Source organism: Sciurus vulgaris, assembly GCF_902686455.1.
Source record: "Sciurus vulgaris genome assembly, chromosome: X".
Classification (NCBI taxonomy): domain Eukaryota; kingdom Metazoa; phylum Chordata; class Mammalia; order Rodentia; family Sciuridae; genus Sciurus; species Sciurus vulgaris.
Window position 1 is genome coordinate 95,783,855 of NC_136471.1, and position 206,488 is coordinate 95,990,342.

Sequence of the window (206,488 nt, forward strand, 5' to 3'; positions counted from 1 at the left end):
ATATGACCCTTGACTTTCTGAGTTTGACTTATTTCACTTAACATGATGGTCTCTAGTTCCATCCATCTTCCTGCAAATGCCATAATTTCATTTTTCTTCATGGTTGAATAAAACTATTGTGTATACATACCATGTTTTCATTGTCCATTCATCTACCGATGGACACCTAGGCTGGTTCTATAGTTTGGCTATTGTGCTGCTTGAAGGGAAAAACATTAAACAGGACAAAAAAGATACTGCATATTAACAAAAGGTAACATTTATCAAAAGACATGATGGTAATGCATGTTTATGCACCTAATAGCATAGATTTAAAGTCTACAAAGCTGTTAAAAATAGTGATGAATCTGCAATTAGAGAAATTAACACTCCTCAGAGTAAATGAATAAAATGCAATGACTCACTGAAATAACACAACTATTAAATTGATATATGTGTGATATGTGGATATAGGTGAACATGCACATATTTAAATCCAATAATGCATGCACAGGAGGAACATTTACAAATATACATGACTAAATAGAAGATCACAAAGAAAGTCCCCAGTGATCATAGAAGAATTTTATTCAGGAATAATGCAATAAAATTAGATACAGAAAAATTCTGCACTCTTAAATTATTATTATATTAAAGAAAAAACTGAAATTATGAACATATTAGAAATGAACAATGAGTGCACATTAAATATCAAAACATGCAAGATGTGGCAAAAATTAAAAGGAAAATGCATTTACTGTATAAATCACAAGTGAAATTTAGAAAGAAATAAAATATTTATTACTGTAAAAGCAGTAAAATAAGTCCTAATAATGTAAAAAGTAGTAATAAGTATAAAACATTAACAAATTGGGCCAGGCACAGTGGCACACACCTATATAACTCCAGAGAATCAGGAAGCTGAATCAGGAGGACAGCAAGTTTGAGGCCAACCTCAGTAACTTAGTAACATTCTGTTCAACTTATTAGGACCTTGTTTCAAAATGAAAAATAAAAAGAGCTGGAGATGTGATTCAGTGATAAAGTTTCAGCACCAAAAAATAAATAAATGAATGAATAGTAGATAAATGATAAAAGGACTCAGTGGTAAAGCATCCCTAGAATTCCTTGAATCAATTCCCAGTATCACATATACAAAAAAAATTGAAAGAAATATGTTTTCATGAACAAAATAAGTAGAATATATTAAATTATATACAGATGAAAGGCATCTAATTAAACAAAAAAACCAGCATTAGGAATTTCTGGAATGGAAACATTATTAAAAATACAGGAGGGATTTTAAAGAAATAAGAATACATCTAGAGTTTCCAACTAAAAATAAATTTAGTACAAGCACTTCTTAGCCTTCTCTCTCCTAAGACATAAAAACACTGCACTTAATATTTTTTTTAAAAAGTATATACCCACCAGAATGAAGAGAATGGGAAGGACATTTCTATTCATGATAAAACCTTAGCAAACTAAAAATAGGTAAGAACTTTTGTAATCTGACAAAAGACTTCTACATAAACCCTACAGCAAAGATCACAGTTAATGCTCCTTTTAGATCAAGAGCAAGGAAAGGAAATCTATTACCCTATCCCCATTGCTACTTAGGATTGACTGAGAGGTCCTAGCCAGGGCAATAATCAAAGACAAAAATATAAAGTATTCAGCGGAGTAGACAAAGGGGAATGAAGGGAAGGGAGTGGGGATAGGAAAAGGAAAGAGTGGAATGAATCTGACCTAACTTTCCTATGTTCATATATGAATATACACAGTGAATCTCACCATCATGTACATCCCCAAGAAATTAATTTTTAAAAACTGAAAAATATAAAGTGTAAAGGACAGAAGAAATAAAAGGGTCATAATTATGCAGATGATGTTTTTATGAATGTAAAAAGATCTAAAGTCTCTTCAGATGATATTTGAATTTATGAGTAAATTTAGCAATTTACTGGATAAAATGTCAAAACATAAAACTATATGTACAACTGTATTTCTACCTATCAGGGACTCTAGAAAATGAAACTTTAGAATAATACTACTTACTATAGCAACAAGAAATGTAATAAAGCAAAAACTATGTAGGGGTAAGTTTAAAATATGTGTAACACCTCTGTAGAGAAAATTACAAATGCTACTCAACAATGTAAAGGCCTAAATTAAGACAGTGAAGTATTGACACAGGACAGACAAGTAGATAATTGGAACAAATTGAACAATTAGAAACAGACCCTCACAGAGATTATCAGTTGATCAAACACAAAGACCAGAATGAAATTCAGTGGGGAAAGATAGTCTTTTGGAATAAATAATGCTTGAGCAACTGACTCCATCTGGAAAAAAAAATAATCTTGGTATATTCTTCATATCATAAAAATTAAAGATGTTACATTAACAAGCCAAAGATGGTCCTGTATTTTTAACAGCAGGCTGGAACAATTAGCTCAAAGTCTGCTGATGCCATATTTAACTCTTACACTTGCAACTGTTTAAATATAGCCCAAATATTAGTTTTAGCCATTTAGAGCTTGCCTGTTTTGCATACTGTGCCCAATATCTGCCATCCACAGAAGAAACACAAACCTGGGGTTATATAACATCCCCAGATGCTGCCACAGATTTGTCATCTTGCTGCTGAGCAATGCCACCTAGACATGTAACCCCTTCTCTAACCCATCTCTCCTCTGTAAGTTCCATTACCTCCTTTACTTTCTAGGTGGTGGCCCCATGCCACTGTCTCATGAGGTCACAGGCTTGCCCTTTCATGCAGCCTGTCCTAGCATTGACAAAATGACATCTTGAACCCTAACTTCATGTGTTTGAGTCTTTCCTTTGAGCAATCTGAAATTCTCAAACACTCGGCACAGTGTGACAAGGAAGGGAATTTGGTAATGATCAAGGAAATAGAATGGGGTTTTCCCAGTCAGTAGGACAATAAGTTGGCAAATCGATCCTGGAAGGCTTCATGTGGTGGGACTCAGAACATGCAATCCCACTGTAACAGCCAGACAAGGCATTACACTCTATTTTTTTTTGTGGGCTCCGTACCCCCCATGCCTTACAAACCTGACCGAGTGTTAATACCAGTACTTGGGCGAATCCAACTTGCTTGGACTAACTTCTGGGGGTCAGAGGTGCCCAAGGAAGTGAATCAACTACTGGGGTCCCCACCAGGCAGGTGATGGACACTGTGAGAACTCTGGGTCTGAATATAAAAAGGAGAGCCATGCATGCCTCTGGACCAAGGGTGGGCTACACTGACCCCAGAACAGACTATAGAGGGAGGAACTTCAGTAGGTCACTGACTTGGGGGACTCTGAGAGGACAGGATATCCTCATCTCATGGGCCACTGTGGCAGGTAAGCAAGCTGAAAAGGCAGAGGTGTAGAGCTGAGACCAGACACCTCCATACAGTTGGGGGGAGCTGCGTTTACAATTAGCTAGTATACGACAGCAAAAGTGACATTCATGCATACTGTTGTGGATAATCACTGTTGTAGCTCTTTCCCAGAGGGATGCTGAGAGTCCAAACCTTGGGCTGACCCTGTAATAATGGTCTACTTCATGCTTTGAATAAAGCTTTTGCTGCTGTAAAACAGACATTTTTTTCTCTCTTACCTACTCTTCCCCTCCCTGATCAATTCCTCCTAATCATCCCCTCCCTCATCTCAAGGGAAACAGGATTCCTTTGAGTCACCTCTTTAAAGTCCCCTGTTCCCCCTGATGGGCAGAACCATAGCTTCTGGGACAGGAGTCCCCTGTGTTTCTCCTTTGCAGGCAAAACAAAAACATCTTGTTCTTTTTTCTCAAAACCATGTTCTTATTATTGGATTGGTTTTGGGGACAAGGACCAAGGTTTTGGTAACAAATGGGACCTATAGCAGCTCCCACTCTGGCTTTCTTGGGCAGGCCTGGGGCTCCAAGCAACCCCACTTCCATACTGAGGATGCAAGGTGGCTGGGGAGCTTAGTGAGAGCCCACTGCTGGACAGTTAGGAGATGGGTGAGTTTGCCTCAAGTTGACCCAGAAATGCTGTTCCTGTGAGTAAAGGGAGGGACTGAGGGACTGAATCAGCAACTGCCAAAGTTCTTTTTGTTTCAGGGAACTCCTGCCTTCTTTCTCTGAACTATACAGTTGCTATATCAGTCAGTATACTTTAAGAAAAAGAAAACTGAATACAGTAAATTTGTGAAACCCTTGGCCATCTGTTAAGTACATAGAGACTCGATTTCACACATCTGGTTCCTTGTCATGGAACATCTGTGACAATAATGGTGTAGGAGTCATAGGTAAGTGGGACTTGAGAACCTATGGATTTTACTCCCTTCTGGTCTGTTCTAGATTCTCATCTTTTCTGATGGCCTTGGGTTTGGGAATTCCCTCTGGTTATCTGTCCTTCTATGTGTTTTTATTATTGTATCTGTTACTGGCCCTTCAAGACCTGGGCAATACTGCATTGATACTATAGGTAGTCTCTTAGGAAAGATCTTGGTTGACTGGGCCACCTATAAGTATAAGCCTAGCAAAACAATGATGTTTGACTATGACAATCTGGCCTTTGAATGGCTTTCTGAATTATTATAAAATCTTCAGTTGGAGTTGGTGTCAGAGGTAAAGTAAATGGAAGAAATTCTGTATGTGCAGGCATTTTTCCATTGCATGATAAGGAGTTTGAACAGCTGGAAACTAATTTGAGCATGCAAACTAGTCACTGCCTCTGATATACAAGGATAGAAGGACACCAGCAGAAAGGGCTAAAAAAAATAAAAAGATTTAAATCTTTTTAACCCAGTGCTGGCAGTTCCAGCACTCTTGTTCAGCCTGACCCCAGGCAGCTGCAGATCAACTCCTTGTGGGTCTAGGACACCAAGAAAATGGCCAGGACTGTAGAAAAATGGGCAAAGATAACCTGGTCTCTGCCCTGCCTTCCAGCCCCCTTTGCCCATGGTGGGTGGAGGCTGCTGGCCATAAAGGACTTGGCAGTAGGTTCCAGCACGGTTTATGACCTGGGGACAGGAATATTTCCTTTTTTTTTTTTAGTTATTGATGAACCTTTATTTTATTTATATGTGGTGCTGGGAATCGAACCCAGTGCCGCACACATGCTAGGCAAGCGCTCTACCACTGAGCCACAACCCCAGCCCTAGTTTCACTTTTTAAGATCTGACAGGACACTCCATCTGACTAGGGAATACCCATCAGTGGGGCAAAGCAATTCTTGCTATGACAGTATCCCATCAAATTAAATGCATGGTGAGACTGGTAGGATAAACAACTGCTCCAGGAAAGAAAAAGACACAGAAACTAAGATCAACCCTGTTTTGTTGGCAGCCTCTGCAAGGGCATCTTCAAGGAAGCCTAAAGAAAGGAATGGAAAGGGCCTCTTCCATTGCATATCAATGTGCCTACTACAAGAAAAAGGCTCAAAAGGAGGCTCTGGGTGCAATTAATTGATGGTGGGGAACTTAAAGTTGATGGCATTGTAATAATGATAAGAAAGACAGGTCAGGCTCAAAAATATCCTGTGCTCCAACCCCTTGAATGCAACCTAGGAGTAAAGAAAGATTGAGGTACAGTTTTTCTATATGTAGATTGTCTGATCCTTCTCCTGGGATGAAATTTGTGTGTAAATTAAATGCATAGATAATATTCATAAGAATTGTTTCAGAATATGAATTTTAAAAAGGGTCTGAAACCAGAAAAGAGATATAAGAAAGTTATAGGTGTGAAAACATATTTTAGTTTGGAAAATTAGAAGGTAAAAGAGATGTTTCTGGATGAGAAAGTATTTTGTATGGTAAAGTAATATTCATGTGCTAAAGTCCAAGATGAAAGAGAGGACAAAACTAAGAATGGAAACAAGTTGTAAAATGTCTAAGTATGTTGCAGAAGTTTTGTGGAAGATAAATCTCAAAAAGTTTGTGTGTGGGACTGAGTTTGTAGCTCAGTGGTAGAGCACTTGCCTGGCACGTGTAAGGCACTGGGTTTGATCCTCAGCACCACATAAAAATAAATAAATTAAATAAAGGTATTGTTTCCATCTACAACTAAAAAAATGTTTAAAGTTTGTGTGTGATTAAATTAGCTATAATTAGCACAGTTATTCAAATTTTAATGTACTGATACAAAGCAAAGTCTGAAACATGATGTGCTCTATGAAAATAATTTTCTTGTATCTGTTAGGTTTTATTACTTGGGGAAATTAAGTCTCAAAGGAATTAGGGTTTGTACCTGTTTTAAAGTCTTTAAAATGATTATTTCGTAACTGGATAAACAACTGTTATTTCAGGTTATAACAATATAGTTGAGACCTTAAATAGAACTATGTTTGTCTGAGCCTTGTCTAAGTGTTATGTAAAAATTTGTAAAATGAAAGTTTATGTATGTTTACCAGCAAAGTAACCAATAATTGCTCTCTTTTATACATTATATGTGACATAGAAGGACCATGCTGCCATTTGAAGACTTTGTCTTATATCTGTTTGATTTTAAGTCAATTTCTGATCATTAACAGTTTCCTAAATGTATTAGAGATTTAAGTCTATCCTTTGATTTTTCCTATTGCTACTAAACCATGCAGCCCTGTGATTATTATTACTATACACTATAGATTCTAAATTTACTTTAAAAGTTAAACATGATTAATGTAAGAATGTCTGTGCAATTGTGACCCTAACCATTACTGGCTTCTTTGTATACTAGATACACTCATGTCCTTTTCCTTTTTTTTTTTTTTTTTTTTTTGCACTGCTGGGGATTGAACCTGGGGCCTTAATGCTTACAAGGCAAGCGCTTTACCAACTGAGATACCTCCCTGGCCCTACAAAACCTTTAAAATGTAAAGCTTAGGAAAGCACTTTACCAAGTTGGTGTTCTCCAAACTAAAATTGTAGCAATAATCTGCTTCAGGTTCATATAGAAATAACAAATTTTGTTGGTATTTATATCATTTAATGTTTTATAACTAGATAAAGGTAACCTGTTGTCAATAAGTTATAAATACATTTTGTGTTACTCTTTACACTGGAATGGGAATTTAAATGTATTTTTGGAAGGTAATAAGAACCTGATTTATTTAAAGGACAATGTGGAACTTGAAAACATTTTGTCACTTTTTCCACAAAAGGAATTTAAGAGCACTCTGAGCCTTTCTGGTTGCTTCATGTTTCAAATGCAATGTTGTAATATGTTAACTGATACTCAGGGAAAAAATAAATGACAATTCTGTAGAATGATACTATTAAAAGCAAACAGGCAAAAATTAAGATTTGTCAAGCAGCCAGCCTCATCTGAGTTCAAGTTCTGTCCCTTGTCCTTCTCCATGTTAGGATGGCTCCAGAGCTGGCTAAAATTAAACTTATTCAAAGTTGTGTTCAAAAGAGAGATACTTTTGTTGTAAAGATTACGATGGGGGCTGAAATGGCAGAGTGCTTGCCTAGCACATGTGAGGCACTGGGTTCGATCCTCAGCACCACGTAAAAATGAGTGAAGGTGGGGCTGGGGAGATAGCTCAGTTGGTAGAGTGCTTGCCTTGCAAGCACAAGGCCCTGGGTTCAATCCCCAGTACCAAAAAAAAAAAAAAAAAACAAAGAACGGCATTATGTCCATACACAACTACACAACTACAACAAATTTAAAAAAAACTTAAAGATTACTATGATCTCAAAATAAATGGGATATAATACAAAACTTAAGTGAAGGTTTGGGTAAACTCTAAAAGATATTTAGGTTTGTAAAAGAGTTTTAAAAGAAAGTAAAACTTGTAAAGAATTTTACATGATCTCTCCTCCCAAACTCAGAGAAAAGAGGAGCCTTTGGATCACCTTTTTGAAAAATCTCTGTTTCCCTGATGGGGAGAATCACAACCTCTGGGACAGGAATCCCCTGTGTTTCTCCTTAGCTAGAAAAGAAATAGAATTTCCTTTTACTTTTTCTCAAAGCTGTGTCCTCATTATTGGATGCATCTGGGAAAAGGACTGACCTTTCGTTCACAACACAACTAAAGAGTGAGAAGAGACAAAGGCAGGGAGTTCAGCTCGCTGTCTGTTCTGGGACTCTGTAGTAAGTGGAAGTCCTATTGAATCTAGCCAGGAGGCCCATATTAGCCCCAATTCAATGATGCTCCTCATCAGGAGGCCACCCACTGATGAGGTGGAAAACTAGTGCCTGGAAACCAAAAGGCAGGGATAAAATTACATCCTTGGCTAACTTAGCTTTGAATATCAGCATCCCTAATAAAATACTCTGACAATCAGCATGGAAAGTGGGCATGACACTCTACCCCAGGAGACGTTGCTGAAGTCTGCCCTCATCTACCTCATAGGTGAAGATCCCTGTGGCTTACAGAGCTCCCACCATCCGTGAGGCCTCCTAACCCTCCTGGTGGACTGTTCACAGGAAATGACAGCTGACGGCAAGGATCGCCTCCATCAGCAGGAATATCCAGGTGGCCTTATCAGGTGACAGATGGCGGGGGGCATGATGACTTGGAGAGTCAAAGGGGACCAAGTGAATCCAGAGTCAGCACATTTGATTCCCAGGGTCTGTCGTGGTTACTGTCCATGGTGGCTAACTCTGAAACATTTTCAGAGGCAAGAGCTGCACTGAAATTCACAGAAACTCAGGAAAGATAAATGCACAGGCAAGAGTTGCCTGGAACTCTTTAATCCATGCCCCTCGTGGCCTAAATCAAAATCACTAGCAAGAGCTGGTCCACCTGACTGCTCGTCCAAACAAATTGGCCAGAGCCAGCCCCTGCTTCAGCATGAGCCCCTAGAGGAGAACAGGTGAATCACTCAGCACCAGTCTCCAGGGCAACAGCCAACAGCATGGAGATAGATGGCTTAAAGGAATACATGATTTCCTATAAGGACTCGGTGCAAGCAGTTGCAGAGGCAGACAAGTCTCAAGACCTGCAGCTGGAGACCATGTTCATCTTGGGGTTGATGCTTTGGAAGGACCTGGCTGGAGGTGGTTGACGTGTTGATGGCTCACTTCCAGCCTGAAGGCCAGCAGCCCGGGGACCCAGGCAGAGCTCTTGTTTTAGTTTGAGTCCTAAGACCATGAAAATGCAATATGCTGGCTCAAGCAGTCCGGCAGGAGGAGTCCCTCTGCTCAAGGCAGGGTCAGCCTTTTGTCCCACTCACCTGCAACTGACTGAATGGCCCCCACACTGGGAGGGCCAGCTGCTATCATTCTTTTAAAAAACATTTTTAGTTGTAGATGGACACAATGCCTTTATTTTATTTGTTTGTTTTTATGTGCTGCTGAGGATGGACCCAGGGCCTCACATGTGCTAAGCAAGCACTCTACCAGGAAGCTACAACCCCAGCCCAAGCCAGCCGCTTTCTTCCAATTCAAATGCTACTCTCACTCACAACCCTCAAAGGCACATCCAGAATAAGGTTTGATCAAATGTGTGGGCACCTCATGTCCCAGTCATGTCTTGCATAAAATTAACCATCCCAGGTTATATTGAACCCTAAGAAACAGGAGAATCCCAAACTGGATGCTCTCTGGTAAGTCACTGCAACAACACAATACTTTCTAGCATTGGGTCACAGCCTTGGGAGGCTCCCTCTTTAGGGGCAGCTTCACCTTCAGCACCTGCCCCTGACCACTGCCAGTGACAGGGACCAGCCCCCACCAGAGGGATCCTGTGGCCACAGAGGCAGGCACTCTCCCTTTCCCCATATTCAGTGTGGCTGGTTCCATTGGTCACAGGTGTTGAGATCTGATTCCAGCAAGAATTCATGCATTAAAGGGACCTCTCTGGGGCTGACCAGATTAGGAGGACGTCCATAGGGTAGTTACCCACTTAACAATTAAACTTGACTCCATTTTGCAAAAAGATGTTTTTGTCCTAGTTGTTGTCCCCAATTGTCCTTTTCTCATCAATGGTACAGACCCACTCAGTCAGCAGGTCACCTCATGGAACAAGCCTGAGGCTTCTGCGCTATTGGGGACACTTCCTGTGGGGGCCAATCATCCCTTCCCAGCATGGGGGTAAACGCAGGCAGCAGCAGCTAAGGCACAGCCTGTTATCACAGCTGATGTATTTAAAGAAGGGGGACAATTTCCTACCATGTCACCTGGCAATTCTGCATTCTGGTCTGTGACTAAAGTCCCTGATGAGAGGGGGCAAAGTGCAGACCATGGCAGGTGAAACACACATTCCCTTTAGTGCCAGAGGAGTCATTCCACATGTGAAATGCAAGACGACCCGAGTAGATGGAGAACAGATCCAGATGACCTGTTCTCTTCAGTGACAATTTCACAGGAGGGTCATTGCAATCTCCTTCCCCTTGGAGGGTCAACAGCCCACTCTTTTCAGTCACCTGTGGGGTAGGGACCTCTACAGCCTGGTGAATGCACATGGCCTCTAGGCTGGCTGCTGGCCCACCACCAAGTCAATGGAACGTGACTGTCACCCTGAGGAGAGATAGACAGCCCCACCAGCTCTGTTCCATCCAGGAGCTTCATGTGGAACTCAGGGGGGCAACGTGTTCAGATCCTGCAGAAGACAGGCTCCCCGGGCTCCAACTCCCACATGGCTAAGGAGGCCATCACGTGGCCTTGACGTTGTGTTGGGGCCAAAACTTTCCGCTCCCTGCTCCCCAGCCTCCATGCCCGTTAACCCCATCTGCTGAGTCACCCAAAAGTCTTGCACTCTTCAGTGGGGACCTAAACCACAGGAACTACATACACCAAAGGAGTCTGTCACTCCTTCCTCCTGCTAGCTCCTGAGGGCAGGAATTTCAATCAGAACTTTCCACCACCATGTAATTCGCTTCCTGGACCCTCTTACAGAATGGGCAGAGCCTATCCATGGACTTGAGCAGCTCCCAAACTCCACTCACATGCACTCGTCCCTGGAAGGCGCCCCCTGGTGGTACGCTGGACACTAATAAAACGGAAGCCACTACTGAGAGGAGCCAGTTGCCCTGCATGCCAAGACTCCTATTATACTTGGCTAAGGAAGATCGCCCCCTCCACGCCCCAGTATCAGCTCATCCACAGAGACCCCCTTAGTAAAACAGAAATGTTAACACAGGTCCAGCTACATCTGGGTCTAAGGAGTATCAGAAATCCATGAGGAAAAGCCACATACTCTGCCAGTGGAGGTAATTCCCCAAGAACTGTCTCTGCCCTGGTGCAGTGGGCCAAAGGGAGGGTGGTCAGCACCCTCAAAACAAGAGAAGCAATGGTCGTTCATTACACACACAGTAAACTCCATGCACAAGAGGGTCAGAGAATGGACAACACAGCCTGACACTGAATCAGACAGTCCAGTTTCTATATGGGGGACATGACAAACTGACCAGTGGGTCAAACCATATGCACGCCTCCTAGAAATAGAAAATGCCACCGACAGACATTTTCTCACTGTCTTTCACTGACTCCTGCTCAGTGACTAATCAGTAACTGCTCAGCTGGGGCTTTGGTGAAAACATGTCTGGGAAATACACAGCAGACATACATGGGATGAAGACACATGGGGGAAAAATCACCAAACTAGACTCTGCTCTGTCCAACCTGGTGAAGCATACATCTGCTGATGTGCAGCGAGACATGATGGTGGCACTGTGCAAGGCCAAAAATGAACTATCCAAACCCCCAAGGTAGGGACAGCTTTGAAGGAGGAATCCCTAGACCACAGGGACCAGCCCTTTACCCCTCCCATCACTTGAGAAGTCAGGGTACTTGGGCATCGTTGGGCTTTAAAAATAGATTTCTATTAGAGGAGTTGACCCAGCAGAGAGACCCTTACACAAAGCCATTAGAGACTGTACCAAGTGCGGGCATCTTGACCTTGGGAATACCACATGGGAGGAAAACTTTAGAGAAAAGGGTCTGCCTCAGACTGGCAAGTGTATCTCAGTGGCTTCTACCTGCAGCAGAAGGAGCCATTAAGCATCCTTAACACAGGTCTGTAGGCTTATCCCTTCTAGCATCAGCAAGGGGTTCTCACAGATCATCTTATGGCCTTTCCATGGCCCCAAGGTCTCCTCACATCCAGGCTCCCGATGAACCTCAAAGCAAATGCTCCAATGAGCATCACAAAAATCCCTTGACTCTGGTTTCCCAGCTAGGCTGTTGTTTTAGTCACATTTGTCACCACTGTGACCAAAAAGACCTGACAAGAGCAAATAGAGGAGGAAAAGTTTATTTGGGGCCCCAAGGTTTCAGAAACCTCAGTCAAAAGCCAGCTAGCTCCATTCCTTGGGGCCTGAGATGAGGCAGGACATCATGGCAGAAGTTTATGCCACAGGAAAGCAGCTGGGATCATGGCACTAGGAAGGACAAAGAGAGAGGCAGAGAGAGAGGAATTCCCTTCTCCAAGGACAAAATATATAACCCTCAATTTCAAGCCCCCAACAACCCACCTCTTCCAGCCACACCCTACCTGCCTGCAGTTAACACCCAGTCTGTCCCCATGGAGGGATTAATGCATTGATTAGGTTAAGGCGCTCATAACCCAATCGTTTCCCCTCTAAGCTCTCTTGCATTGTCTTGCACATGAGCTTTTGGGGGACACCTCATATCAAAACCATAACAGCTGTCATCCTACAGCACCAAGTATCACAGGAAGACAGGCACAGTAACAGGCTTTCCAAAACAAGGGCTATTGAGAAACCCGCAGGATGGCCACTCATGTGGTCTAAAGTTCTGTCCATAGTCTTGCTTATAGTAATTCTAATCCCTATGGAATGAACACACCATACTGAGATTCGCGACAAATGAGGACACCAACAGACAGGCTGTGACACACCCACACCAGACACACACCACTGCCACTTTTCACAGATGTGGGAGCCCTGACAATGGCATGCAAGGCAAACAAACTTCCACCTGTGACTTTCACCTTTCCCTGATCCCTCCCAGATAATCCAGAGCCTCGTCCCTTCACCTCAGTCCTGAAGCAGACCTGACGTGGACCACCCACCCTGCAACCATCCCCAGCCTGGGCACAACGCCATTCAGCACAGGCCAAGAAACCACCCAACCCTGTCTGCAGAGAGGTGTCCTCACTGCCACCCACATGCTGTGCACCACCAAAGGCTTTGGGCCACAAGGGTGGACCTGCTCCTGACACCCAGGACTTGGAGCTATCACCCCTGGACCAAGTGACACCATCTGGGAGATACCCAAGGAACAATCATCCCCTCCTGAGCTCAGATGACCTCCACCCTTAAGCCTCCTCTGTGGCTGTGCTCATGGTCACCTGAGGGACTCCTTTCCTCATCAGTGATGACTACGCATCCATTGGTGGGTCACCCTACCCTAATGCTGACTAGGTGTTTCTGGGACCAGCGTGCCACATGCACACCATGGGAAGACAGTCGACATGGGCCAGAGCAGGACAGCAGGAAGCATACCACTGACCCTGGCTTGGTCCTTCCTACTCACACGACCAGACACCAACACCGAGGCCTGCTCTCCTCCTCCTGCCTCTGCTACCACAGCCAGCACCATCCAGGCTCAGCCCCAGCCCATCTCTAGGATGCAGCCTGTGACTCACAGGGCCTTCAAGGTCCTGTGGGTCAACTCTGACCACACAGCAGATCAAACTGATTACTGTAAATCAATGAGTGCCATCAAACAGAGCAATGGGCCACACCCATGGGGTCCCTTTTAAGGCATACCCAGGTGCCCAGGGGTAGTATATGCCCAGCATTACAATCAGGATGCTTTTGATTGGTACCGTGAAAATAAAACCCCTGCAATCCAGTCAATCCCAACAAATCCTGTGGGATTACAGAGATGTCATTAAAGCCCTTATGAGTCCCTGTGGAGATGGTAGACGTGAACCCTGCCAACGATGTTCATTATGACGACTGGCCTCATTTTCTGATTATTATGATGCTCTCTCCTCCCCCAGTAAAACCCCACTTTTTGAGGCAGAAAGAAACCACAGTAAGCAAGTGGCCAGAGGCTGCTTTCCACCGACCTCCTGGCCTCTTCAATATATCCAAGGAAAGCAATGGCACGTCATATCAAGCGCACCAAGGCATATCTGAAACATCCGGGTTCCAACCAGCTTGGGACTTCTTCCCTAACCCACCTTCACCACAGCAAGGGTGGCTTTTACATCATGCTCCCTGGAAGTGAGCTTTGCATCCTCAATGATGGCTGCCCACAGGAAGCAAAGCTCTTTGGTGTTACTGCATAGAAAATTCTTAAATGAATTCTTTGATCTCATGGAGAAACTTGACCACTCTCTGCTTGAAGTATTTTCCACCCACATAGACAACTAGTTCCTTCTACTGCATACTCCCAGTGGGCCATCCTTGAGGCTACCAAATCTGTACAGAAGGTTGCCCTAGAACAGCTTCCCTTGATCTTAAGCAATGGAGCATATGGTCCCCACTGAAGCAGAACAATGTCCTGATAATCAAGGACAGAAATGACTCAGATTTATGATACAACTGATGTCTATTTTTTAAATAACTTTGAACCCCCTGTGAGGATTCCATCTGAGTGTCCCATAGATTTGAATGTAATAAATTCTGTGGCTAAATGAATAACTTAAAAAGAAAACATAGTTGAGAGCACCTGTGTAGCTTATCTCATGCTCACAAAAGCACACAGATGTTACGTACTATTGGTAATTAGCAGAAAACTGAAAAGCCAGGAACATAGAGTTGTCTACCAAACCGAATCTGCATATAGTGTTAGACACAGCTGCTGGCAGATGGCAAACTGAATTGCACGCTGGGCTGGCTTCTGCCAACCTGATTTTAGAATACACAGTATTATATCTGTTCCTTTGTCAAGGTCGCATACAAACCTCATTTATCAGGATGCACTTAGGCTGTAACTACTGATATCCAAAAAGTGTATACATTGGTCAGTTGTGGGCTGAGTCCATAATCCACTGAGTTGAACCAAGCACTGGAATGCAACATGGGACACACATAACCTCTTATCTTCTGTTTGCACCATCTGGGGCTGTACTAAGTCACACCAACTTGTCTTCCTAGTATGTCAGAGTACAGGATAGAGGGAGCATGTTGGGCCTGTAAGAGTCCCTCCCAGCACAAGCTTCATCTTGTACAGTCTTAGACTGTATCATTTCCTATCCTGGGGTTTGTCTAAAAATTCCAGTGGGTTTGTATAAAAATTCTGGTAGGGTTTTACTCAGCAACAGGTCCCAAGAACTGGTCCTCACAAACCATTCTAGCTATAACTCTCCATCATCACAAGTGAGATTTTACAGTGGTCCCTCCTGTACTAACTACTCTAGGGTCATTAATTTGGGGATCTATAGGAACTGCATACTTATAGGATACCATATAACAATGAAAAGAACAGATAACTACATTCATGCCAATTAAATTACCCAAGAATTTGAACTATTGGCTGAATCTCACTGTACTTTTGGGATCATGGGATCCAAGAACCACTTAGCCCTCAATTATTTCCTGGCTGCTTATGCAGAGTACTGCATAACTGTCAACATGTCTTGCCACATGTGAGTAGACAACACTGACCAAGTTTTGTAGATAACCAGGGATATGTACTATAGAAACATGTACTGTAGTGACTGAACAGACTGAAGGGATCAAAATCTCCTTTTCTGATCCATTCTTTTGCCTTTCTCCACTAAACTGGCAGACTGGCTATAAAGGGGTTTGGGATTTAGTTTGCATCTTTATAGATTTTTTAATACAGAGGATTGGATTCAGGGCTTTGCACATATTAAGCACATATTACTCTACTGCTGAACTGGATTATGGCTTTTTTTTGTTACTGGGAATTAAACTCAGGGGTGCTTAACCACTGAGCCACATCCCTAACCCTTTTTTTTTTTTTTTCGTTTTGAGACAGGGGCTCACTAAGTTGCTTAGGGCCTCGCTAAATTGTGAGGTTGGCTTTGAGCTTGTGATCATCTTGCCTCAGTGTCGTGAGCTGCTGGGATTACAGGAGTGTGGGAAGCCTTCCTTATTTAGCAGAATCAGACTAGGTTGAGCCATGGGACGCAGAGGCCTGGCTTCTAGCGACTGTCAGGAAGCATGTGGCACTGCATGGAAGTGGTTCCCTATCTCCTTCTGGAATTTTCCCCCTAAGAGAATGGCTTCCCTAACTCCACCCTATCCTGTCCCTCTCAGAAAAAGCTCCTCCCGGTCCTTGCCTCCTTTACTTGTATATTATAAAAAAAGGAGAATTGGGCCACTCCATATTGTTGTTGTAAGAGACCATAAGGCCAGACCTGTCACTCCCCCTCTCATGAAAAGAGTATTGGCTCTTGTGTTTATTGAGTAGTTAAGTTTTTGGGTAATAGAAAAACCACCAACATCCTCCTCCGGCAGTTAACCCTTTTCTCCTCCACGCAGGACGTGGCAGAGGACCCCCAAACAGGAGTTCATCACCATGCCCAAGTGGGTCATAAGAATGTTTTATTGCTGACTGCAAACTTGGGCATTAGGAAATAATATGCAACTTAGGTCATAAAATGACATGGGGCCAGGAGACAGATTGTTATATGTGTGTATATGTGTGTGTGTGTTGTGTGTGTGTGTATGCCAAAGATGGCCATATACAGTGGCACTATGTTGTTTAGTTCTTCTTAGTATGCTCAGACTGTTAGCTCAAAAGTCACCACTGTCAAAGTCAAACTTCCCATGAGAACACCTGAAGTTGTTTCAATTACAGTTCAATTAGGTTTTTAGTCAATTAGAGCCTGCCTACTTTGTATATATTCCATGAAAAGTGTACACAATATTTGATAGCTAGAAATAAGAAAAAACCTAGCTCTATAAGGCAACCCCCAAACCAATATTGCCCATTATAACTCTGACAGACTCCTCATGGTGCTACTGAGCAACATTGCCAAGACATGAAGTCCCTTATCAGATCCTCTGCTGCTAGGAGTTCACTTGTCCTCCCCCACTTACTTACAATGGGTGAATTGTATGGTATAAAAATTTAACATTCAAGAAATCTCCAACATTTTTTTTCTGATTTTCAAAACTGCACTGTGATTATGTCAAGTCAATGTCCTTATTCAAAAAAGATTCAAACTGACGTTTTTAAGGGCTAAGATTCACAATGTCTGCAAGTTACTAATAGTTAAAAAATCAGTAATAACCTGGAGATTGAAATAAAATAATGAAGCAAAAAGTAAATAAAAAATGAAAAATAGAATAACAAAGTAAAAAGTAAATAAAATGTAAAAAATAAAAGTAAATAAAAAATAATAAAGTAAAAAGTCCAAAATTGGAGAATGTAAATAAAAGTTCTGTGGGATTTTTGAATTTTTTTTTCCCATGGGATTTTTCTACAATATTCTTACAATTTTTCTGCAGGCTTGAAATAATTTCAAATTAAAAAGAATACTTGTAAATCTTTTATTTTATGTAGAATCTTTTTGTAATTCACAATTTCTCCATCTATCAAATCAGGACTTCAGAAAATCAGACTGTGCTCAGTTTGTATTAATGACTGGGCTTGGAAGAGATGGAACAGGTAAAGATAGAATTTAGAATGCCACTTTCATAAACCATTTTACAAAAGTTCCTGCACATTCCCATATAGGGACTTGAATTTGGGTAGCTTGCACAAAACCAGGAATCCCATCCTCTATACCACAGTTGGCAAACCATGGCCTCTGAGTCAAATTCAGCCTGCTTCCCATTTTCATAAGGCTTGCAAGCTAAGAAACCTTTTCCATCTTTAAATGGCTGAAAAAAATGTCAAGACTATTTTGTGACATGTGAAAATTATGTGAGATTCAAATCTCAGTGTCCATCAATAAAGTTTTATTGGAACACAGCTACATTCAATGTTTCCAAATTGTCTATAGTCATCCCACTACAACAGCAGAGGTGAGTAGCTGTGACAGAGACCATATGGGCCCTCAAAACCTAAAATATTTACTAGCTGACCTTCACAGGAAAAAAATTGCCAACCCCTTCACCAGACCACATTGAACACACAGAGTTGCTTCAGATCAGTGGTTCTTAGCTGGAGAGTCTCAGTTGCCAAGACTGGGAGGGTCACTAGAGATCCTGGTGAATATCTTATAATGCACAGCCCCCCATGACAATGGTCTAGCCCAGATGTCAATAGAGTCAAGGTTGAGAAACCCTGGTGACAGATATTGGGGCACTTCTCTGAATAAACACTTCAACCTAGCCTTGACTGCACGCATGTCCAACCTACAGCCTACTCTGAATGCTATTCCAGTTTGCCCCCATGGAAGGCATACTCCCTTAGGCACTGCACATAGTCCTCACAGTCCCTGGCAGCCTTCCTTACTTCCCATCATTCCTACCATGCTCTGCAGCCCTCAGGATCTACTTCCACACAGCATCCCTCTTCTCATCACACCATGAATCAGGCCAGTTCTTCTCAGGGCCACCTACCCTTCCCCTGGCTGTTTCGCTTGTCTATCTGTTATGGAATGAATGTTTGTGTGCTCCCCACATTTAGGTGTTGGTGCCCTAATTCCCAATATGATGGTTTTAGAGTGTGGGGCCTGTGATTTGATCATAAGGATGGGGTCCTTGGGAATAGAACTAGGGCCCTTAGAAGAAGAAATAGGACAACATTTGCCTCCTCTCTCATGTGAGGACACAGCAAGGTGATTGTCTGCAAGTCACTAGGAACCAAAATGGTTGACATGTTGTTCCTGGACTTTTAGGCTCTAGAACTGTGAAAAAAAATGTTTGCTGTTTAAGCCACCCAGTTTGTAGTAATGTGTTACAGTAGCCCGAACAAAAACTCCACCATTTGCTAGGCCCAGGACAGGAGGGTCCCAGTGGTGAGACCATTCCCATGGCTGCCCCACACACCATCTTGACTAATCCACTCCAATATGTCCTGGGGGATATTCTGGGGAAGAGCTGAGTTGGGAGTAGGGTTTGGGGGCATCTCTTTACTTCCTTTCATTATCCTCCATACAGACGACCAAGGATGAAAGCTTGAATGGGTAAGGTTGGGTCACTGTGAGAAAGCGTGCTGCACGACAGCCTGTTTTGTTTTGGCTTTGGGGCTTGAATGATCCACCATGAATCCTGCCTCATATACCTGCAATATGTGGAAATGTGGACTCTTTACACCTTGGCCTGTGACTCACTTTTCTAATTTGTCAGAAGGGATGAGCATTCATATCCCCTATGTGTGGTGCCTGCAAGGATTATAAATACCCAGGATTATTATAATACAGTCATAAGCAGATTCAGGTCTAGGTTGTGAGCATCCTGTGGGGCTGGGGGTTCCTAGGGAGAGAATGGGGCACTCTGATTGGAGGTTTAGGGGGGTGTGGTCATGTGGTATCATAAATAATAACAAAAGCTAACACACATTATTACCTCATGTACGTATATGACTGCATGACCGACGTGATCCTACAATTTGTATAATCAGAAAAATGAGAGATTACACTTTATGTATGATCTATCAAAATGTATAAATGCATTCTACTGTCATGTACAACTAATGAGAACAAAAATATTAAAAATTTTTTTAAAAAAGGCTAACACACATAGAACTTTGACACAGTGTCAAGCACTGGGCTAGGGGTTTGCTGCCTATAAACTCAGCTACTCATATCCAGAGCCCTGTGAGGTGAATACTGGCATCATACCAATTTTATAGGTCAAACTTTTTAGTCACCCAAAAGGTCTCCCAGCCTTCAGAACTTAACCTCAAATACCTAAGCATACAGGGATGCCATCCTCACCTATAGGGACCAGGAGGCTGTGGTGGTCCAGCACCAGGCTCACTCCAGGGTGGAGTCCTCAGTCATATCCTCAGATGACACAACCTATAACTGCACATCCCTGTTCCCACTGAAGTGACCATCCTGGGTGATGTGGAAAACAGAAGTGGAGACTTCTTAATCCTTTTTCATTCATAATTCTCTGTGGTAAGTTATATAGAATTCCCATGCTAAAACATGTGTGTCACACCTTGAGCAAGAAACAGAAATCATGGGAGAGGGAGTGACTCTTCCTGATATGAAGCATCAAGAAAGACAGAGCCATCACTTCTGTGGGATTCCTGCTACTGATAAATAATCTGAATCCAATCAATGAAAACACATCAGATGCACCCACAACGAGGAATGTTCTAAAGTTCTGTAATCTTTGTCATGAAAAATCAAGTGCATTTGCTTGATCAAGTTGTCATTAACAAAATTCTATAAACTGGGTAGTTTATTCATTGTTTTGCTGGCTTTTGTTGTTGTTTGGTTGGGTTTTCTTGAGACAAGAGTCTTGCTATGTTGCCCAGCTGGCCTTGAACTCCTGGGCTAAGCAATCCTCCTGCTTTGGCCTCCCAAGTCACTGGGACTACAGGTGCACCATCACATCCAGCTCTTGGGTGACTTTTTTCTGCGGGGCTGTGGCTTCTCAACAACAGAAATTTATTTCCTTATAGTTCTGGAGGCTGGAAGTTCAAGATCAATGTGTCAGCAGACTTGGTTTCATTCTGAAGCCCCTTTCTTGGCTTGCAGATGTCCATCTCCTCCCTCTGTCTTCACGTGGTCTTCCCTCTGTGCACATGTATATCTATGACCCATCCTTTTCCTATTGTAAGGACATCAGTCACAGTGGATTTATAGTCATCCAATTGACTTCATTTATCCTCAATTATCTTTACAGACTCTACCACCAAATACAATCACATTCTAAGGGGGCTTAGAACTTCAATGTGTGAATGGGGGAGCATGATTAAGCCCATACCATTCCAGAAAGATTTAAGGAATCTGCTCTGCTCCATGTCAAAGGAAACCAAAGAAACATGTTGACTACATTTAATGTGATCCTAGATTATATCCTGGACCACAACTGGGGAAAACAAATGAGACTTATGGGTGAGATAACACTGTTGTGTCAATGTTACATTTTAATAATAATTGTACTGTATTGGTGGTTGTCATGTACTGTTTGTGTTTCCCCAAACTCACAGATTGAATAGCCCAATCCCACAAGCATTTGTAACTTGGAGATGTGGCCTCAAAGGAATTAATTAAGGTTAAATGAGGGCTGGGGTTGTGACTCAGTGGTAGAACACTTGCCTAGCACGTGTGAGGCACTGGGTTCGATCCTCAGCAACACATAAAAATAAGTAAACTTATTGTGTTCATCTGCAACTAAAAATATATTTTAAAAGGTTAAATGAGCTCATAATGGAGTCCTGACCTGATAGGTTTAGTGTCCTTATAAGAAGAGACATAGAGAGTTTGCTTTTTCTCTCTCTATCCCTACTTGAGTAAAGGCCACTGAGGACACAGAGAGCAGGCAGTCATGTGAAGGCCGGGAAAGAGAGCCCTCACCAGAAACCAACTGGATGGCACCTTTCCCTTAGATTTCTAGCCTCCAAAACTATGAGAAATAAGTATCTGTTGTTTAAGCCCCATCAGTCTATAGTATTTTGTTATGGCAACCAGAGCTAAGATGGCGGTTATGGGGGAAAATGTAATTGTCCTTAGGAAATGCACATTGAAGTGTTAAAGAACAAGGAGAGTATGTGTCTGCAACTAATTCTCAAGTGGTGCATAAAAGAATTACAGGTTAAACATTCCTAATCTGAAAATATATCATCTGAAATACTCCAAAGTCCCAAACTTTTTGATTAACAATATAACACAAAAAAAATATATCATGGGCTGGGGGTACAGCTCAGTGATAGAGCACATGTTTAGCATGCAAAAGGCCCTGAGTTTGATCCCCAGCACATGAACCCACACAAAATTAGGATTTTGGAGTATCTCCAATTTTTGGATTAGGATACTCAACCAGTAAAGTCTATGAAAATATTCCAAAATCTGAAACATCAAAAATTCCAAACATTTTGACTAAGGATGTTCAACCTGTAAAAAAATTATGTGCGCACACACACACACACACACACACACACACACACACACACACAAACACGTAGAGAGAGGGAGGAAAGGAGACTCTCAAAACAATGTGGTAAAATATTACTTTGTGAATTTGGTTGAAGGCATATATGATCTCTGTACTTTTCATGGAAATTATCTCTAAGTTTGAAATTCTAAGAAAAAGGTTTAAACAATTAACTGGTTCTGTTTGTTCTTTCAGGAAATGGGATCATTAGGAAGTAGAGCAGTATTTTAAACCAAGAATATTTATACGACCTTTCCAATCTGAGGTTAAACTTGCTTTATCCAAGGCCATCTCTTTACATGGGGATGATACTGGTCCCTGTCTTTACAGTACTATGAGGCCACCTACCTGACTTTACTTATTGTGGCCCTGTCTATGTGACAAGTGGTTCATCATCGTTGTAAAGATGAGGCTATCACTGAGTGGGTCACCTAGGTCATTTTCACCAGCTCTCCTGGAATTCTCGGAGGGCCATGGCACTGAAATTCATCCAAGGCACTTGAAATGCCTTCCCTGTTCCCCAAAGGCATGAAGGACAGAGCCATCTCTCTTTTATGGGTGACAGAAAACACAAGCCCTGAGTCTTTCTCAGCGCCAAATGGCAATGATTCAGGACACTTTCTCTCCCCTCCATCTCACCCAAACAGAAGGTGCAAAGCTCTTCCCCATCCTCTACCTGTTGGACTTTGTCTTCCTTCTTCTGTGGGGTGATAAAGTTCAATGTTTTCAACACACTCACCACTTGGTGGAACTGACTCAGGACATGGGGCACAGTCAGGACTCCTCTGGGCAAGCTTGGGTGGTGCCCACAGCAGAAAGCTTGCTCCTGGCCTGTGTGTCAGTGTCGAGCCGCTCTCAGCTTGAACTCTATTCTGCTTCCTTTCCTCAGAGGGCCCTGTGAGACCATTCCCTAAGGGTTCATCGAGCCCTGAGGCCCTCCCCTATGACCCTGTCTTAGTAAGATCTTTCATTGCTGTGATGTAAAGGGCTGACCAGAACAATTGTAGGAGGAAAATTTATTTAGAGACTCACAGTTTCAGTAGTCTTAGAGACAGACAGCTCCATTCCTTGGGGCTCTAGGTGAGGCAGAACATCATGGTGGAAGAATGTGGCAAAAGGAAGCAGCTCACATGATGATCAGAAAGCAGAGAGAGACTCCACTCACCAGATACAAAATATATACCACAAAAGTATGCCACGAGGGACCCACCTCCTCACCTTCAGTTACCATTCAATTAATCCCATCATGGGATTAATTCGCTGATTGGGTTAAGGCTCTCACAATCCAATCATTTCTCCTCCGAATGTTCTTGCATTGTTCCACACATGAGCTTTTGGGAGACACCTAATATCTAAAACATAACAGACCCCAATCCGCTTGCAAGAGTGACTCCCAGCCAGCCCTGGAGTGGCCCTGCCTCAGGCCTTCCTGTTTGTTCCCCACCATTTCTGACTGTCCACGGTGACATATGCTTCCCCAAATTGTGGCTCAGATTCCCATGCCCTGAGCCCTGCCTCCCCTTCTCAGTTACAGCAGCGTAATGATGGCAGGCACACACACTTCTTTTGGGAATCCATTATGTGTTTGTTCTTAGCATCATTCATCAGTCTTTCAAGGTCTGGTTCCTGATCCAGAGGACAGCCTCAGCCCATAGGGAACTGAGGGTTTGCACTGCTAGAGGACTTTGTGTGACATGGTGCAGCAAGGGGTGCCCAGGAATCAGTTCCAGCCATTCCATGGCCAGTAGGACAACTGCTCCTCCCCAAGTCATCAGGAACGTGGATGGGTGGGTCATGGCCTGGTTGCACTGCAGATAACAAGAATAATGATGCCTCATGACTCCTCCCCACACTGAGGGCCTGACACTTGCCAAGGACTCTTACAGGAAGGAGAAGGAATCTCTATCTCATTTGGAACAAAGTGCATTGGGATCTTTTAGTTAAAGTAGTTCTACCTCTTCCCTAACTTCCTCCTCATCCCAGTGCTAGCAGATTTTTGTCCTCTTGGTGCCTTGTTGCACTGAATCCACCTGTTTATGGGGGGCAGGTCTCCAACATCAGGCTTGTAAACACATCCAAAGCAGATTCCAGTTTATACTTATCTCTATCCCAAGATCCTGAAATACAGCAGAATTCAGAGATTTGGGTTTCAGAAAAGGAAAAGGAAGAAAATTGCCTATCTAAGCCTTAAAACTTTTCAGTTGCTTCTTATTTCTGTAGCCACTTTCCATCTCTCCATGTACATTTTCTCTGATTCCTAACAAGTAGGAGAGCTATGTGTATGTTCCACCTTTAGTGAGTCTTCAGTATTGTTCTGAAGTACAATCCCTAGCCCTGTGAATGGGCCGTGGGTGGGGTTTCCTGCCTTATGTCTCACGAGTCATCTTAGACAGACCTCCATTTTCCAAACATCCCATATTTCCTTACCTCCTTGACCTTTTTTTAAATTTTAATTAAAAATCATAAATTTACATAGGGCAATGTTGTTTGATTCATTCTGTTATTTTTTTCCCTTCCTCCCCCTCCCCTCCCACCCCTCTTTTCCCTCTATACATTCCTTTCTTCCTCCGTTCTTACCACCCTCCTTATCCCTAACCCTAAACCTAACCCTAACCCTAACGCTAACCCCTCCTACCCCCCCCCCCCTTATATGCCCTCCTTGACCTTATTCACATCTAGGACCTCATCTGAGAATTTCCTCTTGCCTCTGAGGTCAGTCTCCTGAATCCCTGCCACTCTTTAAGAGGCAGCTCAGAACAATGTGGCTTGAGCTCCCATGATGCTAGGCACACCTGTCTCTTGTCACTCACTGACTATATTCTACTTGTATTACTGGGATTTCTTGTCCCCTCACCCATGTCAGATCTGAGGGCTGAGACCATGCCATATCCACATCTCTCAGAGCGCTGACCAATGGCTTGCCTATGATTCTCAAGTGACTTGGAATAAGAACAGCCAATATCTACTGATTGATCACTAGGTACAGACACAGCATCAGGAAGTGCCATATTTCCTATCATTTAATGCTCAGTGGTGCTCTTTGAGCCTGGCAGCAAGCCAACAAAGTCTACTCACAGAGCTACAGAGCTGGAGTGAAGGAGCCTGGGCTGACCCTGGGACATCTGACTCCTGGACTTGAAGCACTATCCTACACTGAATGGAACATATGCTTCCCTAGCTGTGACTCTGCTCAGCACAGAAAGGATTTAACAATGAGTAATGGCTGTTCTTAGCTCCTCTTTCCTCTGTGTTAACCACACTGACACATCAGGCAGATGCAGTGCTTACCAAGAATGACAGGCTCTTTTCAGTACAGGTTTCAGGCTTTAGTGACTCTTCCATGAATGTCCATTTTCCAGATTAGAACCAGACTGGTCTGTGTGAAGGGGAACAAGGCAGGTATCTTAGTCTGTTCAGGCTTTTATAACAAAATTCCACAGACTAGGTCATTTATAAGTACTAGAAATTTATTTCATATAGCACTGGAGGCTGGGAAGTCTAAACTCAAGGTGCCAGCAGATTCAGTGCATGGTAAGGACTTGTTCTCTACTTCAAAGATGGCATCTTCTTGTTGCAACCTCTACAAAAGACAAAATCTGTGTCCTTACATGGTGGAAGGAACAGAAAGAGCAAAAGGAAGGAAAAAACTTTCTGCCTCAAGCCTTTTATTTACTTACTTACTTACTTACTGGTACTGAGGATTGAACCCAGGGGCACCTTACCACTCAGCTACATTCCTAGCCCTTTTTATTTTTTGAGACAGGGTCTAACTAAGGTGCTGAGGGTGGCCTCAAACTTGTGTTCTTTCTCTCAGCCTCCAGAGTCAGTGGGATTACAGGCATAAGCCACTATGCCTCGCCCTCAGGCATATTCATCATGTCCCAAGCCCCCCTACATACCATCACCTTACAGGTTAAGTTTCACCAACATAAGAGTTTTGGAAGGACACACATTCAAACCACGGCAGCAGGGATGCTGTTGCTGTGGCCTCCTTCATATCAGGATGCCGGGGCCTATGGGACTCCAAACCAGTGAGTGGGTAGGTAGAACTTACTGGTCTGAATAGCAGTCTATGCCCAGTGGGAGAAAAAAACAGACACTGAGGAAATGAGTTGCTGGTTATACACTTTAAATATTTCTTATGTGTAGTTTTAAAATCTGAATGAGGTATGGAGGCATATGCCTGTAATCCAGCTCCTTGGGAGGCTGAGGCAATAGGATTGCAAGTTTGAGGCCAACCTCAGCAGCTTAGCAAGATCCTGTCTCAAATTTTTAAAAAAAACGGCTGGGGATATAGCTCAGTGGTACAGCACCCCTGGGTTCAATCCCCAATACCACCAAAAAAAAAAAAAAAAAAAGTCAAATCAAATCTGGCTTTTTGGGTTGCAGATGTGGCTCAGTGGTAGAAAGAACTTGCCTTGCATGTGCAAAGCTCTAGGTTCCACTACAGTACAGTTTTTTAAAAAACTGATTCTTTTTCCTCTTTCCTATTTATTTATTTTTGTATGAATAAAACAGAAACTGTTATGGCTTTGCCCAGATACTCTTTTTAAAATATTGTTTTAGTTGTAGATAGACAGAATTACTTAATTAATTAATTTATTTATTTATTCATTCATTCATTTATGGTACTGGGGATTGAACCCAGGCACACTTAACCACTGAGCCACATCCCCAGCCCTTTTCATATTTTATTTTGAAACAGGGTCTCACTGAGTTGCCAAGGGGCTCACTAAGTTGCTGAGACTGGTTTTGAACTCACAATCCTCCTGCTTCAGTCTCCCAAGTCACTGGGATTATAGGCATGTACCCCTGCACCTGGCTTATTTATTTATTTTTATGCAGTGCTGAGGATCAAACCCAGTGCATCACACATGGCAGGCAAGTGCTCTGCCACTGAGCCACACCCCCAGCCCCTGCCCATACACTTTTTTTTTTTTTTGGTACCAGGGGCACTGAACCACTGAGTCACATCCCCAGTCCTCTTTTATATTTGATTTAGAGAATTGCTTAGCACCTTGCTTTTGCGGAGGCTGGCTTTGAACTCACAACCCTCCTGCCTCAGCCTCCCGAGCCACTGGGATTCCAGGCATTGGCCATCATGCCCAGCTTGCCCATGCCCTACCCCCTACTTATGGCTAGTGTCATCCGTTAAAGGCTCCCCACCGTCATTCCTTCAAAGGACTGCCCTTGAACAACAGGAGTCTCCAGGCCCCAAATGCATTTCCTCCACACCACTATCCCCAGGTTAGGTGAGAATCCATGGTGATTTACTAACAGTGGGCCCAGCCCCCTGGCCTTAATTGCAACAGTTTTTGCAGCATCCTTCATGTTCCAGAGCATCCAGTGGATTAGGCTGAGGTCACCCCTTTACCAAAACCACAAACTCTCTGGGATTTTTTTCCCTACCCAACCACACTTCTCTACATCTCTGCATAGTTCCCCCAACAGCTCTCTCACCCCAGTAAGGATTCCCAATACCAGGTTTTACTGCCAGAGAGCCAGCCTAAAACAGTAAGTAAGCACAACTCTGCTAAACCTTTGATCCCTTCAGGGGTTTGTGTGTACAGGTACGTGTATACATGTGTGTGAAAAAATAGGGCACACATTTATAAGTTTCCAGAAAGTCCAACTTTATCTCTCTTCTTTTCTGTCACCTGTTCCAGCCATGCTGCCCTTGAATCACCAAGCCAGCTCCCATCTCAGGGTCCCCATGCTTGCTCTTTCCTCTGCCTGCAATGCTGCTCCCCCAGGTATCTTCAAGTCTTATCCCCTGGCCTTCCTCAAGTGTCTACTCAAATGTCTGTTTCTTTCTTTTTTTAATGTTTTTTTTTAGTTGTAGTTGGACACAATACCTTTATTTTATTTTTACATGGTGCTGAGTATCGAGCCCAGGGCCTCAGGCATGCTAGGCAAGCGTTCTACCACTGAGCCACAACCCCAGCCCTCAAATGTCTGTTTCTGATGAGAACTTTCCCCACCATTTTCAACGCCTCCCACCCTCTCTTCCCCTCCCTGCTATATATCTCTCTAGAGCAATCACCACCTTCTTGTGTACTATATATTTGTCTAAACTGTTTATCTCTTTCCACATCCTCTAGTTCCCAGTAGAACAAGAAGTCCAAGAAAACTGGGGGTTTTGTCTGCTTTGTCTGCTTCTGTATGCCCAGCCTCTAGAATATTGCCTGGTATACCAAAAAGTACTTAGGAACTACTGTTGGGAGAATCATTAACTTTGAATTTGCCCCCATATCTATACCATGGAAACCACTGGGGGCCATCATATCTCACAAACAAATATAACTTGAAGGGTGGACATCCCAATAAAACTATTTGGTTGGCAAAGCAGAGTGGGCTATGTAAGGGGATACAGAGTCCTTGTACAATAAGCATATTTATAGTGTGTGCCTGAGTGTGTGTAATGTGTGCACAGAGAACGACATGGGTGCTACACACCCAGGTCTCCAGTGGCTAGAGCCTGGAGCAGAAGGGAAGAGAGAAACAGTAGGATTGCCACTATTCACTGCCCTTGTCTCTGAATACCTCTGTGTCAGGTGGCCTGTTCTCTGTGTCTTCATCTCTCATGTACAGATGACTTTGAATCAAGCTCTCCAGCTCAAAGGACTGAAGGAACTTGAAATGCTGCATAACTGAAGACTGGATTCACCATCTTCCCTGCCTATTCCTGCCCACAGCACCATTACATGGGCCCCCAAGCTCAACCTCCAACCACACCTTCCCTTTCCCTGTCCCCATATCAGATCACTGGCTGTCCCGTTAACTCTGCCCTGAATTCCTGACCTTGGCTCCTTCCTGGAAGCTACAACCTTGGCTTCTATCACCCCCAGTGCCCTTACCACAATGCCTCCCCAGGCTTCTGATCCTCCCACTTCCCACAAACAGTGCCAGGCCTCTGAGGGGAAGCTTGCTCCCTTCCATCAATGGCCCAGAAATATTTCACGGCTCCTGCAAAGGTCTGCTGCACAAAACTCTACCCAAAGTCAGCCTGATAATCAAGAGCCCTACTCACCTCCATTCCTCTACAATCCCCTAGAGCATCTCACACACAGCAAGTGTTCTGAGGACTCTCATGACATTAGACCAAATCAACACTCACCTGTGAAAAAATCAAGAGTCCATATCTGCTGAGCAGTCACTGTTCCCGGCAATGAACTAAGAGCTGAATGAGCTGAATTTGCTTTTTTTTTTTTTTTTTAATCTTTTTTAGATATTGATAGACCTTTATTTTTTTATTCATTTATTTTTTAATATGTGGTGCTGAGGATCGAACCCAGTGCCTCACTTGTGCTAGGCAAGCGTTTTGCCACTGAGCCACAACCCCAGCCCTGAATTTGCTTTTGATATCTGCTTCAGCATTTTTGTGTTTGCAGATGGAAAAGGCAAACACAGAGAGAAAAGTGCTCTAGCAAAAGCTCTCAGAACGCAAGGCCAGCAACTGACATTTCTATGAAGCTACAAGATCACAACAAACTTCATTCAAAACAAAGTCTGCTACACAGTAACAGTTTTCAGAGTGCACTATTATTTGTTTTAGAACAATGAACTAGCTGTCCACAGTCCTCTACAATCTCTAATTCCATGACACAATTGCATAGGCCAGACAGGCCCAGTGTGAGACACATTTTACAATACTCAGTGCTACAACAGCTTAATTCTGTTACCCAGAATATCCCACTGACCAGAAAATCCCACTCCTTATAAAGATGGGTACCAGGCTATACACTGTATACTATCACCACAACATTAGGGCCCAGCACAAAATATGGTAACAGAGAGGAATGCATCAAGGAAAATACACCCATCAGGTTTAACACTCCAGATTTATATCCCTGGAACACTTCATCCAGGGATGAAGCAAATCAAGAAATTGCAAAAAACTGCAAGGCAGCCTTGAAATGGCTCAGTCCCTGCCTGGTTGCTGTGATTTGCATAAGTGACCCCCGAAAGCACGTGTGTTAAATGCTTGGTCCCCAGGTGGTGCTACTGAATGATGGTAGGGCCTTTAAAGGTAGGATCTTGGGGAAGTGTCTGGGTCACTGGAGGTGTGCCCTTCAGGGGACTGTGGGACCCTGATCCCTTCCTCTGTCTCACTTTTCTCCATGGCTAATGAGGTAAGCAGTTTTGCTTTGCCATGCACTCCCACTATAATGCCTCATCCAGAACAGGGCCAGCTAATCATGGACTGAAGCCTGTAAAACTGCATGCTAAAATAAACCTTTTCTTTTTATAAGGTGCTTGTGTCTGGTATTTGTTATAGTAATGGAAAGCTGATTAACACCCTGGTTGAGGTACTGTGCCACTATTTTTGAATGCCTGCCAGAGTACAGAGTCAATCCTATGTGGAGAGAGAAATTAATTTCCAAAACCTCCAAATTTTCTCATATATAATCTCCAGTATTTAATTAAAAACACTATGCATAAACAGGCACTTCACAAAAGAAGAAATATGAATGGTCAACAAATATGAAAATGTTCAACATCCCTAGCAATTAGAGAAATTCAAATTAAAACTACACTAAGATTCCATCTCACTCCAGTCAGAATGGGAATTATCAGGAATACAAGTAACAATCAATGTCAGTGAGGATGTGGGGAAAAAGTTCACTCGTACATTGCTGGTGGGACTGCAAATTGGTGCAACCACTCTGTAAAGCAATATGGGGATTCCTTAGAAAACTTGAATGGAACCACCATTTGACCCAGCTATCCCACTCCTCAGTTTATACCCAAAGGAATTAAAATCAGCATACTATAGTGATACAGCTACATCAATGTCTATAGCAGTTCAACTCACATTAGCCAAGCCATGGAACCAACCTAGATGCCCTTCAACAGATGAATGGATAAAGAAAATGTGAGATATATACACACACACACACACACACACACACACACACACAATAGACTATTACTCAGCCATAAAGAAAAATGAAATTATGGCATTTTCAGGTAAATAGATGAAAATGGAGACTATCATGCTAAGTTAAATAAGCCAATTCCAAAAAACCAAAGGCCAGTGTTCTCTCTCATATGCAGATGCTAACACACAATAAGGGATGGGAGGGAAGAATAGAAGCTCATTGGACTAGAGAAGGGGAATAAATGAAGGGAAGGGAGGGGGATGGAATGGGAAAGACAAGTAGAATAAATGGGACATAACTTTCCTATGTTCATATATGAATACACGACCAGTGTAGCTCCACATGATGTTCAACCACAAGAGTGTAAAGTTATACTCCATGTATGTATGATATGTCAAAAACACTCTGTCATGTACATCTAAAAATAAAAAATAAAAAATGTGAAAAAATACTATGCAAGAATGTGAGCCAAGAGAAAAAGTCACAATAGATACTGGCCCTCAATTGACCATAATTTTGGACTTATAAGACATTCACTTTTAAAAAATAGGAAATTACTAGGTTCGAGTTAAGCTAGACAAGATGTAGAGTATCATTAATTAGACAAGTGGAATCTGTTCTTTTAAAATATCTGCACAGAAATTCTGAAGTTTAAAAATATAGTAACTGATAGCAAGCAACACATGGTTTTAGTAGGTGAACAGAAATAGATAAAGTGTAGGTTAGGGAAGAGGAAGATACTAGATAATATCATGGGTGAATTACAGAGAGAAAGAAGAATGGAAAACCAAGAAAAGAAATAGACACAAAACGTTGGTACAGGCCACGATTTTTTAGATAGAACCCCAAAATCACAGGAAATGAAAGCAAAAACTGACAAATAAGATTACATCAAACTGAAAAGCTTCTGAACAGCAAAGGAGACAGCAAAGTGAAGAGACAACCTACAGAATGGGAGAAAATATAAAGTATGCATCTGACAAGGGGTTAATATCAAGAATACATAAGAAACTCAAAAAACTAAAAACAAGCAGTCCAATAAAAAATGGCAAATAATCTGAACAGATACCTCTCAAGAGAAATGCAAGTGGTCAAGAAACATTTTTAAAAGCTCAATATCATTAGCTATCAGAGAAAGGCAAATCAAAACCATTATAAGATACCATCTTGACTCAGTGAGAACGACCATTATAGAAAACACAGAACAAATGGGGGTGAAGATGTGGAGAAAAAAGAACTCTCATGCTGTTGGTGGGAATGTAAATTAATACAACTATTATGGAGGTTCCTCTAAAAACCAAAAATAGATCCAGAGCCGGGGGCATACCTCAATGGTAGAATACTTGTCTTGCATGTGAGGCCCTGGGTTTGATCCTCAGCACTGTGAAAGAAAAAGATCTACCACATGATCCAGGTATACCTAAATCACTCCTGGATTTATTCATTTCCAAAGGAAATGAAGTTAGCATTAGGCATGGCATTTTGTTAAACATTGGCCTCATCTCCAAAGAGATACCTGCATGCTCAATGTTTAAGAAAATTCCAGGAGCTGGGGAGATAGCTCAGTTGGTAGAGTGCTTGCCTTGCAAGCACAAGGCCCTGGGTTCGATCCCCAGCACTGCAAAAAAAAAAAAAAAAAATTCCACAGACATACACAACAGAAATCTATTGCTCACAGTGCTGGAGGCTAGGAAGTCCAAGACAAAGGTGCTGTCATTTTCTTTGCCTAGTGAGGGCCTGCTTTCTGGTCATAGTGCCTTCCAACTTTGTCCTCACATAGATGTGGCAAGGGGGTCTCTCAGGGGCTTTTTAAATAAGGGCACTAATCCCTCTCATGAGTGCCCTGCCCTCCTGAATTAATCACCTCTCAAAGGCTCTTCCTCCTAACACCATCACCTTGAGGTTAGGATGAATTGTGAAGGGACATAAACATTCAGTCCACTGCAAATAGTCTAGCATCTATTCAAAAATTAGCAGCGTGCTGCCGATATAGCCCATCACATAGAGTGCCTGCCTCACATGCTGGAGGCCCGGGTTCAAGACCCAAGCACTGTTAGATTCCGGAAATAACAAACAAAAAAAATTAGCAGCAAACCTACCAAATGATCTAGCCATTTTACTTCTAGGTATATACCAAACATAAATGTGTACTTATGTGCACTAAATATCACATACTAGAATGTTCATAGTGGCTATATTGACAATAGCCAAAAATTGGGGGTGGGGGTTGCTCAACAATAGAATGGATAAAGGCTTTGTGGTACATCAACAGAATGGAATACTAGAAAGCAATATAAAAGAATGACCTATAAGTATATGCAACGATGTGGGTGAATCTCACAAGTAATACTGACTTCAAGATGGACCTAAGGGAACACATCCTATGTCATTGCATTTAGCTTAATTTCAAAGAGAAAAAATCCATCTAGTTTGATAGTAGCCTTGATAGTGGTAACATTTTGGGGAGTATTACTGGGGAATTGTATGATGCTGATGAGAAGAAGGCAGCCCCTGGTATCAGGGAACTGGTCTAACAACTATAATTCACAGAAAAACATCAAACAAGAGTACTCTATGACCATGGTAGATTAAGATAAAATCTAGTACTATTGGAACACAAATGATAACATGAACATTGTCTAAGCCACAAAATGATGAAAACATCCCCCTTCCCTGGCTGATGCATGTGACTGTTGCTTCTTTACCAGTTCGTCTCACTTGCACTGCATTCCTCTCACCAAATAGGATTTAGTGAGACACTGTCTCAGTCCATCTGTGCTTCTATAACAAAATACCATAGACTTCACAGCTTAGAAACAACAAAAACATATTTTTCAGTTTGGAGGCTGTGAAGCCCAAGATCAAGGGGCTAGAAGATATGCAGTTTGGTGAGGGCCTTCTCCCTGTGTTGACACCCGCTTGGGCTTCTTTTACAAAGGCCCCAATCCCATTCATGACAGCACAGCCCTCATGACTAATTACCTCCCACAATCCTCTTATCCTTAATATTATCAAGTTGGGGGGGGCTAGAATTTCAACACATCAATTTTGGGGAGAGACATAAACATTCAGAGCATAGCAGATAATCACAGAATTATCCCTGTTTCCTGACAGCATCCAATTCACAGAGGCTCAGATCCTACCAGTCTTTTCTAACATCCTGTCACTTGGGCTACCCCTCCATGTACTGTCTCCCGTGCTGCAATGATCACCTTGTTAAACCATAGGGGTGATCCTGGTGATCTCTGGCTGGAGAATGGGAGCAAGCTCAAATGCAAGTGAAACAAAGTCATGATAACAGAGGACAGAAGAGTAGCTACCTGGTGGGGAGCACAAGGGAGCTGGAGAGGTTCTATATCCTGAGATGAGTGGAGCTTTGAGCACATATGTGACTCTCATATAGCTGAGCTGTCTATTCGGATTCTGCACCTTACTGCATTTAAGTTACATTTTAATAGAAGAAGAAAATGGAAAACAGTATGTTGGCATGTTTATTTTGCTCTTCATCTATAGGATTTCAGTTATTACATTTTTTCACTGATGTTATTTTTATGTCTTAGAAAAAAGAATAAGTTAAATGCTTGGGGTTAATCTACATTTAATTGGCAGACTCACTCTGTGGTCTCATACGTTTTTTTTTTTTCTTTAAAACCCAGGCCCTTGTGGTTGCGAGGCAAGCACTCTACCAACTGAGCTATATCCCCAGCCCTATGGTCTCATACTTTAAACATCCTTTTTCTTTCCTTTCCCATTTCTGAGTCTCTGTTTTAATATCATTTGAATTTTAGGCAGATTTGAGAGATCTATAGATTCAGCCTTTTGAATAAAGTTATTACAATTTTATTTTTTAACATACATAATAATGAATATTATACAGATTTATGGGATACCATGTGAGGTTTGGTACATATGCATTGTGTAATGTTTATATCAGGTGAAACATAATAATCTCCTTAAACACTAATGATTTCTTTTTTTTTTTCTTTTTTTTTTTTTTGTAGCACTGGAGATCGAACCCAGGGCCCTGTGCTTGTAAGGCAAGCACTTTACCAACTGAGCTATCTCCCCAGCCCTCATTAATGATTTCTGTAGGGTGAAAACTTTCAAAATCCTCTCTAGCTTTTAAAAATTGTTATCTACAATCACCCCACTCTGCAGCAGCATGTCTATAAAACTTCCATGTACTTCCTTTCACCTTTTTTCTCATATAGGAAATAATTCTAGGTCATTCCTCTCTCTCTTCCCCAACTTGATCAAGTTTCTCCTCCCTCTTCACCCCCTTCTCATATACAACTTCTAGGTGTCCCCTGTTTGCTCCTTGCACCTTCTGTCTTCTTCCATTCTTCTCCCTCACCACAGTCCTCCCATCTCCTCCTCACCCAGGACCATATCGTCCTCACTCCCCACATCCTTAACCACCTACTCCTCTCTTGGGACTTCCATGTGCCCTCCCCTCCTCTTCCATTTACAGGAGCATGGCAGGCCAGGCCCTGCTCTGACTTCCCCCTCACTCTTCCCACTTCCCCCCACACAGCATGCCCTTTGTGAGCCCTCACTTGCTGACTACAGTCCCTCCTTCAGAAGCAGCCCAGCTTTTCCTGGTCACCAGGATGTCCATTCTGGCTCCCACTCCTGCAGGAGGTACTGCTGCATTCAAGGGTCCTTCCTCCATCAGCTCATTCTGTTTTCAACTCACCACTTCTCTCCACTGCATTCCCCTCATTCTTTCTCTCTCCCTGCCCTCCCCCTTCACTAAGCAGACACATCTCCACCCTCACTTAGAGCACCCCACACACTTTCTTTCTCATGGTCATAGAGCTATCTGGTCATCTCAGGGTTTGTCAGAGATATTTTAGGATCTACCTAAAGAATGGTCAGAAGAGATCATAAGGGGTCAAAATCAGAATTGTTCTTTCTTGAAGTTTTTTTTAAATAGAAAATAAGCATGTGAGATAACTGGTTAAAATATTGGCAGTCCAGCACTGCCCTAGGAAATTAGAGGGCCAATCTGGGGTTCCCAGGGGATTGAGTAAACATGAGGGAAGGATCTCCCGGATGGCTGGGAAAGGTCATTGAACAAATTCAATAGACATCAGGGCAAAGCTAGAGAGGATTCCCAGGGGACTCAGGAGGATAGTTGATGCAGTCCCATTAGCAAAACTGTTTTGGAAGTTTGTGCTAAAAAGATCAAATTAGGAAATGACATAATTAGTAACCACCAAAAGGGAATAGAGCACAGGTCTACGGATCTAAGGGTTCTTGGGCATAAAGGGTGGGCCAAAGGACAAGATTTAGAGAGGAGTCTTGAGGCTGGACAAGAATGTCCTGGGATGGGTCTAGGTTTTCAAAGGCAGGATGAGATGGAATAGTTATCAACATTGTTTTAAGGATTTTAGCTAAAGTAGTTAGATAATAATTGCTATAAATATTGCTGGTTCCAAGTTCTGGATTTGGGGAACTCAGTATGGATCTGAGGTGCCACAGGATGCTTTAGATATGGGAATACAAATCTGGGATCAAAGAGCTGGTTTAGCCTGGCATGGTTGTACACACCTGAAATACCAGTGACTCAGGAAGCTGAGGCAGGAGGATGACAAGTTCAAAGCCAGACTCAGCAACTTAGTGAATTCCTGAGCAACTTAGCGAGATCTTGTCTCAAAATGAGAAAAGGCGCTGGAGATGTGACTCAATGGTTAAGTGCTCCTGGGTTCAATCCCCAGAACCAAATAAATAAATAAATGGCAGGTGCTCTGGTTTAGGCACCTAGAGGACATTAAGTATTTGGGGCTAGGTCCAGTGGCTCACACCTGTAATGCGGGCTACTCAGGAATCTGAGGCAGGAGAAGCACAAGTTCAAGGTCTCAAAATAAAAAAAATAAAATGGCTGGGGATGTAGAACAGTGGTAGTGTCCCTTGGTTCAATCCCCAGCACTAAACACGCACACACACGCACACACACACACACACACACACACACAAAGTGTTTGGGAGGACTTAACTAAAGGAATACGAAAAACAAGACAACTTTTGGGGAAAATCCAGTGCTGTTCTGTGCATTCCGGATGACTGCATGAGAAATCACTATTCGTATTGTACAGAGGATTTAGGTATAGGAAAGAAAATAAAATAAATAATAGAAATTTGAGCTGAGTGCTCAGTGTCCCTGTTGCAGGAATTGGGCAAGAAGCAGCAAATGGCACTCGAAGTGGGAGAAATTAAAACTTTATTTTAAGCCAGCAGCCCTAGAGGAGATCAGACTCCAAATTTTGAGTGCCCATCACCAGTTTGACACAACATTTACAGGTTATCTTGTGCCATAAATTTTCTAGTCTAAACATATATGGTTGTGCATGGGGCTTTCTCTAGGAAGCATGTTTACAGAAGCAGAGTGTGATAAGGGGAAGGACTGGCTCCTCTTAGAAGGCCTTTGATAAATCTCTAGCCTTGGTACCAGGGCCTCCACAGGGATGTTTACACTTCAGAGGAGTATTTAGATTCCTAGGGAAAATCGTCTACAATCTAAAAGGTAGGAGTGGATGGTGTCAATCAGGTTCCCTGAAGATGGGCTGATTAGAAAGGGGAGGGGAACTCTCCCTTTCCCAGGTACTAATTCTCATGACAGTCTTCCTAGTTTATTTTGCATACAGGCTTGGGTTAGTTATCCATGACATCTTCCCCCTTCTGATGCCCCCATAAATCCTCTTAAGGGCATCACCTCTGTCCATGTCCTCTAAGCTAAGCTGCTGATAACTCTGAAGGACCATTTGGAATTTTACAGCTGCTAAGTGGGAGCAGATGAATTGGGTCAGCACGTTAAGAATGCAGAGATCAAACAGGAGTGCCAGAGGAGCAATGAGGAGAGGTCTGGCCAGTGGTAGGAGCCAGGAAGCCCAGCTCCTGATATTGCTCCAAATGCTCCAAGAGGTAGGTAATTCTTGTTTCTTTTTTGTAACCTGCTCTTTTAATTGTTGAGCCATGTGTCTGACTATCCCTGACTGGTTTACATAAAAACAGCATGCTTCATTTAAGAAGAGACACAGTCCCCCCTTCTCAGCTGTTATTAAATCCAGTCCTCTTCAGTTTTGTAAAACTATTGATGCTAAGGAGTCTAATTGGTCTTGCATGGCCACTATTGATTTGGCCACTTGCTCTATATCATCTGCCATGTCCCTAGTCAACTAATAAAAACACTGACTGACAATCCGATCCCTGCCAATCCAGTTCCTATTTCAGCTGTGATTCCTAGACCAACCAGCAGTGGAATGAACTGCATTGCTCTTTTGGTTCAGGTACGTGCTTCTAGACATACAATGGGGGTCTGGTTGTTAGAGACTATGTCTATTGGTGGGTGAGGAAAGCCAGGGCACAGGTCCCTTTCCATCTAGTTGGTAAGCATAAATTGGCATCTATTCTGCATACAAAGACAAGGCCTAGGTAAGGAGGGACACCACATTGTGTTGGGCCATTTCAGATCATCAGCCCATTTGTCTTCAATAGTTTGGATGCACTGGTCTTTAGTCAGTTTTCCCACTGGGATCATTTCAAATGAGTTTTTCCCTTCTTTACTGGTAATGCACATGGGAGCCTTATGAGACAATACCACCCCCTGCAGAATAGGTCTTGTTAAAGAAGGGTCCAGGAAAGAGCCTTTGCTAGTCAAATTTGTTAGGGGTATTAGTGTGGCCAGGTACTGGGGCAACTCCAAGGGTAAGCAGAGCCAGCAGTCTCTTGCTAAATGGGGGTTTAAATCACTGAAGTGGTAACAAGTTGTGTTTAGGATCTGATATAGCTGAGGGCCTAAATCACTTGATCTGTCTTACTTGTCTTACTTGATTTGAGTCTAGGCAGGGGCTAATAGCCTAGATCAGTTTTCCAACAGGTGGGGCCTGAAATCTTGGGGCAATCTTGGTCTGGGAATCCCCAATATTCATGAACTGTTATATTTCCTGTCCAGTATATCCTTCCACCTTTGTGACAGAGAGAAACCTTTTCTGCCAGGTAACATTTACTTGGCATTTTTGAATAAATAGAGGTGCAAGGACACAGTGGTAATTCTGTCATCCCTTTTGTGTCTGGGGAAGCAGAACCTGGGGAAATAGGGACAGGTGGGGGAACAGGGACAGGTGGGGGAACATATTCCTCAGGAGGAAGTGCAGCATAACAGATAGGGCATGTTGGACCTGTTGCATAGGTTTGTCCCTCATGGAGGCAGAAACCATGGGGGCCTGCCTTGATACACGCATCAAGCCTAGTGTTCCAGGAGGGAGAAACATATTTCTGACAGGAACATAGTGGAAAGAGACTGTGACCCATTACCTCAGGACTTAGTAAGACACAAGTCATTACAAAAAACAGCAGATTCCCCCTAACAGGCCTACCACACTTAAGTAACATACGGTTAGAGCAACCCTCTGCACCTGATTCCAGTCGTTTGGGGCTGCTGCAGTCAGACTTACAGATAACAGCAAGGCAATCGGTATCATTAGTCCTAGTACAGTGGGATGACATCATGACCATTGCATTCCCTCGTCCCTCGTTGATTTCCTCAAGCTTCCGCCGTGTGTTGACCAGTCAGCCTCCAGGTTTGTGACTGGAGCAGGGCTGTAGTTTCCTCAAGTCTTGTTAGCAGACAGGTTACATGTGAGACGGCTGTGCAGAACTGTCGCAGGGTGCCTTCTGGAGTGTCAGCCTGAGTGGGTCTCTGGGGTTAGCTTCAGACGTCCAGACAGTGAATTTCTCAGTGGCAGCTGCCCTTTTAACTCGAGCGCGATGTATCCATGGGCCTATTCCTGCAACTTTAACAGCAGTGGGAGAGGTTAATATAACAATATGCCCCCCCAGGTGAGTTGAAGTGGCTCCTTCTTCCAGTTTTTATCCATACGGTCTCTCCAGGCTGGTGTGGGTGCACCTGGTTTCCGAGTGAGATCCTGAACATCTGTAGATATCTGGTGAAGAGTCTTTCCTAGGGCCTTGAGCTCTTGGGACAGGCTAAGCTCACCTAAGTGGCAGGGATCCCTCCCTCAGTTTATTTATTACAGATGGGGGTTGCCCAAATAGGATTTCAAACGGAGAATACCCTGTGTTTCCAGGTGTACAGCAGACCTGGAAGAGAGCTATAGGGAGGAAATCTACCCAAGAAACTCCTGTTTCCTGACAATTTAGGGAGGGTGGTAATTAGGGTGTGGTTCACACGTTCAACTTTCCCTGAACTCTGTGGTCAGTAATTGGCATGTAGCTTCCATTTGATTCCCAATATTCAGGTGAGACTCCTGATGACATCCACAATGAAGGCAGGGCTACCGTCCAACCTGATGGACAAGGGCAGGCCATATCTGGGAATGATTTCTCTTAACAGGGCTTTAGTAACTTCTCGGGCCCATTCTGTCCAGGTGGGTATGGCTTCCACCTATCCTGAGTAAGTGCACAGCATTACCAACAGATATTGCTATCCCTTGCCTGTTTTAACTTCCATAAAGTCCACCTCTAATCTTCAAAAGGTGAAGCCCCAACAGCCTGAGCCCCTTGGGGCCAGGCTGGCTTCTGGTTAGCACTGTTTTGGGCACAAGTTACATATCTCTGGTTGACTTGGTTACACAGAGTAGGGAGTTTGGCTGGGTAGTAGTATCTGCTAAGCAAAGGGTCAAATTTAGTTTTTCCTAGGTTACCCATTTCATGGCATTAAAGTACCACCTGAGGGGGGAAGGCATGGGGGAGAAAAAATATAACAGAATGAATCAAAAACTATTGCCCTAGGTAAATGTATGATTACACAAATGGTATGCCTCTACTTCATGTACAGAGAAACAAGATGTACCCCATTTGTTTACAATAAAAATGAATTAAAAAAAAAGCACCACTTGATATCCCAAACCTTGTGGGATCAAAACGTGGGGATTTGGCAGTACCTCCATCCTTTGGATGTTTCTTGTCCTCCCTCTGTGACAGCCCATTCACGTTCTTCTCTGGTGTATCTAGGGCAGTTCAGCAGACCTGGGGCCAGTTGTATTTAAGCTGTCTGGGGTGCCTTAAGGATGATGTCCTGATGCAGAGCTGCTTCCTTGGCCACCTGATTGGCTACGTTCTTCTCTGGTGTATCTAGGGCAGTTCAGCAGACCTGGGGCCAGTTGTATTTAAGCTGTCTGGGGTGCCTTAAGGATGATGTCCTGATGCAGAGCTGCTTCCTTGGCCACCTGATTGGCTACTCTATTTCCTCAGCGGCGGGGGGGGGGGGGTGTCACCAAATCCATTCCTTTCTGGTGCCCATGGCAGTGCATCACAGCCACCTGAGCCCGTTTCCAGGCTGCTTCTAGGAGTCTGAGTATTTCTTCTTTGTTATTTCTTTAGCCCCTGCTGATAGAAGTCATCTTTCCTTGTAGATGGCCCCATGTACACACAGAGTGGCAAAAGTGTATTTTTGTATCGGTGTAAATGTTGACTCATTGGCCAGCAACACACTCTAAGGCCCATAACTCAGCCTTTTGGGCTGACCACCCCTGAGGCAGCGCTCCTGCTTCCACCACATGTTTCTCTGTAGTTACTGCAAATCTAGCCTGCCTTTGTCCATTCTGTATGAAGCTGCTCCCATCTGTGAATAGGGTGAGGTCTGGATTTTGCAGGGGCCAGTCAGTCAGATCAGGTTGACTGGAGTAGACTTCATCCATTGGGTCCTCACAGTTGTGATTAGGAGGTCCCAGATTGGCTGGCAGGAAGAATGCAGGGTTTAGTGTGCACAGTGTCTTTACGTGGGGGTTTTCACATAACAGTTCTTGGTAGTGGGCCATCAGTAACCCTTGTGATCCATCAGGACAGCAGTGGCATGTGGGACTTTTACCTTGATATTTTGTCTGAGGGTCAGCTTTTGGCTTCTCGGACCAAGGTCACAGTGGCTGCCAGAGCTCTTAGGCACGGAGGCCATCCAGTCACTACTGGGTCCAGTTGTTTCAAGGAATAAGTCCCTGGCCACTACAAGGGGCCAAACTCTTGGGTTCTCACAGTTCTGTTTTACTCTGCCACAAAAAGAATGAATGCCCTTGTTATCTGGGCAGTCCAAGAGTGGGCGCCAAGGTTAATTGCATTTTAATCTCCTGGAAAGTGGGTTCCTGTTCAGTTCCCCAACATAAGAGGTCATTTTCTGACCCATTGGTGGCCCCTTACAATGGCTTAGCTAGCACTGAATACCCAGGAGTCCAGATTTGATAAAAGTCAGCTGCTCCCAAGAACTCCCATATTTTCTTTCTGATGTAGGGTCTGGGGATGGAGCAGATGGCTTGTTTTCATTCAGGTCCTAAAGACCAACAGCCAGGTGTAATGTGAAACGTGAGATATTTCACTTGTTGCTGGAAGATTGGGGCCTCTTTCCAGGAGACTCTGTAACCAGCTTCTGAAAGGAGGGTCAGCAGAGCTTTAGTTCCAGTCCAGCAGGCCTTCTAATCTGCACTGTCGAATAGGAGGTCATTGATGTATTGTAGGAGAATGCAATTCAGATGGTCCCCAGGGAAGGCAGTTAGATCCCTTCCTAGTGCCTCCCTGAATAAGGTAGGAGAGTTCTTAAATCCCTGGGGAAGTCCTCTGAGTCAGCTAAACTTTCTTTCCAGTCTCTGGAAAAAAATGCAAAAAGGGGATGGCTGACTGGGGCTAGTAGGAGACAAAAGAAGAAATCCCTTAGCTTCAGACACATAAACCACTTAGCCTGGGGTGGAATCAAGCTGAGGAGTGTGTAAGGGCTAGGGACCACCGGGTGAAGAGTAACCACCACCTCACTGACTGCTCAGGAGTCTTGTACCAGTAGAAAAACTTTGCTATTAGGCTTTCTTACTGGCAGTAAAGAAGTATTCCAGGGGGACTGGCAATCGATGATGATCTCAAGGTCTCTGGAGGTGCTTTCTTATTCCAAAGTGTGCTTCCCTTGTAAGGGGATACTGTTTCAGTCTGATGGGCTCTGCTCCTGGTTTCAGTTCAACAACTAACGGGGGGGGGGGGGGAATTCTTGTCCAATCCAGGTGGGTTGTTTTCTGCCCAGACTGAGGGGAATTCTTGAAGCAAAGAGGAAGGATTTTCAGCGGTAGTCAGGTTTTGAGCATAGAGTCTCCAATCATCTGTAACATGATTGACATAAGCATGGCGGGTCCCTTCCATAAGATCATACAGGTGGGACCATGGGGGAGAAGGTGATTTGTACTCCCAATTTTGAGAGGAGATCCCTTCCAAGGAGTGGAACTAACAGGGTATGTACAGGAACTCATGTGACACCAAAGTCCCCTGAGCTTACAGGTGTGGGATTTGCTGAAAGGTCTGGCTGCCTGTGAGCCCAGTGTTCCTATTACAATAAGCTCTTCACCAGTGAATCGGGTGTTGGGTTGCATAACTACAGAATGCTTGGTGCCCATGTCGACCACAAATGTCATTGGGTGGCCCGCAACTGTCATTTTGATCAAGGACTCGGTGGGGCCAAGAGTCAAAGAGCCCAGTCTTTCCTATTCTAAGTTCATCCCAGTCAGGTCAATAAGACTGCTGGTGCTGGACTCCACTTCATATCAGCCCTCCTGATTCAGTGGTGGTTTCTTTCTAATGGATTTAGCCTTTTTATAATTTGGGCATTCATTTTTCCAATGGCCTAGTTCCTTGCCACAGGCACACTGGTCCTTCCACGGTGAAAGGTGACTCTCAGGTGTCTGGTTCTTGTGAAGTGGTCCAGGCTGTCTGACCAGGTCTGGACATCCCAGTGCTGCTGCCAGGAGGGACACCTTCTGTTTCATGTGTTTACCTCTCTCTGTGAAGTTCCATCCCAGTTGATATAAACCTTGTTAGTTACCTCAAGCTGTTGAGAAGGGTTCATGCCTGTGAATCCCTCCACCTTCTGGAGTTTCCTTCTGAAATCTGAACTGAATTGGGCCACAAAAGCTGCATTGACCATGCACTGATTCTTGGAGACTTTTGGATCAAACTGTAAAAATCTGAAAGGCCTCACAAAGTCTTTTGTAAAACTCTGAAGGGGGCTCTTCTGGCTTCTGGAGTACTGCAGTTATTTTAGACATGTTGGTGGGCTTCCTCGCACCTGACTGGACTCCTCAGAGGGCAGTTTGGTACCACTCCAGCTGGTTGTGTACCTCTTCAGAGTTATGGTTCAAGGTTGGGTCCTCTGCTGGGGTTGCTCTTCATGCCCAGACTTCAGCATCTACCTCTTGTTCGGGACCTTTTCTTGGAGCCAAAATGATTCTTCTCTCCTCAATGTTAAAGAGGGTGAGGAGGAGCTGATGGCAGTCTCCCCAGGTTGGTCGATGGTTTTGGAAGATTGGCCCCAGGAGACCTATAAGCACTGTGGTTTTTCTGAGTATGAAGGGATATGGTGCTTCCAATTCAGTAGTACTGGAAGGCTGATAGTAAAAAATGGAGCATCCTTCTTGAGTGGTGCTGTCTGTATTGACCTGTGAGGGCCCATGAATCTCAGGCAGGGGCAGCCGTAGGGCTTGTGGCTGCTGAGCAGACCTGAGTTGTCTGCCCAAAAGTTATGGCCTAGGGTCTTCTGGCAGAGTGGAGGCCACAGTGAGACAGATGGCATCAGGGTATCAGGCAGTGAGGCTGGCTGGTTGAGCTGATGGTGGAACAGTGGGCATGTGGGGTGGCAGGGGCAGTGGTTCCTCTTCAGGATCCCCTTGATGGACATTTTCGGTGGGCTTTGGAGTTGCTGGGTTTCTGGCTAACAAAACCCTACTCTGACCCTTGGGGCTAACACTGAACCACACCCATGGGGGCAAAGTCTTAGCAATCTGGAGCCAGGAGTCTATGTAAGGAAATTGATTGTGTAAGGTGACCTGGGGCTCCAATGACAACACAGTTAACTACCTTGATGGTGGTGATATAGAGGGTGCCTTCTGGAGGCCAATTAACACCAAAAGAGGGCCATTCGAGCTCACACAGAGTGTAAAGTCAGGCCTTTATCAGCTTTATCCCATAATCCCCAGAGTAACTCTTTTAAATTTTTTTTAATCACTGTCCAGGACTATAGGTTTAGACTGTATTCCTCCCATGTCCCACCTGTATTGATGTCACAAGACAGACAAGGTGGGGGTCAGGTAAGGTGCCTGCCTCGCTGTGTCCCCAAGGAGAATCAGACCTTCTTGGTTGAAGGTGTACCCTATAAATTCCAGGCCTGGTCAGAGGTTCCACTACAGGTCAGTGATTCCACTTGAACCATCATGCTTTTATGAAGACACCATAGAACTATGGGTTGAGGGATCACTCAGATCCTGTAGAACAAAGTCATGGAGCCACAAACTGTTATATCCACCTGGCCATGTCCCTGAAGGGAATCCGTGCATCTTAGCTGAAGGCTAAACCCTGGACTCAATCACAAGTCCCACTACAGGACTTGAATCACCATTATGCCTTCATGAAGTCACCACAGAACTGCAGGTTACGAATCACAGAGACTCTGTAACACGAAGCCATGGAGCCACAAACAGTCTCACGTTCACTCACACCCACAGACACTTAAGAGTGTCAAGCGTTTCCTCCCCCACCCTTCTTTTGGGGCTCCCTTGCAGGTGGCCAAGGGAGGTGATCAGTCTCCCCTTCTGTCCTTATGGATAAGTCTGGCTATGGTTCTGGGTCCCTGAACCTTACCTTCTCTAGAAGACTGTGTAGGAGTTTTGTCCCACTCTCCAGGGAGTCTGGGTGCTGGCACCGTTCTGAAGCCACAGGCCCTCTAAGAACAAAGGAGATTACACAATTTTGGGGTGGCACCTGCCAGTTCAGTCTGTGAGGCACCGTGGACTCTGGCATAGACAGCCTGTCTCACTGGTGGCCCAAAACCAGCATGGTTGTTGCTTCTTGGCCAACACACCAGAAATGTTGCAGGAATCAGTCAAAAAGCAGCAAATGGCACTCAAAGAGTGGGAGAACTTAAACTTTGTTTTATGCCAGCAGCCCTAGAGGATATCAGACTCCAAATTCTGAGTGTCATCACCAGTTTGTCACAACATTTACAGGTTATCTAGGGTCACAAATTTTCTAGTCTAAACATATATGGTTGTTCATGGGGTTTTCTTCAGGAAGCATGTTTACAGAAGCAGAGTGTGATAAGGGGAAGGACTGGCTCCTCTTAGAAGGCCTTTGATAAATCTCTAGCCTTGGTACCAGGGCCTCCACAGGGATGTTTACAATTCAGAGGAGTATTTAGATTCCTAGGGAAAATCGTCTACAATCTAAAAGGTAGGAGTGGATGGTGTCAATTAGGTTCCCTGAAGATGGGCTGATTAGAAAGGGGAGGGGAACTCTCCCTTTCCCAGGTACTAATTCTCATGACAGTCTTCCTAGTTTATTTTGCATACAGGCTTGGGTTAGTTACCTATTACAGTCCCACTTTCCGAGTCCAGGGGAGGTCAGAAAAATGCAATAACCCATATAATTAACTGTTGGTGGTGTAGGCACTACTCTGTAGTGGGTCTGAGTAGAGCCTGGGAGGAGCCTAGATATTCTGGTCTTACCACTACAGAGTAGTACCACCAGATCTGACTGACCTTGTAAATGGTCTTGTTTTCATGCAGTTCCACTGCCAGGCTGCCCCCTCCACAGCTACAGTAGAAACTGGCAAAGCATAAAGATGGCTTTGTGGCTGCGGTAGCACTCACACCATCTCAGGTGTATCTGAAGGGCAAATGACTCACAAGAAATAGGCTGGGAACACAGGAGTAGCAGAAGTGAACAGAGAAGCCTAGCACCTGAAGTTTTTCATGCATCACCTTCCTGGGACTGACAAAATGGGGATGATGATAGTACTCACCTGATACCTTGTTAGCAGGAGTAAAGCACTCAGCACAGTGTTAGTGCCTAAGAGAATAGATGTTATTATTTTTGTCACAAGGTTATTTTACCCCCAATCAGGGTGGTCCTATCTCACCCTATAGAACCCATAACTCAGCCAAGCATGCTGGCACATGCCTGTAATCCCAGTGGCTTGGGAGGCTGAGGCAGGAGGATCATGAGTTCAAAGCCAGTCTCAGTACAGCACTAACCAAGTCAGTGAGACCCTGTCTCTAAATAAAATACAAAATAGGGCTGGGGTTGTGGCTCAGGTCAAGAGGCCCTGAGTTCAATCCCCGGTATTCCCCCCACAAAAATATGCCCCCATAACTTATTTTTAGTGGGCTTACAGTACTCAGAATGCTCTGTACCCGTGCTCAGTTACCTACCATCTTCACCACCATGTCAAAAAAAAAAAAAAAGAAAGAAAAAATAGGGGCACCGAAAGGCAAAGGACAAAGAGCCAATAAACCACAAATGTTAGAGATCAGGTCTTTGGCACCATAGTTTGAGTTCTTCAAAGCTGGGCAATGCTGATGCCAGGTCTAGCATACACTTACCTAGTAGCGAAACTGAAGCCTGCAAGGAAGCACAAATTCTGAGCTCTGGACACCTGTGGCTCACCACCTAAAATGTCCTGCATTCCCCGCCCACCACGTCGAATGGCCCCAATCACTACGTAGAAGGCCCTGCGTGCCCCGCCCACCACGTAGAATACCCCCAATCACTACGTAGAAGGCCCTGCATGCCCCGCCCACCACATGGAATGCCTCCAATCACTACGTAAAAGGCCCTGCATGCCCCGCCCACCACATAGAATGCCCCCAATCACTACGTAGAATGCCCTGCATGCCCCACCCACCACGTAGAATGCCCACCACGCAGAATGTCCCCACTGCCTATGTAGAATGCCCCACATGCTCCACCCTCCATGTATCCCCATACAGTGCCCTGAAGTACCTCATTTTAATTCGTGTGAGCAGAAACAATGTTCGAGTTAGACCCTAGCTGGTGGCCCAACATCAGCCTGCCTAATCCTGATGATGGACTCCACCCGGACATTTCTGTTGTCCTAAGACCCCCTGAGCACTGCCCTTAACCCCCAATCCTGTAGTGATTGGGCGGGTTTCAAGAGAGCCAGACTGATCTATGAGAAGGCCTAAAGGTTATGGGGAAGGATGGAGAGGCAGAACTCACCGGTGGTCTCATGGGGGGATTGAAACATTGAGTATGTGTAAAGCAGGCGCGTGGATGCAGCTCTGTGTAATAAAGGCAGTGTAGCAATTGAAAATCCCCAATAATGGATGAGCAAAGTGGGTCTGGAGACATCATTGGAAAGCAGTAGTCACTGAAAGATGGGAGGATGGTCTCTTTATGGCATTTTACAGCTGCCGCATGACTTTGGTACAATGACGTTTCCTGTTAACATTGAAATTGTCTTCTATGTGTTTGTCATTCTAAACCAATCAACAGCAATGCTAATTTTATTATTTCTCACTCTGAGCTGATTTTCACTCTTTCTACCCTTGAGATGGTTTTTCGCTCATTCCTTTTGTCCAAGCACAGGTGAGATCAGTCATGGAGCATTATTCTGTGGAATTCAGATTTTTGCCATCATTCAGGCTCTACCAACCTAAAAACAGTTTGGAGAAAATGATTTGTAGTTGAACAAATATCTGTTCCTCATATTCCTTCAAGAGCAGTTTAGTGTTAGTGCATCTGAAAAGACCGTGGCTATGCAGTAGCATTTAGGAGTTTGGAGGCCCCACTTTGGACACCATGCCACAGAAATTAGGAGAATAATAGTGATCAAAATGTGTAGTGTGCTTCTAATTCAAGGGCCAAGTGAAAACTAACAGAACAGATCCTATTCCAAATCTAAAGAGCCTGCAAAACCAGATACTAGGGCAATGGTCAACATACCAAATATCTTGATGTGCTTGTTTGTTTCTCTGGCATTTTTAGTAATATTGAAGTAACCAGAGAGTCTATTGGAGTATTGGAGTGTAAGTATAACATTATTCCACCCTCTGACACCAATATTATATCTAATGTAACTGTGCGTGCAGCCACTGCATGTCTAATTTCATGAACCTCTTAGGTAGTGAATTCTATAGCCTTAGTGACATTGTCTCATTCTTCTGCTATTCTTAGAACAATAGCATGTGGGAATTCCCATACTTTCCTGGCTTCTTTTAAAGTATTGAATGAGGAGGTTCTGTAAGCAGAAGGAGTAGCCTGAAATTCCTCTTAAGTGGTTAAAATATTTGAACTCAAATAAAGGTCCAGTTTCTCTCCCTGAGTCAAATGATCTGAAGTCCTCTTTCTCCAACAAGGAAACTTAATGGGTGATATTAGGGAATATTCTGAAGGCAGGCATTATTAGTTCACGAAGATAATAGATTCTGTTGGATTTACAGACAAGAGTCAAAAGGCATTTGTGTCACAAATCAAATGTCAGTAGTCAGGGGACACCAAATGATCTGTCTTTGGCCAAAAATAACCCACATGAGGTTGTCAAATAGTATTATAATGTTTTACATTTAGCAATAGTGGTCTGGTCTGACATTTTTAATAATAGGAACTATCAGGTAGATCTAAACCCAAAACTTGGAATTGAGCCCATATAATTATGTATTTTTTGGTTGTATAAAAGTTAGATAGCCTCTAAAAATACACCATCTCTTCCTCAGTTCTTTTTCAACTCTATTTTAGTGAAACTTCAGTTACAAAATTTAATATGCACAAATACTCCCAATATTGTTTTATTGGAGAGAAGAATCTCCTCTTTTAGGTAAGATATGATAAGGAGCTTGGATTTTTGTTCTTCTGACTTATGTTGGTGTTTGACATCTATTAAGTCTCTCAGTTGTCCGATTGCTAATTACCTTGAAAACCACCTGATCTATTACAGGGAATTGTTCTAAATGGAAGTTAGGCATCACAGAAATGAAACCCTGCAGAAGTGTGACAATGTGTGATCAGGTGTCTTATTCTATAGGAGTTGGAAGTCATGAGTCCATTGGGTTAGGCAGAGACTTTTACCTTCATCCCAAGTAAAAACCACTAAGAAGATTCATGCTCTATATGATGTATCAGAGGGGTCCTATTAAATTGTAGAGAAATAACAATGGAAAAATATCTCAGAATTTACAGCACGTGTATTTGCACTGATGAGAGAATAGTCACAATAGACATTCACCATTGTTTATTGTGGAGGGTATATTTCTACACATGAAAGCCCCTTCTGTTCTGGTGAGCAGCTGGGTGATGTGTGTGTGTATGAGATTCCAGCTGTGTTTAAGAACAGGAACCTGGGAGAGGTGGATGACAAAGAAAAAAAATACCTTTGGTGGTATGATCAGAAGACTTCTCACAAGGAGTAATCCCATGCTAGATTAGGGTTAGCATGCATGTAGTAGACACATGCATGCACATTGGAGTGGCCATGGAGACAGGAGTATGTGTGTGTGTGTGTGTGTAATGACTGTGTATCCAAAATCTGGGTTTCACCTGTACCTCCTATGGCAGTGGCAAGAGTTGAAGGCATAGGTACTCCTGATGCAGCACTGGTGACAGTATCTGACATGTGGTTATGCTTGCTGCAGTGGTGGTGGTGGCATGTGTGGTCTGGGTGCTGTGGATCAACTACAGTGTCAAGGATAGGAGCATGGGCATGTGCAAGATGACCACAGCTCTGGGATCCAAGCTGCAACCTTGATGTGCAAGGACAGGCACGCCTCTATGGTGCTATGTGAGACACAGGCACTCATGAGATGGCTATGGGGCCAGGTTACAAAGCATACACATGCATGGAACAACCTAGCAATTTGTTGTATATATTAAAATCGATTCAACAATTTTAAGATTTAAGAAGAGTGTTAAAATATATCTAGCTGTGAAATAATTCAGAGTTGGCTTTCACTTTCAGACCTAGCATGACATAGGCATGGGCATTTGTCTAGTTTGCACACAGTTATAGGAAGAAATTGTATATTCACCTTTGGAAAAGTTACCTGGAAACCTTGGAGGATACTCTTAACCCAAGTGTGTGTGCAGGACAAACCCAAACCATAGAACAAGCTAAGGATTCTTTTTAGAAATGAAGTCCAGGGCTGGGGAGATAGCTCAGTTGGTAGAGTGCTTGCCTCTCAAGCATAAGGCCCTGGGTTCGATCCCCAGCACCACAAGAAAAAAAAAAAAAAATGAAGTCCACCCTGGAAGATTACACAATTAATTGTAGTGATAGTGTCTTGGATGAAGTCTTCTTTATCCATCTTAGGTGATATAAGATGAGAGTAACTATGGCTAAGACACCCAGGAGAATGATCAGAGCCTCATGGAAGAGAGATCACTTCCAGGCTAATTCCATCACATTTCTTGTTACACGTCGTGAATCCAGATTATTCTTCTTTATTTCTTCTTATTTTTCAGTGCTGGGATCTGAACCATGCATGCTAGGCAAGTGCTCCACCAACTGAGCCATGCCTCAGTCCTCTATGGCTTATTGAATCAAGTTTGGTCGTTTATTTCTTTCTAGAAAATTTTCTGTTCCTCTAAATTATCTAATTTTTGGTATTTCCATATGACCCTTTAATTTCCATAAGGTGAGTAGTGATTTTTTTCATTCCTGATTTTGGCAATTTGAGTCTTTTCTCTTTTTTCCTTGGTCACATTAGCTAGAGTTTTTTTTTTTTTTTTTAATTCTTTTTATCTTTTCAAAAAACAACTTTTGGTTTCCCTCTTTTTTTTTTTGTTATATTGTTTCTCATTCTCTGTTTCATTAATTCTGACTCTAATCTTTATTTTCTTCTTTTTGGTTTACCTGGTTTTTTTTCCTCTTGTTTTTTCTAGTTTCTTATGATAGAAGGCTAGGTTATTGTCTATAGTTCTTTCTTATTTTTATTTATTTAATTTTTAGGGGGAGGGGTTGGGTAGAGGCTGGTAGACTTGGGGGAGCTAGGAGGTAGGGAGTAGGGATCTAGGGGCTGAGCAGGACCAGATTCAGGGGACAGGGTGGTCAGAGGTCTGGGGAGAGGGGGCAGGGAGCAGGAGGGAAAGTGGGTAGGTCTTTATTATTTTTAAATATAAGCATTTACATCTTATATATTTTCCTCTAAATGATATAGTTGTGTCCCATAAATTTTCTTGTTTTCATTTGTCTAGAGTATTTTCTAGTTTCATTTTAAATTTCTTCTTTGACCAATATAATATCAGCAATGAATATATTTAACATATATTAATTGCATATATGTGTGGGGGTCTGTGTGCTGAAAAGTAAAAAATAAAAAAGAAAGAAATGAGCCAGGCATGGTGGTACATACCTGTAATCCCAGTGGCTCTGGAGCCTGAGGCAGGAGGATTGCAAATTCAAAACCAGTCTTAGCAATTTAGCGAGGCCCTGAGCAACTTAGTGAGACCCTATCTCAAAATAAAAAATAAAAAAGGTTTGGTATGTGGTTCAGTAGTTAAGCACCCCTGGGTTCAACCCCAGTACCCACAAAAATCAATGAAAGAAATAACATTTGATGTAATGGAAAGATAAACATGCTCATGGATTGTAAGATTTAATATAGTTGTCAATTCTCCCCAATTTGATCTATAAATGCAACATAATCCCAAATTCCAAGCAAGGCCTTTTTTGGTATTATGATGGTTAATTTTAGGTGTCAATTGGTTTAAGGAATATCGAGGGGATTGATAAAGTTTTATTTTGGGTATGACTATGAGGGTATGTCCAGAGGATACAAGGTAGGTAGGTTCCATCCAGTAGAGGCTGGAGGCCCAAATGCCCACATAGAACAAAAACAGAGGAAAAAAAATTCTGTGCCTCTTTCTCTCTCATAGAACTGAGATATGTACCTCTTCTCCTCTCTCTCTCTCTCTCTCTCTCTCTCTCTCTCTCTCTCTCTCTCTCTCTCATAGAACTGGGATAACTGGGATATGTACCTCTTCTGCCCTTGGACATCAAAATTCCAGGCTATCTACCCTTTGAACTCTAGGACTTATATAGCATCTCCACCCTGTTCTCAGGTCTTTGAACTTGGATTGAGCCAGGCTACAACCCTCTCAGGGTCTTCAAATTGCAGATGGCCTGTCATGGACTTCTCAGCCTCCATAATTTCATGAGCCAATTTCCCTAATAAATTCCCTCTCATATATACCTATATATCTATATCCTGTTTGTTCTGTCTCTCTGGATAACCCTGACTAATAAAGGTTCCAACAAGTTGATTCTAAAAAGGAGCAAGAACAGCCAAAATAATTTTGAAAAAATAGGGGACAACCCAATTTCAAGGTTCCCTGTAGAGCTATAGTATTCAGGACAGTATGCTTTATGGTTTCAATATGAAGTCCCCCTAAAGCTCATGTATGAGACAATGCAAGAAAGTTTAGATGTGAAATGACTGGGTTACAGGAGCCTTAACCTAATCAGTACATTAATCCCCTGTTAGGGATTAACTGGGTAAGGGTAAGCAGGTAGGGTGTGGCTAGAGGAGGTGGGTCATTGGGGGTATGCCTTTGGGGTTGATATTTTGTCCATGGTGAGGGGAGGCTCTCTCTCTGCTTTCTGATTGTCATGCTGTGAGTTACATTCCTCCATTATGCCCTTCTGCCCTGAAGTTCTGCCTCACCTTGAGCATAGAGCAATGGAGTCAGCCATCTATGTGTTGAGACCTCTGAACCCATGGAAAAAAAAAAATTTTTCCACCTCTAAAATTGTTCATCAGTTCTTTTGGTCACAGTAGCAAAAAGGCTGACTAAAAAGTGTGGTATTGCTGGGTGCAGTGGTGCACACCTGTAATCCCAGTGGCTTGGGAGGCAGGTGGAGACAGGAGGATCAGGAGTTCAAAGCCAACCTCAGCAATGCTGAGGTGCTAAGCAACTCGGTGAGACCCTGTCTCCAAATAAAATACAAAAAAAGGCTGGGATGTGGCTCAGTGGTCAAGTGCCTCTGAATTCAATGCCTGGAACCCCCACAAAAAAGTGTGGTATTGACAAAAAGCTAGAAACAGGTCAGTGGAACATAATAGAGAAGCCCAAAACCACCATAAAAATGTAGTCAACTGGTATTTTTTTTTTTTTACTTTCAGAGAAATAAATACAAATAAACAAAGGCAGGGAGAAGACTAGAAGGAAACCCATTGTGCTGGTTTAAGTCAGAGATATCAGTATGTATTTATATATGCTTTCAAATTAAATACAAAAAAATAAATATATACACATGGGTTAGAGTGCATACATACAGTGACAGCCTAAAAGAACATACCTAATGTCATTAGCTTGTTTTCTAAATGCCAGATTACAGCAAAGGGAAAAACACCCCTTGGCAAAAGAAATAGCTGATTCTGGGTCTGGGGCAGGGAACATAGAATCTATGCCTGGACTATCTTATAGTTCCAGAAAGGAAGGAAGTGCCTTCCTCCCAATAAAAGGATGGGGTCATGTAGCAGTGATACTAGTCAACCTGAAAGATCTAATAGCCAAACCTATAACAACTTGTGTCACATAATAATGTAGTATTGGATTATTATACAAAGAATAAAATAGATGTCCATTCATTCATAATAATACAAATAAAATTTTGAATGAATGAATGAATGAATACCAGAGAAAAGACAAACCTTCCTTACAGAATCCCAATTAACAAATGTGAAAGCAATGAGGGAAATTTTTTAAAAAATCACTATTTGAATCTCTACATTGCTTTCCAGAGTGGCTGCACCGATTTGCAACTCCACCAGCAATGTAAAAGTGTGCCTTTCTCCCCACATCCACACCGACATCTATTACTGCTTGTGTTCTTGATAATACCTATTCTAATTGGAATAAGATGAAATCTTAGAGTTGTTTTAATTTGCATTTCTCTAATTACTAGAGATGTTGAACACTTTTTCATGTATTTATTAATTGCCTGTATATCATCTTCTGTAAAGTCCCTTGGGTATAAATGAGGAGTGGGATAACTGGGTCAAAAGGTGGACCCAAAACTATACTACAGAACAATAGTAACAAAAACAGCAGGGTATTGGGACCAAAATAGACAGGTACAGAATAGAAGACACAGAGACAGACCCACATAAATACAGTTACCTCATATTAGACAAAGGTGCCAAAAACATACAATGGAGAAAAAATAGCCTGTTCAACAAATGGTGATGGGAAAACTGGAAATCCATATGCAGTAAAATGAAATTAAACCTCTATCTCTCACCCCGCACAAAACTTAACTCAAAATGCATCAAGGACTTAGGAATTAGACCAGGGACCCTGCACCAAATAGAAGACAAAGTAGGCCTGAATCTTCATCATGTTGGCTTAGGATCAGACTTCCTTAACAAGACTCCCAAAGCACAAGAGATAAGAGCAAGAATCAATAAATGGGATGGGTTTAAACTAAAAAGCTTTTTCTCAGCAAAGGATACAATCAATAATGTGAAAAGAGAGCCTACAGAGTGGAAGAAAATCTTTTCCACACGCACTTCAGATAGAGCACTTATCTCCAAAATTTATAAAGAACTTACAAAACTTTATACCAAAAATACAAAGAACCCCATCAATAAATGGGCCCAGGAACTGGACAGACACTTTACAGAAGATGATATACAGGCGATGATTGATGTGATTTTTGGTATAAGAACCCCTACAACCCTGTGGTCGGGGCTGTTCTCCCAACAGTCATTTTTTGGGGCATTGTGTGAGACAGTCAGTTGGCCAGCTTAATAAAGACTCTCAAATTTGTACTTCTCAGTGGTGACCGGTCTGTTCTTAAGTTGCACCCCATAACAATGGCAGGTGCGTGGAAAAGGAAGATCTTTAATATTTTTCCTTAGCCATTTAGGTTCCCTGTGATAGTTTTAACATACAACTACAAACTCTTTAATATCCCTCCATTCAGAAGGTGGAATTTTATTTCATTCCCTTTTAATGTGAGCAGGACTTTTACTGGTTTCCATTAAAAAGTATGGAAAGAAGGGTTGGGGGTATAGCTCTGTGGTAGGGTGCTTGCCTATCACATGCCAAGCCCTGGGTTTGATCCACAATACCACAAAAAATACATGGAAAGAGGAAAAATAATTGCTATGGTTTGGATTTAAGGTGACACACAAAAGCTCCTGTGTTAATGCAGGAATGTTAGGAGGTGAAATGACTGGATTGTCTGAGCTGGAATCTAGTCAGCCCATCCTAGTTTAAATGGACTGACTTTGTGGTAACTGTAGGTAGGTAAAGCATGACTGAAGGAGTTGGGTCACTGAGGGTGTGCCCTGGAAGGGTGCGTCTTCCCTGTGGTCCCCTGCCCCACTCTCTGTTTCCTGACCACACCATGAACTGAGCACCTTTCCTATAAGGCCCTTCTGCCATAATGCTTCTTCCCCTTGGGCCCAGAGCAATGGAGTTGGCCATCTATGGGCAGAGACCTCTGAAATTCTGAGCCCCCAAAAAAACTTCTCCTCTAAGTTGTTCTTGTCAGGTATTTTGGTCACAGAAATGCAAAGCTGACTAAAACAGTAACTTTGCAGAAAAACTCAGGAAACACCAGCATAAAGATTAACATCACTAGTAATAAATCATGTTGATTTCATCTATCATTTGAAATAATGTAATGAGACGGGCACATGACCTCTATCATATTCATTTTCCAAATTCATAGCCTCAATCTTTTCATAATAGAACATCAGACAAACTCAAAGTGAGGGACATTCTACGGTATACATGACTATTGTCAAGGTCATGAAAAATGAGCCACTATAGATTAGAAGAGACTGGGAAATATGACAGCTAGGTGCAATATGATATCCTGGATTGGATACTGGAACAGAAAAAGGTCAGAGTACAATAAAGGATCAACCTTATTCAATGAAGATTTGGCTCTTTGTCTCTGGCTTCTAGAAGATAACCTCTAAGTCCTTGGAATGTCCTGTCAAAGTATGTCTTTGATTACCTGGTAAACTTGAGTCATAACTATCAACTACACCTCTGTAAGGGCTGGAAACTAAAGTCAACCATTCAGGCACTCAGCCATGTCTGTGACCAACTCTTTAAATACTCTGGACATCAAGAATCAGGTAAGTTACCTGGTTGGCAATATTCCATGTATGACAATGTATCATTGCTAGTAGAAACAAGTACTATTTTCATGATTCTGCTGGGAAAGTACAACTGGAAGTTTCATGCCTTGTCTCTCCTAGACTGCCCTATGTGTCTTGCTGCTTCCAGGATGTCTATGCAAGAAGTGAGTATAATAATGGCTTTTCAGAATACTGTGAGTTCTAGTAACAGTGGTCCTAGGGGCCTCTAAAACTTGCAGTTAGTAGTAAAATAATGGGAAAGATTTCCACTCAGTCTGTAGTTCTAATCATTTTTAATTTTGATAAAATTGACCAGGACTATGCATGATGTTAAACTACTGTTATCTTTATAACTTTTGCAAGGTTTAAAATCACATATATGTGTATATACACACATATGTAGACACATCTGTATACAGATGACACACAGTACACACACACACACACACACACATAGTATATGTGTGTATGAATATATATACTTGCTCAAACTGGTCAAAAGGAAAATGGAGTGGCTATAATATATAACATTTTTACTAGGACAAATCATTTCATAATGACAAATGTATCTACTCAACAAGAGAACATAATAATCCTAAATGCCTGTTTATCCAATAACAGAATGTCAATACAGAGAAAATGTAAACTTGTAAAACTGAAGGGATGAATAGACAAAAGCACAATTTTAGTTGAAGAATTCAGCACCTCTCCTTCAATAATTGATGGAATGAATATATATCAATTGATATGTCTGCCAAAGACCAGAACTATACTATCAAAAATCTTAATTTGCATTTATACGTCATGTCACACAACAATAGCAGAATACACATTATTTACAAGTACGTATGAAACTTCATGGGTGCAGTCCATATTCAGGCTGAAAAGGAAGTCTCAATTAATTTATAAGTATTCAAGTCACACAAAATATTTTTTCCACAGTGAAATTAAGTTAGAAATCATTAGAAAATATATGGAGAAGATTCTCAAATGTTTGGATATTGAATAAAACTGATATGAATAATATATGAATCACAGAAGAAATCCCAAGGCAAGTTAAGAAGTATTTTGAAAAGGTAAAAACAACAAATCAAAAGATATGTGATACCATTAAAGATAGAGGATAATTTCTGTCACTAAAGACTTGCAACACAAAAGAAGAAAAGTCTCAAATTAATATCATCAGCTTCAACCACAGAAACTGTAAAAAGAGCAAATTTAACTCAAAATAAGCAGGAAAAGAAATAAGGAAAAAAAGCATAAATCAATAAAACTCCAAACAGAAAAACAATGGGAAAAAATCAGTGATAGAAAAAGCTGATTATATGAGAAAATCAACAAAATTGATAAAAATGTATATGTATTTACCAGAAGAAAATGATAGAAGATGCAAATTACCAATATCAAGAATGAGAGGGCTGGGGATGTAGCTCAGTGGTAGAGTGGTTGCCTAACATGTATGAGGCACTGGATTCAATTCTCAGCACCACATAAAAATAAATAAATAAAATAAAGGTTCTGCATCCATCTACAACTAAAAAATTTTAAAAAAGAATGAGAGCAAGGCTGGGTATGGTAGCACATGGCTATAATCCCAACTCCAGATGCTGAGGCAGGAGGACCACAAGTTCAAAGCTAGCTTCAGAAACTTAGGGAGGCCCTAAGTATCTTAGTGAGGGCCTCTTTTCAAATAAAAAATGTAAAAATTGGGCTGCAGATGTGGCTAAGTGGTTAAGCACACCTGGGTTCAAACATCAGTATCAAAAAAAGGTATGAGAGCAGGGACACTGCTACAGATTTTACAGATAAAAAGAGAATGTGAGGCATAACTTTATGCTCTCCCAAATTAGAAAACTTACATGAAATAGACAAATTCTTGGAAAGATATAAGCTATCAAAGCTAAATGAAGAAGAAAGGATAACCTGAATAGCTTTATATGACTATTAAAAATAATTGCCCTGTCAGCACAAGCCTTCCCCCAAAACATTCTAAGACCCAATGGCTTCACTGGAAATTGTATTGAACATTAAGTAAAGATATAACACCATTTCCATAAAAATCCTTGCAGAACCGGGACCACTTCCCAACTCATTCTACGAGCCTTGCATTACCATGATAACAAAAGCAGACAAAGAAATAGAAATCTACAGAATATCCCCATGTTATTCAGCTTTTTGACACTGTAAACAAATACTCAATAAGAACAACCTAGACAAGGAAAAGTTTACTTAGGGCTTATGGTTCCAGATATTCAGTCCATCATGGTCAGTCTGATCCATTTCTCTGGACATAAGTGAGGCAAAATATCATGGCACAGGGTATGGTGGATGAAAGCTGCTGAGCTCATACAAGCCATGAAGTAAAGAGAGAAAGAGGAAGAAGCCAGGAAGAAAAGATATAATCCCCAAGGGCATGCCCCAGTGACTTACTTCCTTTAGCTGTGCCCCACCTGCCTACAGGTACCACCCAGAAACTGAAGAGAAAAACCAAAAAAAAAAAAAAAAAAATCATTTGATTATTTTGAAAGATGGAGAAAAAGCATTTAATAAAATTCAACACCTATTTCTGATTTTTTAAAAAAAATAGGTATAGAGGTAAGTCATGAACCTGATAAAGAGCATGTATGAAAATCTTACATCAATATCATACTCTTCTGAGATAAGAAAAAAGCAAAGATATCCACTCTGACCAGTTCTATTCAACACTATACTGTAGGTTTTAGTCAGTGAAATAATACAAGAAAAGAAATAAAGGCAACTATAGTGGAAAGAAGTTAAGTGAAACCATCATTTTTCACAGATGACATGTTAGTCTATGTAGAAAAGTTTATAGAATCTACATAAAAAATCTACTCCAAATAATAAATGAGTTTTGCAAAGTTATGTGATAGAAAATCAACATACAGATGTCAATTGTATTTCTATATGGTAGCAAATAATTACTAGAAATTGGAATTTAAAAATAACTAATACCATTTAAAACAGCATAGACATATGAAATGTATATGGAAATATTTGACAAAATGTGTTAAGAATTATATTCTAGGAAACTACAAACACTACTGAGAGAAAGATCTAAATAAATGGAAAAATAACATGTTAATGGATATAAAAACTCAGTATTAAGATGTCAATTCTTTTCATATAGATATATGGATTTGGCTGAACCTAAATCAAAATCCCAGGTTTTTCATGGTAAAAATAAACAGATTCTAAAATTTATATAGTCAAAACAATTGTGGAAAATAACACTGAACCATGTACACTGTAACTTCATGTCTTTTTTTTTTTTTTTTTTTTTGGCAGTACTGGGGATTGAACTCAGGGCCTAGTGCTTGCAAGGCAAGCACTCTACCAGCTGAGCTATCCCCCCAGCCCTAACTTCTTGTCTTCATAGAAAGCTACAGCAATCACTAATGTTATGGCAATACAGAAGCTACAGAGAAATCAATTGGAGTGGTGGCATTACAAAAGGCAAAAAAAAAAAAAAAAAAAAAAGCACAGAAATACTTTCAGAAAATTGCCGTTTTATAGAAGTGCCAAGACAATTCAATGTATTATCTTTTCAAAAAATGGTACTGTTAAGAACTGGGGAACTCAGTGATAGAGCACTTGATTAACATGTATAAGGCCCCAGATTCCATTGCCAGCACAGCAAAACAAAGAGAAATGGTGCTGGAACAACTGGACAGCCATATGGGAAAGAATTAACCTAACTCTTTCAGAAAGGATTTATATAATATAAAAATTAAATAAAAGTGTATCATAGAACCAAACATAAGAGCCAATATCATAACACTTGCAGAAGAAAGTATAGGGTAAATTTTAATGAAACTGGGTCTTGCAAAAATTTCTTAACCATGAAACAAAAAGTACGAGCCATAAAAGAAAATAGAAGATATACTAGTGGCCAAGAATATGGAAAATAGCTCAATATCACTAATCATCAGGGAAATGTAAATTCAAAGTGAAATGAAATATCGTTTCACTCCAGTAAGAATCACTATAATGAAAAAGATGAGAACTGACAAATGCTGATGAGGGGGTGGAGAAAGGGAAAACCTTATACACTATTAGGGGAAATATAAATTAGTACAGTCATCACAGAAAACCATATGGTGGTTTCTCAAATAGAACTATCATATGATCCAGCAATTTCACTACTGAATATATATCCAAATGAAATAAGAGTAGTATATCAAAAGGATACCTGCACTCCCATACTTATTACAGCACTATTCACAATAGCCAAGATATGGAATCAACCAAGGTGTCCACTGAAAGATGAATGGATTTTTAAAAATTTTTTATATATACACAATGGAATAGTATTCAGTGATTAATAAAGGGACAAAAGTCATATCATTTGTGGTAGCATGGGTAGATCTGGAGAGTATAATGCTAAATGAAATGAGTCAGACACAGAAAGTCAAATACCATATTATTTCACTCATTTTTAATCTAAAAAAGCTGAGCTCATACAAGTAGATGGCAGAATAGTAGTTAACAGAGGTTGGGGAATGTGAAGGAGAAGGGGTGACTAGGAGAGACTGGTCAATGGGTACAAAATCATAGATGGGAGGAATAATTTCTGGTGTTCTATTATATAGAAGGGTGCTTCTAATAAACACCCTTGTACTAGATGGCTTAAAATAGCTAGAAGAGAGAATTTTGAATGTTCTCATCATAAAGAAATGATAAATGTTTGAGATGATGGATAATATAAGTATCCTGAGTTGATCAATACACAATGTATAAATGTACTAAAACATCACACTGCAACCCATAAAGATATACAACTATCATCTGTCAATAAAAATGAATTAGACTAAGATTAAAATATTTTGCCATTACTTAAGTGAAAAGGCAAATGTGGGAGAAAATGTTTGCAAAATATATATCCAACAAAAGACTTACAACTAGGATATATAAAGAATGCTTACAGGGGCTGGTGTTGTAGCTCAGTGATAGAGCGCTTGCCTAGCACATGTGAGGCACTGAGTTTCATCCTCAGCACCACATGAAAATAAATAAAATAAAGGTATTATGCCCATCTAGAACTAAAAAAATATTTTTAAAGAAGAATGCTTACAACCAAATAAGACAACTCTTTATTTACTTATTTATTTATTTTGGTATCAGGGATTGAACCCAGGAGTGCTTTATCACTATAAGTTGCTTGGGGCCTTGCTAAATTGCTGAGACTGGCTTTGAACTTGCTATCCTCCTGCCTCAGCTTCCTGACCTGCTGGGATTATATGCATGTGCTACCATGCTGGATAAGAAAATTCATTTTAAAAATGGACAGATAGAGTAATGGCCCCTCCCAGGCCCGGCCCACCCAGGCCCAGCCCCCTGATGTGGATCTACAGTGCAGCACTGCAGCTCCCCATCTACCAACACATGGGGACGCCTCTGCTGCCATCATGGACTATCCCCGAACTGGGTGCTGCCATTTTTAGTTGGGGCAGCTCTCATCCTGGGACACCTGCTGAAAATTAGAAGTTCATTATCAAGTACCTTTCATGCATCAGGCTACTGAAGACTAGGTGGTTTGAATAGTATATTACAGTTTTATTGTAGAATTTTTATTTTATCTTTTTAATTTTCTCATTTTCTTCTTATTTATCTGTCTCCTCGGAGTCTCTTTCTTTTCTCAGGCTAACAACCAACTTCTTTTGATTCTGCTTTCACTATTCCTATGATCTAGTACCTCTATATTCTCACTTCTTATCCCATTATCATTACATCCTACAACCCTCCCCATCCTTTGTCCACCATTAGAAATTGTAGATCTTATTGCAAACCTACTGTTTGTGCTATACATAATAATTGAACTCATCATCTGTTTATTACAACAATAGTCTTAACATCTTAATAGGGGCTATTTAGTTTAAGGCTGCATATTGTTTGTATTGTGTGCTGCTAATATTGATCTTCCCCTTAAGGTGAGGTATTGGAAACCTGCAGGGATGCTATAAACCTATAGGGGGGAAACGGTAATGCCTTGGATCTACACTGCTAGAGGGGAAGATACACAAACAGCATGAAAAAACAAGGGAAGAAAGCACCCCAACAAAGATGTTATATTAATAGAATTCATTGACAGTACAGTAGAAGAAATGTCAGAAAAGGAGTTCAGAATGTACGTAATTAAAATGATCCATGAAGTAAAGGATGATATAAGAAGAAAATGCAGGCAATGAATGATCACTTCAATAAACAGTTAAAGGAGCAAATGCAGGAAGCAAAAGATCATTTCAATAAAGAGATAGAGATTCTGAAAAAAACAAGCAGAAATCCTTGAAATGAAGGAAACAATAAACCAAATTAAGAACTCAATAGAAAGTACCACCAACAGACTAGATCACTTGGAAGAAAGAAACTCAGTCAATGAAGACAAAATATTTAATCTTGAAAATAAAGGTGATCACACAGAAATGCTGGTAAAAAAATCATGAACAGATCTTCCAGGAATTATGGGATAACATGAAAAGACCAAATTTAAAAATTATTGGAATTGAGGAAGGCACAGAGATACAAACCAAAGGAATGAACAATCTATTCAATGAAATAATATCAGAAAATTTCCCAAACCTGAAGAATGAAATGGAAAATCAAATACAAGAGGCTTACAGGACAGCAAATACAAAATTGCAGTGGATCCACACCAAGGCACATTATAATGAAATGCCCAACATACAAAATAAAGATAGAATTTTAAGGGCTGAGAGAGAAAAGTATCAGATTACATATAGGGGGAAACCAATACAGATATCAGCAGATTTCTCAGCCCAGACCATAATAGCTAGGAGGGCCCGGGACAACATATTTTAAGCTCTGAAAGAACATGGATGCCAACCAAGAATCTTCTACCCAGCAAAACTAACCTTCAGATTTGATGATGAAATAAAATTCTTCCATGATAAAAAAAGTTAAAAGAATTTGCAAATAGAAAGACTGCATTACAGAACATTCTCAGCAAAATATTCCATGAGGAGGAAATGAAAAACAACAATGAAAGTCAGCAAAGCAAGGAACTACACTAAAGGAAAAGCCAATCAAAGGAGAAACCAAGTCAAGTTAAAAAAAATAAGCCAAAATGACCAGGAATACAAATCATATCTCAATAATAACACTGGATATTAATGGCCTAAACTCATTAATCAAAAGATGTATACTAGCAGATAGGGTTTAAAAAAAGACCCAACAATATGCTACCTTGAAGAGACGCATCTCATAGGAAAAGACATCCACAGACTGAAGGTGAAAGGATGGGGAAAAACATACCACACACATGGACTCAGTAAAAAAGCAGGGGTTTCCATCCTCATATCAGATAAAGTGGACTTCAAGCCAAATTAGTCAGAAGGGATAAGGAAGGACATTTAATACTGCTTAAGGGAAACATAAATCAACAAGACAAAACAATCGTAAATATTTATGCCCCAAACAATGGAGCATCTATGTACGTCAAACAAATCCTTCTCAATTTCAGGAACCAAATAGACCACAACACAGTAATACTGGGTGATTTTAACACAACTCTCTTACCACTGGGCAGATCTTCTAAACAAAAATCAATAACTTAGGCTTAACAGACATATATAAAATATTCCATCCATCAATGAGCAAATACACTTTCTTCTCAGCAGCACATGGATCCTTCTCTAAAATAGACCATGTTATGCCACAAAGCACCTCTTAGCAAATATTAAAAAATTGAGATACTACCTTGCATTCTATCAGATCATAATGGAATGAAATTAAAAATGAATGATAAAATAAAAATAGAAACTTCTCCAACACCTGTAGACTAATATGCTATTGAATGATGCACGGATAGCAGAAGACATCAGGGTGGAGATAAAAAAATTCTTGGAGGTAAACAAGAACAGTGATACAACATATCAAAATCTCGGGGAGACTTTTTGTCCGACATCTTGATGAGGCTGTAGTAACTGCTGCTGCTCTCCAGCCTTCGTGATGCCACCCAAGGATGACAAGAAGAAGAAAGATGCCAGAAAGTCAGCCAAGGATGACAAGAAGAAAGATGCCAGAAAGTCAGCCAAGAAAGACAAAGACCCAGGGAACAAATCTGGGGGCAGAGCCAAAAAGAAGAAGTGGTCCAAAGTAAAAGTTCAAGACAAGCTCAACAATCTAGTCTTGTTTGACAAAGCTACTTATGATAAACTCTATAAGGAAGTTACCAACTATAAGCTTATAACTCCAGCTATTGTCTCTGAGAGACTAAAGATTCAAGGTTCCCTGACCAGGGCAGCCCTTCAGGAGCTCCACAGTAAAGGACTTATCAAACTGGTTTCAAAGCACAGAGTTCAAGTAATTTACACCAGAAATATCAAAGGTGGACATACCCCAGCTGCTGGTGAAGATGCATGAAAAGGTCCAATCAACTGTACATTTGGAAAAATAAAACTTAATAAATAAAAAAAAATCTCGGGGACACTATGAAAGCAGAACTAAGAGGAAGATTCATTGCATGGTGCATTCAATAAAAGAACAGTCAATAAATAAATGACCTAATATTACATCTCAAAGCCCTAGAAAAAGAACAGATCAACATCAAAAGTAGCAGAATAGAGGAAGTAATTAAAATCCGAGCTGAAATAAATGAAATTGAAACAAAAGAAATTAAAGAATTTGGCAAAACGAAATGTTGGTTCTTTGAAAAAATAAACAAAAGTGATAAACCCTTAGCCACACTAATGAAAAGGAGAGAGAAAACTCCAATTACTAAAATTTGTGATGAAAAAGGAAATATCATGACAGATACTATTGAAACACAAAACATAATTAGAAGCTATTTTGTAAAACTATACTCCAACAAAATAGGAAAATGTTGAAGACATCAACAAATCTAGAAACATTTGATTCACTCAAACTGAATCAGGAGGACATATACAATTTAATTTTTAAGATCAATTTCAAGCAATGAAATAGAAGAAGCCATGAAAAGCCTACCAACCACACCCAGGACCAGATGGACTCTCAGCCAAGTTCTACAAGACCTTCAAAGAAGAACTAATTTCAATACACCTCAAAGTATTCCATGAAATAGAAAAGAAGGGAACCCTTCCAAACTCATTCCATGAAGCTAGTATCACCCTGATACCAAAAGCAGAAAAAGACACATCAAGAAAAGAAAACTTTAGACTAATATCCCTGATGAACATAGATGCAAGAATTCTTTTTTTTTTTTTTTTTTTTTTTTGCGGTGCTGGGGATCGAACCTAGGGCCTTGTGCTTGCAAGGCAAGCACTCTACCGACTGAGCTATCTCCCCAGCCCTGCAAAAATTCTTAACAAAATTCTGGTAAACTGCATACAAAAACATTAAAAATATAGTGCACCATGATCAAGTTGGGTTCATCCCAGGGAGGCAAGATTGATTCAACACCTGGAAATCAATAAATGTAATTCACCATATCAATAGACTTAAAGTTAAGAATCACATGATTATTTCAATAGATGCAGAAAAAGCATTTGATAAAATACAGCACCCCTTCATGCTCAAAACACTTGAAAAAATAGGGATATTAGGAACTTACCTCAACAATGTAAAGATTATCTATGCTAACTCCAGGGCCATCATCATTTTAAATGGAGAAAACTGAAAGCATTCCCTCTAAAATCTGGAACAGGACAGGGATGCTCTTTCACTACTTCTATTCAATATCATCCTTGAAACTCTAGCCAGAACAATTAGACAGACCAAAGAAATTAAAGGGATATGAATAGGAAAAGAAGAACTCAAACTATCACTATTTGCCAATGACACGATTCTATATTCATAGGATCTAAAAAATTCCACCACAAAACTTCTAGAACTAACAAATGAATTCAGCAAAGTAGCAGGATATAAAATCAACACTTATAAATCTAATGCATTTCTATTCATAATTGATGAATCCTCTGAAAGAGAAAGGAGAACTACCCCATTCACAATAGCCTCAAAAAAAAAAAAAAAAACTTGGGAAGCAATCTAAAAGAGGTAAAAGATCTCTACAATGAAATCTACAGAACACTAAAGAAAGAAATTAAAGAAAGCCTTAGAAAACAGAAAGATCTCCCATTTCTTGGATAGTGAGAATTAGTTTTGTCCAAATGGCAATACTACCAAAAGCGCTATACAGATTCATGTGATTCTAATTAAAATCCCAATGACGTACCTTATAGAAAGCAATCATGAAATTCATTTGGAAGAATAAGAGACCCAGAATAGCTAAAGCAATCCTTAGCAGGAAGAATGAAGCAGGAGGTATCACAATTCCAGACCTTAAACTATACTACAGATCAACAGTAACAAAAACGGCATGATATTTGCACCAAAATAGGCAGGTAGACCAATGGTACAGAATAGGGGACACAGAGACAGACCCACATAAATACAGTCATCTCATACTAGACAAAGGTGTCAAAAACATACAATGGAGAAAAGATAGCCTCTTCAACAAATGATGCTGGGAAAACTGGAAATCCATATGCAGTAAAATGAAATTAAACCTCTATCTCTCACCCTGCACAAAACTCAACTCAAAATGCATCAAGGACTTAGAAATTAGACCAGAGGCCCTGCACCAAATAGAAGAAAAAGTAGGCCCAAATCTTCATCATGTCGGCTTAGGACCAGACTTCCTTAACAAGACTCTCAAAGTGCAAGAAATAAGAGCAAGAATCAATAAATGGAATGGATTCAAACTAAAAAGCTTTTTCTCAGCAAAAGAAGCAATCAATAACATGGAGAGAGCCTGCAAAGTGGGAGAAAATCTTTACCACATGTACTTCAGATATAGCACTAATCTACAGGATTTATAAAGAACTCAAAAAACTTTACACTAAAAACATAAATAACCCATTCAAAAAATGGGGTAAGGAACTGAGCAGACACCTCACAGAAGATATACAAGCAATCAACAGATACATGAAAAAATGTTCAACATTTCTAGGAATTAGAGAAATGCAAATCAAAACCCTAAGATTCCATCTCACCCCAATTAGAATGGCTATTATCAAGAATACAAGCAACAATAGGTGTTGGTGAGGATGTGGGGGAAAAGGTTCACTCATACTTTGCTGGTGGGATTGCAAATTGGTGCAGCCACTCTGGAAAGCAGTATGAATATTGCTCAGAAAATCTGGAATGAACTTACCATTTGACCCAGCTATCTCACTTAAAATCAGCATACTAGAGTGATGCAGCCACATCAATATTCAGAGCAGCTCAATTCACAATAGTTAGATTGTGGAACCAGCCTAGATGCCCTTAAATAGATGAATGGATAAAGAAATTGTGGTGTATATACACAATGGAATATTACTCAGTCATAAAGAATAAAATTATGGCATTTGCAGGTAAATGGATGGAGTTGGAGAATATCATGCTAAGTGAAATATGTCAATCCCCAAAAACCAAAGGCTGAATGTTTTCTCTGATAAGTGGATGCTAGTACATAACAGGCAGGGGAGAGGTAAGGGAAGAATGGAAGAATGTTGGATTGTATATAGGGAAATGAGGGGAGGGATGGGGGTAGGGGGAAGGAAAGATAATGGAATGAGACAAACATCATTACCCTATATACACGTATAATTACATGAATGGTGTGACTTTACATCATGCACAACCAGAGAAATGAAAAGTTGTACCCCATTGGTGTTCAATGAATCAAAAAATAAATAAAATTAAAAATTAAAAAATGGGCAGATAACTGGGCATGATTCTACATGTCTGTAGTCCCAGCTACTTAGGAGGTTGAAGCAGGAGGATCACTTGAGCCAGTGAGTTCAAGACCAGCCTGAGTAACAGAGTCTGACCCCATCTAAAAAATGGGCAAAATATTTTAGAAGATACATTAACCAAGATGATATACATATAGCAAATAAACATATGAGAAGATGCTCAACAGCATTAGTTATTAGAGAAACATAAATTAAAACCAAAGCTGGGTAACACTACAGTCCCACTACAATGGCTAAAATAATCATACTCAATGAGGGCAAAGATACGCAACAACTGAAACACATTTCTTTGACTGGCCAAAATATAAAATGGCCCAGCCACTTTGGAAAACAGTTTGCAATTTCTCAAATCATGAAGTATATACCCGTCACATGACCAAGTCTTCCATGCATAGGCATTTATGCAAAATAAATGAAAACAATATCCAAACAGACTTGTATAAAAATGTTCATATTAGTTTTATTTTTAATAGTCAAAAACAACAAAACAAATTTCTACTAATACATAAACAAATTTTGGTACATCCATACATGTAACATCATTAGCAATAAAAATGAATATGGATACATGTAACAACAGAAATGAATCTCAAAGTAATTATCTGACTGAAAGAAGTCAAACAAGAGTGCCTATAATATAATTTTATTTATATAAAATTACGGAAAATGCAAACTAGCCTATAATGACAGAAAATAGATCAATGGTTGCCTGCGGATGGGGAAAAGGATATAGAAAAAGAACAAGATGACAAAAAGGCACAAGGAAATTTGTTGTAGGGGGTGGATATGTTCATTTTTATTGTATTGATGAAAGGTGCACACACATCAAAACATCAAATTGTATACTTTAAACAACTTCCATTCATCATATGCTAGTTAAGACACAATAAAGATGTAAAATATATTTTGAGGACAAGAGAAGAAATATGAAAATGAATTATATATGAGATATTATCAAATTAGATTGATATGATATTCCAGTTTGTGGGAGAACACTGTTCTTTTTAGGACATGGATGTCCTATTTTTTAATGGTATAATGTTATAATGTCTACAACTTACCATCAATATTTCAGGAAAAATTTACATATAATTGTTAAAAATAGATGATGGTTGTATGGATTTTTATTGTAGTTATTTTAATATTTCTATATGACTGAAAATGTACATAATTAAAATGTGAAAGAAAATGATTTTATATTTTTTATTGCCTATCCTCATGTTCAAATAGAGACATGATTTTTACTACTGTGGAATGTTGCCAAATATACTGTAGGAATGTCTCCAGAGAGGGAGACATTCTCTGTCTTCACTATCTTGGAATGTAAATAAATCTGAACAAATTGGTTGTTAAAGTATAAACATTAAGAACTTCATGGAGAAATGTCTCCTAATATGAGGCTAGAGTCAATCATACTATTCTAGGAAGAATAATATGAAATGAATGTGGAGTGGTACAAAATAAATGTAGAAGATGACAAAGATATCTTACATATGCATAATTGATATCCCTTTAAGAAGAGAAACAATGGATCAGGAAAAAAGTTATGCAAAATAAAACTTTTACCAAATGAATAACTGGAATGGCTTACTATAACCCAGGTAAAATTAATACACAAACTTCAGAACTTGAAGGTGTGGTGGTGCATGCCTATAATCCCACTGACTAGAGAGGCTGAGGCAGGAGGATAGCAAGTTCAAGGTCAGCCTCAGAAATTTAGCAAGACTCTGTCTCAAAATGAAAACTAAAAAGTATTGGGAATGTATCTCAACAGTAATGTGCCTCTGGGTTAAATCCTCAGTACAAGGGATAAAAAAAAAAAACAGGACCAAGACATGTGCTTCCATAGAACCGAACTTCAAAAATAAAAAGGAATCATATGGCAGAAAGGCACATTACATAATGTACAAGGGAAAAAAGAGCCAGTTTGTCTAAGACTTCTCACTGGCATCACTCAATTTTAGAACATCTGTCATGTTCTTAGGAAAAGAAAGTATATCAATCAGGAAAGCATAATCAGTATGACAATTATGGAATAAGGGTTTATTTTCCTTTTTTGGTGGTGCAGGGAATTGAACCCAGGGCCTCACCCATGTTAGGCAAGTACTTTGCCACTGAGCTATATTCCCATCACGGAATAAGGAATTTTAAAATATTAATTAGACAATGCACAATTCATAGGAGTATCTGGGAATGTAAAGATAAGAAGGGGGGCAGGAAGAGTTCAGAAATCACTGTAATGGGTGGATTAATCAGAGCTTTCAGGAATATCTCAGAAGCCAAAACATGCAGCTAGTGAAGTAGGATTGTGAAGAGGAGCTGAAGAAATCTACAAGAAGCTGTTCCCTCTGTGGGTCTGCACCCAAGAATCTGGTAGTGGGCCTGGGGCCACTGTCAGCAGTGCTGAGATGGAAAGAAGGACTGGATATAGAGTGGAAAAGAGTGAGGAAAAAATAAAACATGCTGGGTACCTCTGTATCTGTCCTTTACTGTATATAATTTCAAAGACTTTTAGAGCAGAAGTTTCTCCTTCTTTTTGACCTCACAATTCTCACATGAATTCTACTTCTCGTTTCTCAGTTTAAGCCAGACAACACAGAACAATCCAGCCTAATGACCTAATATTTTTTTCTACGAGAAGTTGCCTTATGGTGAATTCAGTCCTTCAGGTTTACTCAACTGCTTTCTTTAAATTTGTTTCCAAAATAGCACTCAACCAAGTCAACAATGGCTTACTAGTCACAAAAACCATCAGTTTTCCACTCTCATATGACCTGACCTCTATTCTGGACACATCTTCCACTAATACACATCTTGGAAACACTCTTCTGTGAGCCCCTTTTTCATCTGGCATGTTTTTGACCTCTCTGGGAGCTCCTTCTCATTATCCACTCTAAATGGATCCATCTTGGCCTATTCCTCAAATGTTGGTCACACAAGCCTTAGTCCTAGGCTTGCTTTTGCTTTTTAACCACATTTTTCTGTAGATAGTTGGATGAGATTTAGATGTACGGACGTTCTCAAATCCCACTGCTTTCCCAAGCACAGAAAGTTGTATGGAGACCTAAGCAAGTACAGTAATTGAGGTGTACCTAATAGTCATTAAGAACTTCTCTCCATACAAAGTTGTAAGTGCCCTACACAAATAAAATGCATTAACTTCTTGTTATGGGTTGAATTGTGTCCTCCTAAAAAGATACGTGGAAATCATAACCCCCAGTACCTCAGAACATGACCTTATTTGGAAATAGTCTTTACATAGGCTATCAGCTTAAAAAGAAGTTATTAGGGTAGGAACTAACTTACCTGGTTCTCTTACAAAAAGGAAAATTTAGATACAGAGACAGATGCATAGAAGGAACATGATGTAAAGACCTCAAGGAGAAATCAACTACGTCAATGGACTGATGCATCCACAAGCCCAGTAACACATAAAGCTATCAGAAGTTAGTAAAGAGGCATGGAATAGTTCCTTCCCTACCATTTTCATAGGGTATAGGGCCCTGATGACACGTTGATTTTGAACTTCTAGCCTCCAGAACTGTGAGATAATAAATTTCTGTTGCTTTAAGCCACCTAATTTGTAGTACTTTGCTAAAGCAGCCCCAGGAGAGTATGCTTCTCCAAGAAATCTGAGAGAGGTAACTAGTATGAACATCTTTATAGCTGAAAAAATCAGAAAAGACAGGTTAACTAACCCGCCCAAGGTTACACAGCTAATAACTGGTAAAGCTAGGACTGATAACTCTGGCATGAGCCTAAACAAGCTACCTCTTCGCAAGCATGTGTGTGTGTGTGTGTGTGTGTGTGTGTGGTGGATCAGAACCTGGGTCTTGAACATGCTAGCTAAGTGCTCTATGACTGTGCTACATCCCCATCTCAACTCCTTAATATTCTTAATAACACTTCTTCTAATGACAAAACAATTTGAAGAAATTTTAATATGCAAATAACTGCATAAATTCTTACATATTCACCCCACAAACTATCATACAACCATTCAAAAGAGACATTGTTGAGGAATAAAGCAAGATTCAAAGATGGTTGTATTCATCAAAGAAGATAGCAATCTTTATATAGTTTCTAGGTGATTATAAGCATATTCACATATGTACATCTATACAGGTTTATTAGCAAGACTAAAACATGGAAGTGTTTCTAGTAGTTGATTAGCATTGGTTATCTGTTGGGGAAGAAGAGTGGAGGATAAAATTCATTAAATAGTGAATTTGTCAGCTAGTTTCTTTTTCTGGGTAACAAACCACAAACTTAGAGACTTACAATAAACATTTTAATCCATTATTATGTTAGTTGTCTGGGATGGGTGGAACGGATGGAAGAGCTTTCCTTGTCTGGGCCAGTATATTACTAACCTATTACTGTGTAACAAATTACCCTAACATTTGTCAGCTTAAAACAACATTTATTATCTCAGTTTCTCTGGGTCACAAATTCAAGTAGGGCTTAGAAGGATGCCTGTGACCAAAGATTTTTCATGAGGTCAGTCAAGCTATCTGGCTTGAAGGTTCCATCTGAAGGCAACACTGGGGGAGGATATCCTCTCAAAATCACTAACATGGGTCTTTTTAAAGGGTTTCCTAATGAGATGGCAACTGTCTTCCCCTAGGATGAGCCATCTGAAAGATTAAGGGAACACCAAACCAGAAGCTGTGGTCTTTTTGTAACCTAATCCTGGAAGTGATATCCATTACCTCTGCCTCATTCTAGAAGCAAGTCACTAAATCCAGCCCAAATTCAAGGAGAGGGGTTTATACAACAGTATGAACACCAGGAGGGGGCAACACTCAGCATCATCTCAGAGACTGCTGACCATAGTTACCTTGATCTGGGATGGCTGGCTGGGACGTCTTCGTTCACATATTTGGCAGTTGAAAATCGGTCAGTTGAGGTGCCACAGTTAGGATGAATCATATCTGCTCCACCACTGCTCCGAGTGGTCTGTCATTTTCCAATTTCACAATTCCTGCTTTTTCACACATGGGCTTAGGACTCCAAAGAGCAGCAAGAGTGGGCCAACCTCAATGTGCAAACACTTCTTATGGCTTCCTGTGTCATATTTGCTAATATTCCATTAGCTAAAGAAATGGTCAAGCCCAGTTTCAAGGGCTGGAGAAATAAACTCTATTTCTTGGTAGTTGAAATGGTAAAGTCACATTGAAAAGGGGCATATGTGCTGATGGTAGGGACCAAAGAAGACTGTCTACATATCTGGCCTAGGATGTAGAAATCTGGAAAGTGCATTGCTTACATTGTTAAAACAAACAAAAAAAACCTAAATAATCTACAGAATTATAACTTTTCTTAACCCTATCAGAGATCTAAGAACATAGAGCAAGCAGCCAGCTCAACATATAAGAAATGACAAGTGCTTCAAAGGATGCAGGAAGTTATCCTGGGCCACCTGTGGCAGAGCAGGGAAGAATATGAGGCCACCATATGAGAATAATAATTTAGCAAGAAAATTTAATAAATTGTTAAAGGCTGAATGTGGGATAGTGTAAGAATATAGAACTCCTGAGAGCTATAGACCCAAGGGCTGTTGGCTCCCACTTGAAGGCTCTTCTCCATAGACCTCCACTTGGTGCTCATAAGAAACACTAGTCAGGGCTCAGACTGTAGCTCAGGGGTAGAGCACTTGCCTAGCATGTGTGAGGCACTGGTTTCGATCCTTAGCACTGCACGTTAATAAATTTAAAAATAAAGGTCCATCAACAACTAAAAAAAATTTTAAAAAAACACTAGTGGTATGGTGGGAAACTAGAGAAAGCCTCCTTCCCTGGTGTAGGCCAGTAAGGGGGTGGCTGCTGATACAGAAATGATACAAAATACCAAGGGACCCTACTCTATTAAACAAAAAGCCTTAAGCCACTCAGTGCAGTGCAGCAAACCCCCTTCACCCTCAGGATACAGGTGAAGATCCACTGTGACTAGAGAAAGGGAAAAGGAAAAAAACAACCTACCCATGATGGAAGGGCAGGAAACTATCGTGGGCCAGACAATAAAATACCTCCTACCAGTGGAAGAGGGGCAGGATCACTGGGGAAAAAAAGTGTTAAGACCCAGGGACACCGGACAACTTTTGTGTCCCATACCAGGTTAGCAAGAACCAAGTAAGAACAGCAGTGTAGCTGGGCACAGTGATGCATGCCTTTAATTCCAGTGACTTGGGAGGCTGAGCCAGGAGAATTATTAATTTCAAGGTTAGCCTGGGCAACAAAGAGAGACCCTGTCCCCCCACCCAAAAAAAAATAAATAAATAAAAGGGCTGGGGATATAGCTCAGGGGTAAAGTGCCCCTGGATTCAATCCCCAGTACCAAACTAACAAACAAAACACCAGAAGTCTACTACTAAGAGAGAGACAAAAATGTAGAGAGTCCATCACTGAGATGGAGAAATATCGGAAAGGCCTAAAGACAAATACAGTCCAGCAACGTTGAGAAAAATTCTCTAGAAAACCAGTGTCTACTTCAAACACAAGGTAATATTAGAGGAATTTGAAGTCTATGTTACGCTGAAGTTCACAACAGCAACAACAAAACGAAAACCCAACCCAACCACTGACTGGATCAACTCAATGCCCCCATGCTAATGGCCTATCAGAAGAGCAGTCATGCATATTTCCATGAATAAATACTATTCATTGCAGTTTATACTGCCCTTTGCCCAATATCCAACATTTAGCTAAAACTTACTAGATGCAGAACAGCAAGAGAAAGGAACCTACTGTCAAAAGGTAAAGCTGTCAAAAGACCTGAACTCACTTGGCTGAGTTATTGGAGCTATCAGGCAGGGAAATTAAAATAAACTGGGTTAAAATATGTTAAACGGTGTTATAGACTGGATGTCTGTGGTCCCACAAAACCTGTATACTGAAATCCTTATCCCCAATGTGATGGTATCAGGAGGTGGGGCCTTTGAGAGGTAGGTAGGTCATGAGGTGGAGGCATTACAAATGGGATTCATGCCCTTATAAAAGGTACCCCAGAGAGCTTTCCAGTGAGGATACAGAAGGCCCAAAAGCCAAGTAAAGGTACAATGAGAGCTTGGTAGTCTATAATCCAGAAAAGGGTCCTCACCAGAACCTGATCATACTGGCACCCCAATCTCAGACTTCTAGCCTTCAGAATGGTAAAAAAAAAATTTCTATTATTTATAAGCCATCCAGTCTATAGTACTTTGTTACAGTAGTTCAAACTAAGACAAAGGAAATAGTGGAAAATGGGAACATGAATGAACAGATAGGGAATTTCAGCAGAAATAGAAACACTATACAAATCAAATGAAAATAGTAAATATAAAAAATAAAACATAACCGAAAAGAAGAATGCTTTAAATAGATTCATCAGTAGGCCTGACAGAGCCAGGATGCAGGGGAATCAGTGTACTTGAAGATAGATCAATATAAATTATCCCAAACGAAATGCAAAGAGAAATAAAAGCTGACAAGGACACCCATATAGAGATGGGAGACATGTAGCATTTTTCTAACACAGTGTATGTTCTGATCACAAATTATTCAATTACCACCCCATGCAAGACATGGTCACTCTCATTCCAGGGCCTCTAAATATTCCATCCAAAATCATGGTATCAGGTTCAAATCCAGGATTCCATGTCTTCTGTACCAGTTTCAGATGTGGCCAAGGCTCCTTGAGTATAGTTTCTCAGTTTCTTGATCCTGTGAGCTAAATGACAAGTTATTTGGCACGCCCTTCTCAAACACACACTTAAGATATATATGGGGAGAGGAAGAATAACTGCAATAGGGAGAATATTCCCATTCAACAAGAAGAGCAACAAGATCATTCACTGTTCCACAATAATTCTGAAATACCACAGAGAAAATGTCAGCTCCCCTTGCTCCAGGGACAGACAGTGTTTCCTGATTATGGCCCAGTTTCCCCTGGAAATGGCTTTCCAGTCCATTTTAATATATTGTTCTTGGGCCTTCCCTCTGAGACATCCTTCACTTCCCATAAGAAATGGTTCATATTTGTAGCTGAATAACATTGTTGTCTTGCATTCTGTTCACAGAAGTTAGGGAGAAGAATCCAGAGTCATTTTGAATTGTTTCAGTTCCTTTAAAGCCAATATGGAGGTAGTTTCACAGATAAAACTCAATTAAAAACTATGAGTTTCCTATGAATCTGTTCAGGTCTACTCCATGCCCTAAATGCCACATCAACAATTCTTTTTAGGCAAGTCTTTCTCCTTAGAGCATTGTCAGGCTACTGTGGAATCATATCTCAAAGATTTTTAGATACCCATTAGTTTCACTGACAGGGTTTCCCAACAACCAAGAGAATACAGTATTTCACATATTGTAACAAAGGGTTTTACAGACATACCCATGACTTGATATTCACCCTAAGGTCATTTTGTACCTTAAAAATATTTTGGTGGCCGAAGAGACTAGTTATGTGAAAAAAATTATTTCCCAACACAGCAAATTCTGGCATTTCTCTGTTTCTTCTGATTGTTTGCCAGGGGAACAAGTATTTATTTTATTCATTTTTCTCATTCTGTACCTTCTCATATGCAGTTAAAAGAAGCAAACTGACACTTCCTATATTCCATAGCAAATCTCTTTAGTCAGATTCACAAGTTTGTTTGGTACATTCTGTATCTTCCCACAGAGCATGGTGATCATTTTGCCACTTTTTCCTTTCTAATAAGTTGTCATATTTTCTAGACTTTGCTAACAGATTTCCTCACTATTCTCCAGTCTCTACTGGCTACCCAGGTCCAAAGTCAATGCCATATTATGTTTGGGTATAGTTCAATTCACACACATATACTTTTAAGTAGTATTTAGCATTTGATATGCAACAAACTACCCCAAAACATAATTACCTAAAACAAATCACTTATTTAACTCATAATTCTTCAGGTTCGCTGGGATAACTGACATGGCTATTTTGGGCTGGGCTGGTTTGGCTGGGGACATAGGCCTATGAAGGACTCATTCCCAAGCCCATATGCAAATTGTTCCATGGGGCATCAGCTAAACTGGCTCACCTCTGCTCTATGTGATTTCTTGTCCCACAGTAGGGCATCTGTGCTTCTTAACACTGAGATCTCAGGATTCCAAAGAGCAGCGAGAAAGGGTAAGCCCCAAAGCAGGCGTTCACACTTCTCCAGCCTCTTCTTGAAATCTCTCTGCTAATGTTCCGTGGCCAAAGCAAATCATATGGCCAAGTTGAAAGTCAAGGAACAAAGACAGATAAGAACTATTTTGTGTTAGCTCTTTGTCACTATGACCAAAATACTTGACAAGACCAATTTAGAGGATGAAAAGTTTATTTCAGGCTCATAGTTTCCAAGGTTCTGCTCATGGTCAGCCAGTTCCATCACTCTGGGCCTGAGGTGAGGTATAGCATCATGACTAATGAGTGCCCTGGAGGAAAGCTATTAGCTCATGGCAACCAGGAAGCAGAGAGTGAGGTGAAAGGGCTGCACAGAAGATGAACCTTCTAGGGTATACTCCCAGTGACCCACGTCCTTGAGCCATGCATACAGTCTGCACACAGCTAACACCCAGTAGTCCATTCAAACTAAGATGAGCTGATCAGGTTATAGCTCTCATAATATAATCATTTCACCTTTGAACATTCTTGCATTAACACAGGAGCCTTTAGAGGACACTTCGTATCCAAGCCATAACATATTTAATAAGAGAAACAAGGTTTTTCTTGTTGCAAAAGGGACCGTATATAAATGGATGGGAGGAATCTGTGGTTATTTTGCATTGTGCTATGTACTATGTACTATGTACTAAGAGTACTATGTCACAGAAAACAGTAGGAATAATATTCATGTAAATTGTATATGCAGATGTATGTATATAAAGAGCCAAAATGACTTTTATGAATTCTTTTGGTAGATATATTCAATAATGAACACTTGATAAACATTCTAAATTTTAAAAAAGAATTTCATTTCAATTATTCATCCTTCTATGCAATATTTTACCACAAACACCCTATAGAACTGAGAGGTCTGCTGCACAACAAATACATTATTTTCTTATGAAACTGTTTACTATAATATAGTAAACATGACTGTCACTTAAATAATTTTACATCCTATACCCTATAAACAATTTGGTAATAATTTGCTTCATGATACTTTCCACAGGAAGGTTTTTTTTCCTAACGTACCAAACTGACAGCATTTCCCCAATGTTAATTCTACTGTATTTTGTGAGACTGTGTAAATGTGAAAATCCACCTTCTTTCAATGTATTCTTACAGGGTCTCTTCTAAAATTTTTTTTCATCTCAGGTGAGATAGACTGATGAATGCTTCTTTATACAGTGTTTTCATACAAGGTCCATCTCAGACGAATTTTATAATACACAGTTAGACCTGACTTCTATGGTAAGGCTCTCTCATTTTTAAAAAACAGGGTTATTTCATGTATGAATATTGCGATGCATACTAAGAACTGATTTCTGGGTGAAGCCCTTTCCACAGTCACTGCATTTATAGGGTTTATCTCCAGTATGAATTGTTTGGTGTTTATTGAAATTTGACCTGTCAGTGAAGGCCTTCCCGCACTCTGCACATATATATGGTTTCTCTCCTGTGTGAATTCGCTGATGTACTTTGAGATGTGGTTTCTTGGAGAAGGATTTCTCACAGTCAGGACATTTATAAGGCTTCTCTGTAGTATGAATTCTCTGATGTGTAATCAACTCTGACTTCTGGATGAAGGCCCTTCCACAATCGGCACAAACATAGGGTTTTTCTCCCGTATGGATGGTCTGGTGTTTATTGAAATTTGACCTGTCAGTGAAGGCCTTCCCGCATTCAGCACATATATAAGACTTCTCTCCAGTGTGAGACTTCTGGTGAGTATTGAGATTTGACCTATTGGTGAAGGCCTTCCCACATTGAGTACATATATAGGGTTTCTCCCCTGTATGAATTCGCTTATGCATCTGAAGTTGGGACTTGGAGGGAAAAGATTTCCCACAATCACTGCATTCATAAGGTTTCTCTCCAGTATGAATTCTTTGATGTGCAGTCAAGTGAGCCTTCTGGATGAAGGCCTGCCCACATTCAGTACATATATAGGATCTCTCTCCTGTGTGAATTCTCTGATGCATCCTGAGTGTTGACTTCTGGGTGAAGGCTTTCCCACACTCACTACATTTATGATGTCTCTCTCCAGTATGGATTTTCTGATGTATATTGAGGGCTGAGTTCAGGGAGAAACCTTTCCCACATTCACTGCATTCATAGAGTTTTTCTCCAGTATGAGTTGTCTGATGCCTGAGTAGAGAAGACAGCTGGAAAAATGACTTTCCACATTCACTGCATTTATAGGGTTTCTCTCTAGTATGACTTTTCTCATGCATCATTAATTCTGAATTCTGGAGGAAGGCCTTCCCACATTGAGAACATATGTATAATTTTTCATCTCTATGAACTCGCAGATATATACTGAGTAGTGGCTTCTGTGTAAAAGCATTCACACATTTGCTAAGTTCATGAGGTTTTTCCACAGTGTGAATTCTTGAAGGTGCAAAGAGATAAGACTTTTGGGTGAAGATCTTTCCAAATTCAGCACATGTGTTTGCTTTCTCCCCAACAGGAAATTTCAGATTTTGACTAAGTGTGTTTTTGAGGCTGAGGACTTTTTCACACTGATCACTTTCACAGATCTTCACTCCCATATGTGCATTTTCATGGTTAGTAAAAGAAGTGCTCTGGCTGAAAACTTGACCATGGCCAACAATTTTATCAAAGTTCTTTGATGTATTGCTTTTGTCATGAATATGTAAGTCCACATTATGCCTGAAACGTTTCTCAAATGAGTCATGTTTATGGGGTCTCTTCTGTGAACGAATGAGATTTGGGCTTGGATGTATACATCTTCCAGTGTCTGTATATTCATGATCCAGCTCTTTGTTCAATATTTTCTTATTGAAAAACTCGGTGTGATTTGGAGGGCTGTTCTGTTTTTCCTGGTATATTTTTATCTGATCAGCATCTTGCCACAGTTCTTCTAAAATGGAATATAATGAATCATCTCTTGTATCTTCATCCTCTATTTCACCATGAAATGTAGTTTTTCCTGAAGTTCTTTTTTGTGAGTTCTTAATTCCAAATTTACCATCTAAAGACAAAGAAAAATTAAAAGTGGCATAAAGAATAGATAGCAGAAGATTAAAGGGTATACATAATCTTATCCAAATTAAATCCATGGAAATATGATGATGACGACATGAAATACACATATAGCAATTAGTATAAGTCAACCTCTTATATGACACAATATTCCAAGTGCTATTCTAAGAAATACATACATATGAACACATTTAATCCTTTAAAACACTCTATAAGGTATGTACCATTATTATTCACCTTTTGTGGATAAGGAAAGTGAAGCCCATAATGGTTATATAATTTACAGTAAAACACAGCTCTTAAGTTGGGAATTAAAGTTCAACATAAACATTCTAGCCCTATTTTGGTAGGAAGCTTGGATATCAAATAGTGTGGACAGAAGACTTATAAGACAAGAATTACAAGGGAAAATATCTGTGGAGAGACTATGCAGAGAGAAGGTGAATCAGAGTCTAAGTCTTCATCAGTTTTCAATTATAAATCCTCACAAGTCTCATTGCTATATCTCGCTATTATCAGCAACAAAACAAACTAATATGATAAAAAAGAACTCACTGATGTCCACAGGAAAAATACCATGATCATAGCCATCCTAATCTATGCAAACAATAAATGGATACCTAAAATCCAATTCTCTATGCAGGTGAAACTGTTTGCTTATGTTGCATACATATGTATTGTGTGTGTACTAAATTATATATATATATATATATCACAGAGGTTAAACTATCTGTGATAAAGACTGAAAGATATCTGGTAGAATGTTTCCCCATCTTTTGCATTAACAGAATAGTAGTTAGGAAAATGGCTGCTCAGCAGCTTGGGAGGCTGAGGCAAAAGGATTCTGAGTTCAAAGCCAGCCTCAGCAACTTAGCGAGGTGCTAAACAACTCAGTGAGACCCTGTCTCTAAATAAAATACAAAATAGGCCTGAGGGTGTGGCTCAGTGGTTGAGGGCCCCTGAGTTCAATCACCAGTACGCCCTCCCCCCCAAAAAGAAAAGAAAATGGCTGCCCAGTCACATAACATTTCTGAGCTTCCCTTGAAAATTGACATAGCCATGTGACAATGCTCTCATGAAAGGAATGTGGGACAGATGATGGGTGCCACTTTCAAACTAGAGCACTGAGACAGTAGGTATGTTTTTGCCATATCTGCTTCTACCTTCTTGCTTGCTAAAACCTGGACTCCTCAGTAACACAGAGTCAAACATGCAGATGCCAGAAAAAATAAAAAGAAGAAGAAAAGGTAGATTAATGTACTACAAGGAGCCTGGATTCCTGAATAAACGTGAGCAATAAGATTTTCTATAAGTGTGGAATAAAATTAATTGATTTTCTATTCTTATCTGCCCCACCTCCCCCAGTTCATTGTGAGTCAGCAGCTGCATATCAGAGAGAACATTCAGCCTTGGTTTTTTGGGATTGGCTTATTTCACTTAGCTCTCATGAATTTTGATGTGTCATATTTTCATTCTGCTCAAAACAGTTTCTGATTCCATTGTGGTTTCTTCTTTTATGTACATGCTGTGTTGGGATAAGTGTTTCTTACTTTCTAAACATTAATAGATTTTTCTACTTGTCTTTCTGTTCAGAGTTTATATTCAACAGTAGTTAAAAAACATACAGCATATAGTTTCAGTCCTTTGAAATTTGTTATAATTAGCTTTATGTCTCCAAATAGTCTATTTTGGTGAGTATGTCATGTACCCTTGAAAATAAACATGTATTCTCTAACTGTTGGATATAGTAACCAACATAATATGACAGGAATTTTCATGTTCAAATCTTCAACCTCTTTACAGATTACTTTTTATTTCAAGATAGGGTCTTGCTAAGTTCCTGAGGTTGGCCTTTAACTAGTGATCCTCCTGCCTCAGCTTCCCATGTTGCTAGGATTACAGGTGTTCATCATGGTGGCTCACCAGATTCTTTTGTCTACTTGTTCCAACAGTAACAGAAATAGAAATGCTAAAGTCTCTAAAAGTGATTGTGCGCTTTTCTATTTCTCTTTTAGTACCATCAATGTTTGCTCTATATATTTTCAGGATATGTCATAAAATGCATACAAAATTAGGTTTTTAATATATTACAGTAAAAATTTATCAACTTTAGAAAAAGACGAAGTATCACTAAAGATACAAATGATATTAAAATTAGAATAAAAGTATATTATGAGAAAAGTTAATGCCCAAAATTGACAACATAGTTGAAATGCATAAATTATTTGGAAGAACAACTTGTTAAAAGAAGAAGAAATAGAAAATCGGAGTATCCCTATAAAAATGAATTAGAAATTAATGATAGCCCCACAAAGAAATTTTCAAATAGCCCAGATGAGTTCATTGGTGAATTTTATCACATACTTAAGGGGAAAATATAAAATTTAAGGCATTCTTACACAAAATCACAACAAGAGGAGTAAACACTGAAAAATTCTACCAAGTGTAGCAATTTTAAACAAAATCTTTCAGAAAATAGAGCAGACATGAAATGTACCAACTCATCTTATGAGGCCACCATTAACATTATATCAAAATCAAAGATATTATAGGGTAACTTTCCCCCAAGTCTAAACACCAACGTCTCTCATAAACATGGAGATTAAGTTCTTTACCAAATACTACTAACTTCAATCAAGGCATACATAAAAATAATAATATGCCACAATCAAGTAATTTTTATTCCAGGAATACAAGGTTAGTTTAACATCTGAAAAATCAATGAAATTCACCACATTACTAGAGTAAAATGTTCATCTCAATATATGTAGAAGTAGCATTTGGAAATTCAACATCCATTCATGTTAAAGATTTTCTTTGAACTAGAAGTAGACAGAAATTGTCACAAATTAATAAAGGACACCTAAGAGAAGCCACAGATATACTTAATAGTAAAAGACTAAAAGTTATTGCCTTTAGACTATGAATAAGATAAAATAAAAATGAAGGGGCATATAGATTAATAAGGTAATGACAGGAAGATAAGATAATAGACACAGAAAATTTTGGTTATTTGCCTAAGACCCATTAGAACTAATAAGAAAATTTAGCTAAGTATAAGAATAAATCACAAGATTCTACTATGGAGAAGTAAGTTACTTAAGAAAAATACTTCTGTGGACAGTAAATATATTTTCTATTCTCAATTTTTTTTTTTTTTTTTTTTTTTTTTTTGCGGTGCTGGGGATGGAACCCCGGGTGTTGTGTATGTGAGGCGAGCACTGTACCAACTGAGCTAAATCCCCAGCCCCTAAATATATTTTCTATAAAAGTAAAACCAACATACAAACAAAAATCAAAAGCAAGCAGACTTTGGAGGGGAGTCCAAAGTTAGAGGAAGTTATCAGCACAGAGTTCCCTCTTTTCTCTGGTTTCTGTTCAAAGTAGCTGCACTTTTAGCAGCAATGTGAACCAGTTCAATTTCCCATAAAATCTTGTCATCCTTTCGCCAGAGGAACCAGGGGAGTAAGGCTGGGGTGCCCAGGACCACTATAGATTGAGAGGGCAACCTCAAAAGAAAGAACAAAAGGAAAATAAATACCAAATTATCTGTATAAATTTTGCATGTGTCTGGCTGACCCTCTGCATGGTGGAGCAAAGTGAAAGCTGCTGAATTGAAAGCTGAGTTGCTACCCACATTAAGTGAGACAGCATTTCCAGTTTGAGTCTAGCCCAGTTAACTGCCTGTGATGACAAGAACACTAACACTGGACTGGGGTCGTAGCACTGGACTGGGGTCGTAGCTCAGTGGTAGAGTGCTTGCCTAGCATGCGTGAGGCACTGGGCTTGATCCTCAGCACCACATAGAACTAACTAAATAAATATTTCTTCTGTGAAAAAAAAGAACACTAATATTTTTCAGAATGATATAAAAGAATATCATTTTATTATAAGATAGCATTGATAATATTCAGGATACAATCCCCAACTACTATATCCACATACGATAGGCTTTCAGAAAAATACTTTTTATAACTCAGGTGTCTTCAATAGTTCATTTTAAAATATATTTTCTAGAGTTAAGTTATTATCAGTTAGATGGGTTGGTCCAATAAAAACAATGAACTTGAGTTGTATATGGTATGATCTATAGATCAAAGTATTACTTTTTCCATTAATACTGATATCCATTTGTTCCAGCACAGTTTACTGAAAAGATTTTCATTTCTCCCTTTGAATTGCATTGGCAGCTTTGCCAAGAAACAGTTGTCCTTTTATGTTTGGTTCTACTTTTAGACTTTTCTGTTCTCTTTACATATCTGTCTATCCTTATACCAATACCATATGGCCTGGATTATTGTTGCTTTACAGTAAATCTTAACATTAGATATTATCTAACCTCCATACTCTTTCTTCATTCTCAAGACTGTTTTGGTTATTCTAGGTCTTTTGCATATCCACATAAATTTTAAAATCTCCTTGCCATTTTTACCCCAAAATGACACATAGTTGCTTGAACAAATAGAAGATAAATCAGTAAGTGTTGGGTTAAATACTAATCCATGCCCAGGAAAGCTCGCGGTAAGAGAAGGGCTCTAAAGAATGTGATAACAAAGGAAATGGAGAGGGGGAGCCGGCCACTTCCCTTTTCTCCTATCTTTAGGAGAGGATCTCAACAGAGTGGCCCTGCTTGTAAAGCAAAGGAATGTACTCATAAAACATCTGAAGACGTTCCCCCGTGCAGTGGGCACACAACCTGTGCTATGTATTCCCTGGCTTGTAGGCACGTGCAGCCCTCGCTGTTCCCTGCCCACCGCCACTGAGGAGTAAGCAGTAAAATGTCCAAAACCTCTACTGAGTCCTCTAGGTTCTTCCTTTGGAACTGGTAAACAGTATACTAGGGTATTTCCAGCCCTGGGGTGGAACAATTGGCATAGTTGGCAGGATCCCAAAGGTGGGTATGTTGAGTTGACTGTGGAATTGGGAAAAGGCTTGCAGTCTGCAGGGGATATCCTGGATTGGTCACCAGCCTTGCTGTGGTTGGAGGCAGCTTCCTACTGAGGGTTGGAGACCACTGTGTGAGTGGTGAAATGCAAAGAAGAGTGCTGAAAATGTTGGAAGTAGCATCCAAATTAGTTGTGGGAAAGTGAAAGGAAACAAACAATGTCACTGTACCGGTGGCAAGGCTCCTATTGTGTGTATTAAAGTTAGCACCAGAACAGGAGCTAGCCACTCAGGCTCAGCTCTATAGAGCACAGGAAGAGTTAAAACTAGAAAAAGTAGCTACTTTAGCACAGGTTGATAGCAAGAATGTGCTACAGTGGCACTCATAACTTGCAGATGAGTGTTTGCATGTCATGGCGTGCTATTATACTAAACTGGATAGGTTCAGAGCCCATATTAGGGCACTGGTGACTAGTAAAACTGGCACTCCTATATGTGGAATCGACTCAGGAACTTGAGGTGGAAAATGAAGATATAATGGAAGTTAGACCAGTAATGGTCTAAAAGTTAGAGACCCAACAGAAACAGCCTGAAGGGGTGGATCCAGATCTGCTCCCTGCCCCAGGGAGATATTTACATATCACCATGAGACTTTATACTCCATGAAGCAGTGGAACTGGGGTCCAAGTTCAGGCAGAAAATGAAAAAAGTGTACCTGCATAGTTGCTCCACTTGTAGGACACTGGAGCACACAGGACAATGGTGAATGGTATAGGATTGCAAGAGATGGCTTTGGTAACTGTCCACCATGCTTTATGTTAGTGGTTTACTACTCCAACTGATGCTGATGAAGGTGTGGGGTCATTACTAGCTTGGCTGTTTCTTGTCGTTCCTAATACATGGCCAAATTCAGGAGACATTCCTATGCCCACAGGTACCTGGCCCTTTATGGAAGAATATAGGGCTATTTGAGGGAATTGGGAATGAAACATGCTATTTCTGTGCAGCCTTTCCCAGGACTAGACAGTATGACCTTTACTGCTGGGATGAGGGATGCAGTGTTAAACACAGCTCCTTCATTCATTTATGGTGCCCTGGTATCAATATTATCCCTGTTAGTAGGGCAGCCCCTTCAGCCAGCAGCACAACTGCTTGTGGCAGAAAACAGGAGTCTGTGAAACACAGCCCAAACTGGAAAGACTTTTCTGAGTCTCCCATAGACAGATGTGAGTAGACCTAACAGCAGCAGGTGTAGATGAAGGGAAAATAGATAAATGATCTAATGCCACCCTGGTACAGTGAAACAACTGCTGAATGACAAGAGGTTTCAGCTATTATCTCTCAATAAGGAAGCAAAAAGGGAGGTGTTCAGAAAGGTAGAATGGAGTCCTCCAAAAAGACAGAGAAAAGCCTCTCCTATTAGGAGATGTAACCAAAGGGAGAGCCCATGGCTCCCCCTAAAGAGTCTTTGAGTCCTGAGTATGGGAGAACTAGGAAAAAAGGTCAAGGTTCAGGTGTTCAAGCCATGTCTCTAGACCAGAGGTCATATATAGAATTGCAATATATCGATCCTCAAAAAATATTCAGAGTAACAGCATCGGTGGACACAGGAGCTGCATATATGTTAATATATGAGAATCATGAGACATTCTTAGGCAGGTTAACTACTCTTGATGGATACAGGGGAAAATAGTGTAAATCAGAAACGTTAACATTGACTCTGTGGCTTGGATACCTGCCATCCACCCTCTACTGGGTATTTATAGCTACTATTCCTGAATATATAGTACATGTTGATATCTTGTGGGGTAAATGCCTACAAACTACTGTAAGGGAATTCCATTTGCATTGCCAGGAGATTAAGCCTGTGTCAGCTGTAAAGCCAATATATATATATATATATATGTGTGTGTGTGTGTGTGTGTGTGTGTGTGTGTGTATGTATATGCATATATATGTGTATATGTATATACACATACATATACATACACACATATATATTAATTTTTAAAATTATAGATGGATACAATACCTTTATTTTATTTACTTATTTTTATGTGGTGCTGAGGATGGAACCCAGTGCCTCACATATGCTAAGCAAGTGCTCTACCACTGAGCCACAACTCCGGCCCCTGTAAAGCCAATATTAAAGTGTATGCTAATGCAGTTCACAATGGCCAAGTTATGAAACCAGCCCAGATACCCATCAACAGACAAATGGATAAAGAAAATGTGATTGATATACATATATAATATATATATATATACACATATGTATATACACACATACACACAATTGAGCTTACCTCAACATAAAGAAGAATGAAATTAAGACATTTTCTGATAAATGGATGGAACTAGAGATCATACTAAGTTAAATAAGCCAGATCCAGGCAGTCATGGTTCTAATGTTTTCTCTCACATGTAGAAACTAGGTCAAAATGAGGGGGGGAGGGGGAGGCCCATGAAAATGGAAGATCAGTACAGTAGAGGAAGAGGACTGAGGGTAAGGAAGGAGGGATGGGAAAAACGGAGGAATGAAACTGACCAAACTATCCTATGTACATATATGAATAAATCACAGTGAAATTCACCTTTATGTATATTTATAATGACTAATTTTAAAAAACTATTAATAAGAGAGGGCATATTAAATGCCTCCTTGTTGTTTTGCCTGCACACCCTATATTGTTGCCACCAAATAATATCAGCTCCCTGGTGACCATCAAGAGATAAGAGAAACCACTGGGTGTGGTGGCACATGCGAGTAATCCCAGTAGCTCGGGAGGCTGAGGCAGGAGGATCATGAGTTTAAAGCATTTGCTGAGGCAAAAGCCAGGTGGTAAGCCACTCAGTGAGATTCTGTCCCTAAATAAAATACAAATTAGGGCTGGGGATGTGGCTCAGTGATCCAGTGCCCCTGAGTTCAATCCCTGGTACCCCACCAAAAAAAAGAGAAACCATGTATAAATTATCTAAAGTAAATATAATTTGCCCAAAAAGCAGCCCTTTGAACTCCCCTGTGTGGACCATAAAAAAGCAGGATGGACCTTGATGCATGACAGTGAGTTAGGGAATTAAATAAGGTGGTGCCTCCAATTTACACAACCGTTTTCAAAATAGCCACCATTCTAAAAGAATTTAGCACCTAGTTGGGAACATATCATTGTGTATTAGATCTTGCTAATGCATTCTTTATCATGAATAAAGTCCCTGACATCAAGACCCCTTTTCCTTTAGTAGGTAAGCTGATAATGGACAATGGATGTTTAGGGTATTACTTCAAGGATATCTCCATAGCCCCCACTGTATGTCATAGTACAGTGGGGTAAGACTTAGAAACCTGGTCCTGACCTCCACTGACAAAAATGCTTCATTGTGTTAATGGCATTCTTCTTTCTGCTGAATCTTTTTCAACACCCACTGAAATGGCACCCATGCTTTTGACTCATTTGCAAGGAAGAGGATGGGCCATAAACCCTGACAAAGTGCATGGCCCTGACTTATTGGTGAAATTCTTGGGGGTGGGTAAGACAATGGTTAGACCTCAGACTATAATAGATAAGGTTCAGGCATTTCCACTTCCCAACACAGTAAAGCAAATATAGGAATGTGTGGGGCTACTGGGTTATAGGAAGGCTTTTATCCCTCACCTGGCTCGGTTATTTTGACTCCTGTAGTACTTGTATAGGAGATAGTGTGGGACAGGACTGATGCCTATACCAAGGCCTTTAAAAGGGTCAAATGAACAGTAAAACAGGCACAGACCATTGTGACACTAGACACATTGGAACCTGTTGAGTTTGCTGTCCGTGTCATTCTGGATGACTTTGGACAGTGCTTATGACAGTGGATTAACAGAGACAAGACTTCCATTGAATTTTGATCACAATCATGGAAGGGGACAGAAGAACGTTATAGCTATCGGAAAGACAACTCTGTGCCACACATGCTGCCCTTCTTGTTCAGGAGCCCATCACTAGAGAAGTGCCAGTCAAGGCTGCACAACCAGCAAAGGAGAGATGGAGGAAGCCCCAGCAGAAGAAATCACCACTTGGCTCGGTGGTAGAGTAAAGCAGGCACTCCAAAGACCACGTGGGCCGCTGTGACACACTGGGACTTCCCACGAGGAGGTCTGATGTTGTTGCCTCATGCCAGGACTGTCTCACCCACTCTCAGTGCTACCCACAAGGATGGATGCCACCAAAGGGCATATCAAGCAAGGTGACTGCCGTCCTCATCAGTGATGGCAGATAGAAAACATTTTCTCTCTCCCATTATCAGGAGGGACCCAGTACGCATGCATTGACCTGTGTAACGTGTGTTACAGACTTGATTCAAGCCTTCCCAGCAAAGGAGCCAATCAGAAGGCAACTCCTAAGGGACTGATCTGACCGTGTATGGCACTCCATTGGTAATTGAGAGTGGCCAAGGAACTCATTTCACAGACCATGACATACGACAGTGGGCTCCACACCAGGACATGGATTTTCCACCTGTCTTACAGTCCAACAGGAGGAGATTAACTGACAGAATGCGTGGCCTGCTTGTCTGCAGGACTGAGGCTAGCTCCGTGCAGGCGTGAGCTGCTCACCAGCCCAAGGCACAGAGGACCTTAACTGAAGAAACCCAGACCCTAGAGGTCTACAGCTGCTTCTGTTATCGTGTCCATGGCTGCCAGCCTTAGGGTTACAGATAAAGGACACTTCCACTGAGCATTTCTTAAGCTGGCCTTGGGCACAAACAGCTGCCAGCTCCTCTAGACTTCACACTGGAGACAAAGAGCATTAGTTGGCCATGGACTAGTAAGCCCCTGGTGACCCCAGTGACCCCACTGACCCCTTGATGGGAGGAAGAATGTCTAAATTTATGAGCAAAGCCTATCATGTTGGGAATCTGGACCTTACAAGTACAGGTGATGTTATCCTCAGGGTTCATCACCCAAGGAACACTTTGGATTCTGCTTGTTATGAACACCTTGTTGATGATGGTTATGTGTTCCAGAGGTGTCTTATTCTTTCTGTGTCCCTGAAGTGCAAACAGACAGATTGGCCTGGTATACTTGCCCAGGCAGGCCTACTTTGCAGGCTACTTTACAAACACAAGATTGCACAGTGGCCTGTGTCCTGCCTCATGGAGCTGACTGGCCATTCCTGGTGCCTATTAAACATCTGTCAGTCATATTCTCCATAGGTTGGCAACAGGTAACCTATTCCTGGACTGTGTAATGGAGTTGCACATCATATCAACCAGATGACTGCTGGATCAGTTCAGAACTCCCTGTAACTGCAACACAGAGACTTCCCTGGGTAGTCCAACCATAAACGAGATAAAATGGACTTGGATAAAACAACTGAATTAAAACACGGTATCTTCCATGCTTTAACCCAAGTGTCTAAATGAATTAATGATATCTTAGTTACCTTAGCATGCTTGTTTATAGGTTCTTGCTCTTTGTAATGCTGTTGTAAGATATGGATGCAATGTGCCTTCAGAGCCCTGTCCTGAGGGTATCACAGAATATATGTGAGGGTTTGACACTGTGAGGGACATGAATGGCCTTCCAAGGCACTGAAGGGGTGGAATGTTGGGTTGAACATTAATCAGTACCTAGGAAAACTTGCAGTAAAAGAAGGTGCCTAAAGAATGTGATAACAAAGGAAATGGAGAGGGGGAGCTGGCCACTTCCCTTTTCTCCTATCTTTAGGAGAGGATCTCAACAGAGTGGCCCTGCTTGTAAAGCAAAGGAATGTACTCATAAAACATCTGAAGAAGTCCACCCACGCAGTGGGGACGCAACCTGTGCTATGTACTCCCTGGCTTGTAGGCACGTGCAGCCCCCGCTGTTTCCTGCCCACCGCCACTGAGGAGTAAGCAGTAAAATGTCCAAAACCTCTGTTGAGCCCCCCAGGCTCTTCCTCTGGGATCAATAAACAGTATATCTGGACATTTTTAGCCCTGGGGTTCAACAGTAAGGCGACAGTAGATTTCAACAAAATACAACCAACTGGAATTATTTTCAGGGATGCAGGAAACAGTCCCTTAAAAATACCATATGCTGAAATCCTACACTGTTCTTAGACCACAACAGGATTAAATTCAACACTATAGACATAACTGACAAACTCCTTGAAAGATACAACTCACCACATCTGGCAAAAGATAAAACAAAAATCAGATAATCCCTATGTCTATTAAAGAAAATGGATTTGTTATTAAAATTTTCACATCAAGGAACTTAATATCCAGATGGATTTCCTGATAAATTCTATGAAGCTATAAAAAAGAAATAATATTATACAAATTATTTCTGAAAATAGAGAAGGTAACAGTTCTAGGTACAACCCTAACTACAAAACATGACAAAGACATTACCAAAAAAGAAAACTACAAGCCAGTATCACTCATGAAAACATGCAAATATTTTAAACAGAATATCAGTAAATAGAATCCAACAATACATAATAATAGTACATGAAAATCCCACAGCATTTATTTCAGAAATGCTAGGCTAGTTCAACATTTAAAAATTAAGAAATAAGCCTCAGCAACTTTGTGAGTCCCTAAGCAACCTAGTGAGACCGTGTCTCAAAATACATAAGTAGCCAGGCATGGTGGTGCACTCCTGTAATCCCAGTGGCTTATGAGGCTGAGGCAGGAGGATCTCGAGTTCAAATCCAGCTTCAGCAATTTAGTAAGACCCTAAGCAACTCAGCAGATCCTGTCTCTAAGTAAAATAGTAAAATATAAAAAAGGGCTGGTGGATGTGGCTCAATGGTTAAGCACCCCTGGGTTCAATGCCTGTACTGAAAAAAAATTATAATTCCATTTACAATAGTATCAAAAACATCAAATACTTAGGGATAAACTTAAAAAGAAGTGCATAAGATCTCTACATTCAAAATTATAATACTACTGAAAGAAATTAAACGTCTAAGCAATTGTTGAAATATGCCATGTTCATAGGTTAGAAGTCTCGATATTACTAAGTGTCAACTATTAGAATTGATCCACAGAGTGGAGTCAACTCCAGACAAAATCCCAGTTGGCTTTTTGTAAAAAGTGCAATCTGATTATAAAATTCATATTGAAATGCAAATGACTAAGACAAGCCAAAGCAATAAAAAAGAAAAGTTGTAGAACTTGTACCAACTGATCTGAAGACTAAATATAAAAACTATAGCAATAAAAATTTATGGGTTTGTCTAAAGGACAGTGTGTTAGCTATATTTCTTAATTTCCTATATTTTTGATGCTCTGGCATCTGGAGCTTAGGCTGATCCAGAAGAAACTGCCCCTAGAGCTAACTCCTAGAGAAAGGAAGACTCACCTCCTGAACACATCCTCTCATATGCAAACCAACCAATCCATAGCCCATATCCACAACTACCTCCTTCACTGAGCTCTCATAGGGTGACACATTATATTCCTTATCAAATCACTTCAGAGTCAGGTACCAGTCAACTAGGAACAGTCCCTATATCCTGGACCCCACTAAAATTATCCAGACTAGTCAATTATAACCCTGCCTAGCATGCTTACCCTGCCCTGATCCATTTCTTCCCACAACAAAAAAAAAAAAAGAAAGAAAAAGAAAACACACACACACACACACACACACACACACACACACAATAAAGGTTCTGGTCCCTGCTTTCCCTTTACTTTTTCTACCTCCAGACTGAACCTGTTGCTCCCTATGTAGCCCTGAATGGTGTAGTATGTCTTGTCTTCTTGGGAACTAAAACACTTTTTGTAGTATGTGGTTCAGGGGATTGAACATGGGCCTCCTGAATACTAGCAAGTGCTCTACCACTAAGCTACATCCCCAGTCATTTTTATTTTTATTTTGAGACAGTGTCTTATCAAATTGCCCAGGCCGGTCTGGAACTTGCAATCTTCTTGCTTCAGTCCCTGACTAGCTGGGAATATGGGCATGCACAATGGCACCTGGCTCAATTAACAATTTTTTGATTTTGTGATGGTGTGAAAGTGATACGCATTGAGTAAAAACTATACTATGATGTTCAATAGGTTAGGTGTATTAAACGCATTTTTCACTTATGCCATTTTTAATTTATGATGGGTTTGTTGGGGTATAATCCCACTGGAAGTTGAGGAGCATCTGCATAAAGTCAGTTGATTTTGATAAACATGCCAAAGAAATTCAATGGGGGAAAAAATGACTCTTCAACAAATGTTTCTGGAACAACCAGAAAGCATTTATTTTTAAAATGAACTTCAGCTGGGTGCAGTGGTGCATGCCTGTAATCCTAGCAACTCCGGAGGAAGGAGGATTGTGACTTCAAGACCAACCTCAGCAAATTAGCAAGACCCTAAGCAACTTAGCCAGATCTTGTCTCAAAATTAAAAAGTAAAAAGGGCTGGGAATGTGGCCAGTGGTTAAGCCACTTGGTTCAATCTCCAATACCAAAAAACTAAAACTAAAAATAAAAGATTAAAATGAACCTCAATCCTTACATCATTCACACACACACACACACACACACACACACACACACACACACACAGGATCATAGACTTAAACTGAAACAGCTTATAAAGCTATAGAAGAAAATTTGAGAAAATCTTTGTGACTTTGTAACCTTGTGGTGGGTGGGCAAAAATTTGTTAAACAGATAACAAAATGTATTAACAACAAAACAGACGATAAACCAGACTTCATCAAAATTAAAATATTTGCACTTTGTTAGACACCAGTAAAAATGAAATTGCAAGGCATAGATTGGAACAAATTATTAGCAGTACATATATCTGGCAAAGGTGTTAAATTGAGCAAATATATTAAGACTCAATAAGAAGACAAACAACCCAATAAAAATGGGGAAGTTAAGAATAGACACTTTACAAAAACGGCACAAATTTCAATACACACATGAAAAGATGCTTAGAATCACTATTTTTTAGTTGTAGATGGGCAGCCTTTATTTTGTTTATTTTTATGTGGTGCTGAAGATCAAACTCAGTGCCTCACACGTGCTAGGAAAGCACTCTGCCACTGAGCTACAGCCCCAGCCCAGAAATCATTACTCTTATCAGAGGAATGCAACTTAAAAACATAATGAGATAGCATGCACATACACTAATATTAGCAAAAATTAGAGACAGATGATATTGATTGTTGACAAGGCTGTACATTAACAGCAATTTTCATGTATTGCTATTGGGAATATAAAATGGTATAACCAATTTGCAAGACAGCTTGGCAATTTCTTATAAAACTAAGCATGGGCATATTATATGACCCAACAATTCCAATATTAATTATTCACTAAAAGGAAATGTAAACACATTCTCATTCACACAAAAATACATCAGAATGTTCATTGCAGATTCATCTCTAATTACTAAATATTAACCACTTATCCATCAACAGGTGTACAGATTAATGAACTGAAAAAGAGGTTGAGCATCCCTTATGCAAAAAGATTAGGGCCAGAAGTTTTCCAGATTTGGGGGCTTTTCAGATTTTGGAATATTTGCACAGATGTTACCAATTGGACATCCTTAATTCAAAAATCTGAAATCCTGGGGCTGTGGTTGTAGTTCAGTGGTAGAGCACTTGCCTAGCATGTGTGAAGCACTGGGTTCAATCTTCAGCACCACATAAAATAAATACATAATACATAGTTGTGTCCATAACAACTAAAAAATTTTTTCAAAAATCTGAAATCTGAATTGCTTCAAAATCTGAAACTTCTCAAGTGTCCCATTAATGCTCACAAAGTTTCAGATTTTGGACCATTTTGTATTTTTTTATTTCTGAATCAGGTATGTTCAACTTATATATTCATACCATGCAGTACTACTCAGAATTTAAAAGGAACTGAATTACAAGGTTACCATACTGAGTTAATGAAGCCAGACCCAAAAGAGTACATACTTCATGATACACTTGTATGAAACATTAATAAGGACAAATCTATTGTGGTAAAAACATGTCAGTTGGACGTGATAGCACATGCCTGTAAATCTCAGCAGCTTAGAAGGCTGAGGCAGGAGGATTGCAGTTTCAAAGCCAGCCTCAGCAACTTAGCAAGGCTGTAAACAACCTAGTAAGACCCTGTCTCAAAATAAAAATAACAAGGGCTGGGATGTTGCTCAGTGGTTAAGTGTCCTTGGATTCAATCCCTGGTACCAGAAAAACAAATATGCAGTGTTTGCCTGGAGCTGAAGTGATGGTAAGTATTTACTCCAAGGGGCATTAGGAAGCATTTTGTGTGATGAAAATGTTATATTGTCATGCCCGTGTATACCTTTATCAAAACTCATCAAGCTGTACACTTAAAATGGATACATTTTATTTTATTTAAATTATGCCTTAATAAAATTTATTTTAAAAGAAAAAAATGCGAAGTGAAAGTAATATCATGTGCTGAGGATACAGCTCAGTTGTCAGAGTGCTTGCCTCTCAAGGACAAGGCTCAATCCCCAGTACCGCAAAAAAAAAAAAAAAAGAAAGAAAGTAATATGAGAGATGCATGGGGCTATGGAAAGGTGAGAGGAGTAAGGAATTTGACGCTGATACAAAGAGAATAGAAAGTAAAGTTGGTTGTAAATGATGTAAAATCTTGAATGAGAAGATGAATAGGAATGGAAGAAGATAGTTAAAAGGTACTAGGAAGAACAGGAGTGAGGCAACAACTGATTTTCAAATAACATAATTCCTTAATACCTGAATGAATATGCTAAGAATCTAACATTCTGGGCATCTGATTTAAGTAATGTAGCATTAAAATGTGATAGGAGGAGCCCAGGAGCTCTAGAGGCTGAAAAAGGACTGCAGGTTCAAAGTCAGTCTCAGCAACTTAGCAAGGCCCTAAGCAATTTAGCAAGATCTGATCTGTAAATAAAACACAAAAAGGGCTGAGGATGTGGCTCAGTGGTTAAGTGTCCCTGAGTTTAATCCCCAGTACCCCCAAAAAATGTGATAGGAGAGAATATTCAAGAAAGCAAGATCCCTAGTGAGGAAGCCTGGCATATATCCAGAGCACAGAAATTGGGGGAATCCTCCTGGAGGAAAGTGAAACTAGAATTGGGGACAGGCAGTTAGTGTAGAAATAGGGGATCAGGTCAGAAGGAGGAAATGGGGGCCATGAAAGCCATCTGCCTCTGGAAGTTGGAGACTGCCCTGGGAGAATGGAATGTCAAGGACTTGCAGAGTCCATTGATAACCAAATTTGTCTGCCCTTGTCAGGGACTACAGGCAAGGAGATGCTAATTAATGCCCTCTGGGCCCTTACCTGCCTGAATCACCTTGGCCCTCCCCCTGCCCATCTTCTCACTTTATGCAAAACCAGGCCTAATCACATAGGCAGGAAGGAAAGAGATAAGGGGGAAAGAACGGGAGAATAAAACCCATAAAAAGGACAAGATTTGCCCATCCCATGGATTCCACCTTTGGGTCCCCTTCTTCCACCCGGGAGAAGTCTGCTTTTACTTTTCTTTAATAAAGCTTACTTTCTACTCTACGCTTGCCTTGGCATGCTTCTCTGGCATTATTCTTCAACACCTGAGAAAGCAGGACTCGTCACTGGTAAACGGTATCAAAAGTCAAGCAAAACAGATAGTTTATAACAGGAAGGAAATGATAAGAAGAACAATTTGGTACCTGAGAGGCCAAAACTTTTTATCATTGAGCAATGCCTAAGGTTTAAAATCTTTAGAAGGGTAGCACTTTAAAAGTATAGGCCTCTCTTAGGAGAGAAAATGACTTCCATGTAGGTCTTCTGCCTGGTTTACACTCACTCACATGAACAACTCTGATGTGGGTTTTCCCCGTCCAACATCCATGGCTCCTCTCCTTGCTCCAACTTGAAGATGACCTCTGGTTTGGGAACTTCAAACCCTGTTAACAGAAAATGATAAAGAATTGGGTCCAGATAATTCCCTTCCATTTTTTCTTTGGGAAAACAACCATGTTTCTTTAGGAACAGAATAATGATCGCAGAGGTAAAAAAGGGGCTGAAGACTCTCAGACAAATTAAGGATGACAACATAACACACTTCAGATGTCCCAGATGTCTCAGCAGCTGAGAATGAAAACACCCTCATTGAAGCTCCATATTAGTTTCCTAGGGCTGCAATAACAAAGAACCAAAAACTGGGTACGTAAAACAACAGAAATTTAAATTGTTCTGTAATTTAGTCATTTACAGGATGAGACTGTAGGTTTCATTTTCATCAATCTCAGCTTTGCAGCTACAGGAGCTGAGGATTTCTTTCAGGTCAGATGTAGAAATTTTCAGGTCATTTATTTGTCACATGGGCTGAGACACTGAATGTCTGAGCTCATCCTCTCCTTTCCCCACTTTGTCCAGTATTATTAGAAGTAACTGTAAAGATAGAAAGAGCCTGCGACCTGTGTAAATACGAGGCTCTTCCCTAATTGCCCTCAACCCCTCATAAAAGCTGCAGAGAATCTTTACCTCTTATCTGTAAAGGCCAGGTGGCTGACCTTGCTGGCACAAAAGCAAACTTAAAAGATAATGATAACCCTCCTCAGGGTGACCCAGAACTTAAAATAACATTGTATACAATTTTATGTTAACCAATTAAAAAGAACACTGTAAAACTGTTTGCCTTTCATTATAAAACCCTACTGAACCAGGGCTCGGGGCCTCTTAGATGAGTCACCGGTTACCAAGTGCACGGAGGACCAGGCTCGAGCTTGCTAATAAATGACTCTTGTTGCTTGCATTGATCGTGGTCTCTGGTGGTCTTTGTGGGGTCTCGAGCTGCTGGGCACAACATATGGGGGCTCATCCAGGATACCCCAAGCCCACCCAGACACCTGATCATAGAGTCATAAGTGACATCATTGGCCAGTGAGTAAGGCATTGCCGTATTTCTGTCTGGATTGCCTGCAGGTTCTGGTTCTGGGCTGGCAAAGTCCTGGAGGACACGTTATAGGACCCCAGCAGGGTCTCGGGAGACGTCCCCTCGACCCATCTGGGCAGCCTTTGTGCTGCATCTGGGCAGCCTTGGTGTTGGATCTGGGCGACTCTGTTGCATATGGGCTTTTGTTTTTGTCGACAAAATACCAACTAGCCAACTTTGATGTAGCGTGCTATATGTCTGTCTGTGAATTGTACCATACGGTCTTTACTCTTGTCTCATATTAAATTCTTTATTGTGTTAGTCCGATCTTAGGCTTAGGGACACTCATTGCAGGGTACTTTACAGTCCTTTTCCTTGTTCCTAAGAGATTTGTTTACTCCAATCCCACTAGGCGGAGAGCTCAGCAGCTCCATTCCCCAAAAGTAGTGGGAAATAATGTTTCATGATTTTCTGCATTCAAATCTAACCTGATTTCTCAACCAGGAAAAAAAAGGGTTAAAAAGTCCTGGGCAATCCCTCCCTCTCCCCTGCCTGGCCTTGCTGAAGCCTGCATTGGAATGTAAACTGTAGCTGTTTCAGTGGGAGAGGGGGGAGTAACCTGAGACAGAGAAAAAAGAGGTGTTCGTTTTAAACTCCTGGGCTGCTACACAGAACTAACTCATTCTCTAGGATGCTTGTTTTGTTTTGTTTTTCTTTAATGCTGTATTTCTGAGCTCATAACTTTTATCCTATATACCTAGGTTAATGATTTTTTTTGATCAGTTCTATTTTTATCCAACTCTAGAGTTATTTTTAAACATCTGTGATTGTTCTCCAGTAAGTAAAGTACATCTTTTATGTGCCACCACGCAGGAAGAATATCAAAAGGCTATTGCAGAACTCCTAAACTTCTTAGCTAATAGAAATTAAAAGATCTCAAAAAAAAAATAAAGCTTAATTATGTCATCAACAGGTTCAATACTACAGAAAATAGCCACTATAGGACAATATTCTGCCCCAGGAATATCAAGAAGGGGCCTTATTTCAAGCTCTTGTCCTCAGCTTACCTATGAAGCAAGATTTAACCTGTTTGTCACAAAGGGGAAAATAAATCTTGGATAAGCAGCCATAGGCAGCTCAATAACCAATGGCATATCTCAGTGAGGAACTTAGTGGCAGCTCAATAACCAATGGCATATCTCAGTGAGGAACTTAGTAAGCTTCATTCTCAAAAGTAATGGAAAATAAGGTCTCATAATTTTCTTTGACATCCAACCTGTCCTGATGAGATGGCTAAAATGCCCTAGGCACAAGGTTTCTGTTAAAACCTGTTAGATCCTTCCAGATCTCAGTCAAGGCTTACATTGAAATGTAAATAAAGGAAGCCTAAAAGCTCAGTAGGAGACCAGTCTCAAACCCAAGGGAAAAAAAAGGTAAAAAGAGTCTTACCTGAACTCCAGCAAAAGTAAATTTTATGGTGCTTTACTAAAGTAATTAACGGCCGTATCATTTTTCCAGGACTCTTGTTTTTTTTAATTCTATATTTTTTTTAGCTCATGATTTTTTTGATCAGTTCTATTTTTTATTCAACTAGAATTTTTAAACATCTGTTAGATTGCAATGGAGATTCACCTATAAAGTTACAAGGCCATTGATTTTGTGTTATTTGTATGTCATGCTGTCTGATGTCATGTTTTGTCTGTATCAAAACTGAGTGCTCCTAAAATTAAAATTTAAAAACGGATCCAAATACTTTTATTCACATGATTTAAAAGGGTTCGATTTAAATTGGGTAAACTAATAAAAGTAAAATGTCTTTAGAAATAATTCGCAAGTCTCTAGGTGGTCAAACTAATGAAATGTTGATGTTAAACAATGTCTAATATCAATTGTTTCTAGGACTTTTCTTCAACAGGAAAGAGAGCAAATACTGTTCAGGACACTTGTCTGATATCTTGGTTTTGGCAGAATAAGTAAATTAAATTTAACATGTATGGGACTACTCAAATGTGTTTGTAGAGACATCTGATTAATTTGCAAAGTTAAAATGCTAATTGTTAAATAACATTAAGTACTCTTAAGTCCTTAAATTCCATGGAGTAACATACTTAAACATTACTGGTGTTTTCATAGGTTGGTAAATTAAAAAGTGTTTAAAATTGCTTTGTGTCATTACTAAAAACAAGGTTATTAAGAGTTATGTCCTAACAGGTAAAACCCCAACCCGGAGGGTGAGCGTTCCATCTGCTCCCTTACCACTTCCCCCTGCTCCCCCTCCAGTTCTGCAAAACTCCAAGGAGCTCTTAGATTTGGATTCAGAGTTACCATCTCCCCTCTTACTGGTTTCAGTTAGAGTACTATAAACAACAAAGTATTTTATCTTGTTAAAATGGAGTAATTTATCTAAATTCAGAAATTTCATGAGAGTTGTTTCAGAATGTGAACAAAAAGGTGTCGACAGAAAGGAAAGAGAAAATAAAAGATTCTGGGTATGGAAATATATTTAGTAAAAGGAAAAAGAAAATGTTTCTGGGTAAAAAAGTGTTTATGTGATGAAATACATGAAGGTCTATGTAAGTGCTAAGAAAGTCTGTGTGTAAGTAAAGAGCAAATGTCAACAAGTTTGCATGAAACTAAGTTGGTTACAAGTATGTGAGACAATCAGTTAAAGCTGTTTAAGGTTTTTCTTAAAGTTAAATACTACTGTACTGACATAAACTGAAGTTTAATCTACATGGTAAAATGACATGGTAAAATGACAAGGATTTAAAACACTAATTTACTCTTAACTTTGTGTCTATTAAGTTTTATTCTTTAGAACAATTAGTCTTAAAAATTGGGGTTTATACAATTATGGTTAAACAACTGTTAAGAGTATTGTACTATGTTACAGAGTCTAAATTTTTCTTTAAAAACTAAATTTGGTAAGATAAAAATGTCAGGGTAATTGTACAATGGTCACTCTTGGCATATTAAATGTGTTCATATTTTCCAGGTATACAAATTTTTAAAGCAGGGAATTTATCAAGCACTGCTATTCTCCAGAATAAACTTGTCTGTAATGGTAATCTTAAACTTAAGGAGTACATTTTATTGGGGATTTATTTTTATCATTTAATATTCTATTATGGGACCTATTATCAATAAGATATATGTAAAATTGGTTACTTGTTTCACTGAGATAAAAATTTAAATGTAAATATATATCTAAGAGTTAGTGACAGCCTGATTTGTTTAAAGTTCATATAGTAGAAGGTGAAAGCATTTCGCTACACAAAAAAAAAAAACTTAAAACTCTCTCAGCCTTTCTTTGATTGATTCCTGTTTTGGATATAATATTAGACTGTGCTAACTAATGTTCATATAGACTCAGGAATCAATATATGTAAACTTCTTAAAATGACATTTAATAAAGAGTGTAATGCACAGTAGCAAAAATGAGACAACAATGACTGAGACTGGGGTCTCTGGCCACATGACTGTAGCATGCCTGGTGCCTGGAAGTGTTCCTGTGTAGGAGCACAAGAGGCCTAACTGCTGTGGCAGTACCCTCCCTGGGAAGGTTCTGTACAGGAGTCCTATCAGCTCTTACATTGATCTCAGGCACACAGCTCTTGGGCAAAAAAAAAAAATTGTTTTGCAAGATAATCAGTGTTTCATCAGCTCCCTTCTCTAGTTCCTGCCCACCTTACAATAACTTTGGACAGTGGACTTCTTTGAGAGCTACACAGAGCTCCTAACATTGCACTTTGCAGTTGTGGAAAAAGTTACGTGGATGTTCTAGTCTCTGTAACTCTCCTGAAAACAAAGAATAATGCTTACATGGTCTTTAACCTAATAATAAGACATGTATAAAGATTACTAACATAACTATTTAGATCTACAACTCCATCAGAGAACAGAGCTCCATCTGATCTCAGCTTAATCTTCAAAATCTGTGTTTATAAACCTTTAGTTTCTAATACTCCTTTGCCCCTCACTGAACCTGAAAATTTGGTCATGCTGGTCATGGCAAAAGAGGCAAAAATTAGCTTCAGGATTAGAACATTTTACTTAAGGTTTGCGAAGAGCCATGCCTTACCTGAGATAAGGCTCTGCCTCACCCTGCTGCATGTTAGAGTGACTCCAAAATAAGTCAGACTACAGATTATTTAAAGTTATAGTCAAAAGATTGGTTTTTGTTGTAAAATTACTATGATCTCAAATAGGGGATATAATGTGGTTCTCAGTCAAAATTCAAGATAACCATTATACAAACTGAATATATTTTTACTCTTGCTAATTTCATTTTGTAAAACTGTTGCCTGTTAATGTTTTGCAGAAGTACCTGCTTCAAGAACACACAACCTAGATCCAAGATGGCAGTCTAGAGGGAGCCTGCGTTCCTTGTTGCTCCACAATGCCGGATTCAAGCAGAGGATATCTGTTTCTCAGTGAGGCAGTTTTTGCTGCTTATCAATCCCCTGCTCTTTACCCCATTTGTCTGCTGTGATCACCTGAAATCTGCCAGCATATCGACACCTTTTTTGAGAATAGATTGCTCACTGTCAGGCGTCTATCATCCGCCATTTGCCTCCATCGCCTGCCTTACCCCATCCATCACCCAACGCTCGAGGTTCACCTCCCAATTGTCCGATAGCTGCCAGCAGATTGACCGCAGACTGCCAGTGGAGAACCAGCTGCCTGCGGCTGCCTGGAAGTTCACTGTTACAGTACCTGCAGGTTTGATTACACGTGGCTGCCGCCATTTTGAGACAACAGCCAGGCCCTGTAGGACCCCTGGCTGGACTGACTGAGCCCCGTCTCCAGGATCCCTCAGCCCAACTGATCACTCCCTGCCTCTGGGGCCCTCACATCAACTGACTGCTCCCTGCCGCCAGGACCTCCAGACCAACTGACTGTGCCCTATCACCAGGAACCCAGACCAACTGATTGCACCCAGCCTCCTGGATCCCACAACCACACCAAACACACCCGACCTCCAGGACCACTGCCGGGCCAACTGCATCCTGTCTCCAGGACCTCCAGCTGACCACGTCCACCCCTGAGCTGCAGCTCCCCATTTGCCAACACATTTGGAAGCCAGAGCAGCCATCTTGGATAATCCTGGAAGCCGTAGCTCCGATCTTCGGGTGGGGCAAATCCCATCCTGGGACGCTTGCTGGAGGCTTGAAGCTCATTGTCAGGTACCCCTCATACATCAGGCTACTGAACACTGGGAGGTTTCATTAGTATATGACTATTATACAGTAGATTTTCTTTTTTCTCCTTTTTTAAAAAAATATTTAAGTTTTTATTTCTTTACATTTCTTGCTTTCTTTTCCTTCTGTTTACCTGTTCCCTCAGAGTCGCTTTCTCCCTTATTTACATGATGTTATTGTCCCCATAGGGGCTATTTGGTCTAGGATTGCATAGTGTCTGATTTGGGTACTGCTAATATTGATCTCCCCTTAAAGAAAGGGTTTTGGACACCTATAGGGCCACTATAAGCCTATAGGGGGAAATCTGCAATACTCCAGATCTGCAGCGCTAGAGGGAAAGATACATGAACAACATGAAAAAACAAGGGAAGAAAATGATCCAAACAAATCTAGATTCTATAGGAATAGAATCCAATGACAGTATGTTACAAGAAATGTCAGAAAAGGACTTCAGATTATACATGATTAAGATGATTTGCGAAGCAAAGGATGAGATAAGAGAGCAAATGCAGGCAATGAATGATAATACCAATAAGCTGCAAAAGCACCTGCAGGAAGCAAAAGATCATTTTGACAAAGAGATAGAGATTCTTAAAAAAAAAAAAAAAAACAAAAAAAACAAACAAACAAAAAAAAAAAAAACGGAAATCCCTGAAATGAAGGAGACAATAAACCAAATAAAAAACTCAATGGAAAGCATCACCAACAGACTAGACTACTTGGAAGACAGAACCTCAGACAATGAAGACAAAATATTTAATCTTGAAAATAAAATCGCCCAAACAGAGAAGATGGTAAGAAATCATGAACATAATCTCCAAGAACTATGGGACATCATGAAAAGACCAAACTTAAGAATTATTGGGATTAAGGAAGGCACAGAGAAACAAAACAAAGGAATGAACAACCTATTCAATGATATTCAAATAATATCAGAAAATTTCCCAAACCTGAAGAATGAAATGGAAAATCAAATACAAGAGGCTTACAGAACACCAAATGCACAGAGTCGCAACAGATCCACACCAAGGCACATTATAATGAAAATGCCTAACATTCAAAATAAAGATAGAATTTTGAAGGCCACGAGAGAAAAGCATCAGATTACATATAGGGGGAGACCAATACGGATAGCAGCCGACTTCTCAACCCAGACTCTAAAAGCTAGAAGGGCCTGGACCAACATATTTCAAGCTCTGAAAGAACATGGTTGCCAACCAAGAATCCTATACCCAGCAAAACTTACCTTCAGATTTGAAGATGAAATAAAATCCTTCCATGATAAACAAAAGTTAAAAGAATTTACAAATAGAAAGCCTGCACTACAGAATGTTCTCAACAAAATATTCCATGAGGAGGAAATGAAAAACAACAATGTAGGTCAGCAAAGGGAGGAACTACCTTAGAGAAAAACCACTCAAAGGAGAAACCAAACCAACTTAAAAACCAAAAAATAAGCCAAATGACAGGGAATACAAATCATTTCTCAATAATAACCCTTAATGTTAATGGCCTAAACTCATCAATCAAAAGACATAGATTGGCAGAATGGATTAAAAAGAAAGACCCAACAATATGCTGCCTGCAAGAGACTCATCTCATAGAAAAAGACATCCACAGACTAAAGGTAGAAAGGATGGTAAAAAACCTACCACGCACATGGACTCAGTAAAACAGCGTGGGTTTCCATCCTTATATCAGATAAAGTGGACTTCAAGCCAAAGTTAGTCAGAAGGGATAAAGAAGGACATTTCATACTGTTTAAGGGAACCATAAATCAGGAAGACATAATGATAGTAAATATTTATGCCCCAAACAATGGTGCATCCCTGTACATCAAACAAATCCTTCTCAATTTCAAGAATCACATAGACCACAACACAATAATTCTGGGCGACTTCAACGCACCACTGTCACCACTAGATAGATCTTCCAAACAAAATCCAACCAAAGAAACCATAGAACTCAATAACACAATCAATAACCTACACTTAATAGACATATATAGAATATTCCATCCATCAACGAGTGGATACACTTTCTTCTCAGCAGCACATGGAACCTTCTCGAAAATAGACCATATGTTATGCCACAAAGCAGCCTTCAGGAAATGCAAAAACATAGAGATACTGCCTTTTGTTCTATCAGATCATAATGGACCAAGAGTAGAAATCAATGACAAAATAAAAAAGGGAAATTACTCCAACACTTGGAGACTGAATAATATGCTATTGAATGGAACATGGATAACAAAAAACATCTGGGAGGAGATTAAAAAATTCTTAGAGGTCAATGAGAATGATGATACAACATATCAAAATCTCTGGGACACTATGAAAGCGGTACTAAGAGGAAAATTCATTGCATGGAGCGCATTCCAGAAAAGAATGAAAAAGTCAACAATTAAATGACCTAACATTACAGCTCAAAGCCCTAGAAAAAGAAGAACAGAATAACAGCAAAAGTAGTAGAAGACAGGAAATAATTAAAATCAGAGCTGAAATCAATGAAATTGAAACAAAAGAAACTATTCAAAAAATTGACATAACAAAAAGTTGGTTCTTTGAGAAAGTAAACAAAATAGATAAACCCTTAGTCACATTAACAAAGAGAAGGAGAGAGAAGACTCAAATTACTAAAATACATGATGCAAAAGGAAATATCACAACAGACACCACTGAGATACAGAACATAATGAGAAGCTACTTTGAAAATCTGTATTCCAACAAAATAGAAAGTACCGAAGACATTGACAAATTTCTAGAGACATATGCTCCTCCCAAACTGAACCAGGAGGACATATACGATTTAAACAGATCAATATCAAGCAATGAAATAGAAGAAGCCATTAAAAATCTAACATCCAAGAAAAGCCCAGGACCAGACGGATTCTCAGTCAAGTTCTACAAGACCTTCAAAGAAGAACTCATGGCACTTGCCTTTAATGACTCATCTATCATTAGGCTGCTCAGCTACTAAATTGGCCCCATCTGTCCCCTCTGCCTTGATTAACCCAAGTAACTGGATCATCAGCTAATGTCACCACTCCAGAGCTTCTAGATCCTTGGGAGACTTGACCAAACAGATCATAATATTGGTTCCGGGGGGAGTTTCAAGATGGCGGCCTAGAGGGTGGCTGCATTTCATGTTGCTCCAGGACTCAGGATTCAAGAGGAGATATTGAGACGCTTGGGACCAACTCAAAGCAGCCGGGTGACTCTCACCCCTTGGGAAGGCGTCCTGGATGGGACGGTGGTCCCAGAACGCAGGAAACTTTGTGAAGTAGAGCTGCCGGCGAGACGCCCCTCCCCCCGCTGGAGCAGTGAACTCGGACAACTGGGAGGCCACTCGGCACAGCGCTGGGACTCGGAGCAACCACTGGGGCTCCGGCGGCTGCCCAGGGGAAGAGTGGCGAGGAGAGCTGTGTGGACTGAGGACACCGGAGCCTGCCCTGAGGAGGAGGAGGAGAAGCGTGGCCACTTGGATTTGGAGTGACTGCACCAGAGCTACAGGCGGTTGCCAGAGGAGAAGCTGCGCGGCGAGCTGTTTGGACTCAGGACGACGCTTCTGAACACCGGGGCCTGCCCTGAGGACGAGGAGGAGGAAGAGGAGCGCGGCCGCTTGGATTCGGGGTGACTACACCAGAACTACAGGCGGTTGCCAGAGGAGGGGCTGCGAGGCGAGCTGTTTGGACTCAGACCACTTCTGAACCCCGGGGCCTGCCCTCAGGAGTAGGAGGAGGAGGAGGAGCGAGCGGGTCATTTGGACTCGCAGTGACTGCATTAGCGCTCCAGGCGGCTGCTCAGAGGAGAAGGCGAGTGGTGAGTTGTTTGGACTTAAAGTGACAGCACCTGAACACAGGGGGGCTGCCTGGAGGAGAAGCGTGGTGGGTCGCTTGGTCTTGAGTGGCAGCACCAGAGCTCTGGGCGGTTGCCCAGAGGACCCGTGCAGCAGGTCACGTGGATTCAGAGCCACTCAGAGCGACCGCTCCTGAACACCCGGGGGGTTATCTGGAGAAGGAGGAGGAACGGGGAGGGTCACTTCGACTCGGAGTGATTGATTGCCCAGGGCTACGGGTGGTTGGTGGGAGGAGGAGGCACACAGTGAGTTTCTTGAACTCCTAGTGACCGCACCGGAATACTGGGCGGCTGTCTGGAGGAAGAGGCGTGTGGCGGGTCTCTGGGATTCAGAGCGATTGTACAGGGCCCCAGGTGGCTGCTCAGAGGAGGGGCCGCATAGCCAGGCGATTAGGTGCAGAGCAGGGTCCCAGGATCTAGGAGGCTTCTTGGTGGAAGAGCCGCACAGAGACAGGCTTAGGGCGGAGCAAAGGTTCCAGGCCTGCAGGCAGATTCTCTGAGGAAGGGCAGTCTAAGGAGAGTCATCTGCAAAGGGTGAGGCTCCCAGGCCCAGGAGGTAGGGCCGGGCCCCTGGGAACTTTGCAGAGGAAGGCAGCCCAGCCCAGGCGGTAGCTGTAAATTGAGGGGAACCTCTAGGAGGGAACTGACCAGTGAGACCTCCCCACCGGGTGAGTCTTCCCTGCCGGGTGAGGTTTCCCCACAAGGACGGTAAAACCAGAGACTCAGGCCCAAACAGGCCTTGCCTCAGCCCGCAGCCTAGGTCCCCTTTGGATGACCATTGGTCAACAAGTGGAGGCACCTCTGCCCACTAGCAGGGATTATACCCCACCTGAAGGCCACCACTCCTAGAGAGGCAGCTTCCTTGTGGAGCATCGCATTATCAACTTCCTCCAAGACTTCAGCCTACTGAAGGCTAAGGGGGGATATATATAGAAATCTTCAGGGACATTGTAAGTCAATAGAGGAAATCTGCAATATCTCAGCGGTCCTCTGATACCTGAACAATATGAGAAAACAAGGAAAGAAAATGCTGCAAACAAATCTAGATGTTACATCAATAAAACCCAATGACAGCATGGCAGAAACATGACAGAAAAGGAGTTCAGAATGTACATAATTAAAATGATCAGAGAAGCAAACGATGAGATGAAAGAGCAAATGCACACACTGAATGATGAGATGAAAGAGCAAATGCAAGCATTGATTGATCGCACCAATCGACAGTTAAAAGAGCAAATACAGGAAGCAAAAGATCATTTCAATAAAGAGTTAGAGATATTGAAAAAAAACCAAACAGAAATCCTTGACATGAAGGAAACAATAAACCAAATTAAGAACTCCATAGAAAGCATATCCAATAGGATAGAACACCTGGAAGACAGAACCTCAGACATTGAAGACAAAATATTTAACCTTGAAAACAAAGCTGAACAAACAGAGAAGATGGTAAGAAATCATGAACAGAATCTACAAGAACTATGGGATATCATGAAAAGGCCAAATTTAAGAATTATTGGGATTGAGGAAGGCCTAGAGAAACAAGCCAAAGGAATGAACAACCTATTCAATGAAATAATATCAGAAAATTTCCCAAATCTGAAGAATGAAATGGAAAATCAAGTTCAAGAGGCTTATAGGACTCCAAATACACAAAATTACAACAGACCCACACCAAGGCTCATTACAATGAAAATACCAAACATACAAAATAAAGACAGAATTTTAAAGGCTGTGAGAGAAAAGAACCAAATTACATTCAGGGGGAAACCAATACGGATATCAGCAGATTTTTCAATCCAGACCCTAAAAGCTAGAAGGGCCTGGAACAACATTTTTCAAGCCCTGAAAGAAAATGGATGCCAACCAAGAATCTTATACCCAGAAAAACTTACCTTCAAATTTGACGATGAAATAAAATCCTTCCATGATAAACAAAAGCTAAAAGAATTTACAAAAAGAAAGCCAGCATTACAGAACATTCTCAGCAAAATATTCCATGAGGAAGAGATGAAAAACAATGAAGCAAATCAGCAAAGGGAGGAATTATCCTAAAGGAATTGTCAAATAAAGGAGGAAACAAGTTGTGTCAAACAAATAAATAAATAAAATTTAAAAAATGAACCAAATGACCGGGAAACCAAATCATATCTCTATAATAACCCTGAATGTTAATGGCCTGAATTCATCAATCAAAAGACATAGACTGGCAGACTGGATTAAAAAGAAAGATCCAACAATATGTTGCCTGCAAGAGACTCACCTCATAGAAAAAGATACCCATAGACTAAAGGTGAAAGGATGGGGAAAAACATACCATGCACATGGACTCAGCAAAAAAGCTGGAGTATCCATCCTCATTTCTGATAATGTGGACTTCAAGCCAAAGTTAGTCAGAAGGGATAAAGAAGGTCATTTCATACTGCTTAAGGGAAGCATAAATCAGCAAGATATAACAATCATAAACATCTATGCCCCAAACAGTGGCTCATCCATGTATGTCAAACAAATCCTTCTCAATTTCAGAAACCAAATAGACCATAACACAAAAATACTAGGTGATTTTAACACGCCTCTCTCACCACTGGACAGATCTTCCAGACAAAAATTGAACAAAGAAACCATAGATCTCAATAACACAATCAATAATTTAGACTTAACGGACATTTATAGAATATACCATCCAACCAAGAGCGAATATACTTTCTTCTCAGCAGCACATGGATCCTTCTCTAAAATAGACCATATATTATGCCACAAAGCTAATGTTAGCAAATACAAGAAGATAGAGACACTAGCATGTATTCTATCAGATCATAATGGATTGAAGTTACAAATAAATGAAAGAGTAAAACACAGAAACTATTCCAACATCTGGAGATTAAACAATATGCTATTATATGATGAATGGATAACAGAAGATATTAGGAAGGAAATTAAAAAATTCTTAGAGGTAAATGAGAACAAAGAAACATCATATCAAAATCTCTGGGACACTATGAAAGCAGTACTTAGAGGGAAATTTATTTCATGGAGCGCATTTAATAAAAGAAGTAAAACTCAACAAATAAACGACCTAACACTACAGCTCAAAGCCCTAGAAAAAGAAGAACAGAACAGCACCAAAAGTAGTAGAAGACAGGAAATAGTTAAACTCAGAGCTGAAATCAATGAAATTGAAACAAAAGAAACAATACAAAAAATTGACAAAATAAATAGTTGGTTCTTCGAAAAAATAAACAAAATTGATAAACCTTTAGCCACACTAACAAAGAGAAGACGAGAGAAAACCCAAATCACTAAAATTCGGAATGAACAAGGAAATATCACGACAGGATTGAAAAACAAAACATAATTAGAAGCTATTTTGAAAATCTATACTCCAACAAAATAGAAAATTTTGAAGGCATCAACAGGTTCCTAGAGACATATGAATTGCCTAAACTGAACGAGGAGGACATACACAATTTAAATAGACCAATTTCAAGTACTGAAATAGAAGAAGTCATCAAAAGCCTACCAACAAAGAAAAGTCCGGGACCAGATGGGTTCTCAGCCGAGTTCTACAAAACCTTTAAAGAAGAGCTCATTCCAATACTTCTCAAAGTATTCCATAAAATAGAAGAGGAGGGAACCCTCCCAAACTCATTCTATGAAGCCAATATCACCCTGATACCTAAACCAGACAGAGACTCATCAAGGAAAGAAAATTTCAGACCAATATCCTTAATGAACATCGATGCAAAAATTCTCAACAAAATTTTAGCAAATCGCATACAAAAACATATTAAAAAGATAGTGCACCAGGATCAAGTTGGTTTCATCCCAGGGATGCAAGGTTGGTTCAACATCAGGAAATCAATAAACGTAATTCACCACATTAATAGACTTAAAGTCAAGAATCACTTGATTATTTCAATAGATGCAGAAAAAGCATTTGATAAAATACAGCACCCCTTCATGCTCAAAACACTAGAAAAAATAGGGATAGTGGGAACATTCCTTAACATTGTAAAGGCCATTTATGCTAAGCCCATGGCTAATATCATTCTAAATAGTGAAAAACTGAAAGCATTCCCCCTAAAAACTGGAACAAGGCAGGGATGCCCTCTTTCTCCACTTCTATTCAACATCGTTCTTGAGACACTGGCCAGAGCAATTAGACAAACCAAAGAAATTAAAGGGATACGAATTGGAAAAGAAGAACTCAAACTATCCCTGTTCGCTGATGACATGATTATATATTTAGAGTAACCTGGAAATTCCACCAGAAAACTCTTAGAACTCATAAGTGAATTCAGTAAAGTAGCAGGTTACAAGATCAATGCCCACAAATCGAATGCATTTTTATACATAAGTGATGAATCTTCAGAAAGAGAAATTAGGAAAACTACCCCATTCACAATAGCCTCGAAAAAAATAAAATACTTGAGAATCAATCTCACAAAAGAGGTGAAAGACCTCTACAATGAGAACTATACAACACTAAAGAAAGAAATTAAAGAACACCTTAGAAGATGGAAAGATCTTCCATGTTCTTGGATAGGAAGAATTAATATTGTCAAAATGGCCATACCACCTAAAGTGCTATACAAATTCAATGCAATTCCAATTAAAATCCCAATGATGTACCTTACAGAAATAGAGCAAGCAATTATGAAATTCATCTGGAAGAATAAGAAACCCAGAATAGCTAAAGCAATCCTTAGCAGGAAGAGTGAAACAGGGGGTATTGCAATACCAGATCTTCAACTCTACTACAAAGCAATAGTAACAAAAACGGCATGGTATTGGTACCAAAATAGAAAGGTAGATCAATGGTATAGAATAGAGGACACGGACACAAACCCAAATAAATACAATTTTCTCATACTAGACAAAGGTGCTAAAAATATGCAATGGAGAAAAGATAGCCTCTTCAACAAATGGTGCTGGGAGAATTGGAAATCCATATGCAACAGAATGAAACTAAACCCATATCTCTCACCATGCACGAAACTAAACTCAAAATGGATTAAGGACCTCGGAATCAGACCAGAGACCCTGCAGATTATAGAAGAAAAAGTAGGTCCAAATCTTCACCTTGTTGGTCTAGGATCAGACTTCCTTAACAGGACTCCCATAGCACAAGAAATAAAAGCTAGAATCAACCACTGGGATAGATTCAAACTAAAAAGCTTTCTCTCAGCAAAGGAAACAATCAGCAATGCGAAGAAAGAGCCTACAGAATGGGAGAATATCTTTGCCAATCATACTTCAGATAGAGCACTAATCTCCAGAATCTATAAAGAACTCAAAAAACTTTACTCCAAGAATTCAAATACTCCAGTCGACAAATGGGCTAAGGAAATGGATAGACACTTCACAGAAGAAGATCTACAAGCAATCAACAAACATATGGAAAAATGTTCAACATCTCTAGTAATAAGAGAAATGCAAATCAAAACCACCCTAAGATTCCATCTCACCCCAATTAGAATGGCGATTATCAAGAATACGAGCAACAACAGGTGTTGGCGAGGATGTGGGGAGAAAGGTACACTCATACATTGCTGGTGGGGCTGCAAATTAGTTCAGCCACTCTGGAAAGCAGTGTGGAGATTCCTTAGAAAATTTGGAATGGACCCGCCATTTGACCCAGCTATCCCACTCCTTGGCCTATACCCAAAGGACTTAAAATCAGCATACTACAGAGACACAGCCACATCAATGTTCATAGCTGCTCAATTCACAATAGCCAGACTGTGGAACCAACCTAGATGCCCTTCAATTGATGAGTGGATAAAGAAACTGTGGTATATATATACAATGGAATATTACTGAGCCATAAAGAATGATAAAATTATGGCATTTGCAGGCAAATGGATGAAATTGGAGAATATCATGCTAAGTGAGATAAGCCAATCTCAAAAAGCCAAAGGACGAATGATATCGCTAATAAGTGGAGGATGACACATAATGGGGGGGAGGGAAGGGTTAGTGTTAGGGTTAGAGTTAGGGTTAGGGAGGGGGGCAAGAATGGAGGAAGGAAGTACTGTATAGAGGGTAAAGAGGGGTGGGAGGGGTGGGGGGAAGGGAAAAAATAACAGAATGAATCAAACAATATTACTCTATGTAAATTTATGATTACACAAATGGTATGCCTTTACTCCATGTACAAACAGAGAAACAACATGTATCCCATTTGTTTACAATAAATAAAAAGAAAAAAAAGAAAAAAAAAAAACAAAGAAGAACTCATTCCAATACTTCTCAAAGTATTCCAGGAAATAGAAAAGGAGGGTACCCTACTGAACTCATTCTATGAAGCTAATATCACCCTCATAACCAGGAAAAGACACATCAAGGAAAGAAAATTTTAGACCAATATCCTTGATGAATATAGATGCTAAGATCCTTAACAAAATATTGGCAAACCGTATCCAAAAACATATTAAGAAAATTGTGCACCACGATCAAGTGGGGTTCATTCCTGGAATGCAAGGATGGTTTAACATCCGTAAATCAATAAACGTAATCCATCATGTCAATAGACTTAAGGATAAGAATCATGTTGTTATTTCAATTGACGCAGAAAAAGCATTTGACAATATACAACACCCCTTCATACTGAAAACACTAGAAAAAATAGGGATAGTAGGAACATACCTGAACATTGTAAAGGCTATTTATGCTAAGCCCATGGCCAACATCATTCTTAATGGAGAAAAACTGAAACCATTCCCTTTAAAAATGGGAACAAGACAGGGATGTACTCTTTCACCACTTCTATTCAACATTGTCCTCGAAACTCTAGCCAGAGCAATTAGGCAAACTAAAGAAATTAAAGGGATATGAATAGGAAAAGAGGAACTTAAGCTGTCACTCTCTGTGGATGACATGATCCTTTATTTAGAGGATCCAAAAACCTCCTCCAGAAAACTTCTAGACCTCATCAATGAATTCAGCAAAATAACAGGCTATAAAATCAAAACGCATAAATCTACAGCATTTTTATATGCAAGCGATGAATCAGCTGAAAGGGAAATAAGGAAAACAACTCCATTTGCAATAGCCTCGAAAAAATAAAATACTTGGGTATCAATCTAACCAAAGAGGTAAAAAATCTCTACAATGAAAACTACAAAACACTGAAGAAAGAAATTAAGGAAGACCTTAGAAGATGGAAATATCTCCCATGTTCTTGGATAGGCAGAATTAATATTGTCAAAATGGCCATACTACCAAAAGTGCTATACAGATTCAATGCAATTTCAATTAAAATCCCAATGACGTACCTCACAGAAATAGAGCAAGCAATCATGAAATTCATCTGGAAGAATAAGAAACCCAGAATAGCTAAAGCAATCCTTAGCAGGAAGAATGAAACAGGGGGTATCGCAATACCAGAACTTCAACTATAGTATAAAGCAATAGTAACAAAAACAGCATGGTATTGGCACCAAAATAGACAGGTAGATCAATGGTACAGAATAGAGGACACGGACACAAACCCAAATAAATACAATTTTCTAATACTAGACAAAGGTGCCAAAAATATGCAATGGAGAAAAGATAGCCTCTTCAACAAATGGTGCTGGGAAAACTGGAAATCCATATGCAACAGAATGAAACTGAACCCCTATCTCTCACCCTGCACAAAACTCAACTCACAATGGATCAAGGACCTTGAAATCAGACCAGAGACCCTGCATCTTATAGACGAAAAAGTAGGTCCAAATCGTCACCATGTTGGCTTAGGATCAGACTTCCTTAACAGGACTCCCATAGCACAAGAAATAAAAGCAAGAATCAACAACTGGGAAAGATTCAAACTAAATAGCTTTCTCTCAGCAAAGGAAACTATCAGCAATGCGAAGAGAGAGCCTACAGAGTGGGAGAATATCTTTGCCACTCATACTTCAGATAGAGCACTAATTTCCAGAATATATAAAGAACTCAAAAAACTCTACACTAAGAATACAAATAACCCAATCAACAAATGGGCTAAGGAAATGAACAGACACTTCACAGAAGAAGATGTACAGCAATCAACAGATATATGAAAAAATGTTCAACGTCTTTAGTAATAAGAGAAATGCAAATCAAAAGTACACTAAGATTCCATCTCACCCCAATTAGAATGGCGATTATCAAGAACACAAGCAACAATAGGTGTTGGAGAGGCTGTGGGGAAAAAGGTACGCTCATACATTGCTGGTGGGACTGCAAATTAGTGCAGCCACTCTGGAAAGCAGTGTGGAGATTCCTTAGAAAACTTGGAATGGACCTACCATTTGACCCAGCTATCCCACTCCTCGGCCTATACCCAAAGGACTTAAAATCAGCACACTACAGAGATACAGCCACATCCATGTTCATAGCGGCTCAATTCACAATAGCCAGACTATGGAACCAACGTAGATGCCCTTCAATTGATGAATGGATAAAGAAACTGTGGTGTGTGTATATATATATATACAATGGAATATTACTCAGCTATAAAGAATAATAAAATTATGGCATTTGCAGGCAAATGGATGAAATTGGAGAATAGCATGTTAAGTGAGATAAGCCAATCTCAAAAATCCAAAAGAGGAATGATCTCACTGATAAGCGGATGGTGACACTTAATGGGGGGTGGGAGTGGGACAAGAATAGAGGAAGGAGAGACTGTATAGAGGGAAAAGAGAGGTGGGAGGGGTTGGGGGGAAGGAAAAAAATAATGGAATGAATCAAATATCATTACTCTATGTAAATTTATGAGTATGCAAATGGTATGCTGTTACTCCATGTACAAACAGAAACAATATGTATCCCATTTGTTTATAATAAAAATAAATTAAAAAAAAATAACACACAACCTAGGTAACTTGTAATAATAAGCCATCACCTATAGAACAGATAGTGGTAACTTCCAGTACTAATACAGACTCCAGTTAGATAAAAGGGTAAATAACTGTAAAGTTATGGACATTAAAGTTAAAGTTAAAGCCCAGTACTCTTACTTTATGACTGGTGAGACTGGCTTGCTGGATAAGATCAAACATAGAAATTGGAATTAAATACAGAGGCCAAGAAAAAACAGTATCTTGCCCTCAAAGTCAGCCTGAACCCAGGGAATAAGGGGACTTCTCTAAGGAGCGCTGCAACTCTGGGTCACACAACCTGCTGATCAAGGAGATTCTTGAGACTAGAGGATGAAAAATCACTCAGTGCATCTGCTGCAGAGGATCATGGAAAAAGGGAGACATCCCTTGATGCTTCCAAAGGAAGCCACCTCATCAAGAGACCCTGCCTAACCAATGGCACTGATGGAGCTAAGAAGCTGCTCTTAAGTTCTCTACAAGTGGCCCCTGTGGGAACTCAGCTGACTCTTTAACAAGACAGGTCAATTTGACCAGATTGATCTTAGATACCCAGCAAAACAGTTAAAACCAAAGTACAGCCATTCTTGGGCATTTAAAAGAAATAATAGTTAAATGTAACTTAAGATGTACGCTTTTATTAGCCCACTAGAATAAAGACTGAAAGCTACAAATGAAAGAAAGATTCTTCAGCAAATGTGCCTGAAAACTATCAAGAGAAACTGCCAGAGTCAGAAGTTTTTAGTCAGTTTAAGACCTTCCTAAGCTACACGGGTAGACTTAATCTATGTTTGCTAGTATGATTACCTAGTCCTAAGTAACAGAAGTATAGAGATCTCTACTAAACACAGGTTATACCAATAAAGGGATATTTTACAAAATCAGATGACATTAAGTAGCTTAACTCTATTTTCTGGGAACATCTATGACATTAAGAGTTAAATCTTGTGTTTAGATTCCTGATAACCTGGACAATGTTAAAGTCCCCAGATAAAGGCCTTGTCCTCTCCAGCCTTTGTTAGGCCTAGTTATGGGAACAATTTCTCAGTTCTTCCACCTCCTGGTGAGAGATTGACTTCTGTCATTTTCATGATATTCAGTGGCATGTTTCAGATGCTGCAACATTTACTTTGTACTAATCTCATTTCAGTACTCATGTCTTTTTGTTCTTCTCTCATAGAAGCACCCACCCCCAGATGACTTTACAAACTGCTCTTCCCCAGCCAGACTTCTACCTTGGACTCCTCGATTGACCCGATTTTTAAAAAAGGGAACTCCAAACTGCTTGCCACACGCTGCCCCCTTTCGGCTTTGAAGCAGCCAGAATGATCAGCACCCCTTTCCCTACAGCAGCAAGGAGTTCCTATAGCAAAAGGGGGAAATAAAGCCAGAATTAAGAACAGGTAGTTAGTGTAGAAGCAGGGGATCGGGTCAAATCGAGGAAATGAAGGCCATGAAACCCATCTGCCTCTGGAAGTTGGAGACTGCCCCTGAGAGAATAAAATGTTAAGGATCTCCTAAGCTCATTGATAACCAAATTTACCTGCCTTTAAAGACTATAAGCAAGGAGGTCTATGTGCAGCCCTAGGAGAAAAATGTTGTTTTTATATAGATCACTCTGGGATAATCAAGGATAATATGGCCAAAGTCAGAGAAGGACTAGCAAACAGAAAGAAAGAACGGGAAGCTAGTCAGAGCTGGTTTGAATCCTGGTTCAATTTTTCCCTTGGTTAACTACTCTGGTGTCTGCTATAGTGGGACCCCTAATGTTGTTGCTACTAGCTTTAACTATAGGACCTGTATAATCAATAAGTTAATTGCTTTTGTTAAAGACAGAATAAATACAGTACAGCTAATGGTGCTAAGAGCCCAATATCAGCCCGTGAAACAGCAAGGGTTAAAACTATGAGACCCAAGATTGGCTCTCTAAATGTTCTTGGAAAGGGGGAAATGTAAAGATAGAAAGAGCCCGCGACCTGTGTAAATACGAGGCTCTTCCCTAATTGCCCTCAACCCCTCATAAAAGCTGCAAAGAATCTTCACCTCTTATCTGTAAAGGCCAGGTGGCTGACCTTGCCGGCACAAAAGCAAACTTAAAAGATAATGATAACCCTCCTCAGGGTGACCCAGAACTTAAAATAACATTGTATACAATTTTATGTTAACCAATTAAAAAGAACACTGTAAAACTGTTTGCCTTTCATTATAAAAGCCTACTGAACCAGGGCTCGGGGCCTCTTAGTGTCACCGGTTACCGAGTGCACGGAGGACCAGGCTCGAGCTTGCTAATAAATGAGTCTTTGTTGCTTGCATTGATCGTGGTCTCTGGTGGTCTTTGTGGGATCTTGAGCCGCTGGGCACAACATAACCACCTGGTTTTATTACACCAAAATATTCCAAGATGTCAAATTCATGGTCACCTAGAATGTTGTCTCTTGTAAGCATTTCATTAGCAGTAACTGATGTTTTATGTTTTATGATGTTTTATGTTTTTCTGTTACCACATCATGCCATGAACGATTAGTGTAATTGTAGTACTGGAAATAGTTATCAGTACTTTTAATCTAATCAAATTAGAATCAATTCCAGAAATTTATTGTTGTGCATTTATAGGCTAGCAGTCTGTAATCAAGGTGTCAGTGAGGGTCATGCCTGCTATGATGGATCGAGAAGAGAATACATCCTTGTATCTTCTAGCTTACACTATTTGCTAGAAATTCTTGGTGCTCCATGGCTTGTAAGTGCATTGCTCCAGTGACATGGCTTTTGCTCCCTATGTGCCTTCTCATGGTCTTTCTCTTTATATTCATGTCTCTGTTCAAAGTCACACTTTTTATAAGGGCATCAAATTAGATTAGGGTCCACTCTAATGATTTCATTTTAATTTGATTATCTTGAACAGACTATTTACAATTAAGGTCACATTTTGTGTGCTGAGGGTTAGGCTTTCCACATAGGTTTTTGGTGGAAGGGGGACACAATTTAACCCAAAAGAATCTGCCTACTATCAGTCCCCACCCCCAGAATTCACAACCTTCTCATTTGCAAAATATTCAACCCATCCAAACATTCTCAAAAGTCTTAATGATTTCATCATTAACTTTTTAAATGTTGTTTTAATTGTAGGTGGTACAATACCTTTATTTTATTTTTATGTGGTGCTGAGGATTGAACCCAGGGCCTTGTGCATGCCAGGCACAAACTCATCTAAACTTAATCAACTCAAAGTCTCAAGTCTCATCAAAACCATCCAAATCATTTATTGGTGAGAGTTGGGGTATGATTCATCCTGGGGCAAAGTTCCTCTCCATCTATGCAACCACACAAGTTATCTACTTCCAAAATAAAATGGTGGGACAGGCATGGAATATATATTCTCATTTCAAAATACTAAAACTGGGAAGGAAAAAAAATGGATCATGGGTCCCAGTAAATCTAATACCTAGCAGGGAAATTTCCATTAGATTTTAATGCTTGAGAATAATGAACTGTCCTCTGAACCCACTGGGGTGGCAGACCTAACCACTTATACCTGGGCCAGGAACGACACTCCTCCCTATTACTCCCAATAATCTACTAGCAAATTTTTTTTCCTGTGCCCATGACCTTATTCTCTGCTGCTTTATAGGCCTTCCTCCCTGTAATGTATAAAGCTGCTCCCCCGCCCATTCCGTTGCAGTCATTTCCCTGCCTCCCAACTACTTGTCAGTCTGTGAACATCCTAGCTAGCTACTGGTTCATCAGTCAGCTTGCAAGTATCCTTCTCCATTATTGGTCCCCTGTTAGCCCGGCAGAATTCAACTGCCATCTTTCCCTTCTTGCTTTTCTCTCCTACACACTTGCTTTTCCTCCTCCTCGCTTTCCACTCTCTCTCTAGCGTGTACCCTTTCTCTTTCCTTTCTCTTTCCTCTCATTTTCTCTCTTACCCTGCAGGGAGACACTGATTGCTCAATAAATTCCCTTTTGTGATTTCCCGTGTCTGGCATGGTTCCGTGGGATTCCTTACAATGGTGCTGTGACTTGGGATGGGATCTTCCACTGTCTCTTAAGCAAGTGGAACCCCATCCGACGCCCCAATGCCCCGGACACAGCCCCACCTTCCATTCTGCCCGGATGCTCTGCTCTGCATTCATCACTGGACTTCAGGTTGGGAGTCCTCTTGGTTGGTTCCCCTAGGCCAATTTATCCAGGACCCTTGAGGCAGCTGAGGGGTGGGGGTACCCCCAGCCACAACTTTTATAGTCATGGCAGGCCCCTATAGTCGGTCTTATCTGCCGGGTGGATTCCTGATTTTATGGTGGAGATTCTCTCAGGGTTGAGGCTCATCTCGCGCTCACGCACTCATACTCAAAAACCCTGATATCAGGTCCTCAAACCCTTCTTGGCTTTTGCCCAGCACACACATTGGTGCTTGTGTGACGACACAATCAATGTGCTGCCCCTCATCTCCAGCCCAGTACTCTGCCTTGGGACGCCCTGGCCACAGACTCGGCTGTATCAGTCCCCACCATGGAATCTGGGTCCTCCAATCTGGCAGATTCCACCCTGGGAACCCTTCACCCAACCCCCGGTACTTAAAACGATCAAAATCCATTTGTGTAATGGCACACAGCTTCCGTGAGCGAGCGAGCAGATGGAAAGGGATTCCTTATCTTCAAGTCTCTTCTTTCTTGCTTCTTAGCTCTTTCTTCAGGGTCAAGCGCCTCCAGACCCTACTTCTCCGTCTTCCCCTGCATCCCCATATAATATAAGCAGCCCCATTTCCCACAAGTAGTGGGAGATAATTGTTTGACAATTCTCTGCGTCCAAACCTAAATTAATTACTAACCAGGAAAAAGGGTTAAAAGGACCTAAGCATCAAGTTTCTGCTAGAACATTTTAGCCCCTTTCAGATTCAGATCTCAGTCAAGGCTTACCTTGAAATGTTCCAGATTCTGCAACATTTATATTGTATCAGTCTCATTTCAGTACTCATGTCTTTTTGTTCTTCTCTCATAGAAGCACCCATTCCCAGATGCCTTTACAACCTGCTCTTCCCCAACCGGACTTCTACCATGGACCCCTCAATTGACCCGATTTCTAAAAAGGGAACTACAAACTGCTTGCCCCACGCTGCCCCCTTCCAGCTCGAAGAAGCCAGATCGGTCATCATCCCCTTTCCCTACAGCAGTGAAGAAGTGCCTAGAATTAGAGGGGTAAATGAAGTCAGAATTGAGGACAGGCAGTTAGTGTAGAAAACCATCTGCCTTTGGAAGTCTGGAAGGAGAATGGACTTTTTTCATCTCACCTGCAAAACCAGCCCCAGTCACTTAGGCAAGAAGGAGAAAGAAGGCTTTGGAAAGAACTGGAGAGCAAAAGATTTTCTTATAAAAACAGAAATGGGGGAATGTAATGTATAAAGCTGCTCCCCCGCCCATTCCGTTGCAGTCATTTTCCCCGCCTCTCAACCACTTGTCAATCTGTGAACATCCTAGCTAGCTATTGGTTCATCAGTCAGCTTGCAAGTATCCTTCTCTGTTATTGGTCCCCTGTTAGGCCAGCAGAATTCAATTGCCATCTTTCCCTTCTTGCTTTTCTACACACTTGCTTTTCCTCCTGCTCGCTTTCCACTCTCTCTCTAGTGCACCCTTTCTCTTTCCTTTCTCTTTTCCTCTCATTTTCTCTCTTACCCTGCAGGGAGACACTCTGTTTGCTCAATAAATTCCCTTATGTGATTTCCCATGTCTGGCGTGGTTCCATGGGATTCCTTACACTCCCAAAAAGAAGAATGCTTCCACCAGTTAACACAACAATGATTCCATTGCATGGGAAGTTAAGACAGCTCCCGGCTTCTTTGGGTTCCTCATGAGTCTGAATCAGGTAGGCAAAGAAAGTTGTTATGGTTATAGCTGGGGTGATTGAGCCCAGTTACCAAATGGAAATTTAACTGCTACTCCATATGGAGGTAAGGAAGAGTATGTCCAGAATACAGGAGATCCTTTAGGGCATCTCCTAGTACTACTAGTCCCACTGACAAAAGGCAATAGAAAACTGTAACAGTCCAAGCATGACCACTAATGACCCAGACCCTGTAGGTAAAAAAGTCTCTCCTTGACCAGACTTTAATCAGATTCCTCTGAATCCTCTTTCCAACCAGACCTCAACTTTTGTACTTCTGTATTCATCTTTGAATCACCAATTTTAGCAAGAATCCTGTTAAGCCAGTTTTAGCCAGGATCCCCCTCCCTTAATATCTGATTACTCTTGATGTTGAATCAAATTTCTCATCTTCCACCACCCCCAGGTGATATTTGATCACTGTGGACTAATTTCAGCAAGAATCCTGTTAGGTCAGTTTAACTAGAATCCCTCCTTACCCTGGATGTTTCCTATTAGTAATTTTCCATCCACTGGCCCCTATCCTGCTCCCTGGTTATAAATTCCCACTTGCCCATGTTGTATTTAGAATTGAGTCCAGTTCTATATTGAGGTATCTTTCTCTCCATTGTGACATTCCTGAATAAAAATGTATTTTTACAGATTTTACCACTTTCCAGCTCTGTTTTCTTCTTTGACATGGAATGAAGGTCTGGGTCATCCAACAGGGTAAAATAACATGACCCACTGGCATGCTTTCTGAGGGCAAAAGGAATATGTAATGGGTGGTAGAAGAAGAAATTCTGAAATAACAGAATGAATCAAACAATATTGCCCTATGTAAATTTATGATTTTTAATTAAAATAAATAAATAATTAAAAAAAAGAAGAAGAAATTCTGCCTCAAGACTACAGCATAGAAACCCTGCCTCAGCATTGAGTCTGCTGGCCTGCCCTGCACATTTTAGGCTTAAAACCACAAAATCAAGTCTTACCTGCATTTGCAGGCTTCTGGCCTGCCCTATGAATTTTAGACTGGCTAGCCCCTAACTGGGATGAGCCAGTTCAATTCTAATATGGATTTTGGTACTGAGAGTGGTTCTAAAAGAACATAATTTTCAGGATGGGTTTTTCTGAATTCATTCTTCAATTCCTAGATGGGTCCTTATAGTGATTAGATTAAAAGTACTAAGAACTATTTCCAGTACTTTGTACAAATGACGCTAATAGTTTATGGCATGATGTGGTGACAGAAAAACATAAAATATCACCATCAGTTACTGCTAATCAAATACTTATGAAAGACAACATTTTAGGTGACCATGGATTTGATATCCTGGAATATTTCTGTGTAATAAAACTGGATGGTTACTCCCAATAGTATTGGACAAAGTGGGGAAAGAAGACTATGAGCTCAGACATTCAGTGTCTCAGTCCATGGGCCAAATAAATGACTTGAAAATTTCTATGTCTGACTGAAAAGAAATCTTTAGCTCCTATAGCTGCAAATCTGACAGTGATGAAAACCAAACTAATGCTCATCCAGCAAATGGCTAAATTACAAAACAATTTGGATTTCCAAACTCATAGAGTGTATACTGTCAAAGTCAGGGCATTTATTAGGAAGGAATAAATGGGATTCTGAAAATTAAAAAAGGGACATAGGAGGACACTGAACTAAATCCCTATAAGTCTTCTTTGCCAATAGAAGCAGTCTTTCTGCCCCTGTCTCAGTCAATGTGTTACTGTCATACACAATACCATAGGTTGGTAATTTATAAACAATAGAAGTTTATTTGGCTTACAATTATGGAGGATGAAAAGTCCAAAAGCATGCCCTAGGCATTTGGTAAGAGCCTTCTTGCTACATCAAAACAGGGCAGAAGGGCAAGTGAGCATGTATGAGACAGAATGAGACAGCAAGAGTGGGCCAAACTTAAATTCATTGTTGTGATAACTAACACACTCTCATGATAACCACATTAATCCAATCATGAGAGCAGGGCCCTGGTGACATCATCACCTCTTAAAGGTCCCACCTCTGAATATCACAAAGACAAATTTCAATGTGGGTTTTGGTGCTGACAGTCAAATCACTGCAACCTCTACCTGAGAAGAATAACCTGGAGAACTTTCAATGGCATTGCCTGTTATGGTATGTATGAGTGTCCCATCAAATGTCAATATGTTAAAGGCTTGACACGATTGGGAGGCAGTTGAACCTTTAGGAGGTGGAGCATAGTGGAAGATCTTTAAGTCATTGGGGTGGGCACTCAGAGAAGACTCTGAGATCCCAATCTCTTCCTGTTTTCTTCCTGGTTCAAGTAAGCAATCTGCTCTGCTACACACTCATGTTATGATATGTTGCCTTCAGAAGAGGCCCAAAGCAGGACCACTCAAACTTGGACTGGAACCTACAGAACCATGAGCCAAAATAAACCTATTCTTTTTATAATTTTATTGCCTTGGGTATTTAGTTTTAGCTATGGAAAGCTGACAAATACATTCCCTAAGGTACTTGCCTTTCCAAGCATTGCTCCTTCCCCTAAGGATCATGCCCACCACTCGTCTTTCTTCTAGGTCTATAACTAGACTCAAAGTTCAAGCAGGCCTAAAAAGGTGAAGTACAAAGTATGGCCCATGAGGATGCATGCTACATATGCCAAAAGAACTGTGTGATTTCTCCAATTTATACAGATAGAAATATGGAGAAAGTGTGTAGAAATGGATATCAAGAGTGGCATAATGGTGGAAGGAACAAAACACTAGATTACACTAGGTTGATTGATATGGACCCACTGAAGATTATGGATTTGATGCTGCTGGTTGAGGAGTCAGAAAGTCTCTAATAGTCTGGTTGACTGATTGACTGAATCACAGACCAAAAGATAGCTTACACTAAATGAAGTTGAAATGCCAGAAATGCCTTGATAAACAGGAGAAAAAAGTATCTAAAGGCATTGGGAAATTGGAATGCTAGTGTGGATTTATCATGTAAGATCTGCTCATCTATTCCAAGAGTGTCTAGAGGACATACTTGTTACCACAACAGTGAGATACAAATCTGAAGGAGCCCCAGCATCCTTGAAGAGTTTTGTGATTACTCATCCGTAAATCAGAAATTAAAGTGGGAACTGTTTTCACTGAACAGGAAAATATAAATGCCATGGGAGTAATTGGATCCTGGGGTAGCAGAGGCCAAGTGGAGGCACTCTGCCACAGGTGAGGTGGCCATAATTACCACAATGGACAGTAGAGTCAAATCAATACTCAGAATAGTGTGACTTACAGAGACCTACAGCATTACCTAATTGATCATGGTATCCCTAGAAAAGAATCAGATGAACAGCCTATTAAACTTTAGTTGAAGGCTGGGATTGTGGCTCAGTGGTAGAGCACTTGCCTAGCATGTGTGAAGTACTAGATTCGATTCTCAGCACCACATACAAATAAAGGTTTATCAACAACTAATAAAAATTTTAAAAAACTTTAGTTATCTGTATAAACAGAAGAGTTCTAGGTCAAGATCAGTAGAATAGGGGCTGGGGATATACCTCAGTTGGTTGAGTGCTTGCCTAGCATGCATAAGGCCCTGGACTCTATACCCAGCACCACCAAAAAATAAATAAATAAATAAAATAAAGAAAGAAAAAAAGAAAAAGAGATCAGTATAATAGAAGGAAAGGAACAGGAGGAGGGAGAAGAGGAAGGAAAGGAAATTACTAGGAACTGAATTAGAGAAAATTATCTTCCTTTTATAATTATGTCTAAATGAATCCTAATATATGTATAAACAAAAAGAACTAATAAAAAAGAAGAGGTCTAGGTCAAGTAAACAAAAGTCTAACCTGAATCATAAAAAGAGAGTCATGGCATCTCCATTAGTTCCCAGGCTTGAGCTTGTTTACAGACCCAGAGCTCCTTGAATGAAAGGTATGCCAGGTCTCCTTGAGGAAGGACCCAGGTACACTACCCAAATTTTATACTATTAATCTTTCTCAGTCTTCCCCAAAAAGGCCTGTGGTCTTTAACTGTACATTAAGAAAAAGGAAATACATTAAGGAAAAGGAAATAATTTTTGAGGATTATTGGACTCTTGCTTTGAACTGGAGAGGAGACCTGGAGATGCAAAACACCACTGTGGTCCACCAGTCAGGGTAGGGGCTTAATAGAAAGAAAGGTGTTAATGGAGTTTTATATAGGTCCATCTCATAATGGACCTGGTGGGTCTCTGGCACCATCCTGTGGTTATTTCCCTAGTTAATGAATGATTATGGAAAATAATATTCCTACAAGATAGGCCCTGGGGAAAAACATAAAGATGGTATAGCTAAGGGAGGAGGGAGAGGAAATAAGACAAACATTAAACCTCTCCCAGTAAATCCTTTCCCCAAAACAATGGGCCCTCAAGGAAGGGGGCAGACACTGAATGTTAGGTTCTAGACTTTAACCTGCCCCCATTGCACATTTGTCCTAAATGGAGGCACAGTAAATAGCAAAACTCTGGGAAACAATGAATCTCAGACAAAGGAGAAAAGCAATGGGCAGGATTTGAGTACTCATCCCTAGGGATCTGAGCTCCTATCTCTCCCAGTGACAGTGAGTTTCAAACTTTTTACAACTACCTTTCTGAGTTAAAATTTTAACCTGCACAACTAGTTCCCTGACTGGATGGCACATCCAGTTTCCAATGATTAAACTACCCTTATAGAACTAAAATTCCTTCTGTAACCAATGGCCATTTTCATATCCAGAAAAATGAGCCCCTAAGGTGCCTGAATGATTGAGTCCACGAATGAATAAATGGCTTTACTCAATCTATTGAGGTATGCATCCATCATTTTGTGATTACAGTTAAATAATGATAACTGGAAAACACATACTTAGCAACTGTCAGAATTACTATATTGGTTTCCTGACCTGTGAAGTGAAGAATATAATGGTGGGAAAGGCCAAGTAGGAGCCATTAGAGCTTCCTTTAAATAGGAAAATTGAAAACTAAAAGCAGTACCCCATTCCTAGGAGAACTGTGGAGATTACTACTAACATCAGACACTTGAAAGATATAAGGGTAGTAATTCCCATCATATCACCATTCAACTTTGCTATCTGGCCTGTGCAGAAAACAAATAAATATTGGAGAAAGTCAGTGAATTATCATAAATTTAGCAAGACAGTGACTTTAATTGTAGCTGTTCTTCCAGATGTGGTTTCATTACTTGAGCAAATTAACACATTTCCTGGTACCTAGAATGTAACTATTGTTCTGGCAAATGTGATACCTATCAGAAAAGACAACTAGAAATAGTTTGCTTTCAGCTGGTAAGGGGCGGCCATATACCTTCACTATTTATATCAGAGGTATATCAACTGTCTAGCCCTATGCCACAATTTACTTCCTACGGATCTTTTTTACCTTTTCCTCCAGAAGACAACACAAAACTTCATAGAGGGAAATAAAAAAGACAGCATAGTGGTCCATTACATGGATGACATTATGCTTACTGAACCTAGTGAGCAAGTAATAGCAACAACTCAAGATTTATTGGTAAGACATTTTCATATCAGAATATGGAAAATAACTCTGATAGAAACTTAAGGGCAGTAAAGTATACATGACAAAAATTTAGGTCCTTCTACCTCAAGAAATTTCTAGGGGTCCGGTGGTGTGGGGCATATTGAGTTATCCCTTCTAAGGTAAAGGATAAGTTGTTGCATCTCACCCCTGCTACAAGCAAAAAAGAGGTACAACACTACTGGTCATCTGGATTTTGGAAGCAACAATTCCTCATTTGGGTGTGCTACTGACCTACTGGATCACCATTTACCAAGTGATCCAAAACCTGCTAGTTTTGAGTGGGCCTCAGCAAAAGAAAAGGCTCTGCAACTGATCTAGTCTGCTGTGTAAGCTGCTCTTCTACTTCGGTTGTATGATCTAGCAGATTTGATGGTAGTACAAGTGACAGTGTCAGATATGTGCTATTTGGGACCTCGCACAGGCCCCAATAGGTGAATCACACTGCAGATCCTTAGGATTTGGGAGGAAACCCTACCATCCTCTATGGATGGCTGTCCTTTTGAGAAACACCTTTTGGCTTGCTATAGGACCTGAATTTACTCACACACTAAATTTAAGCTATTAGTTAACAGAGGAGAAGAGAAATTTAACAAGGATTCTCTTATTAATTGCAAACAAACACAGAAAAGCCCAGTGTTAAAAACCTGCCCCATAGTGGGATATTAGAAATGTGGCATACAGAACAACTGCTCCCCAATGCTGCCTTTAAGTGACCCAAGTTCTTCTGATTGAGGCCCAGCCTGTAGATGGTGTGAGAACAGTAGCAGCCCCTGATGTACTGGACTTGGGTGTTACCAGAATCATGTTCCTAGAGAATGTAGCCCAAAGTGGGTATAAACTCTATGTAAGGCTGAGTACTAGCACAAAAGCAATATTCAACAGTACCATAAGGGAAAACTGAAAAGAACTTTGAAAAAATAGTTCCAGAGCACACGAAACTATTAAGAGACATGACCTCAATCCAACCCCATAACCTTGTCCCTGGGTGGTGGCCCTGCCCCCGTCAGCCCTGGAAACAAGGAGATGGCCCTGCCCTCTGAAACTGAGGAGACAATGGATTCACCTTCCCCCATCTCCATAGCCTGTGACCTTGAGCTCTAGTGGTACCTATAGCCCCACTGGCCTCTGGCCTTAAGGTCATTATTCTCTTTTCTTGAAAAGTAGCACATGTTCATTCCCAAAGAGCTTTACCATTATTCCCTTTTATAATATAAAGCTACTCTCCCACCCTTTCTGCTGCAGTCATTTCCCCACTTTCCAACTTCTTGTCTCTCCCCTGCCTCCCAACTACTTGTCAGTCTGTGAACATCTTAGCGAGCTATTGGTTCATCAGTCAGCTTGCAAGTATCCTTCTCTGTTATTGGTCCTGTTAGCCCACAGAAATTGACTGCTTAAGGACAGCTCCCCACCATTTTTTTCTCTCTTCTCCTCACATTCATGCTTTCTCTCTCCTACTCACTTTCTCTCTCCTCCTCACTTTTCACACTCTCTTGCATGCACTCTCTCTCTTTTCCTCTCATTTTCTCTCTTACCCTGCAGGGAGACACTCTGTTTGCTTAATAAACCCTCTCATGTGAGTTCCCATGTCCGGAGTGGTTTCTGGGTTCTTACATTGGTGCTGTGACTCAGATGGGCTCTTCCACTGTCTCTTAAGCAAGTGGAACCCCATCTGATGCCCCAGTGCCCCCGGACAGTCTCACCTTCCATTTGCCCAGACGCTCTGCTCTGCTCTGCATCCATCACCAGACTTCAGATTGATGAGTTCCCTAAGCAGGTTCCCCTAGGCCGGCTTAAACGCTCCTCTACCGACCTGAGAAGTGACCGTTGAGTGTCCAGGGCCCTTGAGGTGGCTGAGGGGTGGGGGTACTCCCAGCCATGACTTTTATAGTTATGGCTGGCCCCCTTAGTCAGTCTTATCTGCTGCGTGGGCTCCTGATTTTATGGTGGAGATTCTCTCTCAGGGTTGAGGCCCCTCTTCACACTCGATCTCACTCTCGAAAACCCTGACATCAGGTCCTCAACTCTGTCAGCTTTTGCCCAGCACACAGATTGATGCTTGTGTGAGGACACCATCAATGTGCTGCCTTCTCGTCCCCAGCTGACTAGTCTCTGACCCGGGACGCTGAGGCACAGACTCAGCTGAATCTCCACCATGGGATCTGGGTCCTCCATTCTGGCAGATTCACCCCTGGGATGTCTATTAGACAACTTTAGAACCCTTCGCTTGACCCCTGGCTTAAAGCCATCAAAGCTTATTCGTTTGTGTATCCTTTAGATAATCCAAAATGGCCATGTAATGGCACACAGCTTCTGTGAGCGCGCAGGCAGATGGAAAGGGATTCCTTATCTTCAAGTCTTTTCTTTCTTGCACTTCTTTGCTCTTCCTGCAAACTCAAATGCTTCCTTTTGGCTTCTTCTCCCCCTCTTAATCCCTCTTCCTCCTCCAAATTCGACTCAGCTAACAAACCACCCTGATACCGGTCTGCTGTGACAGAGGCCGCTGCAGCCTTTGCTTCTCCATCTCCTTTACCCCATTCTGTTTCTGCTTCCTTTCCCCTGCCCAGTCCACCTAGTTCTCCTGTCACAAGGTCCCGCATACATATTCTAGTCCCCCCTATAGGAGGTGGCCAGTATGGAGGGAGTAACCAGCCCAAGAGTCAGTGGCATGTCACAGTAAGGAGTATGATATAGCAGCCCCATTCCTCACAAGTAGTGGGAGATAATGTTTCACAATTTTCTGCATCCAAACCTGAATTGATTACTAATCAGGAAAAAGGGTTAAAATGCCCTAGGCATCAAGTTTCTGCTAGAACCTGTTAGCTCCTTTCAGATCTCAGTCAAGGTTTACATTGAAATGTAAATGGAGGAAGCCAGAAGGCACAGTGGGAGACCAGTCTCAAACCCAAGGAAAAAAAGTGTCCATTTTAAATTTCTCCTGGACTGCAACACAGAACACTTTATCTCTCCCTCTCACCTCTTCTCTCTGCCCTTCTCTTTCTCACTCTCTCCTGCTATAATTAATGGCCATTATAATTTTTCTTGTAGGACTCTTGTTTTTCTTAAATGCTATATTTTTTGAGCTCACAATTGTGATCCTACATACCTAGGTAATGATTTTGGTCAGTTCTTTTTATCCAACTCTAGAGTTATTTTTGAACATCTGTTACATTGCAATGGAGATAAACATTACAAGGCCTTTGCTTTTGTGTTAAATATAAGTGCCCATAAAATTAAAATTTAAAAAAGTGGATCCAAATATTTTAATTCACATGACTTAAAAAGGCTCAATTTAAATTGGGTAAACTGATAGAAGTAAAATGTCTTTAAAACTAACTCACAAGTCTCTAGGTGGTCAAACTAATAAAATGTTGATGTTTATAAAATGTCTAATATCAATTTTTCTAGGACTTTTCTTCAACAGGAAAGAGATGGCAAATGCTATTTAGTACACTTGTCTGATATCTTGGTTTTTTTTTTACAATAAGATGAGTGAATTAGAGTTGACATGTATGGGATTACTCAAATGTGTTTGTTACAGACATCTGATTAATTTACAAAGTTAAAATACTAATTATTAAGTAACATCGAGTACTCTCAACTCCTTAAATTCCACGGAGTAGCATACTTAAACATTATTGGTGTTTTCATAGGTTGGTAAAATTTACTCTTAATATGTCTGTTATGTTCTATTCTTTAGAACAACTAGTCTTAAAAATTGGGGTTTATACAATTATGGTTACACAACAACTGTTAAAGTATTGTACTACATTACAGAGTCTAAATTTTTCTTTAAAAACTAAATTTGGTAATAATTGTGGAATGGTCATTCTTTGTATATTACATGTGTTCATATTTTCCAGGTATAGAAGCCTTTAAAGCAGAACATTTATCAAGTTGCTATTCTCCAAATTAAACTTGTCTGTGGTAATTTTAAACTTATAAGAAGAGTAAATGTTATTGGGGATTTATTTCTATCATTTAATGTTCTATTATAGGACCTGTCATTAATATGGCATATGTAAAATTTGTTACTTTTTACACTGAGATAAAAAAATTTTAAATGTAAATGTATTTCTAAAAGTTAGTGAGAGGCTGATTTGTTTAAAGGTTAATATCATGAAACATGAAAGCATTTTGCCACTTTGCCACACAAAAGGAAAGTTAAAATCTCTCTCAGCCTTTCTTTAATTTATGTTTTAGATATAATGTTAAATTGTGTTAACTAATGCTCATATTGACTCAGGAATCAATATATGTAAACTTCTTAAAATTACATTTAATAAAGGAGTAAAGATCAACATCAGAATTAGAACCCTTCACTTAAGATTTGTAAAGAGACATGCCTTACCTGAGAAAAGGTTCTGGCTCCCCTCCCACCCTGCTGCATGTTAGAATGGCTCCAAAGTAAGCAGACTTTAACTCATTTAAAGTTGTGTTAAAAGTTTGATGTTTGTTGTAAAGTTTACTGTGATCTCAAACAGGGGATATAATGAATAACTCGCCAAAATTCAAGATAGCTATTGCACAAATTGAATGTTTTACTGTTGGTGATTCCATTTTGTATTTCCTTGTAAACTCTAACTGTTGCCTAATTAATATTTTGCAGAAGTACTGCTTCAAGAGCAAACACTGTAAATTTACTTGAAATAGTAAGTCATCAACTATAGGACAGATAATGTAGACCAGAATTAGATAAAAGGGGATAAATAACTGTAGTTATAGACATTGAAGTTAAAGCCCAGCACTCTTACTTTATGACTGGTGAGACTGGCTTGCTGGATGGTTAAGATCAAACTTAGAGATTGAAATTAAATACAGAGGCCAAGAAAAACTAGTATCTTGCCCTCAAATTCAGCCTGAACCCAGGGAACAAGAGGACTTCTCTAAGGAGCTTTGAAACTCTGGGTCACACGACCTCCCGATCAGGGAGGTTGATGAGACCACTAGAGGATAAAAAGCCAATCAGTACACCTGCTGCAGAGGAGGGTCATTGGAAAAGGGAGACATCCCTAATGCTTCCAAGGGAAGCCACCTCATTGAGGAGACCCTGCCTAACGGACAGCAGTAAAGCTAAGAAGCTGCTCTCAAGTTCCTCTTGAGTGACTCTTTAACAAGACAGGAACAGGTCAATTTGACCAGCTTGATCTTAGACACCTAGCAAAACAGTTAAAACCAAAACACAGCCATTCTTGGGCATTTAAAAGAAACAACAGTTAAATGTAGCCCACTAGAATAAAGACTGAAAGCTACAAAAGAGAGATTCTTAGGCAAATGTACGCAATAACTATCAAGAGAAACTGCCAGAATCAGAAGTTTTTAGTCAGTTTAAGGCCTACAGACACAGGTAGGCTTAATCTATGTTTGCTAGTAACAGAAATATAGAGATCTCTACTAAACACAGGTTATACCAATAAAAGGATATTTTACAAAAATCAGATGACATTAAGTAGCTTAACTATATTTTCTGGGGACATCAATGACATTAAGAGTTGAATGTTGTGTTTACATTCCTGATAACTCTGACAATGTTAAAGTTCCCAAATAAAGGCCTTGTCCTCTCTAGCCTTTGTTAGGCCTTGTTATGGGAACAACTTCTCAGTTCTTCCACCCCCTGGTGAGGGATTATTGACTTCTGTCATCTTCATGATATTCATTGGCATGTTCCAGATTGTACAACATTTATCTTGTACTAATCTCATTTCAGTACTCATGTCTTTTTGTTCTTCTCTCCAGAAGCACCCATCCCCAGATGCCTTTACAAACTGCTCTTCCCCAACCAGACTTCTACAATGGACCCCTCAATTCACCCGATTTCTAAAAAGGGAACTCCAAATAGCTTGCCCCACACTGCCCACTTCCAGCTCAAAGAAGCCAGATCGGTCATCACCCCCTTTCCCTACAGCAGTAAGGAGTTCCTAAAATTAGAGGGGGGAATGAAGCCAGAATTGGGGACAGGCAGTTAGTGTAGAAATAGGAGATCAATTAAATCGAGGAAATGAAGTCCATGAAAGCCATCTGCCTCTGGAAGTCTGGAAGTTGGAGACTACCCCTGGAAGAGTGGACTTTTTATATCTCACGTGCAAAACCTGCAAAACGTAGGCAGGAAGGAGAGATAAGGGGGGAAAGAACTGGAGAACAAAAGATTTTCTTATAAAAACAGAAACAGGGGAATTTAATATAAAGCTGCTCCCCCGCCCTTTCTGCTGCAGTCATTTCCCCACCTCCCAACTACTTGTCAGTCTGTGAACATCTTAGCTAGCTACTGGTTCATCAGTCAGCTTGCAAGTATCCTTCTCCATTATTGGTCCCATTAGCCTGCAGAATTTGACTGCTTAAGGATAGCTCCCCACCATTTTTTCTCTTTTCTTCTCACATTCATGCTTTCTCTCTCCTACTTACGTACTTTATCTCTCCTCCTCGCTTTCCACACTCTCTCTTGTGTGTGCTCTCTCTCTTTTCCTCTCATTTTCTCTCTTACCCTGCAGGGAAACACTCTGTTTGCTTAATAAAACCTCTTATGTGAGTTCCCATGTCTGAAGTGGTTTCTGGGTTCTTACACCTTTCCTGTCAATAGAATCAATCCAAGAATTGTGATAGCCTTTCTTCATTTTCTCCAATCTCTGGCCCCTTCTGTCCAAGTTGGCAGCATTTCTATTGAGATGGCTAATTGGAACCATAAGTCACACACCTACTCTTTTTAGCAAATAGTTGTTCAGACATACCCCTGGTGTTCTTCCAGAGTATATTTTCTCAACCCTTGCAATATATATATATATATATATATATATATATATATATATATGCTGAGAATATTCAGAAGCTTCAAGTTCTGGTACCCATTTCTTAACAATTCCTTCTTTGATTTGTCACTTTCCTCTCATATTTTCCTATAAGCAGTAAGGAGAACCTAGGCTGTGCTTTCAATACTTTCTTTATAAATCTCCTGAGTTCAATGTTAAAGTTCATCATTTCAAGTTCTACTCTTGACTCAAGAGAATACAATTCCACCAATATCTCTACTACTTTAAAATAAGGATGGCCTTTCCTCCATTTTGCATCAATATATTCCTCACTTACATCCGAGACCTTACCAAAAGCATGTTCAATATTCACTTTCCTACCAAGAGGTTCTTCAAGACAACTTAGACTTTTTATGTTAAATACCCAAAATCTTTTCAGCCTCTACACACTACCCAATTCCAAAGCTACTTCTATATTTTTAGGTATTTGTCATAATAGTACTCCATTTCCAAGTACAAAAATGTATATTCATTTCTTAGGACTACTATAACAAAGTACCAAAAACTGAGGGACTTGAAGCAGCAGAAATTTATTGGCTCATAGTTCTAGAGATAAATATTCCAAAATCAAGGTGTCAGCAGGGTCATGCTCTATTTGACAGCACTACGAAAGGATCAGTCCCATGCCTCTCTCCTAGCTTCTGGTAGCTTTAGGTGTTTCTTGGCTTGTAAATGTATAATTCCATTCCAAAGCCACCTTCTTCTTATATGTTTTCACATTGTCTTCATTCTATGTGGGTATGTATTTCTGTATCTGTACTTCCCCCTTTTTTATAAAAAAAAAAAGGACATTAGTGGTTTTGGATCCACCCTAATGACCTCAACGTAGTTTGATTACTTCTGTAAAGACTATTTCTAAATAAGGTTACAATCTGATGTATTGAGGGTTAATATGTCAGTATACGTTATTTGGGGGGTACATTTTAATCCTAGGTACCTCGCAGTTGCATAGGATAGCAATGCTTACCCACTGAGAGCAGGTGGCTGTAGTTCTCCAGCATTACATCTTGATACAGGCATCTCTGTGTAGAGTCCAATTGCTGCCACTCCTCTCTACTGAAGTCCACAGTCACATCCTCAAATGACACTGGTATCTGTAACAACACAATCTTGCTAAAGACAACACAATAACAACTAGGGGATAGGGAGAAGAAAGACATTTTAATGGTTTTTCATCATAATGTACCACACAGTATGCAAAATGCATTCATTTCATTATGAGAGTCCACAGTCTTAATCCATTCCAGCATCAACTCAAAAGTTGAAGTCAAGACACATTGGGTCTATCTCTATACCCCATTTTCCTCATGGTGCTGTGAAGACATTTCTTAATTTTAGCATCTTGTGCTAATATGGTGATAAGCTACAAAAAGACAAAAAAGAAGCAATTAAAAACAACTGTGTTAGCTGTGCTCAGTTAAAACTGTTTTCTAAAGGTATGACTCCTATTGTGGACAAGCTATGAAGGGAACCAATGACAATGGGAAAACTGTATGTCTTTACTGGAAGAAGCCATGACATGAGAAGATAGGTCCTAGAGACTACAGAGGCTGCATAAATTGAAGAAACAAGGGTATTAGTAAGCCCAGACCAAAAACCTCAGCTGGGGGATAATTGGTAATATGCTCAAAATTGGCAGATTTAGAGAATTTTAGAGGCATAATCTGGTGAATCACAAGTATCAGTAACTTCCCCACAGGCTAACCTATAATTGCCTTTTGTAGTAGATACTGTTGCTACCTATTCTGAATTTTCTTCTGAAATTTGTCACTTGCTATCTGGTAATAGGTCAATATAGGTTTTATCATTTCACAGTCAGCTTTCGACTTGTTTTTTCTCCCCACAACTTCTATACAGATAGGTCCTATGATGAAGAACATGCTTTCTTACTTTCTTCTAATGCTCCTATAAACTTATTAAAAAAGACCTGCTTACAAATATGCTGTGCAAAATAAAGGCTATTACATGCTCTACTCTAGATGGAGTTTTTGTGGAGCTCCCTACAGAAAAAGTACTTAACTTGGTTAATGGTACCCTCAAAAAGAAAAGGGTATGGCAGAGTGTGGCAGTCTCACACTGTGCTGGAAAAGTTCTCCAAACTGAAATAAGTCAAAACTTCACTTTGACCTTTCAGCCAGAACCACCATCTTCAAGTAATTTGTCAAAATGACAAACACAAAAGGAAAGAGGAGAGAAACCTGATATGTGTTCTCTAGGCCTTTTACAAAACATGAAGTTGTTCCTTTGGCCACATATATGTGAATCTACCATCATAAGTAAAATAAAGCAAGAATGTATATGTGTTAGCTAGAGGAACAGAAAAAATAGTGGAGTACAAATAAACTATAGAGGAAAAACTTTGCAGACTATGGTACTGAAGCCAGAATAGTTCAAGGATGAGGAAGTACAGAGGTTAATGGAACAACAAATTCATTTACTTCTCTAAGATCTTGCACAAATCTATATAAGTTGTCCTACTTCATCAAATATACCTTCCCGTACTAGAAATATGGGAGTATTACAGGCTGAGTGCCATTTTCCAATTATTCTTGCTTTTTCTAATTCTTTTATCATTGGTTTTATCACTTCTAATTGAGCTCTCAACAAAGGATATTGTTTTACACATGGTCATAGCTTATCCTATTGATAAGCTACTTTTATTGATTTTATGTCTTGAATGAAACCAATATCATTATTCCCTGGGGCCCAAAGTGATTTTTTTTAAAGAAAATCATTTTTATAGCCACAGGCCTTTATTTTTTTAACATTAATTATGCCATGAATTCATAGGAAATAGATTTCAGTAGCTCAGGCTCCTTTCCATTTGTTCTCACAAAACGTGCTTCTCTGAACTCATGTATCTTTCTCTTTGAGTTCCTTCTTTTTCTGATCATTCTCCTTCACATGTTTCAAGAAGCTGTCTCGGCTTTTAGAGTGCTTAATATGCTCGATACACATTCTCTTGGCAAGAATCGTGCACTTAACTTGCTTGTTCACCACAATGCCAACAGCATGCTGGGTAACATTTTAGACTCTCCCAGTTTTGCCATGATAACATTTGTAGGTCATTCATTTTTGAACAGTACCCATTCCCTTACTATCTACAGACTAACAGTTTATTTCTCAGTTTTTCTGGATGCTGTGGCAATGGGAATAGTTAGATGCCTTCCAGTGGTGGCTCCAACGGTAGCACTTAATTTAAAGTATGAAAAGACCCTTATCTTGGGTCACTTGACATTTCTGTATGCCCCTCATGCTATGTCAGCTATCTTACAAATGCATAAGACCCAGAATTTATTAATGTGCCACCTGACTAATTATGAACAAGCATCACTATCCAATCCTAATCTTGAACTTGGAAGATACAAACTTCTAAACTGTTAGTCTTTTTATAAGATCCTTAGCAAACAGAAAACCATGAGTCTACCATGGTAATAGAAGAAAACAGTAGGCAGAAACTGGATTTTTCTGACGTTCCTATTCAAAATGCATAGTTGATAATGTTTACCCATGGATCATATACCCAGATGAAAGGGGTCACTCTTAGGCTTTCTATGCTGTGGTGACTGCTCAGTAAATCTTAGAAGTTCATGATTTGCCTCGAATCAGCACAAGTTGCCACATAAATAGCAGCTACTAGAGCTATAATTCTTAGTTCAGGATTTAAAGTCAATCAGTCTATTAATAGTAAATATGTGCTTGTTATCTGGAAATAATGGGATTCTTGTCTTCAATAGGAACTAAAACATCTCATGGTAAATTAATATCTGGGTTGTCAAAGGCCTTACAACTGCCTACTCAAGTATCAATAACTCACAGTAGAGCCCACATACTGCAGAATGATGGAGATTCTAAAGGCAATGAGTTTTCTGACAGAGCTTCAAAAAAAGCTGTTTAAAAAAGTTACTTCAAAAGGGGATTTTAAAGACATTGTACTCTCATTCTACCTATCAAAAGATGAACTTATCCCAAACATATTAAAGAGATGGGCTATTTGTCAACAGAAGTCTCTACAGACTACTTCCAAAGTAAGTGCTGAATAGTTTGTCCTATCAACAGTGCTAGGAATTTTGTGGAAGCTGCATTTCACAGAATCAATGTCAATAGATGGTAGGTTTTTATCTAGTTATGGTGTGTATGCTGTCAGAATGGCCTTAGTTTCAAAAGGTAATGCTCAGGCAGTGGTAAAAGGTTCTCTAAATAAATACAATTCCTACCTTTGGGATATTAGAGCAGATTGAATCAGAGGAAGCCATTTAATTTCCATTGTTGCTCGGGAATTATGCAAATGTTTGCAGAATTCTATAAACTATCATATGCCCTATAATTCTCATTCCTCTGAACAAGTGGAACAAATGAATCAATTTATTTAAAAAAAAAAAAAAAAGCTCACTGGCCAAGATTCTGTGACCTTCTGGGGAAAAAGTGAACTACAATGTTACCACTAGCCTTGTTAAAAATTAGAGCAATCCCTGCTATCAAGTACAGTGTCACTCCCTTTGAATTTATTGAAGCTCTATGATTTGGAATCAAGATATAATTAACTGTGCCCAAATTAATTAAATCCTCTCATGATCAGGTACAATATTTAAAAGGTTTCTCTCTTCCCTAGAAACCCTGAGACACAAAGTCATTAGGACCTGGAAGGATGTGCTGGAAGAAGTCTGCTACCCCTATCAATCCTTAGATTTCATCTGTATGCAAATATATACACTAAAAGATCCAGTTGAGAGGGCCTTTTCAAGTGCTGCTGATCACCCATTCTGCTATCAAAGTAAGAGAAAATAGAGCTGGATTTATGCTTTCTTTGTGAAACCAACACCTCAGAAGGACTAGTCTCACAAAGGACTTGGTCCTTGAGTTTTCTAAAGTAACTGATACAGATATTGAGACTCAAGTGAAAAAAGATACTCTGGCAAATTTATTACTATTCTCATAGACTGCCTTGTTGTTCTGTTCACAGTATGGTAATTTCAACTTCTTAAGAATTATATTTAAGCCAGGTATAGTGGCACATGCCTGTAATCCCAGCTACTCAGGAGGCTGAGGTAGAAGGATCATGAGTTTGAGGTCAGCCTAGGCAACACAGTGAGACACTATCTCAAAAAAAAAAAAAAAAGAAAGAAAAACTATTATCACATCTTACTAGAAAACAAATCTGTTATTTGTTTTATTGCTTTTTTCTGTACCCCTAGTCATGGTAGAAGCCTGGCAGGAATAGGAACAGGCACAGCTATACCTCTTTTGATATTGAGACTTTGAATAACAGTCTTTAAAAAAATGGGATATAAGGCATCTGGAGGGCTACTCTTTAGGCTTTGTTTGGTAAGACTTTATAAGGATCTATAAAATAATAATCACTTGGAAGATCAAGCTCTAAAGACAAGACAATAATCTGTCAAATTAATGTACGAGGAAATGAGATGTTTTGCACATTGCTAATCAAGAATGTGCTTTAAACATTCACCACTGGTAAGATATATAATTTTACACTGACTTTTATAATTCACCCTATGATAATTTTCATAATTGCTTTGCTTCACATTTTACTATATGTTTTCTAGATCTTTAGATGGCTGGCTATAAACTGCCCAAAAAAAGGCAGAAATGGTGGGTGATGACACAATTAGATAATTGTAGTATTACTCCAAAAGAAGGGAAAATTGTGAGGGAAAAAGTTGAATTTTCCCTATTTCATAAAGGGAAAGAGAGACCCCCTTTTTCTTTCACTAGAGCTTTTCCTTGAGAAAACTTGCTTTGTAAATCTTTCTTTTGCCCCTTAAAAATGTTAACAGATTGTTTGGGATGCACAATGCATTCTGGTTTAATGCTTTCTCAATAATAAAACTCTTTTCTTTCTACTCTACATTGTAGAGAGGACTTCTGGGGTTGCCAGGGAATTTTATTTTTAAATTTTTCCCCCAACATACAACCATGCTGATTCTGGCTACTGCTTTTTTTTCTGTAATAGGTCTTGTGGCTTCTGCCAGCACACTTGAAACTGTGGCAAGACCTCTTGTTAGCTTGTAAGGTGATATCTCAGATTCTTCACAGTTTTTGAGGTGATGGGTGCTGAACCCAGGGTCTCACACATGCTAGGCAAGTCCTCTATCACTGAGCTACATTGCCAGCCTTTCACAGATGTTGATACTGAGAGCAAAGACCAGTTTGTATTCAGGTAGCAAGGCCTTCAATACACATTTTCAGCTCTCTCCCAGGGGTTCTGAGTACCTTACATTTAACACCAGTGAGTGCATCAGGCATCAATATGATTGCCTCTATCCCCAATGGCCAAAATTGTCACTATATAGATCAATTCCCTTGGTTAGTATTTTAGCCCATATTCTATAACAGTATTCCTTTGGGTAATTTATGAATGAAAGAGTTTTATTTTGCCTCATGGTTCTGGAGGGTGGGAAGTCCAAGAGCATGACACTGGGATGTGCACAGCTTCATGCAGCTTCAATTCATGGCAAAAAGTGAAAGGGCAAGTGGGTGCATGTGGAAGAGACAAAACACATGGGCTGGGGTTGTGGGTCAGTGGTAGAGCACCTGCCTAGCACGTGTGAGGTACTGAGTTCAATCCTCAGCACCGCATATAAATAAGTAAAATAAAGGTCCACTGACAACTAAAAATATATATTAAAAACACAAACACAGGGGTTAACCTTGCTTCACAACATCTGGCCCTCACAGTAACTAATTCAGTGCTGTGAGAGTGAGAACTCACTCCTGTAAGACAGCATTAATTGATTCGTAAGGGCCCTGAAACCAGACCCAAACACCTCCCACTAGGCCCCACCTCTCAACACTGCTGCACTGAGGAATTAAATCATGTGAGTTTTAATGTGGACAAACCATATCCAAACTGCAATTAGCAAGTTAGAAACCTCGATCTCAGTGTTTCTGACTGTGGCATTAGCATATCATTGCATCAGTGATGGCATTAGTATGCCATCACAGGTGGCTAGTAAACCCTGACAAAGTTTGGTGGCCTGCTCACCAAGTCAAGCATCTAAAATTTCTGGGTGGACTGCTAACACTCTATCCTTCTTGCAGTCAAGGAAAATCTTCCACCTGTTTGAAACTCATACAAAATGGAAGCCCTAAAAGAGACCATACTGACACTTTGGATATGGGAGACAGTGAGTGCATGCCTCGCTTGGACACGCTACCTGATCCATTATATTGGCTAAACCACAAACCAATGCCCTTTGAGTACAGTGCAAACCAACAGGCAGTGTATGATGCTGTCCTGAAAGCTCCAATCCATCTTCTTCTCTCTACCCTCAGGGCCCCCAAAGCCTAAATGACCCTGATGAACTACCAGTCTTAATAACTAATGACTCTGCCCAATGGATCTCTTACAAAAGGAAACCCGTAGGGTTTTAGATTTGACCCAGAAGAGCCCTTTGCTGTTTTGGACTTACCATCCTTATACAGCTACTAGAGACACCCCTCAGGAAAAGCAATTATTAGCTTGCTATTGGCCCTGATTGAAACTGAACACCTGACCCATTGGTGGTCTTGTGACTCTTCAGCCTGACAATGCTATTTTGGCATAGACTTATTGAGACTCAACGACTAACAAGGTGGGAAGAAACCAAGTCTCACTTGTCAAAAGAAAATAGTGTATTCAAGCTGGCCCAATCCCAGCCACATCTTGGCTTTCCATGAAAATGGAACAACTACTCCTTTGAGGGAAATTTTATTTCCCACTCTGCCAACTAGCACAAGGCTGCTGGACAAAATGGGGTCCTCAATTCAAAAAGGTTCCCCTAAATGTCTTGATCTCATCCACTAATTATTTGGCTGAGATGAAACTGGGTGGTTTCCACTGGACTGTTCAACCTTAGAAGACCTGGGAATGGATATGGGTGCTCCTCTCAGCAGGTAGAACTCAAGGCCACTTTCCTAACTCTGCCCAGCATTCCCTTTGATATGTATTGATTCTTGAGCTATTGACAGTGGCCCAGCTGTTGGGTCTCCCACTTGAAAGACCACAGACAGGTTAGACAGAGTAGGTATCATGAACTGTAGAAACAAATTGCAGCTACTAATAGAATGGTGTGGGTCATCCATATAGATGCCCATAGTAAGCATCTACTCTGATGAAACTAGAATCTAGATGCTGATTGAGATTTCTCTGCTTTGCTTACTGTCATTAGCACTTGGATCCATCATCACATTGGATACAACAAAGCATCCACTGTCAAAGACTGGGCACAAATTACAGGACCCTATGTTTCTGATCCAGAAGCTACCATTGTATGCCAACCTTGTGACTCCTACAAAATGGCCCACTGTGATGAGGAACAACACATCACATGAGGTGTGGCCCCATTGGTTCCTACTGTGTTAATTACAACATGCTTTAAGTCCCTTCTAAGAGCTTTCAATGAGGCTGTGCCACTATTGACATTTCTTCAGGTTAAACTGTAGCTGTTTCAAACTGCTCAACTAATTTCAGCTGCACACTGTGGCTGTTTTTGGTTTCCCAGACTATTTACAGACTGAAAAATGGCACACCTTTTATTGTAAAAGTCATGCAACAATGGGCTGATAATCAAGATATACTATGAACTTCCATATTCCCTGCTAACCACTGGCATATGGTATTAAGAGTTCAAATAGCCTCTTCAAAAATCAACTAAAAGGCCTGGGGATGTAGCTCAGCAGTAGAGTGCTCGCCCAGTATGTGCAAGGCCCTAGATTCAGTCCCCAGTACCTACCAATTTAAGTAATAAAATAAAATAAAATAAAGTTTTAAAAAATGACTCAGAGGTACTCCCAACTCTGCCTTCTTATACTTTATGCAGTTTGGTCAGTAAATATGATGGACCCCAGAAGGAGACTGTCTTCTTTCAATCATTCCCTTGACAATGATAAAAGCAAAGAACAATGAGGGTCATATGGACATATTTTGAAACCTTGGGATTTTGTTTGGAACATTTCTGGGTATAATCTTTCTTCCCCTAACAGCAATCCCACACTACAGTGGTGAATAACCTACTGAGTGGCAGCCCAGCCAAAAAGAAGCTTAAGGGACTGAAATTTAACTCTGATCTACCACCTGGATTCTCTGGTTCCAAGGACATTGCCCTAGATCATAAGGATAATTACCACTTGGTTCAGTACACTACTTGCTGTGTCCCCCTACAGTGACCCAAATGGGCCAAGGTGCAGAACATAACAGATCTCTGTAAATTTATAAAAATGCTCTGTCCCACTTGTACCTCATCTGTTCAGATAAAAGGTCTAGAAACTAGTAGGGGATTATTGGGCAGAAAATGTGAACTTATAGCTACTACAGTGGACCACAGTGATTTTGCATCAGTGAAAGGAAGGCAACAACCCACTGTCAAAGGAGGAAACCCCAGAAGGTAGCAGAGAGAAAGAGAGAGAGAGAGAGAGAGACAGACAGACAGACATTAAAGATCTCTCTTTCAGAACCACCCCTGAAGCCTTCCTCACAAAGGAAATTGCCCTGGTAATCTCCCCCAAACTGTTGCAAGGACCTTAAATAACTGACTATGGGATTTTCCAACAATCTCCACTCCAACGGAGGGCTCTGGCTCCCACATCTCACATGCAAAACATTGTCAACTCCCATAAATGGTTTCCCCAACCCCTTCCCCACAGCGATCACTCAGTAATTCTGTGGGGCAGAACACCATGTTGCTGGGGCATGGACATGTAAAACCAGTTGGAATAACTGCCTTTAGGCAGTATCTCCAATAACAAGAATTAGACTCAAGTTTTCAAACATATGACAACTCTTGACAACACTGAAATTCACCTGAGCCATGAAAATGGTTACAGTAAAGAAATCCTCTCACCTGTTTGTGTTCCTTCTTGAAAAATGATTTATCATAAAAGACCATTCTTCCCCATGTGACTTACCTAAGGCTTGCTGTCCACTCTCTGTCATAAAACAGACTCTTGAATGACTCCACTGTCCACTTATGTAAAGGCCAAATACAGACCTTTCCCCTTTTGCTTGAACCTGTGGACAAGGCCTGACACAGACCCTCCAACTCCCCCTTTTTGTGTCTCATGAATAATTAACCAAGCTGTTGTCTTCCTGAAACAAACTAGACACAGAGGTAAATATTTTCTGATCAGTTGAGATTTCCCTATTTTCAAAATCAATATCCCCTGTAATAAATATCTCTACCTATAATTTGTCTGTTCTTCCCTACAAAACTATAAGGCAAAACTACCCTGTCATGAACTCCAGTGACTAATCTAGGGTGCTCTCCCTATTATAATAGCCTTAATAAAATCAATTTTCTTACTTTATCATTTTTTGTGTTGGACAGTTTGGTGCCATGAATTGAATAGAACTAAAAACTCGCTTCCAGACTCCCTCCCCACCCAGGTTCTGGGGCCTCTCCAGTTCACCATGATCCTTCCCTGACTGGTGATTTGGGGATCCATAGTGAGTCTGGCCTCTGATCTATGAGTTCTGGACACAGTCCATAGTAGCATGATAAGGATGCAATTCTTTGAGTACTCTTTTGGTTTTCTTTTGTTTGTAGATTTTGTTTAATCTTTGTACTCATTGTAAACTCTCAATCCAATTCTCGACCACTTGAAAACAATTCTTGCTAATTATATTGCTATATAATTTCAGTTTGTTACCTCAAAAATGGCATAATTTTACAAAGGACCACTTAGAATTCCAATGGGCCCTATGCAGCCCTGACATCTTCCTAAACTTATTAATTTGCAAAGTACCCCAAATCTTGAGGCTGTAAGATCTCATCTCACCAGTGGTCAGATGATGATGATGATGATTTTGGTACAAGGCTGAAAAATGAGAAAATGTCTCCAATCTATTTGAAACTGTATAGTTCCTTAAGAACTGTTTCTGTCACCTCTGGGTCCTCCTGCTCTGCTTTCACTCTTAACTAAACCTCACAATCCTTTCCTTATACAGGTGAGGAAAGGACTTTGAGGTTTAGTTAGTGGCACCTTCCACGTGTGCCACTCCAGCCCTTGCCCTAACTACTATTCCTCTATATTCTGCAGATACCTTTGCCCACCCCCCCCCCACTCCTCCTCTTTACCTTCTCTGGCTCCATTAAATTCTCCTGATCCCATAGCTCCATCCTAACCTGTATTATTGGCCTTTTCCACCTGCTGGAAGGTCAATGATTTGAAGACCCACATGAACAAGTATTCTTTAGGCCTTGATCTTGCTCAGATTTACATGCTATTGTTAAAGACTTTCCAGACCCCTGTAAGAATGGGCAATAACTTAGTAATCAATTCAGACTGGTCCTTGAGGTATTTTCTCCTGGACTCCTGATTGATTTGTTTGTTTTTTGTGGTGCTGAGGATGGAACCCAGGGCCTTGTGCACTGAGCTACACTCCCAGCCCTATATAAGGGTAGAGTTTGAGGGGAGCAAATTGCCCTGGCTATTCCCTTCTAATTGCATTAAATTGTAAAGCCATGGGTTTTCATTGTGTTGATTAAGTCTTTTCTGTGGTGAAATTCTTTATAATTTTGAACTAATATGTATATTTAGGAGAGAGGAGGATTTTGCCAATTTTTATTTTTTTTTTTTTTTTTTTTTTTTGTTTTGTTTGTTTTTTTTCTTCTCATTTGAGCGGCCTGGGATTCGAACCGCGGTCCTTCCGCATGCTAGGCGAACACTCTCCGAAATAGGCCATTTCGTCAGCTCCGATTTTGCCAATTTTTGAATAATGTCTCCAAGTTCTGGTTGTAAGTTATTAATGAAGATACTGACCAATGCAGATGTGGTTTAATCTTAAAGAGCAAGACTGGAGTAGTTCCTCCAAATATTTTCTAATCTCTGTCAATAGTTAGACATCAATTCACTTTGTATTCTGGAATCTTATATCTCTAATAACTTTGAGGGGAAAATGTTGGGAATGGATTCTAAAAGCCTCTCTCTTGTGGTTTTTTAACTTGTATGTAAACTTCAGAGAATTCTGTTATTTTTGAAGGTCCATATCAAAGTCCCACTAGCAGTTGCACGAGTTATTATGAATCAAGGAGCTCAGGGATAGGTGTGTAGATCAATAGTAGTTTTTGTCTAGCATGTACAAGGCCCCCTGGGTTCTATCCCCAGCACCCCAAAATTAATTAATTAGTTAAGCTTTACAAAAACCACAGATAGCCTGGGCATGGTAACCCCAGCCACTAAGGAGGCTTAGGCAAGATTATTGCAAGTTCAAAGCCAGTCACAGCAACTTAGCAAGGCACTAAGTAACTTAGTGAGAACCTGTCTCAAAAATTTAAAAAATAGGGGAAGCTGGGCATGTGGCTAATTGGTTAAGCAACCCTGGCTTCAATCCCCAGTACCCAAAAACAAAACAAAACAAAACCCATAGATAGGGATATTTGCACATAGCATTATAAAAGGGGGGAGGAATTGGACTTGGGATTTCCTAGCCCACAAAACGAAACAAGATTTAAAAAACAAAATCCATCTTTCCAGTGACTTTCCTTGGGAGGTACCCTCCCCCTTGTAGCTGTATCTGTCTTAATGGACAAGGGGAGGTAATCATCACCAGCATCATAGTGGACATAATGGTAAAATTTTCCTCCACTAACACCTGATTTTCCCACCACCGTCCTTCAGAGTATGCAAACCATCCCTGTGGTAGGGCTCAATAACTACCATATGACTTGTCTTTATCTAAATCTGTTTCTGTCTCACTATGACCTCTCATTACTCAGCATATCTTTCGGATTAGATCCACTACTCTGATAAGCCCACTGGGAAGAAAACAACTGTTTTATGTGAACCAGTGAGCTATAAAGTCTCTACCTGTGTTTGTATGTATGTTTATGCTTATGTGTCTGTGATTAATATTTTTCTACCTTTGTGGGAAAAACGAACTATTCTGATAATTTCCCCCAAATAGCCTGAACTTCCAATACTTTCAACATATTAAAAAAGGAATTAAAGAAACAAACCCAAATGTTTTGAGATTTACATAAATCTTTGGCAATCAAGACTAATTTAATATTGTGGGTTAATAAAAATAGCCATGTCTTTTGTATTATCAGCACTGTATATTACAAGCATACGTTTTCATCGCAACCAGTTTTATTTTGAATGATAAAGTAGAAGATAAAATATCTCAAGACATTATTTCTAAAGAGAATTGTATCTAAAATGCTGATTCTATTGTGTGTGTGTGTGTGTGTGTGTGTGTGTGTACATGCATGTGTGCGAATGCACAGGGGTATATATATATGTGTGTGTGTGTGTGTGTGTATACACAAACATACATACATATGTATTCTGATCATGTAAAATGCAATTCACTGTGCATCACAGTCAAAATCATTTTTAAAAAATTCAATGAACCTTTTGAAAAACAAGTTTGAAAGACTCTGCTCTATTTGCTAGCTTGCCTTGGAGGACAAGGAAAGCAACAGGCTGCAATGTCATTTTCCTTTAGATAATATATTTGCTTAAAAAATCCAGAATGTCTGGTTAAAGCCTATGAAGTCATCATTTTCCTCTGTCCATCAAGGATTATATAAGGGAGCTTTGCACCACCTAAGTGCTCCATGAACAATGACCACCTCACCTTTCATTCCAAATTACCATTGATCCCTAGTTCACTGTTTTTCCCCAATTCCCCCTGCAGGCTTACCAACTGTGATTATTCCTGGCAATACTGGTCCATGGCACCAGTGGGAAAAAAAATGAAATCCAAAAGTTAAGTCAGAACTTTCAGGTGATTTTCTAGATAAAAAATTGACAATGAACAAAAAAGTGCATTACATATTCAAGATGGATATAGTCTTTCTAAATGTATGCATGTATGCTGATTGAATAAGGTAGCACTAGACATTCAAGATTATAAAAAATATAAATTTCTATCTAACCAAATCGAATCATTATTTTGACAAACTTTAAAAATAATTATGTTTAGTGGTATATCAGTTTGAAGACTGTTTACAGTATGTTTAGATAACATAAAACCTTGGACTTATTAATGGTTAATTCATGGTTAATTAATGGTTATTCATTAGATGCCTATGTAATTTCTAAGCTAGAAATAATTAAGCATGATTTTAAGTTTCTACATCTTTTGCATCTTACTTTTATATGGTATAGAAAGTATTATGGTTTGGATCTGGAATTCCCCCAAAGTCTGTGTTCAGAGGTGGGGTTTTTGGGAAGTGACTGGATCATGAAGGTTCTGGCCTCATCAATGGATTAATCTATTGATGGCTAAATGGTCTACTGGGAGGTGGGGACTTAGAAGAAGTAGATCACTGGGGGCATGCCATGGAAGGGTTTATCTTCTCTCCAGCCCTTTCCTCTCTCTCTCTCTCTCTCTGCTTTGTAGCTGCCATGACCTGAGCATCTTTCCCCTACCATGCCCTTATGTTATGATGTTCTGTCTCAAATCAGGCTCAAATCAATGGATGCAGTAGACCATAGGCTGAATCCTCTGACTGTGAGCCAAAGTAAGTATTTTACCCTGTAAGTTGGGTCTGTCAGGTATATGGTCACAATGACAAAAAAGAGGACTAACAGAGAGGCTATATATATTTGGATTGGTTCAGTTTTGCCATTTTGAGAGGTTTTACTACAGTTTGAGTATTCCTTATTCAAAATATTTGGGACCAGAAGTATTTCAGATTTCAAAGTTTTTCAGATTTTGAAATATTCGCATGGACTTTACAAGTTGAGCATCCTAATTTAAAAATATAAAATATAAAATGCTCCAAAATCTAAAGCTTTTAAAACATCACATCAGTGCTCAAAACATTTCAGATTTTAGTACCTTTTGGATTTGGGATTTTTGGATTAGGGTGCTAACGTATGCTATATATAAAGGTGGTACATGACTATAGTCCCAGCTACTTAGGAAGCTGAGGGAGGAGAATCTTGGCAATTTAGTGAGCTCTGCATCAAGATAAAAAAATGTAAAATATTTGGAGATGTATCTCAGTGGTAGAGTACCCCAGTACTACAAAACTTTTAAAAAGGATATGTATGGCTATTTTAAAAATTGTAAATCAATGTTCATAAACTCTGCTAATCTGTAACAAAATGCTGGTATATGACAGATAATCTATAATTATTAATAGTTCCTAGTTTTCTCTGTGAAATAGAAGTTACTGTGTTTAAAAGCTGTAATCAATATGTGTAAGTAAGGCTCTGCTAGGACAGATAGTGGCAGAGAGACATAACTTTGTATATAGGTATGCAGGATATATTTTTGTTAAGGAAAAAGTGAATAACTGTGTCCTAAAGTAAAATGACTAAAGTTCCAGAATGAGAAAGAATCAAGTGCAGGAAAGAACCTGAGTGGATACAGAAAGTTGCAAACAAAGGAATTTTATTTGCCATGGTCAAGGTTTACTAAGGTTTAATAGGTTTATTTATACATTCTAAAAAAGAGTTTTATCATCAAATATACTGATACCAAACTAGAATTTGGTTTTCTCTCTGTTAAAATTATGTAATCCCTGTAATCTTGCTTCTTTGTTTGCTCTTTGTCATATTTCCACTTATTTTCCATTGACCTCTAACCCAACTATCTCCTTAAGAATCAACATGCTTGGGCTGGGGTTGTAGCTCAGTAGTAGAGTGCTTGCCTAGCACATTTGAGGAACTGGGTTCGATTCTCAGCACTACATAAAAATAAATAAATAAAATAAAGGTATTGTGTTCATCTACAAATAAAAATATAATAAAAAAGGAACCAACAGCTGCAAAGTCTTTGCCCTTCACAGTGTTCTCTGTCTTCTTCCTCATTTACATACCCACCATAAAAAGCGGGTGACAACATTCCCTGGTTTGGTTTTTAACTGTTGCACCCTGTCTGCTTTTCTTTCTTCTTTCTTTCTTTCCTTCATTACTTCCTTCCTTACTTACTTCCTTCCTCTCTTTTTCTCCCTCCCTTCCTTCCTTCATTTATTTATTCATTTACTTTTAATTTATTTATATTTGCAGTGCTTGAGGATCTAACCCAGGGATTCTTGCATGCTAGGCAAGCGCTCTATCACTGAGCTACACCCCTAGCCCTGTTACTATCATTCTCTATCTCACTAGTTGTTTGATGTATCATCCACCAACTGACTCCAGGACTGACATCTAACTGCCACTTCCCTGAGCGCACCCCATTTCTCCTCACTGATCCATCTGAATATTTAAGTAACCTGACATCATCATCCCAACTCTTGGCACATACTAACTAGAACTTATCTCCTGACATACTTATTTTGTCTCTTGAAATCTCCGAACTCCATAACTCTACTACCTCAGGATCAGTCATAGGCAAAAACAGCAGCACCTTTATCCTTGTAAGTACCATTTCATTCTCTATCACTTTCAGCAAATCACACGGACATTGTTTAATTATACACAAAGACTCTGCTCCCCTGAGATGTCCACCCAGGTTAACTACAACCATCATGGATTATTCCCACGGGGGCCTGTGACCTCCATGATACAATTTTTATGTAGCCAGTCATTCTACACCTCCTTCCCACAATAATCTTTCCCTTTTTTCAATGGGTTTATTGGAATGTAATCCATCATAAATGGCGGAGCATCTATATAGGATCCTGACTATGAGATATATTCCAAGATTACTAATTCTTCTCCTGTTTATAATTGTATGCCTTGCAATCAGGCACACATCCTGCCTGGAGTCTTAAATGCTACTATGCAGCCAGTGTTGACAAATGATTCAACGACATATTGCAACCCAGCAGACCTGAGAACAACCACACTTCCAACTTTACATGTGGAGATGAAATTTGTACTGACAATGGTGTAGACCTGGGCATCTTCCATAGCCTCATTTCTAGACATACTTGTTCAAGGTCAACCTTATGGCTGTATGGAAGAAGAGGGAGCCTGGCAATACTGAATCATATCTGAGCTCTGAAAAGAGTGACAACTAAGAAATCCCATAAGGCTAACTGCAAAGGACCACATTCCCTCATGTGAATTAGATAAGGTTTGCTGCCCACTCCCAGGTTTACTTGTGGCAAAGCCAAACAGCTTTCTCATTTTGCCTGAACCTGCTGAAAGAACTCCTATAGACCCTCCAACTCCCTGTTTTTGTCTCATGAATGGTGAACTAAGGTTAAAAGTTTGCCCTCCTGAAATTGGCCACAGAGATAAACATTTCCCCCTTGGTTAACAGGGACTTCCCCTGATTAAAACACACACACACAACAACCCTGGTAAGTCTCCCCCTGCAAAAGTGTAAGGCAAAACCACCCCGTGGAGATACTCTAATCTCTAGATCTGGGGTATTTATTCTCCCAACTCATCCTGAATAATTTCAATTTCTATATTTGTTTGTTTTATATATGTAACAGTTAAAGAATATCAGCTGGCTGAGAGTTCACATTGGAGGTATTCTCACACTATATCTCCTTTCACAAAAGTAAAAGTAAAAAAAATAAGAACAAAAATACTAAAAAACATAAAAGCTTTTTGATTTTTTTCAAATATAGAAGAACAATGAAGACCTTTCTAGTTATGAAAAGAAAACTTGGAGGACACAAAATATTGATAAACTTGGTGTTGGGGCAGAGTGCTTGCTGAGCATGTGCTCAGGATCAAAAAGAAAAAGAAAAAAAAGACTGATAAATTCAGTTAGATGAAATGCATGAAGAAAACAATAAAATTTTCATTTAAAAGATAAATGAGGGGCTCATTTGCTCAGTGATAAAGCAATTGCCCAGCATGCATGAGGCCCTCAGTTCAATCCTCAGCATCCCCTCCACCCAAAAAGACAAATGAGAAGTTGCAAAAAAAAAGTTTGTGGCACATTAAACAAAGAAATAATGCCTTTGATATATAAATAGAAACAACCTGATAGAAAAATCAGCAAAGGAAACTTAAAAGCTGTTCAGTTGGTAGCGACTAGGGGTAGGGGCTTAGGCCAAAGATCACAAATTTGAGGACAGCCTCACCAACCTAAGGAGGCCCTAAATAACTTAGTGAGACTGTCAAAATAAAAAATAAAAAGGGTTGTGGCTCAGTGGGACTCAGTGATTAAGCACTTCTGAGTTCAATCCCTGGTACCAATCAATTGATCAATCTCAGAAAACAATAAGTAGCCTCTTTAAACATAATCAAATATATTCAGCCTCAGTCATAAGACAAACTAAATCTATACTGATATAGCATATATTAATCCATCTGATGGGTCAAAAAGTAAAACCAAATATAACAAGGCACTGTGTTGTCTCGGGTATGGTGAAGGGAGGCACTCTTTTAACTGATACGATCTATAAGGCAGGTAATTTTGCCCTATCTATCAAAAATGAACATCATTTATCCTGTTAATTCTACTTGTAGAAATTTATTTTTAAACATAATTTCCCTTGTCTTAACCTAGGTATGTATACAGATATTCACTGCAGCATTATGTGTAACTGAGAAAGATTGAAAATACCTTAAGTGTCTATTAATTTTAATAAAGGACTGTTTAGTATATTTTGTTACATCCATATAATAGAAAAAGAAATGATCACCAAGTTTTTAAAAAATTTTTAGCTGCAGATGGGCACAATGTCTTTATTTTATTTATTTATGTGATGCTGAGGATCGAACCCAGCACTCCACACATGCGAGGCAAGTGCTCTACCACTGAGACACAACTCCAGCCCACCAAGATTTATTTTTAAGTGAGGAAATCAAGTGTTGGAAGTTGTTGATTTATTTTTGTTTTTTTTTCTTGGTGCTGGGAATTGAACCCAGGGCCTCGCAAATGTGAAGTGCATGCCCTGCTGTTGAACTACACCCTGTCCTGGAAGTTCTATATGCTAACATTTGGGTTTAAAATGGACATAGGGTATTTCACAATGAGGTGTTGTATATTTCAAAATAATTAGAAGAGAGGTTTTTGAATGTTTTTACCATAATGAAATGATAAAATGCATGAAGTAATGGATACTCCAACTACCTTGACTTAAGCAATATATAATGTATACAGATATTGAGATATCAAAATGGCACCCCATAAATATGCACAATTAAAATATCTCAACTAAAAATTAATTGGATATAGGAGCTGGACATTGTGGTTCATGCCTGTAATCCCACTAACATAGAAGGCTAAGGCAGGAGGGTAGCAAGTTCAAAGTCAGACTCAGCAACTTAGTAAAATCCTGTATCAAAATAAAATTTAAAAAAATAGAACTGGGAATGTAGCTCAGAAGTAGAACACCTCTGGGTTAAATCTCTAGTATCACACACACAAAAAGAATATAGGTGAGCATGTGAGTGCACAAGTATACATGTGAGCATGTGTTTGAACAATCTATAGCTGGTTTAGAAAGAGTATGTGGGCTACTGAAGTCAAAATTAGAGGTTATTAGGCTGGCGTTGTAGCTCAGTGGTACAGCCTGCCTCTTACAGGTTAGGCACTGGGTTCAATCCTCAGCATCACATAAAAATATATAAAATAAAGGTATTGTGTCCATCTACAACTAAAAAAATATATTTTAAAATTTGGAGGATACTTTTTTCCTCCCTTTACCCTGAAGTAGAATATTTATGCAGAAAAATACATGGAACATAAATACTGGGCTTAACTAACTATTCGAGGCAAATACCTACACAATTCCCACCCCACCTGGAAAGAGAACAGTGCCAGCTACTTGCCCAGAAGTCTTCCCCATGCTTCCTCTCCCCTCTCCCCTAATCAATGAAATTACTGTCATGCCTGGAATGACAAGTACTTCCTTGTTTTGTTTTCTAGTTTTACCAATGACCAATGACGCGTACCCATTTACCAATATGGTTTTTTTTTTTCCTGTCTTAAAACTTCACAAGGGTTGGGAATGTGGTTCAGTGGTAGAGTGCTTGCCTAGCATGCACAAAGCCCCACCACTGCAAAAAACAAAACAAGACAAAAACTTAAATTGAAACAGAACACATTCTTGCATGCCTGGCTTCTTTCATTCAATAATATGTTTAATTTATTGAACCATTTTATTATTGATTAACATTTCTGTCATTTCCAATTACCGGCTATCACAAGCAATATAACAATGAGCATTGACAAATGTGTCCTGGTACCAATGTACCAGGAGTTCTATTAGGTGTTTTCCTAGGAAGGGAACTGTTCCTCATATGATTTACATATGCTTTGATGAATAAAGCTAAAATGTTTTCCAGATTATTCCAATTTTCACTCACAGTAACAGCATATGGGAGCTCATGGTGCTTTTCATCTTTACTACCATTTGTTACTGTCACTGTCAGTCTTCTTGATTTTAGCCATTCTGGTGAGTATGTAGTGATATTACATTATAGTTAAAATATGTATTTCCCTGGTGAATAATGAGTTTGAGCACTGTCTCAGCTGTTGACTAGCCATACAGATACCTTCATTTGTTACATATCTGTTCAATAAGGCCTCTGACTATGGGGAAGTTTGTTTTTATTTTTGTTTTGTTATTCTTTATATATTTTGTTTTGTTTTTTTTTTTTTTTTTTTTTTGGGTGCTGGGGATCGAACCCAGGGCCTTGTGCTGACAAGGCAAGCACTCTACCGACTGAGCTATCTCCCCAGACCCCTCTTTATATATTTTGGATAGACATCTTCTGTTTTGTTTTTTTTTATACCTTTATATTATTTTTACACGGTGCTGAGGATCAAACCCAGTGTCTCACGCATGCTAGGCACGCGTTCTACTACTAAGCTATAACCCCAGCACTAACATCTTCTATTTTTGATAACTTCCATTCTGTGGAGTGTGATTTTATTTTTAATGGAAGTAATTATCATAAAGGTCAGGGTAGAGTTATCTTTGAGAGTGGGGGATTCTGGAAAGCTGCCAATGGACTCTTTCTAGATCTATATAATGATAAATCACTCAGCTATGCACATCTGTTTTGTATACTTCTCTGCATATGTATTTCACATTAAAATATTTTAAAAATATAGATTAAACTTCAGCATTATTAACTTTACCTGTATGCATATACTTAAAAGGGGTGTACACATATGTACAAGGAGACACAAACAAGAGTGTTCAGGCTAGGTACAGTTGGAAACACCTGTAATCCCAGCAACTTGGGAGGCTGAGGAAGGAAAATCACAAGGTCAAAGCCAGTCTGGGCAACTCAGTGAGACCTCAACAGCTTAGTGAAACCCTGTCTCAAAAATAAAAACAAAGGGTGAGGGTTATAGCTCAGTGGTAGAGTACCTACCTAGCATGTGTGAGGCACTGGTTTCGATCCTTAGCACACATAGAAATAAAGAAGTAAAATAAAAATATTGTGTCCATCTACAACTAAAAATTTGAAAAACAAAATAAAATAAAAAGGCCTGGGTATGCGGCTCAGTGGTAAAGTGACCCTGAATTCAATCCCCAGTACCAATAAAAGAAAAAGAAAAAAAGTGTTCACAGCAACATGGTTTATAATTTGTACTGTATTTCACAAAACATTCTCAATTAACAAAAAATGATGAAATTGGGTGGTTATGTTTTGTGAAATAAAAAGGAAAAAATAAGAATGTATCCTTAGCCCCTTTTATTTGCTTAAAGCAACTATACTCATACATAGAAAATTAACTAACCTGCTTATATGTATTAGGGAGTGCTGAGCAGTTAGGAGAAAGATGGATAAGAAAATTTAGACTATATAACTCTTAAATTTTTTTAAACTTTTTGAGCCATATGTCCATATTATTATTTAAAAATTAAAGGTAAAGGACTGGGGCTGTAGCTCACTTGCCTACCACATGTGAGGCACTGGGTTTGATCCTCAGCACCACATAAAAATAAATAAATAAATAAAGGGGGATATAAAGGTATCGTGTCCATCTACAACTAAAAAAATTTGTAATTAAATTTAAAAACCTATTAACAATATGCTTTGAGTAATAAGTGCTACATCTGTAAAATAAAAACGGCACATTATTAAAAGAAAATATTCTCAAAGCAAAAAGAGGTATTTAAAAAAAAAACATAGCCAGGCATGATGATGCTGACCTGTAATCCCAGTGACTTGGAAGCTGAGGCAGGAGGATTGGAAGTTCAAAGCCAGCCTCAGTAACTTAAAGAGGCCCTAAACAATTCAGTGAAACATTTGTCTCTAAATAAAACACAGAAAGAGGCTGGAGATGTGGCTCAGTGGTTAACACCACTGGGTTCAATCCCCTGTACCAAAAAAAAAAAAAAAAAAAACAAAATCACACTATATCCCATAAATTTATATAATTATGATTTGGTAATAAAAAATAACTATATAAGTAAACAGAAAATGTACTATCACTATGATTATTACCTAATGAGCTTGACTATATGGAGAGGAGATTTATTTAGAGTTGAATTACTAATATTTACATAGTAAAGCAAACAAATGACTTCATTAGAAAATTGTTAACTTCAGGTAAAAGAAAAAGTAGTACATAAATCGTAATCACAGCATGGATAATCTGTGACTTAACTACATATTGGTACAATAATAAATATTGACCAATACCTCACGCAAGCAATGATATACACTGTAATCTATCCACAAAGAATCAGGTAATAGGAAATGAGTATGTCAGGGGGTGTACCCAAAGGCTAAATCTCTATCTTTCATAGTGGGAAGTTAATAGAAGATACCCAAAACTTTAAAAACACATTAAAATATTGAGAGTGCTTGCCCCTAAGGATCTGGAATCTAAGGGAAAATAAAAGAAAGAAGGATTACTTTTCAAACCAGACTTTAGAGAACTAATTGATACCCCAGATTTTGTACAAAGTGTGTTTAATCACTTGTAAACAAAACTGCAAGTTAAGTGCAAATCACAAAGTGGCAAAAAAGTATTCACAAAACCTACAAGAATGGCAAATGTTATTAACCTTAATATTAAATTTTTTTTTCAAAAACCATAGGCTAAGATAAATAAATCAGCAATTGATAGGAAAAGGAAATTCATAAAAGGGAAATAAATAAGCAATAAAAATATAGAGGGGCTGGGGTATAGCTTAGTGGTCGAGCACTTGCGTAGCAAGCATTAGACCCTGGGTTCAAACCCAACATTACCAAATAAATAAATAGATACGTGGAGTGAAATTGATCCTGCCCAGTAAAAAGTAATACAAATCAAACAATGAGACAGTGTCTCTCCCTCAGACTCTGAAGTTCTGGATTAATTTCTGCCCAAGGGCACCTTTTCCTCTCCTTACCTCACAGGCTTTGCCATGTCTCCCTTGCTGGGGCAAGTCCCGGCTGGCTGCCATGTTCACACTGAACTTCAACCTTGGGGTTCTCTTACTGACAATGCCACTCTTCCGAGGATCTCCAAGTTTGGTAGGATCCATAGACTCAACTGGAGCTGCTGGGATCAGGAAGAAGATCCTACAACCTTCATTAAGGGGTCTCGTCCAGGGACACTGCCGAGACTCCAAGAAACCTGGAAAGACAGTGTCCACATGGTCAGAATCATACAGTACTCACCACACAAACACTTTCTGATGGAACCCAAAAGCAGTTCTCTGCACTGGATACTATATGATAGTCCAAGTCCCAGAAATATGTATTCTACTTATTAATTAAAATGGAATATGAAGCTGGGCATGGTGGCACATGCCTGTAATCCCAGCAACTTGGGAGACTGAGGCAGGAGGACTGCAAGTTCAAGAACAGCCTCAGCAACTTAGGGAGGTCCTAAGCAACTTAGTGAGACCATATCTCAAACAATAAAAAAGGGCTAGGGATGTGGCTCAGTGTTTAAATGCCCCTGGTTTTAAACTTTGGTATCCCCCTAAAACAATGGAATATGAGCAAGACTATGAGATATGGATTTAAATTAATAAATGTTTAAATTCTAGCTCCACCAACTTTTAGCTGTGAGACTATAAAAAAGCTTCTTCCGTCTTTTTTCAAAAAGATTCAAAACAATCTCAAGTAGTTGTGAAAATTAAATGAGATGATGTATTTAAGGCACTTGGTATGGAACTGGCAAAACATAAACACTTAACAAACATTAGCAAGTACTGTTATATAAGCTAAGCATTCCAAATCCAAAAATCTGAAATCCAAAATTCTCTGTATAAATTTGAAAATTTTTGAGCACCAACATGATGCCACAAGAGGAAACTTCCACACATGAATTATGTGATGGAGTATAGTCAAGATGAAATGCAATTCGGGTGCCTGGGGCACGTTTATAATCCCCACTACTCAGGAGGCTAAGGCAGGAGGATCACATGTTCAAGGCTAACCTGGGCAATTTAGTGAGACATTGTCTCAAAACAAAAACTAAACAGGACCGAAGATGTAGCTCAGTGGCAGAGCATCCCTGAATTCAATCCCCAGTAACACACACACACACGTACAAAAAAAACCCCACAGATATATTATAAATATATAAAATTACCTTCAGGCTACTCGTATAACATATATGTGAAACATATATGAATTTTGTGTATAGACTTGGGTCCCATTCCCAAGATATCTCATTACAAATGTGCCAATACTCCAAAATCTGAAAAACTATCAAATCTAAAAAACTGCTGGTCCTTAAACATTTGGTTTTTATTTTCCATCCTAACATTTCTTTTTTTTCTCCAGTTTTTATTTGTTCTTTTTAGTTATACATGACGAGGAATGTCTTTTGACATAGCATACATACACGGAGTATAACTTCCCATTTTGTGGTTATACATGATGTGAGGTTAACATTGTTCATGTATTTATGTGTGTGTGTGTGTGTGTGTGTGTGTGTGTGTGTGTATAAAAACATAGGAAAGTTATGTCTGATTCATTCTACTGCTTTCCCATTCCTATCCCTACTCGCTTCTCCCAATTCTCCCCTATCTAATAATAGAGTGAAACCCCACTCCTCCCACCCTATTGTGAGCCAGCATTCGAATATCAGAGAGAACATTTGGCCTTTGTTTTTTGGGGACTGGCTAATTTCACTTAGCATGATAGCCTTCAGTTCCAGCATTTCTGATAAGGGAAACTCAATCTGCATAAGGAACTAAGTAATATGCACAGGCAGGTACTTCATATCATTTGCACAACAATCCTGTCATCTATGTGTTGCTATGATTATTTCATTAAAAGCATACTTTTGATTAAGTGGTGGCAAGTCAAACCAAGTTTACCTGGCTCTAAAATTCATGTTCATTTAACATTATATCACGTAGTAGCTTTTACAAGGTAGGCCCAAAACAAAAGTGGTTCTGCTTTATGTGTGTTGAAAATATGACTGTTAATTTGGAATTAAAAAGTTAAGTAAATATTCTTACAACAGAAGAGACATGATAAGAAAAATACTAATAGCCTAGGGCTAAAACTTTTAAATTATTCTCAAAAACCATCCAGAGATAGAACTACTTCTCCTGTTGAGGGAACCGGGAAGGAGAGTAATTTTGTGTGCAAGTTAAAGTACAATTTTATTCTGGTCAACTAATACAGGCACTATAGATTTAAACATTCTTGTTAGGAAAGGGAAAATATCCACTTAAAAATGAAGGGAAATTCAGGTATGGTGGCAGATACCAGTAATTCCAGCTACTCAGGAGGGTAAAGGAAGAGAATCATAAATTTGAGGCCAGCCTCAGCAACTTAGAGTGATTCTGCCTCAAAAAAAATTTAAATATGAAAAGGGAATGTAGCACAGTGATAGAGCACTTGCCTAGCATGTACAAGGCCTTGAGTTTAATCCTGGTACAACACACAAAAAAAGGAAAAATACTCCCTGAATAACCCAGTATCAAAGTGGAAAATCAATAGAGACACTCTATAATTATTATCAGAAATTATGGAACACGAAGTTATATTTAGACTGAAATTTATGGCTTTAAGTGACTTTCATAAAAGTAAATATAACCAAAATATGAGTTAAGTATTCAACCTAAAACAGTAGTAGTAGGAAAAACAAAATTAAGCAAAACAAAAGTAAAAACCAGGAAATAGTAATTAATAACAAATAAAATTGTAAAAAAAAAAGAAATAACTATAACAATAAAGAGTTTAAAGAAAAGAAAAAGCTGGCCCTTTGAAATGATCAATATCAAGGATAATCCGTTAGCAAACCAGATAAAGGAAAAAAGTAAATATATATATTGAAATGAAATAAGAAAAATCTTTTCCAGATAGGAAAGAGTCAAAGCAGTTATTTTGGAATATTTTGCACAACTGTACAGTGACAGTTTTGACTACTGATGTGAAACAAGTGCTTCCCTAGCAAAATGTAATTTTTATCAGTGCATTGTAACTGTACATAATAGTGACATTCATTATGCCACATTCCTACATCTTTATAATTTGATCAATTTCACTCTACACTATTTTCCCTTTTGTTCCATCCTCTCTCCCCATCTGCTTGCTATACTCTACTGATCTCCCTTCTATCTTCATCATCATTAGTAGTAGTAGTATTTTAATTATATTAGTATATAATTACATATATATACACATATATATGATTTATTGTGACACTTCACACATGGACATAGCATAATCTGATAGATTTCATTTTGCAGTAATTCCTCATGCCTTCCCCTCCTCCCTCCCTCTCAAACAAAATCAATACTAGAATAAAAAAGAAGAAACCAGTGAGTGTCAAAGAGCCTGGAAAAAAAAATCTGATATCACACAACAAAGAAAAATAGGAAGACTCTGAAAGAAAAGAAAGGTGAACAGCCTACATATCACACAATTTCAAGAACAAAATAGTCAGGAGTTTCCTGGGTTTCCTTTTTCCCTTCCATATATCACCAAAAGTTACTGGTGGAACTTACAATTTAAAATGACCAAAAGGCACAGATTTTTTTTAAAAAGCTTCAAGAAAAAGAAACTCTCTTTAATTAAAGTACCAGAAGAAAGGTGATCTCACTATTCAGAAAACCTCTTTTGAAAAATACCCATGTTACTCCAGAGAAACACTAATGGAATATACATTCTTTTCAAGTACCCATCAATATTCTCAAAGATAGACCATGCCTGGGGTCAACACCTTCACAAATTAAAATTAAACAATGTATTTTCTCTGGACATAAGAATACCAAACTAAAAATCAATAATGGAAAGATAAGAAAATCTCTAAACACTTGAAAATTGATTTATTTCTATATATTCCATGGATTGAAGAAGTCCTAAGGGAAGTTAAAAATAAATAAGTGAAAATGAAAATATAATATATCAAAATGTATGCAATACTGATAAAGCATCATTGAGAGAGAAATTTATAGCTCTAAATATTTACATTAGAAAAGAAGACAGGTCTGAAATGAATGACCCAAGCTCCTGCCTTAAGAAATTAGAAAAAGAAGAGGAAAGTAAACTGCAAAGCAAGAAAAAGAAAGTGATAAATATAGAGCAGAAATCAATGAAACTGAAAACAGAAAAACAATAGGGAAAACTCAAAGAATCAAACTGGCCCTTTGAAAAGATCAATAAAGTTGGTAATCACCTAGCAAAACCAATAAAAATAAAAAGAGATAAGACAGTTGGGCACAATGACCCACTCCTGTAATCCCAGGCATTCAGGTGTCTGAGGCAGGAGGACTGCAAGTTTGAGACCAACCTCAGAAACTTAGAGAAGTCCTAAGCAACTTAGTGAAACCCTGTCTCAAAATTTAAAATAAATAAAAAGAGCTGGGGAGGTAGCTCAGTGGTAAAGCACCCCTAGGTTCAACCCCCATAACCAAAAAAGGAAAAAGAGAGAGAGAACATAAATTATTAATTTCAGAAATGAAACAGGGATATCTGCAGATACTGCAGTCATTAAAAGGAGAGCAGAAGAATACCACAAATAACAATGCACATAAATTCAACAACTTGGATGAAATAGTCCAATTCCCAATTAAAAAAACTATCATGACTCACCCACCCTTGGGTAATCTGAAATGATATTAAGTAGATAATCTGAATAGTTATAAAACTACTACAGAAATTGAAACAATAATTTTTAAAAAGTTTTCAAATGGAAATTTCAGACCCAGATGGTTTCACTGGAGAATTGTACTAAACATTTAAAGAAAAATTAGCACAAATTCTATACAATCTCTTCTAGAAAATAGAAAAAAAAGAAAACAGTCACCAACTTATTCTGATACCAGTATTACCCTAAGAATAAAACAGTACCAAAAAATAAAACTATAGGCCAATATTGCTCATGAATTTAGACATAAAAATCCTTTTTAAAATTATTAATCAATTCCTGCATATATCCAAAATTATATATGCCACAACTAAGTGGGGTTTATCCTAGGAATAGTCTGCTTCAATATTCAAAAATCAATCAGTATAATCCTCCCCCACACACATATTAACAGGTTAAAGAAGAAAAATCACAAGTTTAGGGTCTGGGGTTGTAGCTCAGTGGTAGAGCATTTGCCTAGCATGTGTGAGGCACTAGGTTTAATCCTCAGCACAACATAAAAATTTAAAAAAGCATCGTGTTTATACGCAACTATGAAAATATTTTTAAAAAGTCACAAGATTAGCTGGGTGTGGTGGTGCACGCCTGTAATCCCAGTGGGTCAGGAGGCTAAGGCAGGAGGATCATCAGTTCAAAGCCAACCTCAGCATAAGCTAAGTAACTCAGTGAGACTCTGTCTTTAAATAAAATACAATAAATAAAATACCAAATAGGGCTGGGGATGTGACTCAGTGGCCGAGTGCCCCTGAGCTCAATCCCCAGTAATCCCCCCACCAAAAATAATCACAAGAGTAGAGCAGGAACTGTGCTCAGTGGCAGAGCACTTGCCTAGCATGTGTGAGGCACTGGGTTCTATTCTTAGCACCACATAAAAATAAACAAAATAAAGGCAATCTGTCCATCTACATCTACAAAAAAATTTAAACAACAAGATTTTATAAATTCATAGTGTTGACAAAATTCAATGCCCATTCATGATAAAACTTGCAGCAAATTAGGAATAGAGGAGAAATTCTTCAGCTTGATAAAGAGTACCCATTTAAAAAAACAAAAAGGTAAAACCCTACAGTTAACTCATACTTTAATGGTGAGAGTCTGAATGTTTTCTCCCTAAGATTGGAATAGTGCAAATATTCACTCTCATCACTCTTATTCAACATAGCACAGTTTGAGCATCACTAATCCAAAAATCTGAATTCCAAAATACTTCAAAATCACAAACTTTTTCAGTGATGACATGATGCCACAAGTGGAAAATTCCATACCTGACTTCGTGAATCATAGCCAAAATACAGGCACACCAAAAATATTCCTTGAAATTACCTTCAGGTTATGTGTATAAGGTATATATGAAACACAAATTAATTTTGTGTTTAGATTTGGGTTCCATCCTAAATATCTCTCTCTCTCTCTCTCTCTCTCTCTCTCTCTCTCTCTCTCTCTCTATATATATATATATATATATATATATGCAAATATTCAAAAATCAGAAAAATATGAAATCTGAAACACTTGTGATCCCAACCATTGCAGATAGGATACTCAACCTGTACTGGAAGTTCTAGCCAGCATGATAAAGAAAGAAAAGAGAAGGTGTAGAGATTAGAGAGGAAGAATAAAACTGTCTCTGCATATGACATAGTTATACAAAAAACTTAAGGAAACTACCAAAAAGATGTAAAATTAATAATTAAATTCAGGACTGGAGATCTGGTTCAGTGGTAGAGTATTTGCCAAGCATGCATGAGGGCCTGGGTTCAATACTCAGCACTACAAAAAAATTATTATTAATAATAATAGGGCTGGGGATATAGTTCAGTTGGTAGAGTGCTTGCCTTGCAAGCATAAGGCCCTGGGCTCAATCCCCAGTACCGCCAAAATAAATAAATAAATAAATAATAAAATTCAGAAAAAAATGTAGGACACAAGATCAATACACAAAACTGTATTCTGACACATGGGTGTCTGTGTGTGTGTATATATATGCATATATACATATGCAGCAAATATGTGGAAACCAAAATTTAAAAGATAATGCCATTTACAACCATTTCAAAAAAATTAAATACTTTGGTATAAACTTAAAATATGTACAGTACTTTCCAGTATGCTGAAAATTACAATACACTGTTGAAAGAATCAAAGAAGATAATTAGATACACTATGTATATGGACTGGAGGACTACCCGTAGTTAAAATGTACATTTTTCCCAAGTTTATACCGGTTTAGCACAATTCCTATCAAAATTCCAGCAAGATGTGCTGTAAGTAGAGACAAGAGTAGGCCATGCATATGGAAAAACAAAGGAATTAGAAGAGTAAAAATAATTTTTAAAAATAAAGTGAGAGGAATTCTTCAACCTGATTTCAAGACTTATTACACAACTACAGTAATCAAAGACAGTGTGAAACTACTGGCAGAGGGACAGACACAGATCCAATGGGACAGAATAGAAAACCCAGAAAGTGACCCCAGAAAACTATGGCAAATTTATTTTTGGCAAAGGTGAAAGAATAATCTTTTCAACAAACAGTGCTTGAGTAATGGGACATTTATTAGTGAATAAATGCACTCTGACCTAAGTCTCACACTTTATCTTTTTTTTTTTTAATAAAATGTTTGCATGCTTGGGATGGAACCTAGGCCCTGCAAGTGCTCTACTACTGATCTATGGTCTCAGCCCCAAGTCTCAGACTTTATAGGAATGTTAGCCCACAATGGATCATTGACAAAAGCAAGAAATGAACAAATAACCATCAAAGTAGAGAATTTCTCTCCACTCTCACACCAAAAGCAGAACCCCCAAATACATATTTTGCATGACACAAATGACACCTAAATAATTAATTATCTTCTAGTTAAACACAAAACATTGCTAAAAATCCACCACAGACTAGGCCATAAGTCTCCTTATATGTCAAGAATGAGCTTTATGAAGACATTTGACACAGAAAACAAAGGTTAGCAATCCATTAAAAAGATAAACTTTGGGGAATTGAAAATGTACTTCTAAATAACTCTTGAATAAAACACAAATTATTAATTATTTAAGAACACACAAAACATGATGTACAAAACGGGGAACTCTAAGACCTTAACGTTGCTATCTGAATAGAGGAAACTCTGCAAAATAATGGACGAATCATCCAACTCAAGTTAGACCAATGATTCCATCACTGACCACACAGAATCCCCCAGCACTCACCCTCCCCGGCCGCCCATCACCTCTACATCCCTCAGGCACTGAGTTGAATCCGCTTGACAACTATCAAACGGAGGCTGAGAACCGCAGCCGCTTCCGGTCACCGGCCCTAACACCTCCCCCTCTCGAGATTTGGAGATTGACACCGGAAGTGAGGGTATACGCATGCGCAAAACCACCTTCTAAGGCTCCGCCAAGAGTCAACATGGAGTTGTGGTATAGTCTGTGCTCTGCGGTATTAGGTGCCCCTGAGCAGCGTTGTCAGGCGGGAAACGTGACCGTGCCCAGGGCGCTTCTCCATGGGTTACGCCGTATTGGGAGAGTCCATTCCATACTGAGAATGAGGCGGCCTCTAGCTAAACTCACTGAACAGTGATGCGAAGTTGTCCCCCTGGCGGCAGGGAGCTGGACCAGCCTACTGCAGGAGGGGACGGTCTCTAAATCTGTACTCTGTGGATTTGTGTAATAGCGTTCCTAGAACCTAAGGGCCTGTTAGACACAGGGGCCTGCAGCTGCCTCCCGGCCAATACTACAGGGCGAAAAGGGAGGAGAAAACAGACTGGAACATACCACGACGGAAAAAGGGGGAGAAATCCGGGTTGTGCAAGCCCTCTAGGATATATCACAGGATGGGAAAAGGGGTCAAGTCAGTGTTAGGTTCCCAATCCTTGCAGTGCCTATGGGGCTTGGTTGTGGGGTTTGGATGCTCCCATAATCTACCTTATGTCATACTCCATCTACCCCAACTAAAATGAAAAAATATGCCAATAATAATTTTTGATAAATCTTTAATGCACTTCAATAAAAACCACTTTAGGAAATTTTATTATTTTTTTCTTTTTAAGTTTCTCTCATAGCACCAAGCATTTATTTATTAAGCATTATTAAATGGAATCTTCCCAACCTAACTATGAAGTTTTTTTAATTGATTCTTTTTAGTTATATATAACATTAGGATACATTTTGATATAATCACAAAAGCATGGAATATAATTTGCTCTAATTCAGTCCCCAAGATTTCCCCACCCCCTTTCTCCCTTCCCCTCCATCTATTCTGATCTTTCTGCAATTTATTTATAGATTTTTTTTCTTAAATTAGGGTCTTGTGGATATACTTGATGTTGCATTTCAATGTGGCATATGCGTATATGTACATATGAAAGTTTGGTCTGATTCATTCCACTGTTCTTCCCTTATTCTCCCCCTCCCCCCCCATCTCCTTCCTCCAGTCCACTGATCTTTCCTCTATTTTGATGGAATATCCCCCCCCCCCGCCCCCGCTATTTGGGATTAGCTTTTGCATATCAAGGAAAACATTCAACCTTTGACTTTTAGGGATTGGCTTATTTCACTTAGCATGATAGTCTGCATAGTTGCCCTTTACTGGCAAATGTCATAAAGTCATTCTTTATGGCCAAGTAATATACCATCATGTATTCCATTTTCTTTATCCTTAAATCTGTTGAAGGTCACATAAGTTGATTCCATAGCTTAACTATTGTGAATTGTGCTTCTATAAACATTAATGTGGCTACTTTCCTGTAGTATGTTGATTTTAAATCTTTTTGATATATACCAAGGAGTGGGATAGCTGGGTCATATGGTAGTTGCATTCCTAGTTTTTTGAGGAATCTACATACTACTTTCCAGAGTTGTTGCATTAATTTGCAGTCCCACCAACAATGTACGAATGTACCTTTTTCCCCACATCCTTGTCAACATTTATTATTTGTGTTCTAGACAATTGCCATTCTCACTGGAAATGAAATCTCAATATGGTTTTGATTTGCATTTCCCTAATTGTTAGAGAGGTTGAACATTTTTTCATGTATTTGTTGACCTTTGTATTTCTTCTTTTGAGAAATGTCTGTTTAGTTCTTTTGCCCATTTATTGATTGGGTTATTTGCTTTTTGTTGTTAAGTTTTTTGAGTTCTTTGTATATGCTTGATACTAATGCCCTATCTGAGGAGCAGATGGCAAAGATGTCCCATTCTGTAGGCTCTCTTTCTTCATGCTCTTCTTTCCTTTGCTGTGCAGATGCTTTTTAATTGGATGCCATCCCACTTATCAATTTTTTATTTTATTTCTTGTGATTTAGGAGTCTTGTTAAAGAAGTTGGTTCCTGTACTGACATACTGGAGCATTGTGCCTATATACTAGCAGTTGCAGAGGGGAACTTTTAAATTTATTTCCTCATAAAGTAAAATCTATGCAGTAGTGGTGCTCTTGCTTTGCAAATTTAGCTCTCATGCAAGACTCCTCATTCTGCCCTTCAATCAGTTTGCTTTCCCTTATCACCTCCGGTGTGGAATCCTGGAAGTGCCCCTACCCTTCTGGGAGATGTCACTGAGGCAGAAGAGGAAGAAGTCACACTGCCCTTGAGCTAAGAATGCCTATTCATCTTACAAAACCAAGTTCAATACTCCACCTCCATAGAAACCTCCTAATAGAAGTAGAAGGCTCTATGCCCCACTGAAGGCTTTTCTAAATCCTCAGGTGAGAAGTATTTTAGGGGACCAGAGGTAGGCTGAAGTGTGGACGTGATGAGGCTTTCTATGTAGTCATCCCCCTTGCACCTCAGTTTAGCAATCTAGAATGTAAGTGTCCTAGTCAAACCAGCCTAAAACCACCAGGGACTAATTTGTAGTCTGATAGATTCATTAATCTATTAGAGAGACCACAAACTAGAGGAACCATGGGAAGCTCACTAAACAGGAAAATATAGAGTTCTTATAGGATTATGAAAAAGGGTGGAGTTTAGATGCACTTTAAATGAAACAGCATTTTGGGGAGCTCAAAGTAAATCAGGGCTGTGTGTTAAATGAGTCAACATCAGGACTGGACTGCAAAGTGAACCCAGAGAGCTGTTACCTTGGAAACAATTCAGATAGCTGTCAGGTGCTGTGTCCTGATAACCCATATCTGGAGCTATGCACCTGGGTTGGAAATTGAGGGTTGTTTTTCTGTGTCTAAGTAACTTAGAATCTCCATTAAGAGACAGGTGTTCTAGGGCTGGGGTTGTGGTTCAGTGGTAGAGCATTTGCCTGGCATGCATGAGGCACTGGGTTTGATCCTCAGCAGCACATAAAAATGAATAAATAAAATAAAGGCATTATGTCCATCTATAACTAAAAAGTATTTTTTAAAAAAGGTCAGGTACTTTATTCTTTCTTATATTATTTAAAATAGCAAAGTTTCTGATAGTGTATGATTTGTATATGATAGAGAACAAATTTTCTCAGTGACTACTGTACTACCATAAAGAAGCCCTACTTGAAGTAGTAGTAACTACTCAAAATAGGGGTTCCTTATGGCATTACAGCTGCAGCATTTCTTGGGAGAAGTGTTTCCTGTTAATTTTTCATCTGGTTTTATCTGTGGCTGTTCTCACATCCAGACAAGTGGCAGGGCAGATTTTTATAGTCTGAGTTCATTTTTATTTAATGGAATTGAACCCTCTGATTATTACAGAATCTCTTTTTGCTTCTGTACCCTTGGTCTGGATAAGTGTTGAATGGATAGTGAAAGAAGAAATGGAATCACTGTAAACACATTTTGCATGAATATATTTCTAACAGAGTGCCAGGAATTTATACTGTTGAGGGTCATAATATTACTATGTTTATGTTAGAAAAAGTAGGTCTGAAAAAAAAGAAAAAGTAGGTCTGTTAGACCACTTCAGACAAGAGAGAAAGATAAGGCTAATAAACATGAAGAGATGTTCAAACTCATTAGTGAACAAGGAACTACAAATCAAGATATGATAAGAAGACATTTTACACCAATTAATTTGCAGAATTATAAGTCTGAGAAGACCAAGAGTTGAAGACTATAAGACTCACAGGATCTTTTTGCCATATTGAAGTAATATAAATTAGTGCATCCATTTTAGAAAATAGTTTGGCATTCCCACTTACAGTGAATATTCACATGACTTGCAGTTCAGCAGTATATACATTTTTCTTGGAATATATCCAAGAAAAACACTCGCACGAGAAACCTAGGATGTGTGTGGCATCCTGTTCAAATGGCAAAACCTAGAAATAAAAATGGATGCTCATCACCAGGAGTCAAAAATGAATGAACCAAAACAATGCTCAACAATATGGATGAATACTAAGGGGAAAAAATTGTAAGCCCAAACACTAATGTAAAGCATAATACATGTTTATAAAATTAAAAGCTACTAATAAAAAGAACACAAACTATTTAGAATTTTTATAGTTGATATAAAATTATAGAAAAAGGAAATTAAAAACTGAGAATGATGTTTACTTTAGCTGGGGAGGGGAGGCTATGAATTGGATAGATGCATAGCGGAGATTATTGTAAAAGCCAGACCTTTTCTTTAGATGGTAGGGGCAGAGTGATAATTATATTATTAATACTAACTAAATATTTAAATGTATTGGGCAAATTAAAATGTTAGACAAACAGCTGAATGAAAGAAAGAAAATCTGTATGGAGAAAAATGCCATTCCTTGAATAGGTCAAGAAAACCTTTGGTCCTAGTCCAGAGATGCCACCTAGTGGTGGAATGAGCAGGAAGCAGGAGTTCCATGGCCTTAACATTACTCCCCTTGCCAAAGATGCTTTGGCTCCAAGGCTCACTCCTTCCTATCTTCCGATCTGCTCAAATGTCTTTTCTTCAATAGTGTTTATTCCCTGGCCCACACCACCATTCTCAGATTCTTTGTTCCATTTTCTTTATACCCTACCTTTTATCAGAAATTGTCTTATTTAGCCAGGCATGGTAGAGAACACCTGCAATCCCAGTGGACTTGGGAAAATGAGTCAGGAGGATGGCAAGTTTAGAGCTAACCTCAGCAAACTTAACGAGGCCCTAAAGCAACTCAGTGAGGCTCTGTCTCAAAATAAAAAATAAAAAGGGCTGGGGATGTGGTTCAGTGATTAAGCATCCCTGAGTTCAATCCCTGGTACAAAAAGAGTTATTTATTTACTGTTTACTTATTGACTTGTTCTGGCTGATACTGCAGTGATTTCTGATTCTTACATATGAGGAGTGAACAACTACTTTATTTCTTGTATCTTCACTACACAATGAAAAGAGCATCAAAATGCATACACCAAAATCATTTTCCTAAAATATTATTTATTTCCTCCAAAACATTCTGCAGGCCTCTCTGGGTGACACAACTGTTATAAAATTAATTTTATATAAGTAATGTAGGAAGTACTAAGTGATTTTATTTTATTGGGGGTACCAGGGATTGAATTCAGGGGCACTCGATTACTGAGCCCCAGTCCTATTTTGTATTTTATTTAAAGACAGGGTCTTACTGAGTTGCTTAGCACCACACTTTTGCTGAGGCTGACTTTGAACTCAAGATCCTCCTGCCTCAGCCTCCTGAGCTGCTGGGATTACAGGCATGCGCCACCAAGCCTGGCCTAAATGATTTTATTTTAAATTTATATCATCTCTGATATTCTTCCTTTTTTTATGTCAATCTGAATTTCTGGCCTATATTATTTTCCTTCTATTTGAAGAATTTCTTTTAACATTTCTTGCAAATCTACTGGCAATAAATTCCCTCTGTGTTTTTTGTTTGTTTGTTCAGTTAGTTTGTTTGTTGTTTTGCAGTGCTGGGGATGGAACCCAGGACGTTGTATATGCTAGGCAAGCACTCTACCACTAAACTATATCCCCAGTACCCCTGTGTATTTTTGACTAGGAACGTTCTTATTTCTTATTCTCTTTTGAAGGATAATTTCACTGGATTTAAAATGCTAGGTGAAGGGTTTTTTTTTTTTTCCTTTTAATGTCTTAAATATTTTATTCCACTCTCTTCTAGTTTGAATGGCTTCCAACAAGAAGGCTGGTGTAATTCTTAACCCTGTGATTTTATTTTATTTTATTTCTGTCTAAAGATATGGTGTATCTCTCCATGTGCTTAGTTTTATATTATATTCTAGAATAACAATCATACATTTTCTTACATTAGGTCTAGTACCTTTCTTGATACATTCATTTTTAGGTATTTTGTATTTGTTGTTATTACTATGAATGGGATTTTTACCCCTTCCCATCTATTTCAATGTGCTATATTTATTTTCTTATACCCTACCACCTTGTTAAATTTTCCTTGGTTATTTTTCTGGGTACAGAATCGTAACCCTGAAAATAAAAATGATTTTCTGGAAACACTTATTGGGTCCTTTCTTGCCCCTGTAGAAGCTCTGTCTCTTTTCATCTCACTGAAATAAATCCTAACATTTCACTTTTGCCTTCTGCCTGTGGATTTCATTCTTCAAATTTATAAGACAAGAACCCAGAAAGAAATTGGCAGTGAGCTGCTGGGATCTGCTGCAGCATTGGAAGGCATTGCCCACCATTAAGTGCTGCAAAACCTGGGTGTGGTGGGGGCATGCCTGTAATATCAGTGACTTGGGAGGCTGAGGCAGGAGGATTGAAATTTCAAGGCCAGCTGAAGCAACATAATAAGGCCCTAAACAAGTTAGTGAGAACCTAAACAAAAACATATTCTAAACAAAAATAAAAAATAAAAAGAAAGAGCTGGGGATGTGGATCCGTGGTTAAGAACCCCAGGGTTCAATCTCCCATACCAAAAAAAAAAAAAAAAGGCGAGAGAGAGCTGCAATATGCCACTCAAAATAGTTGTGGAGAAGAAACCAGCTTTGCTGGCTGTGACACTTGGAACTGATGCCTGCAGGCATCCTACAGTTTAGGCAGACCCTAACCACCAACAGAAACAGAGAATTGAATTTCATCTCAAACTCTGGTTTCATAATAATATGCAATTTTCCAGCTGCTTCTGGATCTTTTGTGGGTATTCAACTTTCTCAGGGGGGGAGGGAGGGTTAGTGTTAGGGTTAGAGTTAGGGTTAGGGAGGGGGGCAAGTATGGAGGAAGGAAGCACTGTATAGAGGGAAAAGAGGGGTGGGAGGGGTGGGGGGAAGGGAAAAAATAACAGAATGAATCAAACAACATTGCTCTATGTAAATTTATGATTACACAAATGGTATGCCTTTACACCATGTACAGAGAAAAAACATGCATCCCATTTGTTTACAATAAAATTAAAAAAAAGAAAAAAAACTTTCTCAAATTGAAAGTTTGTTGAGGACAGGAGCTCTAACTCTGTATTTGGCAGAGAAGGCATTCAAATGAATGTTAGACAGTTTTCTTATATATTCTTGAGATTACCATTCACAGTTGAATCTCTATTAGATCTCTCAAAATGGTTTTTCAATAGTTATCTTTCTTGTTAATTTTGTCTTAATATTAATTTTTATTAATATTAGGGTTTCAAATCACGAGAAGCACTGGTTTTCCAATTGAAATATGTCAATATGTTAATATTAAAAATGATTTTCTCTTTTCTCAATATTTAATCCATTTATTTTATCTTCATATTTTACTGCATGAGAGCTTTCAAAACACTATTGTGATAGGATCGGTCCTCTGTTGTACCTAGAGGTGACATGATTCAATTATAAGAGCTGTATCCTTATCAGTAGATTAATCCATTAAATGGATTACTGATTTGAATGGACTACTAGGTGGTGACTGCATTTTTAGCATTTTTACCTTTTTGAATTATGTTTCCTGGTAATCCCAAGTATTTAATCTTTTCTGAATTTTCAGATTCCTTCTAGTCTAGTTTTAGTTTGAGAATGCTGCTGAATTTGTGTTAAATATTTCTTTTATATTCATTGATATGATTGTGTTCTTTTACCCTTTGTTTTTTTAACTTTATTTATTTTTTATGTGGTGCTGAGGGTCAAATCCAATGCTTTTCATGTACTAGGTAGGCACTCTACCACTGAGCCACAACACCAGTCCTTCCCTTTGTTTTTTAAAATGAAACAAACTGATAGATATACTAATGTTAGTCATCTTTGCCTTAGTAGAAAATCTAGTTTGGTCACAGGGTAATACTTGTTGGATTCAAATTGATAATATTTTATTTAAGATCTTTTCATTTACAAGACAAAATAATGTCCAGATAATTAGAACTTCCCTCCTTCCCTCCTTCCTCCCTCCCTCCTCCTCCTCCTCCTCCTCCTCCCTTCCTTCCTCCCTCCCTCCCTCCCTCCCTTCCTTCCTTCCTTCCTTCCACCAGAGATTGAAATCAGGGGCACTTATCCACTGAGCCACATCTCCAGACCTTTTCATTTGTTGATACAAGGTGTTGCTACATTGCTTAGGGCCTCATTAAATTGTGGATGCTGGCATTGAACTGGCAAAACTCCCATCTCAGCCACCTTAGTTGCTGGGATTATAGGTATGCATCACTGTACCCAGCTAGATCTGATTTTTTAAGATAATAAAAACTGCATTTTTATATTACTTGCCCAATTGAAATAAGAAGATGTCCAGGTGTCCAGGTTTTTTTTTTTTTTTTTTTTTTTTTTTTTTTTTTTTTTTTTTTGTCTAGAATAGGGATTGGAAAACTTTTTCTATAAAGGGCTAGACAGCAAATATTATAGGCTTTGCAGTCTCTGTTGTGACTCACTCTACTCTGCCATGATAGCAAAAGTAGTTGTAAACAAGATATAAAGGAATGGATGTGCTTGTTCTCCAGACAACTTTTACTTACAAATCAGACTAGAGCCAGTGCATGCCTATGATCCCAGGGTCTTGGGAGGTTGAGGGAGGATCACCAGTTCCAAGCCAGCCTTAGCAAATTAGCAAGACCCTAAGCAACTTAGTGAGACCCCATTTCAAAATAAAAATTAAAAAGGGCTAGGAATGTAGCTCAGTGGTAAAGCACCCCTGGGTTCAATCCCCAGTAAAAAAAACAATCCCCCCCAAAAAAAAATGAAGGAGAAGAGGGGAGGGGGAGGAGGAGGAAGAAGAGGAGGAGGAGGGGGAGGGACAGGAGGAGGGGGGAGGAGAAGAAGAAAGAGAGAAACAAAATGAATACAGGCCACATTGACCTGCAGCCTGTAGTTTGTAGTTTATAACCCCTGTTTTAGAATTGTTTGAAAAATCTAGGACTGGATATGGTGGTGTACACCTGTAATTCTTGCAACTTCAGAGGCTGATGCAGAAGGATCGTGAGTTCCAGGCCAGCCTGAGAAACTTAGGGAGATCCAGTCTCTAAAAAATAAAGGTCTGGGGGTGTGTAGCTCAATAGTAAAGTACCTCTGGGTTCAATAGGTTCAGTTCCCACTACTGAAAATATATACACACATATAAACACATATAGGTGTGTGTGTGTGTGTGTGTGTGTGTGTGTGTATGCAAATAAACACTAAGGGTTTTCTTTTCTGAGGAGCTAGCTTCAGTTTCCTCCTTTGCCCAGGGAAGTGCTCCCCACCCTCCACTGTCAAGCCTCTCTTCTGAGCTTGACCCTTCCCTCCCAGTGCTCTTTACTACTTTATATCCCTGCCCCAACTCCATCCACCCTGAGGCCCTAGAGGCAATGTATACCGCACTACTCTTTCTTCTCTAATAACTGTTATAGTTTGAATCTTAGAGTATCCTTGGAAAAGCACATGTGTTAGAAAATGAAGGAACTTTCAAAGGTAAGATGATTAGATTTTGAGAGCTGTAACTTCATCAATGGATTAATCCATTTGATAGATTAATATTTTTTTGGAGGGGATACCAGGGATTGAACCCAGGAGTACTTAACCACTAAGCCATATCCCCAGACATTTTTGTTTTTTGTTTTGAGACAGGGTCTCCTAAGTTACTTACGGCCTTGCTAAATTGCTGAGGCTGGCCTTGAACTTGTTATCCTCCTGAGTCCTCCTGAGTCACTGGGATTATAGGCATGGGCCAACACACTTGACTAGTTTAATAATTGAATGGACCACTGGTTGGTAAAGGTAGGCAAGTAGAGCATGGCTCAAGGAACTAGGTCACTGGGTTCCTGGCCTTGGACTCTATCTGTCCTTGCCCTGCATCTCTTAACATCTGTCACTCAAGTGTGCCTATCCCTGCCACCCTCTCACAGCTTTTCTCCACCAAGCCACCATGATGTTCTGCCTCAGCTCTGGCCCAGAGCAATGGAGTCTTCCAAGAGAAAAAAAATTAACATACCATCTTCCATTAAAATGAGTGGTTGGGTTGACAAGAGACTTTTTCTGACCACACATTACTAGTATTAGAAGAGTCAAAGATGATTAAGAGTGAGGGACATACCAGCACGCAGTGTGCATGCCTATAATCCCAGCTACTGGAGAGACTGAGACCAGAGGATCCCATGTTCGAGGCCAGCCTCAGCAATTTCACAAGATCCTGTCTCAAAATAAAAAAATGAGAAGGAAACAAGAATTATTATGGCATTTACTTATGAATGGATGGAGCTGGAGATTATCATGCTAAGTGAAATAAGCCACACCCAAAAAGTGAAAGGTTGAATGTTTTCTCTGATATATGGAAGCTAGTCCAAAATAAGGTGGAAAATAGAGAGAAGGGGGGGGGGATGGAAGATTCCATCAAAACAGAAGAAAGGTCAGTAGTCTGAATGAAGGGATCTGAGTGCGGAGGGAGGAGGGGAGGGAAATGGGAAGTATTAGGGACTGAAGTAGAGCAAATTATATTCCCATACTTTAAAAATTATGTCAAAATGAATCCTAACATTTTGTATAACTAAAAAGAACCAATAAAAAAGAAAAATACTGGCACACATACGAAAAAATGAAAAGGGCTGGGGACATAGCTTAGAGGTAGAGCACACCTGGGTTCAATCCCCAGTAAGTAACTCCCAGTCCAAGAAAGAGTGAGGGATACTATTAAGTGGGGCAGGTACTAGGATAGGAGGATCTCTATGTGGCATGGACCTCCCACATCTAGTTGTGAACAGAATTCCTGAAGGGAATAGTGTAGGGTCAGTCCCTTTGTAACCTGCATACCACCATCCCTCTGACTTGCGGGAGAGTACCTGGAGATCTTGGAGATCTTTCCTCCACTTTTTTTTTTTCTTTTTCCTAAATTGGAGCAGGGTCACATAGTAAAACGGGATAGAGTAGGAGTGGTGTTAAGATCATGGGTATTCAGATATGCTAAATGAAAACTTGGAATAACTCTAACCCCAGTTTGAATAACTGGGGATAACTTGGAATAACTGCACCCAGTTTGAGTGCAGTGAATTCTGTGTGATGGGGATTGGTGGCCTCCTTTGTGCATTAAAGAAAGAGACTACCTCCAGGCGACAGAGGACAGTGACCATTCTTCCCTAATCTCTGCAAAGGAGGTGGCTGGGCAGAGGTTGTTACTCCTGTCCTGCACTTGTGGCTGAGCCCCAAGCCCCTCCACTTCCACCCAGACTGACCACATATAGGTGCCCTCTCCCACAGGGCTGACTCTGCTTCTGGATGGGCCCAGCTCCCTGGAACTCCTTACTGCCAGCTGAGGGCCTATTGGCCTGGGCATCCTCCTTGCTTGGGTGGGTGCTGGGTCCCCACACTGCTCACCCAGCCTAGGTCAGTGACTGCCAGAAATTGTGTTTTTGTTTGTTTGCTGTTGTAATGAGGATTGAACCTAGGGGTGCTTTACCACTGAGTCACATCCCCAGCACTTAACTTTTATTTTGAGAGAGGGTCTCACTAAATTGCTTAACACCTCATTAAACGGTTGAGGCTGGTCTCAAACTTGCCATCCTTCTGCCTCAGCCTCCTGAGTCGCTGGGATTACAGGCTTGTGCCACCATGCATAGCTAGGAACACTGTTTTTTAAAGGTTAGATACACTTCATATTAAATCAGAATCATCCTGGTGTCCTTTTATGTATGTGTACTTTTATTTTTTTTCCAGGGCTAAGGATTGAACCCAGGACCTCACACATGCTAGGCGAGTGCTCTATCACTGTACTAATCCCTGGGCCTCTACTCAACTTTTTTTCAAATAATTGTAGGTTCACAAAACATTATAAAAAAATAGTACAGATAACTGGTATCTTTTAAAATAACAAACACTGCAAACTTCCTGGTGTCTGTTACCTTAGTTTCCTTTCTTCCCTTTTTTGCATTAGTTTTGTTCATTTATATTTTGATGGGGAAAACACCACTTTTATCTCTGTGTTTAAATGTTCTTATAGAGTTGCATGTAATAATCCACTAGCAGTAATATTTAGTGAGTTATTTCCTCTGGTGGTAATATCTCCTCAATCCTAATATTGTATTTGTTTCTATTTCATTATCAGACTTTCCAGAAGTTTTTCATGCAACTGGTCATTTCAAAGAAATAGCTGTACATTTATTTATAGTCTCCATATCCGTAAAAAATACATATATATTGCATTTAATTTCAATTTTATTAATTACTATTTCTAGAGTTTTATTAGCATAACTTTTGTGATTGTCCTCTAATTTTCTAATTGCTTGGGTTGAGTACTTAGCTTACTTAATTTGAAGATTTCTTTCACTTTAATAACATTATCATTTATGGCTGTGTTACCTCCACAGCCCAGTGTATCTTAGTCCATTTTCTGTTGGTATAAGAAAATACCTAAGGCTGGGTGTCACGTCCACAGCCCAATTATGCCCAGGCAGCAGGGTAGGTTGTGGGAAAGTCAAAGAAAGTGCCCGAAGATGGCATGGAAGACATGATTGAGGAATGCTTATGAGAGACCAGTGGCTGCTCCAAGAAGAGTTGAGGGGTGACAAGCTGAATAGATAGCACCTCCATCCCTGGTGGTGCTTGGCCAAGCAGCCCCCCCCATGGTGTTCTATACAGTGGCAGTCAGGGAGATGAGGGACACCATATTTTCCACACTGCCCTCAGTTCCACACCTGTCCCCACTCAGAAAGGGGTTCTATGTTAGGCTGCAGAAGCAGTGACATCATCAGCATTGGCTTGCCTGTATGACCAGGATCCCACTGAGCAAGTGTCCTGGAGTTCATACAAGTGCTTTCTACAGATAACAGTGACTTGCCCTCATTCCCAAAGTGCATAAGAGAAAGCCAGTGTCTTTCAAGGTTAATACGTATCTGGACTTTCTGGGTTAGGACTGTTCTCATTGTTCTCTTAACTTGGCTACATTTTTAGTAACAGAAAGGATGCTTTCAGGGACATGGTATTTTCTTGCCCCCCTTTTCTTTAGGGACATACAGGCTGTAAATTTTCTAACAAATACAGTTTTTGCTATGACCAGTAACTTCTCACATGAAGTTTATTTCTTTCTCTTTCTCTTTCTTTCTTTTTTGGGTACTGGGGATGAAACCCAGGGTGCTTAACCACTGAACCATATTCCCAGCCCTTTTATTTTTTATTTTGAGACAGGGTCTCACTAAATTGCTTAGGGCCTCTCTAAGTTGCTGAGGCTGACCTTGAACTTGTGATCTTCCTGCCTCAGCCTCCCAAGTGGTCTGGATTACAGGTGGATCTCTGGTACTTTTTCATCTTGAAAAACTGAAAATCTACAACCATTAAATTGCCCATTTTCCCCCATGCAGAGACCCTGGCAACCACCATTCTACTTTCTGTTTCCACAAGTCTGACTACTTTAGATTTTATTCATTTATTTATTTTTTGGTACCAGGGATTGAACCAGGGGTGGTCAACTACTGAGCCACATCCCTAGCTCTCTTTTATAGTTTATTTAGAGACAGGGTCTCTCTGAGTTGCTGAGGGCCTAAGTTGCTGAGGCTGGTTTTGATTGCCTCAGCCGACTGAGCCACTGAGATTACAAGCATGCACCACCATGCCCAGTAGTACTGTCTTCTTATGACTTGCTGATTTCACTTAGTGTAATGTCCCCAAAGTTCATTCAAATAATCACATGTCAGAATTTCCTTTTCCAAGGCTGAGTAGTATTTCATTGTATGGATAATCAACACTTTGCTTGTTTATCTGTCACTGGACATGTGAGTTGGTTCCATATTTTAGCTATTGTGAAGAATGCTGCTGTTAATATGGTTGTACATACATATTTGGACTGTTTTCAATTCCTTTGGGTAAACACCCAGAAATGGAATTGCTGGATTATATGGTAATTTTATTTTTAATTTTTGAGGAACCACCAAACAGTTTCCAAGCAGTTGTACACACTTTATGTTCTAACAGTGCACCAAGGTTTCAATTTCTGGACATCCTCACCAATACTTGTTGTAAACTGTTTAATGTTTTTATTAGTGCATTAGAATTACACATAATATTGGAGTTCACTTTAAGATAATAATACAAGAAAACTGTGGGGAGGGGTTATAGTAGCCGTCCTAATGGTTGTATGTTGTTTTCTGGTGGGAGGGTTACTAGGGATCTAACTCAGGGATGCTTTACCACTGAGCTACATTTCCAGCCCTTTTTATATTTTATCTAGAAACAGGATCTCACTAAGTTGCTGAGGCTGGCTTTGAACTCTATCCTCCTGTCTCAACCTCCTGAGTCACTGGGATTACAGGCATGTGCCACCACACCTGGCTCATCCTAATGATTGTGTGGTAGTTGGTATGTCAAGTTTTCATTTGTATCTCCTTAACGTTTAGTGATACTGAGCATCATTTCATGTGCTTATTGGCCATTAGTACATTAGTATATTTTCTTTGGAGAAATGTCTATTGAACTTTTTGCAGTTTTTAAATAGGATAATCTGGTCTTTCTTAATGTTGAATTATAGGTGTTATATATATATTCTAGAAATGAACCCCTTGTCAGGTATATGATTTGTAAATATTTTCTCCTACTCCATAGGTTGCCTTTTCACTGTGTTGTATCCTTTGGGGATGAAGGGTACTGGGGATTGAACTCTGAGGAGCTTTACCACTGAGCTACATCACCAGCCCTTTTTATTTTTATTATAAGACAAGGTCTCAATAAGTTGCTTAGGACCTCACTAAATTGCTGAGGCTGGCCTCAGACTCCCCTCCCAAGCCACTGGGATTATAGGTATGTGCCACCACACCTGAATGTTGTGTCCTTTGATGAACAAGTTTTTCATTTTGATGTAATCCAACTTATCTGTTTACTTTTGTTGCCTGTGCTTTTGGCATGATATTCATGAAATCCTTGCCAAATCCAATGCCATGAGGCTTTTCCCCTGTTTTCTTCTAAGAATGTTATAGTTTTTGGTCTTGGATTCATTCTGAGTTAATTTTATATATCAAGGATCTGCCTTGATTCTTTGCATGTACATATCCAGGTTTCCCAGTGCTGTTTGTTAAAGAGACAATCCTTTCCCCATCAAATGATTTGGGCACACTTCCTGAAAATTATTTGACTGTGAATGTGAGGGGTTATTTCTGGGCCCTCTATCCCATTGGTCTACATGGTTGTCTTTATGCCACTGTCACAGTTGTGATTACTGCAGTTCTGTACAAGTTATGAAATCAGATCATGTGCAATCTTCCAACTATTTTCTTCTTTTTCAGAATTGTTTGGGCTGTTTGGGATTTGGTTGAATTTTTTTGAATCAGGGTTTCTAATTTCACTCTTCCTATGTCACTTAGTCCACTAGTTCTGCCTTTATATGTAACTTTTTAAAACAATTGTGTTTTTGACCTTGACTTTCTCCCTTTGATATTTCTACCACTAGACTGGCTTTCTTTTTTCTGGACTTTACCCTGTATATCTTTGCCCAACCCTCCATTATGCAAGTTGTTAGTTTTACTTGAGCTTCTTGTAACTATGTCTCATATTGTTTTTCTTTTAAATTCCAATTCTTATCTCTCTTCTGACAAAATAGTTCGGTCAATACAATTGTTTTCTTTTCTTCCTTTCTTTTTATCCCTCCAGTGCTAGGGATCAACTCTAGGGCCTTGCACACTAGGCAAGTGCTCTACCACTGAGCTCCAGCCCCAACCAATTCAATTCCACATGATCATAATATACCTAATTTTATGCCTTATTTCTTATGTCTACAATTTCTATTGTTATGTCTTTTCTTCTAGTTCTTACTTTTTAACAACTTAACATAGTAATAATCATTTACTCTTCCCAACTCACCCACCTTTTAAGTCAGGGAATTTTCATTTTTATAAAATCACCTGCATCTTCCCATTTCAATCATGCATGATTAAATCTATATTTTCTCTATTAGTTGATCATAATAAAATTATAACCATAGAGACAAATGCCTTCTCCTCTTCATTTTCTTCAGCCAGATGAACAGTTGTACTTCTGGACTCTTCAAGGACAACTTAAATTTTTAATTACAGGAAATTAACATTTTCCTTAGCTATCTATCTAAAGAGCCCTCACCTAGGTTTTTGTTTCAAATTCCCAGACACTTTTTTTTTTTTGCATCTGTTGATTACAGAGAAACGCATACAGATGCTTCCTATTGTTTTCAAAGAGCTTATGATGTCGGGTGACTGGGTGTTGTGTATGTCTGTATATCTATCCCTCGTTTTGCTCTTTTGAGATGTCACTTTTGATTCAATTTTCCTTTACTTAGAGTTTTTCATTGAATGTTTTCTTCAAATAAGATAAGCTGATGGGATACTCTCCAAATAATTTCAAGTTGAAAAATGTCATTCCTTGTCCTTGCTGAGAAATTGTATCTTAAGGATACAGAATTCTTAGACTACAGTTCATTTCTCTCTGTGGTCTGGAGATGTTCAATGACTCTGGCTTCCATCATTGTAAATGAGAAGTCAGACGCTGGGAGGATTCCTATGGGGGAAGATCAGTGATTTAGGATTGGGGTTCCAATACTCACTGTGCATCAGGATTTTCTGTGAAGTTTTCACAAATACAGATGCCTGGGACCCAGGTATTCTGTTACTGTTGTTCAGGAGCAAAACCTCACATAAGCATTTTTAGAAGATCTCAGGCAATTCAGATGAGCAGATTGAGTTACAAACCATTGATTTCAGTCTCGAAGGCACCAGAGCAAAATAATAGTTGGGCATATTTTGGGAAAGTGATTGCATCTCTGTAGGAATCACTGACTGTAGAAGCCAGTGATTGAGGCTTCTGCGGGTTAATGATTGAAGGACTGAGGTGGTCAATGAGTAACTGAGAGTCTTGGAGCTTTGGGAATTAGAAGCCTTGGGGGTAATATTTTTTAAAACATCTGGGGCTAGTGATTTGGGGCCCTCTGGATATCAGGAATTTTGGCAATGTAAAGTCAGGTAATTGCAACCAGGAAGGTCAGTGTCTGGCTCTCCATGGGTCAGTTTAGATACTGTGAAGCAAAATTACTGTATTAGTTCATTTTTCATGTGCTGAAATTGATCAGTGAGTTCAGATGTTGTGAAACTGTTTATAAAGTTCCCTGCAGCCTTTCACTTAATTTTAGCATCCATTGATGATCACTGCCTAGAAATCATGAAATCCATAATTTCACTAGGATTTGCAAAGTGGTAAGATTTTAGTGCTCTCTCCCCCTACTAGCTGGAATACTCCGTAAAGAACAGCTTCACATCAACCATGAATGACTGTGAAATATAACTCTTATAGGAGACATACTATTCTTGTCTGTATTCTCAGAAGGTTGAAGCAGGAGGACTGTCTAAGCCTAGGAGTCTGGGACAAACCTGGGCAACATGGCAAGACCCCATCTAAAATAAAATTGGTCATACTCCTACTTCTGACCAAGGTGAGTAACAGGAAATGGATTTGCCCTCCCACCTGAAAAAAATTAAAAAGAAACACAAATAAGCTATATAAAACATAATTCTCAAGACGTTGGATATTAAGCAATGAAGGATGGTGATCCCTGAGAAACAAGACTCAAGTCATCCCTGTGAATGCCCCAGCTTACCACCTAGAGAAAGTTTCTAGGACATAGCATATGAAAAGAATCTAGGTGGACCCTGCTAGTCTCCCTGAGTTGAAAAAACCAATGTGATAGTCCAGGTAGGGCCAGGTGGCAGAATACCACAGAGAAGAGAGATACATAGAGAAAGAACATTGTGGATCTGCAGGTCTCCTTCACATGTTCAATTGAACACTGATCTGTGCATATATATGAGGAAATCACTCAAGGTCAAAGAAAGAGCAATGTTAGCAGAGTTCAAATATAGCCAGAAATAGTTCCTGGTTCCACCAGTCAGACTGGAAAAACTCACAGAGGATCAGATATTCAGAAGGCCCTTTCCCTTAATAGTGGGACAAAATTACCCCCAAGTGAATGTCGCTCTGGTCCCACTTAACAAAGCTTAAATAAGATGTGAAAGGATTAAACTGTTTCCAAGTAATGTAACTACATTCCAGAGAAAAGCTCAAGAATATTTATAGGAATATAGAAATATTCAGGATCCCAAAAGGTACAAGTCACAATGAAATTTGAAGGCCTGCAAACAAGTAGGAAAATACTTCCTATAATGAAGAGAAAACTCAATCAAAACTGATCCAAAAGGGTGCTGGGAGTGTAGCTCAGAGATAGAGTGCTTGCCTAGCATGCATGAGACCCTGAGTTCAAGACCCAGTACTGCAAAAACAAAAACAAACAAATAACAAAATAACTGACCCAGAATAGAACACAGACAATACAATTAGTAGACAAAGATATTTAAACAGTTATAACTACATTCTCTATGTTCAAGAAGCTAAAAGAGGGGCTGGGGTTGTAGCTCAGTGGTAGAGCACTTGCCTAACATGCATGATGCACTGAGTTCAATTCTCAGCACTGCATATATATATAAAAAAAAAAAGAAGCTAAAAGAAACCTTGAGTGGAGACTTAGAGATTTACTGGTTGAATTTAATATATAATAAATGAAAAATTTACATTAGGAATTTTTATCCTATACAACATTAGATATTTAATAGCTGTACCATATTGGATATCATGGTAAAATAATATTAAAAACAAATTTCTGCTGGGTGTGGTGGCACATGCCTGTAAACCCAGCAACTCAGGAGACTGGGGCAAGAGGATCACAAGTTCAAGGTCAGCCTCAGCCACTTAGCCAGATCTTGTCTCAAAATTAAAAAGGGCTGTGGTGGGGGGATGTTGCTCAGTGATACAGTGACCTTGGGTTCATTTCCCAGTATTGGGAAAAATAAAACTTTCTTCTTCCATCCCCCTGTACTGACCATGTCACCTTGAACAAGGTTGTATTATTATAGGTACCAGTGTCATTTAAGGATGTGACAATGAACTTAAGCAGGGAGAAGTGGCAGCACTTGGACTCTGCTCAGAGATGCCTATACTGGGACGTGACACTGGAGAACTACCACCACCTAGTCTCAGAGGGTAAGCACCAGTGCCTCTGCATTTGTCAGGAGACTCAGAGTAACTTTTCCATTTTAAACTGCCAAGTGCTCTGGAACATCTGAAGCATGCAATGGTGCTGTCCTTGATTTGGCTGTGATTCTTCTGTCCTTCACCTCTTTGATTACTACTCCAATTCCAGTAAAACATGGTACTTTCCTGAAGCCCAAATAGCAAGTGTCATTGAAAGGCCCCCAAAACCTAATCAGCTGGACCCAATTGTGTATCGTGTCTTGTTAACAGGGTATTAAGGGCTGGGGATATAGCTCAGTTGGTAGAGTGTTTGCCTTGCAAGCACAAGGCCCTGGGTTCAATCCCCAGTACTAAAAAAAAAAAAAAAAAAAAAAAAAAAAAAACAGGGTATTAAGTTCCCAAACCAGCAACTCTCTTTAAGATGGAGCAAGGAGAGGGACCATGGATATTGGAGGAAGAAGACCCATTTCAGAGCTGTTCAGATGAGTGAGGGATAAGTAGATGTGGAATATTAAAATAAATTTCACTTTCTTTTGGACAAGACCATGCCTTTTAAATGCTCTGAAGATAATCATCTTGAAGTTTCTAAATTTGGGGGGTTGTTTGGCGATAGTCAGCATTAGTCCCTCAGATACCTAAATACCATTCCAAGGATGACCCTTAACAACATCCACTGTCTTTTTTGCTTAGCTTTTTGGCAAAAGAGCAGTCCATGTCTTTCCCCTGCTCCTGTATTCCCATGCCCTTCAAGGACCTCCCTTTCTTGTTATTTCCTCTTCTCTAACATTTTGTATCCTTCTGTCCCCACTTCCCCCATGGTTTTGGTTTCAGTCCCACATATCCAGGCTTTCATGGATCTGTCTTCTTTCAGAATCTCTGTGCCCTGTTCTTGCTCTGCTTAATCCCCTTACATTTCACGTCCTCTCCAGCTTCTCAGAACTGTCATCTACAACCAGCCTTACCTATCAACACTGCCATCAAAATTTTTATTCTTCCTCTCTGCCCCAGGTTCCAGACCAGCTGATAACTTTGTGCTGTTTATGTCTTAATCCCATTTCTCTTATAATTAGCTACTTTGAACATCTAATTATATTTGTTATCCATGTGGCATTTCCTTCAGTGAACTGCTTGTTTTTATTAATTATATCCATTTCTAACCACAGATTTTTCTCTTTTCCTTGTTGATATGTTCCTTGTTTTCTTACCTGTCTAGATGTACTCTATCTCCTCTAGCTGAGGGACCCTTAACTAGAGCCCTGTATTTTGTCCTCTGCTCTTCTCATTATATATCTTCCTTAAAACAGTTGCTATTGTTTGGATATGGTATGGGTGTGTCCTCCAAAGTTTCCAGTTTTGGAAGCTTGCTCCCTAATTTGGCAATATAAAGACATAGTGGAACCTTTAAGAGGTGGGGCCTACTAGGAGACAATTAGGTCAATGGAAGCACTGAGTGCTGCCCTTAGAAGGAATTAATGGTGGTGTTGCAGAGTAAGCAAGTTCTCACAAGAACTGTTTTTTGTTTGTTTTCAATAGAAAGAGTAAGATTGACCTTGTCTCACTTTCTGGCTTCCTGTCTTACTATGTGATCACTCTCACACTTGCTTTTGCCATGATGACACATGCCACAAGGCCCTAACCAGAACTGAGCAGAAGCCAATGCTACCCTTCTGAACTTTCAGAGCTATGGTCTAGGTAAACCACTTTTCTTCACAAATTGCCCAACCTCAGGTATATTTTTATAGCAATGGAAACAGGAGTCTTCCATCTGTTCTAAGTGTGTATCTTATTCTTACCACCCCCCGCCAGTATACACAGATACCTTTGATTTTTTTTTAATTGTACTGGGGGTTGAATGCAGGGGTGTGTTGCTACTGAGCTACACCCCCAGCTCTTTTTATTATTTTGAGACAGAGTCTCACTAAAATTACTTAGGGTCTCACTAATTGCTGAGGCTGGCCTTGAATTTGTGATCCTCCTGCCTCAGGCTCCTAAGTTGCTGGGAGTTGCTGGGATTACAGACATGCACCACCATGACCAGCCTTAAGTCTTGCATTATAATTGTGCCATGAAGCCATATTTTCATGTGTAAAATGATAATCATTACAGTTATTCAATTCCTTCCTTTGATGTATTAGTAAGTAGACTTATCATGGCCCAAATCAGAAAATTTTCTCACCTCCTAAATTCTTCTGGATTCTAATATATTTCTTGGCTCTTCATTCTAGACTTCCTCCTCTCCTTTTTTTCTTTTTTGAAGTATTATTTAAATGTCCTTTCTTTGCCATTTCTATTTGTGTCATTTTTAATCAAGTACATATTTTATCATGTTGGGATTATTTTGTTCTAAATGTGATTAGCTGATGCTTTTAATTTTGTAACAAATTCATTTTGGGTACTACTGAAAGATTTTATTATCTAAGCCACAACATTTATCTTGTACCAGATTTATGAAACGAAGTTTACATTACTTCCTATGATTTAGCACATGACAATTAAAATCTTCTTGATGACGACAGGATTGTGTGAAAACCTTTCCTTCCAAATCACAACTCCACAAACATAGGAAAACCTACATGGTAGAAAAACCCTATATATGTACAAAATGTGGGAAGGTCTTCAGCAAAGAATCCAATCTCTTTGCATACCAGAAGACTCATACTGGAGACAGTTTATGTCTGTACTGAATGTGGAAGGGTCTTCAGATACAGGTCAGTCATAATTACACATCAGAAAATTCACAGTGATGAGAAACCTCACGAATTGTAACGGGGTCCACTTTACGCTTTGAGGATAAACCCTGTTCCTTGGCCACAGGTGGCTCATTTTAAAATTGACATTTCTCCTTTCCTTCCTCTTCCTCCTTTTTTTCTCCCTAACATCAAGGGAAACAAGAATAACATTTTCCCCATCCCAGGCTAAACTATCATGTCCTTCACTGCTTGGAAGAGTGTGTCACTGCCCATGAAAATAAAGACACTCCATGCCTGGTATTTCAGTCAGCTTTTTCACTGCTCTAACTAAAAGAGCTGACAAGAACAATTTTAAAAAGGAAAAGTTTATTTGGGGGCTCATGGTTTCAAAGGTCTAGGTCTGTATTCAGCAGGCTCCATTCCTTGGGGCTCAAGGCAAGGCAGAACCTCATGGCGGAAGAGTGTGGCAGAGGGAAGTGGCTCACATGATGATCAGGAAGCAGAGAGAGACTCCATGCCTACATGCTTGTAATCCCAGCAGCTCAGGAGGCTGAGGCAGGAGAATTAATTGCAAGTTCAAAGCCAGCCTCAGCAATTTAGCAAGGCCCTAAGCAACTCAGCAATACTGTCTTTAAATAAAATATAAAAGGGGCCTGGTAACAAACAAAAACTGTCAAAGGAGAGAAGCCCTAAGAATGCATCAGAGCAGCATTTTCAGTATTTGTACATCCTCATTCTGTGGAGACTGCTGTGCCTCACTCAGTTTGACTGGTCCAGGCACCCAACGCCAGCTGCTGCAAGTGCTGCTTACAACTGTGACTTTCTCCAGAGCATTGAGCTTGGCTAGCCACAGTGCCACAACGCCTGCAGAAGCTGAGGAGCTCACACTACGTTCCTGGGGGATAGCCAGTGACTGACACATACAGGGAGACAAGAGCCCTGATTCCACCTTCAAGACAGGACAACTTTACAGTGTCATTTACAGTTCCCAGGCCCCTCCCTCTCCCCACACTCATTTGCCCTGAATCAGGCCAAAGCTTGGCATTACAGGAAACCACATCCTTGCAATGACTCTTTCCTGTCTCTTAGTTTCTTACAGTTTGATCCTCAAATATACACTGTGAGTAAATCATGTACATCCAGATGCCTTTCCTGGCCTCTGTATATGTAACGAAAATTGACTTAAGAAAGTATCATAGAACTCATAGTTCCCAACTGAAAAGAAACTGTTCAAGTTTGATGCTTTAGGAAGAATTCCCATTAAAAAAGTATTATAAGTTGATGCTGAACTCTTTCTGCAAAGGGATATGGAAAATTATGTGAATGCATTTCCTGTTTTCTATTAAATTTTAAACATCTTATAGTGTCAGTAAACTAAAACAACTAAATATATCTACTATTATATCTAAGACAGTTAAACATTCTCAATTCAAGAGAGTGATTCATAATTTGCTGCATAAAAGGGGGGTATACTGTGTGTTTTAAATTTTTTATAATCTGACATAATTGTGCCTATCAAATGTTCCCTATTGTGGTTTTTAAGCAAGAAATTCCATAATAAAACCATGATTTTGATTTCTTTATATATATGGGAAGCAATTTTTATTTAAATGCAAAAATACAATCCTATCATACTAGCTTTTAGTTTGCAGTACATTTTTCTCTTTTTACCATAGATGTTCATATGAATGCATAAACAATGCTATTGTACTCATTAGATTTTATCATGCAGTGCTTTTTTTCTTATTTGCACCAACTTCCTCTTTTCATTCTATTTACGCCTCTCTTCAGATAACCCAAGTTAACCATCAATTATGAACCATTTCATTCTCATTTGTTTGATACACACACATATGTGCACACGAGTGCATGCACACACACACACACACACACACACACACACACACACACCTCCTGTATCACACACATATATTATTTTTTGTTTTACAAAAGTGAGAAGTGAGATCTGGGCTGGTGTGGTAGCACTTGCCTAGCATGCACAGCCCTGGGATCCCTCCCCAGCACCAGAAAAAAAGGAGTGAGATCATTGCCAGTGAGGTAGGACCCCTATAGAACAAGATACTTGAGAGGCTAAGGCAGGAGAATCACTAGAGACTGCGAGTTCATGACCAGTATAGGCAATATAGTAAGACCCTGTCTCAAAAAAAAGTGAAATCATATGACGCACAATTCTCTGCATCTTGGGTGGCCAGCAGCTGGGGCAACTCTGCTCCAGATGTCTTCTATTCTGAAGCTGATACTGGAGGGCAGTAGTTATGTACGAATCTTAGTCTAGTGATGCAAAGGACAAGAAGACAAGCCAGAACAGGCAAGGCTTCTTCAGGTGTAGTCTCAGAAATGGAATGTCTCTACTTATATGCCCTGAAGTACAGCAAACCACAGGGCAAATACACCAGTAAGGGGGTAGAGTGTGTGGATGCAGGGATGGGTGAAAAATTGGAATTGATCATTCCATCTCCCACAACCCAATGGGTAGTCACTCATTTCTTTCCATGATTTTTTCCTAATAAGTATCCTAGAGAGTTAGTATGGCACAAGAGTTAAGTGACTCAATGCAGAAACCTGATTGCCTAGAATTTGATAAGGGAAAAAAATGTGAAAGAATAACTATAAAGCACTAAAAAAGAAAAGCAATGATAGAGATCAACCCTACCAGGTATAGGAACACACTATAAAGCCTCTATAGAGCCTTGAGTGTTGTGATCGCACCAAGGAGCTGCAGAGGTCTGAGTGGGCACAAGATCCCTCCAAGTAGACCCAGAGCACCATGGCTGCTAGACCTCCACTGGCCACAGCCTGACGGATGAGGAGCAGGAGATACTGGGGAAGCAGAGGCTGGCCGAGCTGCAGGCAATGCAGCACAACGAGAAACAAACCACAGGGAAGCAGAAATGAGAAAGAGTATATTGGCCCAAGTTCTGGATCAGTCAGCTCGAGCCAGATTAAGTAATTTAGCACTTGTTAAGCCTGAAAAAACTAAAGCGGTAGAAAATTACCTTATACAGATGGCAAGGTACAGATGACTCAGTGGGAAGATATCAGAACAAGGCTTAATGAAAATCCTTGAAAAAGTAAGCCAACAAACAGGAAAGAAAACAACAGTTAAATTCAACAGAAGAAAAGTAATGACCTCTGACGAAGATAAGGATTACTGAATTAAAAATGTTTAGAGAATGGACCTTAAAGGAACAATTCTAGTACAGAAGTTAAGATCTGTTGAAATGTTTACTTTGTTTATTTTCTATATGCCTTTAAAAAATAAACTCATTATACAAAAAAAGTCTCTATAATTAAAACCATGTGATCTTGAATTGAATACACAAACTAGTGAAAACAGTAAAAATATCCAGAAATACATCCAAATATAGAAGGAAATCTGAATATGATTTAAATGGCATCTCAAATCACAAGGAGCTAAGATGAACATAGATACATACATACATTTACTTTGTGTGTGTATGTGCTGCTAGGGATTGAACCTAGGGCCTCATGCATGTCAGGCAAGCACTGTACCACTGAGCTACATTCCCAGCCCCAAAGATGAGATTTTAAATAGTCTATTTATTTCCTAGGACTGTAGTAACAAGTTACCACACACTGGCTAGTTTCAAACAACAGAAATTTATTCTATCACAGTCCTAGAGGATAGCAGTTCAAACATGGTGTCACTACGGCTGGTTCCTTTTGAAGAGAATTTATTCTATGCCTCTGTCATAGCTTCTGGCGGTTCTAGCAACCCTTGATAGTCCTTGATTTATGGATAAATCATGCTAATCTCTCTCTTCACATCACCTTCTGTGTCTTTCTCTTCTTCTGTCACTTGTAAGGGCACTTGTCACTGGACTTAGGGCTCATTCATTTAATTCAGGATGACCTCATCCCAAGATTTCTTAATTACATATACAAAGATCCTTTTTCAAATTAAGGTCACATTTTCAGGTTCTGGGGATATATATTTTTGGTAGATATCATTTAACTCATTTGAAACAGCCATTTAGAAACAGATTAAATGGGATCCACACCTTCTACTATAAATAAGAACAAACTCCAAATGGACAAGGTCTAAATGTAAAATTGAAACCATATGCATGTATTAGAAGAAAACCTGGCTATATTCCTTTGTAGTCTGGGTTTGGGGAAAGCAATTATAACTGTGCCTCAAAGTCCACATACCTTAGAGAAATAAATTAAATGATAGAAAGTGCTTAGAAGTATACATGGAATCAGTAAATGTTTGATGAATAGTAGACATTCCCCTAAGTTTCCAAGAGGTTTTCTTTCCCTTCATATTGACTTCTCCTTCCATAACCCTGTGGTAGCACTAATTGGCAAAACTTTATCACTCCGACTTCTTTCTCTCCTCCAGTGGCATCTCCCACATGGAGACTGTACCATCCCAAACTCGCCATAACTACTAGGATTATTTACCAGGAGGGAAATATACCACCCTTGACATCTCCCCTTCCTCCACTGGTATCCCCCTATAGCTTACTGTATCTTCCTGATTTCCCCCATTTCTTCCAGTGCTGTTACTCAGAAGAGGATGGTTCCATTCTGAATTTTCACCCCTCTCCCACAGCTGTATCTCTGAGGAGATAAGTTTTCTGCCTTGTCACCATGCCATAAACAAAGGGGCACTTTAGCTTCTATAAATACCACAGGTCTCTATAGCTTAGATCCCAAATCTCCTAGTCTAGGAATACTATGTAGCAATGGACCACATCTCTACCCCTGACCCTTCAGTAATTCAAACAAGTCAGCTTCCTTTTCCACATGTAACAGAAATCTTTTAAAATGACAGTCACTACTAGGAAACTCCCCAACAATTCTGCCATATTCTTTGCCCAACAACATCACTTATGGAGACCAAACACACAAACTACCTGTGCCATTTTGACTATTGGCCTGCAATAGCATCCATGGTGCTCCTAAGCATGTGCAAAACCACAGCCTCAGAAGGGATGATGCTAGGGAGGGACCAGGACCCAAAGTAACAGTGGCATTCAGTATTAAAGTAAGTGCTATTGCAAGGAGGATCTCCAGGGTTTCAAAGGTTTAGCACCCAAATAACACTGAGATGACTTGAGGTGTGTGATGTGGGGAGATGAAGTATGTGGGGCAGTAATTGATTTTAAAAAAATATTTAAGAGGACTTCCAGTTTCAGTTCAGAGTCCAAGAGACCTGGAAAGACATTCCTATTCTTATAACAAGAAAAAAAATCAAGATAAGTTGGAAAATTTTCAAACCTATTAGAAAATTGAGGTCAGAGGGCAAACAACTCTTGTAAAATCTGGAGACAGGCATCTTGATGGGAAAACAAGACCTGAGAATTTGCTTAACTGGGACAGATGCCAACTGAATGCCATATAAGCTTGTAGGGGATCTAAATTAGAACTTTTAATGAATTACTGAGGCTCAAATGTGGGCTAGTATGAGAATGAGAAGTTCCTGGGGGTTGCACACATGGGAACGTTTCATTATTTTGCAGGATTTTTCTTCAGAAACCCCACAAAAGTCTTACAGGGAAAGCCCAAAGAAAAGTCTCTTCATAGTGCTGGCTGGGGGAAAGAGAAAGAGACCACTGTGAAATTCACCCAGATTCATTTCTTCTAATACGATAAAGGGTTTAAAGTCCAGGGGGTCATTAATCAAAACCTATACCCCAAGAACACTGAAGGTATTTTACTTCAGCTAGGGGAAAGCAAAGAGTGAAAGAGTCAAGCTGTAACTTTCCCCTGTCCTCTACACAGGTCCATGGTGGCCACCAAAGATTGAAGCTTAGTCAGAACATCAGAGATGACCCTCACACCCAAACCCACCAATACTAACAAGCAAAAGTAATTGGAATACAGCACAAAGGGAAGCTTCAAAGCCAAGGGGAAAGACCAAAACAAAGTATCAATAGGAGAATTTTAAAATTGTGCAGGCAGTAGCAACAACAAAAAATAGCAAACACATTCTAACTCCTGAATAAGATCATCAGAAATCCCCACACAAAAGACCTAACAGAAGGAAATATGCTCTTATGCAAGCATAAGCAAAGCATTTTTACCTCAATGTCTACTAACCAATACCAGTCTAGCTCTCAAGAAAATGAGGCACAACTGAAGGCAACATCACACTTTGAAGAGACAAAGCAGTAATCACAACAAGAATTCAAAGTGAAACAGATATTAGAACTGTGAAAAGTCAAAATTTATAACAAATTTAGTTGAAATATCTTAACTTAGAGGAGGTTTCAGTCTCAGAAAAGACTAAGAAGTCTGAGGAAAACAGAAACAAAGTACAAAAGCATACTGGTTATTTTCCTTATAAAAGCAGAGGGACCCCATTATCATGACAGCTAAAATTTGCTTGTGTGGGTATTTGGTTATGACCTCTTACTCTGCTGATTTCTTGGAAGGGCAGATGAATAACTTAGTCTTGGCAAGGTAATGTGGAATATGCCACAGGTGACTCCATTTTGGGTTGGCCAGTGGGCCTAGTGCAGGAGCTCAATTCAAAGGCCTCCTATAAATTTTATTTAACAGAACCACAGACAGGGAACTTAAAATAACTATGAAAAATACCTGTGAGTAATATCTATGAGTAATATGTTAAAGGTTCTAACACCAAAGTTAGACAATATCCATTATCAGAACAAAACTAAGAAAGAATTCAATGGAAATATTAGAAATAAAAACTAACAAAAATAACAAATGCCTTGATATGTTTATCACTAGACCTGATACAGTCAAGGAAAGAATCAGTGAACATGAAGATAGGTCAATGGAAATTATTCACATTAAGCTAGGCCCAGTGACACATGCCTGTAATCCCAATGACTTGGGTGGCTGAGGCAGGAGGATCACAAATTCTAGGCCAGCATGGGCAACTGAGTGAGATCCTGTCTCAAAATTAGAAATAAAAATGGCTGGGGATGTAGCTCACTGGTAGAGTGCCCCCTGGTTTTAATCTCCAGTAGTGCAAAAGAAAAGATTCACAGTGAAACACAAAAGAGAAAAATGTGTTAAGAAAACAGAAGAGAGCCAGGCACATGGTGTATGCCTGTAATCCTAGCAACTTGGGAGGCTGCGGCAGGAGGGATTGCAAGTTCAAAGCCAGCCTCAGCAAAAGCGAGGAACAAAGCAACCCTGTGAATCCCTGTCTCTAAAAAATACAAAAAAAAAAAAAAATAGGGCTGGGGATATGGCTCAGTGGTTGAGTTCCCCAAGTTCAATCCCTAGAGCCCGCCCCCAAAAAACAACAGAAGAGCATCCAAGAGCTGTGGGACAATATCAAATGATGCAATATATGTGTGGCTAGAATTTCAGAAGAAATGAAAGACAAAATGAAGCAGAAGAAATTTTTGAAGAAATAATGGTCAAATTTTTTTCAAAATTAGTAACAGACACTAAATCACATATCCAAGAATCTAAGAAAACTGCAAGCAGGATGAAAACAAACAAATTGACACCCAGATATATAATTCAAACTGCTGAAAACCAAAGACAATAAGAAGATCTAAAAAGCAGTACATAGAAAAACCTGTGGAAAAACAAGGATATGTATTAGAGTAGACTCAGCCATAAAGAAGAATGAAATTATGGTATTTGTTGGTAAATGGATGGAACTGGGGACTATCATGGTAAATAAAATAAGCCAGTCCCAAGAAAGCAAAGACTGAATGTTCTCTCTGATATGAGGATGCTAGTACAATGAGGCAGGGTGGGTAGAAGTTCACTGAGTTAGACAAAGGGGAATTAAAGGAAGGGAGGGAGATGGAAATAGTAAAGACAGTATTAGATCTGACAAGCAAATTCGGTAAAGTAGCAGGATGTAAAATCAATATACAAAAATATTAGTAACTTTTCTCTATGCCAAAATGAATTTGCTGAGAAAGAAAAGAAATAAATCCATCAGTAACACCTGCAAAAATATCTAGGAATAAAATTAAAGAAGTATATGAAAGAATTATACAATGAAAATCACAAAGCAATGATGAAAGAGATTGAAGAACAGCCCCCCCAAATATAAAGACTATCCATGTTCATGAATTGGAAGAATTGTTCATACAACCTACAGTGATACATAGAGTCAACGCAATCTCCATCACAATACCAACACATTCTTCACAGAACTAGAAAAGACTCTCCTAAAATTCATAGGGAAGCACAAAAGTCCCCAGTCAAAGCAATATTGAGCAAAATATGGTGGCACAGGCATGGTGGCAAGGGTCTGTAATCCCAACTTCTTGGAAGGATAAGGCAGGAGGATTGAAAGTTTGAAGCCATCTTCAGGAACTCAGCTAGTGTTATGGTTTGGATGTGGTGTCCCCCAGAAGATCATGTGTGAGACAATGCAAGGTTTAGAGGATAAATGATTGGGCTATGAGAGTCTTAACCCGATTCGTGAATTAATCCCCTGATGGGATTAACTGAGAGGAAACTGAATGTGGGTAGGGGGTGGTTGGAGGGGGTGGGTCACTGGGGGTATGTTTTGTGGTATATACATTGTATCTGGCAAGCAATCTCTTTCTCTCTGCTTCCTGATCATCATGTAAACTGTTTCCCTTTGCCGCACTCTTCTGCCATGATGTTCTGTCTCACTTAGAACCCTGAGGAATGAAGTCGGCTATCCATGTACTGAACCCTGAGCCCCCAAATAAACTTTTCCTCTTCTACCATTGTTCTGGTCTGATCTTTTAGTCACAACAGTGAAAAAGCTGACTAAAACAGAAATTGGTACTGAGAAGTAGGGTCGCCGTGTGACTAACCTGACCATGTGGTTTAGAAGCTTTGGGAGCTTTTTGAATTGGCAGAAGAAATTTTGAGATGCTTGGCAGTACAACCTGGAAATGCTTTAGATTGTTGTAAGTGGAACTTAATGGTTGATTCTGGTGGGAGCTCAGAAGACCAGAATATCAATAGGACTATGGACAGTGAAGAGAGGGCTCCAGAGGGCTGGGAGAAGGACTCTACTGGAAATTAGACTAGAGGCCATTTTGCATTATGTTCTGGCTGAAAATTTGTCTGTATTCTGCCTGTGTCCTGAGACTTTCCTGAGGCTGATTTTAAAAGTGATAGACTTCTTAATCTGGTGGAAGAAATTTCTAGGCAGCATAGCATTCCAGTGGTGGCATGGATATTGCTGTCAGCTTTTAGCCAAGATTATTGTGATATTCAGGAGCAGAAAGGAGAGTAGAATATTTGAAAAACCTGGACTTGAATGGCAGAAGTAAAATTGGGGCTAAGGAAAGTACAGTTGTTAAAGACATTACTGCCACTAAAGAAATGATAACGACTTTGCCCACATACAATATGAAAGATGGTTTGAGGGCATCTCAGGAATTGGCAAGACCACACCCATCTCAGGTTCATGGAAGTAAAAATTCCTTTGAGAAGAGAACAGTGGGCCACCCAGCTTGCACATAGCAGCCTAGGAAGTATTTTTCAATGTGTTCAGCCACCCAGGCACCCAGAGACTGCTGTAGCCAGGGTCCCTGGAGGCTTGACTATTGCTTGAGATGGCAGAAGACCTTGGCATCAACCATGTGGTGCTGGTTCTGCAGGAATGCAGGACACTAGTTAGGGAGTCATGAAAGCATCCACCAAGATTTCAAAGGAAGGCCTGGGAGACAAAGTAAAGTGCAGCATGGTCAGAGTCCCTGTGGGTACCCCCTGAGAGGAGATGTATGGAGATGTGAGGAGAAAGCCAAAGCTGCAGAGGAGACCCCCAAGATTAAGGAATGCTCATCCTAGGAAAGCTACAGGAATCAAGCATAGACAAGCCAACAGAAAGGTCATTTTGGCTGCAACAAACAAGGTCACAGGAACAGAGCTACACGAGCCCTTTGGACAGAATATTACCATGCCATGTACCTCAATGTTGAACCACAAGACTTGTTTGCCCAGGTGGATTTCAGTCTTCCTTTGGTTGCACCTTTTTTTTTTCTTTTACTTTTTCCTTTGTTTATATTTTAGTTATTGATGAATCTTTATTTATTTTTTAAAATATTTTTAGTTGTAGATGGACACAATACCTTTATTTGTTTTTATGTGGTGCTGGAGATTGAATCCAGTGCCTCACTTGTACTAGGCAAGTGCTCTACCACGAGCCACAACCCCAGCCGCCCAGCCCTTTTTCTATGCCCACATTCTTCTGAATAGAAATATTTACTCTGTGCCTTTATATATTGGATAGTTGTAAATTGCTTTTGATTTTTATAGCTGCTCACGATCAGAGTTTGCCCTGCAACTCAGAAAAGACTCTGGACTTGAACCTTAGGGCAATCTTGGAACTGTGGACACTATGAGGACTCTTGGAAATGGATAAAATTTATTTTGCATTGTGAGATGGTCATGAGCTTTTGGGAGCCACTGGGGGTGGAATGTTACTGTTTGGGTGAGAGATATCTCCCAAAAGCTCACGTGTGAGACAATGCAAGGTTTACGGCAGAAATGATTGGGTTATGAGAGTCTTAACCCAATCAGTGCATTAATCTCCCGATGGGATTAACTGAGTAGAAACTGAAGGTGGGTAGGAGGCAGGTGTGGCTGGGGTGGGTGGGTCACTGGGGATATGCCTTTGGGGCATATATTTTGTATCTGGCAAGTCTCTTTCTCTGCTTTCTGATCATTAGGTAAGCTGCTTCCCTCCATCACTCTTCTACCATGATATTCTGCCTCACCTTGGGCCTCAAGTAATGGAGTCAGCTGTCCGTGGACTGAGACCTCGGAAACCATGAATTCCCAAATAACCTTTTCTTTCCCTACAATTGTTCTGGTAAGATCTCAGTCACAGAAGTAGAAAAGCTTACAGTGAGGTCCTGTCTCAAAAACTAAAAAGGGCTCAAAGTGTAGCCTAGTGGTAGAGGCTCCCTGGGTTCAATCCTCAGTACTGGAAATTAATTAACAAATTAATTAAAAATTTAAAATGGCTGGGGATGTAGCTCAGTGGTAGAGCACTAGCCTCACATGCTGAAGGATTTGGGTTTAATCCCCTGTACTGCAAAAATAAATAAATAAATAAATAAACAAAGGAAAAAAAGAAGAAAGCTGGAGGCATCACAATGCCTGCTGTGAAGACATACTACATAACCATAGTAACCAAAACAGCATGATACTGGCATAAAACCAGTCACACGGACTAATAGAACAGAAAAGAGATTCCAGAAATAAAACCCTACATATCTGTACTCAACTGATTGACAAGCATGCTAAAAATATTCCCTGGAGAAAGGACAGACTCTTCAATAAATGATGCTAGAAAAACCTGATCTCCACATGCAGACTATTGAAACTTGTCTCACCCTGTACAAAAATCAACTCACAAAGGATCAAAGATGCCAAGCATGGTGGTGCATGCCTTTAATCCCAGCAGCTTGGGAGGCTGAGGCAAGAGGATCATGAGTTCAAAGCCAGCCTCAGCAACTTAGTGAAGCCCTAAACAACTTAGTGAGATTCTGTTGTGTCTAAATAAAATATTTTTTAAAAGGGCTGGAGATGCTACTCAGTGGTTAAGCAGCCCTGGGTTCAATACCCAGTACCAAAAAAAAAAAAAAAAAAAAAAAAAGGAAGATCAAAAACCTAAATGTAAGGCCTGAAACTCTGACAAATACTGAAAGAAAACATAGGGTCACACTTCAAGATACTTAATCAGGCAATGATTTTCTATATAGGACCCCAAAAGCACAAGAATCAAATGCAAAATCAACAAATGGAATTATATCAAAATTAAAAGCTTCTGCACAGCAAAGAAAAAAGTCATTACAGCAAAGATACAACCAACTGAATGGGAGAAAATGTTTGCCAACCATTCATTTGACAGAGGATTTATATCCAGAATATATAGAGAACTTGCTGGGCATGGTAAAATACACCTGTAATCCCAGCTACTTGGGAGGCCAAGGTAGAAGGATCACAAATCTGGGACACTTAGTGAGACAATATCTCAAAATTTAAAAAAAAATAAGCTGGAGATGAAGTTCAGTGGTATAGTTTCCCTGTATTCAATCCCCAGTACTGAAAGGAGGAGGAGGAGGGGGTGGGGGAAGAGGGGGAAGAGAAGAAAGAATGGAATAAGAAGAAGAAAGAAAGGAAGAAGAAGAAAGGAAGGAAGGAAGAAGAAGAAGAAGAGGAGGAGGAGGAGGAGGAAGAGAACTCAAAAGACTTAACAATTAAAAACAATCCAATATAGAATAGGCAAATAATATGAATGGATACTTCTCAAAGGAAAATATAAATGGCCAACAAACGTATCAAAAAATGCTCAATATCATTAGCCATCAGGTAAATCAAAACTACATTGAGATACAATCTCACCCCAGTTAGAATGGCTATTATAAAAACAAACAAATGCTAGTAAGGGTATGAAGATAATGGAACTCCTATATACTGTTGATAGGAATGTAAATTAGTATAGCCATTATTGAGAATAGTATGGCAGTTTCTCAAAAAACTAGAAGGTGAACTACCATATGATACAGAAATCAATTTTCTGAATATATATCAAAATAAAATGAAATCAGAATAGCAAAGGGACATGTGCATGTTCATGATTGTTAGGACACTATTCACAAAAACTAATATATAAAATCAGCCTAGGTGCCTATCAACAGTTTAATAAATAAAATGTGGTGTATATTATTTAGTCATAAAGAAGAATGAAATTCTGTCATTTGCAGCAAAGTGGATGCAATTAGAGGACATTATGTTAAGTTAAATAAGTCAGTCACAAGTATCACATGCTCTTACATATGGAAGCTAAGAAAGTCAAACTGAGGGCTGGGGTTATATCTCAGTGGTAGAGACCTTGCCTGACATGTGTGAGGCATTGGGTTCAATCCTCAGCACCACATAAAAATAAATAAAGTAAAGGTATTTTATCTACCTATAACTAAAAAAATTTTTAAAAAAAGGAAAGTCAAACTGAAGTGGAATATTGATCACTAGAGATTGGGAAGGAAGACTGGATTTAATCAATACACACTATGCATATACAGAAATATAACAGTGAACCACATTAACATGTCTAATTAATACATGTTAATAAAAATAAATAAATTACTCATCCACGTGAAATGAAAGGGTATTTTCCTACAAGTGGTATACCTGAAATAACTTTAGAAAGTCAACTCCTGCCAGTGAACAGTGGCTATTACCACTAAACATTGGTAAGCAAGGTTTATAAAAAAAATATTCAGGCTGGGTGTGGTGATGCACACCTGTAATTCCAGCAGCTCAGGAGGCTGAGGCAGGACATTGCAGGTTAAAAACCAGCCTCAGCAATTTAGCAAGGCTATAAACAACCTAGTGAGATGCTGTCTCAAAACAAGAAATGAAAAGGGTTGGGGATGTGGCTTAGTGGCTAAGTGCCCATGCATTCATTCCTGCCATCAAAACAAAACAAAACAAAACAAAAGTTCACATGTAAGACAATGCAAGAATGTTCAGTGGTGAAATGATAGGGCTACGAAAGCTTAACCTAATCAGTGCATTAATCCACTGATTAATCCATTAATTGGGTGGTAATGGTAGGTAGGTGGGTTGTGGCTGGAGAAAATAGGTCACTGGGGGCATGCCTTTGGGGTTTATATTTTGTCACTGAGCAGAGTTCTCTCTCTGCTTCCTAGTTTCCATGCCTGAGCTGCTTTCCTCCACTACAACCTTTTGTCATAATGTTCTACAACACCTCAGGGCAAAAACTATGGAGTCCACTGACCATGGACTGAACCTCTGAAATTGTGAGCCAGAATAAACTTTTCCTTCTCTACACTGTTCTTGTCATTTTTTTTGGTCACAGTGATACAAAGCGGACTAAAACTAAAGGAAAAAGAAGACAGGGCTAAAATAGTATTCAAAAAAAACAATATCTAGTTGGATACAATGGCACAGGCATGTAATCCTAGCAATTTGGGAGGCTGAGGCAGGAGGATCATAAGTTTGAGACCAGTCTATTGAAACCCTATCTCAAGATAAAAAATCAAAATGGCTAGGGATGTGGCTCAGTAGTAAACCAACCGAGTTCAATCACCAGTAGTGAAGAAAAAAGGAAACAATATCTGAAATTGTGCACAGTTGCATAGTTGAAAAATAAACATACATAACTACACATTCAAGAGGTTAAGAAAACCCTAAAGAGAATAAACCTAAAGAAGTCCATCCCAAACATATCATCATTACAATTCTTTTTATTTCATTTTATTTACTTATTTTATTTTTTATGAATTAGCTTTTTTAATTTCATTTTTAAAAATTTTATTAGTTGTAGATGGACACAATGCCTTTATTTTATTTATGTATTCATTTATTTTTATGTGGTGCTGAAGATCAAACCCAGTGCCTCACACATGCTACATGAGTACTCTACCACTGAACAACAACCCCAGACCCTTAACTTCATTTTATTTATTTATTTTTATGTGGTGCCAAAGATTGAACCCAGTGCCTTACACATGCTAGGTAAGTGCTCCACCACTGAGACACAACCCCAGCCCTATTTACTTATTGATTTATTTATTGGTTACTGGGGATTGAACCCAGGGACACTTTACCAATCCCCAGTTACATCCCCAGCTACATTTTTATATTTTTTATTTGTTATTATACATGACAGTAGAATGTATTTTGATATATTATACATACATGGAGTATAATTTCTCATTCTTCTCATGATGTAGAATTACATTGGTCATGAAATCATATATGAACATAAGATAGTAATTTCTGATTCATTCTACTATCTTTCCTATTCCCATTCCCCCTCCCTTCCCTTAATTCCCCTTTGTCTAACCAAGTACTTCTATTCTTCCCTATCCCACCCTTGTTGTGAGTTAGCTTGCACATCCAAGAAAACATCTGGCCTTTGGTTTTTGGTGATTGGCTTATTTTGCTTAGCATGATATTTTCCAGTTCCATCCATTTACTGGCAAATGCCAGAATTTCATTCTTCTTTATGGCTGAGTAATATTCCATTGTGAATATATACCACATTTTCTTTATCCATTCATCTGTTGAAGAGCACGTAGGTTGGTTTCATAGTTTAGCTATTGTGAATTGAGCTGCTATAAACATTGATGTGACTGCATCACTGTAGTATGCTGATTTTAAGTTTTTGGGTATAAATGGAGGAGTGGGATAACTGGGTCAAAAGGTGGTTGAGAGACAGGGTCTCACTAAGTTGCTTAGGGTCTCATTACATTGCTGAGGCAAGCCTTGAACATGCCATCCTCCTGCCTCAGTCTCCCAAATTGCTGGGATTATAGGCATGTGCCACCATGCCCAGTTTTCATCACCACACTTCTAAAATCTGAAGACAAAGAAAAAATCTTGAAAGCAGAGAAAGAGAGAAACTATGTCTTATCTACATAGGAAAAACTACTTGAATAACAATTAATTTCTCATCAGAAAACACAGAAGCCAAAGCCAGATGCAGTGGTACATACCTGTAACCCCAGCTATTCAGGAGCATAAAGCAGGAGGGTCACAAGTTCAAAGCCAGCATGGGCAATTTAGTGAGACCCTGTCTCAAAATAAAATTCAAGAAAGGGCTGGGGATGTGTGGTAGAGTGCTCCTGGGTTTAATCCCAACTAACACACACACACACACACACACACACACACACAAAGGCAGAAAGAAAACCTAGAGGCCAGAGAGAGGTAGAAAAATAAAAGTGACAAATTTTTTAAAAGGCCAACCAGGAATTTTTTAACCAGCAAAAATATACTTTAGGCATGAAGGGGAAATCAAGACATTCTTCAATGAAGGAACACTAAGAGAATTTGTTGCCAGTAGACCCACACTGCAAGAATGGCTAAAGGAAGCCAGGCATGGTGGCACACACCTATAATTCCAGCTACTAGGGAGACTGAGGCAGAAGGACTATAAATTTGAGGTCAGCCTGGGCAAGTAAGTAAGACCCTATTTCAAAAAATAAAAAGGTCTTGGGGTATAACTCAGTAGTAAAATGCCCCTGGGTTCAATCCTCAGTAACAAAAACAAAACACACACACACACACACACACACCCAATAAAATGGACTTCAAAATCAAAATTAAAAATGATTTACAAAAGACCCCATTAAGATTAAGAAGACCAAAAAGAGATAAAGACAAGTTACAGATGGGGAGAAAATATGTGCAAACCACATATCTGAGAATGGACTTAAGTATATAAGGAACTCTCAAGACTCAACAGTTCAAAAAAATCCAATTAGAAAATGAGCAAAGGATGTGGAAAGACATTTCACCAAAGGGGATACAGAGATGACAAATAAGCACATGACAAGATGTTGCACATCACTAGCTATTACAGAGATGTACACTCACCTGAGCCTCAGTCATTTCTTGTTCTTCTTGGGAAAAGACAAATTCAGAGATCTCTTAAGTCAGAGCTGAGGGAGGTATGGGACTATGAGGCTGCAGGGAAAGGAGAAAACAAAACAAATGGAGATAAGAGATATAGTTGATCTCAGGTGTCTGACTGCTGATAGTTCAGCTATATCTCTCATATCTCCCTAAAGCATCAAACTAAAAATGTCCACTCATAAGACAGCCAAAAGTTCTGGCTTCACCAGTAGAAGAAATTTAGAATTTTCAGAACATTTGGCCTTTGACAGTTATTCAACTCTGCCACTGTAGCATGAAAGCTGTCCCAGAGAGTATGCAAACAAATGAGTGTGGCTGTGCCCCAATAAAACTTTATTATTAGACACTGAAATTTGAATTTCATGTAATTTTCAGGTTTGATGACCCCTGATATATAGCTTAGATCAGGAAGTTTTAATGGTAGTGTGCATACAACTGTCATTTAAAACCAGATTTACACTGTAGTGACCTTACTTAGATCCATAAATCCTACTTCTAGAAATTTATCACCAGGAAACAATCATGGTTGCACACAAAAATCTAAAAGCAGACTGTTATCCCATCCTAGATAATAAAGATTTTTAAACATTGGACACATTTAAATTTCCAGTAAAGGAAGTGACTCAAACATCTGAGGCTATCTGAAGGATCAAATACTATGCATCTGTGTCAACAATTATTATGTGGTCTTGTGATGGATGGCAAAACCAGGCCTGGTTATACAATGAAATTATAAGAACACTATCATGGTCTGGGGTTGTAGCTCAGTGGTACAGCGCTTGACTATCATGTGTGAGGCACTGGGTTCAATCCTCAGCACCACATATAAATAAGTAAAATAAAGGTCCATTGACTAAAAAAAATATTTTTAAAAAACACTTGTGAAAAACTAGTGCCTGGGGAAAGGGTGAGTTCCCCTACCCTTTCTTTCAGCCCTCTTTCAAGAAACCTAACTAACCATAGGCCTCACCTTTTGCATTGTAAATAACTACCTCTAGGAAACTAACAACTCCCCTTGGAAGTATAAACACACTTGTTAAGGCTTCTGGCACAAGGCTAGAGATTTATCAGAGGCCTGTGAGAAGAGTCAGTTTTTCCCCTATCACACTCTGCTTTTGTAAACATGCTTCCCCCTAGAAACCCACAGCCTTCTATCCTGTAGACTAGAAATTTTATGGCACCAGATGGCCTATAAACATTGTGAGAAATGGGATAGGGGCTCAGAATTTGGAGTTTCATCTCCTCTGGGCCCACCATCATAAAGATAAAGATTTGGCTGGGAGTGGTGGCACACGCCTGTAATCCCAGCAGCTTGAGAGGCTAAGGCAGGAGGATCATAAGTTCAAAGTCAGCCTTAGCAAAAGTGAGGTGCTAAGCAACTCGGTGAGTTCCTGTCTCTGAATAAAATATTAAAAAGGGCTGGGGATGTGACTCAGTGGTTCAGCACCCTTGGATTCACTCCCCAGTACCCAAAAATAAAAAATAATAATAAAAAATAAATAAAGCTTGAATTCTCCCACTCTCTGAGTGCCATTTGCTGCTTCTTGTCCTGTCTGATTCCCACAACATTCTAGAAAGAAAGCAAATGTGGTTAAATACTAACAATTGGCGAATTTCAGTGAAGGCTCTATGGGTGTTCACTGTAAACTACTCTGTAGGTTTGAAGTGTAAATAAATTTAGTATTTTGTTTTCTGGTACCTGGGATTGAAACCAGGGGTGTTTTATCACTGATCTACATCCCCAGTTCTTTTTATTTTTTATTTTTTTAGACAGGGTCTCACTAAGTTTCTTAGGGCCTTGCTAGTAATATCTTTAAGTAAAAAAAAAAAATGTGAAATATGTTAGATTGAAAAGACCCATCTTCCACCCATCAGAACTGTCTACCAAATAAAGATAATAAATGTTTCCTCTCTTCTCAGAGGAAAGTAGTACAGATCAACTAGATAATATTTGTCTAACTACTGTGTTAGGAAGAAATTGCCGCTGGCAATACCATTTTCCAATAGCCTCCATCTTCCAACTTGACTCTGTCTGACCTTAAACCCCAGACAATACTCTACTGTCATGCAAAGAAATCCCAAACAATACTGCATCTCCATAAAAAGAAAGGAAAACACTTGGTTCAACATGGAACAATGACCACCTCAAAGAATGGAGGTGAGGACCAAAAGGACCCTTCCCTGACAAGTCCCTAGCAACTGCCTAACTGCAAAAATTCCTCCACTCCCTCCTGCCCTAGACTATAAGCAGAAGGGTCTCTGTCTCCAATGGGCCTCCCTCCACAGGTTTGTCCCAAATAAACCTGTGTTACTGTTGAGCCACCTCTCCTATTTCCTTCACTTGCTTCTTTCCTTACATCGAGTATCCTTTTCAAGCACATTAAATCTAATTTTAGTCACATGTAAAATGAGATTTACAAAAAGAAAATTAAGTCTCAAAAACATTGTCTCAATGTTTCCTTTACAATCATCTTCAGAACAACAACAACAAAAAAAAAAAAACACTTGATTTGCTTAGGTTTTGAACACTTGAAAAACAATAAGTCCCATAAAACCTTGCTTTTACACACTGAATGCACAAATTACCTGGGAGGACTTACTGGTCAGGGGTAAGTGCTCTAGGGCCTACTGAGGGAGGATAACATTTGGGGGATTCTAGCCTCTGGGTTCTCTTCCAGATTCAGGCCTTGACTTGCTGGATTAGGTGCTATTGTTTCCTAACAAGGAAAATAAACTTATGCACTCAAGTATTTAAAATGCATTCATAAAAAGCTTACATTTAAATAAAAATATAGGAACCAATCCCAAATATAACTAGACCAATCCTCGGTGGAGGGCTTCAATGACCCTCCATTTCACTTATTGATGTGATTAGAAATGGTGTTTTCTCAGTCTCCACTTTGAGACCCAGTTAT

The 206,488-nt window shown here is 39.7% G+C and overlaps 2 protein-coding genes across 3 annotated transcripts; one reads left to right on the forward strand and one right to left on the reverse strand.

Annotated features, from left to right (window-relative positions):
- Positions 1–64,188: 64,188 nt before the first annotated feature.
- Positions 64,189–65,159, forward strand: LOC306651001 (small ribosomal subunit protein eS25-like). Its single transcript, XM_079123557.1, has one exon. It carries the CDS (start codon positions 64,591–64,593, stop codon positions 65,002–65,004), a length of 414 nt encoding a protein of 137 aa, XP_078979683.1. The 5' UTR covers positions 64,189–64,590; the 3' UTR covers positions 65,005–65,159.
- A 4,816-nt stretch (positions 65,160–69,975) lies between these two features.
- On the reverse strand, positions 69,976–182,063 carry ZNF81 (zinc finger protein 81). 2 transcript variants are annotated; one of them, XM_079123515.1, is made up of 5 exons: positions 182,042–182,063; positions 157,538–157,764; positions 135,343–135,469; positions 97,174–97,269; positions 69,976–80,505 (listed from the first exon to the last, which is right to left on the reverse strand). In XM_079123515.1, exons 1-5 carry the CDS (start codon positions 182,046–182,048, stop codon positions 78,797–78,799), a joined length of 2,166 nt encoding a protein of 721 aa, XP_078979641.1. In that variant the 5' UTR covers positions 182,049–182,063; the 3' UTR covers positions 69,976–78,796. The 2 variants fall into 2 exon arrangements, with proteins under 2 accessions (XP_078979641.1, XP_078979640.1); XM_079123514.1 differs by lacking the exon at positions 182,042–182,063 and adding an exon at positions 165,629–165,671.
- Positions 182,064–206,488: the final 24,425 nt, after the last annotated feature.

Coding starts and splice junctions, on each gene's coding strand:
- LOC306651001 (XM_079123557.1), top strand. CDS start 64,591: ATGCCACCCAAGGATGACAAGAAGAAGAAAGATGCCAGAAAGTCAGCC.
- ZNF81 (XM_079123514.1), bottom strand. CDS start 165,656: ATGTTGACTCTTGGCGGAGCCTTAGAAG. Junction 135,470..157,537: donor GACATGGCAAAGCCTGTGAG/GTAAGGAGAGGA, acceptor GTGTTGTTACAG/ATACCAGTGTCATTTGAGGA. Junction 97,270..135,342: donor CAGCCACCTGCTCTCAGTGG/GTAAGCATTGCT, acceptor TTCTGTTAACAG/GGTTTGAAGTTCCCAAACCA.